This window comes from Dysidea avara, chromosome 1 (genome assembly GCF_963678975.1).
Source record: "Dysidea avara chromosome 1, odDysAvar1.4, whole genome shotgun sequence".
Classification (NCBI taxonomy): domain Eukaryota; kingdom Metazoa; phylum Porifera; class Demospongiae; order Dictyoceratida; family Dysideidae; genus Dysidea; species Dysidea avara.
Genome location: NC_089272.1, coordinates 61,540,404 through 61,828,761, shown reverse-complemented (window position 1 = coordinate 61,828,761; position 288,358 = coordinate 61,540,404). Strand labels below are relative to the sequence as shown.

Genomic DNA, 288,358 nt, shown 5'->3' with positions numbered 1-288,358 from the left:
GACCAATGTTGGCATTGATTGATAATGGTAGGTCATTAATATAACATAAAAATAACTTACTTACAGTTACCAGCAAGAACTAATGCCTACTCAAACTCTTTTCTTCCAAGCAGTATTAAGCCATGGAACTCTTTACCAGATGATGTAATTGTTACAGACCTCAATCATTTCAAACAAGGAATAACAGGACTGTTATCTTAATTCTTAATTTTTTTGATGTAACTACTTTGTGCATATATGCTCCCCGGGAGGCCTGCACAGTAATAAAAATTAAATTAAGCTATAAACGTAGCTGAATGCTCTATTAGGGTGACTGTTCTATTAGAGTATCTCGATCTCGCATATGCTATACGTAGTTGGCTTTGGAATCAGAACTCAGTGGTTTGTAAACCGATTCTTCTGTACTATTGCAAGGACTTTCTATAATAATTATTCCAGTTACACACCGATTTTCAGCGTACTGCTATAAGCGGTTTGCCTGGTAGGCGTGAAAACTAATAGTTTTTTTTAATTCATAAAAATCGATTGCGTAATTGTGACACAGGTTGGGGTTTGTATCATATCTCGATGGCCTTTAACTGGATTCCTTTCAAACCACAAAAAGGCACTCCTACGATAGTTACTCCATCTACACAACAATTTTCAGCTGATTCCTTCAAGCGGTTTACCCTGTGGGCGTGACAGACCTTCGACCTTATTTTACGCAAATAATCGGTCATATCTCCGTGAATGTTCATCGGATTCCTACCAAACTTAGTACTGAGATTCGCCTTAATGAGCCGTTTCAGTGTGCCAAATTTCAGCACGCATTGGTGTTTTATGGCGGATTTTGCAAAGTGTGCGAAAAGAAGAAGTATATAGAAGGAGAAAAAAAACTCAAATTATGGCCGCTCGTATCTCGAAAATGGCTGGAGCGATTTTCTTCAAATTTGGAATGTGGACTCCCCTACCTAGCCGGCACTTCTGTAGCAACTTTGGTTTCAATCGGATAAGGAATCACGGAGCTACAAAGGTGTGAAAATTACGTTTACTTTCTTCCTGTAAATATACTCACGGTGTGGTGCACCGGCTTCTTGGGCCGCACGACACACTACCGTGTGTCTTGATATGCATGTGCGTAATGAAAGTACATACATATATATATCAGCGGCGGAGGAAGTAGTTGATATGAGGGGGGGCTGGGCTGACCCAGACTTATTTCTATAGTTTGGTAAGGTGAGACCAAAAAAAAAAAAAAAAAAAAAAAAAAAAGGTCACAACCAACTGACAAGAGCTTTCCACCTCACCAGCTACCATTTCTAGCTGATAAACTACATAAAAATCCTTACATAGCTCGCTACACACTGACTACTTTATTAGAGTGACTGCTCTATTAGAGTATCTCGATCTTTATCACGGTTTTCAGCCCCATGCATTCCAAGAAAGATAATTTCGGTGTGATATCATTCTGAGGGGGGGGGGGGGGGGGCTTTAGCCCCCTAGCCCCCCCCCCCCCCCTTTCCGCCGCCTATGATATATATACAAACATTATAATACTTAAACACTACATTCTTGTTTTGTCACTTGTCTTGTAGTTTTATAGGGTTCTTTCATCACCAGTCACACATGTACTCTGACATTCTTGAAATTTTAAACATTAAATTGTGCTTAGCTATATCAAATCACGTTAGACCATTCGTGTTAGATCGAAATCTTTTATTTTAATAAATATCACAACACTATATATACATATACGAAATCACTAATCTATTTCTTCCCTCTAGAACCACCTAACAATGCAGTACAGTTGATAACTTAAACTCACTAACTCTGTACATATCACACTTATCTGCTATTTTATTATTTAACCATAGTCAGTACCACAATCACTAAGAACTTATCAACAAGACAATTAAGTTCCCATGAATACAAATAATTGAACACATTTACACTTAATGGATTGTGTGTTCTACAATGTGGTAGAAATGTAAGTGTTTTTATCTCACACATAGTGGAATACGACTGGTGACTTGATATGTGGAAGTGTACTGTATCTACACATTTTCAATGGATGGATAAGTCACAGTGATCATAATGTATTCAATGACCTTAGTGTTGACCTACATAGCATAACGTATTTCAAATCAAATTGTGACAGCAATCAAAGTCATTGAAGCAACAAAAAGGCACGTCATTATTATAAAGTAGCAAAATTGTTTATATAACTGGTCCAGAAGATGGCATGGCATACATGTGATTATTGTCACATAACGTGATTATCAACGCATGGCACCAAGGAAACTGACTGATGAAACACTTGAGTCAATACTCTGGAATAAGGTACCAGTAAAATTGCAGAAGGAAGTAAAAGAGATCACTGATGGATCTGTTCAGGAGTTACTCCATAGACTCCTAAGAGCTGAAGCTGTGTTACAGGAAAGGGCAAGACGGACATCACAACAGACCTCCAGGAAGTGCTTCATTGGAGTAAGTGTCAAATCCCAGAATTATCCAAGTCCTGAAGTAGGACAGATGTCACAAAGAATGCAAGAACAGGTTGCAAGCATTTCTACTACTGAAATGAATTTGAGAAGGGTTAAATGTTTTAATTGTAATCAGAAGGGACACCTGGCAAAGATGCGTCCTTTGCCCAGGAAGTCTAGTAAAAGAGTAGCTATAGAAACTGATGATTCCCCTGTAGATCCATGGTTTTGTGATGTGTTTATCATGGATGCTACTGTTGGCAAGTGAGTTCTAGAGGGCCAACATATAAGGTAGACATTATTGTTGGTGGTGTGCCAACAAGAGGTTTATTGGACCATGGAGCCCAAGTTACATTGGCAAGGGAAGAGTTACTGCCAATGATAAGAGAGAAACTAGGGTGGTCCAAGGAGCAATGTCATGCTCATAATCTCCCTCTTGATGTGCAGCCTATTGGAGCAAGTGGTAGACCTTTGGGAGCAATAGCTCTAGTGTTATTGCCAATTGAGGTAGAGGAGACAGGAGCAAGTGAACTAATTCCTTGCTATGTGCTCGACTCTAGTAAGCCAATATGGCAGGGAGAGGTGAGAAACTAGTGTTATCTTGGGCACAAATGCCTTAACCAGTTTAGGATTCACTGTAACACACATAGATGGCACAGTAGCGTCACCAGTAGAAAGTAAAGCTGAGGTATCAATATTTTGTGTTACCCTACAACAATCATTACGACTTGGCCCATATCAAACACGAATAACAGATGTAAGTTTGTCTGATGAGGTTACTACAAATACAATGCAAACTGGTGTGTCGTCTCCTTCTGATGACCTTGTGAAGGAAAGGTTGTGTGACTTCCCTGATGAATTATGGAATGGTAAGAAGGCTTTTAGTGTACCCCTGAACAATTGGACTCAGGAACCAGTGGTACTAGGGAAAGGAACTGTTGTTGGGAGATTGGAAGAAGTATCTCTAGTTGAGGAACAAGACCCATTGTGGACAAACACCAGTGATGTACTTAGATTATGTAGAGTGGATTCTACTCAGGCAACTAGTGATGGACAAGTCAGAAGAGAAGAGTTACAGAGGCAGTTAGATGTGGGTAATAATTGTGCTGAAGAGGAGAGAATGTCTCTTATTGAATGCTTGTTGTCATTGAATCACATATTTGCTCTTACAGATGAGGAACTAGGTGAGACTGGACTAGTAGAACATGTGATTGACACAGGGCAAGCCAAGCCAACCCGGACTACCCCTAGAAGATTGCCGTACTCTCTAAGAGATGAACTAGAAGAAGAGTTGAGGAAGCTATTGCAGACAAAGTGCATTGAACCGTCAAACAGTCCGTATGCTTCTGGTTTAGTTCCAGTGTGCAAGAAGGATGGGAATTTGAGGATATGTGTAGACTATCGTGCACTTAACAGAGACACAGTTGCTGACAGATATCCGATACCAAGGATAGATGAACTCATTGATGCTGTTGGAAATCATAAAAGAAAGTGGTTTACTTCCTTAGACTTGATGAAAGGTTATCATCGAGTTCAGATGGCTGAGGATAGCAAGTGTAAGACAGCATTTACTTGCCATCTTGGTTTGTTTCACTATCGTCATATGCCATTTGGGTTCACCAACGCCCCGGCTACATTTCAACAACTTATGAACAAGTTGTTTTGTGGTGATGAATGGAACTTTGTGTTTATATATTTAGATGACATTTTAGTGGTTTCTGCTCCAATGGAGGAGCATATAGCTCATGTGAGGAAAGTATTGTGTCACCTGGATGAGGCTGAACTGAGACTGAAACCCAGCAAGTGTAAGTTTGCTCAACAGGAGATAGAATATCTGGGATTTACTCTAGTGTTGTAATTTTTAACAATAACAATATCAAAAACCAGTTTTTGTAAGGGATAAAATTTATTGTTAACAATAACAAAACTATAACTAAAAGATTTTTTATAGACAGCAACAATTAATAACAATAACAATAATGGTCACAGAGTTTTTGTAACATTAAGGATTTGCTTTGACAATTAGCTGGTTAAAGTCACTTCCCCTGGTAGTATTTATGATTATAGGATATATCTATGAAAAGCATGCAATTAACTAACCAGGTGGAGTTAGCTACCATGCATTCTGTGAAGGTGTAAACAACACAACAAGCAGATGTACTATGGGATGGGTCAGCCAAGGCATAAATAACTTGCTACCAACCACCTATTTCACTTGTAAATTAAGTTCTAAAACTAGTTGACTTTGAATGATAGCAATGAGTGATCTAGCAGTAACTGGTAGACCTAAAACAAGTCCAGTGTGGGATTATTTCAGCTATGATGAAAGTGCTAAAAAGAGCAAATGTGAGGTTATAACAAATGTAGTAACTAAGACTAAGTGTGGGAAAACCTTCTCAGGAAAATTTAGCACAAACCTAAAGTTGCATTTGAAGTCATCACATAGAGAAGCCTATGATGAAGTAATTAAGAAGGAAAAGCAAAACAAAGAGAAAGAAAATGAAAAGAAGTCATGTACTAGAGCTAATGCTGCTTGTAATTTTTCAATGGAAAGTAATCAACCACAAATCACTACTTTTCTTAAGAGGCCCAAGCTGTATAACAATGAAGATCCTAAATGCAAGGCTATCACAAAAACGTTATCTATATTTTTAGCAGTATCTAGTGCCCCTATTAGCTTGGTTGAGGGTCCAACTTTCTCTTCACTAATCACAGAATTAGACAGTAGGTACTCTATTCCATCTAGGTATATGATGTCAAAGAAGATAGACGAAGTGCTTATAGATTTAAAAGGCAATATTTTGTCCCACATGTTGCAAGCTAGAAAAGTAAATTTTTGTACTGACATATGGAGCAAGAAGGGAATGACTGCTTCTTTTATTGGTGTCACTGCTCATTTCTTTGCCAGTCACAAGCGTCACAATGTCACTTTAGCAGTGAAATGCATGCCAAGCCCTCATACAGGAGAGGAAGTATTAAAGATTGTTTTGCAAATCTTCAAAGATTGGAACATTCCTAATCACAAGATTGGAAGCATAATAACTGATAATGAGAGCAACATGGTGAAGGCTTTCAAAATTCTACAGCTACAACAAAAAGAAAATATGCAAAATGAAGGTGATGATGAGGAAGATTTTGAATTGTGTGATACAGATAATGTAGATGTATTGGACACTGGCAGCTTAGATGATTCTTTACCTGATCAGGAAAAAACCATCGAAGAATCACATCAACAAGACATGTATGAACAAGAAAGAGAGTTCGATGAAAATGAATTTGAACATGAAATAGCATTTGTTGGATATAGGAGGCTTAGTTGCTTTGCCCATTCATTACAACTGGTTGTCAGTAAATTTGATGAGTGTAGTGTATTTAGACACACCATTAAAAAAGCCAAGAATATAGTAAGCAAATTTAACAAATCAACAAAAGCAACTGAAAAACTGATTGCAAATGCAGGCTTAAAACTACTAGGAGATTTCCCAACTAGGTGGAGCTCTACATATCTACTGATTAATCGATTTTTAACAGTCAAGGCTTCTGTTATACAAGTTCTTGATGAGCACAGCTGGGATGGTTTGCAGAACAGCGAATGGAGAGTTCTAGAAAATATTCAAGAATTGCTGCAACCCTTTGCAGAATACACGACTCTGTGTAGTGGGGAAGAATATACCACTATATCATCAGTTGTACCTATTGTAGTAGAATTACAGTATCACTTGGAAGAGATGTCTACAAAGCCTGGAATGGCTACCATATCAAAAAGGTTGAACAATGAGCTGAAAAGCCGTTTTGATAAATATGTGAATCCCTCTGCAGCTGGATTTGATGTGTATTACTTAGTTGCAACATTTCTGGATCCAAAATACTAGCTAATTTTGAATGATCAACAGACCACAGTGGTAAAGGCACATCTTATAGTTGCATTGAAAACTGAAATATCAGAATTTACTGACACCACCCTTGAGTCAGGAAGCACAGAAACTGTGTCTGTGGTAGCAAATAGTGATGAACAACCTCCTCTAAAGAAATTTCGTCACTTATCCAGTATCATAAGCCAAAGATTATGAGAAGCACACCAGGTTGACAAAGGTATAGCTGCAACTACTGCTGAAAGTGAAATTGAGAGATTTTATGAATTGCGGTTCAACATACCAACGCCCAGTGAAAAAGATGCTCTTACATTTTGGTTAGAGTTGGAAACTACATTACCAAATCTTTTTCGCTTAGCAGTAGACTTAATGGTAGTACCTGCATCTAGTGCTCCAATAGAACGCACCTTTTCTATAGCAGGGTACTGCTGTATTGGTAGACGCAATCGTTTAACCAACACTAATTTAGAGAGAGAAGTCCTGATTAAGGCTAATGATCAGTACATTTAATACATGTATACGTATAGAATATGTAATTTACCTTTGAATGTAACAATAGCAATAACAAATATTAACAATAACAAATATTAACAATAACTAAATTGTACCCGCTGGCTTCACTGTTAACAATTAATAACTAAAACTAAAAGTATTTTGTGAAGCTCTACAATAACAACAACAATAACAAAATTTAGAACACATTACTATTACAACACTAATTTACTCTGTCACCAGAAGGAGTGAAACCAAACAGTCTGAAGATTCGAGCTGTTCAGGAGTTCCCATAACCAAAGTGCTGTAAGTCTGTTAAACAATTTCTTGGTCTTGTTAACTTTTATAGGAGACACATTCCTAATTTAGCAGCTATTGCCAGACCTCTCACAGCATTGACCAGAAGAGATAAGAGCAGTGGAGGATGGGTTGCTTTTGATTGGACACCTCAATGTGAGCAGGTATTTCAGAGGCTTAAGAAGTTACTAATCACCGCTCCAGTACTTCAGTGCCCAGATATGTCTAAACCATTCTTCTTGTGGACAGATGCTAGCGAAGCAGGGTTTGGAGCTATTTTAGAGCAAGAAGGTGAGGATAAACTGAGAAATCCTATAGCTTATGCCAGCAGACAGACCAATGATGCAGAGAAAAGGTATGCCCCCACTCAATTGGAGGTGGCAGCATTAGTTTTGGGAGTAGAACACTTTGAAATGTACTTATTAGGAAACAAAGTCACCGTTTTTACAGACCATCAAGCTTTAGTATCTGCTTTTCTGACTCACCTGAAAAGCCAAACAAAAGGATTAATGGCACGTTGGTATCTCAGGTTGTCTAGATTTCTTCCTAACATTGAGTTACAGTTTAAGCCAGGAACTACTAATGGAGCTGCTGATGCGTTATCATGATCACCAACTGAAGTGGCTAACGTATGTATAGTGAGTGTTACATGAATCAGGTGATGTGTTGATCAAAGTGCAGAATGAACAGAGGAACGATGAAGAGTTAAAGAGGCTTATCATTTACCTGCAGGACAAGATTTTACCAGAGGATCCAAAACAAACTGTCCAAGTTGTCAATTTGGGAAAGAAAGGTTATTACCTTGTTGATGGAATATTGTATTATGAGAGTTCAGATGTGCCTGATCGAAGAAGGATAGTGGTACCTCAACATTTGAGACAGCAAGTCCTAGATGAGAATCATGATGCTATATTTGCTGGCCATTTCTCAGCCAAAAAGTTGAAGAAGAAGCTTGATCTGTTACACTACTGGCCAGGCATGATGGGAGATGTATATAACAAATGTACATCTTGTATTGTATGTGCTTCTGTTCAGGGTCAAGGTAGACGATCCAGGCCACCATTGAAGAATATTCCTGTGTCAGGTCCTTTTGAAGTTGTGGGAATGGACTTTAAAGAAATGGATCTGAGCCGGAGTGGGAACAAGTATGCTCTTGTGTTCCAAGAGTACTTAACAGAGTGGCCTGAAGTCTATGCTGTGAAGGACAAATCAGCTTAGACAGTAGCTAAGTGTTTAACTGATTTTGTGTGTAAACATGGTGTGCCTAACCGTATTATCCATGATAGGGCAGCTGAGTTTATGAGTGATGTGTTGCAGGAGACTTGGTTTGACCCAGTCACCAACTTCGGGAGCACATCCACAGACAGATGGGCTTGTAGAGAGAATTAACAGAACATTGAAGCAGATGCTATCTAAGATTGTTACCAAAGGAGGCAAGGACTGGGATGAACTGTTGGGACCTGTCCTGTTAGCATATCGAACTGCACCTCATTCATTTACAGGTGAGACACCTTTTTCATTGTTGTATGGTCGGGACCCTAGGGTTCCTACCAGTATGAACTTTTACCAGCCATCAATGTCATTGCCAGCAGAAGAGTCTCGGTATGCTAAGGAGTTATTTAAGGAGCTAAAACAGGCTAGACAGCTTGCATAGAAATGCATTGTTAAGGCTCAACAGAACCAAAAGCATCACTATGACAAGACTAGTAAGGAATCTCCTATAGTGTGTGCAGATTTAGTAATGATGAAGGTTGAACCCAAGTTCCGTTTGGACCGCACTTACAGAGGACCGTATCGAGTGTTAGATGTCACCTCTACTAATGCCATCATACAGAAGGTTAATGATCCTAATTCTGAGAAACTGAATGTCTCTTTACAGAGGTTGTCCAAGTGTGACAGACAGTTATCTGAAGAAGTACCATGGATGGGTCATGGTAGATCCAGGAGAAGGAGACAAATCAGGAACACAACTAGACCTAACTCTACAGATCAGTCAGTAGTGAGTGAAACACAGCAACAACCTACAAATGTCACAGTAACCAGAAGAGGACGAGTGATCCACCCACCAGCACGATTTAATGAAGTGGCTTCTCCCAATGGATCAGCCAAAACAGGTGGAGGGAAGTGTGGAGTCCGGACGATTGTATGCAGAAATATCCAGAAGTGTGGATCACGTGAAGGGCAGTCTTAGAGAAGACTCGTGAGAGTGGCAGCTTCAAACTGAACTCAGTCTCTATGTTCAATAGATTACTGTATTTTAATTTATTGTTATATTAAGCCACTCAATTAAGTCATTGTTAGTACACGCAGCAGGTGGTAGCAGTCACAGGGAGCGCCTTACACATGAGTTCACACCTTCAGTCACGTGTCCATTCTCGTGTGATCTTTGCCTTTACATCCTCCCTCCCCTTGAGAAGAGGAGCCCTCCACAGTCATACAGTATCAGGCAGGCTTCTTCACTACTCTGCCAGCACGTGTCTTAGTTGCTTGGTTCTGACTGGTATCATCCTGATTACTAGTCACTTCATCCACTTGGGATTTCTCTGGAGGTGGTCTTCTAACTTGACGACGATGTCGAGGTTTGTAGTGTCCCTTCCAGGGCTGAATATCACCAGAAAAAGAACCATTGCACAAGGAAAGACGCTGCAATGATACAACCAGTGATTCCGAATTCGGATCATTCATCATCTGAATTGTTGCATTAGTGGTTGTAACATCTTGAACAAGGTAGGGTCCCTTAAACCCTCTGTCTAACTTAAATCTTGGCTCCACTTTCAGTATAACCAAGTCTCCAGCACAAATTTTGCTATCCTGAGCCCTCTTATCATATTGTTTCTTTTGTGTCTTGATCATTCGGGATATTCTTCTTTGCTAACATTCTAGCATTCTTCAACTCTTTGAACAGTTGTCTGGCATACTCTGATTCAACTGTAGGACAATTAGTGGCTGGTGCATAAAAATTCAGTGCTGTTGGAATTCTGGCATCACGGCAAGAAAATTGGTGACTGTGAAGTTGATGCTTGGGGAACAGTTCTGTATGCTAACAATGCTGGGCCTAAACACTCATCCAGTCCTTTCCCACTTTTTACACAACTTTGCTCAACATTCCTTTAAGAGTTCTATTAAATCGTTCGACCAATCCATCTAATTGAGGATGGCCACCTGATGTTGGGAACTGTTCAAGACCCATAATAGAGGCAGTGTCTTGCAGGACGTCAGATAGAAATTCTGCAGCTCTATCGTGAATTATTTTACGGGGCACTCCATATCACTTCTGCCAGGCAATGTGCTACTGTGGTAGCGGTTCTATCTGGTACAGCGAATATTTCTGGCCATTTTGTCAGATAATCCTGGAATACCAGAGCGTAACGATTACCTTTACTGTTGATGTCCATTTCTTTGAAGTCCATTCCAATAAATTCGAATGGTTCCCCAACAGGTATACTTTTCAGTGGTGGGTTATGTATTCTCCTCTGACCCTGTACTGATGCACATGTAACACAATTACTACACTTCTTATACACATCACCTTTCATACCAGGCCAAGAGTAATATTGGCTCACCTTCTCATACATTTTCTTTGCTGAAAAATGTCCAGCGAATGGTGCATCATGGCTTTCTGATAGTACTGTGTCTCTCAGTTGTGTTGGGACCACAATCCTTCTGGATGGCATCATAGCATCTTCGTGATACAGAATTCCATCAACCACATAATACTCTCTGTTACTTTGATCCATTACTTTCTTAGCGGCAGTGTCATCATCAGGTAGTATCTTCTTTTCTACATAATCCAACAGTTGCTTTACATCTACATCACTACTTTGCTGCTCTTAAATTCTCTTCATCAAAGGGTCTTGCTCTGAACTCACTACTACTTTATGTACTTCTGGCTCTCCAACAGGAGCTCTGGATAGAGCATCTGCTACTACATTTGCTCTACCTGGCTTATACTCTAATTTCACTGTTGGGAGAAATCTTGCCAGTCGTAAGTACCAACGAGCCTTTAGTCTGACTTTTTAAGTACGGTAAGTATGACTTCACTAACGCTTGGTGGCTGGTATACACAGTCACCTGATTACCCAGAACATGCACTTCAAAGTGCTCTAGTGAAAAAACTAGACCTGCTACCTCTAACTCTGTAGCAGCAAACTTCTGTTCTGCTAATGAAGTAGGTATACTGGCAAATGCAACAGGGGCTGTCTTTCCATCACTAGTCTCTTGTTCTATATAGGACTGCACCAAAACCAGCAGTACTGGCATCCACCCACAAGAAAAAAGGTTTTGTCAAATCTGGTGGCTGTAACACTGGTGCTTTAGAAAGACGACTCTTGATCTCCTGAAATGCTTCCTGGCATTCTTCTGACCACTTAAACTCTGCAGTCTTTCCTGTTGCCTTGTCTGTTCTGGTTAACTCAGTCAATGGCCTTGCCAACATTCCTAAGTCTTGGATATGACTTTGATAGAAATTAACTAGTCCTAAGAAACTCTTGATTTCTTGAGCAGATTTAGGCTGAGGAAACTCTTGTACTGCCTTAACTTTAGCATTGTTAGGCTTAACTCCACATGGGGTTAAAGTGTGTCCAAAATACACAATCTCAGTTCTTGCAAAGTGACACTTCTCAGGCCTCAACCTTAAACCTACCTCTGTTAGTTTAGTTATCACTGCTGACACACGTGTAAAATGTTCTTCAATTGACTTAGATGCTATGAGTATGTCATCAAGATATGTAAACACAAACGGCCATTTCTCCTTATCAAACAACTTGTCTATTAACCTTTGAAATGTTGCCGGAACATTTGTCAGCCCGAACAGCATTCTTCTGTACTGATACAATCCTTGGTGACACACAAAAGCTGTCTTCTGCTTGTCTTCATTTCTAACTTTGACCTGATGGTAGCCCTTCATTAAATCTAATGCAGAGAACACTTTAGCCTTACAACTACCCACTCGATCAATCAACTCATCGATTCGAGGGATCAGATACTTATCTGGAACAGTATCTCTGTTCAGTGCTCTGTAGTCAACACATATACGTAAGCCACCTCCTTTCTTACGTACAAGCACCAATGCTGATGCATATGGGCTGTTAGACTCTTCAATACATCCATACCTCTGTGTAAGTTCTCTAACTCCTTCTCCAGCTCTTCTCTTAACACATATGGTATTCTCCTTGGACAAGTAGATACTGGTGGTGCACCCTTGGTATCAATAACATGCTCTACAATGCTGGTCTCTCCTAGATCATCATCAGTCAGTGCAAATGCTTCACCATGTTGTAACAGTAGTTCCGCCAATTTCATCTTCTGTACATCACTGACTGCATCTCCAATCTTCAACTGTTCTCTAAGTCGTTCACTTCTGTCTTCACTACTGATGTGGCAGACTCTAGCATTAGCTTCGAATTCAACTTTCCAATGAGGATCGTCCTTTGCTACAAACTCAGCACGCTCAATCTCACCAACTTGACTCTGTTTCTTCACCAGGACAGGAATATTACCCCAGTTAGTTAAAGAAATCATCAAACCCTTCTGTCCATTCCATAGTTCCTCTGGAAAATCACAGTTATTTGTTGCTAGAACTGCAGCATTCGGACTCATAATTCCACAACAATTCACTTGAGGAGGGTAACAATTTCTCCATCAACAGTGGCTGGAACCAACCTGGTTTCAAGTGAATACTCTTCTTCACAACTATCTTCAAACTACTTTTCTCATTAGAAGTATTCGTCTAGTCCTTGTAAACTGGGTGAATTGGGGTTCCATTTGGATACCCTTCTTGTTTTGTGGCTTTTTTCAGCGATCCCTATTCCCATTTTAAAATTTACAATTTTTTATTCATCTAGTTTATGTACTTTTTATTAATCCAGTAATGGATTATGAAGAAAACTGTTGTGAATATTGTAAGGTTACATGTGCTTGTAGAGAGATCAGTAGTGAGATATAAGTAACATGAGTGGCAGCATTTCATATCGTCACATTATTTTGCCAGTGAAGGAAAGGCTGTGGTTTTAGATTGGAAAGACAGTTACATACCTGGTACCTACACAATTGTAAATTCCAAGGTAAATTCAGGAAATAACATATCACAAGGTGAGCTTTAATTAGAACCATGTGTAGAGACAATGCCATGGAGTGACTATAAGCTTATCTTATAATTAGTTTACTCACCGTTATGGCTGTTGCTGGCCACTTTGTGAATGAGAGGCTTTTTGTATAACAAACTGCTGCATGGGGCTCCAAAAGCCAGCTGTTGTACGTGTCATTGAGGTAACTGCTTAAAGTAAACTATTTCTGTACAAACTGATTGAGAATCGGTCAGGACCATAGTCACATGGCTGTTTGCTGAGGTGACCACCCAACTCAAGTGACCTTTAAGAGAGGTTCCACAGTATTATTATAGCTACGTATGTAAGATCTGCATGACATGTACAGTACTGACCCCATCAATGTAGACACATACATGCACTTAAAACATACATGCACATTGTAAGTAGTAACTCTTTCAAAATTCAGTCATGACACATTCAAGGGCGTAGCCAGGAGGGGTTCAGATAAACTCCCCTATCAGAGATAGAAATTAAAAATCACACCCACCTTACAGCTCTGCACTACTCTTGAAGGTCACATTGTATCAATGCTGAATCATCGATGAATCAAGTATTTGAATCAGATGATTAATTGTGCATGTGGTGAATGGTGGAAATGGTGAAGGACTGTTAGTTGAAATTTGTTACAAGGCAGCAGCTGTGATAAACTTGGATGGTCGTGTTATACATGTGTCTAGTTAGCATGACTATAGTTGATGCATATTTACATGATGATTGCTGGCATGTGATGTCTTGAATATATTGGAGTACAAGCCAAGTCTGAAGTTACTGACCATCAACAGGACCAAGAATAATGTTTATACTTGGAAGGAAGTTTTGCTAACTAAGGAACCCAAGTGCGGAGGGCTCCCATATGATCAGTGTGTTGTCTGGAAACATAGAGGGGTATAAAGAATCTATGCTGAAAATAAAGATTAGTTAGTATTATAAGTTGCATAAACAGCAGTGTGTAGCTAGTTAGATGCACAAACAGCACCTTTTATTGTTACTGCCCAAGGGCACATTTTTTGTATGCATCATTTTTGTTCAAACATGGTCCAGGGGAAGCACTCAGGCCTTCTCCACATGGACATTCCACTTCAAATCTGAACCCCCTTCCTGGCTATTCCCTTGACATTGCTATTTTTCGACACATGTGCAAGCTCAATATTAGATACACCTGCAGATCCAGGCCCTTACTTGTCACAACTATTGCCAACTGGTATTATTTGTGCAACACTCTCATGAAGGTGCAATGGTATGTTCTTGTGTTGTGACATACTGTGCCATACCCACATGTGTTCCTTTATTTTATGCGACACACTTGCTGGATCCAATTCCTTACCATTAGATGTAATCTATTTTTGTCTTGTTCCTCATCTTTTCTTCTATTCATCAGGTAACAAGCAAAGATCATCACATGACTACACAAAACTTACAGAAAAGTATATTTAGTAAGAGGTCAAGTTACATGAGAATGTGATTTAAGCATGCAGTGTACAGTAGGTACATCCTCAAGTCTGGAACTTCATAACAATTAAATACCCGCTTTTTTTATTATGGGTTTCAATTTTACATTGTTTGGGCTCGTGTTTGGGACTATTGGCCATCTAAGTCTGATCAAGGTCACAGATTAACCTTGCAAAGTGTCCGTATAGCACTATTTCCTGTCATAAAAATATATGTAATCTCATGCTTTTAATTAGACCTAGCACCTTTCCCACATAGCCTGGTGTATCGAAAGTGCACACATGTGACGCTATAATACCTGTACTTGATTTTCTTGACGTCCGCTAAATCATTGAGAATTAACTTTGACCAAAATTCATCACCGGAAAAAACTCGCACATTGTAACATCACATGACCATAAAGCAGATGCACGCCCAGTAACCTATGAGGTATGAGGCACTGGTGGTAATAGAACTTTGTTGGCTCTCACAACAACCGGTATACCGGTGTCAATAAAAACCACCCACTAGCTATTGACACCGATGTGTATGCCCCAAGTATTCGACTTTAGGGGATGCATAAAGTAGTGTTAACGTTAGGGTTAGGATCTGGTTCAGCTTTAGTTCCTTGTTCTTTAATAATAATATAGTACACCCTTGCCGTTTGCTACTATGGTTGCATTTATATAGTACACCCTTGTGGTTTGCTACTATAGTTGCATTTATAATGTAGAAAACAGAGGAAGGTGGTAGCTGGCAGCGGTGGCCGCGAGTCAGTGGTAGGCCCCGTGACCGAAGTACGGAGGGTCTGGGGTCGGGGATCCGCTTTAACCCGACTTTTTTTTTCGTTTTACAATACTTTTTGTGTCTAAGGTTTTTAGTTCACCGGTGGCAATAGCCTTTCGTAGCTCTAAGCGCCACCGGTATACAGGTGGCTATAGAGCCGGCCAAATAAAAAACCTTTCGGTTCAGTAACCACTACCTTATTTCCAATCCATGTTTACGGGCGTATCTATGCTATAAGAGACCTTGCACGACAACAAGATGTCACGTGCGGCAATTATTATTTGAACTTCAAAAATGAATTGATTTGATTGGACGAAATCGTATGCACGTGATTTTCGCTTGTTTTGTTGTCGAGCAAGGTCTCTTATCATAAAACCGCTGTAATGTCGTGGGGAAGTTGGAAACATGGGGAATCACCCGCTGGTGTAATTGTTTCTTGGTGGATTCCGAACTGCTATAATTTTTATGAGAAATCTCGCCGCTGGGACTTTTACGTGGTTGGAGGATGCTTTGGCCATTGCCGCTCTGATTCGTGTTGGTTTTATCACCATTACGTTGTTGTAGTCAATGAGACTGGAAAAGCATGGTATATTGAGCTTGTAAAACCCTCTAGAGGGCAAAAAAGGTCTAGCCTAAGAGTAGGTCCTTATTATTGTTGTCCACCAACACAACAGCACTACGGATATTACACTCATACTAGTCTATGGTGAGCCATGATCTTGGTGTTGTAGCTATATGTGACCGGATTTGCGAAAAGGGGTCTTCCACACACATCTTATTTACCTACTTTGACAAATCATAACTTTGGATTGGAACAAGCCATTGATTTTAAACTTGGTCGGTGGTGAGCATCATGGATGAAGTAAATTTCAAGTTTAGAAGTTTTTTGAACACTAACTTATGATCTTTCAAGAATTGGATGTGTGTGGAAGACCCCTTTTTACAAAACCAGTCACATATGTACAGAATGTATTATATGGATGGGGGAATTGACTGTGATGAGTCTCGTCCGCTGCGACAAGTGATTGGCGTAGGGGAGAAAGATACAACTTTACATCACGTGTGCTGACAATACTACACTCACGTGATCTTACAACAATATGTATTCTAACTAGTGCCTAACACAATATCTATATGTGACCGGGCCTGCGATAATAGGGCATGTGGGCACATGATTTTTGCCTACTTTTTCACACTTTCATTACTCATAACATTTTGTACCAATATGCTATGGGATAGCAATTTTCAGCTCTTAGTAAGCATTTAATTGGTATCATGATGCAAGTTACAGAATGGAAAAATACGTTTCCAATACTGAGATATGACCTGTAGAGTGATGGGGTGTAGTTTGTGCCCACATGCCCTGTTTTTGCAGGCCCGGTCACATATAATGTTTCAGTCATACGTCTCTACATAATTATATCGGGGCAAAAAAACTAGTGTAACAAGTAACATGTATACCTCTATTTAGAAAATGCTATGCATAGTATGCTTTGATTTTTGGCAGCCATAATGAGGTCTTTAACAAAACCATGAAGAAAGAAACCTGCTAGTAGGTTTCTAACTAACTTAGTTAGAAACCTGTTAGCAGATAGACCTCAAGCATTGCAAATCTCACTTTTGATCATTTTTTGCTATGCATGCTCTTCAAAGCACATACAGGCTAATAGTCCATAGACAAACAGGATAGTGCTGAGCAGTTTTGATATTTCATAGACAGTACGGTATTGTCAACTTGATATTGCGGTATGACTAAATTATTTGCATACTTTAGTTTGATGCTATTTTAGACCTACAGTACCGTAAGAGACGAAAGTTTGGAGGGACTAAAGTTTGGCGAATTTGGCGAATTCGTAAAATTCGCCAAACTTTAATTCGCCAATTTTAGCCAAGTGCCAGCTGCGGGTGTGAACACGTGTTAGCCGGCTAGTTGAGGTGTCAGCGATGTCTATTCTGAATTACTTTAAGCTTAAAGAGAAGCTCAAAACTATTGATGATCAATTACCTCGTCCAGATGGACCCTTGAATAAGGAAGTTGGGATTCCTCGGTTAACTATTGTTTCTGCCAATGTCGCGGTTCGTTCAGCGATCGCCTCTCAAGGCAGTTCAAGAGGGCCGTATCTCCATTTAACTCCAGCCCAGAAGTTCCAAATTGGAAAGAGAGCTAGTGAGAATGGAACTACTAACGCACTGCGTTATTACAAGGCGACTTTTCCAGACCTACCCGAGTTAAAGGAAACCTCGGTAAGGAGGTTTAAAGATGCCTATAGAGAAAACCTGAAAAAACGGGTGCGATGTGATAATGCTGATGAACTAAAGGAGCTACCTAATAAAAAAATGTGAAGACCACTGCTGGTTGGTGAAGACATCGATCAACAAGTGAAAGAATATTTGAAGTTCTTGCGAAAGAAGGGGTCGGTAGTTAACACTGTTGTTGCAATAGCTGCAGCAGAAGGAGTCATAAAAAGTATAGATGCAAACTTGTTGGCATATGATGAAAATGGGATTCGTGTCAATGAAACAGGTATTGAGCTAACCAAATCATGGGCAAAGAGCTTGCTACATCGTATGGGGATGGTGAAAAGAAGAGTCAGTAGCAAGGCCAAAGTTGACGTTGAGAATTTTGATCGCATAAAAGAAGGATTCCTGTTGGATATACAAAATGTTGTGTCCATGGATGAAATTCCTCCTGCCCTAGTGATTAATTGGGACCAAACAGCAATTCAATATGTGCCCACTTCATCATGGACCATGGAGGAGGAGGGAGCTAGAAGAGTCGAGATAGCAGGGAAAGATGATAAGAGGCAAATTACCGCTGTTTTAGCTGGCACTATGAGTGGCGAGTTCCTACCTCCTCAGTTAGTTTATGAGGGCAAAACACGTCGCTGTATCCCAAAAGTAAGCTTTCCAAGTGGTTGGGATGTTACTTACACTGATAACCATTGGTGTAACGAGTCTACAATGAAGGATTACATACATAAGATAATCTTACCATATGTGCAGAAAAAAAGACAAGAGCTGAAGCTATCCTGTGACTATCCTGCTCTAGTTCTATTTGACAATTTTAAAGGCCAGTGTACAACCAACATTCTTACCACCTTAGATAACAACAACATCAACGTTCTTTTGATCCCTGCTAATTGTACTGATCGTCTGCAGCCCCTTGATATAAGTATCAACAAGCCTGTCAAAGAATTTTTACGAGGTAGATTTCAAGAATGGTACTCGAAGCAGGTGTGTAACCAGTTGAAAGGAGAGGAAGAAAGAAGTCCTATTGATTCACGTCTGAGTATACTAAAGCCATTGGGAGCAACATGGATGATAGCTGCGCATGAATACATCGCTAGAAAACCAGACATTGTCAGTAATGGCTTCAAATTTATGAAGGACATTTTAGATGTATGTTAGTAACAAAACTATAATCCCACTTTCATGAGCTATTAATCTGTTTGTTAAATTAGTGTAATATATTATCAACAATGGTGATTACAAATAAAGTTAAAAGTATATGAAATACATTGTTCAGTTATTTGCATGGGAACAAAGAAAAGTGCTCATTTTTAAAGCAGGTTACAAGGTGTGATCTCATCACATCTTGCTTCAGATTTTGCCTGCTTGGGTTATGGCCCATTGCTAGAGCTACACCAAAGGCTACAGCATAAACACCGCAATCTTTAGTACCTTCCTGTTTCCTGCATTGCATCATCTTCACTGTTGGCACCTCACCATTGTATGTAAAGCATTTCTCAACAGTGATCAGGGAATTCTTATCAAGATAGCGGAACATGGAATTGTAGACTTTAACAGTATCACAATTTGAGTTTATAGTGGTTGCCACTATCCAATGCCTGCGACTTGGACAATAGATGATCTGTATCCTGTTTGATAGCGTAGTGGTGGTAAGATTATAAGGCCTATCTTTATCTTGTAACAAAGTGGAACAAAGCCCATTGATATGATCAAACTGCTGCTTTAGAAGTTGCTGCGCAAAATTTATTTCACGATCACTCAATTCTTCTCCCATCAATAGTCGCTCCTCATCAAAGCGGGCTTGTTTTTTTGGAGGAGAGCAGACAACTTCTTCTGGAACAATAACCTCTTCAACATGAGAATCTTGACATATTCTATTAGACATTGCTGAAGTATTAGATGTATTTTCAGGCTCAATTTTGATTAAGGTAGTTTTCTCTCCAGAGCTTGTCGGTTCATTGGTGTCTACAATCTCATCTATTCTTGTCTCTATTGCTTCGACCACATCTGTTGATGGGCTTTCATCATGGCATGTTCTCGACAAAGAGTCAATAATGCGCTTATGCAGTTGATCACACTTTTTGGCATCATTAACACTGAAAGTATACCGACATGGCACCTCCAATCCTCCTTGAGGTAAATCCGATGAGTAACGCTTCATTCCAGTAACAACACATTTTATGTTCCCACCACCCCTTATGAACGACGAAGACAATGGAGATATTCTTCTTGGTACATGGCCGACAATCTTCCTCTCTCCTGTTATAAGCTTCTTGACAGCCACTGCTGACGGATCGTGCGTATTTCCAATCTCTCTTTCGCAGGGTAATTCTTCTCCAATGATAGGGTTTGGCCATATTTCTTTATACACGTGGTAACCATGCACCTTTGAATCAACAACAAAGTAGTAGCGTATAGCCATTTCACGAGACAAGTCACTTCTACCGCACGTGTTACCACGTTACCCGCTAGACATAGCGTATACTATATTTTCCAAGGTAAGGTGAGTATACGATATATGTGTTGGCGCGCGCCGCTATAGAGATGAATTCGCCAAACTTTCTTTCGCCAAAATGTTTAAGGGCCTGATTCGCCAAACTTTAGTCCCTCCAAACTTTCGTCTCTTACGGTACTAGATTTAGACACAATAATAACCCTAAAAATTTCAGTTAACGACAGAATTGTGTTGAAAGCCAATTGCAATATATTTACTGCAGTACATATCCATTCGTATGTGCTGTAAGTAGACTTCTTCACACAGGGTATGTTATTTTAGCTACTAAAAGACTTGTGTTTTTGAATTCATGGTATTTGTGGTAGTTAAAAAATTGGATGGTATCAACAACAGATACTGCGTTTAACTAAAAGGGACATCGGACCTGCAGGGACATCGTTTTAATGACTCTCCTCCTGAAACCATCCCCTCCAATGTCTTAGTCACTCCTTACAGACCCGATGTTGTCATCTATAACAGACACTCTGCATCGATGGGCATTATAGAGCTTACATGTCCATTGGACTCAATACATCATTTGGAGTCTGCACACAACCGCAAACTTTATAAACCTGAGTATGTACAGCTTTTGGCTGAATTGGATCGTTTGAAGATTCCTCACTGCTACAGAACTGTGGAAGTCAGTGTTTTGGGCCATTTTCAACCTAGTTCTATTGCTGCAATTAAGGATGTGATAAATTTTACCCAGCAAGTATCCCTATTTTCCAAGGGAAGTGCTAGAAATCTTTTGTTCAAGATGGCCAGTGCCTCAATTTCTGCTTCACAGAGAATATTTTATGGTAGGAACTCTAAAGAATGGACAATCAACCCGGACTGTTTTTAATCTGTATATAATTTAAGCTGTAACTTTAGTTTTGTACTTAAATATAATTTTTTTTTTTCCTTGCCATGCCCACTGCTGTCCACTGTTGGTCAGACATGTGGTCGCATGTTGTCCGAGGACACATAACACATAATATATAATTTGTTTGTAATCATGCATGTTTTCTCATCAATTATTAGTGATGGTTCTCTCTCTTGTCATATTGCTCAGCACTACAACAGGACTTGACCTACTCCATTCTTTTTATAAGCACACCTACGCCAATTCGATTACGGGAGCTATACTGTAACGTTGTAGGTACGTTTGCTATCATAAATGGAGAATTCCAGAAATATAACGGAGTTCTATTTAACACCTGTCAGTGTTTCAAGCCTGTTCAATATGCTTTTACTATACTTTAAAAGGATTCCCTATTAAAAGAACTGAAATAGGTAAGCTTTCTTGTAGAATGTTTATTAGTTTCTTGTAAACAAAAGTTATGTAGGTGTGAAATCGTGTTGCTGGCTTAGTCACAGAAGACTAGCGCCATACCACCAAGTATTATTAACCATTGACAACAATCTACTCCCTGATTCCCACTGTTACCACTTACTTTAAACCCTTGGTAGTGCTGGCTTTAACTTTATTGTCACAGTAGCTATCACTCTGTTTTGACCACCAGCTAACAGAAGCAGTGATAAAGTAGCTAACTACGTACAAGCAAAAACTTGTTCAATCTTCTCTACAGATTGCATTGTTTTAACACTGTGACGATTTCAAAACAACACCTCCCAACGGTTCCACCTACATAGCCATATATATAACGTCCGCATTTTATAAGTCAGTTAGGAACCACGACAAATAAAGAATCTCCTGGCATTGCATAAATAAACGCCCATAACTTATGTATCCTTTTGTCTACTGCATCAAAGAGTTTCGAACTCCTCTTTAGTAGTCAAGTAAGGTGATATCCAGGTTTGTATCGTTAGACTATTTTTTCACTAAGAAAAAAAACATTCAAAATTGTACAGAATGTAGCGCTGTGGGTGTGCACCTGGTTTACTGAAATGTTTTTCGGAAGAGTGTGTGTGTTTGTATGTACATAGATAGATACTATACTATTAACAAGGGATTGGAAGCTCCGTCTCACACTGGCACTCCTCGTTGTACCAGAAGTAATTAATATGATGGTTGCATCATGTCATTAGTTGTGCTGCTATCTCAGTTGCTATGCTCTATAATCACAGTGGGGGATTTGGCACTTGTTCCATGAGCTGTAAGTTCCTCCGTATAAAACAAAGAACTGTAATTGCTACACTAAGCTACTCTCGAATCACTTATGTTCGCCATAATTTCAGCAATTGTCTAGAAGACGCTTAGAAATACCTGAAACAGGTACACAAAGTGTGTGACTTTTCACTTGGTTAGCACTAAAAAACTTAAGGAAAAGGGGTTGAACCGTACTACCAACGTGTGGTACAAGCCATTTGTATTTGTCTCTACACCTGTACTTTAATACAATTCCACTACTTTTCACTGTATGTCTTAACAAAGACTTGGCAAAGTATCATACAGTACTGTATAGTAGGAATGATGAAGGTGTGGGCATGGCCAGTGATAAATATCCAACCTCGATTTTCCTCACAACGACATGACAGTATTGGTTGGGTAAAATCCAGCTCAAAAGTACCTTCAGATCAGCCAGAGACATTTTTGTCAAGTTGCTACAGAATCTTAATTTTTTTTTATTTGATGGAATTTTCTACTGCCTGTCTGATGCGTTCAGTCAAGCATAGTGGAAAACTGGGTACAGCTACAGCCCTACTTTCACAAAAACATTTCAAATTCACTTAAGAAGAAACCTTTGGCGTATAATATACAATGCATGCGCTATTGCCTTGCCTTTTATCCTTCTATACCAGTAAAGGTTCTTCATCGATAGTAGGGCTTCCATCCATGGGTGTGGCTACCCATTACACAACATTATGCAATCTAGTATTGCCTAATGTGTACGCCTGTGGATACATGTTGTAGACATTGCAGTGCTGAGTGAGCTGTCCAATATCATCAGAAATAAGTGTTTGCTTTCTTAGCAAAGTGTTAACTACTTGCATTTCTAAATGTTTGCTGTGACCAACACTGAAAGATAGCAGTTTCAAGTGATATTTGAAGTACTATTGCTGTAAACAGTAAATATTTTCACTGTTTTGTCATTATAATAAGTGTTTTTTTGACTGATAAACTGATTTTAGTTTTTGAATTGAAGAAAAATTTTTCAGCAGTTCAGCCAAAGGGGATCCTTTGAGCCCCCCCATCTGATCTGCCCCTGCACTAGCTGCTTCTCTTCTTTGCTTCATCATTATCTGATCTGCCCCTGCACTAGCTGCTTCTCTTCTTTGCTTCATCATTATCTGGACTGGTAGCATGCTTTCCTTCATGACTTTCTTTGTGTTTGTTTCTTCACATGATGTGTCAAGCAAACCAACATAAGTGCCACTAATACCATGTAAACATTTTAGTGAGTGTTAAGTTAAATATTGTAACTTGATGAACTTCTAAGTGAATATAATTTAGCAATAATTTGTGGTGTGCTATATAGTTTTAGCTAATCAACAAAGATTTGCTGACTACTTGCATATACAGTACCAGTATAGCTATAGTGCTGTCTTTATCTATAATGTGTAATATTGTGACTGGTTTTGTTAAAAGTGGTCTTTTCACGCATACATCCAACGTCCAAAATTTTGTTTTAATTTCTTCGTTTTTTTCTTCTTATGCCGTACGGGGGCTTTGATTTCTTTTCGCACACTTTGCAAAAATTGCTATAAAATGCAAACGTGTAACTCGATTGCCTCGATCTTTGGCACAAATTAAGAACGTGTAACGGTGGATTCACGTACCAAGTTTGTTGTAAGTCTGAGTAATATTCAAGGAGTTATGGACGTTTATTCACGTAAAAACAGATCAAACTTCTGTCACGGCTACAGGGTAAACCAAGTATAGAAATAACTTGAAAATTGGTGTGTAGATAGGCTGATCATCGTAGCAGTGCCTTTTGATAGTTTGAATAGCAATAGAGTTACAGCGACAAAGTTATAAAGCAAAAACTAAGCAAGTGTAAAATCTCGGGATCGAGATACTCTAATACAGCAATCACCACAGGGTAAAAAAGGTGTGCAAAAAATGTCGAAAAAAACTTACCAGAGTTCGAACCAGGGACCTCCATACCTGACACCTGCATCCTTAACCACTGAACCACTGCTACCTTGACTGATCACCTCAACTTAATTTCTGCTTTATAAATGAAATTTCTAGTTGAAATCTGCTTATAGTCAAACGTTTTTAATTTCATAGATCTACCGATAGAAGTTCTAGACTGTTCTAGAACATTCTATGTATGTTCTATTAGAAGTCCTCAAAAAAATGTGCACTCTATTAGAGTATTACAATAATATTATCAAATATTGAATTAAATCATGCAATGAAATGCATTTATAAGTCTGTCTTCAATGATCATCATTGTATCTACATAGAAAAGAAGAAATGTGAGTAAAAACAAACCTCAAAGTCAGCCATAGGCTGGTTTTGGGGCCTTGTAAAGTACAAAAATGAGTGAAATCCACACAAAAACATCCAAGCTGTGAAAAAATGGTGCGGCCTTAAAAATCCTGGGTGAAAAAAGTTGTGAAATCAAAGGTGGCGGCCAAGAAATGGCTGCAATGATGTTAATGCTAAAAATTTTAATAATGGCTGTGTGCATTGTTAAAATTTATTAGCATTAACATCATTGCAGTCATTTCTTGGCCGCCACCTTTGATTTCACAACTTTTTTCACCCAGGCTTTTTAAGGCCGCACCATTTTTTCACAGCTTGACTGTTTTTGTGTGGATGCTAATAATCTATGATATTTGTTTGTCTTTTCCTCACCCACATGAGTAAAACATTGTTTACTAAAAACAGCCTTTATGTGAGAAATAAAAACCATATAGAGTCTGTATTAAACTTCCGAGCAGGTAATCTTTGGTGTGAGGTGGTTAATATGTTATGAACCATACGCGTATTTTGCCCCATACGGCATCCCATACTCATGTGGGCCAGATCACTTGTCCCATTCGCATATGGGACGCCCATATGCGTATGGGGCCCCATATGCATATGGACGCTCCATACGCGTATGGGACAGCTCTACCCTCTATTTTAGCTACCTGGGCTTGATCGACTGCCATCCCCAGCTGCATACGATTTAAAGATGGCACGTGCATAAGGTAGCTACTGACCCCGCCCAGGCCAGTCAGGGGCGACTCTGCATGAGGTTCCAGATACTGAAGTATTAATATTGCAAAACAATCGATACACCTTAGCAAAGCTACAGTACATAATGCAAATTTAGTGGTGGATCTCGGATTTTTGAAAGGAATTCTGACATAATAATGGAAATATATAAATATAATAAAAATTCTGAGGAAACCCACAAAAGTTTAAGAGTTTTGTGATTCTAGAAGATTTTAGGCTACCTTAACTACTGAACACTTAACTAATCTGTGGCAATGACTCAAATCTTACTTAAAGTACCGATCTCAGGGTGTCAAAATCCTGTTCAGATCTATGCAATGTTCTCCCAGGAGTACCACAAGGTAGTGTCCGTGGGCCACTATTTTTATCAATGATCTTCCAGAGAGTAATCAGTCCTTTTCTGTTTGCTGATGATACTAATTCATCCAATGGCATAGACCAACTTCAAGAGGACATTAACATCATCTCACTCTGGAGCTGCAACACTAATACTCTTTTCAACAAAGCTGAATATATTCATGTACAATTCTGGCCAAGAACGTCAACTACTCCCTTATGCATACAAGGTCAATAGTAAAGAAATTCTCCAAAGAAAACATTGCCCAAAGACCTCGGTATATTAATTTTACTGACAAACCCCAATGGTCAGAGCACCACTGAACTATTAAGGTCATTGCAGGAAAACCCTGGGACTTCTCCATCATACTTTTAGGACAAACAATATCCTAGTGAAAAACGATTACATACATTTCCTTATTCAGATCTCAGTTGCTCTATTGTTATCAGCTATGGAGTCCACAGTTAATCAAGGGCATACTCACATTGGAACTCATTCAATGCAGGGCAATGAAATTCATATTAAATCATTTACTTGACTACGAATTTAAAAACTCGACTTGAGCAATTATACAATTTGCTACCACTAATATACACACACTACTAATGTAGACATTCTGAACTCAATGACTAATGTTTCTACAGTGAAACTTAGTTAATAGGGCCACCTATGGGACATGTGATAAGTGGCCCTATTACTGAGGTGGCACTATTACCGAAAACCTCATTAATGTGGCCATAAAACAAAGTGGCCTTATTTATTATTGAGGTTTTCAACAACCTATATGAGATTTTAAACAAACCAACCACTGCTCAGCAATTACAATTGATCTAAACACACTATGTAGAGTTTATCACAGAGAAAAGTAGGAATATGCACTGTACCAATTATTCCAACATTACTTGAGACATAATGGTTAGAAAACTATACTGCCAGAATAATGGGTACAGCTTTCAGTAGTAAAAATATGCACTTAAGAGTAGCAACTTTTGCAGTAATACCTTGACTGCCTCCTCATTTTGGCCTCTTTACTGAGGGAACATTGTATTAGTTTTACCAGTTTGGTCCTGTAGTATGTGGCCACTGGCCTTAATAATGAGGTGGCCCTATTAATGAAAATTAAATACATGTAATATAATGGAAAATATGTTTGGACTTGCTGGACCTGGCCACTGTAATGAGGTGGCCTCTTTACGGAGGTGGCCACTAAGTGAGGTTTCACTGTAGTAAAGTGCTTTAAGCAGCTATTTGATCATTAACATCCATCAGCATATTTATTAAGGTTTTACAGCACAAGTGCTGAAGGTCTATATATAAATTAGCTTTAAACTATACAAGATCCGGAAACTCTTGCAAGCTACTGCAGTTCATTCTTCTTCCATACATCAGCGCTTCTATTTCAGCAGAAATGTCAGACTGTGGAACTATATACCTGCAGTTGACACATTTCTTTAGTACAGCAACTTGAGCAACATTTATAAACTACCTTCAGGAAGAATTCTTAATCTTGATTTACCTTGCAACTTTTATACCGTCTGTCCCTGTTATTGATGCTCATGCAGCCATTCCAGTTTCAACTAATTTCCACACTTTTAACACACTTACAGTAACTCTGATCAATTACAATTTACTTGTAATTCACTCTTGCACACACTGTATGCATATCTATATAATTAGTTTAATTTGTTATCAGGCTACAGGACCACTGAGTCCTGTAGACCTTCAGCTTTTATACTATGAAGATTTTGTAGACTGTGAAATAAACTAGCTGTAGGGTAAGAGTTGTATACTAAATTGTAGCCTGACTGCTCTATTAGAGTATTTCGATCACTTTCTACAAAATCAAAAGTAAAGTGCTGTTGGGGTTGAATAGCTATTATGGATGCTAGTTAAATGTAATTGAATGTCTATAGCTTTGAAATAAAATTGCTAACACAGCTCAGTCTCTAGAATTGCTATAGCTACTCAGCCAAGTTTGAAAGAGGATTATGTTGAAACCAAAGAAACCCATCTGGATCCACTACTGAAACTGTCAGGACTTGAGTAACTCTGTAGACTAGCTAGCTAGATACTTAGTTGGTTAACTGCAAGGTTGTAAAATCAATCTTTATTATCTCGGATGAAGGAATGGGTCACAACAAATACACCAATTTGAAATACGGGTGAAGCAAGTTTATAAGGATGCAGTATAGTCTTGCATAATACAGACCATATTTTTTAGGCGCAGGGGTATATCATCTTCAGTATAAGCACCTGCGCCTAAAAATATTTGGTCTGGCACATTTCCAGCACCAAAGTTGTTCTATCCCAGAAAAGTTAGGATAATGCCTCAGGTATAATGGGTTCATGTGCACACTAGATCTAGAGATGGCAATGAAGGCCATTAATGTTGTCAACGAAGGCCATTAATGTTGTCAACAAAGGCGTAATGCTTACAGAATATGAGGCTAAACACCAGCTTCTACTATGCCATTCCTACTAGTCTTACTTGAAGTATCTAAGGAGAACTACCGTGAAGCGTTTCTGAGAGACGACATGAGTTGCGCCTGTACTAGTATGGCTTCTTAGAACAACTTTGGTGTCGAAAATGTGCCAGACCCAATTTTTAGGCACAGTCACTTCTGTTGTCTCAGACAAATGCTAGTTGTGGCAGCGTTCGTGTTGCACAGTTTGCCATCAGGTCTGAAATCTGTCGTGCAAAGTTTTCTATGTGCTGTTCTGCTAGAAACACTCTACTTGAAGGTGCCAATGTTATTTAAGAGATTAATTGAGTTAGCCTCTGAAAAAGGAGCTTCAAACTGGCTTACTATACTTCCTTTGGAAGAGAACACAGTTTTTTCTTGCACAAAACTGCTTTTCTTGATGCTGTTGCACTTGGTATCCTGCTAGGCTCCCTCAACATTGCTCTTGTGGAACCAAGTTCTTAGTTGAACACTCTTTCTCTTGTCCTAAAGGTGGTTTTGCATCCATTCGTCATAACAAAATACGTGACTTAACTGCCAGTTTGCTTACTGAAGTCTGCTATGAAGTTGAAATTGAACCCATTCTGCAACCAGTTACAGGCGAGCAGTTCATCTTTGCTACTTTAAACACTGATGATGGTGTTCATCTATATATTGCTGCAAATGGCTTTTGGGGAGGTCAATGTGAGAAGACATATGTGGGCGTGAAGGTTTTCAACCTCCACGCTCCATCTAACTGTTCCACTAGTTCTAGGGCAGTTTTTAGATTATGGTATGGCTCATTTACAGATTTACTAAATCACTTAGTCACCTGACATGCTCACTTAGTCACCTACACATGTTCACTTAGTAACCTGCCCTCAAACAATTTTGTACATGATAAATTGTAACATGAAAGGCACACTGCAGTACTTGATAATACTGTAATAGTCTTCTTCTCTTTATTCCACAAATTATTCTGGACAAATAGTAGACTAAACAGGCTTATGTACTGTAACTCTAGCCGTTACTTTGGTTACTGGTCGAATAATTATTTTTGTGGGCGCTGTAAGGACTTCAGGAAGAAACCGTTCCTTGTTCTGCATTGCTCTTTCACCCCACACTCATGCTCTGGCTATAAAGGTATGTACTTTAAACCATAGTCTAAATAAGTGAGATACCGCTGCCAACAGGAACTAAGCGATGTAGTAACCCCTCTGGCCCTTAGTAGCCCTCACTGTGCTCGGAACGCTACATCCTCAATCCATTGGGGTTACTAAATCTCTTAGTTCTCTTGGTCTTGGTTTCTAACTATTATATGTGAGACATGGAATGTCTAAGAAGTGCCAATATGAGACCAGAATACATGAAACTGAGTGTGGTTCATTTACTCCATTAATTTTCTCAGCTACTGGAGGAATGGCTGACGAAGCTACTGTGTTTTATAAGTGTCTTGCCTCCCTCCTTTCCAACAAATGGGACACACCTTATGTTGCCGTTATAGGATGAGTGAGATGCTGTTTATTGTTTTCCCTTTTGCATTAATCCATTAGATGTTTACGAGGATCAAGATCTTCTGTGGGGTGTTTTGGACAATCTTTAACATCAATGCCAATTGACTTACTCCAGGCTGAAGCCAAGCTGTCCTCTGTTTTATAAATTACTTTGCTGTATTTGATTTTCATGATATTGTTACTGTTCATGTGTAAAAAAACAAACCAAAGCAATAAGGCCCTATGCCTAAAAATACAAGTATACAAAAATTTGGAATTTTCATCTAGTGTAGGGACCATAGCACATTGATAGAAAATAATGAAACAAGCTGGAGTAGTGCATGATAATAAATCACAGTAAAACAATAAGAAATGTTATATTCCCAGTATGGTATGTTGAACACAGTAGGGATATAACACTTCTTAATTGTTTTACTGTGATTTAATATCATGCACCACTCCAGCTTGTTTCAGTACTTTTTATCGATGTGCTATGGTCCCTACTCTAGTTGAAAATTCCAATTTTTGTGTACTTGTTTGTTAATGTTTTTGTAAAATATAGTTATTATGACTGGTGAACCCACGCATACTGCATCAAGAGAAATAAACGGTATCACACATCCCAGCTACCAATTATTGTCTGAAAAGTGAAGTATCCATTACGCTTTGTTTTCAGCTATGTTTCAACCCTTTACACAGGATTAAGAATCAAGAACTGTTTGAAAAACACCTCTGCAATCAAAGTAGCTACTATGAAAAATACAGATGATTTCCACTACAAAGGGGAAAAATAAGGGAAGCCATCACATGCTACTGCCAAATTGACACCTTTCGCTGTCAGCCAAGATGAATGGGACACAAAGGAGCACACTGGTAAGTCCATGAAAAATGCATTGTACATAATGCGGTATGCCAAAAGGCACCCTCAAGCCGAAGCAACGTCAAACTGTGAAAAAATCAAGCTTGTAGCCTTAGCCGTTGTCGAGTTATGGTTGTCTGAAGGCAACAGGTAGGGAGTCAGTCAGTCAGTAGAAAATTCTGTTAAATAAATTATTTTTTAAATTCCATAGCAACTTGTTGAAACGTTTCAGGTCAATCTGAAAGCTTGTTTGGGCTTAGTTTTACCTAACCAGTACTGCCTCATCGTCGTCAGGGAAAATTGAGGCTGGTTTTTAGGTGATGTTATTTCGTGGGCCATGCCTACCTCTTTGTGGTCCCTACTATACAGTGCTATCATACTGTATGATATACAAGTAAAAGGAAAAATTAGGAATTTTAAGCTGGATTAGGTATCAAAGAACAAAAAAGCAGGGAAACAAGGGAACAGCTGAAAGTTTTGAAACAAAGGAGGTTGCCTATACCTGGAGATGTACTAGTGGACATCTAATCCCTACTCTTCAGTCTATAACCATGACTGAATTAGAGATTACATGTCCAATAGTATATCTACAGGTATAGACAAATTCCCTTGTTTCACAACTTTCAGCTGTTTCCTTGTTTCCCGTTTTTTTTGTTGTTGTTAGATCTCTAGTCCAGCTTAAATTGCTAATTTTTCCTTCTACTTGTTTGCTTACTTTTTTAATAACACAATTATGACTACTGAATCAACGTGTACCACATTAAAAGAAAGAATGGCGCCAGGCATTCCATAAAATACTTTTGTGTCTAAATGTGTGCCCCAATAATCAATTATGCACTGAAAAGTGAGGTGACCATTATGCTTCATTTGTAGCTATGGTCCGCTCGTTACACAGCGTTACAAATGAAGAGCAGTACAAGAAATTTCTTTGCAATGAATCCTGTCGCTATGAAAAATGCAGGCATAAATCATGACACAGCCAGAGGGAAGCCATATCACGCTATTGCAAATCGACACCTTGCGTTGTCAGCGAAAAGAATTGGAACACATATGAGGACAAAGGTAAGTCCATGATACGTGCATTGTATCTACTGTGGTTGGCAAAAAGGCACGTCTTAGGACGAAGCGACGTCGAACAGTGAAAAAATCAAGCCTGTAGCCTTACCCATTGTCAAGTTATGCTTGGCTGAAAGCATCAAGTAGTTACTTAGTCAGAATAAAATTCTGTTAAATAGAACATTTTAAAAATTCTTTAGAAACTTATTGGAAGGGCTTGGGGTCACTCTGAAAGCATTTTTGGGCCTGGCTATGCCTAACCAATACCTCCAAGCTGTTACGAAGGAAATTTGAGGCTGGTTTTAGGGTGATATTTTTGGGCAAGAAAGCCCAAAACTGCATGATCCTTAATATACAATACTACCGTACTGTATGATATTTTTAAATTCCATAGCAGCTTGTTCAAAGCATTTTGGGTCAATCTGAAGGCTTGTTTGGGCTTAGTTTTACCTAACCAATACTGCTTCATCATTGTCAGGGAAAATTGAAGTTGGTTTTTGGGTGATTTTTTTTTCATGGACCATGCCTACTCCTTTGTAGTCTCTACAATACAGTACTATCATACTGTACAATATGGCCTGTGCCACACAAGACTAGACACGGTGAAGGCCTTTCCCAAGGGCTCTACAGACATCAAACAGCCAAAAAACAACACAGCTGGCCTCCTAGGTTACCGAGTAAAATGAATTCCTTTGAGTTGAAAAGGGCATGCCTATACATACGCGAATGAGGTTTTGCCTGGAAAATATGCTTAAGAAAATGTTACAGACAAACTATAAAACAGTTAAGAAGATAGTTCTGTACATTATTAGTGGGTTAAAGTGGTTTGTTCAAGGTACGCCTCCTTAACAATACTTAGCAACATTGTTACAGAATTGCAAAATATTTCATTACTTATGAAATACAGATTCAATTGTGTATGTAGCAACAAAGCAAAAAATCTGTTTAGTACACTGTTAATCAATTCCAGTCAGGTTTGGCACCTATTTTAGAAGTAGCACAACATCAACTTGTGTAATAACACAAGTATGTCACCCTTCGTAATCAATAGGGCTAAAATAAATACACCGAATATTTGATTTCGTAATCGATTTCATATTCATTCTAATTAATTTAATAATTTGGAATGTTGAACTTTTTGTGCTAGTTAATTAGTAACCTTACAAATGGCGGACACTAGTTCCTCAACTATCTCCATGACGCCTGAAGAATCATCATCTTCAACCACAGTCACCATTTTAAGCACCGACACATTGTCAGATGCTTCTGTGATGTTTGTAAAGCCATCAAGATCACCAGTGTGGAAACATTTTCATTGCCAAGCATGGAGTGCACAATATTTGTTATGTAAGAAAGTTCTTTCCTACAATGCAACAACTTCCAGCGTATTGAGATAAAGCTCAAATCTGAGATAGAAGTCCGAAATGTTGAAACGCTGTGGATACTGGCCCCAAAGCAGTTATTAATTACAAAGATTGGACAGCTACGAAAGGGGAAATCAGTGAACACAACAAGTCTTGTTCAGTAGAAACACAAGAAGAAATCACATGCATTCTTATACACTGGACTTGGAAGGACATCAGAATGATCTCCATTGTGATTAATTGAATAATTTACACTTTCTTATAGCCAAATTACAAGTTTCCTTCAACCACACATTCACATGAGTGCAAGAATTTACAAAGATTTTGAAGATGGGAAGCTGCAGTTAAAGAGCAATGCATGGCAATACATCAATTGCTGATATGTGGACTTCCAGAGCTACACAGTCATTTGCAACTACAGCTGCACATTTCCTTGATCACCACTGAAAATACCCTGTAGTTCACTTCCCTGGCCATCACACTGGTATCAAGACACACGGTAGTGTGTCGTACGACCCAAGAAGCCAGTGCGCAATACCCATGAGTATATTGAAAGGAAGAAAACACAATTTTTGCACCTCCGTAGCTCTGTGCTACCTTGATGAAACAAGACAATTTTTGCTGTGGATACGCCGCCAACTTCAGTAATCCACATTCTAAATTTGAGCGAAATTGCTTCAAGCGTCCCCGAGATATGCGACTTCAAAAATTGTCTTAGTTTCTTCATTTTTTCCTTCTGCTTCTTATTTTTCTTCCTCTTTTCGCATACTTACAAAATGTGCCATAAAACGCGAACATATCATCCGATTGCCTTGCAATTTGGCACACAGAAGGGGGTATAAAGGTGCATCTTGGTACCAAGTTTGGCTGGAATACAGTAAACAGTCAAGGAGTTATTAGTGATTATTCACGAAAAATAACACCAATATGTTGTCACGCCTACAGGGTAAACCGCTAATGGGAAGAAGCTGAAAATCGGTGTGTGAATAGGTTAACTATTGAACCTCAAACCTTTTGTGGTTTGAAAGAAATCGAGCTAAAACCACAAAGATACAGTGAAAAGACCAACAGTGTGTAGCAATTATGCAATCGAGATTAGCTAGGCTATTTGTACAGCAGTTACGTATGAATAGTTCTTGGATGGCATTCACGTATGAATAGTTCTTGGACGGCAGTCACGTGATTCATAATAAACGAGCCAGTTCAACAATTTTTGCATTCCAGAAACTACACATGGCTTTTGGCGCGTAAGTTTGGTGGTGTGAATGTCTGCTCTACGCTGGTACATCTTTGACTAGAGTTAATTGTTGAATGCTTTGGTGGATATTAAAGTATCGCAGAGGATATTTGTGATGCAATATTGACATTTCAGCAAGCCGAATTCTCGACCGAATTTGTGCAAACCTGTACGGCAGACACTGACGATTTTTCATTTGAATCAGCGTCGGCAACACGTGCACTCAGAAAGGGATCATATAGTTGCAGAACGAGTAAGCATTACCTAATTATTGTGATTGTGCAGTTGGCAACCATGCATTTCTAGATTAGCAACCACCCATTGTACTAACCACTTCAAGATGAACAAACCTCATTGTCAACTTTCTACTGTGCAGCAATTCATTGAACAGTCACCCTGACTACAAGATAAGCAACAGTACAACTACTGCTACAATGTACTTAACGGATTGATCACATCAGGTGTCTCACTCCCAGCTATACATAACTAGTATGACAAGAGTCTCACTCCCAGCTACGTATGACAAGAGTTGAGTGTCTCACTCCCAGCTACATACAACCGACTAGTATGACAAAAGTTAAGTATCTCACTTCCAGCTACACTAGTATGACAAGATTAATGCTGCTCATGAGCTCATACGTGACCAATCTCATGACTTACAGGACACAATCTAAGAACTCCTCGAGACTGTATTCAAGTTTTACTGAATGCTGTTCTATGGAATTGTTTTATAGGAGCTACATGCATACTGTCAAGTGTTGTACACTGACTACGACTACTGGGTAGCAATCAATGCCATGTCAGGTTCTGAAGTTGTATATGTCACACAACTGATGTTTTAAATAAATCGTCACCTTCACTAACAGTTAAATAAATCGTTGTATATGTCACACAATCGATGTTTTAAATAAATCGTCACCTTCACTAATAGCTAACAGTTAACTGATATTCCTGTATTAGTTTGAGTACAACTATCTGAATATTGATTTTGTGATTATTATTGTATTATAAAAATTATGCATGCTTTTACAATGCATACATAGTACGCATGCAGTGTTACTGGAAATTCAATAAGTCAGCTGAGCTTGAATGAGCTATGTCAAAGAGGTCACAGCCTGCTGGTAATGGCAGTCCTCCACCAAATATAACACACTTCACTACATAATGCTTCTCTAAAATAATGTGACTGCTTTATTCGAGTGATTGATTACTTTATTACAATATCTCGATCTCACATACCAAAACTTTTTGGCAGGGAATAGGCCCACCCCTAAATATGCACTGTATTTCAATCTCTGTCACTGAAGAGGCAGCTGACCGTTGCCAACGAATAGCATTTGGCAAGTGGTAGTTACACCCTAGTTTGTTTTTTTCCTTATTGGCTGTGAATACAGCACAAGTTTTTTATACAACCACAAAGATAATAATATAAAACACTTAAACAGTGGGCAGAGAGGCAAACTCTGCCCAGTCCTGGGATGATGGTATTGTTGCCATTACAGAAGCAGCATTGCCACGTTGAACATCAATGACAACTTTCTGAATCAAAAATTGGGTGGCCCTAATATCACCAGACTGTTCCATTACCCGGGAACCTATCTGCCTCACTAATGAGCATGCACATGATCCCCAAGCACCCAGAGTCTCAACACATAAAGGGGAGAAGTGAAATGATGGAATCAGAGAAGAATACTTTCTGAACTTAGCTGACTCTGCAGAGTTTGCCAGCCGGCTGGCACCACTTGCAGAAGTAGATAAATTAGATGGGGCCAGAGTGTCTGAACAGGTAAAGTCCCAGAGCAAAGGTAAGCCCTGTGACAAAGGAATCAATGACATGCCATCTGGCCTCTTACCATCATTACGACACACACCGACTGGCTCCAAAACAGCAGGTACACCTCCAGACACCAGAGCACGATGAATAGTTTCATTCACTGCAGCGTGCCGAGGAATACGGCCTCCACTACACCTGCAAGATAAACTGTGAGTTCCAAAAACATCAAGTTTACTGCCAAACACACGTATGCTCGACAATGATGGGAACACCAAGACGTAGACCAAGAGCAATCCTCAAAGATTCATTATCCAGCTTAGTGCCCAAGGAAGGTACAGGTAGAGCACCAAGCCACGCACCAGACTCTGAGGAGGAAACTGACCATTTCAAAAATAGCTAACGGAAAATGAAACTTACGAATGCTAGGATATTTACAAACTTTACTCATAATTAAGTGGGCGAATGCATAGCAACGGAAAATAGACCAGAGGCCTAAACATTTTGTTCCTAGGGTAAATTACGTTGAACTAGTGGATATTAAAATACCAGCAGTCAGAAAACGTAAGGCTGAAGACTTAACAACTGCAGTCGAAGAATCTGAAGGTGATAGACAATACCGTTTAAGCATTGTGCAGAGAAATCCCCAAGAAGGACTGGTGAAAGTGAGTTATGTTGGTTACGGAAGGGAGTTTGATGAGTGGAGACTGGAAGGAGAGGTGGTCAATTTAAGTGAAGAAGAGAGTGATAGTGATGAAGGAGACTACGCTGGATTTAGACGCCCAGTTCCACGCCCAATGTCAGTTTTCGAGGAGCTAGCTTATAAAGTTAAAGCTTTGCTTACTTCAAACAGAAAAGGAGATCCCACTTGTCAAATCGTGATGCCTTTCGACCAAGTATCATTTGATGCCCTGTCACTACATTGCACACAGGTTAACAGAGCAACTAAACGGCAAGTTTATAGAGTACCAGATATGTTGAAGTTAAACGATCTGTTGGGTGAAAGGTGGTACATCAGAGGGCTGAATCCAGCAGGTGACTTTTGCTACATAGTGCATGACACCATAAAGTTATACTTAAAGCAAGTTAAAGGAAGACCAGACTACCAGTAGCTAGACAACGGAACAATGGTCAAGACTTATTTTGGAGCACAACAACAACTAGTGTTATCATTCGTGAGAGGAGTAGAGTTGCCTCCCAATGGAGTAAAATTGTAAAAGGAGGACATTGATATCATTATGTTTACCATTGTATATAAAAGATTTTGTACATAATTGTATCATACAGATGTAAATCTTCACAATTAAAAAGTTCTTGTAGCTACATATCATAGCCTATCGTATTCAGATTCTTCGACAGCAGTTGTTGAGTCTTGAACCATACAGATGCTCTGTTGATACGTACATATTACTGAAGGTCCAAGTGTTTGTTACAAGTTCTAACATTGTGGCCTATTTGTTGGCAATTTTTACATATAAGTTGTCGCTTTTCACGAATACAGTCTTTATCACTTAACTTTTCCAAACGATTCAATTTTAACATAATCTGCATCAACACATCTCAGTGATTAGTGCTTCTAAAATAGTCTTTAGTAATGATATCATTTAATCGTTCAAGACCTTGGTGAGAAAATGGTGCAAGGGTCCCATACTTTCTAACAAACTCAATGATATGACAAGAAAGGAGGTGTATGTACGGGGTCACATTTTTTCTTTGATAAACATCAAGGAAATTTATCAACCAATCATCAATTTTGATGCTAAGATCATCCACCTCCTCCTCTTTTAGTGCAGTCTGAGATCACAAAATTCCATAAAATCTTTCCACAAGGTTTGCACCACATGGCAGCTGGGGACATTTGGAAAGAGTTCAGGAATGTTGACTGAATTAAATACCTTTAACTTTTCGGGTCCTGTCAAGTCTCGCCACTTTAACTTTTTGGCGTCTTTATCGACAAAAAATTGGAAAGCAACTTTGCACGTTTGACTTATAAATTTCTCATACGTACTTCACAATGTTAACTACCTTAGTTCGATCTAACTTTTCTATCCTCGCTTTTTCTATGCCATCAAGTCATGTGAGGTCAGTTATAAGCAGATTAATCAAAACATCAGTAATTCTTAGGAATAGATGAAGGACATCTGGAACAACATGGTCAATTGGTATAGTCGGAAGCAAAGGCTGGTTCACATATCCATATTTCTCAACCCCTCTCTTTTTAGATTTTGCAAGTTCTTCAATTTCATCTATCGTACGTGCACCTTTGGTCAGATTTTCCATTGACCAATCACCAATAATCTGCCGTTCTTCATCAGTACACTTGCACCAAATGCAGAAATACTTGGCTGAAGCAGACTTAATGCCTATGGTTAGTGCCAGAAATTTCCAGTCCGCACCTAGGAAGAACTCCACAGAGAATGTAACCCCATTGACACTAATCGTGCTCATTGTTTTAACATCATCAGCAACTTTCTTCAGTGCCTCGGCCATATTGTCATAGTCCTCGGTACTTTTTATTAACGCTATAGTATGATTTCCATTTGGTGAATTGGGATTTTCCTCTTCAACAAGCAGACTAAAAGCTATCACCACTAGACGTAAACTTCTGCTTACAACAGTGCCATTACCTGTAATTTTAATGTGAATAGATTCTCTGGAAGCAAACGATGGATTACTCTTTAGTACATGACAAAGCCTTACTCTAAGCCTATCCACAATAGACTGTTGTACTCCTAAAATATCCCCAGGTGTAGGTTGTATTTCAAACTCAGCATTCATTTCCTTTGATACTTTAGCTAATGATGATTGATGATGTAGCTTTGGATTTATTTGAGCAAGTTCATGATAAGCAACATTAGAAATATTGAAATGTTCCTTTATGTACGGAGTTTTTTCCACCACAGATTTATCAGCTTTACCCACAGTGTTATCTGCTATTCTACAGTCAATATGAATTATATCCTTAGTATCTTTATTCATCATTTCAACTCCCACAGGTTGGAAATTTTCAGTTTCTGTAAAACTTAGGGCAGTTTGTACATCCAGTTTAATTTTCTTTCTTTGTTGGTTTTGGTATTGAGAAGTACAGTTTACCCATGCTTTGCGCTTGGGTCTCCTACTTGGTGTCTCTGATCTTAGTTTATTTGATAAGCGAACAGCAGACTGTTCCAATGTTTTTAACTGGTTTGTAGTCTCCTTCAGCTTCTTTCCACAATGATCCAACTTTTCTTTTAGTGCAGTACACCTTTTATTAGTAGCTGCTGAATGTGCTTATTAGCCATTTCATCTTCCCTAAATTCAATCTTCCACCGAGTGGATTTCCATTTTGTTAACAGGTTCTCCCTTGATTTACCACCTAAAAGAAGAATCTTTTTACCCATTCTCCACAGCGTGGAAGAAAAGAGAGCTCGTAAACGATTTGTTATTACACCATTAATATGGTATTCTACAAATGTTTTGACAATAACTCTCTCCAGAGCTAATTGTCTTGGTGTAAAAGACTGTATAATGTTTGTGTCCAATAAAATGTCTGGATCTTTCGACAAATCATGTTGGGGATAACCCTCTTTATCAGGATGACTGATAGCATACAGGAAGTCACTGTGACAAGGAAAAATACAATGAATACATATTATCCCACACCTTCTTTCTATGTACAGCAGTCATAACACACAGACATGCACACCCAAAACAACAATGTTCTGACTCAGCTACCACACTTACTATATTGTGCCATCCCACCTGGGCTTTATAAACGGGAATAGTCCCTGCATGGGAGCCAGTAATGTTCAACAGATGTGCATTTACATTATATGGCAACTTTGAGAAATTCACAGTGTGTACTTAGTTTCACTCGAGGTTTCACAAACTTTTTTATTTCAATCGACCTCTTCATCACGCCTTCTGGCTCAGTAGCTCCTGAACACTGTACTGAGGCAATGCTAGTCTATTGATATCTCCTTGTTTATAATAAACTTGGCACTGGGTCTCTAACACACGAGAACACGCATAATATCGTGCATAATATCAACAGTTTTGTTACAGCTGCTTTCATGGCTAAAAGCAAGACAACACGCCCAAAAGATTAAGCCTGCTATAAATAGCCATGTAGTACAATGCCCATATTAGTTAAATTCGACCGTAATAGTAGACATAACGTCACTATCTAAATTTAGTTGGTGATGTTGTAACAGTGCATGACACCCACAATACATTATTCATTGAGAGGAGCCATGCAATTAAGCTAGTTTGTGCCAAGAAAGCAGATCGTTTATAACGTGAGTGGTTTATAATGTGCAACAGTCGTATAACTTAGTTGATGTAGATTTTTATCACGTCCGTAATAGTAAACATTTCCACCTTGGGTGAAAATTATCAGGCATGGTTTACTGAATTCCATGTGTTTTTTGTGTATTTACGCTACCAAACAAACTTTTAGGGGCGTGGCAATTTAAAAGTTTAAGTATTGCGTTTTTAAAAAAAATTTGATATGCAATAGACGGGCCTTTGTTTTAGCATCAGAGGCAGAGTCCAAAAGAGATGAAAAATGGTGTTCATAAAGTAGTTTGTCCCAACTATGTTGATAATGTATGCGGTCTTCAGGGGGCATAGGATACTCAACAGACCGTTGGTCAAGAGCCTCGTGGAGGAGAGAAGATTCAAAAGTTAAGCCAGAAGGAGTCAAGATGGAAGAAACTAGTTCGGAGGTGCTATGAAGGGAAGAAAGATAACTGGGCAGACTTAAATCAATGGCACTACGGATCCCCAAACCTCCTTTGGCAGCAGGGAGAATAGACTGAGCCCACGCAGAAGAATGATGTTTATGTTGGTAACAGTCTGAAGGGAAGTGCGGATTAACTCATCAAACTTCACTAAAAGTCCAGAAACCCTCCAGGATGGAGAAGTGCGCAGGAGATAAAGGAGTTTGGGGATGGCAATACAATGACGCAGCAGATAAAAGGCATCATGAGCAAATAAAGTCTCCAGATGTGAAATAAGTGTCTGAATACATCCAAGCTTGGATTCAAACTTGAAGGTAGTGCATCAAGAGTCATAGGGGAACCCAACAAAGTCACCTCTGAAAAATCAAGGAGACGGACACCAGGTGCAACAGATTGTAGTTCGTCAACAAAGGAGGTGGAAGATGCACCTGCAATTTATGCTTCACATTTGGAAAGGTTCAAGGAGAGCCCCAGGGAAGAAGATTGTTCCAGAATAGTTGTAAAATCTGCTAAAACAGATTGGTGAGCCACCAAGAGTGCCATCATCAAGATACCAAACATTAAATGTTGATACAAACTCACTAGCCAAGGAATAGATGGCTAGACTGAAAAGGACTGGACCCAAGGGGTCACCTTGCTGCACACCAGTAGCAGATGGAATGATGGAGTCACCAAAAAACAGGTGAGCTGAGGTACGATAAGCAAGCCAGACAAAGGGAAATAAACAACTAAACTTCTCCCTCACAATGTGAAGAAAGCGGTCACGCCTGATGCTATTGAAAGCATTGCGGTAGTCCACCTTGAGTAGAACTAGTGGATGACCGTGGGAGCTTGATGACAAAAACTGACGGGCCGCAGCAAAAAAATATGAATTTTCCTTTTATGTGTTACCCTATCACAGGTGAAGTACATATAGTCATCTTTTTTGCGATACATTTGTGCACTGTGCACATATGTAATGAAGTAACATGTATGTGTTACTGGAAGAAATGTGTTGAAATACCATTTCCATCATATGTGGTCATGATTTGCATAGTCACAAATTTGACCTATTCTACACATTTCTGCAAACACATATGTTGCAAATTTTACCTATTTTACACGTGTGCTTAATATGCCATTGGGTGTGTAAATCCCAAGTTTTTTTGCAGTGGGCAGCATTGACCGCTGCCTCACACCCACCTGAGGATCCAAAACCTAACTGCACTGGGCGAAAGAAAAGTCCCAACTCACTCCCTAACCAAAGTCAAGTAGTTTTTGCAGCAAGACGACGAAAAACACTACCAACAGCAATAGGGCAGTATGGGACCCCTACTTGCAGAAGGAGATACAAAGTATAGAAATGGTACAACGACGTGCTGCTCGTTGGACGTTGGGTCAAGTCAGACTACCGACATAACAGTAGTGTTACATCTATGTTAGCAGATCTACAATGGCCATCACTTCAACACCGACGATATGTGACTAGATTAAAAGTCTTCTACAACATTGTTTACTCCTCATCAGTCTTAACAGTCCCAAATTACTTCACTAACACCACATATCCCACCCGCCACCACCACCCCTTCCATTTTGAGATTCCGTTTGCTAGAACAGATCATTATAAATTCAGCTATTACCCCAAATCTATCCGCGATTGGAACAATTTACCAACTGACACAATAGAATCCCAATCTCTACAAGTAGTTTTAGATAAATTATAGCTGACTCTTATCTGTGTGATTTGTAATATTTTTCCTTACCTGAACATATCAGCTTGTAACTGTGTTTTCAGTAATCATAATCATAGGGCGGAGACCACCCCCAGGCTTCCGTAAAGCCACACGGTTTGACCCAAAAAAGAATGGTTGAAAAACAGGATGGAACTTTACTGATAGCATGTAGTTGACCAAGAAGGTAAGTGACTTCAACAAACTAACCCAGCTTCCCCAGTAGACTTGGAAATCAACTCCTTGAAATGCTGGGGGTGCAGTCGATCTAAACCACCTGCAGAGCCAGCTAGTTAAACTGTTGCGCCCTAGTTACACTGTTGCGCCCTAGTTACACTGTTACGTGACCGTACGAATAGCAGGCAAGCTATTTGTATGTACCATCGTATGAATAGCTTTTGGACTGCCGTACGAATACGGTATCGCAAGGTAATTTCATAGCGTACAAATAGCACGTGAGCTATTCGTATGTGACCGTACTAATAGCACGTGGGCTATTCGTACGTGACCGTACGAATAGCAGTGGACATAAAAAACCACCACTTGCCACGCCAACTGGAAAAATCGCTTGGAGTAATGCTTTGAAAATCGCTGTAATCATCTTAGAAAGGTTCTTCAATGATGTAGAAGAATAAGACTTAAAGTCACAGAGTTATAACACAAAATCCAACTTAGTGTAGGAAGTGCGAGATCGAGATACTCTAATAGAGCAGTCATCCTAATAGAGCAGTCACCCTGTAGAGAGATCAGATAGAAAGAAGTAAACCGTATAGAGATCAGCCACAAACAAATAACCCAGTAGAAATATGTGTTGGAACCAAATCACCATGTAGAGAGATCAGTTAGGAACAAGTCACCGGTAGGGAGTTCAGCTAGAAACAAGTCACCCTGTAGAGAGATCAGCTACAAACAAATTACTTTATAGAGAAATCAGATACAAACAAATCACCCAGTAGAAATATGTACTGGAAACAAATCACCATGTCAAGAGGTCAGTTAGGAACAAGTTACCCAGTAGAGAGTTCAGCTAGAAGCAAGTCACCCTGTAGAGAGATCAGCTACAAACAAATCACACTGTAGAAGGATCAGCTGGAAACAAGTCACTCCGTAGAGATATCAGCTAGAAAAAACAAGTTACCCTATAGAGAGATCAGCTACAAACAAATCACCCTGTAGAAATATGTGCTAGAAACAGATCACCATGTAGAGAGTTCAAAGTCACACTGAAACTACAAACAGTGAGAGTTTCAGCTAAAGTTCAGTTATGTAAGAAAACACCTTATATTATTACATATGTGATATCATTCAGTGTAAAATATACAAATATTTAATCAGAAAAAAAGGTGTACACATAATTGCTTCCCACAATTCCTGCAGTAAAGAAAAAAACACAAGTTAAAAGGAAGCACCAAAGCCAGTTGATGGCCGGCTTTGTGGCTTGCAATACAAAAAGAAGTAATATCTAAACCAAAACAGCCAAGCTATAAAAAAAGTGCAGCCCCCAAAAAGGACAGGGTTAAAAAAAGATGTGAAATCAAAGGTGGCGGCCAAGAAATGGCTGTGATGGTAGGTTAATGGCAACAATTTTAATAATGGCAATTTAGGTGAATTTGATGCCGAATCCTAGTGAAACGTGGAGGAGGCAATGCAAATTTAGCTGAATTGTCATTATTAAATTTTTTTCCATTAACCTACCATCACAGCCATTTCTTGGCCGCCACCTTGGATTTCACAATTTTTTTCACCCTGGCTTTTTTGGGGGCCGCACTGTTTTTTTACAGTTTGGCTGTTTTTGTGTAGATATTGATTTCATGAAACATTGAAGAGGCATTTGCAAAATATGATGTCACTGATTTCCCCATCTTCAACACTGAGCAAAAAAGTATCTTGCAATTCCTGCCACATACATACCCTCAGAGAGAGTATTTTCTATTGCTGATGTTGTGGTGGATAAAAGACGTGCTACACTCACCCCTGAAATGATTGATGTTCCACAGTGTTTTGAAGAAGAACACGGTTACCATAGAATGCCTGACAAATTCCAAGCCTGATTTCATATTGAAAATTGATGAGTATAATAATGAAAAATTAATATATCGCAAAGTGTAATCAATATTATCCGGATCCATGTGCTGTAACGAAGCACATTGTAGTTAAAGATGGAGGAGTTTGAGAGTTTTGTCACCCATATGCATACATTTAATTGTGAGTTTGGTCTGTTTGATACGCTGGTTGTGATACCTTTTTGTTACAGTTCGATTTATGGAGTTTCTTTTCCTATATACTTCATATGCCAAATAAGAAGAAAGAGTTTAGGAAGCGTCAGCATAATTTCTTTACCAATAATAGTCTCAGTATTTTTCATTGCCATCCCTAAAGAAAGTTATGGTCCAAAGAACAAATGTCTGGTGCCTTGAATGCATTAACTAGCAGAGAACTAAAACCATCTGAAGTTGTGATTAGGTACAGTGTACCTCAAAACCTTGGGGGATAGGCTTTGTAGATGCATTGTTCACGGAACAAATCCAGATCCTAACCCATATTTATCAAAGGAGGAAGAAGAATTGCTCACTGAACATCTAATCTAATCCTTTCTGCTAAACTGGGGTATGGAAAACTACATGCCTATGATGCTACTGAACTGGTGTATATATAGGGAGTCTGCGGTATGCTTCCTGGAGAAAGTGTAAGTACTGCAACTTTTAGTTTTAATTGTTTCATCAAGTTCTTGTTCAATTCCAGGCAAAAAGGGGTGATCGAGGCTCTGGCCTCATGTACTGGTTACATACAGTATATACTGTACTCCTTGTGGTATAGAGTATGTTTTCAAATTCCGGACACCACATAATAATGGTCTGCATCTAATTCCGGGCACTACTACACATGCACTGTAGACACGTTGGGTATCTATTCGCAGTGTGGGTGGAAGGTGATGCTTAATTGTCTAGCTAATAAGCACGCATGATGTAGCACTATAGTGTCGACAAGTGTAACTCATTAGGTCCTTAACCCACTGTAAAAATGTTTATTAATAAGCTAAGTCAATGGTTGTCGTATAGATTGAAGTGAGCTGGCAGACCTAAGAAGATGGATTTAGCCATTTGAAGCAAAGAAAACAATTTTTGTGACATTAAGGAGCAGGAGCCTACCAGGGGCGTAGCTAGCCATACTTTTGGTGATGCCAGGGCCTAGCTGTAAGCTGAAGACCAAAAAAAGTAACTAACTATACCTGCTGACAATAGTTGCCGTCTCACCAACTAGCTATATCAAGACACACGATAGTGTGTCATGCGGCCCAAGAAGCCGGCGTGCAACACCCGTGAGTATATTGACAGGAAGAACAAAAATGCAATTTTCGCACCTCCGTAGCTCTGTGATGCCTTGATGAAACAAGACGATTTTTGCTCCAACTTCAGCACTCCACATTCCAAAGTTGAGTGAAATCACTTCAGGCATTCCCGAGATATGCGACTTCAAAAATTGGCTTAGTTTCTTCATATTTTTTTCTTCTTATTTTTCTTCCTCTTTTTGCACACTTACAAAACCTACTATAAAACGCGAACGCTATATCTCATTGCCTTGATATTTGGCGCACAGAAGGGGGGTATAAAGGCGCATCTTGGTACCAACTTTGACTGAAATACGATAAACAGGCAAAGAGTTATGAGCGATTATTCACAAAAAATAACACCAATATGTTGTCACACCTACAGGGTAAACCGTGTATGGGAAGAAGCTGAAAATCGGTGGGTGAATAGGTTAACTATTGAACCTCAAACTTTTTGTGGTTTGAAAGAAATCGAGCTAAAAACCAGGAAGATACAACGAAAAAACCAACAGTGTATAACAATTATGCAATCGAGATTAGTTAATCTAATCCAAAACAGCTGAGCTGTAAAAAAAGAGTGCGGCCCTCAAAAAGGCTATGGTGAAAAAAGATGTGAAATCCAAGGTGGTGGCCAAGAAATGGCTGTGATGGTAGGTTAATGGCAAAAATTTTAATAGCAATTCAGGTGAATTTTGGTGCTGCTTGGTCTTGGCACAAAATTCATCTAAATTTTCGTTATTAAAATTTTGACCATTAACCTACCATCACAGCCATTTCTTGGCCGCCACCTTGGATTTCACATCTTTTTTCACCATAGCCTTTGTGAGGGCCGCACTCTTTTTTTACAGCTTAGCTGTTTTGGATTACATTTCACTTCTTTTTGCATTTGTATACCCCAAAGGCCAGCTTTGGGGCTTTTTAATAAGCTATCTTTTTTTCTTTTCCACAGGAAGAAGTAAAGATGAAGCAGGTGAATACTTTAAATATTTCTGATTTTATATATATATAATAGATATAATATTATTTATTACAGAACTCTACATGGTGCATGGTTTCTTTGTAACTGAACGCTCTACTAGGTGAGTCCTTCTAGTTGATCTCTCTACAGGGTGAATTGTTTGTAACTGAACTATCTACAAGGTAACTTCTTCTAGCTGATCTCTCTACAGGATGATTTGTTTGTAGCTGAACTCTCTACAAGGTAACTTCTTCTAGCTGATGTCTCTACAGGGTCACTAGTTAGTAGTTGAACTCTCTACAAGGTGACTTTTTCTAGCTGATCATGACCTTTCTACAGGGTAATTTCAACTAATTTGTTTGTAGCTGAACTCTCTACAGGTGATTTGTTTGCAGCTGAACTCTCTACATTATGATTGTTATGATTAAAGTACCTAGTAAAGGCAGAGCCTGTATACCAGAAGGCCTTATAAAGGCCTAAGATGTTTACATTAACTGCACTAAGTATGTTTGAAAAGTAGGAGAAAGAAGAAAAAATCCATGACTGGACCTGGGCAGCCTCGAACCTGCAGCCATCCGATTAATGCTCAAACGCTTACAGGAGTCTGCCAGGCGGTCATAATATTTTCTTCTTACTATTTTCATGTATTTGTATCCATAGGAACCCAGACAGTAACTTATTATCTCTAAGTACCCCAAGTGGAACCAAATGGACATTCTATTATTATGATACATGATGGTTTCTTTGTAGCTGAACTCTGTACAGGGTAATTTCTTCTAGCTGATCCCTCTACAGGGCGATTTGTTTGTAGCTGAACTCTCTACATGATGGTTTCTTTGTAGCTGAACTCTCTACAAGGTGACTTCTTCTAGCTGAACTACGTAGTTGAACTCCCTACAAGGTAACTTCTTCTAGCTGATCTCTCTACAGGGTGAATTGTTTGTAGCTTATCTCTATACAGGTTACTAGTTTCTAGCTGATCTTTTGAATTCTTTTCAGGGTGACTACTCTATTAGGGTGACTGCTCTATTAGAGTATCTCGATCTCGCACTTGCTACACCAAGTTTGATTTCGTGTTATAACTCCGTGGCTTTAAGTCTGATTCTTCTACACCATTGAAGATCCTTTCTAAGATGATTACTCCATCTGTACAGCGAATTTCAAAGCATTATCCTAAGTGGTTTTTCTGGTGGGCATGGAAAGTAGTCGTTTTTTTTATTTTTATTATTAATCTCGATTGCGTAATTGTTACACACTGTTGGTTTTTTCATTGTATCTTCCTGATTTTTAGCTCGATTTCTTTTAAACCACAAAAGGTTTGAGGTTCAATAGTTAACCTATTCACCCACCGATTTTCAGCTTCTTCCTGTAGGTGATTTACCCTGTAGGTGTGACAGCATTTTGGTGTTATTTTTCGTGAATAATCGCTAATGTCTCTTTGTCTGTTTATCGTATTCCAGCCAAAGTTGGTACAGAGATGCGCCTTTATACCCCCTTCTGCGTGCCAAATTTCAAGGCAATCGGATATTGCGTTCGCGTTTTATAGTGGTTTTTGTAAGTGTGCGAAAAGAGGAAGAAAAATAAGAAGAGGAAGAAGAAAAAAACGAAGAAACTAAGCCAATTTTTGAAGTCGCATATCTCGGGAACGCTTGAAGCGATTTTGCTCAAATTTGGAATGTGGAGTACTGAAGTCGGAGGGAGTGTCCACAGCAAAAATCGTCTTGCTTCATCAAGGCAGCACAGAGCTACGGAGATGCGAAAATTGCGTTTTGGTTCTTCCTGTCAATATACTCACTGGGTGTTGCGCGCCAGCTTCTTGGGCCGCACGACACACTACCGTTTGTCTTGATAGAAAAAAAAAAAACGACTGCTTGCCACGCCTACCAGATAAACTGCTTGGGGTAATGCTTTGAAAATCACTGTACAGATGGAGTAATCATCTTAGAAAGGATCTTCAATGGTGTAGAAGAATCAGACTTAAAGCCACGGAGTTATAACACGAAACCAAACTTGGTGTAGCAAGTGCGAGATCGAGATACTCTAATAGAGCAGTCATCCTAATAGAGCAGTCACCCTGAAGAGAATTCAAGAGATCAGCTAGAAACAAGTAACCTGTATAGAGATCAGCTACAAACAATTCACCCTGTAGAGAAATCAGCTAGAAGAAGTTACCATGTAGGTAGTTCATGCAACTATGGAAAGAGATAGTTCAGTTAGAAGAAATCACCTTGTAGAGTTCAGCTACAAAGAAACCACCATGAAGAGAGTTCAGCTACAAACAAATCGCCCTGTAGAGAGATCAATAGAAGAAGTTACCTTGCAGAGAGTTCAGCTACAAAGAAACCATCATGTAGAGAGTTCAGCTACAAACAAATCGCCCTGTAGAGAGATCAGCTATAGAAGAAGTTACCTTGTAGAGAGTTTAGCTACAAAGAAACCATCATGTAGAGAGTTCAGCTGCAAACAAATCACCTGTAGAGAGTTCAGCTACAAACAAATCTCCCTGTAGAGAGATCAGCTAGAAGAAGTTTCCTTGTAGAGAATTCAGCTACAAACAAATCAGTCTGTAGAAAGATCAGATAGAATAATTTCACTTTGTAGAGAGTTCAGTTGCAAAGAAACCACCATGTAGAGAGTTCAGCTACAAACTAGTGACCTAGTAGAGACATCAGCTAGAAGAAGTTACCTTGTAGAGAGTTCAGCTACGAAGAAACCATTCTGTAAGAGCTAAGCTGCAAACAAATCACCTGTACAGAATTCAACTACAAAAAAATCACCCTGTAGAAAGATCAGCAAGAAGAAGTTACCATGTAAAGAATTCAGCTACAAACAAATTGCCCTGTAGAGAGATCAGCTAGAAGAAGTTACCTTGTAGAGAGTTTAGCTACAAAGAAACCATCATGTAGAGAGTTCAGCTGCAAACAAATCACCTGTAGAGAGTTCAGCTACAAACAAATCACCCTGTTGAAAGATCAGCTAGAAGAAGTCACCTTGTAGAGAGTTCAGTTACAAAGAAACCACCATGTAGAGAGTTCAGCTACAAACTAGTGACATTGTAGAGACATCAGCTAGAAGAAGTTTCCTTGTAGAGAGTTCAGCTACAAACAAATCACCCTGTAGAAAGATCAGCAAGAGGAAGTCACCTTGTAGAGAGTTCAGTTACAAAGAAACCATTCTGTAAAGAGCTCAGCTACAAACAAATCACCTGTCAAAATTCAGCTACCAACAAATCGCCCTGTAGAAAGATCAGGTAGAAGAAGTTAGCTTGTAGAAAGTTCAGTTACAAAGAAACCGCCAAGTAGAGAATTCAGCTACAAACTAGTGACTCTGTAGAGACAGCAGCTAGAAGAAGTTACCTTGTAGAGTGTTCAGCTACAAAGAAACCATCATGTAGAGAGTTCAGCTGCAAACAAATCACCTGTAGAGAGTTCAGCTACAAACAAATCTCCCTTTAGAGAGATTAGTTAGAAGAAGTTACATTGTAGAGAGTTCAGCTACAAAGAAACCATTCTGTAAAGAGCTCAGCTGCAAACAAATCACCTGTACAGAATTCAGCTACAAACAAATCACCCTGTAGAGAGATCAGCTAGAAGAAGTTACCTTGTAGATAGTTCAGCTACAAACAAATCACCCTGTAGAGAGATCAGCTAGAAAAAGTTACCTTGTAGATCTTTCAGCTACAAACAATTCACCCTGTAGAGAGAGCAGCTAGAAGAAGTCACCTTGTAGAGTGTTCAGTTACAAAGAAACCACCATGGAGAGCTCTGTGATAAATATATGCATTATATATATATATATATATATATATATAATTTGTACATTTACTGATGAAATCAGAAATATTTAAAGTACATCTGCTTCATCTTTTCTTCTTCCTGTGGTAAAGAAAAAAAGATAGGTTAAAAAAGTCCCAAAGCTGGCCTATGGCTGGCTTTGGGGTATACAAATACAAAAAGAAGTGAAATCTAATCCAAAACGGCTAAGCTGTAAAAAAAGAGTGCGGCCCTCAAAAAGGCTATGGTGAAAAAAGATGAGAAATCCAAGGTGGTGGCCAAGAAATGGCTGTGGTGGTAGGTTAATGGTAAAAATTTTAATAATGACAATTCAGGTGAATTTTGTGCTAATTGGCACTCTTTTTTACAGCTTGGCTGTTTTGGATTAGATATCCTTGTTTATAACTACACATGCATAGCTTCCTACACTGCTTCTGTGAATAATCTGACTGCTCTATTAGAGTATCTAGAATTATTGATGCCTGGGCCCAGGTGGCCTGGGGTCTGGCTACGCCTTTGGAGCTACAGAAAACTTTTCAGAATTGCAGTCAAACCTGCATGTGATTAGCTACCTAATGCAGCTATGATTTGTGATTTGATTTTTGTAGCAGCTACTAATATGTATGCATTATGAAACCTTTCCTATTAAAATGTGTTATTGATGACTTCAAATGCTATAACAAACCAATTACCAAGGCTATGCACTGGGATTTGTGCATTTTGTAGCTGACTATAATCCATGCATTGAGGGTTAGCTACTTGGTGCCTTTATGACTGCATTAAAAAGGGAGGGAGGAGCTGACTACTTGGCAGCCACAGGGACTGACTACATAGAATGATGTGCATGGACTGACATGTAGTTGACTAAAAGGATAACGTTTCTTTGCAATGTGGAAGTAATTCCTTTCTTGCCCAGCTTATGCATCACTGTTCCGTTAATCGATGGTCCGGAAGGTCTTGAAAAGTGCATCCACAGTGGCTGCGCTATGCTCCTATAATCTTAACGCAAGAACAAGTAATGCTAGTACTTCAAAGTAGTGCAGTTTCAATTGCAGCTAGTAGCCTGGTCGAGCTGATATAACGATGTCCATGTGATGGTGTCCATTGAATGACCGGTTACTCTACATTGTCCATGGTAATACTTTTCCATCTCCCCAAGTCTTGATGATTAAGAGTCTTCTATTCCTTTCTCTGCCAATCCTGAAGCTATGATCACAATGGTCACATGATAATAACAATTAAGAGTCCATGTAATGGACTCTTTTTATGCATTGACCTGTGATAATAATGGCTATGCACTTAGCTATCAGGTTCTGTATCCAACTATTACTACATCTGCTCAGTATGTGAGGCTCTAGCTCCATACTAAGAATCAAAATCTCAACATCAAATGTGACCAGATTTTACAGAACCGAACCAAATCGCACATCAGGCAAAATCAAACTAACACCACCAGTGGATAGCTACACTATCGTACTACAAGTTTTGACCCTCAGCACTACTCAAACTACACGAGGCTGGTTTTAATAGACGTCTTTTCTGGGTGGTGTGGAGTGCCCAAATGGCGGTTTCAGGCCTTGTGAAGGACCTGGCTTGGCAAGAATCAGTGGTTTACTGGTGGACAGCCTTATAATGTTGGCCAGACGTGTTCTCTGTAGATGTTGCTACATATCAGCCACTAAGGAGCCAGCACAGCCCTGTAATCTCGTGTCTGGACTCCAATTGTGGTCTGCCACCATTTTGAGGCCTATCTTTTGCCCTCCCCGCCACCCCCCAGCCTCCACCCCCCAGCCTCCACCCCTTTGTGAGCACTCGTGATATTACTTCGCTCGTCCAACTGCTCAGATTTTGTCTTATTTGGCGGGAAACTGTACAAGCAGCTACAGGTACTGGAAGTGCCTTGAAAGGTAACAGATTGATGCATCTTTTGTGTAAATTTCATACGCGTGCTTGTTATCCTTGGAGAGTTATGCTGGCTTCAATTATTTAAAACCGTTTATCTCGAAACTTCTAATGTGCGATTTGGATCGTTTTTCCAAAATCCAGTCACAAATGTTTTTGTACAATGATAAGATAATTACCAGAACAGAGTTCAGGGTGAAAGTAATCAGCATATTTATATCAGCAAAGGGCTTTGAATATTGAGATGTTTTATTGTAGTGCATTTAGACTGGTCCTATAAGAAATTAGACTCTTGATCTTTAACATCAGTTGTATTGCTCAATTATCTGATGTCTTCTGGGTTTACCTCAAGCTTCTTTACTTTGATGCCTTTTATTGATTCTATGTGACCTAGAAAATCTGCATTTTTATTATTGTCAATCCAGTTACAACAGTTGATCTGATGTGCAGTGCTGTGCGATAATCATGAATAATTGATTGTTGTGAAAAGTCATTATCGTTCTCATTATAATAGGAAATTTCCAGATACTTCTGTAAACTACATGTGGCGAACCTGAAATGTGAAAACATTACGATTCTAGGTATACTTCTAACGAGTACTTTTAATTTTTGTCATGATACCGGTTTCCAGATATAGTCACAAATCAAGCACAACTGTATAATGAGTGACACAGTGATAATTTAATAGAGATATTTACAGTATCTCTTTAGTATTTACATGTGTAGTCAAGTATTGTGATAATTGCGATAATGAGGTACATTATCGCAATAATAAAAATATCATTATCGCATCTATGTGACATAGAATAAGAACACCTACATAGGGAAATAATGTGAGATGACCATGGTATTTTCCTGCAGTGACATAACACACAACAGTTGCTTAATTATACAATGTAATCTTAGACTTATGTGTAGTGGTTAACTAAGTGAGATCACTGCTTAAGCATGGCATCATATCACCATCGATCAGTGCTTGTGAAATAAATCTAAACAATTGTTTAAAATACAAGGACATTGTTTTCAATAGTCTGTATTATAAATTCAACTAAATCTAAAAACTAGAGCAAGATAATATGTATAACTAGCTGTGTAGTAACTGAACTGATTAGGTACTTGCAATTGCCAATCATAATTAGAGTATAAGGTGCCTGAAGCATTTATGAGATTTTGTGTTTAAAAGTGTTTTTTTCACCATGTCGTATAGCTAACTGGTCTTCTCTTAGGATAGTAGTAATATCAGATTCCGTATCTATCGGACCAACAATGGAAACTCCTGCTTATCACAGAATCACTACGAGTAGCTAGTAGTTTGTGCCAGTCACCACTCCAGTGTATAAGGATGCTTGACTCCATTTCTGCCTTTTCTGGGTGAATCCTTCGTGATGAACAAGAATATTACAATCCAGAAGGCTAATTTGCTGTATACATAGTAAAGGGAGACCTCAAGGGAGATGTAAGCACTTGAGAAGATATTAATTTTCCATCACTTCCAGCTTTTCTTCCCATGTGTAGCTTTGTCACATGTTGAGCCTTGCATTTGACCATGTACGCTTATTAGTCAGGTTAATCACAAGAAATTTATATGCACTTAATAACTAATATGTGCTTAATAGATACATGCGCTTAACAACCCAACTTTACGGTATATAGCAACCTTTGTAGTTGACATGTACACATCCCCCAACTCACTTGCAGACATAGAAAAAACTGAGCCTGGCATTATCGCCATATTCTTGTCAACAAGGCAAGTGAAATTGATAACATTTGTTGAAAAATATTTCGATACTGTACTCTACCTAGGCCTATATGTCAGCTATGCCAGCATAATGTTAGCATAGGGTAGATATTTCAAACTGTGGAGCTTTCTCCCTTGAAAATAGATTGAATATCCCAAATAGAGCAGTCAATGGAAACTACAAACCGTAGAGCACTCAAAAGCATAGTTAGATCAATAGATAAGCCAGTTTGTAGTGAAATACTCTAATAGAGCATTCACTGATTAAAATATTCCAAGATAATTTTAAGAAATATTGTTAACCTAGGAGTATAATTCAAGCACAATGGGAACACTGAAAAGCATGGAATTTCCTGAAAGTTGACTCAGGCCTAACTCTACCACTACCCAAACCACATTCTACATACTAGTGATATACTAGTACAGTGGAAGCTCAGTTCCCTTGGGGTCAGGGTTGGTCCATAAGTCTGAATAACCTTAACATAGCATAAAGAACATTTGTAAAAACATCAGCAGTATTCAACTACCCTAACAGAACAGTCACTACTCTAATAGAGCAGTCATTTCCGTAGTTAGGTTAAAAGAGAATATATGATATATAACTGCTGATGTACAACTAATTGCAATTAACAAAATTTGACTGTGTTCTATATTCACTCTTGCTGCATCCTAAATTGATTTCTTTTAACTCTAATTGGCTGGTAATTTGGCCGTCTTTTTTGCCCTATACACTGACTATTAAAAAAGGGAGCCAAATTACCAGCCAACTAGAGTTAACATTAATTTAAGATGCAACAAGAGTGAATATACAGAAACAAATTGGTACAATATATTTTTGGGCCACTTATGGAGCCATGTGTCAGCTGAGCAACTCAGTGCGGCTCAAGTTGATACTTATAGGCTACGAACCACCAAATGACCTTGTGGAGAGTTTAGCTACAAGTCACCCTGCACAGAGTTCAGCTACATTAGAAGTCACCATCAGGGGCAGATCCAGGATCTGTCAAGGGGAGGGGCACAAACAGGCTAAGTTTGTGATTGGGGGAGAGCCAGATTCTCTTGTTAGCTAGTTGCTGAATTTTTGAAGCAGTAAATGATCACCTCTTAGTAGTGTCTCACTAGATTTTTGCCATTTTGGTCTTTGCAGATGGTTATAAAGTCTTAAAAGCTGTTTAAAAGGCTAGTAATGCCTTTTAAAGCAGCAACACGATAATTATTGTTGGAGGTGCTTAGTACTCACGAATGTTCTGGGTGACAATTTCTGCACAGCTGGTTTGACTGGTTTTAGGTGACTTGTAATAATAAATAGTGTAAAATGTGCATGAGTTATAAATGGATCTTGACCTGACATAAAGTTTAGAAAAGAAACCCCACAAGGTTGGGGGGAATTTGCCCCAAATGACTACAAACAAGTCACCCTGTAGAAAATTCAGCTCCAACAAAGTCACCTTGTAGACATTAGAAGTCTCCTTGTAGAAAGTTCAGCTACAACAAGTCTGTATGCACAGTAGGGATATAACACTTCTTATTGTTTTACTGTGATTTAATATCGTGCACTACTCCAGCTTGCTTCAGCACTTTTTATCGATGTGTTATGGTCCCTACTCTAGTTGAAAATTCCAAATTTTTCTGTGTACTTGTTTGTTAACTTTTTTGTAAATAATTATTATGACTGGTGAACCCACGCATACTGCATCTGAAATGGTGCCGTGTGCCACAATTATCGTCTGAAAAGTGAAATATCCATTATGCTTCGTTGTCAGCTATGTTCAACCCATCCTGCAGCATTTTGAATCAAGAACTGTTCGAAAAGCACCTCTGCAATCCACGCATACCGAAAGAAATGGTGCCATGCACCCCAGTTATATCAATTATATCGTCTGAAAAGTGATGTATCCATTACGCTTCGTTGTCAACTATGTTCAACTCGTTATGCAGCGTTTCGAATCAAGAGTTGTTCAAAAAGCACCTCTGCAATCCACGCATACTGAAAGAAATGGTGCCATGCACCCCAGTTATATCAATTATCGTCTGAAAAGTGAAGTATCCATTACGCTTCGTTGTTGGCTATGCTCAACCCGTTACACAGCAGTATGAATCAAGAACTGTTTGAAAAGTACCTCTGCTATCAAAATAGCCACTATGACAAATACAGACGATTTCTGTTACGAAGGGAAGCCATCACGTGCTATCGCCAAATTGAAACTTTGCTGTCAATGGGAGGACACTGGTAAGTCCATGAAGAATGCATTGTATGTGCTGAGGTATGCCAAAAGGCACCTGTCGGGCCGAAGCGACGTCGAACAGTGAAAAAACCAAGCCCATAGCCTTAGCCATTATCGAGTTACGCTTGTCTGAAGGCATCAGTCAGTCAGTCAGTCAATTTACTTACTCAGTCAGTAGAAAATTCCATTAAATAAACTATTTTTAAAATTCCGTAGCAACTTGTTGAAAGCATTTCGGGTCAATCTGAAAGATTGTTTGGGCTTAGTGTCATCTAAGCAATACTGCCTCATCGTCGTCAGGAGAAATTGAGGCTGTTTTTTTGGTGATATTATTTCATGGGCCACACCTACTCCTTTGTGGTCCCTACTATACAGTACTATCGTACTGTATGATCTAACATGTACAACAGCGGTTTATTACAATATTTTTTATACAGGTGTTTAATCCAAGTAGCTATTCAAGTTATGACTATAATGGGACTATACAATGTTCACCATGACAGCTGTCAAGATTTTGTCAAGAGGTTTCTACAGATTTTTGGAATTAATACCTATCAAACATATTTTGATAGAATAATTGGTGCATATTGATATGTTAGCTGTTTAGTATTATTTACCAATATACAAATTATACCAAAAATTACATATTTTATGCAACACTACAAAGAGAAAATATTTTAGCTAATATTTGTAGCTCACAAATTCCCAGAGGACATTGTATATAAACAGAGGTTGGATTGTATGAGCAGACAGAGGATAGGGATAATTAGCATTTCCTTTACCACATCTCCATTTAGTGTTTTTTGACAAAGCACTGCATATAAAAAGTTTGTGGAGCCGTTAGGCCACATAAACTTAATTATTAGTTTCTCATCCCTGCCCTCACCGCCGTTTTTCTTACCTCATCAAGGATTTTTTGCATCACTGGTGGGCCATGGTGGCTTAGTGCAGCCATCCAGCACCTTTAAAAGTTGGTACCTTGCTAGAGCAGTCTAAGAAAACTACATTCTGAGTTATTTTAGCTAGCTAATTCAGCTATCTAGTTAGTAAAAAATAAAATAAAATCCACCCTCCTGCACTGGTATTTTGAGTGCAGGAGGATGAGAAACTAATAATTAAGTTTATGTGGCCTTATAGAGGTTTACTGGTAACTATCAATGCATAGTGCTAAACAACATTTTTATGACATGTATACTTAATGTATGGGCATTGTGACAGAATGCCACACTTAATAATTTATACAGTAAATATTTTATTATACAACTTCAACACACAGAAGTGTATAGGAACTACAACAGTGAGAACGAAATTCTGCTTACACTTAATGAGTATTTACTAAAGTATAATCTCTCTTACAATACTATATACCAGTCCACAAGCAAATTGCTCTGACAAATATGTGACTGAATCTGCGAAAACCGTTCTTATTGCCCAAGACAGGAAGTTTGATTTTTTTACACAAACACAAAGCTTAATGAATGTACTATCAAATTTCACTGTCACAGTCGGCCGGAGTAAAGTGGTCTGCTTTTGCTGGCTGCTTTTTTCAAGCACAGTGGCGAGCTGTACGAGTGGTCTGGAGTCTTGATGGAGCCCTGACAAACCAGGAGATGGCTGTACAGCTCCGTAGTGTTGGACAATGACCTGTACATGTGCCATAAATTCCCTTTCATTTTAGCCAGTTCTGAACCCTGAATGGCTCATAACTTGGCATAATTCATCCCAACACATTCCTTTTCAATTTTTGAACACCATCTTTCCTGCCTTCCAGGGCCCCCGCCTCCCACTCTTCTGGAGTTCACCTGATTATTATTAATTTTATTATAAGGCTAAACAGCCTGTTACACCTGATCAACAGGTAAAAAAGTACAAGTAGACTAATCACATACACATATACATAGTGTTAGATGAATACTGGTCAATCAATTTCTTAAAATCATCAACTGATGCTGCACATACTACTTCTTGGGGTAAATTATTCCATGGTTCACCAACTCTTCTTGTAAAAAAATATTTTCTGGCATCTGTTCTTGAAAAATATTTAAATAGCTTAAATGTGTGACCTCTGGTATGGGTAATGGGTGAAAAGTAAAAAAGTCAGAATGGTCTATATCATACTTATCATGTAGCATATTGTAGACAGCAATCATGTCACCTCTATAACGTCTATAATGCAATGATGGCAAGTTAAGTATTTTCAATCATTCCTCGTAGTCAAGATTTCTTATAGATTTGATCATTCTAGTTACTTTCCGCTGGATTTTTCTAATTTTTGGATGTCTGATACAAAACTATCTAACATTACGGGAAACTTGGCTGTTGGTTACTTCATCAGTGAATGATCTGGAAGGTAAGAAATTGCTGTGAAACGTGTGAAAATTTGGTATGCGTAGCTCCTACCACCACTGGCCAGCTACAACACTCCGAATATTAAAACCGACGTTTCTCGATACTTTTAAATGGGCGATAGCTAGCTAAGACGGTGGGGTCTATTCTACAGAACGGAATGATGGACTAAACCACGGAACGGAATGATGGACTAAACCACGGAACGGAACACTTTCTCAAATTGAAGCTTGCAACTTACCATTGCTGAAACTTCCCTTAGAAGTTATCAGTGGCACCTCCAGTGGGTGATTAAACATATATAGATAAAAAGAATTAAAGGATCGATTGTGGGTTCTTGTTGGTTGTCATTAATAGTGGGATGAGCTGTATCAGTGATGTCAAGAGTACATAATAATTATATCTAAATATATATATTATGTACTCTTGGTGATGTTCATCCATGGTTCATCTACGGATATATCAAGAAGGGCACTTTCTGTGAGCTGTTTTGCTTATTTGACTTTGTTATTGTTATTATCTACTTTACCAGTTAGGCACTGGAGACTTTAGAAAACAGTCTGGGCCAGCTTTTCAAGTCATAAGTCAGTGTACAAATATAGCAAGCAGGCAGACACTGGTAACAAGAAAGAGCCAGTTGAATTGAAAGTTGAAGAATTTTGTGCAGTGTGTGAGGAACAAATAATTTGGCAGACCGCAAGGAGGCTATATTCTGCAAACATCACTGAAGTGTATGCATGGAGTTATTAGCTAACAGCCGGTGCAGTGGACTAATGCTGTATTCAATAGTGAGCTGATTTTTTCTGTTGTGCAAATTCAAGGATGTGTCTGACTGCTAGCCTTGAATCAGGCTAAATGTCAAAACTCCCAAGATCAACCAGATTTCAATTATAAGCCTTCTATGCATGTGAAACCATGTCCATAGCCACGAGGCAAACGTGATTTGGACCAAGATTGTGTGTATGTGTGTGCGTGCGTGCGTGTGATTTCAATGTATCTAGTCAGACCTGAAATGGAATGCTCACATTAATTACATGCCACCTAAGAATCCTAGGATTTCTTAAGTGTAACATTTCACATGCTTCACTTCAAACAAAACAGGTCAAATTTGTTTGTCTATTTTCAAGTGATTCCCAGTCCAGCTGGTCCATGAAATTACAGTGGGATCACGTGTATTTGTTGCAGTTCGGGTTGCTCTGTGTTGGATCTACTCTAGAGTAGAGATTTCAAGGTAGACTGCCAATGTACCGACACTGTTGTAGCATATTTAAGTGGAGGACAAATGAATACAGTAATGCTAGATTATTTATGCATACAAATTTTTCATAATGAAATTGATATCCCATTTTGATTTGTACCTCCACTTTGCAACATTCAAGAACAAGAAGTTACCACCCTTTTGATCTCCAACCACTGTCATTAATAACCAAGATCTCACCAGTCTTTATTTTTCCATCTACAATTTTACTTTGGAACAATAATTATCTAAAGGCTCTAATTCGTATTAAGTATTTAAATCTATAATTCACCTTATTGTAGTTGTACTAATTTTATTGATTTGTCTGTATGTTTTCTTCATTTTCCTTTGTAGTTGCACAGTATAGGTAAACAAAGATAAATTTTCTCTCCCATCTTATACTAGGATTTCTATTGACTAAGAAAAGTTTAATTATTTGTATCAGGACCGGCTCAAAACTGAGAAAATATAAAGTGAATTAATATTATAACTTTTGGATATTCAACTGCAACAAAAATTCGATGAATCCATGCATCTTATTGCTGGTCGTCTAAACATTCTGAAAGCGATACCTCACTCAATCAACCATATAATTATTCTGTTTATTAGACCGAATAAAGTCATGATCACCTAGACGTTTCCTGTCACCAGTAACTTTCTAGTTAATTTCTCTGTGGATATTATGCTCTGAAACTGAAGAAATTGAGTGGTCTTCTAAACTATTTATCTTGTCAAGATCAGCAGAAACAACTGGCTGACATCCAATCAGCTACTGTATTGTAGTAACAAAACTTGCCTTGGTCATGCAATAAATGAATTGAAGAGACCTGCTTGATATATCAGGTAGTAGAACAATCACTGCATGAGACAGCTATTAATATTATTTTTAGTTATCATTATCTTATTCCATTTCCTGGAGGTTGCAATTTCAGCAATGATAGCAGCTAGCCAAGCTGCAAGTTTTGATTCAGAGAATCAGAGATCTTAAATATTTTATATAACTGCATCCCATTCCTATAGTTGAAGGTATCCCACTTCCACTCTAGTCAGATTACATGATGACTTAGTATTAGCCTCATGTCTCCATTGATTCATCCTCTAATTATTGTTGACTGGTGATAGGTACTTGCAAATGAACTCCACTTTTTTTCTTTTGTTTATCCAAATGGAAAAGATGCTTTTGGGCATGGGGACAACCTATTTCCAATCTTCTGTAAAGGGGTTATCATTATTTTAACTGATATAAGTTATATCTGGTTGGCACATGATCTTGCCCGTTGCAACCCTATGGAGGATTAGGGAAGAATGGCATTAAGTGGCTAGAGCCTTTAATTTGATATAGGTACGTGTGTCACTGGTTTGTATAATATTATAACCCAATGTTGTGATATTAATAATAATCATGGTATATACAGTGAGCACACTTTTCTTTCATGCTAAGATAGCTCACAATTACAGTAGTGTTAAATGCAAATTTTCATGAAGGCACTTTATTTTTAATGTCTTATGAGTATTTACACCTATAAACTACCGGAAACCCACATTATACACTTAATAGAGCTGGCCATGGGTGGAATGAGAATTGTGAAAGTCAGTATGGCATTATAGAAAACATCACAGTACAAATACATACCAGCTCTGTACACATAATTTGTAAAACAAACATAGTGTTGTTAAATTTGCATACTCCTAGTATGTGTATGGTGGTAGTTTTTGTGATGTATTATGCCAGCTAGGCTTGCATCAAATATGCCAGCATAATAGGCTGGAGTGCTACAGTATGTTGGCATATTAGGTGGATATTTCAAACTATATGTATACATGGAGCTTAATTCCATGAAAATAGATTGATACTCCCAAATAGAGCAGTCAGTGGAAACTGCAATAGATAGAACAGTCGCCTTATAGTGAAATACTCTAATAGAGCATTCACTGATTAAAATGTTTCAAGATAATAGTAATAATGTTGCTAACTTAGGAGCATAATAGGAACACTGAAAGAGCATAATGGCATTAATGGGTGAAAAATTTGGGAAATTCCTGAAAGCATTTTGGACAAAATTTTGAGCATATTTGACTCAGGCCTAATGCCAGCCTAGCATATTAGGTGGGGCTGTGGGGTGCCTAGTCATACCAATGGCCATTGCCAACATGATGTGTTGCTTTGTACTTCCCTATACAGGTAATATAGAAATTGGAATATGCATTATGTGTGGTAGCCTTTTCAGGTTCCTATGGTAGAAATGTCTTGATTGACCAGCTAGAACTCTACATTCCATCATTATTATTTAACATAGTCCATGTCAATCTACAGTGTCGGTGTATGTACTAGGCATGCAGACAATAATTTGTAAGAAAACACAGTCATACAAGAACTAATTATGAGTCCTATCAAGAGTTCATAATATAAAAAGAGAGAAGAGTGTCCTACTGCAGTATAGCCTGTACAAACACAAATCTCAAAGTTATGATGCAATACCTATAGTCACTTTCAATGTGCTAGTTGGTTGGAATGACTGTTGTAGTTATGGCTTCAATAAGCAGCCTACTGATGTCATTGTCAACACTCCTTAACACTGTGTTGACATGATATCCTAAAGTAATCAAAGTTTTACTGTATTACTTTGAGATATGCGTTTATACAGGCTATACTGAAGTAGAACACTCTCCTCTTTTTTTTATATATTATGAACTCTTGGTCCTATGATAAGAAGCTCCTCATAACTATACTATACCAATGACATGATTGTAATCTTTTATGAAATGTGCCAACAGAGCCACAAAAAAAAACTACATGAATAATGCTATCACTGTGATTGTGGTAAACTAACTACAATAAAACTGTTCTGGCTTCCCAACACATATTTATGCCACAATGTCGAAGTTTTTAAACTATGAAAAATATTTCGCCCATCCTTCCAAGATATATTCTTCAGGGTACCCAGTACGTTTGAATGGCTCTGAATTGAACACAAAATCCATGTATGCCTTGATGCCTGGCATTTCACCAACTCCATTGTATTTCAAATAATGCTTAGCAACCGCCTGGATATGATAAATTCTCGGAGCAAAGTGACAGTCAGAAATAGACCATTCCTTACCACAAAGCATGGGACCACCATTAGACACCAAGTAGTCATTGATTTTACTAAGTTCTGCTATGAACGCTTGCTTCAATTCACCAGTTTTGCTTTCCTCCTTATTTTTGGCCCAGGCACCGAAAACATTGAAAATATTCTGAGACACTTCCATTGCTTTGTCATTGCCAGGTTGTCGCAGCGTAGGATTGGGGTACTTTTCTTCAGCAAATATCACAATTTCTGCAGACTGGGTAATCTTCCGGTCACCAGTGTCCAATACCGGGACAGAACCTTCTGGGTTTATCTGGAAAAACCAGTCAGGCTTGTTGTGCAGGTCAATATAGATGTACTCCGGTGTGACTCCCTTGATTGTTAAAGCAAGGTTAGCCCGCTGGGTGAAGGGGCAGTCACCCAAGCCTTTCCCATCAGGAGAAGCCTGTAAATAAACAAATATGTAACATATCACTGTTTGTTAAATGTATGTATACATAACGAATGTCATAATTGTGTATAATGTGTCTATTTATAGAATGAACTGAATCATTAGACCAGAAATTTTATTATTGCTACTTTTCTGATTAATGGATCTATCTGCTTTTTTCTAGTAGTTGTGGCTGTTTGTATGTGCCAAGGTCTGCAGTATCTAGGTATCATACATGCCAGCTCAGCTAGCCAGCTATCTAGACACAAAAAGCCTCACACATGCAGCACCTGTAAAGTGATGTCTTCCGGATTTGCATTACCTCCAGGGCAGCCCAGGTAGAAAATATAAAAAGATAGTTAACACCTGACTGTTCTATTAGAGTGAAGGATAACCACTGCTGTATTAGCGTATCTCAATCTATTGCAGCACATTGTTTTGCTCAAACTCAGTTTCCTAATTTTTACTGAATCAGTTGTTTCAATAGCAGCTACACCGCTGGTTACAATACAGTAAATCTACTGTTGGGAAACTATCACTGAATCATTAAGCTAACTGTCCTCACTAATCATTCTCAACGACTGGCCCCTGTAGTTCACTACACATAATAAGTTATAGCCACATAAATCATGTTGTACCTGTAATAAAGGTGTAACAAACTTGTTGTCAGCAGATTAAGGAGGCACTGTCAAGTAACTTTCTAGTCTGGTCCACAAATGGACACACCCATAGCATAAGGTATAGCCCAAATATTTCGATTTTGGAGGGGGGAAATTTTCGCTAATTTCACAGTTTGGGGGTTATCAGTGAAAATTTTATCTCTGAAATATTTTGATCTCCATATAATCTAAAACATTTAGGGAGTGTTTGTAAATCTGTAAAAAAAATTGTTTAGCAACATTGTTCAACGTCAAAAAATTTGCCCCTCGAAATATTTAAGCTATACAGTATGGACTTGAGATGTTATTACAAACTATTCATTTCATCTAGAACACCTGCTAATCGCAATAGTAAAATGATAAGTAGTATTCAAATAAAGTCTACTGTGACCTTACATGTGGTCTCTTCCTTAAATATTTTTTTCCAGGCAAAAAATAGTTTCACATCCCTGAACATGGAGAGTAGCTTTAAAAGTATTAATTTAACAGATCAATGCTAGCAAGTACATATTCTGAAGAAGAAAGGAGGAAGGTGTGGGATCAGTTTTGAATACTTAAAGACTGCTCTATTAGAGTATATCAGTTGCTCAGTGATAGGATGGTAGTGTCACTTCACTGGACTGATTATTTTTAAGGATGGGGTTAGTGTACCTTAATGACTTGGGAAGATGCTTCAGCACTAAGTAGCTTTGCCACACTGACAGGAAGATGGAAACGATTTAAGTATCATTAAAAATGAATTTACGTAAATTCTCATTTTTCTGAAATGTATCGACAACCTACAGGTATTCATGGCATCATTTTGGTTAAAATAAAAGGATGGGACTTCATCATTCAATGCATCTGCAGGCATTGAACCAAACCTTCTAACTTACCTGCATTCCACGGGTGATACCCGTATTTAGGGATTTTCACCCGCTCACATGCATAAAATTGTCACCTGCATAAAAATAATTGCCAGCCAGAAACCCTAAAGCCTTCTACCAACTAGTAGACATCACATCAGACACAATTACATATGATTGTGGGTTTAAACTGCAATCGCATGAGAAGATTTTAAACAGAATGTCGATGGCAGGAGTTGTTTGCAATGACATCCTAAGTTCATAGATGATTATTCTACCGTTCTGAGTTGATAACTTGATACAATGATTTTGTAACATGTGAGCACTAATATACTGAGGGAATTCTAACAAAGGAAAGTAAAGTGCAGGTGTGAGCTGTGACCGTAAAGTATCTGAAACACATTGTGTAAAAGCCAAGTAAAAACTTAACAGGAATATCACTCAAATTCATAAAGATGATAATTGTAAAAGTCCAGTGATATCTACATCATGTGATGTAAACTGGACTGTCGTACAGGATAGCAGATGGGTATAATGATTGTAGTCAAGTAGTACAGTAGTGAATATACTGCAGTTAAGGCCACTCCAAATAAATTCTGTTTCCCATCCACTGCCCGCATCTGGTTACTGTCAGCTCCATATTCTTCCATTTATTTTCCGGTTATTCTTGCATACTGACAGACTCAATAAAAGCTATCTTGAAACAGTGTCGGTTCACGTGTCAGCAGTGCTATAACTTCTGCACAGACTTCACGTTTGTGCTATTTTGCAACTTAAAAAGGAAATAACAAGCTTTAGCATGCTTTTATGATGGTTGTGCCAGGTAAACAATGGCTTTGAAATACTGCCAATATTATAATGAAATAATGGAAATGGACCACCCGCCCACATGCAAATATGCCTGAGTCCAGGACGGGAAACAGACAATTTATTTGGAGAGGCCTAACCCAGCGCAGTTAACAGCAGAGTATAGTATCTGTGCAAGAATACCTGTTTTTGAGCCCTCATGAATGTGGGCTCTGCATGCACTTATAAACTAACTGAGGGTAGATTCACCAGCACAAAGCTCTTCAAAAGTTGGAAAGCTTGTTGTACAGTTGTAGTGAAATAGTCTCGCGTGGCCTAGTAGTGAAAGCGATGGTGACTGAGTGCAACCATAGAAACTAACAACACCTCGAAAGTGCGACAAGATCCTACAGAACAATACTCACCTTTGCGTAAAGCTTGTATTTGGTCTCAGAACTCATATTCCACCGCGATACAATCTGGTCCCAAGAATGTGGTACACTTTGATTAGCTTAACCACATTAAGCGCCTAAAATGATTTTAAGCGCGTGTAATATTTCTGAAGCGAAACCCGAGCGAAAGATCTAGAACAGGGGAAGAAGGGCAAGGAGAGTGTACACACATCTACGGTGAGTCTTACGTACATCTGGAAACTTGTTGTCCCGTACAGACAAAACATCAAGTTGAAATTTTACTTTTTTTTGTCTTCGCTGACAAGTTAAAAACTGAGTCTGAATGTGCGAGATTATGTAAGGCCCAACTCTAGGCCATCCACTTGTAGTTTGCATGCTAGGTTTGACCCTTAATTTCAAGTTTGTTTCTGTAGTGCATTAACACATTGCGTGTACACACTCAGCGAGACACTCAGCCTTTTGTATGTGTCTTCCAGTACCTATTAACAAAGGTTTGTTGTCTCAGTAATAGAAATCACGGTGGGATCTTTGGATGGAATATAGCAACTATGATGTATGTGTAAAATGTTTGGGTGTGCTGAGGTTAGTCTCACATAGCCAGATCACTTATCTTTGTCATTGAACAAGGGGGTGTCACTCCAATAAACACTGTACTACGATCCGCAACCGCGGTCAAAGTTGGTCAAGATCGATTTTCAATTTTGACCGTTGACTTTCATCAAATTTTTGTCTTGACCATGGACCTGGTTCCGTTTATTTTCGCTATATTTTCGTGCACTACTTACTCGCGAGGCTTTGACCGTGCTGGGAAAACAGTTTGACCGTTATTCTTCGTGAAAATCGGCCTTGTTCATTGACCTTTAGCTTTGACCGCAGTCGTAGATCGTAGTACAGTGTATATTGGAGTGACAACCCCTTGATTGAATAGAGGGTCTCACAAGGGTGCAGTATCAATTGTCCCATGTACTTAAACTCCATTGTGATAAAACTACCACAGTACAATAACCAAAGACTCAAAGAGTTATAGTGAAACCTGTGTATTAAGGACACCTTAGGACCAACCAAAAGTGTCCTGATGATTAAGGTTTCCTGATTTTCTAGTTTACATGCTAACGGATACTTTGGGACCATTACCAAGTCACCAGATTATGTAGGCATTCTTATTTTCAAGTGTTCTGATTAACAAGTTTCACTGTATAACCAATTCAACAGCGGTAGACTCCAAAGTAGCTTTAGAAATCGAGGGTTGGGATTCATTGGCGCAATCTATATTCTACCGAATTATCCAAGACAAGTGTGGGATTCGAACCGGACCAGACCCTTTTTTCTCCCTACCCAATGACAAAGAGAAAAAAGTGGTCTGGCCACACGAGACTTTACTGAGGGACCACTGAATGAAATAGATGCCAAGGGTTTTTAGCTGGAAATATTTCTAGCAGGTTTTAATCACCTTACTGAATTACCTTGAGTCTAGTTCCTGTGTGATGGGAGCACTAGTTCCATATTACCAAAGTCTGTTTCACTTGGTAAGCATAGTGAAACCCACATTATTGTTGGCCATATACCAGTGAAATGTGGAGCCTTACACGTTTGACAAACTTGTAGCATTTCTTCTCTTGTAGCACAAGAAAGAAGTATGCGCTTAATACATGACAACCATACTCTACGGTATTGCTGTAAGATTTATGCCACCCGTGAGTCTTAAGGGTTGTTGGACACATACTAAGACAATTCCTCATTTCTTTCTACCATTTTTATTAGGAGATTTTTAATCTACATCTTGAGATGACAAGTAAAGAAGATGACCCAGCCAAGACTCTAATGTATGATACACCACAAAGTTGTGATGAGTCAGAAAGTATTTTTGCTTGTGATAATTTTGCCTCCAGTGATAGAAAAAGAGGTGACAAAGTCAAGCTACTTTCAACATCATCATCTACAACTACTTCACCAAAACATGCTAAGAAATGGCTAACAGCCCTTACCTGTGTATCAGCCATAGGGGGAGCACTATTTGGATATGATACTGGCGTTGTGTCTGGAGCAATGATCTTAATTGATGACAAATTTGATTTAAACCATTTTTGGCATGAACTTATTGTTAGTGTCACTGTTGCTGCAGCTGCTGTGTCGGCATTGATGTCTGGAATTCTGAATGATTTGATTGGTCGGAAGAAAGTAATGTTGCTAGCAGCAACAGTGTTCACTGTTGGAGCAGTTGTCATGGCAATAGCCGGGTCTAAGGAGGTCCTACTAGTGGGGAGAGCAATTGTGGGCTTGGGAATTGGTAAGTGACATAGTACGTTGAGTTAGACACTAGTGCTTATTTCTGAGTTGTTGCTATTATACGGGTGGTAGCTCAGTGCTTATTTCTAGGTTATGTCTACAATAAGGGTGACAGCTCCATTTCAGTTGAAGAACCTGGGTTAATATTTCTGGGTTGTAACTACTATAAGGAGTTTAAGATCCCAGTGCTTATTTTTGGGTTGTGACTTGTGACTATGGGGATTCAGCTTTTGTATATATAGTCCGTGTATTTTAAGCACCTTTATAGACAAGGTGAATAAAGGAGTGTGAGCAAGCATTAAACTTAAACTTTTTTGTTAGCTGTGTATGTCTGTAAAGTTTGTCTTGTCTTCTGTAGGTTTTGCCTCGATGACAGTCCCAGTTTACATTTCAGAGACAGCGCCTAGCAACATCCGAGGGAGGTTAGTCGTCATCAATACCTTATTCGTAACTGGCGGACAATTTGTTGCAACTGTGATCGATGGACTATTCTCCATACAACATGATTTTGCTGTGAAAAATGGTTGGAGGTATGTGTGTATTGTATACGTATGTATTGTGTATCTGTTATAACATGTATACACTTGTGTTAACATCCACTAGTATACACCTCTTGTAGAAAGTCCCCCTTCTCCAACCTTTAAATTTCCCTAGTACGTGTATACCATAATCCACCTGTCTATTTGGCCCATAGGTAATGCCATTACTATAGTCTAGCCTGAGTAAGCTTGTAGAGTGGATGGTACAGTACGTACTGCTCAAACACAACGAGAGTGCGAACGATTAAAAAATTTGCTACTTAAAAGGTGTGGCACGTATTTCGTTTATGAGTATTCATCCTATTTTGAGGGTGCAAACGATTAATAAACTCACTAATTAAATGGTGTGGCAGCCGTTTCGCTTGCAAGTATTCATCTTATACTATGAATACTCACAAGCGAAACAGGTGCCATGCCATTTACTGTAATTAGTGAGTTTTTTCATCGCTTGCACTCTTGTTGTGTTTGAGCAGTATGTACCATACATGGAATTAGTAGGATTTTAGTTTCAGTGAGTTTACTTTGATGTGTTTACTTTGATGTTTCCTACCATTTGATGTGTAGTAGGCAGTTTGTGAGGGAAGCACATTTCTGTCCTCAGAAAGTTTTGTACTCATACACTGATCTTTAGGTAATAAACAAAGCATTGGAAGTATTTACCATCAGTACACAGACAAACGTTGATGTCAACCATTTTTTCAATCATCTGTCTTCAATTACTGATCGCTTTGATATGACCAGCTGAGTGAAAACCAGACTTGCTTGCGTAATTCTGTTTTTGTCATTTAAATACATCGGGTAAAAAAAACGCATGCTACATAAATAATTTAATCGGTTCGGTAAACAGTGAAGGAAGACTTGAATTGAAATATTTATATACCAATAGATTCACCTCTTCATGAAGAGTAAGAATATCTTTGTTTCGTTCTGTACCATAAAGCAAATGTGAGTTACATGTGATTGTTTATGTTGCAGGAAAGTTGCTGTTTCTAAGCTTCTTGCTTAACAGCATATGGCGTATTTAGGCCACTAGCTACATGTATACCTTGATGAATGCCCCAGTTCACTGACACAAGTTCCAACTCTGTAGCCTGTTGCACTCGAAACATAATTTCGTATAATCAATTAAACATGCGTCTGTAATTTTCCAGTATAGGCACTGTACAAATCAATTGTTTTGCTCTTCTTGTTGTCTATCACTATAACTCTGAAAGCACTTATCTGAAGCTTTAACAGCCCATTTGTTTTTCCCTTTAACAATAAAAAAAAGTCGTAAAATGAAGTTTGAGGAAAAGAAAATAAGTTGGGTTTTTGTTCAGCGGGTCATGTATGGCCTAAATATTTCAAGGGGGAATATTTAGCAATATTCACAAAACTTTTGCAGATTTGCAAACAAATATATGCTGGTCTAAAATATTTGCAGATAAATTTTTTTGTTTGTTTTGTTTTTCAAAAACCTAGAAATCAGTGAGCCTCAAAATATTTAGCCTATATGGTAATCTTTCATAGTGTCTTTATGTACAAGTTGTAACCTTTGTTCAGAGATGTTTCACTAGCCACATTTTGTGACAACAGCCTGATGTTCTTATGATGTAATCCAAACCCACAATCAATTGTAATTAGAGTGATAATAAATAGAGAGAAATATTAATGAGGTAAGGACGAGATGTGTAGATTATAGTATTTTAACAATTTTTGGAGAAGTTCCCTCAAAATGAGTGGCAACTTCAAGTGTAGGTTAGAGACCTAACCTAGCTAGCACATGGATCTTGAAATCCGAGACAAAGCTGAGGTTTTTAAAAGGCAAAGACCTGATAGCATGGTCTCTAACCGACTTTAAAAATGAAAGCGTATTATATGGGCGTATAGGTGGAGGAGATATTGTAGGATAGGAGTAGATGTCATTTTAAAATTGTTGCATGGTCTTGACATGAGTGCAGAAGACCAAAAATATGTTCATCAGAGAATTGAAAAGAAATCAAAGCTAGCATCTCATCGCTGCTTCGTGAAGATGAACGCTAGTGAAGATAACCATCTCAACAAGAAAACTGACCATTGCACATGCCATGGCATCGCGCAGTGTGTAGAACAGATGAAGTTGGCTGAGTGATTATGATGATGGCGAGTTGTTACAAGGTGTTGTATTTATGGTGCAACAGCAGTATAAAGACCAGACTCCAATTATATATAACACAAAATAATTATTCTACACAGAAGCTTAGGTCTCGGTAAAGTGCATCTACAGTTTAATTGAAGACAAAACATACTTAAAGCACTCTAGAAAACAGATGGGCACTAAACAGAATTTTCCGTGGCAAACGTAGCTACAACATACACGGTACCTCGCTTAATCGAATTGCTTTAGGCATACTTATTAGAAGAATGGAGTGGTCAAGCTTGGGTAGCTTCGCCCACTGAAGCTATTAGAAATGATCGAAAGTGAGATTTGTTTTGAGGTCTTTTCTGCTAGCATAGAAAAAGTAGGGAAACAAGGGAGGTCGCCTATACCTGCAGATATACTAGTGGACATCTAATCCATGATTTAATCTATACTAATGACTGAATTAGGGATCCAGTAATATATCTGCAGATGTAGGCGATCTCCCTTGCTTCCCTACTTTTTTCTTGATCCCTAATCAAACTTAAAAATTCCTTATACTCGTTTGCGTTTACCTTTTTGTAACTATTATAATTGGTGAATCCACACGTACTGCATCAAAAGAAAGGATGGTGCCAGAGATAATGTTGTTGACTGAACGCTTGTCCCAGCTATCAGTTATTGACTCGAAAGTGAAGTGATCATTACACTTCGCTTTCAGCTATGTTTGGCCTGTTCCACATCATTACAAATGAAGAACAGTAGAAGTGCCTCTGCAATCAATCCATCCACCACGGAAAATATGGATGGACAATTCCCATTTACAAACGTGGGGAAGCCATTTCAGCACCACAAATTGACAATTTGGGTTGTCAGCAAAACGAAATGGGTCACAAAGGAGGACAAAGGTAAGTCCATGTTGCGGTCATTGTACACATTGCGGTATGCCAAAAGGCACCTCTCGGACTGAAAGTATGTTGGACAGTAAAAAAATCAAGCCTGTAGCCTTAGTCGTTATTTAGTTACTCTTGTCTGAAGGCATCGGGCTGGTAGGCAAGCAGGCAGTTAGTCAGTTAGTAGAAATTCCGAAAAATCATTTAGGGCAATACTGAAGGAACTTTTAATTTGGGCTTGGTTATACCTAACCAATACTACCAAGGCACCAGGATGGTATTGTGAAGCTGGTTAATGGGTAATATTTTTAGCCAGAAAATTTCAAACCTCCATGATCCCTAATATACAGTACTACCATACTGTATGATGTGTTTTAGATTGTTGTGATAAAGTTGAATACTGAACATTACAGTGAACAACTAAGGCTGACGGGTTGATGATAGGGCAGTGAGGTTTGCCTTGGAGTAATCACTCAACTGGTATTCTTTAGCAATTACGAATGCTTTTTAGTGAAAGTACATGTCCACCATAAGTTTGTGAAAGTACATGTCCACCATAAGTTTGTGGATAATTTAGGAAAGTATTGATTTGATACCAAAGAATTGGGCATTCCAGTATTGGCATCGATATCAATAAGTTGTTTTTTTTTACCCATGTTGCACGTCCCTATTGTGTATGTAGTTGTAGAAGTTGTGCTTTGTGTGGCTAGAGCATCAACCTGGTAATCAGGTTCAATGCCCAGTTATGCCAATTTGGTGTTGTTATTGTTTCCTTGAGCAAAAAAAATTTGCTCACGTTGCTCCAGTTTACACAGTTGTAGGTATATTGGGGACCTGGTGGCCTGGTGTCATCTGGGGAAGCAGCTGTAACATCAATGGGTACTGGGGGGAAGCTAATTCCCAACTGTCCTTATCTTGCTTAGCAATGTTCAAGTCATTGTGGAACTTTGAGTTCTGCAACTTCTCTCTGTTAGACCTCTTGCGGGTTACTAGTCCAGCATCAGGAGGATTTGCCTACACAAGACTCAAGTGCACAGGCATCCCAGTGCTGGTTCACTGGGTGGCAATAGCTGTGTTTCACATGGCTTCAGATCTCTTGTTTGTTAAATAATCATCATATACATTGCCCCACACTTGGTAGTACACAGCCTAGTGTTAGTGTGTTTGGTAAAACAGTAGAATCTGTCCAAGCTGGTCACCTTTGGGCCAAAGTAGACGTGTGGACGTTTTAAGACTAGTGTGTAAACTTCTGTTTCTTACCTTGGGGGGATTTGAAGTTGGCCCTTTTAGATAGCTTTTCTACACAGGTGGCTAGTAAACAGGTTCCACTGTTACAATAGTATTATGAGGGAGCCAACATCCTTACTAATCTGACACAGGTTTTGGGAGTATCGGATTGTGTGTAGAAGTTGTAATTTAACCACCATTAAGGCATTGTTTGATCTCAGTGCATTTATATCCATTGTATTCTTCTGCAGGTTCATGTTGGGATTAGCTGGTGTCCCTTCAGTCATCATGTTTGTTGGATTACTGTTCATGCCGGAGAGCCCAAGATGGTTAGTGTTTCACCAGAAAGAAGATAAGGCTAGGAAGGTTTTAGCGAAGACACGTATGCCAGAGCAAGTCGAGGGAGAACTAGCGAGTATCAGAGAGGAGTACGAGCAGTTTAAGAAAGAGAAAATGAGTGAGTTAAACAATTAGAGACCCACCCAGTGAAGGGGCTCTAATGACATTGTGGTACAGTGCATTCTTGTTAATTTCACATACAGTGTGCTGTAGAAATTCCCAGGCGGACACTATAAAGTGTGTTTGAATTGCTAACTATAGAGACTTGTAAACTCACAAGCTTTGCATTGAATACAGCATACAATAGTGGCAATGCAATTTCCAAATTTGAGTATTACTGCTTGTAATTGTACTGTGGAGCATGTGTAATATGGACACCTTGAAACCAACCAGATAGCATACTGTTTATTTCATGTACTTTGGTGAGTGTCTGTAATGTACAGTAGGTGTCCACATTCCATAGTACAGTGTAAATCACACCATCCACTAGGTTGTATCCTGTGTTATACTGTGTATTTAGTGGCCAGTGGCGGCCACCTCTTTAGTATGACTTCCTCATTATGGTGGCTACTTCTTATAGGTACCAAACTTACTTCGTAACCTCAGTAATAAGACCGCCTCATTATAATAACCATGTCAAGTAGGTCCCAAAGTTAAGGTGTTCATCCCACTATTTTTAAGGCCATAATGGTTGGTCCCATAGGTGACCCTATCAGTGAAATAATTTACGACCTTACATACTGTAGATATGTACATTTTGATATACAGTACTGACCCATGCATGTCTCTTTTTTGTAGGTGTGTTTGCATTCATATCCCGTGTATTCAACACTCGGTCAGTGATGCTGGCCATCTTTGTTGGTTGTGGTCTACAGATCTTCCAACAAGTCAGTGGTATCAACACAGTCATGTACTACAGTGCTAGCATCATACAAATGGCAGGATACAGTGATCAACAAGCTATATGGTTTGCCATCGTTCCTGCGTTTGCTAACTTTTCTTTCACCATCGTCGGTCTTTGTTTGGTGGAACGTGTTGGTAGGCGCAAGCTCCTAATTGTTTCACTATGTGGTGTCGTGTTCTGGTTCATTGTTCTTGCTGGGTCATTCTTATTAGCCAATCAGAATAGTCCTGATACTGTACCACTATACCCTGGGGCATCTTGTGACTACAGCAAGTGTGGTACTTGTGTGGCAAATTCTAAGTGTGGGTTTTGTGCCATTAAAATATCAGACAAACATTACATCAATGGAACCTGTAGCAAAGGGGACAAGGACAATTCAAACAAAAGGCCATGGCCTTATAATAGTAGCATAATTGATTGTATAACACACTATCAATATAACAATACCATATATGGAGATGGTGATGTTACTATGTTTAGTGATGATGCTATATTTAGTGATGACTATTTTAATGATCCGAAAAGTACACAGTGGTACTACAATTATTGCCCGAACAACCGATTTGCCATCCTATCATTGGTGTCGTTGTTTATGTATCTTGTATTTTTTGCCCCAGGGATGGGGCCACTCCCCTGGACTATCAACTCCGAGATCTATCCCATGTGGGCACGTAGCAATGCTGTAGCCTTGGCAACCACATGTAACTGGTTATTCAATCTACTAGTATCTCTCACCTTTCTATCTTTGATTGATGCAGTGGGACAACCTAAAGCATTTCTTGTCTATTCCTTGCTGGCATTTAGCGGTCTAATATTTGTGGTGCTGCTTGTACCAGAGACTAAAGGGATTTCCCTGGAGATGGTTGGTCAATTATTTGAAAGACCTCACTTCACAAATTGGTGCAGTAGAAGAAGTGAATACAGAATGAGACTCCTGGATGATACGTCGATTGATGATGAATAAATTTTGTGTATGTGTGTAAGCTGCTATAATATTTTTAACATTCTATTTCTTTCAATTGTTAAACTAATCATATAGTTGTACACAGCATACCAGGTAATACTTGTTATTGAAAAATCCATTTTTCTATGCTAACTAATGTGTTACATGGTTTACTATAGAGCTGATGATTGTGGCTTCAGTACGATAGATAGAATTTGAGGTGGTTTTGGGCTGTATGGTTCCATGCAAGTCAAATATTAATGCATTACTGACAAGTTGTTAAAAATTTTCCCCTTCATGTCTTACTTCAAAGTACAGTAGAACCTCAGTATTCCGAATTTTATTGAGAACTCTGAAAATGATTGCTCTATTAGAATAATGATTGTTCTATTAGAGTAATTAAAAATTTCACAGCCTGCGATGACATACAGTAATATCACAATGATGGTGTTTTTTGCCTGCATGGTTCTCGTGCATGCACTCCAGGTTTCATTGTGGCTTGCAACATTGAGAGTGCAAAGAATAGCTAGTCTCATAGCTTTTGGTTGTGACCACGAAATTTTTTCTTACTGCAATTTAATGAGGTGAGGACACATCACTAAAAAAATCTGCAAAACTCACCTCACTAAGACTTAGTCTAAAGTATGCTAGAGACAAAATGGAGCCATTTAAATATTAAAACATTAAGAACATTGAAAATCAGGACACCTGTTTATAGTCCCCATGTACGCACACACATCCCTGAAATTAGGACACCTTAATCATCAGGATATGGTCCTATTTGTATTACATTTACACCCCTGTTGTATTAATGTACACACACAAATAGACCCCCATAATTAAGACACCTTGAAAATCAGGACTCTTGTCCATGGCATTGTTTATGTACATATATTTAGACCCCTGAAATCTGTCTAATTATGAAATCTCACAGATGTCAAGAATCAACAGGTTCCACTGCACGTGACATCAAAACAGTAACATTGAATCAAACCAGTCGTGCCTCGAAATCCAGTTACCCTAAGCACGATGTAGTGCTTTTCCTTAACAATTTAGAATAGTACATGTACAATGTATATGTTTTAAATACTAAACAGTACATTTCACCAGTCTAATGAGTCTGAACTCGTGTGAATGGCTTGTACCCAATAACACTCTTTCGTCCAATTATTTCACCCACAAAGAACCAGCACGTCACCTCCATTGCCACTAAAGCATTTTGTCTTGCTTGTCTACCTGTGAGCTGAAGGACTTTTCCACTGACAGTGTCACGCCACATACGTTGAAATCCGGAGCGTATTATAGGCCACTCGCTGGGACGCGGAGGCGCTAATTCCACTCGTGCTAGTTCCCAGAATCTCTTCAGTCCTGGCTCCGCTTGTCTTGCCACCACTATAACACAGAATATAAGGTGTTTACCCAATTAACGCGCATGCATCCTATCTCTTCAGCAAGTATATTGCAACAGTCAACAGAACCTACCTAAGGATGTGGTTCCTGCCTTCGTTGCGAGGCGAGGTACGGCCGTGGCCATACTGCTAGCCGCTTTCATCAACTTTTGGGCCATCCTTTACATTCGAACTTCTCCGTATATTGTCCGCGAACGCTCAAGGTGGTTCAAAGGTGCTCGTTTCTTGATCCTATAGCAACCCAGCGTAGTCGTCCAGCTGCTGATTGGTAAGTTATTATGAGGTGCGTGTTGTACAAGTGTGTACGTCGTTGCTTTATCGCTGGTGTTTTTACTCCGTCTTCAAGCACTTCTTTTGTAAACAATTGTGACCTTTTGGCTTGGAAGCAACTGTTTAGTGGTACGGCGCGCTCTTTGGCTCTGTTATGTGCTTGTATGGTTGGGGTGATTGTATATTAAAGACTAGGTGTTATTAAACATGTGTGCCATATTATTTGTTTTTCATTCTTCATGATTAGGTTACACCAAAATGGCAACTGCAGCAAAGAAGGTAGCTATAATTGGCTCAGGGAACTGGGGCTCTTCAATCAGCAAGATTATCGGCAACAATGCTAAGAAGTTTGATTTATTTCATGATGAGGTACGCATGTGGGTGTATGAGGAACTGATTGATGGGAAGAAACTGACAGAACTGATCAACACTCAACATGAAAATGTCAAATATCTACCTGGAATAACACTCCCTGAAAATGTTACAGCAGTTCCAGACTTGATTGAGGCCACAAAAGATGCCGACATTTTAGTGTTTGTACTCCCTCATCAATTTGTAATAAAGACCTGTGAGCAATTAAAGGGTCACGTCAAACCAGGAGCATTTGCTATTTCTCTCATCAAAGGTGTGGACGCAAGTCATGGCGGCTTACAGTTAGTGTCACGGATTATTTACAAGGCACTTGACATCGATGTTTCAGTGTTGATGGGTGCTAATATTGCTGGTGAGGTTGCCAAGGAGGAATTTTGTGAAACCACCATTGGTGCCCGTAGTGAAGAAAATGGCCGATACTTGTACAAGTTATTCAGTACTCCATATTTCCGAGTGACTGTTGTTAGTGATTGTGCCAGTGTTGAGGTTTGTGGTGCTTTGAAAAATATTGTTGCAGTTGGTGCTGGCATCTGTGATGGACTTGGGTTTGGCTCCAACACTAAAGCAGCGGTGATTCGTATTGGTATGATGGAGATGCTAAAGTTTGCTCGAATGTTCTACAAAGGTGTTGAAATGTCCACCTTTTTGGAGAGCTGCGGAGTAGCTGACTTGATCACAACCTGTTTTGGAGGCAGAAATCGCAAAGTTGCTGAAGCAATGGTACGTACAGGCAAGTCCATTGATGTTTTAGAAGCAGAAATGTTGAATGGACAAAAATTACAAGGGCCTGAGTGTGCTAAGGAAGTACACGTTCTTTTGAAAGAAAAGAATATGGAGAAAGAGTTTCCAATGTTCACAGCCATTTACCAGATTTGTTACGAAGGTGTACCATCCAGTCAGTTCTTAAGCAAACTGTAATCACATCACTAACAATATCTCATTCATGTATCTATATTTTGCATGTTGAGTTTTCAATATTTGCTACATACATTCAACTAGATTTCACTCTCTGTGTGTAACTGCTTGTGTAAATGAATACTTGCATGTGGAGATGTGTTGGGACCTACCCTTTGAGGTGGCGTACTATCTGACGTGCTATTTACTACTGAAAATTTGACAGCAACCTTTATGTGCACGTGTCTGCAATTGAGCAAGTGGAGTAATCACCAAAGTAATGCCCTTTGTAATTTACCTCGTAATCTATCCGTACTCTATGCTGGATCCGTACACGATTCCCTGAGGTTCAGGGGCTTGGTGCGAACTGCACTGGACTGCGTAGATTACCTGTGAAGGAGTGACCTTTTAGTTCGAGGAACTGGTAAGTGATTGTATGTGTAACATGCGAAGTACCGTCTAGTTGTTCACAATCTGGCACGTGGCTTGCATGATCGTGAGTCACGGTCGTTATTATTGGAAGTCCTACATAGTCTGTGACGAGTTGGTGCCAACTAGTCTCTACATTCTCTCATTAAAAGTAATGGTTTTCAATCAAATATGTAATATGATTCAGTATTTAATAGCTCCATTTGTTGCTGCAGCGCTCCTCTGATCACACTGCTCCATCTGTAGTCTGCGAGGTAGTCTGACAGCATAGATAATATACACCCCCCCCCCCCCCCATTGGAAACTGCGCCGCGCGCCTCTTGATTTTGTACAAGAACAAGGGGGTGTCATGTCGGCTCACGCTGTAGGTAGATCTGCGACCGCGGTCAAAGTCTTGACCAGAGAAAATTTCACTTTGACCCTTGACTTGCAGCATTTATCGTCTTTGACCTGTGACTTGAGCGTTTCTTGTCGAACCTTTGACCTACACTTATTTCTCTATTTTCCTATACGCACCTGTGCTTGTAACCTAGTATAATATTTTCTTAGTGCGTGCTACCAGCAGCTGGGAGAGAAAAATCATTATATTTACGGCAAAATGCCTGTTGGAGCTTTAAAACATCTTCTTAGAGATCCTTACTTCTTGTGAGTTACGTATAATCCCGTAAACTTGATAATAGCTACGTATAGTTTTCGATTGTGGGTTTCGAACCGTCCGTATCGTCTTGACCCTTGACCCACTGTAAGAGCTATTTAGTGGCCTTGACCGTTGACTTAGAGTTTGACCGCGGTTGCAGATCTACCTACAGCAAGAGCCTGAGTGACACCCCTTTGAAGAACCAGTGTCGTTAGGCTAGTTTTGCGCCTCAGCAAATCCTATTACAGCAGAACAGTGGCATTAACAACTTTATTTTGTAACGAGAATGACTTGTGGTGTTGTGATAATTGTTTTGGTCAGTTTGACCACTTCGCGTCACTTTTGGTCGGAAGGCTTGCAATGGCAGATTACATGCTTTTTTGGAAGCACATTCTTGGCTAAACTAAGTGCTGTAGGTAGAAAAAGAAAGTATCACAAGATTAACTATGCTATAAAGAATTGCCTCGGCTAAATAATGCGCCTTCCCATAACTTCTTTGGCAAGTTTTTGGGATGGTATCTTTGGGAAAAACTGGAAGCACATTCTCTCTGTGATTCTAAACAGTATCACTACACAATTTATACTACAAAGTCATCAAATAATCCTCCATGGTATGGTCTGAGTGCGAAGGGCGTAGCGTACAGAGTTTCGGTGTTTTCCTTGAATGTGTCCAAACCATCTGATCTCATCTTCAGTTTCGCTTCTACCGTTCGTACAATAAAGAGCCATTTAGCCTCGAAACTTGCTGTTGGCTTCCAAAACATCTTGAGAAAGTACCAGTGGTGAGTCTTGTTTGCCCAGAGAACTTGTCTTGTTATTGAAGGGGGCATGAAACCAGCCTGTAACCAGTGGCGCTTACTAGTTTCCAATCCAGGGGGGTATATTATCTATGCTGACAGTAAGCAGAAATAATTACGCCCTAGGACCCTATAAACCATTCAGCAATCTGCAACAACTTGTAGAACCATATATGTATAAATGCTGCTCACTAGGGAGGGGGTAGGACAAGACCACGTGCACTGCGAAGAGCTAAGGCCAGACAAACTTGATTACTTGTTTCTCATCCACAAAAATTCAGATTTCCAAGCGGGTAGGAAGTCATTTTTCATTATTCATTATTAGAGAAAATTCTCCAAATCAAGCTGTCTGTTACTATACTACCATACTATGTATATGGTCATATTGCAATAATTGTTATCACTGTTGCTGTTGATGTGAAAATCATCGTCATCACTATAAGTTTAATTACTCCATAATGGCAGCATTTTTCCAATTGTGAATCACACCATTACAAACAATTAACAAACTAAAATATGTATCAAGCCCTGTCACGCCGCTTACTATACAGAGACTATTCAGCTCACATGAAATATTTGTGCAATATCATTACATATGCATGTAGGCTCCCTCCTGGTTGCTCACAAAACAATCAGTTGTTCTAAACATTATTTTTCCACATGATTATGCTGATAGGAACACTTAAGGATTTCATCAGTTTGTTTACTCTTGATTGTTTACAAGTGTTGTACTGCATATTATATCCTTTATTTGTATACAACCTGTAGCTTCCTTGCCAGGCCTGTACTGGCGTAGCCAGAATTTTGTTCGGATTTGAAGTGCATGGGGGAAGGCCTGGGTGCTTCCCCTGAACCAGATTTGAACGAAAATGATGCATACACAAAATGTGCCCTTGGACAATAACATTAAAGCGTGGTGTTTGTGCATCTAACACCTACACACTGCTGTTTGTGAAGCTTATAGATACTATAAACGTACACTAATCTTCACTTCCAGACGGCAACATACTGATAGCCAACTTCACTGAACTTTCTTAGCACTCCACATTTGAGTTCCGTAGTTGGCAATACTTTATACCCGTTATTCTCGGCCAGTCCTCCTGTTAATAATCAGCAACTTCAGACTTGGCTTGTGCTCCAATATTTTGGAGACATCACATGCCCGCAACATGTGACAAATAAACAAAACACTCATCGTGTAAATATACATCAACTATTAACAGTTTGTGCTAACCTGACACACGTATAACACAACCACTCAAGTTTATCACAGCTCTTGCCTTGTAATATGCCTGAACCAATTGTCCATTTCCACCATACATCATGTGCACAATTGGTCACGTGATTCAATACTTAATTCATCGATGATTCAGCATTAATGCGATATGACACTTAAAAGTAATACAGAGCTGCGCCAGTGTGCAAATAGCTACTAGAGAGCTCCAGGCTGTAAGAATTTAATTTTTTTTTAAATTGCTTCTGAGAGGGGGGTTCATCCGAACCATCTGAACCTACGCCTTTGTGTATGATCAGTATAATCACATGTGTTCAAGGTATAATTATGTAACTGTATTATGTTCTCAATCATCATCCTAATGATGGTTTCTTCTTCTTTGGAATGATGTTTCATAGTCAGCTGAACTGGTCCCATCATGTAACAAGTGTATATTGTGTAAGAGTATGTCTTACTATTTGATACTTGTTGGATTGCATGTCAAAAACTGACCATCTCCTATTATCAAGATGTTGTAGACAATTTTCTCTCACTATCTGTATTCATAGACTCTCTGTCTTGCTTAGACTTCTCTGTGTAATCATTGTGTCCGACTGAAGAAAAGCTCTGCCAGTCATTGAATAACTTTTATGTCTTAACATCCTTCAAAACCAGAGTGCATAGCACCGTGCACTAAACAAAGGCACAATTGGTAACGACAAAGCAAATACCTATGAAAAGACGCACATTGAATATATAGTCACTCTTTTTCACAGCACTAATATTTGTGACCTAATTTTAGAAAACCGTCGATATCCGTACAATTTTCAAAATGCATTTTATTTGTTCTTTGTTTTCTACAGGGACAGAGGAATGGACTAGCCAAGTTTCAGCTTCATAAATAGCACTAGACAGCCGGACAAGCAAATAAATTGATATGTACAGAAGCTATCGAAAAAAAGAATCTACAGGCGCTTACATAAACCATCATAACTTACTGATACAATGGCATACGGAATTGACTCTTCGCTCATTGTGTTCGCCATGAATTTGCGCATCCACCAAGGTATAGGTTTTGTCCCAGCCATGCTTCTGTGTTCGAGAAGGAAAGCACATTCACTGAAAATATGATCGTCGGTAAATTCTTTCGTCAGCGCAACGTAAACTAACGTCTGTAACTTTGAAATCCTTTCGTGTATGGAGATGAAACAAAGATTTATGTACTCCCTATGAACAGGCGAACACAATGATACCCAGGATTTATCCACTGGAGGCTTAATTCGCCCACCAGTGAGGCAATAAAAAACTTGCGTATTTTTTTTCTGGAGCTTGCATTTTTTATTCATAGTTTTTTAAATGCGTTTTATTACAAAAGTACTATTGTGTGTATATCGACGGTTTTCCAAAATTCAGTCACATCTGTAGATAATGCAAAAAATATATATATATATTTCTGTAGTTACTGCATTCATTGGCATTCATAGTGAGTAATAGAGTCCAGAGTACTGGGATGAGGAGTCCAGTAATACTGACATCTTTTACTACTTTGTTAGGTACATGCTCGTCATTATCTATGGCTGATGGGTGCATTATATATTATACAGATTTCAGGAACAGAACAAAACCTGAACTAAAGTTGCTTTTTCTAATGGTGTTACATGGAAGCCTGAACAAGAGTAACCAACACAAAACAATGACTGATTCTCCCTCTTTATAGACCACCATTAATGCTGTACAATTCTCCGTAGTTTGCCATAATCAGTCCAATTGGTGGTCATATGTATAACAAAGTTTGTCAAATTGTCAGGAATCAACTGTTTAGGCAACTGGTTATGAAAACAGTGGACATGTTGTGCTGTTGCTCCTCTCAAATATACGTACTAGCCCAGCACACATCAAAGGCATGATGGATCACCAGGGTTTTTTTGGATTTACAGTTCATGCTGTATATAGTAAATGTACATGTGCCTCAATTTTAGCTGAATCTTGCTTCTGAAATTTGTAATATGGGAATGTTGTGACTATATTCTGTGCAATGACATACCCAAATTCATTACAAGGGCATATGTACCTAGGGGGAGTCAGAAATTTTAGGAAAGCCCTTTTTTGGATATAACAGTGCTTGGAACACTATTAAATTAGACTTCAGGCTTCCCTATTGAATTTAGAAACTTATCATGGTCAAGAAATGGTTTCTCACTGTGACAGCTACACAAAATTACCGTTCTAAGCATGGTACAGTATAAAATCAAATGCTTAATGAAGTAGTCAAGCAAGTGCAACTACTCTAATAGAACAGTCACTCATTTGTAATGTTTCTTCTATCTCCATCAAAAATAAATTAGTAGGTGATTGAGTATACAACATCAAAGCCTGGAGTCTGGAAGATCTTGAAAATTTTGCATGTATTGTGCACATATGAATACGTCAGTCACATGAATAAGCACCCTGATTTATACAACACCACACTACTGCTCTACATAACTTGCCTCCTGTAATTACACACATATGCACTCTCTTTGCACATTGCACATACATGGACACTATGCACCTTCTGCAATTCATACTGCATGTATACATGCCATTCCATGAAGTACAATAACTGCTACAGTACACGTATATGCATACTCAGTGAGCTTGCCCTTATCTGTTAGGTTATGGCCACCACAGCAAAGAAGGTAGCTATAATTGGATCAGGGAACTGGGGCTCTGCAATCAGCAAGATTATCGGCAACAACGTTAAGAAATTTGATTTATTTCATGACGAGGTACGCATGTGGGTGTATGAGGAACTGATTGATGGGAAGAAACTGACAGAAATTATCAACTCTCAACATGAAAATGTCAAATATCTACCTGGAATAACACTCCCTGAAAATGTTACAGCAGTACCAGACTTGATTGAGGCCACAAAGGATGCAGACATTTTAGTGTTTGTGCTCCCTTATCAATTTTTAACGAAGGCTTGTGAGCAATTGAAGGTACACATCAAACCAGGAGCATTTGCCATATCTCTTATAAAGGGAATATGTTCAGGTGATGACGGCTTTCAACTAATGTCAACAATTATCAACAAGGCTCTTGGCATCAATGTTTCAGTGTTGATGGGTGCCAATATTGCTATCGAGGTTGCCAAAGAAGAATTTTGTGAGACCACCATTGGTGCTCATAACAAAGATAATGGCCAAGTTTTCTACGAGTTATTCAATACTCCTTATTTCCGAGTGACTGTCATCAGTGATAGTGACAGTGTTGAGATTTGTGGTGCTTTGAAGAACATTGTAGCATTTGCAGTAGGTGTTTGTAAAGGATTTGGATTAGGATCAAACACTAAAGCAGCTGTGATTCGCATTGGCATGATGGAGATTATAAAGTTTTCCCGCATGTTCTACAAAGGTACTGAATTGTCTACATTTTTGGAGAGCTGTGGAGTGGCTGACTTAATCACAACTTGTTTTGGAGGAAGAGGTCAAAGAGTTGCTGAAGCAATGGTGCGTACTGGGAAGGCTATTGATGTCCTTGAAGCAGAAATTTTGAATGGTCAAAAACTACAAGGGCCAGAGTGTGCCAGAGAAGTACATATCTTGTTTAAGCAGAGAAACTTAGAGAGCGAGTTTCCACTTTTTACAGCTGTATATCAGATCTGTTATGAAGGTCTTCCCCCACAGCAGCTTCTTACAAAACTGTAACAGCTTATAGGGAAACATTCTTTATTTTCATAGCGTGTTTGATAATTTTCATTTGATTACTGTTTGAATTTATTCATTCATTGTTTAGGTGTTGATCACTTGTTGTTCAGTCCAACAACTAGTATCTGTATCATCTCCAGCATCTTTGCTCTGTATACATACCAGTACTCTGTACAAGTCTGTAGTGTATATAAACTACTTTATACGTTCTTGGCAGCATTGTCACAGCATATAGCCTTGTCACTTCAATTCTTTCGTAACCAATTCAGGAAACAAGGCAACTTTTTGCGTGGTTGTGTGAAGCTGCATTTAGTTATTCATTACTATCATTTGGTCACCAGATGCTGTATTCTCATTGCAATCAGGATACTTAGCATTTGACTTTGACCATTAACATACTAATACTCTAATAGAGCAGTCAGTTGTCTAAAACAATCAACTCCTCAGTATAATAACCATATAACAAGCAAGTAAAACTCTAAGTCTACACATTCCCCAGTCAACAAGTTATTGTATAGTTTGCAGTTATAGATCTATACCTTAATTTTGTCACAACAATTAACGAGCTAATGTGTGGAATTTACTTGAACTAGAGTCAATTTATGAATCTTAAATTAAAATTATTATAGTTGAGCAGTGACCATCCAGCTAATGTTACAACTCTGATGATGATTTTTGTGTTGTAATAAAACACTGTCTTGCATGATCTATAATATATTTAACGTAGTAGAGAGCACTGCACATGTAAATATTAGTATGGTTGTTATAGTGTTGCTATGCATTACTTGTCATGTCAATACAAGGATGCATGCACTCTACACTTAAAGTACATTACTGCACTAGACTGCACCATATATGTTTATACAGCATACAGGCCCTCTCTATCAGTATATGTAATTATGGGCACAAATATTTCATTTTTAGATATAGAGAAAAAGAAGTGGTATGGCCACTGCACCGAAGAAAGTAGCTATAATCGGATCAGGGAACTGGGGCTCAACAATAAGCAAGATAATTGGTAACAATGTTAAGAAATTAGATTTGTTTCAAGATGAGGTGAACATGTGGGTGTATGAAGAACTGATTGATGGGAAGAGATTGTCACAAATTATCAACACTCAACATGAAAATGTCAAATATCTACCTGGAATAAAACTCCCTGAAAATGTTACAGCAGTACCAGACTTGATTGAGGCCACAAAGGATGCCGACATTTTAGTGTTTGTGCTCCCTCATCAGTTTTTAATAAAAATTTGTGAGCAAATGAAGGGACAAGTGAAACAAGGAGCTTTCGCCATATCTCTTATTAAGGGTATGTGTTCAAGTGATGACGGCTTTCAACTGATGTCAACAATTATCAACAAGACGCTCAACATTGATGTATCAGTGTTAATGGGTGCTAATATTGCAAATGATGTGGCCAATGAACAATTTTGTGAGACAACCATAGGGGCACACAATGAAGAGAATGGTCGATACTTTTATGAACTGTTCAGTACTCAGTATTTCAGAGTAACTGTTGTCAATGACTGCATTGGAGTTGAGCTGTGCGGTGCCTTAAAGAACGTTGTAGCATTTACAGTGGGTATTTGTCAAGGCCTAGATTATGGATTTAGTACTAAGGCTGCAGTAATTCGTATTGGCATGCTTGAGATCATGAAATTTGCTCGCATGTTCTACAAGGACACAGAGACATCCACATTCCAGGAGAGCTGCGGAGTAGCTGACATGATTGCCACCTGTTTTGGAGGGAGAGGTCAAGAGATGGTTGAAGAGATGGTACGCACTGGTAAGTCTGTTGATGTTCTTGAAGAAGAAATGTTGGGAGGACAGAAACTTCAAGGAAAGGAATGTGTTAAAGACTTGTATGATTTCTTGAAAGAGAAGAATGCAGAGAAGGAGTTTCCACTGTTTACAACTGTTTATCAGATTTGCTTTGAAGGCTTGCCATTCAACCAGTTTATAGACAAATTGTAGCAGTATTCCTACGTGTGTTCATGTTGGTGTGTCACTATGTGGAATATAAATATTGTGCTTGAGTTATTACCTCGGTTACTACAGAATTTTAAACTCTGCATACTTTTGCATCTTACGCATGCGTATATAGTAACGTGCGAAAATGTTTACATGCCATAGTTCGCTCCGCCCACTTTTCTGTCGTATGGGCGCTATAGAATTCTGATTACATCTGTACGAGTTGGAAGTTAGAATCAAGGTTTGTAGACACTTGGCTGACCACTACATTGTAAGTTTTTGTTGTCTTAGGTATTAAAGTGTGTTATACTGTGTTGGGAGGGCGTCCGTAGATCTGGGTAATGAGAATGCTCATGAGAGCGTTTAGAACATCACACGTACAAGCCTACTTTAATTTATAGTTCATGATCTACCAAAGCTAATTAGGTCTGTGATACCATCTCCAATATAGGTTCTGTCACGGTGATCGTGAGCCGGTCCGCCCTATCCCATGATTCAGTGTACTTTGCTTTCAGCTCTATTGTATGTGTATGTACTACCTGCTTTGATTAAACTCTGGGTACCATCCACATACTGTCTAGTGGATAGTGGGATCAGCAATGTCTGACCCCGCTGGTCGTAATAGAAATGGCCTCGCGACTCACTACCTTCAGTGTTGGTCACTGTAAAGTGCTAATACAATACAATACAATACCGTGAGTCTTGATCATGATTTTGATTAGTTTGAGGAGCACGTGTCTACATACAGGGCTACATAGTAGTAACTTAGCTTTAATTTGTTGTGATGTTAGATTTGGGATCTGGGGCAGAACTGTGTGTCAAGAGCAGCATGCAGTCCTTGTACAAGAACAAAAAGGTAAAAGAGTTACTTGTTAACCAAACACTAATACAGATTAGCTTTCAAACTTTCTTGTATCAGCAATCAATATGTAGGTGTGGCTCCACGTAATCCTAGGGACAGCAACACAGACATCTTACTATTCAAGCAATTGCACACACAGAATTAGCTTCTCTGAATTTAGTTTGACTAATCCAGTAACTTCTTTGGCCTTTCTTCCCTTTAAAATTCTCTCCATCTACAGCCACTTTAGTAAAGTTGTTTAATCCGACCATACACTGTAAAAAAAAAGAAGTAATCTCTGCCACAGTACTCACTATTTTGTGTAGTGACGTTCACTACTTTTGTAGTGACCTTCACTACTCTTTTGCAGTGACCCCCTCACTACATAGTAGTGACCGTCACTACATGGCAGTGACGATCACTACAAAATTAGTAGTGAACATCACTACACAAAAATAGTGAGTATTGTGGCAGACATTAGTAGTGACCTTCACTAGTTTATTTTTACTATGTAAAGTTCTACCCCTGGCAAGAGTAGCTAGACTAAGACTCCAGTCACATGCATTGTACTCTGATAAAACTAGTTCTCCAGTAACAATCTGTTGTAGTACAAACACTTACATTACCATCCTTGTCATTAAATCAGCTAAATCATCACCATAAGATCCTATCTGTATAAAACAGATGAGATCGATAGCCATTTTACATGGCCAAAATGTAATCCTGGTGACCTGTGATCTTCACCCTTAATGGACAGACCTGACATGTGAGGTGTACAGAGGTGCTCAAGTTGTCAGAAACTCTGGTATTATTTTATGCATTAGCTGTGTATGTACGAAGGTAAGAGTTATGCCCCAAGTTTTAAAAAAGTGGGTAAGATTTTTTGCATTCACAAACAAATTGAATTGGATTCAACTATGCAATAGCTTCATGTAAAAAGAGTAAGAACTACCAGCTAAACAACTTAATATTTAAAGTCTATAGTATATTTTTTATAGTATTGTATTTTATGGGTACGTACTGCATGCTCCACTTTGCCCTCCAGTTGTCAACTGGTATAGACAGTCATGTTTAACGAAGAAGTGTGGTCACAAAAATGCATCGCATGAGCAAATTACCAGCCATTTTTTGTAGGGAAAAAAGATGCTATGTCAAATACAACTAATAGACAGTGGACTAAAACTGTTAATAATAATTGATGCAATAATACAGTGAGCAGAAATACTTCAAAAACTGTTTGCCTCTATTGACTTTACCGATATTTTTGCCCTACACAAACCCAAATTGCATTATGTAAATTGTATAATATAGTGCCATACCTTCTCGTTAAACCTATCTATAGTTGGTATACGCAGTTAACTTAATGTAAACAGTTGACCATATTTCATACTCTAGCTATTATGTACTTAGTGTGCTGTATTAAAATAAACCATCCAGCTTAACATTTATTTTGAGAAGTTCCTTTCATCAAATGTTTTTGTTGTGCAGTACCCGACTAGTAATTATCACCTTCTCTTGTAACATGTGTTTCTTGATGTGTTACTTCTTTGTGATTAATTTAGGAAGCCAAAGATATGGCATTACTGGGTATTCCTTTCTACGCTACTCATCTTGGGTGTATGTGGAGAGTCATTCACTAAAGAACATCTGCAGACATTTGAGATATCATCTTGCTTGTTCTCAAACAAGTCTCAACTGTTATATTACTGTAGTGAACCCGAAGAAAAATTCCCAAAACAACCAATATTGAATGACAAACTGAACACATATGAAACACTTGAGAAATTATGTGGTCACTACACAAGTGGTGAGGGTGAAGGTGAGCATGTGACTATCCTATAATTGTTTCTGTGTGTAGGGGGATACCCCCAAATATCTGTGGTTGCAATGTAAGTAACTTGTGACAGATGTCAGGATTAACCAAGATGTAATTATTACTGCCAAAATAATCCAATTTCTTCAGGTACCTGTTTGCAATCTCAAAGTTCTAGTAAATTGTTCCTTCTGCTCCAAATCATGTAATCTTCTACTGCTAATTCTTAATTACCTTAGTTCAAAAAATCAATGCGGTGACTATTCACCACTCAATGCTCTATGTTTAAGCCCTTATTTTCGAATTGATTGTGGCACCACTCTATATACTATTGAAGGTGCGGTGTGTTTAAGCAAGGAAATGTGATAGATGTTAAAAACAATTGGAATCCATTGGAAAGGCCTTCACAGCTTAAGTAGAATGTAATACATGACCAATTATTATTATTTTCATTATCATAATTGGAGACTCTGTCACATTACCCATATGAAATGGGGTACAATTAGCTAAAGGAAAGAAAGCGCACAAGTCACATATGTACTTCTGACAAGCGTAAGCGTATTTAAAGCAATACCACATGTAGGAATTTTTGTTCAAACACTATATGGCTTGTGTGAGCATGTTGTGTCTTCCCTGTATATGTAGTTATACTCACTAGTTCAAAACTATTAATCCGCAAACCCACATAGGCCAGAAAACTGACAAAAACACGTTTGCAAGGAAACACACAAACCCTTTACATACTTTTATAAAATGATCCATATCACAATGGTGGTTGCTCCTATCAACTTGCAACAAGTTCCATTTGTTTCACTATAATAAAATTTTCTATCAGGCCATATACAGTGTAACCTCTATTAACGGACACTCCGAATAGCAGACACCTCCGTGTTACGGACAGTTAACTATGGTCCCAGCCATTTGCTAATTGTTTTCAATGTATTAATAACCTCCGCACAACTCCTTGTAACGGACAACGGACAGTCAACGAGTACCCTCTTGTACCATACGTGTATGCTCTTACCTCTAAATAACGGACGCCACTGAAGCGCTTTAGGTGCTTGAGAGGAATCGCTATAGTCAAGAGTAAATAATGGAAGAGAGAGTATCCATTATTTACTCTTGCTATAGTATAATGATAGTTACATATTCTACACAATTTACAATAGCTTTTTTTCTTTCAAAGGTGCAATTAACTCTTTCAGTTTGTTAAGCAGGTCCATACAAGCAGTATTTGCAGGGTAACGCGACGCCATAGCCAGCTCCTCGGTTAACTCTCTCATCGGTTACTTCCACAAAGCATACGTTCACATCTCTCTGGAGAAACTGATATTAATCTAGTTAAATTTAATGGGACATGTCCAACTATTTCTTCGTCTTTCATGATGGCGAAAGAGTTAACATCGACTTCATTGTCAGGCTCCCTTCTTAATGTTAAAACTTCGCCAACTTCATATTCCCACTTATCCATGTATGCATGGTACCCTCGGATATATGAATCAATCTCGTAGACAACAACACGCTCAGGATGAGCAACAATGTGAGCCATGATGACACTTTGTACATGCAATAAACACGTGTTATAACTAATTGTACTTGTCAGTAACTAATTGGCGACAATGATTGCACCTGTCTATAACTAATTGGTATAATCAGTGACAATGGCGATTCTTCAACACACTGAAAAAAGCACCTGACGCTCAAGCAGAAGATTGAAATTATACAAGAGGCAAAGAAAAATCCTAAGCTAGGGGTCAGAGGTCTATGTCAACGTTTTAACTGTGGGAAGACTCAGATTGCAACTATTTTAAAAGAGAAAGAGCAGCTATTGGCTTTGTATGAAAGTAATGCCTCTGATAAATCTTGCAAAGTAAGCCTCCGCACACGGAAGTCCGACTTCAGTGAAGTAAATGAAGTATTGTATAAGTGTTACCTGTTGGCTTGTTCTAAAAACAATTACCCAGCAGGCCCACAGCTTGTAGTAAAGGCAAAAGAAATTGCAGAGCATCTAGGGAGGGGTGAATTCAAAGGTTCCAATAGATGGCTGGAGAAATGGAAAAGAAAATACAATGTTAAACAACTGACATTAAGTGGAGAAAGCGATGATGTTTCTGGTGCAACTGTGGACTCGTGGAAAGAGCGACTCCCTGAGGTTTTATAAGGCTATGCAAAAAGGGACATATGGAATCTAGATGAAACTGGTGTGTTTTGGAAAGCATTACCTGAACATGGTTTTGTTCAAAAAGGTCGGTTTTGCAAAGGTGGAAAGAAAAGCAAACAAAGGTTTACCATAGCATCCATCACAAAATTATGCAGATGGCGGTAAAGAAAATTCTGTTGTTATTTGAAAGTATGAGAACTCGAGATGTTTTAAAAATCTTAATAAGAGTCTTCTTCCTGTCTCTTATTTCAGCCAGTCCAAGGCATGGATAACCGGGGATATCTTGGATGGGATTCTTAAAAAGATAAATCAAAGTTTGAGGGCTCAGTCTCGGTTTGTTGCTTTACTGATGGATAATGCTGGATACCATCCCCCTGAAATAAAAGATAAGTACAGCAATATTAAGGTTGTATTCCTTCCAGAAAATACCACTTCTCGATTGCAGCCATTAGATCTAGGGATAATTAAGAATTTCAAATTTCACTATCGCCAGTTGTTTTTGCAATACATTCTTACCAAAATTGAAGAATGTGATACTGCATCACAGGTAGCAGAGTCGCTGAACATTTTGAAGGCCATCCACTTTGTCCGTGAAGCTTGGGAAAAGGTGAAACCAGAGACTATATGCAAATGTTTTCGGTCAGCTGGTGTACTTGACAAAGATCTCAATGTTACTACTTGTAATGTGAGTCAAGACGATGCTGATCCATTCCTAGCAGTAGATAGTGAATTTCACCTCCACGATTTGATCCCTCAAGTTGTAGGTGATGGCACCTGTTCTGTTGATGAGTACCTTGATGGTGATGGATCTTTACCAGTGTGCCGTGAGCTATCTAAGGAGCACTGGGAAGAAGAGTTCCTTGCTGCAACCTGCTCCTCTGAGCCAGATCCAATAGATGATGAGGAGGAGGATTGTGGGACAGGTGACATAGAAATGGAAGTGGTTGAAGCTGTATCAAAGATTGACACATTCAAAGATGCAATGAAAAATCTAGAAGATGTCTACAAACAAAGGTTTACAGAAGAAGCTTTGAAAGTTGGTTCAATGGTTACTACTGTAGCTCACCTGTATTGTTCATCTCTTGTATTTAGTAAGCAAACAACTTTAGATAGTTATTTTTCAAAGCAGAGTGAAGAACAGCTTAATGACTGACTATGTACATAGGTGTGAACTGTTGTTATAGTGTAATCAATCTTCAAACATCATAATTATACTGTGTGTGATATTATATGCATAAAATATTTCAACCTCCTTACAAAGGACACCTCCATATAAAGGACACTTAAGCTTGGTCCGTGGGTGTCCGTTATATAGAGGTTCCACTGTATGACTCACGTGAGTAAACCCACAATCAAAATTAAATACATGGCAAGAATTTCGAAACATGGAGACACAACCATCGCTTCATAATAAGTAAGCCGCTGTAGTTACCATGTTCCTTTAATAATCTTCTCTAAGTAGTCCAGTGAACAGACTTTTGAACATTAATTGTTTTAGGCTATAAGAATTAAGTTACCCTACCTAACGTCACCATGGGTGCCCATATTGTGTAAACCCATGCACATTCCACAAAAGTTCTGTGCAGGTTTAAGGGTTAAAGAACAAATTTATAAAGATCTAGAATTTAAAAATATACAGCACATAGTAATCATGCTGCATACACTGTCAAAATTTATAGTAATAAGAAAATCAAAAGTAAGGCATTATGTGTAGCTACGTATATCGTCTAGTGTAGGCACAGTTGGAATACCTCAGGTGCAAAGTTGTCAGTTGTTGTTAAAACATATGCATAGATTGATTACTTGACTAAATGTGCGTGTTCTAAAATATGTGTTTTAGAAGTTAGGCAATGTTGTTCTTTAGAATAATTGTACTTCATATGTGGGCTTTATGCTTGCAGAGCTGTAGTAAACAATCTGGCTTCTCTGTATAGCTTTATGGTATCATCACTTAGTACAATTGTGTATACGCCCATCTGTATCAAAATGGCTATACTATCAGCTTTGATTCGATAAAATACTAGAGAATTGCAATGGTATTGTATTACAAAGTTTATTTAATTATTTTTATAATGCTCTAATAGAGCGCATATTTTTTTGACGATTTCTAATAGAATACACATAGAACAATCTAGATTTTCCATTGGTAGATCTACGAAATTATGAACTTTTACTATTGAGTAGATTTTAGCTAGAATTTTCATTTATAAAATAGAAATAAAGTGAGATGAACAGCTATGATAGCAGCGGCTCAGTGGTTAAAAATTTGGGTGTTCAGTATGGAGGTCCCTGGTTTAAACGCTGGCAAGTTTCTTTTGACTTTTTTCATGTACCTTTTTTACCCCGTGGTGACTGTTCTATTAAAGTATTTCGACCCCAAGATTTACAGTTGTTTGGTTTTGCCTTGTAACTCTGTAGCTGTCAATGCGATTTCTTTCAAACTACAAAAGGTTTTAGCTATGACGGTTAACCTATATGAATACTGATTTTTAAGTTATTCACATAAGCAGTTTACCCTGTAGGCGTGACAACAAGTCAGCCTTTTTAACACAAATAATCATTCATAGCTCTGTGACTATTAATCCAAACTTGATGCATGATTGCGCCGTCATACGTCTTAAAGCTAAAAAAAAACATCGAGCTACGCATTTGCATTTTATAATGGTTTTTGTATAAAGTGTGCGAAAATGAATAATCTAAGCCCCTAGAGCCCCTAAATGAAGAGAGAGAAAAACACAAAGAAATTAAGCTGAATTTTGAAGGTTCATGTTTCACAATTGCATTTGGCAATCTTGCTCAAATTTGATACAGGTAAAGGGCATTTGCAGTATAAAAATGATTCCAATTCAGGAAGGGAGCTACGTATGCATGAAAATCATGTTTTGTTTCTTCCTGTAAATATACTCATGGTGTGGTGTGCTGACTTTCTTGGCTGCATGACACATTACCATGTGTCTTGATATTTCGTGTGCAGTGTTTTGTACTTGTAATATATTTTTTCACTATCTGGTTCGCATGGCTTGTTATAGTTCTGGTTTATAACATTATACACTTTGTACAATAATCTAGTTTCATTCATCTAAGTAATTTAGTGATATCCCATTACATGTGTTATCATATCTTGTGTACAGGTGTTACATTTCTGGACCACCACCATGATACCAGTAAATACTTATTGATGCAACTTTTATACGACACTGTATAGGCATAAGACTGTAATACGGTTGTGGTGTTTGTTATTTTTTTATGATATTTAAATGAGCGATATCCGCAATGACGTTTCTTGTCGTTGCAAATATGAAATTTGATGTCATAATTGACAAAATGGCCTTGTTAGTGTGGGGGCTTCAGAGACTTTGGCACACACTATTCGAAATGAATGTTATCTGTAGTGTTTTACACATGGAGCCACGAGATAATAAAGGTAAGAAGTAGTACACGTACCATGACAGTGCAAAACGCGCTCCAATGAGGAAAGCAGGCCAAAATATTTTAATTCGGGCACAAATAGGCTTATTTGTATTGCATTATATACTATAAGCCTCACCTTCGCCCTTTTTCGAATTTATAAACGCTATCATAGGGAACACTATCTCACCCAATACCTACCTGTACAAAAGTCCCCACACTATGGCGGCCATTTTGTTTAGTGACATCATAGACATACACGAAACGTAACCGAAACGTCATTGCGGATATCGCTCATTGTAACAAGCATCAAAATGAATTTGATTTTGCATAAATTTGTCTACAAAAAACTGCTATAATTATATGTTAATGTATATAGTTAATTATATGTCAGTACATACATATGTTAATTTTGTGAATCAATCAGCAAGTTCTGCTTGAGCATTGTACAGTGTAACCTGTCTTAGCAGTCGAAGGCCACCTCTGAAGTAAGAAGTTTGCGTCCATGCCTAATGCAGCGGCCACCTGCCTAATAAGGTCAAAAATCCTGGCTGGCTTAACAGGTTCCACTGTACACACATGTGATTACAACCACTTCTAGTAATTAATCGACTTTCTGACTTCCTGTTTCACAGGCTATCTATGACTTGTGATTGTGTGAAAATGTAATGTGTTGTTTGCGACAAAAAGTATATGTATTGAGTAAAGCAGCAAAATGCTCTTTAATTAGAATGGTTAACTAGATATTTGATTGATGTGGGTGGATCATTGTCACCAACATGAAACAGAAGAAAGGATATAACATTTTAAACACTAGTACAAAATATTGATCAAAAGTTCATATATTTACCTGTTTACAGGTTTCAAGACAAGTGCAATCTGCAATAGCCATGAGCACCTTAGTAGCTAGCTATAGACCCTTTTCAGGTAAGCTGCTGCCATAGCAACATCCACCATTTTGGAGTACAACCCGTTTTGAAACCCTGATAACGTGGGGGAAGCGTACATTTAACTTGGTCAACCTTTGTAGTGGAATGCAGAGCTCTACTTTTCTGGGTATTGTTTTACTCTTATAGAAAGCAACACTACCAGGGTTGCAAAACGGGTTGTACTCCAAGATGGTGGATGTTGCTATGGCAGCAGCTCACCTGCAAAGGGTCTATACACATGAGATATTCAAGAATTAATATAACTTGCAATTGACCCATGCATGTGACAGCCACCACAAATACCTGCATAGACAGCATAGAATTTCTTTGTTTATAATTTTTGCACATGTGCACAATAATTATTATAATATTTTTGGAGTGTTACTGTGTTATATACATGTATATATGCACAGGATAGTCAGTGTTGTAGTGCTACTCTACATACTGATACATGATGGTCCAGCTGGTTTCATAATTTTCCAGACTTTATATGTCTGCTTTTGGTAGCTACCGTAATTAGCTTTTTTTTCATTGTAAAATGATTTCGTATGCAAGTACGAAAATATGCTCATCATTATCCATGCATGGCTGATGGGTGCATATATATTATGTAGATTCCAGGGACAGAACAAAACCTGAACTAAAGCTCCATTTTCTAATGGTGTTACATGGGAGCTTGAATGAGAGTGACCAACACAAAACAATGACTCTTTATAGACCTAGGCCTGTACAAATCTCCATAGATTGCCAAAATCAGCCAAATAGGTGGTCATATGCATATGTACAACAAAATTTGTTGAATTGTCAGGAATCAACTGTTTAGGCAACTAGTTATGAAAACAGTGGATATGTTGTGTTGTAGCTCCTCTCAAAGATACTAGCCCAGCACACATCAAAGGCATGATGGATCACCAGATTTTTTTTGGATTTACAGTACATGATATACAGTAAGTGTACATGTGCCTCAAGTTTAGCTAAATCTTGCTTCTGTAATTTGTAATATGGGAATGTTGTGAAGGATTTGCTATATTCTGTGCAATGACATACCCAAATTCATTACAAGGGAATACCTAGGGGGTTTTCAGAAATTTTAGGAAAGTCCTTTTGGGTATAACAGTGCTTGGAGTACTATTTAATTAGACTTCAGGCTTCCCTATTGAATCTAAAAACTTAATCATGGTCAAGGAATGGTTTCTCACTGTGACAGCTACACAAAATTACTATTCTAAGCATGGTACGGTATAAAATCAAAATGCTTAATGAAGTACAGTGGAACCTCTCTTAACAAACTCCCCTAATTAAGGACACAATAGAAAAAAACCTCCATAATAAGGACAAAAATTTTGGTCCCAACAGGTCTGGTTAATACATTTTTTACCTCTGAAAGAGGAAAACCTCTATATTACAGGAAAAAGTGGCCAAAAATTCTGGGTCCCAAAATGTCCGTAATAGAGAGGTTTCACTGTAGTCAAGCAATTGCAACTACTCTAATAGAACAGTCACTCATTTGGAATGTTTCTTCTATCTACAACGGAAATAAATTGAGTATACAACATTGGAGTCTGGAGTCTGGAAGATCGTGAATGTACTGTACACATATGAATAAGTAAGTCACATGAATAAACACACTGATTTATACAATGCCACACTACTGTTCTACATAACTTGCCTCCTGTAATCGCACACATACGCACTCTCTATGTACATTGCATGTACATGGACACTGTGCACCTTCTGCAATTCATACTGCATGCACGCATGCTATTCCATGAAGTACAATAACTGCTATACAGTACACGTATATACATACTCAGTGAGCTTACCCTTATCTGTCAGATTATGGCCACCACAGCAAAAAAAGTAGCTATAATTGGATCAGGAAACTGGGGCTCTGCAATCAGCAAGATTATTGGCAACAATGTTAAGAAGTTTGATTTATTTCATGACGAGGTACGCATGTGGGTGTATGAGGAACTGATTGATGGGAAGAAGCTGACAGAAATTATCAACACTCAACATGAAAATGTCAAATATCTACCTGGAATAAAACTCCCTGAAAATGTTACAGCAGTACCAGACTTGATTGAGGCCACAAAGGATGCAGACATTTTAGTGTTTGTGCTCCCTCATCAATTTTTAATGAAGGCTTGCGAGCAATTGAAGGTACACATCAAACCAGGAGCATTTGCCATATCTCTTATAAAGGGAATATGTTCAGGTGACGATGGCTTTCAACTAATGTCAACAATTATCAACAATGCTCTTGACATCAATGTTTCAGTGTTGATGGACGCCAATATTGCTATCGAGTTTTGCCAAAGAAGAATTTTGTGAGACCACCATTGGTGCTCATAGCAAAGATAATGGCCAAGTTTTCTACAAGTTATTCAATACTCCTTATTTCCGAGTGACTGTCATCAGTGATAGTGATGGTGTTGAGATTTGTGGTGCTTTGAAGAACATTGTAGCATTTGCAGTAGGTGTTTGTAAAGGATTTAGATTAGGATCAAACACTAAAGCAGCTGTGATTCGCATTGGCATGATGGAGATTATAAAGTTTGCCCGCATGTTCTACAAAGGTACTGAATTGTGTACAGTTTTGGAGAGCTGTGGAGTGGCTGACTTAATCACAACTTGTTTTGGAGGAAGAGGTCAAAGAGTTGCTGAAGCAATGGTGCATACTGGGAAGGCTATTGATGTCCTTGAAGCAGAAATTTTGAATGGTCAAAAACTACAAGGGCCAGAGTGTGCCAGAGAAGTACATATCTTGTTCAAGCAGAGAAACTTAGAGAGCGAGTTTCCACTTTTTACAGCTGTTTATCAGATTTGTTATGAAGGTCTTCCCCCACAGCAGCGTCTTACGAAACTGTAACAGCTTATAGGGAAACATTTTTTATTTTCATAGCGTGTTTAATTTTCATTTGATTACTGTTTGAATTTATTCATTCATTGTTTTGGTGTTAATCACTTGTTGTTTCAGTCCAATAACTAGTATCTGTATTGTCTCCAGCATCTTTGCTCTGTATACATACCAGTACTCTGTACACGTCTGTAGTGTATATAAACTACTTTATACGCTCTTGGAAGCATTGTCACAGCTTATAGCTTTGTCACTTTAATTATTTTGTAACCAATTCAGAGAACGAGGCAACTTTTTGGTTGCATTTAGTATCTTGAAATATTCCATACTATCATTTGGTCACCAAATGCTCTATTCTCATTGCAATCCAGGAAACTTTGCATTTTGACTTTACTGAATACCATGTTTGACCATAAACATACTAATGCTCTAATAGAGCAGTCAGTTGTCTAAACCAATCAACTCCTTAGTATAATAACCATTAATAAACAAGTAAAGCTGTCTAAATCTACACATTCCCCAGTCAACAAGTTATTGTATAGTTTGCAGTTATAGACCTATAACTTAATTTTGTCACAACAATTAAAGAGCTAACGTTTGGAATTTACTTGAACTAAAGTCAATTTGAATCTTAGTGACCATCCAAAACTCTGCATGATGATCCATTATATTTAATGGTACCTTTTAGTAGAGAGTACTGTACTTGTTAATATTAGTATGGTTTTTATAGTGTTTCTGTACATTACTTGTCATGTCAATACAAGGATGCATGCACTACTTGCACTCTGCACTTAGAGTACATTACTGCACTCTATATTGTTTTATATAGAATGCATGTCCTCTGTATCAGTATACATGTAATTAAGGGCACACTTTTTTTCATTTTTAGATATAGAGAGAGAGAAGTGGTATGGCCACTGTAGTAAAGAAAGTAGCTATAATCGGATCAGGTAACTGGGGCTCAACAATAAGCAAGATATATAATTGGTAACAATGTTAGGAAATCAGAAGCTGAGGTGAACATGTGGGTGTATGAGGAACTGATTGATGGGAAGAGATTGTCACAAATTATCAACACTCAACATGAAAATGTCAAATATCTACCTGGAATAAAACTTCCTGAAAATGTTACAGCAGTACCAGACTTGATTGAGGCCACAAGGGATGCCGACATTTTAGTGTTTGTGCTCCCTCATCAATTTTTAATAAAAATTTGTGAGCAAATGAAGGGACAGGTTAAACAAGGAGCTTTTGCCATATCTCTTATTAAGGGTATGTGTTCAAGTGATGATGACTTTCAACTGATGTCAACAATTATCAACAAGACGCTCAACATTGATGTATCGGTGTTGATGGGTGCTAATATTGCAAATGATGTGGCCAATGAACAGTTTAGTGAGACAACCATAGGGACATGCAGTGAAGAGAATGGTCGATACGTTTATGAACTGTTCGGTAGGGCTGCACCGATTCCACTTTTTACCGATACTTCAAATACCAAGTACTCAGCTGGGAAGTATCTGCTGCAAGTACAAGTACCGATACCAAGTACCTTAAAGTAGCTACTTCATAGTGCACACGTTTATTATATAGTGCATTTCATGGTATTCTTGTACACGTTTTCAGTATGGTTCATTATTTATAATGAAGTAGCCAACCAAGATTTACAAAGAAGGAAGTCACTGAAATGCAAATTCCAGTATTCTTCTGGAGAAGTGTAGATAATATCATAATAGTCCTTACAAAATCACGAAATATTCTAATACTGAAACAGTCACTTCTAGCTGCCTGATTGCTCTATTAGAGTTATTGACTGTTCTATTAGAGTATATCGATCTTTTTCTCAGTGAAACGTTTTCATACGTAGGTTTCAGCATAGATCAGTAATTTTGCTGGTAGTTATTAGTGTTACACTTGATGCTTTTAGGCGTCCATTGTGCTAGTAAAATAAGCAAGTACAAACAAACGTTATTTTATTCTGGCACGTGATAAGAATCGGTATCTGCAACAATATAATGGCCGATTCCAATACTTCATAAAAACAGCAGTATTGTATTATTGTATTAATGCTTTACAATGACCAGCACTGAAGGTCTGCAGCAACATGTGCTGCAGCCTTAGGATTACCTAACCTAATTTCAAGGACTTAGACTTAGTGACTTATAGCTGAAAAGGTGTAACAGAAAAGGGACCAAAGTAAGGAAAAAAATCCCTCCAACCCCAGGAATCGAACTGCAGGTCACCCAAAAGTATCGGCTCGATACCGATACCGATACTAGAATCGGTGCAGCCCTACTGTTCAGCACTTGCTATTTCAGAGTAACTGTTATCAATGACTGTATTGGAGTTTAAGATTTAAGATTAGGTACTGGGCAGTCAGCTCAGCTGGTTTGCCCAGGGGGTGAAAACCCCAAATGGTACAATCAAATACATACATACATACATGCAATTTGATAATCAATTACAGTAGTGAAGGTTAAGTACGTAAATAAATTCATCCAAGTTTCTTGATTCTATTATATTAATTGGCAACTCATTCCAGTCTTTAACAGTTCTAGGATAATAGATAATAACTATATTTATAGGTGTTGAGGGTTGCTTGTGGCAGAATGAAATGATTGGGGTGATGTTGCCTGGTACAAAATTGAGTTCTTTGATAATGTGAGGGGATGGAGATCGGTAGTGTATTATTAATTAGTTTATAGAATAGTGTTAATCTTGATGACTGACGGCGTTGTTGTAATGTAGGTATACTAAGAGAGGACAACAATGACGTACAGACTGTAACACTATTTCTGGAGTAATCTGATAAAATCCATCAAGCAGCTCTTCTTTGCACCTTTTCTAACTTATAAATGTCAGTGTTATAATACGGATCTCAAACTGGGGCGGCATATTCCATAATTGGTCGAACCAATGTTAAATACGCTGTTCTTTTAGTATCAGATGGGCAGTTGTTTAGGTTTCGTTTAATAAAATTTAGCACTTTGGTTGCTCTGTTACTTACTGTTTGTATATGTGATGACCATGACATAGTGTTATCGATCGCTACACCTAAGTATGTATGGCACTTCTTTATATCGACATTATGACCTGATAAGGTATACGTATATTGCGTGGAGTTCAGGGAACGAGTACACCTCAGCACAGCACATTTCTCAACATTTATTTTCATTTGCCATTTGTGAGTCCATTCACATATTTTATGTAAGTCTTCCTGTAACTGCTTTGAATCTTGCGGTATTGTAACAGTCTTGTAAATAACACAGTCATCAGCAAACAATCGAACTGAAGATGTAATGTTTTCATTTATGTCATTGATATATACAAGAAACATAAGGGGGCCTAGTACAGTACCCTGTGGTACCCCAGACTTAACAGTTGAGTTGAGCTGTGCGGTGACTTAAAAAACATTGTAGCATTTACAGTGGGTATTTGTCAAAGCCTAGATTTAGTACTAAGGCTGCAGTAATTCGTACTGGCATGCTGAAATTTGCTCGCATGTTCTACAAGGACACAGAGACATCGACATCTTTTTAATGCAGGCCTTGCCTGCATTAAAAAGCAGTTAAAATAATAAATAAAAATAATTCCAGGAGAGCTGACATGATTGCCACTTGTTTCGGAAGGAGAGGTCAAGAGATGGTTGAGGAGATGGTACGTACTGGTAAGTCTGTTGATGTTCTTGAAGAAGAAATGTTGGGAGGACAGAAACTTCAAGGGAAGGAATGTATTAAAGACTTGTATGATTTCTTGAAAGAGAAGAATGCAGAGAAGGAGTTTCCACTGTTGTAGTAATTGGCCTACTTTATTCCACGGACTGGACTGGACTGGACTGGACTGGACTGGACTGGACTGGACTGGACTGGACTGGACTGGACTGGACTGGACTGGACTGGACTGGACTGGACTGGACTCGTGGACTGAGCTGGAAACAGCTTTTAAACAATAATCCAGGAATTATCCATTTCTTGCAACACTGGAGACACCACTATCGAGCTACAACTGCTGCTGCTGGCTCTTCCTTACAAATCATGATACTAGCGCATGCACTAATTAATTAGAATACACTTACGATACATGCCGTACTAGGGGTTAGATACAGCGTGATAATGGCTATTCTTGTAGCGTAGATGTTTTCCTTTGTTGTTTTAGCACTAGTGTTACAGCTGTAGAGATGAGCCTGTAAGTATTCTTAGCAGGTAGCTAGGTGGCACCACCAGACAAGGTGATGCGTGATGGCCGGGGGCCCCGTGATGGGGCTATGCAATAATCTGGCTCATCACTACAACCCCAACGCTAGTGTTAAGTACTGAAGCAACAAAGGAAAACATGCACGTACAACAATGGCCTCTGTCACGCTTTATCACTGCCAGTACACCTGTATCGTAAGCGTATTCTAATTGATTAGTGCATGCGCTAGTGTCATATGAATTGTAAGGAAGAGCAGTACCAGCAGTTATAGCTCGATAGTGGTGTCTCCAGTGTTGCAAGAGATGGATAATGCCTGGATTATTGTTGAAAAGCTGTTTCCAGCTCAGTCCACCAGTTCAGTCCAGTCCGCGAGTCCAGTCCAGTCCGTGAAATAAAGTAGGCCGTTTACAACTGTTTATCAGATTTGCTTTGAAGGCTTGCCATTCAACCAGTTTATAGACAAATTGTAGCAGTATTCCTACTGGTTTATTGTGTGTTCATGTTGGTATGTCACTATGTGGAATATATTGAGTTATTACCTCGAATACTACAGAATTTTAAACTCTGCATATACGTTTCATCTTACGCATGCGTATATAGTAACGTGCAAAAATGTTTACATGCCATAGCTCGCTCCGCCCACTTTTCTGTCGTATGGGCGCTAGAATTCTGATTACATCTATACGAGTTGGAAGTTAGAATCAAGGTTTGTAGACACTTGGCTGACCACTACATTGTAAGTTTTTGTTGTCTTAAGGTACGTATTGATGTGCTGTGCTGGGCGCGAGGGCGTCCATGAATGAATCTAGTCGTAGATCTGGGTAATGAGAATGCTCATGAGAGCGTTTAGTACATCACACATACAAGCCTACTTTAATTTGTAGCTCATGATCTATCGAAGCTAATTTAATAGGTTTGTAATACCATCTCCTATAGGTTCTGTCACGGTGATCATGAGCCAGTCCGGCCCTATCCCATAATTGTACTAAGATTGCTTTCAGCTCTCTTGTATGTGTATGTACTACCTACTTTGACTAAACTCCGGGTACCATTCACACACTCTGTCTAGTTGAGAGTGGGATCAGCAATGACTGACCTAGTCTCGCATGGCCAGACCGCTTTTTTCTGTGTATTGGGTGGGGGAAAAAGGGTCTGGTGCAACTCCAATAACTGTTTACTTCTGAGCCGTCCCCAGACACTGGGGACGCTAATTGAATAACATTGGCCGCAAAGGAGGAGCCGGTGACGTCAGTAAGTAAACTCGAGATCTGTTTATCCTTTAAACGAATCTTAATTTGCTCCGATGTCTCTTTTATAGCGTCTTGAAAGTTCATCCTCATCGTGTAACAAGACTCACAACCGGAGCAGGAGTGTAGGAATACTTCATAGTTTTACTGACGTCATGGCACCTCCTTTGTGACCAATGTTATTCAATTAGCGTCCCCGGAATCTGGGGACGGCTCAGAAGTAAACAGCTATTGGAGTTGCACCAGACCCTTTTTTCCCCAGCCAATATATGGAAAAAAGCGGTCTGGCCACGCGAGACTATGACTGACTCTGTTGCTTGTAATAGAAATCATAATTTTGTCATATCAAAAATAGGTATTGAGTTTAAGAAACTAATAAAAATATGCTACTGTTTATGGAATTCCGCATTTTCACACACATTGAAAGGCTCTAAAACATGCTAAAATGCAACCTAGCCAGGAAACATTAATCATATTGATAGAGTCTTAAACAATACAGAACAACATCTTTATAAACACATTGAAAGGCTCTAAAACATGCTAAAATGAAACCTAGCCAGGAAAACTTAATCATTTTGATAGAGTCTTAAACAATACAGAACAACATCTTTATAAACACTTTAGCTTTCACGATGGTTTTCAGGATGACTCGGCCGTAAATTCCATACTTTAAACTGAAAGTAGACCCCAGGCAACTGCCTCTTCGTCCAATTCCTACGAAATATTAAAGGTTAATCAAATTATACGGTATTTCTGACCGTATTAGGTCATTTACCTGATTAGTTTAGAGTAAATTCCCATAGTCTTGGTAACGGTTGAATCCCACAATACATTGCGCATTGGAAAGATCAATGAATCAATGGCAGAAATCGTGTAAGAGCGGAGGTATCTACTGCTACTACAAACGTGAAATTCATTTGGAGTGTTCCCAAGTGTGAGTAACCAGCAGTCCGTATTAGTTGGTTAGCACTTCTGAATGTTGTGGCGTTTCGAAACTAATCTTTAATCACGGTCATTTTGCACCATTTTATGCATTTTACGTATCTTTTGGGGGCGTGTACTTTTCAGTTTTAAAGTATTAGTGTAGAGTTTCAATATTTTTTGTATGTTTAGTTTGAGGAGCACAATCAGCACATGTCTACATACAGGGCTAGATAGTAGTAACTTAGCTTTGTTGTGATGTTAGATTTGGGATCTGGGGCGGAGCTGTGCGTCAAGAGCAGCATGCAGTCCTTGTACAAGAACAAAAAGGTAAAAGAGTTACTTGTTAACCAAACACTAATACAGGTTAGCTTTCTTGTATCAGCAATCAATATGTAGGTGTGGCTCCACGTAATCCTAGGGACAGCAACACAGATGTCTTACTATTCAAGCAATTACACACACAGAATTAGTTCTCTGAATTTAGTTTGACTAATCCAGCAATCTTCCCTTATCAAAAATTTTAATTCTCTCCATCTACAGCCACTTTAGGAAAAGGTGTTTAATCCGACCATAAAGTACTACCCCTGGCAAGAGGACTAGACTAAGATTCCAGTCACATGCATTGTACTCTGTTCTCTAGTAACAATCTGCTGTAGTACAAACACTTACATTACCATCCTTGTCATTAAATCAGCTAAATCATCACCATAAGATCCTATCTGTATGAAACAGATGAGATCGATAGCCATTTTACATGGCCAAAATGTAATCCTGGTGACCTGTGATCTTTACCCTTAATGGACAGACCTGACATGTGAGGCGTACGGAGGTGCTCAAGTTGTCAGAAACTCTGGTATTATTTTATGCATTAGCTGTATACATATGAGGGTAAAAGTTATGCTCCAAGTTTTAAAAAAGTGGGTAAAATTTTTTGCATTCACAAAAACTTCAACTACGAAATAGATTCATGTAAAAAGAATAAGAACTACCATCTAAAAAGCTTAATCTATAATTTTTTTATAGCATTGTATTTTTGGGTACTGCATGCTCCACTTTGCCCTCCAGTTATCAACCGGTTTAGACGTGTTTAATGAAGAGGTGTGGTCACAAAAATGCACTGCATGTGCAAATCATCAGCCATTTTGTAGGGGAAAAGAAATGCTATGTCAACTACAGTAGACTAAAACCGTTAATAAACTTGGGCATGGAATATAATCAGTTACTTTTCAGAAACTAAAATTATTCGCATTCTGTACAGAAAAGTTACCCATTATTCTTTTTCAGCAAAGCCATGTACTGATAAGTATGACTATTTTGGGTAGCGATTAATTGATGCAGTAATACAGTGAGCAGAAATACTTCAAAAAATGTTTACCTCTATTGACTTCACTGATCATTTTGCCCTACACAAACCCAGATTGCGTTATGTAAAATTGATGTAATATAGTGCCATGCCTTCTCATTAAACCCATCTATAGTTGGTATACGCAGTTAACTTAATTTAAGCAGTTAACCGTATTTCATACTCTTTACTTCTGGTACTATTTTTGTATGTTACTACAAGCTACAGTACTTTACACAGTTGAAAATGAGTGACAGGTTATAGCTACATACTTTATGCACACTAAGACAAAGGCACCAACCACATGCTTGTGGTGGTAGTGTCAATTGCTTAATCCTAAAAGTGTGAGATACAAATGTACAAAAGATTTCTTGCTGGTTTTAAAATAAACCATTGTGCTAAAGGTACCATGTTGTTTATCCCTCACATTTGAAGCTCTACAATGGACTCATAATACTATTTGTGGTTGCTTTGATAAGTGATAGCATTTTAACACTCCTACTAACTTTATAAGGACTTGTGTGATTAGGACAAGAATCTAACAATATTTTAGATGCTGTATAACCTTTTTTATACAAATGTCAGTACTGTACATAATGTATATTAGCTACTTATGTATTTAAAATTATGTGTGCTGTATTAAATAAACTATCCACCTTAACATTTACTTCGAGAAGTTCCTTTCTTTATTGTACTGTACCTGACTAGTAATTATCACCTTCTCTTGTAACATGTGTTCTTAATGTGTTACTTCCTTGTGATTGATTTAGGAAGCCAAATATGTGGCATTACTGGGTATTCCTTTCTACACTACTCATCTTGGGTGAACATGGAGAGTCATTCACTAAAGAACATCTGCAGACATTTGAGATATCATCTTGCTGGTTCTCAAACAAGTCTCAACTGTTATATTACTGTAGTGAACCTGGAGAAAAATTCCCAACACAACCAATACTGAATGATAAGCTGAACACATATGAAACACTTGAGAAATTATGTGGTCACTACACAAGTGGTGAAGGTGAAAGTGAGCATGTGGCTATCCTATAAGTTCTTCTGCCTGCAGTTGTGGTAGGGGGATACCCACAAATATCTGTGGTTGTAATGTAATTAACTTTTAGCCAGCATGACAGATTTCTTTGTGTACCTGTTTGCAATTTTAGTCATGTTAAAGCTGATCCTTCTGCTCCAACATATGTTGTCTTCAACTTCAAAGTGTTTGCTAATTGCCAATAATCCTATTTAGATGCTATGAATACAGGGAAGTCCTTCACAGCTTCGAATACACCTGAACAGTACAAATAGAGGGTATCCATTTATGTCAGTAACAATTACTAGGTGCCATGTTTTTGAGGCAAAATTTAATATTACTATGCAAGAAAATGAAACTTTTTGCAATTGTGTACAGTTAAAGGAAAACCGCTATATTGAATGAGTTACTTATATTAGTAGTATAATCAATTCAAGAGTGAGAATAAAGGGGACTGGGTTAACTCTGTGGTACAAGTCAACAAACAGCTGGAGTTTAATGGCCTTGTTTCTTCCAGCTGCGAGTCAATATTGCTAAGCAACGAATAACATAACAAATGCACCACAACTTTCTTATTTTCATCATCGTTCTTCAGCTTGCTTTGCCTTATGCATTCACGAATGACTATACGGAGAATATTTAGTGTGACATCAAACGGGTACCCTCTATAGTCTCTCTTAATTCAGTAAAACTTCCATAGTCAGGTACCAGCATGAAGAAATAACCTCAGAGCTGTTCAAATGTCCAATACAGAAATCAGTACTTGCTAACCATTACATAGCCCATTATTCCAAATAGTTTCCTTTAAAGGATTTGAAGTTGGCCAAGCAGCTTTGACTGTTTAATACATAGGATTGGGCGATGGTGCTTTTGGACAATAGTAGATACTAACTAATGGTAACAATAGATGTTAACATTGTGATAGAAAAGATTCACTATAAATTACTTTAAACACTTGTGAGTGTATATTTTCAGGAGCCCATAAGTACTGATATTTTTCATCAAGAGTTAGTAATTAAGTGCATAGCTACAGTACTGCCCAAACGCAACGTCGCACTCGCTCGCATACGCAACTTTGCTCAAGATTTTAGAAATCGCTAATTAAGGGGCATGGCAACTGTTCCGCTTGCAATTCTCGTGAATGAAACAGCTGCCACATTGTCTCACGAGCGAAATAGTTGCCACACCCCTTAATAAGCAATTTTTAAAATCTCGAGCAAAGTTGCGTCTGCAAGCGAGTGCGACGTTGCACTTGGGCAGTACCGTACTAGTGGACTGTTAGTACAGTTATTCTCCATGTTAATTCTTGTTTTTATGTTTTATTGTAGAAACAGTCTGCTACCAGTTTTTCTTGCTGTTTTTCTACTCGAAAACAAATGGACTTTGTATGGCTGTTAGAACAAATGATACAAATGAAGCCACAATGTTCAACCAGAGAGACGTATCTATTCAGCTACTCATTGATAACATCAACCACCAATACTTTCCATACTGTGGCAAGTTTGAGTCTCTCTCAGTTGATAATTCATACACATTTAGTTGTACCATGGACCCCAGTGTTAGCAAGGCTGTAGTGACTGTCAAAGGATATGATACTATCATGAGAGATGAATGGAGTTCTACCTTTAAAATCATTGTAAAAGATGACTGCATTAAGAGTAAAGGTATTGAGTTATATCTTACACATGTTTGTCTTTAGTACAAACTATTTTATAGATGACTCTGAAGAAAGTTTTCATATTAGCAGAGGTAAGTGAAATGGTATGGCTATATATCAGGGTAACTTATTGTTTACTATGTATATTCTTAGAAATAATAGTGGGATTACTTTGTGTTTCTTTTGCCTTTGGATGTTGCACAACTTTATTCTTCGTTGGAATTTTATGCTACAGAAAAAGAATCGTTAAACGTATGTATAATTTACAAAATTTACTGTACTGTACACAATGTGTTTTATACCATAGTGGTAGTCCGTGGTGAAAAGGCCAAACATGACCTTGAATCTAGATTATTGGAATTGGATAGTAGTAGTGCAGTGGAGGCCACCACAACGTTTATAATATCCAAGTCACCAATTCCTACAGCCAGTAATGAAAGCCTGAATAGTGTTGCCAATGTGGAGGAGAAATCTCAACACCTACAAGATAACTCCACAGAAAATTCAGAGATCAGTTCTCTACCTAAAGCCAACGAGTATGTATTGTAGGAAATTTCCTATAGTGCTTTTAAAACCATTTTGTATATATATATATACAGTATATAATTTAGTTGTGTATGTATTAGTGGAGGTACGACGTATAATGGAAAAGAATTCTTAGCAGTATTGTAAGTGGGTCAGGATTATCTGGGTCATTTTGGTCACACATTTTTTGGGTCAAGTGGGTCTCTCCACTATATTGAACAATGGCTGTGTCTCCAATGTCTCCAATGCCTTTCAGTGATATAGACGTTTCAAAGTGTGTAATTCAGGGTTGTAAGTGGGTCAGTACTGCTACCTTGTTCACCTACTGGCCCGAATAATATTCCAGATGAGACCCGGATCTGACTCGGTTTATTAAATACAGAGGTGTGTGTCAAGCATTAGATTTATAAGTAAACAGTATAGGTTTGGGATCCAACTTGTTTACCTTTTCCTTTAGCAGATGAATAACTTATAAATGTAGGGGTAACTAGTGGAACTTGGAACGTGTGTTAGAGCTGGGCGATATACCAGTACGTATCGTAGGAGAAAATATTTTAATGATACCATTACCGTACCAGATGAATTTAGAAAATACCACTATACTGTCTAGAGTTGAATTATAACATCATCCCATTGTTTTACCAATGTGAAGATACTTTACTAAATTAAATGTGAAAGATATTCTTCCAGTTGCATTAAAGTCATTTTCACATATTTCATCAACTGTCTATCACATGCACTTTCCCAAAGAAAGTTAATTTGATATTTTTATAAATACAATCCATACTATGGTATGTATTTGTACCATGATATTTGTATACCATACCAGCTTTGATAAATCTCATACTGCCCAGCTCTAAAACAAGTAGCTACCAAAGAGGCACATAATCAACTATTGAAAAGTGGCCATGTAAGTCTACAGACAACTACAGCAACCTACTATTCCCATAAGCAGGAATGGTCCCCTTGTTTTATACGGTACCAGACTAGTTGACTACGAGCAGCAACACTCTCCATATATCCCTACAGAGAACAAAACACATTCCCAAATGGTGGATATAACTCCACGTAAGTATTTATAGCTGCTATTTCCGTCATCAATACAGCCTTTAAATTTGTAATCACATGATCTCATCCGGGTCTGTGGATAAAGGAATGCAGCCTCTGTGAAGATTTTTTAATAATCCAGTATTCGTGTGGGTATCACAGTAGCATTGTTTGCATGTGCAACATTTTAGTAGAAATTATGAAGATTGCATTTCTACTCTAGTGACTGCTTATACACTATTTCACTAGTAAAGCTCTTGATAATATGACAGAGAGTTTCCAATTGGTCATGTATGTAGAAATCAATCATGTAGGTTATAGTGTAAGAATAACTTCCTTGTTTTTAAACAATTCACATGAGCATGTTGTACCTCCCTTACACATGTATAGTTATAGTCAAGTGCTATAGTTTAAGAAAAAGTTTATAAAGATTCAAAAGTATAAAGCACTTAGTAATTGTTGCGTACACTATCAAAATTGATAGTAATGAGAAAGTAAGGCTTTAAACGTAGCTATATCATCTAGTGTAGATACAGTTGGTGCATAGATGTCTTTTGTTGATAAAACATATGCTTGTGACTGGATTTGCAAAAAGAGGTCTTCCACACACATCCAATTCTATGAACTTGGGAAACCATAACTTAGTGTTCAAGTAACATATGTGAGTGGGTCTGGGAAAACCGGTATTATCTCCCATATCAACAGATTTGGTTTTTCACCATTAACACAAAGCTACATGAATAAACTATCAAATTTCATTACCAAGACTTGAGTGGTCTGCTTTTGCTGGCTGCTTTTCCCAAGCACAGTGGCAATCCGTACAAGCGGTCTGGGTCCCTAATGGAGCTCTGGCCAGCCTAGGATTGGTCATATGTGGCAGTACAGCACCATGGTGTTGAATAAAGACCTCTGATGTAAATGTGCTTTGGATTTAGTCAGTTTTGAGACCTGCATGGCCCATAACTTGGCCTAATTCATCCCTATGCTTTCCTTTTTAATTTTTAAAACAGTCTCTTTCCCTCCTTCCGGGCCCCCGCCTACCTCCCTTTTTGGAGCTCGCCTGATACAGTCAACCTCAGTTAAATGGCGGGAAACTTAGCTGTTGGCTACTTGCACAGTGGATGCTCTGAAAGGTAAGGAATTGGTGTAAAACGTGTGAAAATTTGGTACACATAGCTTCAAACATTAGCAAATTACAACATACTAAATACTTCAAACCGGTGTTTCTCGATACTTTTAAATAGGCATTAAGACCAGTTTTCCCAGACTGGGTCACATTTTAACCTGAATTTTTGTTCATTCATAAAGCTATGTTGCTTCTCACCACTGACCAAATTTCAAGTCTCTATACCATTTTTCAACCTGAAGCTATCAGGGGCAGATCTAGAAATTTTTAGAGGGGGTTTCAGGTTCTCTGGAATTGCAACTTCAGTATAGTTGTAAGTCGAAGACCAAAAGAAAGGAAAAAAGAGAAAGGTCACTACCTGCTTTTGAACGTTGTGAGGGTGATTTCAAAGGCAAAAGTATGAAGTTTTGCCAATAGAAAAAGTCATAATTTAATGCAGTATGCATATGTATAACTCTTTGTAATTATTATCACCCAGACGAATCGTAGGGGCGCACGCTATTTCAGAGGGGGTTTCTGGAAACCCCAGAAACCCCACTAAAACTGCCACTGGTTGTGAATTGTCAAATTTGGTAAATTGGATGTGCGTGGAAAACCCCTTTTCACAAATCCGGTCACGATTATAGATTGATCACTTGACTAAAAAAATTATGCATGTGTTAAAATATATCTCAGCTTGATAATATTGTCCTTATGTGGGCTTTATTCATTGAAACGCTGGCATGGCTGTAAACAGTCAGTAATATTCTAACAGATCAGTCAGTCATTGTTCTGTTAAAGCATATTATTTAGAATGAACATGTACAGTATTTTGTGCCTATAATTTATTCTTTGTTGTCTTGTTCACAGCTTGTTATGGTTAATATACAATGATATAGTGCTATACATTTAGCAATATAATGACAACCAATATTTACATGTGTGCGTATGTATTATCATTGTCTTGTGTACATACAGGTGTTACATTTCTGGACCACCACCATGATACATAACATACTAGTATATATTAATAAATACTTACTGATGTACATTTACCTTTTGTACGACACTGTGTAGGTATAAGACTGTAATACGGTTGTTATTTATGACATTTAATTGTAACCAGATTTTGTATACATAAAAAATGCACATAAATATGTACTACACAGTTAAAAAAAGAATCTCAGCACGTAACTACGTACGTATGTAGCTATTTTGTGAATCAATCAGTGAAGTTCTGCTTGGATCTCTAAAAGCATTATACAGTGGAACCTGTCTTAGTAGCCACCTACCTGTCTTGGTGGCCACCTGTATAGAAAGGCCACCATAGAAAGGCCACCTTGCTAATCCTCATGGCCACCTGTATAAATGGCCACCTTGCTTAAGTATTAATAGTCAACTTTAAAATCCTCATGTTTGTACACTAATCCACCTGCCTAAAGTAGCCACCTGCTATTAAGAATTTTAACCTGAAGGTGCCTGGCTTAAACAGGTTTCAGTGCTGGCACATTCGATTATAATATAAACCTGACAGCAACTAATAATGTGATCAACTTTCTGACTTCCTGCTTCACGTGCTATCTGTAGCCTCCTCAGTTGTGGAGGGATGGTTATAAACATAACTTGTGATTGTATGAACACGTGTTGTGTGCAAATAAGTGAAAAAAGCAACAAATGCTGCTTATTATAATTAGAATAGCCAGCCATGTCAGTATTTGATTAAAGTGGGTGGAGCATTGTCACCAACACAAAACAGAAGAGAGGATATTTAATACTAGTACAACTATCAATTGAAAGTTTACATAATTATATACTTACCTGTTTACAACAACCTGAGTAAAAATAATGATGTAAACAGCTATAAATCAATAGTACATACATTAGCTATGTACCGCATGTATTGTATTTTTGGCTGAAGGTGACTGGTACAGAGTGTTCGCACTCAACCATGTGTATGCTGTTTTGCCATCTGTAGGATAATAAATGCGTGCAACTACAGTATTTAGTGGCCTTCTATAGAGGTGACCTTTATTGAGAGGGTCTTCCAAGTAAGGTTGCACTGTGGTCCATGTATGCATGTACATACAGGTATTTATAACAGAAAACTGCCATTACAGAATTCGAAGTTCAAAATGTTTTTGCAAAGCTGAATAAAAACACTTAATTTGTTCAACTGTGCTATTTTTGGGAATGGAAAGGTACAGAGAATTTTAAAGGACAAAATTGCTCATAACTCTACCATCCCATGAATTATTTTAAAAACTAATTGTTCATGAGATCCTCAGGAAATACTACACAAGGCTATGTTAAATATCCACTAATTAAAATACATATATTCTGGAATTGCTACTTTGAATGACAAAATGTCTAAGCACTTTGCCTCACATTGAATTGTGTTGTAAATCATGATAATTTTAAACTCTGTGCGAGCTAGACCTGAGACAAATAGCTATGTGACTGAATTTTGGAAAGTCAACCATAGCTATATATGGGTGCATTTGGCATCTAAACTATTTACAGGTTTTTGCAATTGAATTCGTCGCCTTTGCAATTGAATTCGTCCCCTTTGCAATTGAATTCGTCGGTATTGCAATTGAATTCGTCGGTATTGCAATTGAATTCGTCCCGTTTGCAATTGAATTCGTCGGTATTGCAATTGAATTCGTCCCGTTTGCAATTGAATTAGTCGGTTTTGCAATAAAATTCGTCGCGTTTGCATTACAATTCGTCATAAACAAAACGGCTCCAAGAAACCAACCCGTTCATTAAGAGATGAACTATTTATGCCTTGGAGAGTTACACTTGAGACACTAGAAGGTAATTGAAGCTGGTAGTACGCGAAGTTGATAGCTGTCTGACAAGTTAATTAGCTTGCTCGCGAGTGACCACACCCATCGCGAATGGCGCAGTAGAGTTTGGAATGTTGTTGGAGAGGCTGTAGAGAAAGAATTATTGCCTTATAAAGAGTTGTTTACTACTGTTGTACTTGAACAAGTTCTTGTAGCAGCTGCTACATCATGTTTTCATGTTTTCTCCAGCTGCCATTCTTGTTATGGACGAATTTAACTGCAAAAGCGACGAATTCAATTGCAAAAGCGACGAATTCAATTGCAAACGGGACGAATTCAATTGCAAAACCGACGAATTCAATTGCAAACGGGACGAATTCAATTGCAAACGGGACGAATTCAATTGCAAAAGCGACGAACTCAATTGCAAACGGGACGAATTCAATTGCAAAGTCGCCAAATTCAATTGCAAAAACCTGTAATGATCAAATAACACAATGTACTGTGTAAATCTACTGGTTAATGGTTGTAAGCCAATCTCAATGTTTTAAAAATATCAAAATACTTTTTAAAACTGTACCCTCCTCTTATGAAAACTCTAATTATTTCATAGTGCCCGTATGGGTGATTTTCCAAAATTTGCGATTGGTCATGATCACATACTACACTCAAAAGTCTGCCTGAGATGCAGAAATTATCACTTATTATGCTCTCCAAGCATTCCCATTATGCTTATCTTGCACGGTGAATGCTCTATTAGAGTATTTTACTACAAAGTGATTGATTGATTGATTGATTTATAAAGCTTCTGACAGTCGGCATGGCCGTTCTTCCCTGATTGGAGCTAGTTACATACATACATGCAATGATACATATATATATATATATATATATATATATATATATATATATATATACATTATGCATCCATACATGCATATAATATACACATACACAATATTACAGACAAAATACAATGTCTTAAATTATATGTAAGCAAACACAATAACCCAAATTAGCTACTTTGTTACAAGACTGATAAAAGGTATAGGTTCACATACTCTCTTTAAAATCATTAAATTGTACATAATCCTTAAGGTCTGCTGGTAAGGAGTTCCAATACTGCGTACCTCTGTTGCGAAAAAATGACTGAGCAATTGTAAATGACAAGTGACATCTCAAAGATTGCGCAAAATTTTCCTTAGTTCTAGTATGGTACTTAGATAACTTGCCAAATTGAATTGGAGGTTCAATTGGTATGCCTCGTCCATAATCGTGATGATATTGGTAAAATGTTATACATACAGCGTGGTACTTAACTAGTTGTGAAAAAGGTAACCATTTTGCACCACGATAGTGGACTGTAACATGATCAAAACACTGTGAATGATACGATAATCTAATAGCCCTGTTCTAAAAACGTTGTAATCTTTGAAGTGATCATGATTGTCATTTAACTGATGGCCCCCAGACAGACAGAGCATAAGCTAAATGTGAAAAAATCAGACTATCAATTAGTAACTTGGTAATATTATGGTTAAGAACCTTACCATGTGACTTAATAAGATGTAAATAATATGATTTTCTTACATACATTAGAGACTTGATGATCCCATGACAAATGACTATCAAAAACAAGGCTCAGATACTTTTGTTTCTCAGTAGTTTGTAAACTAACATCATAAAGATATTCAGATATGGCTGCTGCTTCTTCTGCCTACCAATATGAAACCATAAACCCGAGACTTCTGTACATTCAATAACATTCTATGCTTAACCAACCAGTCATGTATCAAAGTTAGTTGTTGATCATCACATTTGCAGCCACAGCTTCTGGAGTGGACCCAGTGCATACAAGAGTAGTATGATCTGCATATTGTAATATTAAACCGCCATTAACTACAGAAGGCAGTGTATTTACAAATGTAGTGGCCCTAAAGCACTTCCTTGAGGAATTCCGGCCTTCAAGTCTGTGCCCAAGATGAAAACTGTTGATTAGATTTCACATGGTGAGTTCTATTAGATAAATAATCCTGCTCAGTTAATACAGCATTAGACAGTCCTAAACTTGATAATTGAGTCAGCAAGATGCAGTGATCAAGGGAGTCAAATGCTTTCTTTAAATCCAAAAATGCTGCACAAACAGACTTCTTGTTATCCAAGTGGTGAACAAAAGAATCAACTGCAACCATTAAAATGTCTTCAGTACTTTAGCCATACCTATAGGTGCTTTGATGAGGATGGAGCAATTGATGATCTTCTAAATATGATGATAACTGTGCTGACACAATTTTCTCCATAATTTTGGCCAAGACAGATACAACAGAAATTGGCCTGTAATTTGATGGATCATCCAAGTTACCCCCTTTGTGGACAGGAGTAATATGGGATTGCTTCCATTCTTGTGGACTAATACGATATACCTTGTTGTAAGGACAAATTATATAGGTGAGTAAGACTGTTAGAGGTACAGCAATTTCAACTGCAATCTCCTTTAAGCACCGTGCTGACAATCTATCTGGACCAGTGGATTTTTGAATATCTAGAGATGATAAAAGCTTAAATACAGTATCCACAGGAATCTCATTAAAAGAAAAACTAGTGTCAGTATCATCAGTAGGAAATGAAAAACTGCTAGTAGGCTGATGAGAGGGGGTAACAGCAACATTTTGAAAAAAATTGTTTAGCACATCAGAAGAAATACTAATATTAGTTCTTGTTGGTGAAGTAGATCTATTAAGAACACCATTAATACGAGACCACAATTCAGCAGCAAATGCTGGCTGAGATTTGGCCCGAAGAGATGAACTTTGTAAATAATCTTGACGAATAACAGATTTTAGTTCATTTCTTTATTGCTTATAGATAATTTGGTCACTTTCTACATTTGATCGTTGTGCTTTCCTTTTTGCCTTATGTTTCAATTTGATTAAATCTGAAATTTGTTTTGAAAACCATGTTGTGAGTCTTTTAGATTTTCTAGAACAAACCTTACGGAGAGGAAGAAAATGGTCTAGACACTCCTCCAAAATTGTATGAAAAAATTCCCACTGGTCATTAATGTCATCAAACACATACATGATATCCCATGGTACATTTATTTATTTATTTGTAATGTACAGAACTCAGAATTGAGTATATGATACATGTAAACATTCAGGTGATTAGTTAAATAAGTAATTTTCTAAAAGTGCTTTGAAGCCGGTCTGGTGATGTAACAACATGTTCTGGGAGGGTGTTCCAAAGTCAGATGGTCGAGGGAAAGAAGGAGTGTAGGTACGTGTTAGTTCTGGCTGCCAGGTGTATGAATCTCACACTGTGACCGTGGGTGGTTGTAGACGATTGGATAAGATGGTCATGTGGTACTGATATAAGATTATTTATTTATAATTTTGTAAAACATATGTAACTTGGCTTGATTTCTTCTGAGCTCTAAAGTTGGCCGGTTCAGATGGTTTAGCATTGATGTTACACTAGCTGTTCGGTTGAAGTTGCTATGCACAAACCTTGCTCAGTGACGTTGGACCATTTCAATTCTATTTAATAATATATTTCCAAGAGACCAGACAGTTGAAGCATACTCAAGTGTAGGACAGATGTAAGTAGTGTAGCAAGCTGACTTGACGGATGGTTGGCACTATTAATTTTTAAGTTTCTTTGCAAGAAGGCTCTAGTTGAATTGGCTTTGTTGGTTATCTTGTTAATGTGTTCAGTCCATGAGAGATTGTTTGTAATAGTAACACCGAGGTATTTTGCACTATTGCTTTGTTCAATAACTGAGTCACAGATTGAATATCTTGATGGTAGTGGATGTGTCTTACGGGTGATAGTTAAATGCATATATTTGAAAAGATTAAAACTCATTAGCCATTTCTTTGCCCATTTAGATAAGATGTCCAAGTCTCTTTGTAACGTTGCTATGTCTTCAGGTGTGTGAATAATTCTATAAACTAAAGTGTCATCTGCATACAGCTTAACATTGGATGAAACAGAGGAAGGGAGATCATTGATATATAGTAAGAACAAGAGAGACCCCAGGACAGAGCCCTGGGGAACACCTGACAGTACATCAACTGAGCTACTAGTAACATTATTCAGTACAACCTTTTGTGTTCTATTTGTGAGAAAGTCTTTGATCCATTCAAGTACCAAGTCTTGAATTCCATAATGTGCAAGCTTTACAAACAGGTGCTGATGTGGTACTTTGTCGAAGGCTTTGGAGAAGTCTAGTAATATGACATCGATTTGTTCTTGAGAGTCAATAATGTAGCTATGATGTGAAAAATCTTCAATAGTGGTGAGTAGTTGGCTTTCACATGAGTGGTGTTTTCTAAATCCATGCTGGTAACTAGAGAGTATGTTGTGAGTAGTGAGATGCTTACATATGTGACTGTAAATGATGTGTTTGAAAATCTTACAAGGGATACATGTCAGTGAGATCGGGTGGTAGTTAGATGGATTTGAGTACGTTTTTTTTTTTAGTGATCATGGAGGATTATTTATTAAGATACTAAGATATACAAACGCTACAACCTCCTATTGATATAGCAGGATTTGAGTACGTACATAACACAATTCATCCCACTGACAATTTCTAAAGGAACAAACATAAGGCCACTCCAAATAAATTCTCTGTTTCCCGTCCACCGCCCGCCCCACATCTGGTTACTGTCAGCTCTTAATATTCCATTATTCCGTATTCTTCCATTATTTTCCAGTTATTCTTGCATTCTGTACAGGCTCAGTCACCTCAGTGTCAGCTAACATCTGGGAATGGAATTCACTGCCACCACATCTAATTGAACTGAACACTCTAGCTACATTTTCAAACTTGATCGAACAGCACTTATAATTTGTAATTGTTTGGGCTTAATCAGCTTTGCTGTCTGCCCCCCCCCCCCCCAAAAAAAAAACATGTCAGTAGTCGGCACAAATTCACGTTTGTGTTATTTTTGCAAATTAAAAAGGAAGGAACAAGCTTAAGCATGCTTTAATGCAGCATTTTATGGTTGTGCCAGGAAAATAATGGCTTGAAAAGCTGCTAATCTTATAATGGAAATCAGAACCGCCCGCCCGCATGCAAATAAGCCTGAGTCCAGGACGGGAAACAGATAATTTATTTGGAGTGGCCTAATGTACTCTTGGAAGGTTCCTGTTAACAAAGTAATCTAAATTCACAATCTGTCAGTACTCTGTGATCACTAAGACCACATGTTTGAATAGACATTAGCTTGGAGATATTAGTGATTGTTCTACCAGAGATTATCGATTGCAGTTTAAGGAATTAAGCTCCATAGAGTGCTGGAATAGCAGTCAGCATTACTGTTATACAATTGGAAATTATCTATTGATCGTACGCATGCGTACATAGCAACGTGCAAAATGTTTACATGCCATCCGATCACTCAGTCCGCCCACTTTTCTGTCATCGAGCGCTAGAAATCTGTTTCGGTTTATACGGCGGGTGGAAGCAGGGTTTATCGAGGTTTGTAGACACTTGGGCTGACAACTACGTGGTAAGTTAAGTGTTGTCTTAATTGTGTCATAGACAGTAGAATATAGCTATCTATGATTGTGTCTGTTTATATGTAAATACACACACGGCCAGGAGTTTTATACATTCGGTGCTTATAAGCTCAGTCCTGCTCGAGCTCCTGATAATACCTAGATTATATGCGTATTGCCTGTACTATATTAATCTATATGCTGTTATGAGCCATGATTAGTTACACGGAGTTGGCTTTCGAATCATAACTCAGTGGTTTGTAATCCGATTCTTCTGTACTACTGCAAGAACTTTCTATGAAGATTATTCCAGCTATACACTGATTTTCAGCTCATTGCTCTAAGCGGTTTGCCTAGTAGGCGTAAAAACCAACACTTTTTTATTAATAAAAATCGATCGCGTAATTGTGACACAGGTTGGGTTTTGTATCACATCTCCATGGTCTTTATCTCGATTCCTTTCAAACCACCAAAAGGCACTCCTACGATGGTTACTCCATCTACATAGCTAGGGTCCGCAATGCGAAAAATCGATATCCTCCAATCAACTACCTAACTATTGTCATGTGTTAGGCTAAGTGTAACTTGAATAACACCAGCGTGGCAGCCAAGTTTGTCACTTTCTTCTGGTAGAAAACGATACAAATGTCTTGAAATCACGTGATTTTTCGTTGCAGCAGTTCGTAGGGTTCTTCGTATGCCACAATATTCACTCTCAACATTGTTCAAGTAGTCTATCATCAACTCAAAGTATTGGTGGTTTGATGTTATTGGTCAGTTTCCGGTGGCAGCACGATCTGTGCAGCTTTTTGGCGACAGACAAAATGTTTCTTGCTCTGGAGCACAGGACAAGCAGAGCTGCAACTGCGCCGTGGGTCAGCAATGACCAGTACTAAGTAAAGTACCTGCATGCGGAGTATGGTTATAATTGAAGCTTGTTAGCCATCTGGCTGAGCCATCTATATGCTGAAATTCGGCCAAAATGACACGATTTTTGCAAACAAATACAAGAATGGTTAATACATCAGTGAGACAGTCTCCAACAGCAAGGATACGAAGCTTATAAACACCTAACAATACGGCTATCTCGCCCAGTAAACGCAAAGAGCAATCCAATGCATGAAATAGGCACTCACGTGATCGATATTCAAATCTCGGAAAATACAACCATAATCTATTCCAATGACATTAAAATCACTTGGAATCAAGTGACAATCAGTTTGTGTGCATTAGGTTCAACATCTCAATTAGCCCAGTAGTCTGAGACTCTCCCTATGATGCCATCGCAGCATAAAACACACCTGCACTGGCCCAGACTACGCCTGAGTGAACAATTAACACAAATATTTACAAAAGGAGCACACTGCATGGTTCCTATTCAGAAATGAAAGTGATTTCATGGGCATTTCCGTGATTTGAATTTCGATCACGTGAGTGCCTACTTTTCATGCATTAGATTGCTCTATGCGTTTACTGGGCGAGATAGTCGTATTGTTAGGTGTTTATAAGCTTCGTATCCTTGCTGTTGGAGACTGTCTCACTGATGTATCAACCATTCTGGTATTTGTTTGCAAAAATCGCACCATTTTGGCCGAATTTCAGCATATAGATGGCTCAGCCAGATGGCTAACAAGCTTCAATTATAACCATATTCCGCATGCAGGTACTTTACCTAGTACTGGTCATTGCTGACCCGCGGCGCAGTTGCTGCTCTGCTTGTCCTGTGCTCCAGAGCAAGAAACATTTTGTCTGTCGCCAAAAAGCTGCACAGATCGTGCTGCCACCAGAAACTGACCAATAAAATCAAACCACCAATACTTTGAGTTGATGATAGACTACTTGAACAATGTTGAGAGTGAATATTGTGGCATACGAAGAACCCTACGAACTGCTGCAACGAAAAATCACGTGATTTTAAGACATTTGTATCGTTTTCTACCAGAAGAAAGTGACAAACTTGGCTGCCACGCTGGTGTTATTCAAGTTACACTTAGCCTAACACATGACAATAGTTAGGTAGTTGATTGGAGGATATCGATTTTTCGCATTGCGGACCCTAACATAGCTAACAATTTTCAACTCATTCCATAAAGGGGATGGGGTAAAACCGGGACGGGGACAGGGACGGGGACGGGGACAATAGGAGTAAAACCGGGATGGGGACGGGGAAAATAAGGGTAAAACCGGGACGGGGACGGGGACGGCCAACAGGAGTAAAACCGGGACGAGGACAGCCGAGGTATAGGGACCACTGCTAGAGTAAGCGATTTTCTCTGAAGGGATTGAATCTTGGATTGGATATAAGTTATGTATGGCTAAGCAAAAATATCAAGTAGCTTTGAGGTAATTTAATCTTTAAACCGTCACTTAAGGTTTGAGAGATTTTGACGTCCTTATAAGCTAGTGCATGGCTTAGCTAAGAAAAAATCAAGTAGCTTTCTCGAGTAACTTTTGAACTACCGTATAAGGTTAGAGAGATTTTGACATCCTCAGCTAGCTATATAAACCCAGACCTCACACTAAGACACTCTTCAGTGGTTTTTCAAATGGATTGTGAAGTGGAAGATCAAATCATTTCGTGCCCAGATTGTAATTATTGTCTTTGTGCATACAAGATCCCCGGGAAGCCTGCACAGTATTAAAAATTACTTTCTAGCGATTTGAATGTAGCTCTGGACTATAACCAAGTTGTAGATCACTTGGAGAATTCTGACTCAACGTATAAGGAGTACATCAACACTTTGGATGCTAATTCTTCCATCCAACCTAAAGGAGGGACAGTGTTCCTAGGTCTATAGATGTAGCACAGTGGGAAGTCAAGAAAAAGAAGCTAAGGCAAGTGGAATTATTTAGCTCAAGCTGCTGTGTATGCTGAAAATTAGTTTACTCATATGCTAGGCAAGAATTCATAATATAGTAGTGGGGGAGAGTGTCTAACTGAAATACTTCCATGGAACACACTGCATGTGTTAAGTTACACCTGAGTCTGATCAAAGAATAAAGACTTGACCTTATCAGCACCAATTAATGTTAATCAAATGTTCTCTATCACCAGTGGAGGTAGTTTTCTGTTTATATCCACAGGTATTTTCATGCAGGATAATATAGCTATATACTTAGTAATATATAAGGTCATAAGCGGATCTGAGCGGATCTGAGGGTGGTGCAAGGGGTGCTGTGCCCCCCTGGGACCTACAGCACTATATTGATACCAGAAACTGGAATCATGCATTCATACTGTTCAAAAGTAGAGAAAACTAATGGACAAATAGAAGACAACAGTTATAAGTACATTTTACAGTTATACTGTACATTGTAAAGAAAGTAAGACAAATAAGTTTGATTTTTGTGCTAAGCTAAGATCGAGATATTCTAATAGCAGCAGTCACTACTCTAATAGAACAGTCACAATTCTATTGTCATTATAACAATACTATAGCTGTACCTTATTCTTAGATTTAGTACACTTTTACCATCAAACAGGTTTTTATCTCAAATAGGCTAACTAATCTTTATATGCGTTGCAAGCATCACACTTTGTTAGCTAAATGTTATCAAAAATGCTCCAAATTCAAACCTATAGGAGGTCTAATTTTTAATATTTTCTCTAACTAACAGTCTTAACAACTGTATTGTCTATCATTCATCCAGCCATACTGAATAAAGTTATGCAACTAAATATAACTTGTGTACTAGAATTCCTCTTAGTGGAATAAACACTGTTGTATACTAAAACTCCTTGCCCCTCCTTGGCCGCCTCCTAGATCTGCATATGTATAAGATTCGCCACTAGCCTAGCTATACTGATAAGACAAATGATGACATGATAAACACTGAAATAATTATAGGATTAGCTATTTAAGACACTAAAAATCATGAATTAAAAATGAAGCTCAGTACCTATACAGCATAATAAAACAAATGCTAAGAAAAATCATAGACATATACAATGTGTGTGCATGCAAAACATAGAGTTATTATCTACAAAAGTGTAACTGATTAGCATGTGAACAGTTGAAATTTTCAACTTTGTGGTCATGTTAGAGAAATATTTTACAAATGACTGTTGTTTGTTGACTTCAGGGACGTCCATGCCACAATATCTTGATAGAATAATGATGAGTAACAATGACAATTAAGTTATTGATTTCTTTGAGGCCGGTTGATTCTATGCTGATCAGAATTACCCATGGACTTTTATTGGTAAACAGGCATGACAAAACTTTTGATTTACCTTTGCATTCATAAAACTGATTTCTTATTATACTGTTTGCTATACAGGCAGTAGCAGCAATTCAATCAGCAATGATATATTTTGCCTTTCAAGGTGGTGTGCTGGGAAATTCAGTTCCACAATAAGCCAAGACAGGGCCTGGGATGGGAAATATGATCCATCAATCCAAGGAGTCAAGCAAAAACAATGAAGTTTAACTTCATCCATCTCAGACTGATAAAGATCCTCTGTGGAGGAAGAAAGATCAAATATTTTATTATTGGCTTCTTTCAAAGAAAGGAAATTGTATGCGGCATTTTTGTAGCTGCTTCGTTGTCCAATTCAATATTGGCCAGGTCTAGGTGTTCATCCATACAAGCTATACAATTAGCAGCACTGCTGTAATGATATCTGCATAATCAGTGTTAAAGCACTGGACTGATGTGTGATAAGCAAGAGCTAACTGAACTAATGTGTGGACAGAAATTCCAGCATGATAGTAAAGCTCCATTCTGACAGGCTTATTGTATGCTGAAAATACCTGTGGATATAAACAGAAAACTACCTCCACTGGTGATAGAGAACATTTGATTAGCATTAATTGGTGCTGATAAGGTCAAGTCTTTATTCTTTGATCAGACTCAGGTGTAACTTAACACATGCAGTGTGTTCCATGGAAGTATTTCAGTTAGACACTCTCCCCCACTACTATATTATGAATTCTTGCCTAGCATATGAGTAAACTAATTTTCAGCATGCACAGCAGCTTGAGCTAAATAATTCCACTTGCCTTAGCTTCTTTTTCTTGACTTCCCACTGTGCTACATCTATAGACCTAGGAACACTGTCCCTCCTTTAGGTTGGATGGAAGAATTAGCATCCAAAGTGTTGATGTACTCCTTATACGTTGAGTCAGAATTCTCCAAGTGATCTACAACTTGGTTATAGTCCAGAGCTACATTCAAATCGCTAGAAAGTAATTTTTAATACTGTGCAGGCTTCCCGGGGATCTTGTATGCACAAAGACAATAATTACAATCTGGGCACGAAATGATTTGATCTTCCACTTCACAATCCATTTGAAAAACCACTGAAGAGTGTCTTAGTGTGAGGTCTGGGTTTATATAGCTAGCTGAGGATGTCAAAATCTCTCTAACCTTATACGGTAGTTCAAAGGTTACTCGAGAAAGCTACTTGATTTTTTCTTAGCTAAGCCATGCACTAGCTTATAAGGACGTCAAAATCTCTCAAACCTTAAGTGACGGTTTAAAGATTAAATTACCTCAAAGCTACTTGATATTTTTGCTTAGCCATACATAACTTATATCCAATCCAAGATTCAATCCCTTCAGAGAAAATCGCTTACTCCAGCAGTGGTCCCTATACCTCGGCTGTCCTCGTCCCGGTTTTACTCCTGTTGGCCGTCCCCGTCCCCGTCCCGGTTTTACCCTTATTTTCCCCGTCCCCGTCCCGGTTTTACCCCTATTGTCCCCGTCCCCATCCCTGTCCCCGTCCCGGTTTTACCCCTATTGTCCCCGTCCCCATCCCTGTCCCCGTCCCGGTTTTACCCCATCCCTAAAGCGGTTTACCCTGTAGGCGTGACAACAAATCGATCTTGTTTTACGTGAATAATCGGTCATAAATCCTGAACCATTCATCGGATTTGCACCAAATGTGATACTATCATTCGCCTTTGGATTCCCTTTCTGTGTGCCAAATTTCAAGGCGATCGGGATACGCGTTTGCGTTTTATAGCAATTTTTGTAAGTGCGTGAAAAGACGAAGAAAAACATCGAAACTTTGCAGCTCGTATCTCGGAAATGGCTGGAGCCATTTCCTTGAAATGTGGAATGTAGACTCCCCTGGCTGGCGGGAAACTGTATAGCAAGTTTGGTTCCAATCGGATAAGGGATCACCGAGATACAAAGGTGCGAAAATGACGTTTTCTTTCTTCCTGTCAATATACCCACGGTGTGGCGCGCCGGATTCTTGGGCCGCACGACACACAATCGTGTGTCTTGATATTATGAGCTCTTGATGCAACTAAATGATCTACTCGAGGTCCTGAGTTTGGACTACATTTGAATCTGACCAAGTGTGAATTATTTTGGCCTTCTGGAGACTTCTTTCCCAATCTCCCAACTGACATCAAGCGAGCCACAAGTTTGGAACTGCTGGGTTCTCCTCTTTGGGGTGATGACATTTTCTTTAATGATTTTCTTTCTTCTCGAAAGTAGCATTAACTCAGGAGAAACTTTCTCTGTTAGATGACCCTCAGGTAGAGCTCCATCTTTTACGTAGTTGCCTCAGTAGTTGTAAAATTATTCACCTCCTTCGCACTGTGCCTTTCACCATCCTGAAACCCTTTCTGCTTCAAGTTGATCATAATCTTCGTTCCTGCCTTGGTAGGATTATGCAGTGCAGTCTTTTCGACACTTCTTGGAGACAGGCATCTTTGCCATTTCGATTAGGAGGCCTGGGGTTACGTGAATCTGCTTTCTCTGCTTCACCTGCATTTTTGGGTTCATGTAACAGTGTTCGTGAATTAGACTCCACCCTTCTTTCTGTTGATATTAATCAGCTCAGTTTCCCTAATGAAGAGGATGCTGCTACCTTACTTTCTGAATCGGGTATTTCCAGTGGTCATTTGCTTTTCTCAGCCTCTCAGAAGGACCTGCAAGCTACATTAGACAAACATTTATTTGATGACTTATTTGCATCCTTTGGCATTCGCGATCAAGCTCGTTTGACTGCTTTGTCACACCCTTCTGGCACAAGTAGTGGCTGGCTCAAAGCTATTCCTCTAGTCAGTCTGGGTTTGGCTATCCCTGGGCCTGAATTTGTTATTGGATTACGTATATGATTGGGTGTTTCTTTGTTTCCATTCTCTCCTTTGTGTACCTGTCTTTCTACCATCGATAACCATGGTGACCATCTGTTAGGTTGCTCTCAAGGCCCAATGAGAATACGTCGACATGATGCTCTGGTAAACATCATTTATAATGCCCTTTCACAGGATCACCCTGGGGTTCTTAAGGAACAGAGAGCTTCTTATGATGATGGGTTGCGCCCTGGTGATGTTTTCATCCTGACTTCCAGCATGATCGTCCAGCTTACTTCGATGTCTCCATACGCTGCACCACTCAGCCTGCTTTTATCTCCTCCTGCATATCAAAACTTGTGTAAGATATTCCGGATTTCCGAATGGGTTACGCCCGTTTCGTATAAAATAACACCGTCCTCTAAACAAGGCGCCATAACTTCCGCATAGTTTGGTTGACGGACACGAAGTTTGGTTTATCAGATTCCTTGATGAAAGTCGATTCGATTCATGGGTAAGTTCTTTGTGTAGTAACGAAGGGGAAGCTAGAAAGGAGCCTTGTACCGCAAAATTTACGTGTTTAGAATGCCCGTTAAAACACGTGTTTTTAAACATATTTCTATAACCTAACCTGTTTAACAATTTGTACGGTCGGAGTCTTATTAAGCATCCTTCGCTGCGTAGAATGATACCAAATTAAGCGAATTTGGTTGAGGATAACAACTTGTAAATTGGGATTTTCCCGGCGAGATAATTTAATTTTCCAATAGGTTAATGTATGGAGCGTGTATTATGTCATCATCAGCAGTAAATAACTGTCACTGTGGCGACATTTTCCCATTTGTATGGTCGGAATTGGATAGAGAAATTCAAGGGCTTTCTTTTATTGTATGGTGTGCTGTAGAAATATTTTGAGTTAAAGGTTGTAAATTAGTGTTTTTGCGTGTAGTGTAAAATACATGTATTTTGTATTGGACAAAAAATGACAAGGAATGATGAGATTTTATGATCAGCCTGTTTTACCAAGTTGAGGTTTCAAAAAGGATATTAAACAGATATTAGATTTATTTAATGCATAATTCTTAATTTTTAAAGGTTTAACCCATTGTTTGAAAACTTTTAATGTTGACCACCTGAAAATGCTTGATTTGACAAATCCCATACATATGTTTTGATATGACTGCTTCATGTGCTGGGGTGGCTGCTGCTGCTGGAGAGGTTGCCAAGGATGAGAAGCATTTGGCAGCTGCAGAGAAGGTGGGGTCAGATTTCATTCCATTAGTTGTGGAAACATTTGGAGTTTGGACACCTTTTGCTCTAAACACTTTACAGAGTATAGCTGACCGTACCACTCCTCGCAGCGGTGTCCCTCGGAAAGTTGCTAGAAAGAACTTGCTACAACAACTGTCTGTGCAACTGTGGTCCAACAATGCTAAGATGATCTTGAGGTACTGGGCCCTTCAGGGCTCGGATGATGATGACAATCCCCTTTTCCCCTAGTAATAGTTTTCCCCTGTAGCTAGCTGTAGTTTATGTAGTTGTAATAGTTGTTTGTAATTGCAATAAGTTATTGTTAATATTAAAAAAAATTAAAAACTAAATGATCATGTGAGTATGGACAATTTAAAGTGTTTGAATTGGCTTGTTGTGTCAGTGAAAACTGTAACAATGAACTGTAATGAACATTATGAACTCAACCTTATAGAGCATTTTCAACACGTGATCTACATTACGTAACTTCAAATATCGCCTACGCGTCCGCCATACTGGTGAACCGTATAATAGTTCGCTCAGTATTATTATTATTATTATTACCTCAAAAGAGTATGGTGCACAAGAAGGGTACAATTGCTACTGTCAATTACAAAAGAAAAACAAACTTATATAATTATACAATGTTTACTATACACAAGACCATATATACACATTGATAAATTATTAAACAGTTACTAGTCCAGCTAGGCTGTGCTTGAATTGGTCAATCTCTGTTAAATCAATCACGTGTTGGGGTAAGGAATTCCAAATATTGATTGTAGAGGGGAAAAAGAAAATTTATAACAGTCAATTCTAGTCATTGGGGTTAAAAATCTATTGTCATGGCCTCTGGTGTGATGTAGGTTAGGATTAGGAAAAAGGAAATCATCAGCATTAATATCGATTTGGTGAGATATAATTTTAAATAACATTGTAGCCTTCTGTTCGTTTCTGCATCTGGCTAAGGTGGGCCAATTAAGGTTAGATAGCATTTCAGTGATGCTGGAATATCTAGAATAGTTGTTAAATGAAATGCAAACCGTGCTGCTCATCTTTGGACATTTTCTATGGCATCAATGTCTCTTCGTGTGTGGGGTGACCAGACTGTGGCTGCATATTCTAAGATAGGTTTAATCAGGGCTTTGTAGCAGTTACTTTTGACTTGGAGGGGACACTTGCTCAAGTTACGTTGCAAGAAGCATTTGGTGTTATTGGCCTTTTTAGTAATTTGTTTAATGTGTTCTGACCAGGATAAGTTTTTGTCGATAGTTACACCTACATACTTAGCATGTGTTACCTCCTTTATAGTTTTACTTTGCAGTGTATATTGAGCTAATATTGGGTGATTCTTGTTAGTGATTCTAAGAAATTCACATTTTTGTAAGTTGAATGACATTTTCCAGTCAGCTGCCCATTGTTCTAAAGTGTTAAGATCCTGTTGTAATCTGTGACAGTCATCTTGTGAATGAATCGTAGTATACAATAACACATCATCAGCATAAAGTTTTATCTTGGATGTAATTCTGTTCGGCAGGTCATTAATGAAGCAAAGGAATAATAGGGGAGCGAGGACTGTCCTCTGTGGAACACCAGATGATACTCCAGTCAGGTCACTTTGTTGACTGTCAACTACTACACATTGAGATCTGTTTAACATAAAGTTCTTTATCCAATCTAGTATATCTCCTCGAATGCCATAATGACGGAGCTTGTGAAATAGATGGTAATGGGACACTTTGTCAAATGCTTTTTTAAAATCTAAAAATATTACATCAGACTGCTCTCCATTGTTCGGTATAGTGTGTTTACAGTATTCTTCTGGCAGTGGAGAGAAGTCATGGTTGCTGTGGAAGAGAATTGCATATTTGGCAGTGCTTCAGAGGCTAGGAGGGTGATTAATAAGCACGAAAGGTGCCGGGATTGAGCTGAAAGAAGCCGTTCTTTATAAAAAATCTCGAGGGAATTTCTCGTGTTAGACACCCGTTTCTTGGTATCCCTGACAAGAGTGATTATTCCAGTGTGTAGTGGTTCAATGTCAAAGTACTGGGATGGGTAAGGCTGTTCAACATTTCCGTGTAAGGGGGCACTAGCTAGCTACGTTTGTTATTATTGCAGCTGTTCAGCGCAACAACCTTGTTGGCCTCTGCACCATCTCTAGTTTGTAAATATTTTGTTGATGGTATGGGGACCAGTCTGTATACAGGAATGGGATGGACACATGTATTATAACAGCATTTAACTGCTAAAAACCAGACATTTTGTTATGTTACATTGTAAAAGACCCCTTACTGAATCTGCCTTTGCAGTGATCATGTTGATACCTGTATGCTGTGCCCATTTTAGGTTGCTGTCCAGCAATAACAACACCCAGGTACAGCACTTAGTATGGCTTACTAGGTGTTGGATAGGCTTGGGTTGTCAGAACTAACATGAAAGTAAGGCAAAAATAGGGGGGGAAGAACCATCAGTATTATTGATGACACAAACAATTACAATCAAATGTCCTCGGACACATGCTACCACAAAAATAGGGCATAAAAAGCCCCACAGGTGGGCATGGCAAGGAGTACAATTAACAATATTATTATGACTGCTGAAGTATGCACAGCAAATGCAAATCTCAATAAGCTGGATTTTACTGAGTGCCACATGTGTTCTGTTCTTGAAAGCTATGCCGTGATGGTATGTCTAGACACTTTGTCTTATTGGACAATTTACAGATAATATCAAACGTACGGTCGTACCGTTTACTAGGAATCCAGGTGAAATTTTCGTGCACTGCCAAATTTTCCGCCTTTAAAAATCATCCTAGAGATGTCTTACGAGACGAAAATCACCTTTACGGAATAGTACTAGTCTATATATATAGTACATAAAACAGCATTAAATACAACAAAACACTTACAGGTAACCGTATACAATTTTTTTTTAAATCGCCAAAACTCGAATTTTAGACTCACTGCCCCACTCAGAAGTGAAAGATGTTTTGTGGATGTGCGGGTGTTCAACCCTCTGGCTGCTTCTAATGCGTCCTCATCACTGGCCTCCTGTTATCGGAGGCACGAGAACATTAAGAAACGTGCGTATGCTCAGAGAATTCGTGAGGAGGAGCATGCCTCTTTTACCTTTTACCCCTCTTTTACCCCCCTGGTAATGTCTGCCTCTGGTGGTCTGGCTCATGAGGCTTCTGTTTTTTATCAACGCTTGGCTCATCAACTTTCAAATAAGTGGGGCGATGATTACTCTGTTGTCATGGGGTGGTTAAGGTGCTGTGTATCTTTTTCTCTCTTGCTGTCCTCCATACAATGCATCCGTGGAGCCCGCTCATCCATCGGTCACTATGTTAAGACTCCCCCAATTGTGGAGCTGATTCGGGCAGAGTCTCAGTTTGCCGTGGACTAAGAAAGTCCCGGTTTGTCCAGCACAGGCCATTTATGTGCTGGGGGTGGTAGGCAAGGGCAGTCCAACAAGCCCGGAAAAAAAACAAAAAAAACTGCCTCACTCACTGACCACAGTCGCAAGCCTAGAGCCCAAACGAAGCAGCGCACGGCCACCATTTTACGCCACAATAACAAACTCACGAGTGGGATGTGCCTTTTGGGGGTTCTAACAAGTGTGTGTCCTCTGCGCCTTATCTTTTCTTTTATCTTCAATCAGGTTGCTTGTCTTCTTCATCCAACGAATCCATATCGAGGCGTTAATTTTCCGTATCAACACTTTCTGTAAACAGCATAATAGACGCCACAAGATTATTTAAGACGCTTAGACTACACTACTGTACGGAGGAATAGATTATATTCCTCACTGATATAATCTATGACGGAGGGTAATGTACGGAGGTACTGCACTGTTAAAAATAAGGAGTAACTGTTACTCCCCTAGGGGAGTTCCCAGTGTAGGGAGGATTTAACACCCCTATATTTTTGTGGAGAGTAACTAACACCCCACAAAGGAGTAACAGGAACCCTTTGAAAAATCTATTGTAGGGAGTTCTAGTTACTCTAGGAGAGTTTACATAAGCATGCAAGGCGTTTCCTTTACTCCATGAAATTCTGCAAATAACTCCGTATAAAATTTCAAATGATGTTAAAGACATACAGCAAAACTGTAACAAAACATTTACAATATCCAGCTTTATAATATTGGAAAGTCTCTGAAAAAAAGAGACCAGTAGCAAGGCTTCATCAGCAAACGATGCTTCACTGCCACTTCACTGGAGTTACTTCCTACCACATGACATGTTATCAGCTGTAGTAAATATAGCAGTATACTAAAGAAATATTCAACAATCATATACTTGTTACCTTTATGGCTGAAGGTACGTCACACACAGTTGCCAACAAAGTTGTAAAAACAATTCTTCCAGACCAGCAGCATTGGTAGTGTAAACTAAAAAGGCAAACAGTTGCTATCATGCAAAACAGCACTTTTTTGCTACCTGGAGTTCATCATTTTGTTTGTCTATTTGTTCACTGATTTCTTGTGGCACCTGTAATATATGTTTACAAATTGATGCACAGTCACTGTATGTTAACACACTTACTGGATGTTGTAAAAATTCTATGTTCTCAGTGACATTGAGACATCCATGCTAAAAAAGTAAACATGTGCTTACGTAACTATAAACATTACCTCCTTACAGGTCAAGAATAACTTGGAAAGTTGATGAAGTTGAAGACACACAATGTACATTGTATCAAAGATTCTTGTTAACTGCAGACGATACATCTTACTAGTTAATTCCAGTGAATCTGCATGTAATTATGTAAAAAGACAATGATACAGGCTACTGACCTTACCAGGCAATATCATTGTGTCCGGCTGCTAACGTCAACTGAAGGCAGACGGACATGATATGTACGCCATGTTTAAGCTAGCTGGCTTTCCTCTCCTCCCTCAAGTCTTCAACTTCTTACACACTGACTACTAGTAGCTAGCGGTGAGCTTGGATGGGCTGAATACTGTACGTACCAGTCAGTGCGGATACGACTGAGTCCGCCGAATCTTATTCTCTTTCCCTGAGTCTTGAACTATTTCTGCCGTGTCACAATAATGCGCCTAAACCCTCACGAGCAGTGGTGACTTCTGTTGGAGCCAGTTTAATAAACCGGTGTGTCACACGAGATGACTCAGATATGAGCTCAAACGTAAGTTACCTGAAGAAACCGGCAATGGACGAGATAGACTCTAGTGAACGTCCAGTAATTATTCACGAACAAGCAAACAATTTAGTATCACCTTTTAAGCACTACAATTCCTCAGAGAAGCAAAGCGCTTTCAACTACTCAACACGGCTCTGTTGTTAAAGAAGCCGTTTCTATGGTAATACTCTTCACTCTAAATAATGCGCTTGTAATAGAAGTGGTATTTAATAATTATACATACGTATTTCAAAATATTCTTGAGTAACAATTCGTCCTCCTGTTTTCGTACTCTCTGTTTCCTTCACTATGTCTTGGTTAGCCTGTAGAATAAAACATGAGTAAATGGCTGCCATTGAAAAGGAAGCCTAAATAATTACTTTCCTTTTTTACATTGAGTGGCTAGAATTGAACCGGTTAGTTAATGGAGAAAATACATAGTGAGACAGCTATAACCTGCATGTGGCTCATTCATATGTGGCTTCAGCCATACTGGCTCACTGAGTTCACCTTAGCTACTAGCTAGCTGGTAATGGGAACTCTTCAGTTTGGTGCCTTCACTTACTTGGAGTTCTCTTTACCCTTACTGTTACTCTCCTAGTAATCCAAACTCCCCTTTCAGAGTAAAATATTTCACTCCCCTAGTTACTGTTACTCCCCTGTTTTAACAGTGTGGTACTAGATAGCTTCACGATATTACTATTATTTATCGAAGTGTATATTTAGCCGGTACCGGTTTGCAAACACTAACGGCTATTGTGCCGGCACTAGTAGGCTGCCCCGAGCATTCAACTTTAGGGCACGCGTCTAGTAGGTTGCCCCGAGCATTCAACTTTAGGGGATGCGAAAAGTAGTTCCTTAGCATTAGGGGTAGACTAGGGTTCAGCTTTGGTTTCTTCTTCACTCTTGTTATATATAGAAGTCACTTCAGTCGGATGTTTATAACGTAGAAACTAAATAATATGACTAGCTGCAGCACCGGTGGTATAATCGTTACAAACATTGCTTATGGGTACGGATGCCCGGGTTCGAACCCTCGCTTAGACAACTTTTTTTTTCGCTTTCTTAGGTTTTTTGTACAAGTTTTTTTTTAATGCACGTAACATTCTAAGTATTATACCCTCCACTGCCGGCAAAATAGCCGGCAAAACAGTGTATCCGGTACCGGCTCTATATAACCTGCCATTATTTATTTACCTATACTGTACAACTTCAGAAATGAAGAAAAATGTACAGACAAATCACAAAAATACTTCAAGTGAATTAGAGTCTTTAGCTTGGTTAGGTAAATCATTCCAAAGTGAAATTGTTGCTGGAAAAAATGAGGACTGATATGAGGTCTTTGATGCTTGCAACGATAGGAGGTTAAAAGGATAATTTCTTGTACTGGAATATGTTGCAAAGTTAGTATACAAATCAAATGGGATATAAATTTCATTGTGGATAATTTTGTACATCATGGATAATCTTAATTTTGATCGTCTGCTTTCAAGTGATTCCCAGTCCAGCTGGTCCATAAGGTTAGTTACGCTAACAGTAGGGTCACGTGTGTATGTATTGGTCACAAACCGGGCTGCTCTTCGTTGTATCTGTTCTAACTGGGATATTAAGGTAGACTGCCAGGGTGCCCACACTGTTGCAGCATATTCGAGTTGGGAATGAATAAATACTGTGTATGCTAATTTCTTAGCATGGATTGAGGCACATGAGATATTACGTTTGAGAAATCCCAAGATTTTGTTGGCTTTAGCTGTTATGTAGTTGACATGCATGTTCCATTTTAGGTCTGATTGGATGATGACACCTAAGTACTTGCAACTATCAACTTGGGACAAGGGAGAGTTATCCATGTAATAAGTTCTTGGGATAGTGTAAAGCTTACTTAGGGTTACACTCATGCTGTGACATTTATCTACATTAAGTTTCATTTGCCATATCGAGGCCCATTCCAAAAAGGAGTTAATATCGCTTTGGAGTAAAATAGCATCTTCTGTACATTTAATTTGTCTGTATAATATGCAGTCATCAGCAAATAGTCTTATTGTGGAGTGTTTGATGACTTCTGGTAGATCATTTATGTATATTGAAAACAGTATGGGACCTAGGACTGTGCCTTGTGGAACTCCGGAAGTAACTGGAATTGGAGAAGAAATTGAGCCATCTATGATTACTTGTTGTTGACGATTTGTTAGAAAAGATTTAATCCACTGATAAATGTGACCGGGCCTGCGAAAATATCATGCCAAAGTAGGGATTTCCCACAAAGCTATGCTGTAATAGCTACCATTGTTCTTCTCTTGTTTCACTGCTTTTTATCGTTTGGATTCCTACTTTATTTTAAATTTATAATTTTAATATACTATAGTACTTGAGTTGTTTCTCCATAGCAAGTGCTGCACACAAACAAACATACTATAGTACTTGAGTTGTTTCTCCATAGCAAGTGCTGCACACAAACAGAGTTGCGTGAAGATCTTCTGCACACCTGCATGCAAACTCAAGTGTCATGATCAACTACAAAATTAGAGTAGCAGACTAGATAGTAGATGTCCAGAAAATCTATATGCATTTTTATTTTTATTGTTAACAACAGATGGATCAGTCCACGTGTTTGTGCGTTTGTTGTTATTTTGTTATAAAAAACAGCCATATTCTTGGACTCCATGCACTGTTTACCAGGAAACCAGTATCTGCAATTTAATAATGTAAACAGTACTACACACATCAGCTGAATCGATCATTTCTGATTAAATGTTGTCATGTCTGTCCACGTGTCCCATCAGCACTACATGAATGTCTCACATCTACGTACACTGGATAAGCCACAGTAATGACAATCATGTCAGAAAGGTTTATTGTATTAACCATCACTGAGACTCACCACTTCACAGTTCACCCAAAATTATAATTTTCACGAAGTTCTTGCATTTAGTGTATGATTATTTTACATGTTTGGTTTTGTAAGTTTTTACATTTGGATATATCTGAGGGGCAGAGACGATTAGTATAGTGACCTATCTACTATTTGAACCCAGAGTATGTTCAGATAATTGAAATGAAATTGAAGCTCACTCATTTCTGTACAGAACTGTTCAATTAGTCTAATACAATGCACACTTACTCTAACAAAACTATCATTTCTACAGCTCAGATATGGCCGTATAAAGGAAGGACCACTGCAATAAATCATCAAACATAAAGACAACTTTAACATATTCAGTCTCATCACCTCAGCAGTAATACCTAAAAGTGTAGCATTCATTGCAAGATCTGTGAAAGACACCCCCCGAGTCTTCCTTTCAGCAATCCCACTTGCAATATGTGCACTGAGTATTTCTAGGTGGCAGCTGGCTACATATACAATGGACCAAAGAATCATATAGCACATAGCTAAGCTTTCTATCATGCAACAATTAGTAATAGCATTTACAAAGGCATACAGAGCTCATATTTCACTAAAAATCAGATTGAGCCTGAACCATTCACACTGCAGCTCGAACTCGGCTACAGTGGATCTGCTGAGTCAAATTCCGGGCGGTACTACGGCCAGTAGCCAATACCTTTAGTAACAACAGCAAACAGAGTAACGAAACTTGTCCGGGATAGCCTTTAAGAGAAATTCCCTGTTGAACGGCTCTATCCGAGAATCTATTTTTAGTCCGCCCCTTCGTGCAGTTGTTCTATACCATATGCGTATTTTGTACCGTACGCGTATGGTATGTACCATACGCGTACGGTACGATTTTCCGTACCATACGGCATACGCGTACGGTATAGGCATACACGTATGGTACGTACCATATGCGTATTATGCCTTTTCTCAGTGTCTTCTAGCCTTGTCATCACCTAGCTACAATGGGCTATCTTTACAAGCATTTCTAGCTGAGTAAACTTAGAACACAACATAATAATCTGCTTACTGGCTGTAATTATAAAATTATCCATCAGCACACGCACATGCATGCATTTTTGGCCTTGCCATGCCCATGCATTTCCCACTATAGTCCTACTGATGTACCTAAATCTTATGTACATGATCTCACGTTGTCTGCAGAACTTCACATGAATGGTACTGTGTATGCTTCTTATAGCTATCAGAAGCATGCAGATGGTCTTATATACTCAAATTATATAGCTAAGTGTGGATAACTGACAATTTACAACACAATTGGGTAAATAAGCAAGGAGAGCAATTACAATGTCACCATGCATGGTAGCTAGTAAGTTCTAACTGAATTATACATATTATTAATACTGCTTGTGCAAAGCTAACAACTTGAAAAATGAACTTTGTAAGTGTTATCAGTTGTGTAACATCAGTGGCCCCTCACTGTCTTTGCATCTTTATCTACTATATACACTCTTCTTCTTTTGAGGATCCAATTTCCTGTTTGCGTACTTTTCTTGTTTGTACATACTGTAAATAGTATCACCACTCACATTCATCACACTGGACCTACAGCACAAATTAATGTGGATGTTGTTAACTTTAAAGAGTATTATACATTCAAATAAGAGTAGCTAAACACATTGTCCCATCCACAGTAAGTATAGTGAGTGGCTACAACACACTTAACAATTAAACAATGCTAGATAATATACATTCGTTACTGAAATATTCATTAGAACTCATAAACTCACCATAAAATCTCTGCCATGTTATGTTTTCCTACTTCATCGCAGTAGGCAATGTACACACCTCATTTAATAGCAAAGATTCAGTTTAAAAAGAATTTGTTGCACATGCAATTAATTATGCTAATAATGCTACGCTACAGCCAGATTTACATTAATTTGCAAACTGGAATATTGCTTTCTCTACAGTTAAATCTCTTTGCTACCTCCCTCAATGTTATTGTATCAGCATTCTCCAGGTCTGCCTCTGTTTGAGCAATCATTACATTGTACTTCTTGAGCTCATCTGATTAAAATTGTCTGCTCAACACTCCTTTAGTGCATGCCATCAGGCATAAATATCTATTTTTAAGTGGAAGCTAGTGTACTAACAAATTAAAGCTAAACAATAGATTATGTAGCAACAATAGAATAAAATATTTAATGAAATAATATACATATATGTGACTGAAAAAATTGGCTAGATTTTCCAATGGATACAAATTAATTAATATGGTTACTATCACCAGGGCCGCCCACAGGGGGGCAACTGGGGCATTTTGCCCCGGGCCCCAGCCTGAAAGGAGCCCCAGGAGGCCCCATGAAGGGCCCCTTGAATACCTGTTTAAAAGATCGATATACTCTAATAGAGCAGTCAGATCTTAATTCTCTAATAGAGCAGTCACAGTATTCTTCAGAGGAGCAGTGTAACAAGCTTATAGATAAGGAGATATGGTTGGTGAGGGGTAGTTATTGTCATTGTTGGCAGGTTATGACCTTTTTTTTTTTTTGGTCTTCAACTAACAGCTTGGGTGAAGTTGTGATTCAGAATGGAAACCTCCTTGCCTCTGGGGCCCCACTTTAACTCTTTGCCCTGGGCCCCTTAATTTCTCTGGGCGGCCCTGGCTATCACATATGTGTGGGTATTGTTCTATAATTGTAGGGAAGTGTAGGCTCTTGGGCAAATCTTTTATAGGCAGAACAGACCATGCACTAGCTGTATATAATATTATTAATCAATAATTGAAAGCACACAATAACAACTAACTCTTACAACTAAAGTACACAATATTAATATTACAAGTATGCATAATGAATTATTACATCATGTCACATCATTACATTACATTTTAAACTCTATTACAGGTATGAAGGAGCAGTAGCATTATGTAATAATGGCCTGATTTTTGAATTTTCGTTGTATCAATTAAACAATGGATCATGAATCCAATAGGAAGTAATATATGTGTAGCAATTGCAGCCACAATGTACTGTGTGGAAGAAGAAACAAAAATTAAAATTTACAATACGTTTTTCAGTGTATGTGGTTGCTATGCAACAGCTAGATTATCAACTCGACTATATTCTAAAGAACATACAGTACTAGTATACCAGCTTGTGTACTTTCAAAGTAATAGCATTTCCACTGTGGAGAAAAAAAGCACTTGTGCATTCAGGAGTGGAAGGGTAGAATGTGACAGCTTTATTATCAAAGTTAACCACTCATCATAGCATTATTGTGAAATATTACATCATCTGCAGTTTCACAATTGGTGTAACATTCCTGGAATGTCAACAATCTACAAACAGTACCCAACACTATTAGTCAGTCAGCAACTTACTGCTTTCAAATCTATACTTAAACATTGTTTCAAAATGTATATAAAACCTATATCACCATGCAAGCCTGGAGTTTGATTGTGGGTTTAATTTCACTCAACTGAGGCTACCTTAAGATATGTACGGGCCCCCACTGATCATCTTTTTCATCTCTCTACTGTTGACTGGATTAATCTAATGGAAATTCTATGAGTTAATGTTAATCAAGAGTAAATTTACTTTTGCATGGTTAATGCAAATTGGTTACTTTATTGATACAAACATACCAGCTTTGTTCACTGCGACTTGAACTGTCACTACAATAAAATGTGTTTTTGTGCATATCACACACACACACACACATGCACACACACACGCCACGCACACACACACACGCGCCACGCACACACACACACACACGCACACGCCACGCACACACATCACATACTTCGGTGGAGTATGTGATGTGTAGGAGATGATGGTTCACATTTGCTAACTATAATGGACAAATGGGTTCACATTTGCTAACTAATGGACAAATGTGGACAATCATCTCCTACATATCACATACACCACAGGAGTGCATGCTATGTACCAGCACATTTAGAGCATACCACATAATTATACACAAATACACATTTTATTGTAGTGTGTCTGTGTAATGGCTTAGCACTAAATAAGTTTATTTATAGCACATAAATTCAATAAAATTGATGCTTTTCTATACATCCTATACTACCTCTAAATGATAAAGGATGCCATGTACACTAATATACGGCCACACTGCTTGTCTTGTGTGCTTCACACGCTATATCCTGAAAGTGTGCCTGCACCCCAAGGGTGTACTGCTGGTTAAGTGTGCTATGACCACCTCAGTTTAACAGTGTAGGTTTGCATCATGCAGTAAAGCAAATTATATTTTAATTACAGTAAAGCAAAATACATCTCAGCTCTAGAGAATAGAATAGCTAATCAGACCAAAATATGATTGCTCTATAGAGGTATATACCTAGCTAGCTCGATCTTCACTGAATTACAGAAACCGTTAAGCGAGACTAGCCCCTCCACCCTTCCTCTTCCCATGAAAGCAGAGTGCCATCTGGCATAGTCAATAGGTACGGTAGTGCAAAAACCTTCTGCTTGATATTATATGCAAAGCAGGTTAGCTATAGCCTATACTCAGATGGTACGATTTTCCGTACCATACGCGTATGGTTGTACCGTACGCGTATACGCATATGGTACTGATGTACCATACGCATATGGTACAAAATACGCATATGGTATAGAACACAGTTACTGATCAACCTTGTAAAGAATTACTAGAGATGTACTTTTCTTCCACTTCTAGTATGAGTTCTCTTCAACACCAGTAGAATACTGTAAACACGATACACTGAGCGAACTATTACACTGCATATTGAAAACTTTTGCGTATTTTTGAAACAATTAAATTTTCCGTAAAATGCGTGTTACCGTAATTTATGTGGACTCCGCTTGTACTGTTTGTTATCGCAGGAGGTGAAACAAGGAACATCCAGAGTAGAATAGCCTGTTTAACGAAGAACTGTAGATGACCAAGTAATGCTCCGTTGAATCCGTTCCTATATTTCTTGGAGAAGCCAAACGACGTTACGTCAGTGTAAAGGATCTATGGTCAGGCCCGAGGTCAGGCCATACCATTGAATCATAAGCCGTGAAGGCCGAAACGACCACACAGTAAATTGATTCAAGGACTAAAGAGGAAGTTCCGTTATGTAAATCGAGTGTTCCAGGTGGAGCAAGGAACCTCAAGTTGTGGTGGGCGCTTTTGTCGGTGTAAAAAGTACTACTGAGTGGTTCAGTGTAACTTGGATTTCATGTGTATTTAGCTTCTCTGTTAATGTAATTAATGAAGTCACATTCTGTATACTAACTATAACACATCAGGGTATACTAAAAGAGTATGCTGTTTGTATTTCCTTACAGTAGCCCATCCGACACATTGCATTGTACTGTTTAGAATAATCCCATACAGTGAAACCTGTCTAAGCTTCATGGTCACGTTTGAGCCAACATTTCTTGGTCTCAATAGACATGTACAGGTGGACAAACTTTTTGCTTAAGGTAAAAAATCAAAATAAATTTTTTATGTTGACAGGTGGCCTTTGTTTACCTACACAGATGACCACTAAGACAGGTTTCTCTGTACTCATGCTGGCATAATTGACACTTCAGGATATTTTTAAACCTAGTTTTGTTGGAGTACATAATTTCTTTTTCTGAGGTGAAAGCTGTAGCCAACTCCATTCAGCAGGAAATCCTTTCTTCAGTGCTGAATACTGTTGCTCCAGAAATGATGCCACAACGGAGTTCTCCAAATTCCTCATTGCACACTTTGATGACAGGTAGCGATGGCAGGTGTACAAGTAGTGTGCTTCCAGATATCACATTTGTTGCAGTTACAGTGGCATTCCCAGTCGAAACCACCCTGAACCCATCCTACTGGGATGTATGGTACACAGGGTATTTACCAGAAGTCTGACAATTCAATTCTTATTTGAGTGTGAAGTCGTGAAATAACCGATATGAAGTACTACAAGTTTACCAACATTTTCATGAAGCCTCTCCTACTTCAAAATGTAGAGGTGTAAGTAATTTATACTTGATCATTCAGCAATAGTATTTGCATATGTCAACGATCAACACATGTAGAACCACTAAAAGATTATTCGACACTACTACAGAACAAGGGGAACAATGTGTTGTATTTATTTTCTATTTCAGTAAGATATCATACTTTAAATTACAAAATAAAAATTTTGGAAGCTACTGCAATGTCACACTCCTACACAACAATGATTAGTAATGTATTATACTGTTGGTGTCAAGCTACCAGTGGAATAGTTCTTTGACCTCTCAGCACATTCAAATACTAGTCCTCCTTACATTGAATCTATCCTGCATAACTACTGGTCACCTGAACACCTGCAAAAAGATGTGTTTGTGAATAACCAGTAACTATCTTATGTGCAGCATAAAACTTTATACTGTAGGCAGAGAAATTTTCATGTAAAAATATAAATTTTTCGTTTCAGAAATTTTCGAGTAAATATTTTCTTGGGTATAGACAACCCATGAAAATATTTTTACTTGAATTTTTTAGTACTGTATCACAAAGTTATCTTTCTTTGGTTTATTTGTAGATACACTTTTGGTGATGTACCCGGCCGTGTTACTGGAAATTGATGGCCTCCAATCAGATTGTGGGAACAGGGTGTGGCACCAGAATAATTACTTGCTGATCAAGGGACTCAAGCTGATTCAGATCCGAAGTGGTAAAGCTTGAGAATTACAGCAACCAAAACTGAAACGAAGCACTGGACTGTAAATAAAGCCAGCTGTTTATAGGCACCGGCGAATTATATTTGCATGTAGCGATACGAGATGTTAACTACCATACACCTTTAAATAATGCATTATAAGCCCAAGAACTATTCTAATACTATGCTTACTTTAATAACCTTTGTAACTGAATTGTAGCTAATTGAGGTAAAAAAATTTCCATGGTAAAATTTTTTGTTAAAAATATTTTCGTGGTCTCAGACCAACCACAAAAATATTTTTACCATGAAATTTCTCTACCTATGGTATGGTAACATTAAAGCACCTTGTGTACTTTTTAAAAATGCACCAACTCAATAAAGCAGTGTACATGTCTTTAGCATAAATACATCAAATACTATCCTGACTTTCAAGTGATTTACACATATACAAAATGCCCAAATATCATTTAAATTATGACATACTTCCTGAAATCACCATCACACATAGGATCTGCTTCTGCAACTTTTGGTATAAAAGAATGCCTTAGTTTCTAAATTAAAAGAACACAACTGCAAAACCTTTATCTAGAAGGATAGAACGTTTTTCACACATTAATAGCCATTTATGCTCAGATACTCGATTCACCGGGATTGATAATCATTTATGCAAAACAGCCGGCCTATTATATCTGCTTAGGGAACCTTTACAGATGTCCCCACTTCACATTCACACACAATTGTCATGGTAAAGTGCTAAACTCACCGAATCCAGGCTGAAAAGGACAGATAGCGGAGATCCTGGTGAGACGAGAAACTTGGTACGCGTCGTGAAATGTTACTTTTTTACGTTCATCGCTTCACTTCAACGCCAAATAGCGGAGCATCCCGCCAAGATAAATTCAAAGACTTTGGCATCAAAATATACCCCAGACACTGGAGAACACGATTGTGACCGTAAAATCGTTCTACCCTACAACTGTGACAAATATCCGCAGGAACATTTTTCGCATGATAACCCAAAACCACAATACAATTGCCATACAAAAGCCTATTGGGAGAAATCCGAGGAGAAATCGCTAGTGACTATCGCAAATCGCAAAATAGCGGAGACTTGCTTTATAGGTATGGCGCTATAAATTTGTACACGTGTAGTATATTAGTTTCTAATATAAAATCCAACCGTTTTTTAAAGAAAGGTACTTTCACGAAGCGTGAAGAACAGTAGTAAACGAATTTTTCATTGTCTTCCCAATACTCGTAATAAATTCCGAATTTATTTTTGTATTTTGGGGGCGTGGCCCGGTTTCGTTTTTGTATTGTTATTTCATTGAGAGTTTTCGTTATGGTTCACCAATGTGGTGGACGCGTAGGCGAAACTTTAAATTACGTAATGAAGATCATGTGTTGAAAATGCTCTATACTGAATTTGGGTGACTGTTGTGTGAGGGTCCACTGTAGAGATAGTTTACTATGAGCTGTGGTGTACACATGTATTGGTTGTTGTTAAGGTAGCCATATTGTTATGACTACAGGTGGGAGGTGTACAACTAGCGGAGGGAGGATCACAAGACCACTCCTCTAACTACTCTCTCAACACTGACCAATTTGAGATTGTGTAAACAACAAGTTATTGTAAATAATAGCCATTTTGTTATTGTTTGTAATTCAATAGTGTTTAATTGTATCAAATTTCAAGACTTCATTACTGTACTATTATCTGTACAGTTATGAGGACCAAACCTGGGACCTCAGGGTTAACATAGATTCCTGAATGTCCAGTTTTCAAAGAAAGCTGTAGTTTCAACATGAACTGTGTAGTTGTAGTTAAGAACACCAGATGACAAAAGGCTGGCAGCTATCAGAAGCTTCATTTAGTAATCCACGTGAGTGCTTTGTATTGTACAGCTAAAGCCATTAATTTGTATGTGCAGTAGTTGGTGATACAATGATTGAGCAGCCAGTGCAATGTAGACAACTGTATAATTGAGGTGTACTATACCACAAGCTTTACACTAACTCCTAACTAAATAGTGTAACTTGGTAAAACACTAACTTATGACAACTCTTATTAGTATACTAGTTGAGTTTGTCCCAGTTCCACTGTAGTCAGACTGGATGATAGAGCATTATACAAACTGTTTCCTTTAGTACGTCCTCCAATGACTATAATAGCATTATTGTTGACTGTTGCTATAGCTACTGTTGATCTAGCAGAAGGTAAGGATGCAATCTTCCTCCATGACTTGCTAGAATCATCATACATCACAATATCTGATGTTGGTATTGTACCACTTGTATCTTCTCCACCAACTACTACTGGCGAGGATGAGCTGGGGACTATGGCTGTAGCCCAATGTGTGGCAGAAATCATTGTAATCCATTTGGCGGGTGTGTCACTGGTTTGTTGTTGGTCATCTGATCTTGTGATGTCATCAACTAGTATCTTGTAGGCACTTTTGTAAGCACTAGAATAACCCACTATGATATAGTGATCATCAGCAATAATGGGAGTGAAGCCATGTATCGGCACAGGAAGATTAATTGACACCTTCCTCCAGTGAGACTTGTCTACCCAGTTGAGAACTTCAATGTCATCTTGTTTTGTAGTATCATCTAATCCTCCCCCGGCAACAATAACATACTCCAGGTGAGTAACCACCCCTGGTTTGCTCCTAACTGAGATGAGATTAGGATAATAAGATGTCCAAGATTGACTTGTTTCGTCAAATGTGGAAACTTTATTAGTTCTCTTCTTAGTAGCTGACAAACGTCCTCCAATAATAGCTAACTTGCCACCAATGATGTGAGGAATGCCATAATAGTGACCTGAGAGAGGTAACTGACCCCAGTGGTCAGTATTGACATCATAGACATATACTTGATGTTCAGCATCATCAACTGGACTATTCCCACCAGCAACATAGACCTTCTTGTCTTGTACTGTGACATATGGATCCCACATCGGAGCAGGAAGATTGGCCAGTTTAGTCCATTTCATATGGTACCTGCCACTGGTAAGTGTTGGCATTAATGGAGGTGCCTCCTGAGGTGATAACAAATCAAGTAGTCAATTAACTACCAATATCTATCTACTTCACATGTACTATTGTCCATACAGTTAGCTATTGTATAGTGGGAACAAGTGTAGGAGAATATTATTGTGTATTGGGACCACAAGGTAGTGTAGTATTTGTTGTTATTGTAATCAGCTGATTTTGTTATCATTGTGATCGTTTGATTTTGTTGTTATTGTGATTGGTTGATTTTGTTGTCAGTGTGATTGGTTGATTTTGTTGTCATTGTGATCGGTTGATTTTGTTGTTACTGTGATCGGTTGTTTTTGTTGTTATTATGATCAGTTTTTGTTGTTACTATGATCGGTTGATTTTGTTGTTATTGTGACCAGTTGATTTTGTTGTTATTGTGATCAGTTGATTTTGTTGTTATTGTGATTGGTTGATTTTGTTGTTGTTGTGATTGGTTGATTTTGTTGTCATTGTGATCTGTTGATTTTGTTGTTATTGTGATTGACTGATTTTGTTGTTATTGTGATTGGTTGATTTTGTTGTTATTACGATCAGTTTTTGTTGTGATTGGTTGATTATGTTGTTATTGTGATTGGTTGATTTTGTTGTTATTACGATCAGTTTTTGTTGTTACTATGATCGGTTGATTTTGTTGTTATTGTGATCGGTTGATTTTGTTGTTATTATGATCTGTTGATTTTGTTGTTGTTGTTGTGATAGGTTGATTTTGTTGTCATTGTGATCGGTTGATTTTGTTGTCATTGTGATCAGTTGATTTTGTTGTCATTGTGATCGGTTGATTTTGTTGTTGTTGAGATCAGTTGATTTTGTTGTTATTGTGATTGGTCGATAACAACATTATTGGTTAATGGAAATAGTATTTTCACTGGATTATTTCACTACATACATTGTGATTATGTTGGCATAGCAACATAGGTATGTGTGGAATAGACATCTACTGGAATAACAGGTGGTAAAATCAGGAATAGTGAACAAAATAGACTCTGGTTACGGTATAGTCACAGGCAATCATTCAAAATTTTGAATGCCTATCGATACTTTTTGAGAAGCCCATAAAACCAGTCTAGCAGCATGAAAAGTTTTAAATGAAGGTGAAGCCCTTCATATTTAATGTTTTTGTGTAGCTACAGTGTAGTTTGAGGCAGGTGGAACACTACAATTTGTTGTAGTAACACAAGTAAGTTAGCGCGTACATCGCTCAGCCCCAGCTGTCACTACCATGTTTTTCCGCCGTCAAATACAGCAAAAGCTGTAGGCATTTCTGGGGCATAGTGATACTGTATATTAAATTTATTAGGTCCTGTGGAAGCGTTTTTGGTGTGTTTCTTCCCAGTGACTCAGATACAAACCTTCAGAGAGCTTGTTTCACTTGAAAAACTACTAAAAGTTCAATAAAACGTCTATACAACCAGTAACTTAAAAAATTGCTTCCACAGGACCCAGATATTTTAGTTTAGTCACTTGTGTCGAAATTATAAGGATTCAGTAATCCGTTAGTCTGGTTTTTGGCGGCACATTTTTATAAAATATTGCTCTATAGTGGACCACACACCCAAGAACAGTCATTGTTCTACAGTAAAAACAAACAAGCACAATTAGTTGTATTGCTAACACAACACAGTTGTTGGAAATTATTTATCCCTGCTTGGGTTTTGTAATTTGTTCCGCCCACGCATTTTAAACTATTCCATAACCTTAAGCTCAAATTTTTACCTGTTTTGCTTTTAGGCAGTGATCAAAAGTCCTTATCAGGGGCGGATCCAGGGGGGTTCCAAGGGTTCCATGGAACCCCCTTTTTGAAAGAGCCTTCTTACTCGAGATACTCTAATAGAGCAGTCAAATCGATATACTCTAATAGAGCAGTCACAGTAGTCTTTTGAGGAACAGTGTAGCAAGTTATGTATCTAGATATAAATAAGGAAATATAGTTGGTAAAGGTATCTATGGTGAGGGGCAGCTGTTGTCAGAGGTGATGACCTTATTTTTTTATTTTTTTTTTGGTCTTCAACTTACAGCTAGGCTGAAGTTGCAATTCCAAAATGGAACCCCCTTTTTAATAGTCTGGATCCACCCCTGCTTATAGGCATACTCTCAAAATCAAGAGGTATTAGAGTATATCAGTGTTTGTTGTATTAGAGTAAGTGACTGCTCTATTAGAGTATTTGATTCTATTTCTGCAAAGTGTAAATAACCAGCCAAGAAAAATTATACTGTGTGTTTTCAGCAGTGATAATATTAATTGGTGTTCATTGTTTGCTTTCTTTCTGGTGCACCCATTGTAGTGGCAAATACAGGGGGTTGCAATGGTTTCAGCTGAAACCACCCCCGTCTGTAAATAGTGCGCGCACTCCAAATTTATTTATAGATTGTGTGGGAGTCACCAGGAGTTATACATAGTGTATCATATTGGGACTTTTTCTACTGGTGAAACTTCACACTTTTGCCTTTGAAATCACTGAAAATTCCATTACGGTGATTAAGCATGTTAAGCACCTCTAAAAATAATTACTAAGTTTCAAGTGCTGTTTGCTTGAGATTTTGCTTCAAGCCTTTCTGTGATCCAACTGTGAAACGGTATTTTTTTACTGGTTCATTGCTAGCTAGTTTATGCCATAGATCTATGTAGCTATAAGCCACTGAGATAATCAAGTTAACATTCACCCCAGCTGGACAGTCTGGGATCAGTTATTGAAAACTTTCTGAACCTGAAACCCACTCTGAAAATCAGGGGGGTTTCCAGGGGTTTCAGGAAACCCCTTTGGATTGTACATACTACTTGAAACATTAAGAAATTGAAACTTCAGGTTTCCAGAATCTGGAATCTGTCATGGAATAGGACACATTGAAAGTGAAACATTTATCTTAGTTAAATAATAGTTTCTCACATGATAGCAACACTGATAGCTTATGATTTTGGCAAAAGATTGAGACACTCTAATAAAGTGAGTCACTTAGCTATGTAGTGGAAATCCCTTTTCAAAATTCTTGCGTACACCCCTGGAAAATTGCTAGATCCACCACTGAATTACATGTTTTAACTAAACTATTGACAACTGTCCATATTACCCTGACGTAATGCATGATGCTTTTGGTTACCTATTATAATTTTACTGGCCAAGGCCCATAAAAAACTACAGGGTCATTCCATACCAAATCAACAAAAAAAAGAAATCCTGACCCCTTTGGATTTTCATGAAATTTGGCATAGACATGGACTCTACTAAGAAACTGTCTCATACCAAAATTTGGCCGATTCTATTGATCTCCCTTTAAGATATGACCACTCCAAGTTTATTGCAAAATACTACACAGGTTTAATAAAATGGCCATAACTTTGTCAGTGATTATCACAAAACCTTTCTGTTTAGAGTTTTGGAATGCTTATTAAATTCTCTTTTAAGTGATGTATAATTCATTATAATTACTCAAAGGAAAGGTCAAACCACAAAAATGTGACATTTTCCTTTGATCTTACTTTTTTCCAAAAATGATATTTCAATTACTTTCATTTTTTGTTCAAATATTCTTCTAATACTCTTCTTTCATGACAGTAAGTGTGAAGTTGGGATGGCAAGTAGATAATGAGTTGTGGCTACATACATAATTTTACATGTTACCGGGGGTATAAGTATGAACACTACTATAACAATACAAACTGTTAAATTAAATTATAGTATGGAATCTCATCAGAACATGGCCAAGTTGCAATACACATACAGTTGGAGGCAAAGTATAGAAGTATCATAAGGTGATTAAACAGAAGTATCAATACGCACCATTGTTGAAGACACACCAATATCCCCTACTGTTACAGGGCCGGTGTAAGCACTACGGCCACTACCGTAGCAGATTTTCACAGCCCAAGTCAGTCATGTGAGCGTATGCCTAGCTAAGCTAATATAGCTACACATTAATAAGGTAGCTCCGTATAGTAGTTACGTCATCATGACATACACTAATTTATATGTTTCTAGACAGACACCAACCATTCTAACCTTTAATGCAGTAAAAGGATGTGCAACCGACTTCACGTTACCACTTGCTTATCCTCTATTATATTCGTGCATCTAATGATCGAAGCACGTGATGACCAGTGTGGTGGACGTTCTTCCAGCTCTGCTGAAAGGTAGGTTATTATTATTATTGAGGGTACAGGTAAGAAGGCAAAGCCTGTAAAAACCTGATCAATTGTATAAACGAAATTAGACTTTACAACATATAGAAAGGTAGTGTGACAGCTAGGGAAGTTACAAAAGTCGGTGTATGTATGAAGCAATATCTTAAAATCAACTCTTGTAAAGTGCTAAATTTGCTTCAGAATGTGGTTTACAAACTAAAAATTCGAAAGTTTCCTGGGGGGGGGGGGGGGGCATGCCCCCAGACCCCCCTAGAGGGGTATGCTTCGCATGCCAGAGTGCTTCACGGCACAGTCATTCATCGTGCTTCGCACACTCATCACAATCCCTGAATCGAAACCTGGCTTGTTGCCTGACCAGCCACTAATAGCTTCCACCGGCCCTGTGTTATGCATATTGGTGCAGTTATGATAACAACATGATTTTGGTGCAAACACCATGAGTCCATAATAGAGATTTCATGAACTCCTGATGTCATATAGTGGGAGGGTTTAGTAGCAAATTATCTTATGAAAGGTTGACAAAATTGTGGATACTTCACATTAAAATTATTAAGTTGGAGGGTAAATCATTCCTTATTCACCAAATTTGCAATTTCTTCAGCTGTTAGTCTGTTGGACATCTGTACATGTCAGCAGACACTACATAATAACAAAAGTTTGGTGGAGGAAATATTTGGTGGAGAATTTGGTGAATAAGGAATGATTTACATTGGAACCTATCTCAGCCGGTCAAAACTTTGGGCCAGTCGCCTTCAAGCAAGTGGCTTGCTTTTGAAAGGTGGATTAGTATATAGATATCTCATGCATTTGGAGAATTTATAGTTGGCCTTATATGGTGGCCTTTCTATACAGTCACTGTACCAAATCAAAACCCTCCAACATCATGATTTTAATAGAGGCCTATTGTGAAGTTTCCACAATTCTGTCTAACATTTCTCTTATAAAACTTACAGTATTATAAGATAATTTGCTACTAAGCCCTCCCACTATAATGACATCAGGAGTTCATAAAATCTCTATTATGGACTCCTGATGGTGTTTGCACCAAAATCATGTTATCATAACTGCATCGATATACATAGCAATAGGAGATATTGGTGTGGCTTCAGCAATGGTGAGCATTGATACTTTTGTTTAATCACCTTATGATACTTCTATACTATGCCTCCAACTGTACGTGTATTGCAGATTCCATACTATAATTTAATTTAAAAGTTTGTATTGTTATAGTAGTGTTCATACTTATACCCCCAGTAACATGTAAAATTACGTATGTAGCCACAACTCATGATCTACTTGCCATCCCAACTTCCAACTTACTGTCATGAAAGAAGGGCATTAGAAGAATATTTGAACAAAAAATGAGAGTAATTGAAATATCCTTTTTTTGAAAAAGTAAGATCAAAGGAAAATGTCACATTTTTGTGGTTTGACCTTTCCTTTGAGTAATTATAATGAATTATACATCACTTAAAAGAGAATTTAATAAGCATTCCAAAACTCTCAACAGAAAGGTTTTGTGATAATCACTGACAAAGTTATGGCCATTTTATTAAACCAGTGTAGTATTTTGCAATAAACTTGGAGAGGTCATATCTTAAAGGGAGATCAATAGAATCGGCCAAATTTTGGTATGAGAAAGTTTCTTAGTAGAGTCCATGTCTATGCCAAATTTCATGAAAATCCAAAGGGGTCAGGGTTTTTTTTTTGTTGATTTGGCATGAAATGACCCTACAATATAATTCTCTTGGAGATGTCCCTCAAACACTGAGTCAAAAAAGATAGAGATACTCTAATAGAACATTCACTTACCCTAATATAACAGCAGTAATGCGACTGCTCTATTAGAGTATTGATCATAAAAGTTGTTATATAGCAAGAATTGCCTCTACAGTAAACAGATGTAATTTACTGTAGTTCAGGACTAATTGAGAGGATAAAGGTACACTCTGTAGGTCCCTACTGTAATCATCCATTATGTTGACATTTTGAAACAATTCCGAATACCTCGTACCATTACTTTTGGTTAACAAACATCAAAATACTCTAATAGAACAGTCAGAAATTATAATAACACATCGCAATAGTGCTGGATCATTGTAGCTTCAAGCAAACATGTAATTGACACAGTAATGACATAACATGGAACACTACTCATAAGAGTAATAATGTCATTTCATGTTTAATTCTCATGATCACAAAATTCATAAAATGTTCTCCCCACTGTTATTGATGTGTACCACTACCAGTTCCCTTAAGAACTTTGTCCAGTCTGAGAATAGAAAGGGACTTTGTGATTTGTCTGTACACTGAGTAATCCTCAATGTACATACAGTGAGACCTTAGTAGTTATCTGAAATCCCTGAGGGCCAGTTTAACTGAAAAGTCCACTAGTGTATTTCAATAAAAACCATTTTAAAATGAAGTACAGTAATTACTGCCAAAGTAGACATTTTCCACAGGGCTATAGTTTATATTACCTGGATCCCTACTTAATTTTTAGTTTGTGGTCATACAATGCATCACCTAGCTGCTAACTTTGCAACTGTGGTCAGGCAGGCAGGCAGGCAGGCAGGCAGGCAGGCAGGCAGGCAGGCAGGCAGGCAGGCAGGCAGGCAGGCAGGCAGGCAGGCAGGCAGGCAGGCAGGCAGGCAGGCAGGCAGGCAGGCAGGCAGGCAGGCAGGCAGGCAGGCAGGCAGGCAGGCAGGCAGGCAGGCAGGCAGGCAGGCAGGCAGGCAGGCAGGCAGGCAGGCAGGCAGGCAGGCAGGCAGGCAGGCAGGCAGGCAGGCAGGCAGGCAGGCAGGCAGGCAGGCAGGCAGGCAGGCAGGCAGGCAGGCAGGCAGGCAGGCAGGCAGGCAGGCAGGCAGGCAGGCAGGCAGGCAGGCAGGCAGGCAGGCAGGCAGGCAGGCAGGCAGGCAGGCAGGCAGGCAGGCAGGCAGGCAGGCAGGCAGGCAGGCAGGCAGGCAGGCAGGCAGGCAGGCAGGCAGGCAGGCAGGCAGGCAGGCAGGCAGGCAGGCAGGCAGGCAGGCAGGCAGGCAGGCAGGCAGGCAGGCAGGCAGGCAGGCAGGCAGGCAGGCAGGCAGGCAGGCAGGCAGGCAGGCAGGCAGGCAGGCAGGCAGGCAGGCAGGCAGGCAGGCAGGCAGGCAGGCAGGCAGGCAGGCAGGCAGGCAGGCAGGCAGGCAGGCAGGCAGGCAGGCAGGCAGGCAGGCAGGCAGGCAGGCAGGCAGGCAGGCAGGCAGGCAGGCAGGCAGGCAGGCAGGCAGGCAGGCAGGCAGGCAGGCAGGCAGGCAGGCAGGCAGGCAGGCAGGCAGGCAGGCAGGCAGGCAGGCAGGCAGGCAGGCAGGCAGGCAGGCAGGCAGGCAGGCAGGCAGGCAGGCAGGCAGGCAGGCAGGCAGGCAGGCAGGCAGGCAGGCAGGCAGGCAGGCAGGCAGGCAGGCAGGCAGGCAGGCAGGCAGGCAGGCAGGCAGGCAGGCAGACTAAAATCATGATTTTAGCACTTTTATTTCAGTATTTGTATCTTCTGTAGGTGCTTTATTGCTATAGATCTGTCATTAGTAATATCAACTGTAAAAGTGCTTTTCATTACATAAGATGTTTCAGTGATGGTTTAGGTAGGTAGCATTTTGGAGGTGTGCATCATTAACCAGGCGCGCACCCATAGCCGGCCTTTGCGCGCACCTGGTTTACTGAAATTGTTTTCGTAAAAGTGTGTGTGTACCTATCTACCTATCTACCTATGTTTGTCCATACGCACCCACGTGAGCAAAATCGTTAAATAACGGTAAAAGCAGTTTTTACGTAAGAAGTAAAAGTGAAATAAAGTCTGTATTAAACTTCTGCACAGGTGAACTTTGCTCTGAGGTGGTTTCTTTTCGGCAGACTGAAATACAGGTGTGGCGACTTTCCTCAGGCTTTGTAAACTGCCTTCCCTTTGAGGTTTTCAGGTATTCAACAACTGAAAAACAATGGTGCAGGCCTCATACACTACCAGGAATAACCTATCGCTTCGAGTTGAAAGGAGGCGTATCCCTTACATACGCGAACGAAAATGAAGAGCAACTTTGAGGCTTTGTCAAGAGAATTTGTGGGAAAAAACACGATAGTCAAACTACAAAACAGTTTAGAAGATACTTCTGTGCGTAATATGTTGGTTAAAGTGGTTTGTTTAACAAGCGCTTCCTTAGCAGTGCATAGCAACGTAATTGAACGAATTACGAAAATTTCATAAATTACAAAATCCGAGAATTAGCTAATAATATTATTGTACAACCAAAAACTACCCTATTATAAAATAGTAATACATAGTTGGTTAGTTCATAGTAGCATATACTATCTATGGTTAATTCCAGATGAATTAGCTAGCTGCACGGCACCTGGTGTTTAGAGGTAGAACAACATCAATTTTTTTTGGAGTATTCCTTTCATACAGTATTACTGTACAACATGAGTACTACATGAGTACTACTGTACTACAGTACTGTATGTTGAATTGTGTATAAAATCATCTTAAAACAATGTATTTAACACTTATGTAAATATTTCTCTAACAGAACATTCACTACCCTAATAGAACAACTGTTTTGAAGTTCAGGTAATTGAAGTTCCACTGTGATCACATGATCAGCACGCATAACCACAGGAAGCATGTGGCAGTTATATCACAACAGTTTGTATATCGCTAAACCACATGTATAAGCAGTGCAAAACAGCTTTCAAACAATTGGAAAAGTTTGGTACTGTGGGGAAGAGGCCCAAATCTCAGAGCTAAATGGTTCATTTCTTCGTTTAAGACTACTTTCAGGGACACACTTTTATGAAGCACTTTGACTCCTTATAGACTATTTGAACAATTTCATGTTTATCTCATTCTGAGGGGGAACTAAGTAGCCATCTATGCTCCCCCAGATAATGACATTCCAGCATTGAAACTGGGTCACTACTGCTGACCCAGATGACCCACTGACCCGGATTTGCGGATTTGACCTGGATTACTTAAAGCCGAGACGTGTGATAAGAGCTATGTTTCGGGTAGTCCCGAGAGAGCAAGACTACATTTTGAGCAGTCGATTCGTGTTGAGTAACCAAGTAGTTATGTGATAACTAAGCCGGTAAGTTTATAATTTAAAATCAGTCAGTGGGTTTGGTTCCACGTAGCTACTGTGAGTTTACAGACAGCAATTGGATGGGCTTCATGCATACCTAGTATTACAATTTCCCAATATATTAAAGTGGGTGTGGCTCACCAAAGTACTTATCCTGCTGCAAGACTAGACTATGTGTAACTTGTACAATAATCGATTAGTGGGAGTGGCTCCACGCAAGCTTACAGACAGCAACAAACATAGTTTTGTGCTACAGACTGCACGTACTAATAAATGGGCGTGGCTGAGTGTATGTTTGTGACACAATAAGTGGACGTGGCTCACAAAAGAGCTGCACGACTAGCGTTAATAAGTTTCTATGTTGTCAAACTAACAATTTCGTTTCTCACGTGATCCAATCCAGGTCAGATCTGGATAATCTGTAAATCGGGTCGGACCCGGATGACACAGAGAAAATGTGACCTGACCCAGTTTCAACGCTGTGACATTCCCACTGTATGGTGCACAACTAACATTACTGACTTACTATTCTCAATTTTGATGTTTTCATTGTTGGTCCTTCTCCTCCTAAAGTTACTCTGTTAAGTTGACTGGCTACTTGTTGAGTCCTTGTGGAGGACTATGACCATATATGGTAATGTTATTATTAGTAACAAATAACACTCACCAGCTGTTGCTTTAACTGGTCAACTTCAGATTTCAACTCTTTGATTTCTCTATCCTTCTCATCATTCATTCTATCTTTCTGTTCCACTTGTTGGTGTAAAGTGATAACATCTTGTGGGGACTCCTTCATGTAAACATGCTTGTTCACTTGGATCCTCTCACAAACAACTGTTATGGTTGGCCTCACAGCAGGATCATTATCCAGACACTCTTCCACCAGTGGCCTCACCCCTCCCCTCAGTTTATCCATGTACTGCTGACGACGCTCTACCTCGGAAAAAGCCACCATCTTTCTGGTCTTGGGGTCAAACTGCACTTGCTCTGTTGGACGAGGCCATTGTTGGTTAAATGTGTGGAGGATTATTCCAGCAAAAGAAAACACATCCATGGGAGGACCATAAACTGGAGTGTTGGCTAAACTCTCGGGTGGCATAAAATCAACAGTTCCTGGAGCTTTAGTCATTGTCTTTCTACTATCAGCCTTTATCACTTTGGCCACTCCAAGATCACTGATCTTTGCCACATGATGTGCCGTCAATAAGATGTTGTTAGGGGAGAGGTCTCGGTGAACAATGGGAGGATCATGACTGTGAAGGTAGCACAGGCCAAGGGAGACATCATGGACAATGGAAAATTTTATATGGACAGGAATATTCTCATGTTTATCCACCAGTGAGGTCAAGCTGCCCGCCATCATCTCCATAACCATTACTGGTAGCCGTATCCTGCCCTGTACACCGCCCGCCCCCGAGGGATAATAAACACCTAGGAACTGTATGACGTTTGGGTGACGTAAAGTACTGCATTGACGACACTCCCTGATAAAAAGTTCCACTGTTCGTTGCATTTCCACCTCACCAACTTCTTCAACCAGAATGGAGTGGATTTCTTTGGCAGCACAGATCGTTTCGCAATATTTAACCGCATAAACTCTCCCATAAGCCCCGCGTCCCAATTCCTGGCGATCTAGTTTAGCAACTCCTTTCAGAACTAGACCTTGAAAATCAGTAGAAGCCATTTCTCTCACAAGAACAGTGTTGGGCGTAGTTGTCACGCAAAAGCCTAAATGTTGTACACGTGATACTCGATTAATTTTAACAACTGAAACCTTATAAGGTAAGTAACATTTAAGGAATAGTGGGGGCCGGGGCTGCATAATCTGCATCCTCTTGCCAAGTTCAGTTCCTATATCTTATATGGCCAGTATATACTGTTCTCTGGAGCAAGCTTAGCTACATGTCCTTTGACTGCAGATTGAGATTGATCAGGCCTAGCTTGGCTGGGAAATAGAAACAGTTGTCCTTGCTCTCACGTACTGGTTGTGATACTTTACCAACTCCTATGAACCTGCATATCATTATTAACCCTAAATGTAAGCTCCCCAATCCACTTTGACTGGATGTTCTGTTGCTCTGGATCCGTGAAGGCAGATATGACTATCAGTACCTGAAGACATCATTCAGTCTTACAGTCTCGTTCATGGGCTCCAACAGCATTATTACCTGAAATTTTAAAACTTTACGTTGATCTTCCAGGCTATCTTGCTAGTGCCAGCCCTCCTAGCACCATCTCGTTCCTCTTAGCAGACCTTGGTGTTGGTAATTGTAAAGTGTTAATAATAAATAATTTTATCTGCTTTACCAGTTAGGTACTGGAGGATGAACACTATCCCACCCATACCCAGCAACATCTACTGGCTGCTAATTATAAGATCAATATGGTTCTTTACAACATGACAATCAGCTTTCTGGTTTAACTATTGTCTGTCTATTGATCTTATTTCCTTGGTTTTTTAACACCAGATGCAAGTGGCTAATGCTTGTCAAGTGATGAAGAAAACTATAGATCACTGTTTGAGCAGGCTGCTCACACAGTATATTTAATTCTAGAGCCTCCATGCATGGCTCTGATCTATATTACTTTTTCTGCATGTTATAATTATTTTAGTGCCAGTGACCACCCAGTGCATATGTCTCAGATATATGGTAGCTATATCACTTGTAGCTATATCACTTATCAACATAATTTATCAGGCGGTACGCACGTTATTATCCAGATACGTAACTGGAAGTTATTATTGTTATTATCAGGTTCACATGGGAAGCGTGATATATCTGAAATACAAATACTACTGTAAATAGTCGTGTTACATTAAATAATATGGATTATTTTTAGTATGGTAATGGAGTAGTAGCTGGACTCAATGGCGGATCCAGGATGGGGCATTTGGGGCAAATGCCCCCCTCCCCCCCCCCCCCTCTCCACCTTGTGGAGGAGCCAGCCATGCTTCTGATTAAAACAGCTAGTAAATTTTATGTCAGGCCAACCAAGATCAGTTTAAAACTTACGAAAATATGCACATTTTACTAGCATTTATTACAAATTCACCTGAGAACAAAGCGAACCGAAGTCAAACTAACTGTAAACTGTAAAATAGTCACCCAGCACCTTCGTGCGTACTAAGCGCCTCTAAAAGAATTATCGTGTTGCTGTTATTTAAGACATTCAGAGCCTTTTAAACAGTTTTAAGACTTCACAACCATCTGAAAAGGCCAAAATGGCAAATATCAACAGTGAGACACCACTAAGAGGTGATTATTTGCTGCTTTAAAAAAGCAGCACTGAACTATAGAGAATATGGTTCTCCCCATGCATGCAACCACCTACAACTTACCCTGTTTGTGCCCCTCCCCTAGCCAGCTCCTGGATCCGCCCCTGGGACTAGCCTGGCACTAAGCAGACACTCGCTGGTGGCCCGAAAGTTGCTTGGGGGTGATGCCACTGTCTGGTTAGTTATGGCTGTTACAGTTGTTGCTGTTGTACTTGTAGTATAGGATGTTTTAAACCTAGAGGAGTTAAATTGTGAGGTAGATCAGTGCGGGCCAGTACATTCGGGACTGCACTGAACAGTGGCAATTCTAGTTAGACGTCACTTACCTACGGGGGAGGCCAACCCAGCCAAGTAGGGAACAACATGACTATTGTTGTTTGGCTGTAATATAAAATAGAATTTCAGGGTGGTCTGGGGTGCAACCCCCAAAAGCTGCAAAATTCATTTTTGCAATTTGAAGGCTTGAAAACAGCCTATTAAACTAAAATTTAAAAAATAACAATGCCAATCTATACTGCAACTTTCCCCAAGATTTTTTAAAAAAAGTCATTTTTCAGCAGGGTGGCCATGGCCCACTTTGTTCCCCCACCCCCTCCCCTTAGGATCACCTATGAACTGCAAGACTACATGGCCCTACATATACCCTATGAAAGGCCAGACCACTTTTAATGTACGTATTATGCTGGAAGCTTCCACTTGGCTTTTGCCACTGGTGACCAGATTAATCTGCAACTACAGTCAAACTCAAGGTCAAGATAAACTGTCACAGGTCAACTGGTAAAGATTTTAAGCCACAGGTCACAATAAAACGTCATTTGCTCAAGACTTCGACCATACTCACTGATTCACACTGTGTGTGGCTATGACAACCCCATACTAAAACTGTAAATAGTCTAATTTTCCTCACCAGGGTTGGGTAAAGTAAAGATCTGTAAAACCTGTGTATTATATGGGTATAACAGAATCGACATATATACACTGATTGTGAAGGTGTCTTGATTTTTAGGGTCACTGTATGATACTTTGGGACCATTAAGACAGTCCAGTGTTGTAGGCTGAGTGTCCTCATTTTCAAGTGGGGTCAACTTCGCACAACTAAAAATTCTGGATCAATGCATGCCTGTAAATTATCTAGGCAATCATTTCTCTGACTTCGTATGATAAATATCCTTACTATATACACCTGTACAATTGATGTTAATACCTAAGTGTGAAACGGTAGTCTGGGACCGGTCTAGGGAGAGTGTTTTTCTCAAGCATGTTATGTGAACACTTGGCATCAAAGTTATTGTGCTGGCTGTATTATTGGACCAGCTATTGGCAGAAGAGGTTCCAGGTTTTAAATTTTAGTTTTACTGTGTTTGTACTTTACACTATATAAATTTTGTGAAGAAAACCAAACCTTTCATTTGTAAAGAATGAAATAGTGACATGCGGCAGTCACCATGCACCTTGCTGCCGACAGTCCTTGTAACCATACATATAATTGTGGATATTCCTGCAGAGAGGTAGAAGAATCAATTTCTATAGAATATACATTTAGTAGCACTAAAGACCTTATGCAATTCATTCACCAGTTATGCGGGCTCATCCTACATGGTTATGTACACCTCCTCATTATTGAGTGGCTGTGTCTGCCCTGTGAATAATTAAATAAAGCTACTAGTATTTCACCACTGATATTCTGATTCACCATTACTTCACCCACTTTAATGTGTGTATATATACAGTATGTGAAACATTCCAGTACGTGCATGTATGCGTGCTGTGTACACGACACCCTTTTTTCTCTGTTGTGTGCTTGTGTGTTGTGGTAGTGTCACAGTATGTATCGTGTGTGGTGGGTGTATATGTGAAATATAGCTAATTAAAAGGCTACACATAATAGCTAGCTGCAGTACTGTTATAGTTTCTGTAACTTTATCTGATATGCTGTGCTAATAGAGATTTGGTAGTACCATTGATGATCTTAAGGGCATCACCAAGTACTACATGGAAGTTACTTTCCAAAGTGGGTATAATACATGGTCTGTAGCTATAGTAATTGCTGTATGTTGATGATGGACATGTAGTCTGATATCCTCCTTGCTTTTATACACTGGCAATGGTGGTATGTACATATATATAAGGGAAGATTCAGACTATCATACTGTACGGTGTGATTCAGTAATTGTTGGCTAGACTTTTACTGGAGCATTTGTATGAACTAAATAAAATTCACATTTGCACTTTATTGAAACTCTCAATATTGAATTCTAAGACTGCTAATACTTATACATGTCTGCATTTACTGGTTTGATACAATTATGCTTGTTTGCTTAACTTTGCATAACATTGGCACATTCTAAACAATGGCTATTTTTGTGACAAATATCATGTTTCATATCAGAATGTGCACAGTTACTGATTAATGTGACCACAGATATTTATTTCCAGTCTGCAGGATACTTGCATACGTTTTCATAATGTGTAAACTTTTAGTAGTGCAGGATATCACAGTATGTAGTGTAATAAATATGACTTTCGAGCAAGAATCCATAACAGCAAGACTCTATTACCCAGTGCAATTACTATTAGTTGTTATACAATAAGCAGTTTGTTCTTAGCAAGGAGCTTTAATCTAATATGGAGCAAACTTTGGTACCTATTGTGTCAAGCATGTATGTGCATGTGCTTGTATATGAAATATATTTTGTCTGCACAGTTATTTGTTATAAAATTTAATGACTTACATTTTGTAGCTGAGGCAAACAACTATGATAGAAAATGATACTCATGGAGTGAATAAGTGAGTCCCATATGTACTCAATACACACTAATTTCACACCTTTGGGGTGCATCTAAAGGGTCATGCTTGCATAATGCAACTATATAAGTTGGTTATGCAGACTGCTAACTGCAGCAGCAAATACTGTATAGCTTTTATGAATGCACTATACTGTACATGTATAGGCTTTAAAAGTTTAACCTTCTCCGCATACCCTCCAAACTACGTACATACTGTTAAAGGCATTCCAGCAAGTGCATGGACATACAGCTATAATATACATACACTAATACTAATAATTTATAGTTAAGCTTTTCTCAATATAATTATGTGCTTTTTCATCTTATGTGTAATTGAATTGGAATTTTTTTTGAGCCACTGTCCTCTTAAAGCCCTGTACCTTAATGTATTGCACACCATCCCCCTGAGGCATAAGTGGGGCTATTGTTGAGGATTCGACATACCCAAAAGTTGAATGCCCCATAATAGGATTGCCATTACTTTCAAAAAGACGTACCCATTAATGCCACTGCATTACAGTTATATATTACTTCACTTTAAAGGTAACTAGTATTATGTTATATTACATATTAACAAGAGTTCATAATATATATATATATATATATATATATATACTGAGGAGAGTATCCTACTCTCATATGCCCCTGTAGAAGGGCATAGTATCGTGAAGTTATGACATGACACTTCTGAGTTTGCCCGTTTTTCTTTGTATAATTAATGATGTCATTAGTTTAACATGATATCGATTGAACGCGTTCCTGGCCTGACAACATTGCTAGCAACCAAATTAACTCCAACTCCAAGCATTTCTCACCGAACTACAATCATTGCTTCATGGGTTAAGACTGCTTCATAGGCGTTTCTTGCTAGGTCATTCATGAATATTGCTATCCTGCGTGTTGTGAGTGTGAAATGGTGCTTACGATTCTTGCACTTTTACAGCTACTCATACATCACAAACCATAACATTCTGTCATTACATCATAACTTCACGATACATCCTTCTACAGGGGGTATAAGAGAGTAGAATACTCTCCTCAGTATATATATATATATATTATGAACACTTGATATTAAACAATGTATAAAGGTACTTCATTATGTAATAATATTACAATAACACCCTAGTTTGTTAGTGGTTCATTACAAATATTATTACAGTAACACGCCAGTTAAATAACATATTAGTACTTCGTTAGGTAATAATAATTGTTACAGTATCAAGTAGTAATGCCCTAACTTCAGTAACACACATTACATATAACTATACGTTAACCTAAAATATCTCTTTAAAAATGTAGCACACTGTATTACTTTGTTACTGCATTAATGCAACGCATTGCACCTAACACTGAATAGGGTAAACCTAGCCCACCCAGTTGCAACACAAGGATTTTACACAAAAAATATATATTTTGGCATTTAATAAACAGTTATAAAATGCCTCATGTTGGGGCAACGATTTTGTGCCAGTTCCCATGTAAAGCCCCACCTATTCCCAAGGAGAAGTAAGTGGGGCAATAAATCATAGTGACTTGTGCATTGGGCATGGGACAATTTATGTTACAGTATGGTACAATAGTTAGGTGGATTGGAGCAGAATTCGGCATTACCAAGTCACATAGGCGGCGGAAAGGGCGGGGCTAGGGGGCTAAAGCCCCCCCTCGGTCTGCTGAGGGGGGGCTTAGCCCCCCCTCAGAATAATATCACACCGAAATTATCTTTCTTGGAGTCGGGCTGAAAACCCGTGATAAAGATCGAGATACTCTAATAGAGCAGTCACTCTAATAAAGTAGTCAGTGTGTAGCGAGCTATGAAAGGATTTTTATGTAGTTTATCAGCTAGAAATGGTAGCTGGTGAGGTGGAAAGCTCTTGTCAGTTGGTTGCGACCTTTTTTTTTTTTTTTTGGTCTCACCTTACCAAACTATAGAAATAAGTCTGGGTCAGCCCAGCCCCCCCTCATATCAACTACTTCCTCCGCCACTGCCAAGTCATATGTGTATACAAGTAAGTCCTGTCTTAATTAGTTTTTAAGATATCTGGTGATCTTCATTTTGTTCAGCCTGGCACTATTTTTCTTAGACTGCATGACCTTTAGTAACCATCACAATCTATCTGCTACCTCTCAGATTGCATAGATATGTAAAAGGGAAACAAGCAAATATATTTTTACATCCCTTCACAAAAATGTGAGTGACCATATTTGCATGTATCTAGGTAACAGTAGGAACAGTTACCAGACATTATCATGAAGAGACTGCAACTTCAAAAGATCCTGGTGTACAGAATTTAATGTGTGCATAAACCGTTTAGCAATTAATTTGTATATACAGAAAATTTGGCAAGAATTATTTCTCTTATATCATCAATTTGCCAAATAGCTGGAGTAGCTTGTAAACCCAATTTCAGGAGTGGCGCTTACTTTTTAGCATGCATTTCAGTCAGTGGCAGAATACATTGTTCTTGGAAGTACTTGAAGAAAAATAAAGAATAATGGGTTACCACCTGGCAAACCTGAGGAGAATTAAGTTTGACATCAGAAATGTGGGGAAACCAAGGGAAGATCTGTAGTAGTTTATTTTAACAAAGATGGAGTTAAAATTGAAAGATATGTTGCTGAGGATAGTCCTACAGACATTTTTAGTGAAAAATGTTAGGATATTTGTGCCAACAGCATTTGCAAGGTGCTTCACACAATTTCTTATACTGATGCATCACATGTATCTACTTTGTGTTTGTAGTCATGGTAACAGTGTGTTTAATATTACATGAGGCAAATTTGCTTGTGATGAAGGCTTTGTCTTCGCATGCCCCCCAGATAGGCAAAAGAAGTATGTAGTTTCTCTCAGGGTATTCCAGCAAGTGCATGGACATGCAGCTGTAATATACAGTAATTTTTATACGTAGTAACTTTCCTATCTACTTCAATATAATTATGTGCTTGTACGTCTTATGTTGATATGCAATTGAATTGGGAATATTGAATTTTTATCTGCAGTCCTGTACCATTACATGTGCTTACAGAATTAACTTTACATCATGTTATAGTACAATTGTTAGGTAAGTTGGCGCAGAATTTGGGATCGCTGAGTCAGTCAAAGTCACATGTATACACCAGTAAGCACTGTCTTATTTAGCTTAAAGATATCTGGTGACCTTTAATTTTCTCATCCATTTTTCTTAGACTGCATGACATTTGAAAAGGTCTGAAACTGTCAATTGTAAAATCTGACATTTTATCTGCTAATAATCCCTCTCAAACTAGCTAGATATTATGTAAATTGGAAAACAAGATATTGGTGAATTTTCCTAAGCATGTCTGTATACTTTTCTGTTGCAAAAGTGTGAGCAACCACAATTGTGGAGTGGGCTGGGGTTGCTAAGCAATAGTGCTAAGGAATTACAGACCAGGCATAATAAGGGGTTGGAAAATCAGAAAAATTACTGTATTGGTTGTGGACCACTCTGAATATTAATTTGATCTATGTATTGCCATTTTCATTATATATATATGACATGTCTACACAGTCAATATACTCTGCATAAAGATGCTTCCGTGTCTGGCATGTGTACCTATGTTCTTGTTCCATATGCATGTATAGTTGAGGTTTTGTGATAAAGATGCAGAATGTTTAAGACTGTGTCATCTTTCATGTCAAAGAGAGAATACGACCATAGTACGTATCTCTTACTTGCAGAATGTACCCAACGTATGATATTGATATTTTGTATTACAGTAAATTTTTTACAGTTGATTGCAAAATTCATTGCTTTAGTACAATTTATTATCATCAACCTCTTGTACTTTTCTGTACATGTATTGTTATAATGTAATAGAAGTTAGAGGGCAAACAAAATAATTGTATATGTATAGCTAGTGTCTCCACTGTACACATTAACAGAACCAAGGGGTGCTTTCATTGTCTGCTTGTTATTTCCTAGGGCAGGTCCCACAAATGCATCCTCAAAATTTGTATATGTATATAGGGAAACATGCAGTACACACAGCTAATTTGGGAAAACTATCACAATTGCTTGGTGTAGTATATATATAAAGGTGATACATTGATCTAGTGAAACTTGGAAGGATATAAGACTTCCAACCGCCTTTTGCACATCCGGTCACAATATATTCTCAATAGAACTGTCCACACAACCTTATATCAAGCCAAGACAAGTGGCCATGGTCCTGAAATGTACATTTCTCAATCAGTGTACTATTGTGAAAGGCTGCTATAATATAATGTCATACATGTACAGGTGAATGCACAATTAGATTGTATTATTGGTATTACAAGCTTGATATCATAAACTCTAATATTGCAATGCAGCAATTATGATTGTACGTAGCTATAGTGCATGCCAGTTTCTCACCTTCAATATTTTAGTCATAGCACATACTATAACCTCAGAGTCTCACATTATATATGCCTGTACTTAGCTATGTGTATAGTATATACGGTATGGGATTAACTCTCTTGTTTTGATTGTGAGTTTCATATAATTGTATAATATGGGGATCGAAGCTGCTCACCAGCAAGCATATTTTATTGAGTTGGAATAGTATAAGTGACTGTATGTCCTACATAACTATATAATTTATGTAAGTGTAATATGGTGTACAGTACGTGAATCCTACTTTCTATTATCTGGGAACCTCCTTTGTCTGGACAGCCCAGCTTAAATGTGGCTTGTAGTGTATTGACTATGATGAAATTTGGGTTAGATTAACGTATATAAGGAGAGAGTTGCTGTTTACTTGTTTGGTGGCTTGTTTATTCTACTAATAATAACTACCACTAGTGATAATGTTTTTACAGCCCAGGGACCAGAGTGACCATGAATGCTATGTAGTGACTTCCCCTCTACCCACTAAACTGCATAGTACTTATAAGTAACTTAACATTACTTGCATTTAAAATAGTCACTTTAGCATAATAGCATTTTATTCTTGGTTGCGACATTTCTGAGATACAGATCTAGATGATAGCTAGCCTGGATAAGAAAGGTTCCACTGTATACTGAACAGATCTTGGAACTACAATACAGAACTGTAATATAACCTAACAATACATATGACTACATATGCCTAGTATGAGCAATAATTCATACTATATATGCTGAAATTTCTGGACCACTTGCTCTGTCTTCTTGAAATTTCATTCTGTATGGATCTGTGAGAAGGCTAAGTCAGTAAATAGAGGAGGAAGTCAGAAACTTGTAGCTAAAACTGTGTGGAATGTAAAATCCCAGACCCCTTGATTCCTAGCAACATGCAATCTAGGCATGTTTAAAAGAAGCCAAAACAGATATTGATAGTGACAGGTCTCTTTATAAGATTGTGTGGATTGCTCTATTGTGGATGTATATAACCCAGCAGTTCCACATCTAAACAGGCTATATAATGTTGTTTCAGAATTACGCATGCTGATCGTCTGTAAGGTCCATACTATATAAGTACAGAACTCTACTCCCCTACTTGTATTAGCTCTTGGTATTATTTACCACAACACTTCTTATATCCAGACTTTTTAAACAAAAAGAATGTCATCAGTATGTGAAAACCACACTTAACAGTAAGTACACTGCCATACAAACTATTGCACAATGTTGGATGCATTGTCTCTTCTACTTCTTTCACTATGAAATAAGTTAAGCTTCATCACAGGCACATACCTACACATGGAGCAAGAGCATAAGTACACATATTATAGCAGACGTGAAAGTATATTCATACAGAGTACTTACTATACTGTATTATACTGTAATGGCAGAAATTTGACGGGTTATGTATTTTGGAAAATTGACCAATATGCCTATCAATTTTGAATTCATGGAACCTCTTGTACGCAGGTGTTTGCACTAACTGCATACACTAGCTACTGTATACCATAGGAATTTCTGTGGTGTGAAAGCTCAAGTGATAGTCATGGCAACTCAAGTGATATCTACATCCAACCGTTACCGTGACTACAATAAATGCAGTATATATATATTATGGGATGCATCAGTAGAAGAATTTGCGAAGCACCTTGAAAATACTGTTGGCACAAAAATCCTAACATATTACACTACTGGCTGCAGTATGGGACCATCCTCAGTAGCATATCTTGCAATATTAACTGCATCTTTGTCAGAATAGATACAGGTCTCCCCTGGCCCTTGAATTTCTCCACATATCTGGTGTCGAACTTAATTTTCCTTAGGTTTGCTGATTCAATATGCTAGCGGTAAATTGTTTAGTAATCCAAAATTTAGATGGCAACCTATAATATTCTCTGTTTTTCTTTAAGTACTTCCAAGAACAATGCATTCTGCCACTGACAGAAATGCATGCTAACGTCACTCCTGAAATTGGGTTTAATACACCAGCTATTTGGCAGATTTAAAATTTGATGATATAAGAGAAAATGTCAAGATTAATTCCTTGCCAAATTTTCCACGTAACTATACTAAATTAATTACTAAACGGCTTTATACACACATTAAAAATCTATACAGCCAGAAGTTGCAGTCCCTTCATGATAATGTCTGGCAACTGTTGCCTAGATACATATCTAGCCATGCAATTATGGCCACTCACATTTTTGTAAAAGGATGTACACAGATGTGTGCTAAAGAAACATTAGTACAAGGGAGATGACTGGCAGATACATTTAGACTTTTTTAAATTATTTAAAAAGGTCATGCAGTCTAAGAAAAATAGTGCCCGGTTGAACAAAATTAAAGGTCACCAGATACCTTAAAACAAGACAGAACTTACTTGTGTACACGCGTGACTGGTGATAAAGCCGAATTCTGCTCCAATCTACCTAACAATTGTACCACAACATGACGTAATGCAAAATTCTGTATAATGTATAATGCACCAGTCAATATATTACCCCACCTACTCCCATAGGTGGGGCTTTACAGGGATACTGCATGACACATAATTGTTACCCCACCATGAGGCATTATACAACTGTTTATTAAACCATTTAAGCACCCAAATGTTTTTTGCTGCTACAATATGTATGACATCAAATCCCTGTGTTGTAACTGGGGCTTATTGTGGGGATTTGACATGTTAGGTTTGCCAAACTATGACTTTAACGTGAGTCAAATCCCCACCAATAACCCCATATATCCTCAGGGGGATGGTGAGGCAATACATTAATAGGTGTATAGGTACAGGGCTGATTGAATAGTCTTGTGTGGCCAGACAACTTTTTTCTCTTTGTCATTGGGTTTTATTGAGAAAAAATGTCTGGAACACCATGCTCATCTTGACATGTCACAAGGTCCTGAATGACTAATAGTTGATTTGATCTATGGTAGACTCAAGGCAGCTTTAGACATTGATGATTTGTAAATACATGTTTGTAATTTATGGATGCAAATAGCTACTATTTGAAAATGTATCACGTTTGTTTGGTTAACACCACCCAATTATTGCAGGTATGTCCAGTAATGCCACAGATTGTCTATGTGCTCTCAAGACTTCCTAAATGTCCCATTTAGGAGATAAGGATAAAGACTGTGATACCATGATATGTCTATCTGTCCTGGGATTAATAGGACAACATTTGGACAAAACTTACATGGTAGGGCCCAATCCCATGGTTCTCCATCCTTTTTGTCCCTGGAATATAAAGGATATTTGGGAGATTTGATAATCCTTACTACACAGTAGGGTCAAATCCCATTGTCTTGTCCATCCTTTTTGTCCTTGGGATTAATAGGACAACACTTGTGACATTTGACAATCTGTACTGCAAAGAGGGCCCAATCCCATTGTCCTGTCCGTTCTTTTTGTCCCTGGGATATATAGGATAACATTTGGGAGATTTGAAAATCCTTACTGCAAAGTAGGGTCAAATCCCATTGTCCTGTTCATCCTTTTTGTCCCTGGGATTAATAGGACAACCCTTGGGACATTGGACAATGTGTACTGCAAAGTTGTCCCTGGGATTAATAGGACAACAGTTGGGAGATTTGACAATCTGTACTGCAAAGCGGGCCCAATCCCATTGTCCTGTCCGTTCTTTTTGTCCCTGGGATATATAGGATAACGTTTGGGAGATTTGAGAATCCTTACTGCATAGTAGGGTCAAAACCCATTCTCCTGTCTGTCCTTTTTGTCCCTGGGATTAATAGGACAACACTTGGGTTATTTAATCTGTACTGCAAAGAGGGCCCAATCCCATCTGTCCTTTTTGTCCCTGGGATAGATAGGATAACATTTGGGAGATTTGAGAATCATTACTGCACAGTAGGGCCCAATCCCTTTGTCCTGTCCGTCTTTTTTGTCCCTGGGATATATAGGATAACAGTTGGGAGATTTGAGAATCCTAGGGTTAAGTCCCATTGTCCTGTCCATCCTTTTTGTCCCTGGGATTAATAGGACAACACTTGGGACATTTGACAATCTGTACTGCAAAGAGGGCCCAATCCCATTGTCCTGTCCGTTCTTTTTGTCCCTGGGATATATAGGATAACACTTGGGACATTTGACAATCTGTACTGCAAAGAAGGCCCAATCCCATTGTCCTGTCCGTCCTTTTTGTCCCTGGGATTAATAGGACAACGCTGGGGACAATTGACAATCTGTACTGCAAAGAGGGCCAATCCCATTGTCCTGTCCATCCTTTTTGTCCCTGGGATTAATAGGACAACACTTGGGACAATTGACAATCTGTACTGCAAAGAGGGCCCAATCCCATTATCCTGTCCGTCCTTTGTGTCCCTGGGATTAATAGGACAACACTTATTCTTACTGCACATTAGGGCCCAATCCCATGGTCCTGTCCGTCCTTTTTGTCCCTGGAATTAATAGGATAACATTTGGGACATTTGACAATCTGTACTGCAAAGAGGCCCCAATCCCATTGTCCTGTCCGTCCTTTTTGTCCTTGGGGTTAATAGGACAACACTTGGGACAATTGACAATTTGTACTGCAAAGAGGGCCCAATCCTATTGTCCTGTCCGTCCTTTTTGTCCCTGGGATTAATAGGACAACACTTAGGACTTTTGAGAAATTTCACTGCACACTAGTGCCTAATAACATGGTTTTGTCCATACTTTGTTATCAATGGACAAGATTTTGGACACTTCGGAATCCTGTTCATCCTCTAAATCCACCCTGATTGTTCATATCATGGTTGTCTGAAATATCAATTAGAAACTAATTATAATGCTGCCAAGGTGCATCCTAGCAAAGATACAATATATGACAGTTTCTGGTTATTTGTCACATATCTTACAGAAGTATGTCAAAAACCCAAGCCTTATTTTGTGTGGTCCCTTCTTTATCAATTTCAATTCATATTATAATAATGAGCCAAATAGTAATCAAAGCAAATACACATGTTACACATTTTTATGGATATATAGTACAGTACTATCACTGTATACAGCAGAGTCTACATGTAAGAAGACAGTTTAAGTTTCTTTACTTCACGTTCATTGTGTAGGTCACATATGTAAAGTAAAAAGAAGAGATAGATGTACCGATTCATATGTTTTGTGATCTTTCCATAACATGACAGCCACAAGAAAACTTGTTCACACACCTCAGTATCAACCTATGTAGATATATTCATACTGTATGACATTATAAAGTTAGTTGATTCATCACTACTTTAAAAGTTGTAGTATGTACAGTCAGTGTGTGTGTGCGTGTGCGTGTGTGCGTGTGTGTGTGTGTGTGTGATGTAAATTATGGAGGGTACCAAATATGGTAATATCCTATATTGATGTCACCAAAAGAAGCTGATAAGTGACAGTTGATCTGATGTTTGCACTACACATGTACAGTTCTTAAACAAATTACATTACAATGACATGTACATTTTGCTTTACTCTATGCCTGTGGTGACAATGGACTTGGCTTCTATTGCACAAAATCAAGTAAACTAGGTACCCAAAAACATTTTATATTAATGTATATTTCCATGAAATCTAAACGGATTGTTTCACATTACTCAGAATTATAATGACTAAGCTGGTACAGAAAGTTTCTTTGTCTATTTTATTTATTCAGTACTATAACTGCTCATTTTTCAAGACTGCATGTTATTCGCAGTTCAGAAAGAAAACATCAGAATCAAGTGTATTTATAGGGCTTCTTGTAGGATATCACTGGTTGTAGAGTAAACCATATGCCATGTTACCAATCAGCCCACAGATGAAGTGGAAAACCAATGTGTTTATGAATGCTATTACATAAATGTGACCGTATTTTGGGAAATGATCCTTTTCCACACATGGCAAAATCTGTAGAAAGTATATGCTTATTATGCATAGCAAAGGAAATAAAATTGATTGCTGCATGCCAAATGCAATGAAGTGTGGCTTCTAACTTATTCATGCATACAGGAAAATATCAAGAAAGGGCTATTTTCTGTGTATATGTGTTTTGTTGTTACTACATGTTGTTAGTATCTGTTCGACTGTAGCTTCAATAAATGATTAACAACTTTTGATCAATGATGTAGAAGCATTTGCATAGATGTTAGACATCATAATAATTATTAGCTATACTTACATCATCCAAATCACTATGGCTGTGTGGGTCACAGTTCTCCCTACACCATGGATCTGTGTGGCCTCTCATGTGTAGCTTATCAATCACAATATTAATGCCTGCTATGCACTGTGCAGTATCAGACATTTTCACACGTTTTGTTTGTCTTGAATACTTTCGTAAATGACAACCATCATCATAGCATATGAATTCTACAGATATGTAACACAAAAATTATTTTCACTGGCTGAAGAAATTAGTTAATATTGTGCCTGTGTACTTTCATTAGTTACTGTTACAGCATTTAAATATTGTGTCAGCTCAACTGATCGTACTGTACATACATGCATAATCATGACAGAAAGAGGATTTACATACTTAGATTAGAGGCAACACTTGGGAGATTTTCAAAAAGTCATGTAGTTGTCCATACACTTGACTGTTTGATTCTGCATTGAACAGCTCGCTTAATGATGAAATTACTCCACAAGGCCACAACATTGCCAAAACTCCTAGACATTTATATAAGATAATATGTCTATTACAACTGTCATCTCCTGCTACATTTATGCATTAAGATGGATTTAGCTACATACACACACCAGACACAACCTAAGCCCTTGTTTCTCCTTAATAATACTTGTTACATGAACCAGCTATCCAAACATTTAGTGGCACTCTGAAGCTTTTTAAATGCTGCAACTCTTTTTTGAAAAGCACTTTAATATGGGAAAGAACAAACTAGTAGAGTTATGAGGCCTTAAAAGTATCCCATACATTTAGTAGTATAGACGTTTCAGGAGTGTGACTTTCTCAACAATTAGTATTACAAACTTGACAAGTACTATATATATATATATATATAGAATACATATGGGACCACGAAGTATAGAACCCAGCAAGCATACAATCATTGAATACAAGTTTTCACAGCAAATTATGTTTTTTTATTAAATCCTTGGACAATTTGCTATGATCATAAATTATATGTAATTACCACTTTCAGGCCTCAGATCAAAGGAATTCCAGAGGATAAATTTACCATGAAATTTGCCATGTATGCTTCTTTACAGGGAGACAACTAAATGTGTTCGCTAGTGTACATTGAGATGTATCTCTGGAAAGTGGTTGCACTTCAAATCAGCAAGCCACTTTCATCAAAGCAAGCATAGCCTTGATGTGGATGAAGTATAGTGGTACTGCCCTCTGTTTGTTTTGTACAGGCTCAGATTGAAATCGATTATGGGAATAGATTAATGCTCACGTGATTCTTGCCAGAAGAAGCACTCAGATGAAAGCATCCCAATATCTTTGCCATTCTACGAGTTGGGAAATGTTAGCTAAAGGTGAGAACTACTGTTATAGTGCATAGAGAGCTTGCATGGCGCCAATAATCCTTAACAACTGTTGCTAGTCAGCTATACTTGGGGCAAGTTTCAATGGGGCCAAATGAGACGAATACTGTAGGTTCGTCACCACAAGCTGCCAACAACTAGTATCACTGTCAGATGTGGATAAGGTTGGAATAAATATTGAAAACTAGGTTTAATACAGATAAGCACATTTTTAATTTTTGATAGATTAATGGCGTATTTTAATGCTTTTTGACCACAGCTATCCTGGTTTATACAAGTGACTATACTAGAGAGCATGTCACATTCTCTGCTTAACCATTGAGAATGATGGCAGCCTTCGCTCTCTGCCCTCAAGCATGGCTGACCAGCAATGGTTGCTAAGCATTTTGCTACACGCGTTTCATATGCAACCTCTCTATTCACAAGTGTTTCAGCACATTATTGAAATAAGACCACACAAGTTACAGTTAACCACTCTACAACAAAGTTTATCCCTTTAGGTCTTCATTATACATTATAATTGGTCTTTGAACAACATGATAGCATTAAATCACTTGCAAACTCCCCGAGATTTGCCCCACTTGACTTTTCTGTGATATCCTTAGGGATTGTATGTTTATTATACAAATGTAGCTATAATATTATGTGCTGCCTAGCCATAATCAAATCTTGGTAGTCGCACTCATACTGGCATCACCTGGTTAAGGCTATTAGTCTGAAACATGAGTGTTACATATTAGCTGTAACATGGGCACTTGGAATTTTCCCGATATGGATGCCTCCAGCCCTCAGGCTTTTATCAGTATGCATATCAGGTATATCCCTCGTGCCCATGTTACAACTATCACATACACACAAACACACACACACCACAAACACACACACCACACATACTGTACACACACACACACACACATGTACACACACAACACACACACATGTACACACACACACACACATATATACTGTATTTACAGCAAACAAGGAGTGTACTGAAATATAAATATGGATAACAGTCTGTGTTTATGCATACCAATAAATCCAAAACACATTACAAATGTGACTGGATCTACAAAAAGGTGTATATTATTACTGTAGCCTTCTAATGGCTTGAAGATTGTCCTGTCTAACATATGTAGTAGTGGTAACATGGGCACGAGTGCGTATATTTCAGGCAAATCACAAGTGCCTATGTTACAACTAATACATTCCACTTGGGTGACTCACCTGCAAGTGTGCATGGAACTTGCAGGAATGCTTTGCGAGTGTATTTATATGGGACCATGTGAATTTCGATTGTGGATAACGTCGTAAGAGCAACGACAAGGCGCTACTGAGAGGCCGAATGTAAGTGTATCGTCACGAGCATGTAGATTGCTTCGATTGTGGGTATGCAAATAAACACAGGGAAGCCCAAATACGAGCTGAACAGCTAATAATGAAGCTTAAGTGCACTATAAAGTACTTACTATACTAGCCATGAATATACTAAAGCAGTGATTATGTTTACAGCACTATGGTGGCCTAGCCAATTAAGCGCCACGCCCAGTTACTACGCGTGTGTGACATCGCACCAGTGGTCATCTTCTTTTCCAAGTCCATGACCTGTGCTTTGGCTCACTTTACAAATACCAAAACCCACAATCGATCCTGTAAAGTGTCGCTATATTAAAGCAGAAGAGATCACAGAGTTCATCAAAGAAATCGAATGATTTCTAAGAATGCTTGGAATGCATTAATGAGAATAGGAGGTAGTATGTACAAGTTATATCACTCCCAGGAGGGATATAACTTGTATATACTACCTCCTGTTCTCGTTAATGCATTCCTGAGCACTGATAGCAGTGCTATTATACCACTTATGTACCTTCTCTTCCTTTTGAAGTGAGGTGTGAAAGTGGTATATATATATACTAGCATCGGTACCTGCCCTATGTGCAGGACCATTCACATTTTCACATTAGCAAGCCTAATAATGTGAACATGGAGTTAACTAATTGCATGTAAGCTAACCAATAATTACTAAGACATGTGCAACTTATGTGGTGCTATCCTATCATGCAGGCACTGTAAAATTGTGGTCAACAGTATTTACAGCAGTTATAACTATTATACTGCAAGCAAAGGGTTGAGCAAAATTAACTTAATACACAGGTACACACTTAATCACATCACAAAGAATTGAAGTTACAAAGAGAAGGCACTTACTCTAATAGACCACACAGGAGAATCACACAAACAAACATACAGGCACCCAATTGGCTTTCCCACGTCTGCCCTATACCTATCAAATGTGCTACTGTATACGTTTCCAACAGTCTGCATGCTGTGAGCAAGCTATGAACCTTAGAATAAGTAAAAAGTTAAGTTTGAAGAACTATGCACTCAAAAGGTAGACAATATGAAAAAAAAGTTATGTCTGTGGCTGGATTCAAACCCACAGCCTACATTGCCAATAACCACAACAACTTCAGGGAGGTGCTATACCAGCTGAGCTGTTTGTCCTGTGGTTAGCAATGGAATGCAGCTGAAGTTTTCTCTACATCATGGCCTTCAACGTGCTGTAGTGGATGAAGGAACAACTGTACGTGTAGGACCATTTCACATTTTCACATTAACCACACAATAACTGGGGTCTATAAACAACAATGAACGAACAACAGCAATAAACAAACAAACAAACAATATGAATGAAGCATTAAAGATCATGTCCTTAAGTACCATACATGGTGATATTATGGATCTTATTCTACCATCATGCAAGTCTAATAATTAAGTTACAGTGATGTGAATATGGAGTTAACTAAACAACAGAATTTCATGTAGGCTAAACCAATAATTACTAAGACATATGCAAATCATGTGGTGCTATCCTATCATGCAGGTACTGTAATAATGTGGTCAACAGTATTTAAAGCGCTTGTAGCTATACTGCAAGCAGTAAAATTAACTTAATACACAGGTACACACTTCATCACATCACAAAGAATTGGAGTTACAAATAGCAATACCAGGATGATATGAACTTATATGAGACTAAAAAGTGAGTTAGAAAAAGTATGTACCAAAAGGTATAAAAAAGTTGTGTCACTGGTAGGATTTGAACCCACACCCTACACAGTAGTACTTCAGGGAGGTGCTTTACCAGCTGAGTTGTTTATCGTCACGGTGTGGTTAGCAATGGAATGCAGCTGACGTTTTCTCTACATCATGGCCTTTAGTGTGCTGTAGCTGACGAAGGAACACACGCAGAAGCTTGCAATAAACTTTGCGACATAGCCAGATGTTGAGCGTTTAATTTCACGTGTGAATCGTCTCGATTTGTGCACAGATTGCTGGGTAATCATTGTCAATAGCTAAGATACGAAAAAGTGTGTCACAAAAAGGTGGCACTAAGAAGAAAAAAAAGTTGTCATGGGCTGGAATCGAACCCTGGACCTTTGGGTTAACAGTTCTAGTTTTGTTGTTGAGAAGGTTAAGGGCTGGTCTGCAGAGGTTAAGAGGTTATCAAGATTTGCGGAGAGTCAGCCCCATGCTGCATACTGTGCCTTCACCCATGGTCTATCCAGTCGTTGGCTGTTTGTTTTTCGAACAGTTCCTTGTGTGTGTGATGCTTTTCAGCCACTTGAAGATATGATTCACCAAGTATTTATTCCTACTTTAACTGGCTGTTCACCGCCCAGTGATAGTTCACGGCTCCTGTTTGCCCTTCCTGCTCGGTGGGGAGGCCTGGGTATTTTTGTCCCCACAAGAAGATGTGTTAGTGAGTTGGCTGCATCTCGTGATGTCGCGGAACCTCTTAGCCAATGTATATTGAATCATGATTTGAGTTTTGTTGAGGCTGTTGCCTCTCAGCAGGCCAGAAAGGCCCTTTTAAGGAAAGCCAAATCTGAACACTGTTCTACACAATTTGCTGAGCTATACCAACAGCTTGGGCCTTCCTTGAGGCGTGCGATGGACTTGGCTACTGTTAGAGGTGCTTCAAGCTGGCTCACCACCTTACCTTTGAGTGAGCATGGTTTCACTCTCCATAGATCTGCTTTCCAGGATGCTTTGGCTTTGAGGTATGGTTGGTCCCCACTTCATCCTCCTTCCCTTTGTGCTTGCGGAACCTCCTTTTCTGTTGAGCATGCTTTGTCCTGTCCCAAAGGGGGTTTACCTTCCTTGCGTCATAACGAGATTAGGGACCTTACTGCTACCCTTCTTACTGAGGTTTGCTCCCAGGTGTGTGTTGAGCCAGAGTTACAGCCGGTTCAGCATTCTGATGAGTTCCCTCTTGCCACCTCTAATACTCAGGATTCGGCTCGCTTGGATGTTGCTGTAAACGGCTTCTGGGGTGGTTGTTCGGAGAGATGTTTCATTGATGTCCGTATTTTTAACCCTTTTGCTCCTTCTAATAGTTCCTCCTCTCTGTCGTCCACCTTTAGGAAGCATGAAAAGGTTAAGCATCATGCTTATGGTCAGCGGGTTCGAGAAGTGGAGCATGCCACTTTCACTCCAATTGTTTTGGCTGCCACTGGCGGTTTAGCCCATGAGGCTACTGTTTTTTATAAGCGACTTGCTTCTATTCTGGCCAAAAAGTGGGGAGATGATTATTCTGTGGTTCTGGGTTGGCTGCGTTGTTGCCTGAGCTTTTCGTTGTTGCGCTCGGCAATTCAGTGTATTCGTGGGGCACGGTCTTCCATTTGTGTTTACACCAGGACTCCACAGTCAGTGGACTTAGTGACTGTGGAATCCCATTTGTCTGCTTAATTTTGTTCAGTTGTCCAGCACTTGCAATCTGTGCTGGGGGTGGTAGGAAAGGGCAGTCCATCAAGCCCGGGTTAAAAAAACAAAAAACAAAAAACAGTTCTAGGCGCTAACACTTTGGCTGTTTGTTCGTGGTTTTGACAGGAATGTAAGTTAAGCTTTCCTCTATACCAACGTCTTCAAAGCTTTATAGAGAACGAACGGAAGCAGGTAGCGATTTGTAACAACAAACATGGAGTTGCCAGATGATGAGTGCTTAATTTCGTTAAAGTCTCATGTCGATACGTGCTTTGGTTGTTGAGTTACGGGCGTTGGAGACAGACAGACAGCCTTTCAGCTTTATATATACATAGCACTATTCGTAGGTGTAATTCTAACATGTGATAGCTATGTTAACAGTTGAGGAGTTACTGATTTTCAAACTTGGAAATTGGAAAGGCTATATAACACCCCGGTTCTTTCACATATCTGGTCACATTGTGAATGCAAAAATAGGGCATATGGGCACATGAAAATTGCCTACTTTTTCGAACTTTGATGCATCATAACTTTGTATTTCATAATTGCTTGGCCATCAAATTTTCAGCACTTATTAAACATTTAGTTGGCTTTACAATACAAGTTACAGCAGAAAAATATTCTTTATCCCAGTACTGTGATATGAGATGATATGGCAGGGTGTAGTTTGTGCCCACATGCCCCATTTTCACAAACCCAGTCACAAATGAAGATACAACAGTGCCTATACATATAGTAAAGCTATGAGACTATGCATATCATTCTAGTTAATTACACATACCGGCTGTTCTATGATTTTGTCGAACAACTTTGTCTTTCTTAGTATTACATTTAGGATACTGTTCCACTTCCTCGTAAAAACACTACAAAATTATTAAAAGTAAGAGAATCATCCACCAGCATACAACACACTCCTTTATATACATGTACATGTATACACACGATGCATAGCTTGTTATCTTAAATTGATTAGTAAAGAGTGTTAGTAATGGTAAAGGTCTGTTGATACATGCACCATAATTTGCTTTTTTTTGTAATTTTTTTCGTCATAAAAATTTTTGTGTAGTAAAAATAATAATAAATATATTTCCCTGAACGACAGTTTGATCCTATGTAAAAAAAATTTTGTAAGAAAATTTTGTACAAGTTTTGTATACAAAAATTATTTTACAATGAAAAAAAAGCAAATTGCAGTAAAGTCTTACACTCCTGTATAATTGGCATTCACAAATATATGGTTGATGTACAAAGTTTGGTCACAAACTATATGTAAGGTGATGGTGATTGCTTTTGTTTCAGCACTGTTATAATGACCTCTACCAATTAGTCAGGTTCACTATGTCAAAAAATACACTTTCATTCAAAGTTTATGGGGATTAGCAAACCTATACATTTTTGGAAAGCTTAGAGCATGAGGAATCTGAAAATCAATGTTTACATTTGCTCAGATTCCTGCAAGGTCACCAATTTTTAATTTCAAAGTGACAGCTAAAAATAACAAATTTCTAATACATCAAGTTTAATTTTGACATAAAAGTTTGATAAATGGACTCAACAAATTCTCTGGTGACATTTTTACACCTCTATTCATTAGAAGTGACAGTTAACCATGAATAATTGAACGTTTTTGCAAAGGGAATAGAAGAATGCCCATTATATGCTGCAATAATTCAGGAATAATTTACAGTGAAAAAAGTTAACGAATATTCTGGAGTATAACTGGTGCAAAGTGTAATTGGTGCAAAGTGTAATTGGTGCAAAGTGTAATTGGTGCAACATATAATTTGACTTCTAATAAAACAGTTCAAGCCTGAACATTTAGATACTCTAATAGAGCAGTCACATAATCTAGTAAAGCAGTCAACGTTTGAGCCTATTTTTTTACTAAACGTGCTTATGCATGTTTAGCATAATTATTACTAGATAAATGTTGAAAGAATTTTCATTTTCAAAGACAGTAGTTGGAATTTGCTTAATGATTTTAAAATAACAATTGGCAAGAATGAATTCACGCTGATCATCAAGAGCAATTTTTTTGCACCAGACAGACTTGCACCAACAAGTTAAAATTGATATATACACAATCTTGAAAATTAGTATCCAATGAAAATTTGCATTCCAGATCGTATATCAGACATATTCAAATAATCTAAAGATTGCCATGGTCAACAAATTGATTCTTATCCAAAAATAAACAAAGGACATTTGGCACATCTAGCCAAGACATTTTTAATGACTGGCTCACAAGTAACTGCTTTAACCATAAAGTTAGATTAAGGATCAAAAAAGTAAAGAAACAATTGAATAGCTAAACAGTAGTGAAACAAAAGAGGTTGCCTAATACTGCAGATGTACTAGTGGACATTTAATCTGCAGTATATAGGCATGCAAACTCTCTTGTTTCACTACTGTTTAGCTATTCCCTTATTTCTTTAATTTTTTGATCCTTAATCCAAGTTTCTACTTATTTGTTTACTGTTTTTGTAACATAATTATGACTGGTGGACCTGCACATATGTTGCATCAAAAGGAGGACAGGCACCTGACAATCTATATGTCTGGACGCATGCCCAACTATCAATTATGTAGCTAAAAGGGGGGTAGCCAATGGCCATGGCACTTCATTTTCATCTACAGTATGCTTTGCCCATTACGCAACATTGCAAACAAAGAACAGCATGAGAAGTGTCTCAACAATCAATCGTATCAAGAGTATATAATGAGGAGGATACTCTTGATCATATTGCTTATGGAAAATACAGCCTCAGGGAAGCCGTATCATGATATAATATAGCATGAATTGACACCTTGCATTGTCAGTGAAGAGAACTGGAACACAAAGGAGGACAAAGGCAAGTCCATGATGCATGTGTATATTGTATGTTGCCAAAACCAAGCCTGTATGTCAAGTTATGCTTGGCAGGGAGCATCAGTCAGTACATCAGTCAGCATAAAATTTTGTTGAATAGAAAAGTTTTAAATGCCGTAGAAACTTGTTGGAAAAATTTGGAGTTGACATTTTGGGGTTTGGCTGTGTCTAACCAATGCTGCCAAGCTGTCATGAAGGGAAATTGAGACTGGTTTTAGGGTGATATTTTGAACTGGAAAAGCTCAATTCTGCATGATCCCTAATATACAGTATAATACTGTATGATGCATTGAAAATGACAACAGTGACACTGCTGATGATTGTTATGTATATGTGTACGTACATGCATAGCCATGATGTCTTCATATGTAGCTATACCCTATTTCTCAATGTTAATAATTCACTTATTCACTTTGTTTCATGTAATAGCTATCTGCTAAATAAATTGCTTTTAGGTTTCTTAGTGCATTAGAGGCCATTAAGTAATGGATTCTATATGGGTGTGAGAACATAGAAATGGTGTTTGTTGCAATTCACTTTCAATAAGAGGCTGATATATGAAGAAATTAGCACCATAAAGACTGCTATTTTCAAACTGCTGATTGACTACCATGCAGGCATCTGTATACAGTAAATGTAAGCATTGATTTTCACTGACCTCCATGCATTCCCCATGCTCCGAGCTTTATGTAGGCCCATAAATTTTGAACAAAGTTATCTTTGACATAGTTATTTGACTATGTCAATGCATACCACCAACTGAAAAAAGTGCCAGTCAGGGTGAAATCATAGTTGCCAATTGCGAATTAACAAAATTACCTTTTAGGGGAGAATATTTTATGTAAATTCCAATCATGCTTTCAAACCTAGAATTAGCTAATCTCCTGAAATTTATGCCCAACATAAGCACACTAGCTAGGACTTTCACAAAAGTGACTGCTACATTGGAAATATGGAGTCAAAAGTTGACTGCTTTATCAGAGTAAGTGACTGCTCTATTAGAGTAACTCAATCTTTTCTGCTGTTTTTAGGCTTGAACTGTTTCTGTGGAAGCCAAACTAATATTTTACACCAGTTATACATATATCTCATCCAATTAATCTGGAATGTTCCTCAATTCTTTTCGCTAAAATTTATTCCTGAGTTATTGCAGCATAATGGACGCTCCTCTATTCCATTTGTTAAAACTTTTAATTTTTCATGATTAGCTTGTCACCTCTAGTGAATAGAGATGTAAAAATGTCACCAGAGAATTTGTTGAGTTCATTAATGAACTTTTATGCCAAATTAAAATTGATATATCAGGAATTTCTTACTTTATTGGCTGCCATTTTGAAATTTAAAAATGCTAACCTTGCAGGAATCTGTGCAAATGTAAACAATGATTTTCAGATTCTCCATGCTCTAAGCTTTCTGAAAATATATAGGTTTGCTAATCCCCATAAAATTTGAACAAAAGTACATAGTGGACCTGACTAAATGCCAAGTATAGGGATTTTCACATTGCTACAATAGCAAATGGTTAGGGATTTTACTTATAACTATCATCATCTCTTAGTTCACTGCATTTTATCACTAGAGCCCAACTTCATTTTTAAAATAATTGCACTAGTACATGTACGAACATACAAACACACGCACATGTACATACACACACACACACACACACACTGTACATACATATCGTAATTTGCTATATTTTCGTGCAAAAAAAAGAGAGAAAATTGGGATAAAACATTTTCTTGAAAATACTTTTGTATGGTTTATGTGAATGACTGCTCTATTACAGTAGTTTGATCTTACATAATTTTTTTCATATAAGAAATTTTTGTACAAGTTTTTGCATACAAAAAAAAGCAAATTGTGATACAATGCATTTTGTGACAGGTCATGCTATCTTCAACTGATTGATAAATTTTACACGAAAACTTTTATCACAAAACTTTTGCATGGAAATAAAGTGAATTACAGTATTTCTACACAACATTGGAGTATCATATCGTGCACTAGCTATAATAAGCTTCTGCAATTGCAAGCAGGGTGTAACAGGTGTTACATACAATAGGTTGTTTTAGCCATATGTATAGTCATGCATTGTGTCGTGAATCCGAGTGATTAATGTGCTAAGCTGGCTTAGCTCTCCAAGGTTATAAGCACTTTAATAGGCTTAACTCAACTCATCCATTCATACCAGTCATACAAACTGCAAAATGTGCTCTCTATTTATACTACAAAACTGAATTACCTAACTTCCTGATGGAAGACTTACAAAGTCCTAATACAGCAATAAGGTCACCTTAACCTTGTAAGGTTGCCTTATAGCTATGGTACAAAAGGATGTAGCCTAAACAATTAAATGTACATCACTTCCTAATTACAAAACAGAAGTAGACTATTGCTTGGTGTGTGCATGAGTTCACAAGGACACAGGTCATTATTCCACATCCCTCCCTCCTTATGACAACAGTGAGGGGTTGCTGGACAACTTAACACTGTTGTTTCTAACTACTAATCCTTGGGATAATTCATCATGTTTGCTATCTCTATCAGCTTCTTCTACAGACTCCTGATTCTCATCCATTGGTTGCACAGTCACCATTGCAGCTGCTGCACCTGGTGTTGTGGATACATATTGGCTTTCCTTCTGAGTTCCAGACTCCAGTCCAGTAGAGTCCATAGCTATCCTCTGTGATGGATGACTCATCAAAGTCCTATCTGCCTTAAAAGTCTTCTCACATAGCTCACAGGTTCGACAGTATTCAGCTGTATCTCTAAGCATTCCTGGCCAATAGTAGTGTTGGAGAATACAGTTTTTGGTCTTGCTGATACTAAGATGACCCGTGAGGGGACTGTGATGTGCCAGACGCAACACCAGCTTGCGACACTGCACAGGAAGCACTAATTGTTTATTCATGTGGTCTCTTTCTGATTGCCCTAATCGGTGCAACAAACCACCTCGATACTGGAAACATACTCTTCTTTTCCCACTTCTAGCCAGCCTTTCGGCTATCTTCCTAATGTTAACCAGAGTGGTGTCCTGCTTTTGCCACTTCTTTAACTCTTTTGTGGTAACGTTTAGTGACATTGGCTGCCCAACCTGATTATCCTCCCTCCTTAGCTCAGAAACATCATTACCAGAAATATTTAACCTACTCTGAGTAGGGAATTGGTCCACTTTAGTAGATCCCATACGACTAGTGGCTGCAGGCCTCATAGCCCACACAGTTCCCTGGGTTACTGGCTGGTGTACCTAAATGGTAAGAATCTCTGGGTTGGTACATGTCTGTACCCAGTAACACAGCCACTGGCAGACTAGGAGCCACAACCACATTTCCACATCTCCTCCATCTACCCAGTTTAAGCTGTACTTTTGCAGTAGGGTAGCTACACTTATCGCCATGAACACACAATATTTGTTCAGTTCTACAATAGTCAATGTTGTCAGGATCAACATATTCAGAAGCTACCATTGTGTGAGTGCATCCAGTGTCAATCCACATTTGTACTGGTTTTCCATTCAGTCTTCCATGACGTAGGAACTTTTTACTTACCTCATTCAAGGGCACTTCAGGGTGACTCTTGCCAAAATAATTGCCTTTTGGTTCACCTCGAGCTGGGCAACTATACATGAGGTGACCAAATTTCCCACAGTGGTAGCACTTCCTGTCACCCTTAGAGTTTGTTATGCTTCTTTGAGGTGCTTGATTGTCATCAGTTTTCTCTTTAACAAATTCATTGCTTTGTCCATGACCGTCATGGTGAAACCTCTCTACTGAATATGACTTGTCCTGTGGTTCCAGTCTTCTTGCCAACACATAACTGTCAGCCAGTACTGCAGCCTGCCTCAAAGATTCAGGTTTTCTTTCCCTGAGCCACACTCGCAACCCATCAGGCATTCCTTGAAGGAACTGCTGCAGCATTATCAGTTCCTCTAAAGAAATAGACTGGTTCTTTGTCCACCTGGTGAAATGGTCCCACAGACGGTCTGCCCACTCACAATAGGATTCATCACCGTTCTTGTAATCCTGCCTAAATCTCAGGCGGTATTACTCTTCATTTATGTCATACCTCTGGAGGACAGCCTCCTTGACTCTGTCATAGTCCAAAGCATCCTCTGTGGAGAGTGCTGCATAGACTGCCATAGCTTTTCCAGTTAGAAGTCCTGCTAACTGAGTAGCCCACACTCCCTTTGGCCATCCTTGCTGAGTGGCAATCCTCTCAAATGTGGCTATGAAGTGCTCAATTCTGTCACTGGGTGTCAGCTTTTGCAGGTTGGCTTTGGCATCTTCTTGTTGATAGAGTTTGTAGATTCCCTCGTTTGCTGTGCCTCCTTTTGGCTTTCTAGCAGTGTAAGCAGCATCTGCTGTTGCTCCTTAAATATGTCCATCATGCCAGCTACTGTGACCACCTCAGCCACTGGGCTGTCTTCCCTGGAAGTTCTTGTAGTCCTCTTAGTCCTGGGAATTTTGAGTCCGTATCACTGGATATCTTGTGTCTCCAAAAGCGAGAAGAGATATCCCACCGCTGCCACCAAAATGTCGCGAATCCGAGTGATTAAGGTGCTAAGCTGGCTTAGCTCTCCAAGGTTATAAGCACTTTAATAGGCTTAACTCAACTCAACCATTCATACCAGTCATACAAACTGCAAAATGTGCTCTCTATTTATACTACAAAACTGAATTACCTAACTTCCTGATGGAAGACTTACAAAAACCACAAAGTCCTAATACAGCAATAAGGTCACCTTAACCTTGTAAGGCTGCCTTATAGCTATGGTACAAAAGGATGTAGCCTAAACAATTAAATGTACATCACTTCCTAATTACAAAACAGAAGTAGGCTATTGCTTGGTGTGTGCATGAGTTCACAAGGACACGGGTCACTATTCCACACATTGTCATTTTATATACACTTTCCAATCTGCATGTAACACAAGCAAAGCGTTTAAAACACTTACCCAGTTGCCTTCTCAACCAAAGGTCTTTCTACTCTTTGTTTCTTAGGCTGTTTCTTATCAGTCTTCAAAACTGTGATTGTAGAAACAACACTGCCATATGATTGTGATTTAGTTGCAACAGAAGTTGCCATCAAATCATTTTCGTAATCCTTAATAAGATTTTTGTTCAGCTGTGAGGCTGGTTCCCAAGTTACTTCACTTGCTGGTCATCCTAGCCACAGAACCTGATATTATACACATAACAATTGTCTACTGACATATTCTAGATGTAATAATAGTTTTAAAAATAATGAATAATGCGTACTCTAGATAATTATATAAAAACTCGTGAATAATGCAAAAGTCACAAAAACAAATGCATAATACAAAGAACTAGAAACCCGGGAGTTTAACCCCAGGAATGGTAAGTAAACCCCAGTGCACATAGTTTGTAAGACAAAATATAATTACACATTCAGTTGAAAGCAAATTGAAGCCTTGTACACACTACAAAACTACAATTTCAGCAAAATTGAAGTCATACACAACTGACATACTTATCTAGCCTTATTGACACGTTGTTTGTGAGCTTGACTACTTCAAAGTTTGGGATAGAAACCAGATAAACCCAACCTGCACTAGTAGGATATCTAGTTATCCTATACTCATGGTGGTGTTTAACTATAACATACCTGATACATAGTAATGCTTGTACTTATGCGATCTACATGAACTACACTGTGAGACATCAAGTCTCACAAATTTTGAACAGTACAAAAATATATGGCAATAAAATTAAGGTAAAGCCTGAGATGAATCCCAGTCTCATAACAATCTCTGCATTGTATCTTAACTAAATTACTTACATGATATGTTCTGTAGCTCTCAGGTGTATACTGTACCAAGCCAACCAAATGACGCTTTTGGCCAACTTTTGTGCTTATCATAATAGCCATAATATTGTTCACATAAAAGTCAATAAATTATTTCATGTCAACTCACAGACTTATTATTTATTGGTGTTTTGGGATGATTTTATAAACAATTAGTTATTATATAATACTCTTAATATTATCAGCCCAAATCATCAATTACATACAGCATTGTACTTTGTCATATATATTTGTACATGTGTTATAGCTATCTATATCACAGCTCAGGTATATAACATCTTAGTTATGGGCACAAGTCTGAGGGGAAGCAAAGTAAAAATGTAAATGACCAAGATATGAAACTTCTGTGATTTTGAAGTGTGGTTTCAAAGGAATATTACATTTATAATTGCAACCCTCTAAGTATGCACTTACATCACATATGCATACATAGCTACATTAAGTTGCATGTGCACTGTATTTATTAAAGTCTATATAATACCTGATAATATGTTTCATTACGTAGAGATTTCTTTCCTACAATCACCTCAGCAATATCTTCATGATGATCATCTAATGACGTAGATTGCAAGCAAACTTGAGGAGTGTGAGAGGAACAATAGCGGCTTTTGTATGCAGGTGTTTGCATACAGCCTGTAGCAACAGTTCCTTGCAGCCCTTCAAATTCAATAAATCCTGCATGTTTCGCCATGCAGACATCTCGGTAGATTTTCATATTGCCATCAATTACCATAACTGTTCCACAGCCAGGGAAACCACATTTATGATCTACATACATTAAAATTAAGCAATAACTATGACTTCAAAGCAGCTGGTTATCACACATGTATCTATAGACATTTGTATCTTAAATGAAATAAAAAATGGATGCCTGCCTGTAATTGTGATAGTGATAATGGTTTCAACTTTGTATTTGAAATCAAATTACATAATATATCTGAATTGCTATTGTGGTTTCAAAAAACCATTCTATAATATTGTTTTTTCATGACTAAGTACAGACATGTAGATGAACAAAAAAACGTGCAAAGTCCTAGAAGTCAACTCCAATAATCAGGCACTTTTACACAGAGAAATCCGGTACAATGGCCAGCTAGCTAATCATTCATTAGCGTTAAATCACCACAATGAATTAGCTACTACATTCATGCCATTAGATAATTATACCACATTATAATTAACATATTATTGATATTATCTTTAAGTGCATAATACCAGTCAAATATTAATTGCAGCATATTTCTGGCTGTTGCCATGGCAACTAACATAGAAGCTATTCAATATAACCATACGTAATAATGGAATTAAGATATCTGGCGCTGGTGTAAAACTTATGCACTTATACATACTTCCATATAGATGTCTAAAAAGTTGAAAATACTTGGGAGTGATTTCCTTTAATGTCTCCTGGATATTGGGAAGCACAGTATTGTGTGAGAACTCATCTGGATAAGAACTCTTGACTCTTAATACAGCAAAGCGCAAATGGGCCTCTTCAAATCTCCTTCTGTCAAGCTTGATTCTTTCATCATTGCATTTTCTATAATATAGCAATATGTGATGATTATGAAAGTATGTATGTATCATTAATATTGTGTGCTGTGAAGGTGATGGCGACACAATTAATCAGGTGATGCATGGGTCAATTCAGCTATCATCATACAATACAATAGTACTGCATAGTAGGGACCACAAAGGAGTAGGCGTGGCCCATGAAATAACATCACCAAAAAATCAGCCTCAATTTCCCTAATGATGATGAGGAAGTATTGGTTAGGTAAAACTAAGGCCAAACAAGCCTTCAGATTGACCAAAAACACTTTCAACAAGTTGCTATGGAACTTTTTAAAAATTATTTAACGGAAGTTTTTACTGTCTGAGTAACTAACTGATGTCTTCAGACAAGCATAATTCGATAACAGCTAAGGCTACGGGCTTGATTTTTTTCACTGTTCGACGTTGCTTCGGCCTAAGAGGTGCCTTTAGGCATACCGCAGTACATACAATACATTCTTCATGGACTTACCAGTGTCCTCTTTCGTGTCCCATTTATCTTTGCTGACAGCAAAAGTGTCATTCAGCGGTAGCACATGATGGCTTCCCTTCATAACAGAAATCGTCCGTATTTTTCATAGTGGCTAATTTGATTGCAGAGGTGCTTTTCAAGCAGTTCTTGATTTGTACTGCTGTGTAACAGGTTGAACATAGCTGATAACGAAGCGTAATGGACACTTCACTTTTCAGATGATAATTGATATAACTGGGGTACGCGGCACCATTTTTTCTTATGGTATGCATGGATTGCAGAGGTGCTTTTTGATCAGTTATTGATCTGAAATGCTGTATAATGGGTTGAACATAATATAGCTGACAATGAAGTGTAATGGATACTTTTCAGATGATAATTGATATAGCTGGGGCATGTGGTGCCATTTCAGATGTGGTATGTGTGGGTTCACCAGTAATAATTACTTACAAAAAACAAGTACATAAAATATTAGGGATTTTCAACTAAAGTAGGGACCATAGCACATCGATAAAAAGTACTGAAACAAGCTGGAGCAGTGCACAATATTAAATCACAGTAAAACAATAAGAAGTGTTATATCCCTACTGTGCTCAAGATACCATAATGGAATTGCACAGTAGGGGGGGGGGGGATATAACACTTCTTATTGTTTTACTTTGATTCAGCTTGTTTCATTACTTTTTATCAATGAGCTATATATGGTCCCTACTCTAGTTGAAAATTCCAAATTTTTCTGTGCACTTTAATATTATAGGTAATGCAATGAAAAATCAATGAGTAATTTAGTTCCATATTCTGAGACAGTTATGCTCATGGCATTGGCTCTTCACCTTCAATTGACATTGTGGTTATAAATGTTTGAGATAACTGGTCCAGCTAGTAAGTATAACTTTATAAACAGAGATTTCTTTATACCATACAGCACACAAAAATGACATGTAGTCATAATATTATAGGGCAAGCACTATAAGTACCAGCAAGAGTTCATAATGAGTAAATAATGGATTTGATTTCATGTGGACAATTTCTTTCATCAAAGTTTCCTCACCCTCAAATGCTAATGGGGTAAGTACTTCTACATTATCCATTAACAGTCAACAAACGTTTTCATCAATCGTTGACTCTTTGCTGGTCCCTAAAGTAGCAAATGTGCTGACAGCCTTTCAGTATAGTGGGTATACTTTGGGGAGGAATGAAGTAGAAATCAGCATTCTTCTCCATTACTCTTGGTACCAGTACTATTTTGAAAGACTGTCCATAGTTAAGGGATATGTATATATAATTTCTGCAACTGCCTACAAGGCCCACACTGTTGTTCTTCAGTCATTAAAACATCCATACAGCCTTTTACCATAATAATTAATATTAAGAGAGGCATCACGTGAGATCACGTGATCTAACAACAATACAGATTGTTTGTTTGGCTGCCTCTTGCTATTCCTTGTGTTCCATAGCTAAGGTTGGTAATAAAGTGTGGCCCTGTTTTCAAGCGTCAATTGGTAAGTTACACTTTATATGGGCTATAATGTATTCATGTGTGACTGAATTTGACAAAACCAGGCTTCGACGCACAAAGCTTCGTTAGGAGATATGGCGATTTCAAGTAATCATTGTGTAATAACCTCCCAGTGCCTACAGCTGTGCAAACAAAATTTGCACCAATTATTCATCTATTAACTAGCTATCACTGAGTGGGTGTATAGATTTCTGATACCCAAAATTTGTCCTGTTTTGGGCAGCTTTTTTCGAGCGGGTAATAATATCACAGGTGGTAGTAATAGAAGCAGAGGGTGGTGGGTGGGCTTAATATAGAGGTATAAAATGAAGTAAGAAGACGAATGGAATCCAGAGGCCACGTTTGGGCTCTCCATGGCCCTCAGATCACTCCAAACTGACTGAGAACACTATTGGCGAGCTCTCTGTGAAGTGCCAGCTCACTACACACCATTATCACAAAGCCATGGCCATTTAATGGCACCAATCTCCCACTCGTGACTTTGACCGGGTTGGAAGAAAGCTGCTACAGAAACCAGACTTGCCAGTCCGGAAGAAAGTACAGTGTGGAATATGATAGTGTATTAGACCAGCAATCCATTTCTGGTAAAAACGTAAGTTTGATTTTGTGTGTGTGGAAGCCTGGTTATATGAAATCCGGTCACATATGCAGAAACCAGTTTCACACATATGTAGTTGAAATTGGAATGAAGCAGATGTCTATAATATGCACTCAGGCTGCTTCTAACATAAAGCTTTCTTTATGCACAAGTACAGGTATGGAACGGGCATGTATAATACATGCACATTTTGTTTTAAAAACAATTCCAGGAAACCAAATGCTGGTCTGGCTATAACATGCCAGTGCATATAAATAAATGCTTAATAAGACATATGGTTGCCAAAAAATACAACTCAAATGGATTGCTTGATATGGATTGTAGCTACATTGAGTAAGCTCACAAATGTATGTGTATTTTGACTCATTAATTTGTTAGTGCTAATTTAAGTGAATCCATTCTATGAAATCACAAATGTTGATGATTTATTTATCACTACGTATCATGTGTAGAAACTCTATAACATGCACAAATATACAGTAAGAGCTAGATTTTAAATCTGTAATATAAATATATATATACAATAGATCTTTAAAACCAATCAAGGATGGCTGACCCAGCAATCCAGTCAGGGAATCATTGGCAATCCATAATTATTGTAACATTATTCTTTATACATATATATTCTCAAATTTCTAGCTGACCTTTGTGGTGTTGTACTGCTAGTACCAACTTCTTGGGTTTCTTCCTTTGATTTTTTGGAGTGGTGCTTCTTCACAGATGCATAGTCATTTTGATAATTGTATATTTCCACTTTTTGTAAGTAAGAAATTCGTCCTATGAGTAACTCAGCATCAAACTTACTGAGAAAGTTCATCTCAAAAGCTGTTTCTTGAGATGCCACAAAGTATGGTAGGGATGAATAACAATCATCATAAAAAAGATTGCTAGTTCCAGACATTGTTCTGTATCCATATAGTGCTGCACAGTTTTGCATACTCGGTTCGAGCACAATTTGTGATAATGTGTAGCATTAATTGTGCCAAACTGTGAAGTGTAAAGAGTTAAATTACTAGGCCGATCTTCTCTTGCCTTCAATGATGAGTTGCAAGTTAAACAGCGTTGAGCAGATGAAATGAGATGGGATTATGGTCATCAGGATTTAATTTCATGTGGACAATTTCTTTCATCAAACTTTCCTCACCCTCAAATGCTGATGGGCTAAGTACTTCTACGTTATCCATTTACAGTCGACAAACGTCTTCATCGATCGCCCGCGGCGTGTTGACTCTTTGCTGGTCCCTAAAGTAGCAAACGTGCTGACAGCCTTCCAGTATAGCGGGTATGCTTTGGGGAGGAATGAAGCAGAAAACAGCATTCTTCGACAAATGCTAATGTCTCCAATCTTTTTAGAAAGCAGATCCATGACCACTTCCAAAGACCAAATAATTTGACCGCTTTTGTGCACCACGCATGCGCAGGTATATAAATTACGCACAGAATTCATCGCCTTCACCCCTGCTCTGCTAAATAAGTCTATCACCAGTGTTGGGAGTAACGCGTTACGTAATATTATTACTTTTGTGGTAACAAAGTAATAATATAACGAAATACGCTATAAAAACAGGTAATATAACGCAAGTTACTTAACTTACAAATGTAACGCGTTACATAAGTAATATAGTTACTGTAACGAGTCAAATATTATGTAATATTATTACTATAAGTAACGAAGTTACTAGTCTCGTTAGTTATCGTCTGAGTAACGCCTAACCACAACGAAGTAACGGGGCCTACTGAATAAAGCTTATTCACCAGCTTCAGGGGCGTAGCCAGGATTCTTTGAAGGGGGGTTCCAGCACCAGCATTGAGTTACTAGAAGCAGGGGTCTAGGGGCACAGCCCCCAGCCGCTGAGAGACTTTCAATATTTTAATAAATCAAAACTCAGCAAATTGCTATATTTTATGCAAAAAGTACATTAATTATGATGCATTAAGTGCCCCTGGGATGAAGGTAGTACTAGATAAAGTCACCTAGTGGAAACAGACAGCATAACATATAGAGACACATATAGTAATCTGTAAGTGATGGTTATATCTCACTGTGGTATAGGAGTAGGCATGAGGCTATTATGCTCCAAAAATTGAGCATTATGCTTTTGAGCAGTGCTCAAAAAATCACCTATTATGCTTTTGAGAATTGCCCATTATTCCCAAAATTATGCCACCATAATTGGCTAATAATGCCAGTTTATTGCTGTATCAGACCATTTTCATTGATGTCTAAGCTTCAAATAGTCTTGAATTCTTTAGCTGGTTGCTGTATTAGAGAATTTCATTTCAATATGACTACTTTATTAGAGTAAATAATATTCAATGACTGTTCTATTAGAGTTTCTGACTGCTCTATTAGAGTATCTCGATCTTTTTTAACGGAATTGTGCAATCTGCAGATTTTCCTACTGTTAAAGCTTTATAATCACCTCAAAATGCTAGCATAATTCCTGATTTCCACACATACCTATTATGCCCGAAATTATGCCAGCATAATCGCCGCATCCCTATATAGGAGCCATGAATCCACTGATACAAATGACAATCAAAACAATATAACGGCTATACAAATACGCATAGCATGCATTCATTTTGCATAACACAAGTGATAAATTACTGGAGCTCTGTATCTTTAAACACTACACACCAAAGCTATAGCAGTATAAGCCGCCCATAATGAGGTCTTAGACTACGTGTGACCTGTCTCCATGAACGTATCTAGTCCGGCAGTGTAGACGCTTCCGTATTGTTTTGTTTCCTGAGGGTACCTGAGTATGTTCATGATCTGATTGGGCCCGATTTACATGCTGAGCTTGTCGCTTGTAACTTATTTTTCAACTAAGATCAATTTCCACCGTATGTATAGCTACCTATCACCTCATTTTGACAAAATTGATAATAATACCTCTATGTCGGCTCCCCCAGGATGGGAACTTTGACAACCTCATGAAGTACTGAATGCCCCACTAGAAGCCCCCTGCTGAAATACAGGTCAGGGTTCTCAACAACTGACCCTCTCTTGAAACAACTCAACAAACAAAAAAAAGAATGGTCCACAATTTCAGCGAAGAAGTTTTGCACCATTATAGCTAAAATCCAAAATTATGTTTAGTAGCAAATGTCCAACCTAAAATCCTGTGTTATGTTTAGTGACTGAAATGTCACCGAATTCAGCCTTTTATGACATTTTCTTGAGAGGATGTGTCCCAAACCCCTCTAGCATTAGCATGCTTCCATAATCCAGCATCACACAGGTGCATTAGCTGATATTATTATTGTATTTAGACATGCTCCTCAAAATAATTAATATCATAAACAGCAGGGTTGAAACTGGATCGCTATTGCTAACTTGGACAGCCAGGTAATGTCGTTTTGTGGATGAGTTAATCAACACATCAAGAGTGGCATACAGTTAGTCAGTTAGCCCTCAAAAGGTAAACAAGTTGCTGCTAACTAAACACAAACACTGTGACAAGGCAAGCTTTTTTGTTTCCTCATACCAACAACCAATAAGTAGGCGTGACTCCTAAGGGCAGTAACACGGGTTTCTTATGTACCTATCATTCGTAATCCTCAGTATAGATGCCAAACAGGGAGACTATAGGAATATCCTCAGGTATGAGGCATTTGCCATTGCATTACTTTTAATACCTTTCCACCATAATTATTGTGCATACGTAATGGTGACAGTGTATTGTCAGTGGCAATATTCCAGCAGGCACATTTAGTAGGGAGTCGACATTGCTTGTCAAATCGTCACTCTGCCCGTACTGAGGGAATAGGAGCTTAACATTACTATTCCAGCAGTCATACTGGCCAGCATCTTTGGGCTTGCTACAACGTTAAAGTGGATTGGGTCATCTGAGTCACAAATCATCTGAATCTAACTTGCTTTATAGAATCCAGGTGTGACCCATGTGTGAAATAAATTATTTAATTTGGCAATGTGGAAGTGCATTGATAATGCTAGTCTGAGTTTCTTTCATGAGCCACACCCACTTTTAACGGTTATGTGTTACTGTCTGTAGGAATACCCGGTATGTGAAGCCATACCCATATACCTGTAGGTGTATTACAGTAGGTACTGCATGCATTAATTCATGTCCAGCAGGCATACATGGAGTCCCACCCACTAATTGTTATTTGGTGTACAATTCATGTATACCAAAATACACAGTTATTGTGCGAGTCATAGGTTAGTCTTGCAGCAAGCCAGCTTCTTTTGTGAGCCATACCCACTCATCAGGAATGTGTGATGTTTTATGTAGGCATGGATTAAAGCGGTGTTGAAATATGCAAAAAGCCAATCCCATTTATAGCAAATGAGTTGCTGTCTGTATACTTACACCGAACAACACCCACTTACTGATCGTTAGTTATAAAAACTTACCTATCTATATACTTAATTTAATTCACCTAGCCTAGCAAAAATAGCTTTTAATCAAATAATTTGGGATGGAACAGTACGTGGGTCATCTTGGTCAGCAGTAGTGACCTGGTTTCAATGCTGGTTTGCCATTATTTTAAGCTCTCTCCATTTATGACCACTTTAGGAAATGGTGGTTAATCTGCAAGCAATAGACTAAGGCTGCAGTCACGTACATTGTGTTCTTTGAAACCAATTACAAGTCTCTAGCAATTGATCTGCTCTGAATTCTTGTCGTACAAGATTGTGGTACAAAGACTTACATTGCCATTTGCGTCAACATCAAGGGGTCACAGGTCTCATCTATTTTATAAATATCTCCAAATTGGATCTTGTGATGGTGAAGTAATTGAACTCAATCATAATTATTATGATGACAAAATGTAACCTTGATGACTTATGACCTAAGTCAACTAACCCAGTTTCAACCCTTATAGATAGACCTGATTTGTACAAGGTATACAGCCTAAACTATCAGAAACTTAAAGGATTAGCTGTACAGACAAGAGGTATGCATGCCTGAGTTTGAATAAGATTTATTTCAAAGTAATTCACCCACATAACTTTAGGGAATTAATATAGGCATGAAGTACTACGAGTGAAACCCATTGGCGACCAAAAGTGACAACTGTCACACTTGGTATTCAAATCTATATTATGGTATACTATTTTATTTGTTTATTTTCTAGTGTTGTACTGCAGGCGTCACTTTTCCCTCCAGTGTCAACTGGTGTAGCGATGTTGTACATAGCTGTTTACACCAATTCTAGGATTGTTTTGTATATACTGTGTTTTGTTGCACAATTAGAAGCGTATTATGAAAGGAATGAGCAGGTTATGTATGCTTTATGCACATTGAGATGAAAGCACATGTGGTAGTAGATTGCACAAGCATCAGTTGCCATAATTATTAATTTTTAAATTCATTTTTAGAGTTTGCACAGTGTTAAATATGCGAAAGACCTCTTGTTAGCTATTTTTAAATGAACCAGCAAGCTATGTAAAATGTACATACAAACACTGAATACTATGTAATATAATGTAGTTAGGTTGTTCATAGAAGCATTACGTGTGGATCCATAATATTATTTGTGGTTGTTTTGATAGGTGGCATTTATAACACTCCTATACTAATTGCCATCATCTTTATAAGAACTTGTGGTTAGAACAAGAAGTTTAAAAGGGACATTACCAAGCCATACAAATGCTAATTTTTATATTCAGTAAAATATGTTTGTGACATAAGGTATCTCCCCTACAGGTCACATCATCATTTACCACTCTATAAAGTTTTGCCCTGTGAAAATCTTGTATCACTGACAAGAACTAAGCCTGTTCAGTTAAGTAATGGTCTACAATGGGCTGGTGCTGCTGTTCTTGTGGTCAAACTTATGGCTACATTTTCAAGCGTTCCATGCCATTCAAACATTTAGGCCATTTACTATCTTTTACTGGCTTCAATAACCTGTCTATACATACAATGAAGTGATTCGAGTTGTTGTGGCAGGCTATAATAAAAGTTCACTACCCAACCATAATCTCTCAGTAATTATGTCAAATGCTTGTTACATTTGTGTAGCTTCAGCAATTGCCCCTACTTTGCTAAAATGAACCATTAGTTGTATGAAATGTAATTAAACACGTTTTATTTCCCTATTTCATGCCATTGGACATACCATTGTGCAGTACAGTAGTACTGTGTATTAATATGGTTAGAGGTAGAGTGTGGTACCATTGAATACCAAGGTCTGTAAATTACCAGTATTCAGCGTTCAATGTACCACTGTTTAGTAGTAAGTTTTGATGAGAAAAGGCTGACTTATTTTAAGCAAAGATACAGTAGCTTACTACGTATCGCATTAACACAGCATGCTGTGTAGCATTGTATATAGTCAGGTAATGAACAAAGCATCTATCTTATAACCTTCTATCTTATAACCATCTATGATTTTGGCCTTATGAAATGAGATGCTGCCTTTCATAAATTTTCTGCTTTACCACCGATGCAATATTATGTAACATGTGTTATGTTACTTCCTTGTAATTTATATAGAAAGCCACAAAGATGTGGCATTACTGGGTATTCCTTTCTACACTACTCATCTTGGGTGTACACGGAGAGTCATTCACTAAAGAACATCTGCAGAAAATCGAGATATCATCTTGCTGGTTCTCAAACAAGTCCAAACTGCAATACTACTGTAGTGAACCTGGAGAAAAATTCCCAACACAACCAATATTGAATGATAAGCTGAACACATATGAAAGACTTGAGAATCTATGTGGTCACTATTCAAGTGGTGAAGGTGAGGTTTCAGTATTGCTTTGTGTGTGTGTGCGTGCTTGCGTGCATGTGTGTGGGTACCTGTGTGTGTGTGTGTGTGTGTGTGTGTGTGTGTGTGTGTGTGTGTGTGTGTGTGTGTGTGTGTGTGTGTGTGTGTGTGGCAGCATTGGCGTGATAATCGAAAGGCTCCAGGTTCGATGCCTGGTCATGCCAATTTAGTGTTGTTGTTGTTGTTGTTCCTTGAGCAAAAAACCTTACTCACATTGCTCCAGTCTACCCAGCTGTATATTGGGGATCTGGTGACCTGCATGGTGCTGACCCAGTTGTAACATCAATATGGTACGTGGTGTTTACTGGGGAAGCAAATGCCCAACTGTCCTTGTCTTGCTTAGTGGTGTTGGAGTTGTTGTGGAACTTTGCGTTCTGCAACCTCTCTCCATGAGACCTCCTGTGGTTACTATAGTAGTTCTGCCCCAGAAAGAGTTGCTTGCACAAGTGCACAGGCATCCCAGTGTGGGTTCGCTGGGTGGCAATAGCTGTGTTTCGCATGCTTTGCTTTGTTTGCTTTGTGTGTGAAGTGTGTAGCGTGTGTGTGTGCATGCATGCATGCATGCGTGCATGTGTGTGGTATGCACATGCATGTGTGATTTGTGAGAGCATATTATGTGATCTATTATTTCTATTGTAAGTAATTGAACACAGTACATGTACAGTTAAGTATTACTCTCAGAAAATAGCAATGAGTTACATGATATTATTACATGTTACTCTGAGGGCAGCGTAAGTAGTAATAATATTATATTTGTTAAGTCTAACCTTTTACATACAAGTTGCCAGCCTAAAACTATACTGCAGGTATGCCTTAGTGAGATGCCATTTTAGACTTCTACTACTAAGTCCAGATACAAAAGTACACATACTTACTCAAGACAGATTGTGTTAGCAATCTTTTCTGGTATATTATTGTACACCAGTCTATGGTACTGCCCAAATGCAACGTCACACTTGCTTGCACACGAAATTTTGCTCAAGATTTTAAAAATTGCTAATTAAGAGGCGTGGAAACTGTTTTGCCCGTGATTCTCATGAGCGAAACAGCTGCCACACTGTCTCACAAGCAAAACAGTTGCCACACCCCTTAATTAGCAATTTTTAAAATCTCGAGCAAAATTGTGCATGTGAATGAGTGCAACGTTGCACTTGAGCAGTACTGTATACCCTTTCTGATGTCTTTTCATACAAAAAGTAAAGCTCTATAAAAAACTGTTTAATTAAAATCCACAGTAACTTTACTGAATCCACGGTATATTGTGTAGGACTACATTCACCAATGTGTACTGAAAAGAAGTGACATGTTACAATTTTTCTGAATGTGCTATTCATTATTTTTAAAATGTCAATTTAAAAATGAAGTAGGGATTATGCAATAAAAACTAGCGAAAAAGATGATTGATGGTATGACAGCATAGCTAGGTGGAAAGTCCCTACTTTGGCACATTAGGATGAGTTTTAAAGGTGGCATTTTAGGCTGCATGCATCACTTTTGGAGCGATCCCTACTTAAACAGTACCGTAGTACTGTTTGATATTACTTGTTACTTTGTCATGTAATATACAAAAATAACATTATTGTGCTTTATCACAAAAATACTGCAAATTTCATAAACTAATCTGCAGAGCTAATTCACAACACTTTTTATTGAAACCCTAATATGCTGAGGGTTAATGGGTGCAAAGACGTCAGAATGCCATAGAGCGTTCCCTTCCAAATATCTGCCATTCAATTTGCAATAAAACAAGAAAAATGATGTGCTTAAATTTCCTCTGATTTTTTCTTGTAATTCTGTAGGTTTCCTTTTTGAGCACAAGTTTTTAAAGCACAAAAAGGTTTGAGCTATGATGATTAACCTATACACAGACCGATTTTCAATTTGTTTCCATAAGCAGTTTACCGTGCAAAATACCAGCTAATTAAATTCCATAATACATAGATTGTTATAATATCTTTCTATGTTTCTAGACACAGTGTGCTACCAGTTTTTTCTGCTGTTTTTCTACTCACAAGCTAATGGACTTTGTATGGCTGTTAAAGCAAACAATACAAATGAAGCCACAATGTTCAACCAGAGAGATGTATCTATTCAGCTACTCATTGATAACATCAACCACCAATACTTTCCATACTGTCGCAAATTTGAGTCTCTCTCAGTGGAAAATTTATACACATTTAGTTGTACCATGGACCCTAGTGTGAGTAAGGCTGTGGTGGCTGTCAAAGGATATGACACTATCATGAGAGATGAATGGAGTTCTACCATTAAAATCACTGTTAAAGACGACTGCATTAAGAGTAAAGGTATTAGTTTATTCATACGCTTGTTTGTTTTAGCACAAACTGTTTTCATAGGTAACTCTAAAAAAGGCCTACATATTACCAGTAAGTATAATGGTATGTTCATAGCAGTGTAACCTGTTTCATTGTTGATTACATTCTGTAGAGATATCAGTGGGATATTTTATTGCTTTTGTCCTCGGATGTTGCACAACTGGTATACTTTCATACAACAGAAAAAGAATTAAACGGACCAAAGAATGTTTATACAAACTTTACTTTTACTGTATACAGTGTCTAGTGTTGTTATGTGGTGAAAAGGATAAAGTTGAACCAGAATATAACTTGTTGGAGTTGGAGAGTACTGGTGCAATGGAAACCACCACATCATTTATGCTTGCCCAGTCACCAATTCCTACAGCCAGTAATGAAAGCCTGAATAGTATAGCTAGTATGGAGGAGAAATCTCAACACCAACAAGATGAATCCTCGGAAAACTCGGAGATCAGTTCTCTACCCAAAGCCAACAAGTAAATAGAATTCAATTTTTATTCATTTCCTGTCTGTACGTAATTATGCTAATCTCACCATCTATTCTGATCACTTGCGTGCTCTAATATTTCAGCATGATTATAGGTATACATGATTCCTAAGAAACGTAGTTCTTACTATAAGCTTTATTACTGAATTATTGTAGTAGGCTTTTCTGTGCATCATTTGAGATACTCTAATACAATGATCAGTGATTCCAGTCTTATTACTTCTATATGACATATTCTATAGATTACTATGCTTGCTCAATGTAAGCTGTAACAGTAAAAATGCACCTTTAAATTACCTTTCTCACCATCTATATTATACATTACATACAATACAGTAATGTTTAGTCGATTTGTGTTCACCTGAGCCCCTACCAAAAAAACACTTCTAGCAAAAATATGAGCACTTCCAATGGTTTTGTACTGGAACAAGTATGTTTTCATGTTGTAAACAGGTTTGCACTCCTGAATTGTCCATGCATACTAATTATGGTATATTTTCACAGCCTCATAACTCACCTGTTCTTGCTTGTATCAAAATCAAAAGGCTTTTTGGAAACAGTTTCAGTGTCTAAGGGCTTCACAGCACTAGTAAATGTTTGGGCAGCTGGCCCATGTAGTAAGAAGTTATTAACAAGAACTAGGACTCAGGCGGAACAGTCCTATAAATGTCTTCATGTGTAAATGTATACTGTTTATCAAAACGTTTTGTACGTGTAGGTGTTACATGTCTGTACCACCAGCATGATGATTCTCCTGTTATCACTTAATTGTGTTATTATTGTTATTTTCTGTAAATTGATTGTGCATGAATGTTTGTAAGATTATTTATGATCACACATGATTGTCATGAGAAAAATCCACTGTATACTGTATACTATTCATAATTGCCATGAAATGCTTAATTAATTCATAGAAATATTATCAAGGAAGTCAATTCATTTCTGCTCAGTGGATCATTTTAACTGTCATTGTAATCATTGAATCCTCTAAGTCATTGGCATACAGTGTAAACACAATTTAAAAAAGTAATGAAGACTGGCAAATAGTGAATGTCACTACATTTTATAGTGCTGGACCGTCACTAAGAATTTACAGTGATGCTCACTATTTGATTGCCTGTGTGCAGTGGTGTAGCCAGGCCTTCAGGGATGGGTGGGCACACCCATCCACACATTTCACCCCATGCAACTAACTAGCACAAAATGTGAGTCCATCCTTTTAGTGGACTCTACTGTTCCTGCAGCATACCATGCTTCCTAGAAAGATCAAGATACTCTAATAGAGCAGACAAATACTTTATATATAACAGTCAGAAAACAAAAAAACCTTGAGCATAAACTGATTGTAAAGGTAACTGCAGGCATTTCAATGCATGACCACTGGCTACCTCAATATGCTACTTTAGCTACTGTACAGTATGTACCAAACATCTGTTAACCTATGTAGCTGCCTCCACTTGAATATTTTTGCCCAAAGTTCTTTCAGGAATTTCCCAAATTTTCACCATTATGCTATTCAGTGTTCCCATTACGCTTGCATTATACTCCTAGGTTAACAACATTTCCTACTATATATTACCTTGGAACATTCTAATCAGGGAATTCTCTATTAGAGTATTTCACTACAAAGTGACTGTAAGGAGCTATCCTAATGCAATTTGCAGTATCTACTGGCTGCTCTATTAGGGAGTATCAATCTGTTTTCAAGCTCCATAATTTGAAATATCCACCTAATATGCTAGCATTATGCTGGCATAGCACTCTAGCCTATTATACGTTTTATTTATGCTGGCATATTTGATGCAGGCCTAATCATACTTTTCCAGCTTTTCTTAGTGGCTCATAAATACTATTGTAACAACTATAGGTGCTTAAAATAAGTCATGTGCTATTTAGGGTCTGGAAGCACAAAACTATACCCTGCATGAAAGCAATAAAATTGTGTAGCTCTTTTTTAAAAGCCACCTCTGTAAACCATTTAACAATTTATATTGTACTACACAATCAGGTATGTCTATACTGACTACTGCTAATATAACTAAACACTTATCTGTTTGCCACAGTCATAGGAACATACAGTAACTGGCTATGGAAATATGCGAAATACATACCCAGTGCATGGGGCAGCTCTGGGGGGGGGGGGGTTCTCAGGTTTCCAGAAACCGGTCATGGATTTGTAAAATAATAATAATAATAAAGGCACAAGACATTCAGATATACTCAAATAAAGCAGTCAATCACTCTAATAATGCAGTCACAGTATTAAGAGAAGCAGCTGTGTAGCTATAAATAAGGATTTTCATGTATTTTATTAATATATGGTTAGTGGAGGGCAGTTCAGCATGTCGTTACCTTTTTTTATTATTATATTTTGGTCTTCACCAAAAGTTTAGCTATGCTCCTGATCAGAAGAAACCAGTCACAAAAAAATCCAGGAGCCACCTATATATGCAGTGATTTTATGAATTCATGCATGATCAATAATGTGGTTCTCATGAGGTAACTTGGAAAGTGTAAAAGTTTTGGAATTAAGTACATGAGATATAGCAGCTGTACATTAGTACATACAGAACAGAAAATCAGTATTATAAACACTAACCTAACCTAACCTCCATTTATAGTTAAACAGCAGCAGATAGGCTATCACCATGATCTGAAGCCATAGTTATAGGGGTAGCATGTTACACAGGTAGATGACGTTTCATCCACAATGGCAAAAGGTCTGTATCCTTTAAGAATGTATCAAAATAACGAGCTGAATCATGAGAATTAATGTATGAATCAAAACACTTTTTAAATTCATCCACTACCTTGTAAATCCCCACAGTAAATAGTTTCCTATGAAAGTATTGCTTTATGAAAGCACTTCCGATATTCTGCAAGTCAGCTCTTTCACTTTCCCCACACACTGGTTGCCTTGCAAACACACACATCGTTAACAGTTTGGATGAATTCCTTACTAAAGTAGTAAAGCCACTAACTGTCACTGATCTTACATGTAACAGAACATGTACCAGACCACCATGAGACGAAACATTTTCCATGAACGAATCACATACATCAAAGCCACCACAGTCGATACACAACTGCTGCAATTTGAAGTCTTGTGGCAGTGGAAATGACTGCAAAGTAGCAGAATGAAAAGATCTAAGATCAAATCTACAACACAAGAGTCCCTTGGTGTGTGTAAGAACATCTTGTGCATCCAGGTAGTGAATATTGTATAGCCTACAGTATTTGAGTGATGGAAAGTACAATAGCACCTTTACGACTTCTCTAGTAGTTTTGTACGGAAGACAATTACTGGAATTGTGACACTCCAATGCTTGCAAGTTTACAAATTTCTGATACAAGTTAACAAGGCTTGTACTTAGTGCATCACGTTTGAACAAGACACAGCATTCCAAGGCTAAATGAGTCAACTTAGCTTTACTGAGTATTTTCCATAACTCTGTGCAACATTCTACTTCCATGGATGGTATACAAAGTATATTCAATCCTTCCAAATTTTGACAGTGTTTCATAATCATATGCAAACCTCTCAAGTTACGCAAACACTTTAAACAGCTCTCAAGGTTAAGCCGTTGAAGGTTAGAACAAGCGTAGGCTATTTGCTCCAAGTGACCAGAGTAAAAACTACCTTCATCACCAGAGGCATCAAAATCAGTTATAAAGCTAAGATCAGTAACATGTGGAACATCCTTCTGAACACCAAATTGTATGTCAACTGGCCATGCCGCTGCATGTGCTGTCTCCTTATCATGGTATTGACTAGTGTACTGTAAAGTCCCCAAGCCCAGTATTCCAAAATCACTAGCTTCAATGAAAGGAAACGTAGCACCCTCGCTAAACTCTAGCTGAAACCATGGCAGATGTGGACAAATGCTCAACGGTACGTTACAATCATCAGACATTCTAAAACTGGCATTGTAACCAGCAGGCACTTTTGAATTCCATTTTGGCCAATCAGATGGGATATCATAAATTTTGTGCACACCACCTTGTGGGCAGATCATGTGCACACGTGGTGGCTTAAACCCCATAGCCACCCATTTTTTAAACCAAGTAACACACATTTTCTGGCCATGGAGATGCAATATGAGCTCTTGTATACTTGAACCAGGGGCGGATCCAGAGTTTCGAAAGAGGGGGGGCACCTTTCTGAAAAACAGTTGAAGACCAAAAAAACTTGCTGAAAACCAGTTGAAGACAAAAAAAAAAAAAAAAAAAAAAAAAGGTCACAACAATAATAGCTAGTTATCCTTACCTAGCTACTATATCACGTCTGTTATGTAAAATAAAATCCTATTTGTAGCTTCATAGGTAAGCTACACTGCCTCATGAACATTGTGACTGCTTTATTAGAGTAATTGACTGCTCTATTAGAGTATATCGATCTTGTATGCAATTTCTTGAAGGGGGGGGGGGCATTTGCCCCAAATGCCCCATCCTGGATCCGCCACTGTCAGGGGCGGATCCAGAGTTTCGAAAGAGGGGGGGCACCTTTCTGAAAAACAGTTGAAGACCAAAAAAACTTGCTGAAAACCAGTTGAAGACCAAAAAAAAAAAAAAAAAGGTCACAACAATAATAGCTAGTTATCCTTACCTACTATATCACGTCTGTTATGTAAAATAAAATCCTATTTGTAGCTTCATAGGTAAGCTACACTGCCTCATGAACATTGTGACTGCTTTATTAGAGTAATTGACTGCTCTATTAGAGTATATCGATCTTGTATGCAATTTCTTGAAGGGGGGGGGGGGGGGGGGCATTTGCCCCAAATGCCCCATCCTGGATCCGCCACTGCACATTCGATTCCATTGCAGCTTGCCTCGCAGCTGATTCAGATTCCATGGGGAAGTACTATATATTCAGTATCGGTATAATAAAAAAAACTGATATTCTAATGTGCGAATTGATATCGATTACGACTCAGCATACAAACACACTTTAAACAAGGTAGTTATTAGGTTAAAAAAAACTGAGTTTTCTTATTGGACCAAGCCCACGACAGGGGTACTTTTATGTAATGGCCTTGTAAAGAGCATGAAAGTTCAGTCTCCATCATACTGGTACAGTATGTCGGCATAGCTGCTAAGTGTTGGAACTGACAGATCTTCAGATGCCTGTCTGCAAGAGTAATAATAATAATAATACTGCAAGAGTTACATTAGCCTACCCTTTTATCACATAAGATGCATCCATGCATGCTGCCCGCTAAACGCGGCCGGGTAGGTATGATTCCCTGGTCAGTCACCTGTCAGTTGTTTTTGTTCTTGCGATTTATTCTTTTTTGTTTGTTTTACTGACACTGTGCAAAAAGTGGGATATAATATGGTATTTCCAGTGGCTTATTGAATACAAATAAGCCTTAATATAAATCCTGTATTATACTCATTTTATACTTTAGTATAATCCATACTATACTATTGCATATATGGTTTCAGTTTAATTACCACAATACTTGAAATAGCTTATATCTAATATAATGCCCACACTATACCATCGCATATATGGTTTCAGTATATTTAACACATTAACAGAAGTCTTACATGAGATTGTTAGTATAATACAGGTTATATCAAGCTTTTTTGTATTCAATAAGCCACTGGAAATACCATCTTATATCCCTCTTTCTTCACAGTGTGAGATTTTTTTGTCACTATTTATCTTTCGGTTACTGTCTAGGAGCAACCTCATACAAACTTATGCCTTTTGGTCACACGCTGTCTTTTTCAGATGACAAATCACTGAACCGCAAGCTCTTCTGATGCATTATATGGCTGAAATTCCACTGAATGAAGTAAAACAAATTACTACTCTCAGAACCCTTCTTCTCAACACTATTTTTATTTTAAATGCAGGTTATATAACCTGCATTTATATAACCTGCATTTATATAACCTGCATTTATATAACCTGCATTTATATAACCTGCATTTATATAACCTGCATTTTATGGTCTGTGGGCACTGTGTCTAGTAGCTAGCTACATAGTTGCAGTAGCTACCTACCAATAATTGCTAACCACTGACTACAGTTAAATACTATTAACTGCTACAAATAATGACAGTTGATTGAAGACTTTGACAGTTAGTGGGGAATGGTTCCCTAGAACAGCGATAACATGGGCATAGAAAATAGTAGCTATATGTAGCTAACTATCAGGATTTAATTTAATGCTGTCACAGCAGTAAGTGAGTAGCTAGTCAGTTATGCAATGTTTGATTGTGTTTGTAATAATGATATAGGCCTATAACTGGTAAGTACAGTAGTTATAATGTCTCATAATTCTGTTAAAGTACATTGATGTGTGGCATTTCTATAGCTGAGAAAAAATACGCTATTGCTTCTAGCAAGAATGTGGCAAAAAGACCTCGTGATGCCAATTTCAAGTGCCATATTTGGTTATGCAATCACATTATGTCATAAGGCTATGACGCAGACCAACCTCGACTACTGGATTGGATTCTGGACTGGACTCAAGCTTATTTCAATATGCACTTTATATACCTTTTCCCACGTTCATCTTGAACCTCTCCAATTAATTATATAAACATTCAGAATTTATGATGCAGAACTCACAGAAAGAGTATAAAAACACAGATAATTATACCTAAAATTAGTCAGTGTGAAGATTAATCATCTCTAACCCTAAGCCCTAATTATTTGCACAGTTGCACTGACTTAGTCTTGAGTAAAAAATCCTTCCTTGTTTTGTCATTAGGTTGAAAAGAAAAACTTCTTGATCCAATGACAAAAGGAGAAAAGGATCTGGCAATGTGAGCTGAAGCAATTGGCTACTCTAATAAAACAATCACAGAGAGTAGAGGGGATTATTGAATACCCATGGAAATTACCCCACCATAGATGATTGTAAGGGGGGACATTCCCCCCCTCCGCTGAAGAATAACTTTTAAAAATTGCAAAAATCCTGCAGCTTCTGAGGGTTGCACCCCCAGAAATTCTACTTTATATTACAGCCATACAACAATAGTCATGCTGTTCCCTACTTGGCCCCCTATAGGTCAGGTCTAGAATCGCCACTGACCCACACTGCATGCCATAGTTGTAGTTATGTCACAAAAACTGACTTGTTTTTTCTGGCTAGATTATGGAATGTTTTAGTAACCATTGATTAATCCTTTCCTTTCCTACTATCAAAGGAAACTGGCTAATTTTCTATGGCATCAGCTTTTGAAATAGCTAACTAATTTTGATACTAATAATAATAATTGTTCCATTTATGTTCTTATAGAAACTTTAGCAAGCTTCCCTACTTATGTAACTTTAGTATTTTGTATATAGTATGTAAGTAGGTAGGTAGGCAGCTATAGGTATGTAATTAAGGCATGCTAGTTGCAATTGCCAACTGGCCCTCAGATCATGTAATTTTTCCGTGATTTGTTTAATGAGTTGGTAGCTACATCTGTTTTGATTTGTAAAGCAATAATTTAATAAATGGTGTTCAATGCAATAGATTGTAAATGGTACCTGCCGACGAATAATCTTATTCTTGTCATGAAATATTCTTTTCTGTTCCAATTATTCAGCTTGTAGCTGAATAGTGTGCATGGCCATCCAATAAAATACCAAAAAGTGTGAGCTAATGGATTTATCATAGTTTGGATAAAAGTTAAGGAAAATGCTACATTTAAATCCATGTATGTAAGTGGATTATTCTATGATCTCACCATTGTACTCATGCAGTTGGTCACTGGAATCTAGAGAATTAGCACTGATAATGTCATGTTGATTGCTTATAGTTAAAACATGTAGGAGATATAAAGAAACATGTGGAGTAGTGTAAAACGATTGCCATACTTAATTGGGAGGTTATGAGATGTACAGCAAATTGGCAGAAAATGACATCATGGGAAAAACACCCATATGAAAACATTAGCTCCATATTTATCTGTTCTGTGAAAACAGCCTAAATCTAATGTAAACATTGTCTGGCTATATGGTTCATATGCTGTATACATGCTTGCACATAATATACATCTTTCATTATTATCTGTTGTTTGAGAACTAAATGAAGTGACTTTCTATAATACAATTTATCAGAGAGCAGTCAGTGCTAATACTCTATCTGTGATGATGTTGGTAATTTATTACATTATAACAATGATCCTCACTAAGGAACTGGTGATGGCTACTGATCATTGTATAGTGTGTATCAGTTTAAATCTCCTTTCTACCCTGGTGAGTCTTGTGAGGAAATATATAATATGAACCCAGAGAGTCGTGACATGTCAGGATATTACTTTATCACTGATGGTCCTACCAGGGTGTATTGTGGGATGGCTTATACCGGATCATCTTGTGAGGACATCTACAACAATAATCCTGAAACTGGTGACAAGTCAGGATACCATCGTATTAATGACTCCCACCGGACAGGGTGTGTGGTAGAGCAAGAGGATATCAGAAAGGAGAAACGGATGCCTTTTATGCATACCATCATAATGGTTGGAGTCAAACAACAATTGACGGCTATTATGCTGATGACTTACTAATTACTTATGGTAATCCTCGTCAGCATATCTGGACTTATGCTGCTGGATTGTGTGATAATCGTACGGATGGTCGTTTCTACTTTTACAATTAACTATGTGCAGCTGGTGGAGGACCAGCTGCTCCTACCTTTGTGGGTACTAACTATTACTGTGAATCAGGAGGTATCAATAGTCAGGATCCTTTGTTCTATCACCCCATTGTGGGACGGATCTGACTGCTACAGTAGTAATAATTGTTGCACCAACCCTATTCAACCCTGGTTCTACCAAGAATTGAGTGGGAGCACTACTAGTGATATAGAAGCTAGAATATGTAGAGTGGGTCTTTTTTCCAATGAGCTCCTTTGATTGATCAGCCAGAGCTCTACATTCAGTAAATTACTACATTTGCTAGTGTAATCAGTAACATGTTATTCTGTACTTAACATACACTTGTATGTTTTCTTGCAATCATATAACCCTAGCTTGTAGTTGAAACCTGTAGTAGACCTGTATATATGTACCATGTAGAATTGTATTGATGTACACATGCTCAGAAGCTGATACAACATGGACTAGTCCCTGGTGTTGATCATGTGATCACTTGTATTACATTATATTATCTGATTGATCTGAGTTTGATGTACATACTACAAATATTGTGTGTAACCAGCTATATGATTAATATTGATTATGTGTTATTGTGAAGAACTATAAATGATAATATTAATAAGGATAGGATATGTCAGTCACAAGATGATCCAGTGTAATTCATCCCACAATACACCCTGGTGGGACCTTCAGTGATAAAGTAATATCCTGACATGTCACAACTCTCTGGGTTCCATTTCCTCACAAGACTCTCCTGGGTAGAAAGGAGATTTAAACTTATGCACACTACACTGATCATCAGTAGCCATCACCAGTTCCTCATTGTTATATGAACTACCAACATCATCTCCAATGGTATTAGCACCGACTACACTACTGACTGCTCTCTGATAAAGAAAGTCATGTTCTAATAATACAGTGGCGTAGCTACCATTGAGGCAATCGAGGCAGCTGCCTTGGTAAAAAAATGCCCAACAACAGGCTGAGCAGGCCTGAGTTTTGGGACCCCGGATTTTCTACTCAAACATTACTAGACAGCATTACTGTACCCCAGTAGCTGAAAAGTGGTCCAGCACCATGCAAGGCACCATGTCACCATAGGCTCCAGCCCACTTAGTACTACAGCAATAGATTCTATTTTGTGTGACTTGAATTTGTAAAAGATCGAGATACTCTAATAGAGCAGTCATCGTAATATACTCTAATAGAGCATTCAATACAGATGATAGCCACTGTTCTCATTACACTGCTTGATCATTTATATTTATGTTAATTATCCAAATGTTCCAATGAGTCAACTGCATGGCATTACATTGAGCTAATTGATCATGCATATCATGCATTAGCAGTTACAATCAAAAAAATAACCTCCACATGCCATTTCAAAGCATATATTTTCAAAATTTTCCTTCAGGGAGCATTCCCCCAGACTCCCTAGCTTGACATGCTTAGCACATGCAGTTGAGCAGCACATGAAAGAGATAATTATCTCTGACTTAAACATCACATCAGATCAATAAAAAGTAGTGTGCATGACTATGACCTCTGTTGCAGTCCATGGATGGCCTGACCACTCAAAATATCTCAGATATGTTGTGTTGCATGCAATTAAACTAGTCTAATAATTGAAGCATGGTATACTGAAGCATTAACTAGCTATGCTGGAGCATTATTTATGACATGTAGAAAAATGCTCAGAGTCTTCTGAAACAGTTTCCTCTATCCAACCAGATAGTCAACCTGCAAATTCTGTACCACCCATACTTGAAAGTATTTGTGAATCAGTTGAGTCAGAAGCAGACCCTCTGAATTTGGTCAATATATATAGCTAAACTTTGCCTCAGTAAAAATTTTTTCCTGGCTACGCCACTGTACTAATAATGTATTTAGGGACCCGCCGATTATGCTGGCATAATTTTGAGCATAATAGGTACCTAAAAGCATTGAACATAATGCCAGCATAATAGGTTAAATATTTGTACGATAGTGTAAACTCTTGCTGGAAAAATGACAATTGCAAAATAAGATCGATATACTCTAATAGAGCAGTCAGTAACTCTAATAGAACAATCATCAAACTGACTGTTCTACTAGAGTATATCGATCTTGTCTCTTACATGCAGGCATGCAGCAAGAATTTATTATTTGTGTTCCAGCCACTCATTTTTTTTTCTTTCTATATAGTGTTAAACTAGTAGCAAAGTATATGAACTAAGGCATGAACATTGAGCATAATCGAGCATAATAGGTAAATATTGAGCATTAATTTAAGCATAATAGGTGAATTTTTGAGCAGTGCAGCATAGCATAATAGGTAAAATTATGAGCATAATCGGCGGGTCCCTAGATGTATTATGTGCAAACATGTGCAGTACCATTAATGCATATGTTTACATTAGATTTAGGTTGTTTTCATAGAACAGATAAAGAATGGAATTAATGTTTTCATAAGGTTACATTATAGGTGTTTTCCTTTGATTTTTCCAATAATGTCATTTTCTGCCCTTTGCTATCTCAATTATACTTATTATGATAAGTATGTAGCTAGAAGAACTAGAGCATTAGAAATCGACTAATTGAGGAACACAGCTGCAGTCTACACAGATTATATAAATTATGCACAATGAATTGCTGGCAAAAGTATAGGCATGTGTATTATGTAGTATAGTTATTTGCCACTTCACTAAGGTGTGGTCGAAAACACTTGAAAGAGTATGTTTGCAATGTTGGTATATACTTTGCAATGCGCCAATGGCAGCTAATTCATCAGGAAAGTTCAAAAATAGAACAAGTTATAGTCTTCTTGTCAAGTTTTAAGTGCTCTAATACACTAAACAAATTGATTTTGTAAATTTACTTTGTGTCACATGCGATAACATAACTCTACTGCAATTTAAAAGTAGTGGTATAACATATCCAGGGTGTGGCCTTCAAACAACCTGGGTAACAAAAAGTTGTGGCAAAGGTGGTACTAAGGTATGGCTGTATAGCTAGTACTAATAAATCTGAGCATTAACATCATTTTTCACAACTTTTTGAGTACAAAAATCTGAATAGAATTATTTCTCACATGATTTTTACATACATTAAGTGAAGCTGACAGTTTCCAATACTGGTGGATCATGTGGTTATAACTTCTTCTCTCTTTATCAAAATAAAATTAATGATACCCTGTACATGTACTTAATGAATTTGTTATTTTCTGACTATTATTCATTTCCGGTCTGGTCCCTCTCCTTTGTGTGACCACCAATTGCAAGTAACCAACAACCAGCCTATGCCTATTATGTATGTAAGTACGTATGTAGTGGGACTTTGGGTAAAGTTAATATGGCACGATTGTGGCAAGAAAAGGTTTGGAATATTTGAAACAGAATTGAATTGGATGGAAATTATGGAATTGACAAAGTGTGGTTTGGCTTCATGTTTACCATATTCACTAAACATTATATACTTCAGCCAATCTCTTGTTATACAGTAGGGGACCTTATGCCATTTCTCCATCTCAGCATTCGTTGGCACTAATTGACCATCATCAAAAGGCATGCACACACACACACACACAAAGCAAAAAAAAGCATTCAAAACACAGCTATTGCTGCCCAGTGAACCAGCACTAAGATGTCTGTGCAGCACCTAGGCGCTTGAGTCTACCTGTACACACACACGTACACACATACAATGCATTTGTTAATCTGGTGACATTCTGGGCAATGCTCTCAAACACAGGCAGTATTACACTCTATTAATGCTGAAAGTACTATGTTACTACAATATGCAACACATGTAAACTGGGGCAAATATTTACACAGTGGAGTTACCTATGTAGTATAGTGTACATACAGTATAATATTATATACATCTAAAATTATTATTTTTTCAAATTGTCATCAAATTTTGGCGGTTCCACTAGCATAATTGCTTGCTCTAGTTCTTGGACAAAAGTCAGCACATCAGTGAAGGTGTTGTATAGTGGAGTAGGAGCTATCCTCATAATGTTAGGTCTTCTGGTGCTACACTGTTGGGAATACATAACATGTGTTTATCTCATAATCAGTATAATTTAGTGACAGCCATATACTATTCAATACATACAATTATCAAAGGGAACAAAATTCAACACATGTACACCTGGCTAACTGTGCATGCATGCTCTATTATATCAAAGTTAAGGTCTATGTGACTATTCGATTAGACTGTCTGTAGTGTTGTTCCAGTCCTGCATATTCCTTTGGGTTTAGCTTTAGTTCTAGTACCCTCAGTCAAGGACTTTCAATTTTAGTTCTATTTCATTTTTAAAAAAAAATTATAGCTAGTGCACTCAGTAAAAAAAGTTCTAGTACCTTAGTCAACTTTAATTTATACTGGTGGTCTACCTGATATGTCTACCCTCAGCCCTCGGGCTGACAATAAAACAATAAAACAACAGAAATTTAAATTACATTTTAGTCTTTAATTCTGAACAAGAATACTTTACAAATAAACATAAGCTTAAAATAAATTAGTTTCACTTTAACACTTTAAAAGTATCACTTGCAGACAACTACAGCTTCAAACAAAAGTACTAAATAGCAATGATCTTTACTATATAGCATGCTCTTCAGGTAAAAGTTGCGTGATATACTTTAGTTCTTGAACTAAAAGTTTAAAAGATTTAAGTTTGGTTTTAGGATTTTAGGATCATAAAATAATAAGTGCTAGGATATACTATAGAACTAGAACTAGAACAACACTAACTATCTGACTGCTCTATGACTGTTCTATTTGGCCAACATTTATCAATAAATTGTTTTCTGTTACCTACAAATACCTCTGAATTGGTGAGGGTGGGAGGCCATTGTAGTAATCATGAGAGTAGCATGCAGTAGAGTTGGAATGACTACTTTATTAGAATATTGCTGACTGTTCTATTGGAGTATTATCTCAGTCTATTATTCATGAAATGTACTGACTTCAGCATTTTCAAACTACTGGAATAATTTTAACATTATGCTCCACCATTCCCTACCAATAAAATTGTACAATGTATTTAGGTTATTTAGTTATTTAGAAATATGAAATCCATAACAAACTGATGGGGTGGCTAAAAATAGGCGAACATGAAAGAAGGAATTGGTAAATGACAGTATTCCATTGGCAATCTTCTTTGCTTCACTGTATATAATACAGTTCCTCACTTTTACCGAGGCAGTTGCCTCAATGGTAGCTATACTTATTTTAGAATTAAACATTTGTGGACATCTAAAAGGAATGAACATACATGTGTTATCTAACAGCAGTAAGCATGTATAAAGGTGTAATAATCAAACTCACTATCACTCCTTTCTGGTACAATTTTTGGTTTATTTCTTCAACAGGGCAAGACAATTTCAGTGACAATTGACAACCTCTTTGTTCTGGGTCACTGGGAGTGATGATCTCCACTGTAGCTACAAGTAATCAATTACTCACATTTAAATTTTCATTAGAAATAGACAATACTATCACATGGTAGTTTGTATTCAAGAATTAACCTGTAACTATATATTAAACTGCAATTGAATCAAGTCAAGAACATGCAAGCAAGACTACTCTATTAGAGTCAAAAGTAGTGTAAATGTTCTATTATACCACTGGTATGCATTCGTAACTATATTTGCACTGAGTAATTTAATCTGCACCTGTAGCTGGTGAATGCATGGGCAGTAATGCTAAACAAAAAACATCATTAAATTCAGATTTACACACACCAGAGAGTTTATGGTGTCAAGGCAGCTCCTTTAGTTGCCTCATGGTAGCTGTACCACTATCACTGACATATTGTACCTGGTTGAGTGTTTGTTCCATTACAGTTGGAAACTGCAACTTTACTTTGAAACAGTGAGTTCAGCAAAAGCTCCAGGTAACCAGTCAAAAGCACTGATTTCCTTCTTAATTCCGTAATACTTGTTTGCTTGAAAACCTATGACAAGCAAAAGTGATATACAACAAGTAGCTATATAATCATAAAAATCCTTTGAGATTGTGCAATTACAAAGTATTATATATAATTTACATGCACTAAATAGACTCATACATTTAGAGAAGCTAACAAGCTGACAGTCTCCAACACTGGAGGATTAGACAGTTGAAATCCAGCTGCACCTGGTTGTAGCTCCATTTCTGTTAAGATAATAAAAAATATATACTCCACTTTCTGTATTATGTACAAACATGGACACAGTATACCAGATTAAAATTGCAAATCATGTAATTTCCAGTAGTCATTCATCCAATATTAAAAACACATTGTTTTCTTACTATTATTCATTTCCAGTCTGGTCTCTCTTTTGTGTGACCACCAACCAGCAAGCCTGTATAAACAGCATTTTAAATTGTGTGATTGTCACATGCTATCTGAATCGCTACAATGCAAAGCACAAAACTGTATGCAGTGTGAGGTCTACATGTTAGAGTAAATTGTTTACTCTTGATAATAATTACACTTGGGAAAATCAGGATATTGGTTGAAACAGATTGGTAATGGTTTCCTTTAGTTAAAGGTTTCTGCTATACAGTAGGGAATGCCAAATGTTGAGGTGTCTGAAATGTCATGAAACCTCAGCTGGCCTGTGTGTGTATGCATGTAGTAAAACTTGACAGAGTAATAAATTCTTTGTACACTTTAAAGTGATGTAGATATTATATGTACTACAACCAAACACTCACCTAGGTAGTGCAAACTCTTCAGCATACTTTTTGTGTAAGAAGAATCCACCAATACTACCGGGTCCACCATTCATATACTTGTAGTTACACCAACCAGCAAAATCCACTCCCCAGTCAGTTAGGTGTAGTTCAACATTTCCTATGGCATGAGCCAGGTCTATACCAACACAGCAACCCTATCACAAAACAGGAAAGTGGCAATCACCTCTATCACATAATCTTATTGCTACACACTTGCAGTAGCATATCTATAATAGGGATGGGCCTAGTGGGGCCTGTGCCCTACCAAAGAGTTCTGTTGCCCCACCAAAAGTGAGATTAAGATACTCTAATAGAGCAGTCAATCACTCTAATAAAGCAGTCATAGTATCAGAGAAACAATGTAGAAAATGATATAGTTGAAAAAAAGGATTTTTATGTACTTTATCAATAAATTTGGTGGAGGGCAGCCATTATGAGCAGGTAGTTACATTTTTTTTTGCGCTTCATGCAGTGCCCTACCAAGCTAGAGAGTCTAGATACGTCACTGCACACTTGCATTGTAGTGAACTGAAACATGGGCTAGCATGATTCGATCATACAGAAGTGAAGAAAAACCCTCCAATTGGACAATCAGCGTGCACTGATGTGACTGGGCCTGCAATAATAGGCCATGCAGACACACAAAATTTGACTATACTTTGAGTTTCATATTTAGTAGAGTAGCTTAACAAACTTTTTGTTACAGAGCACCATTTTTAGTATACAAGTTCTTTATGATGTACTTATTAATATTAGAAGGGGTTCCCACCAAACCTAATTATGTGTGGGCTGAAAACAAAATGGCCATCAGCAGCCCCAATATAGTACATTCACGGTGTATATATATGTGTGTGTGTATATATATATCCACCCCAAAAACACCTTCGCTGTACAAAAGGCGCGCCCAAGAAACTACAAGTACCTGGAACCCAATGTAAAAAAACAAAAAGAAAACAGCTCAGCTGAAGTGAAAAGTAACTGGTAACTTAAAGAGCTGATATCTGAAGCGGCCAAGAATACAATTACTAAAGTTTAATCCATGCAAGAACACCTTGGCTATAAAACAGGTGTGTACATGAAAGTAACTGGCAACTGAAATGGCAGATATCTGAAGTGGCCAAGAATGAATGGTCGTATACAACTAATTCAAAAATTTAACACTGAACCTTTATAATTCAGCTGTGTTCTACGTATATTCACTCTTGCAGCATCGTAAAGTAATTTCTTTTAACTCTAATTGGCTGGTAATTTGGCCGCCTTTTCTTGCTCTATTATACTGACTATTAAAAAAGGCGGCCAAATTACCAGCCAATTAGAGTTAAAAGAAATTACTTTACGATGCAGCAAGAGTGAATATAGAACACAGCTGAATTATAAAGGTTCAGTGTTAAATTTTTGAATTAGTTGTATACGACCATTCATTCTTGGCCACTTCAGATATCAGCCATTTCAGTTGCCAGTTACTTTCATGTACACACCTGTTTTATAGCCAAGGTGTTCTTGCATGGATTAAACTTTAGTAATTGTATTCTTGGCCGCTTCAGATATCAGCTCTTTAAGTTACCAGTTACTTTTCACTTCAGCTTAGCTGTTTTCTTTTTGTTTATTTACATTGGGTTCCAGGTACTTGTAGTTTCTTGGGCGCACCTTTTTTACAGCGAAGGTGTTTTTGGGGTGGATATCACTCATTTTTGTCATTGATAGACTCTATATCAAGACACACGGTAGTGTGTCGTGCGGCCCAAGAAGCCGGCGCGTAACACCCGTGAGTATATTGACAGGAAGAAAGAAAACGCAATTTTCGCACCTCCGTAGCTCTGTGCTTCCTTGATGAAACAAGACGATTTTTGCTGTGGACATTCCCTCCAACTGCAGCACTCCACATTCCAAATTTGAGCGAAATCGCTTCGCGCGTTCCCGAGATATGCGACTTAAAAAATTGGCTCAGTTTCTTCGTTTTTTTCTTCTTATTTTTCTTTTTCTTGTCGCACACTTACAAAAATTGCTATAAAACTCGAACGCCATATCCGATTGCCTTGAAATTTGGCACACAGAAGGGGGATGTAAAGGCGCATCTCGGTACCAACTTTGGCTGGAATACGATAAACAGGCAAAGAGTTATGAGCGATTATTCACGAAAATTAACACCAATATGTTGTCACGCCTACAGGATAAACCGCGTATGGGAAGAAGCTGAAAATCGGTGAGTGAATAGGTTAACTATTGAACCTCAAACCTTTTGTGGTTTGAAAGAAATCGAGCTAAAAAACAGGAAGATACAACGAAAAAACCAACAGTGTGTAACAATTACGCAATCGAGATTAGCTAATAAAAATAACGACTGCTTGCCACGCCTACCAGATAAACCGCTTGGGGTAATGCTTTGAAAATCGTTGTACAGATGGAGTAATCATCTTAGAAAGGCTCATCAATGGTGTAGAAGAATCAGACTTAAAGCCACGTAGTTATAACACGAAATCCAACTTGGTGCAGCAAGTGCGAGATCGAGATACTCTAATAGAGCAGTCATCCTAATAGAGCAGTCATCCTAATAGAGCAGTCACCCTGAAGAGAATTCAAGAGATCAGCTAGAAACAAGAAACATGTATAGAGATCAGCTACACACAAGTCACTCTGTAGAGAGATCAGCTAGAAGAAGTTACCTTGTAGGGAGTTCATGCAACTATGGAAATGGATAGTTCAGCTAGAAAAAATCACCTTGTATAGAGTTCAGCTACAAAGAAACCACCATGTACAGAGTTCAGCTACAAACAAATCGTCCTGTGGAGGGATCAATAGAAGAAGTTACCTTGCAGAGAGTTCAGCTACAAAGAAACCATCATGTAGAGAGTTCAGCTACAAACAAATCTCCCTGTAGAAAGATCAGCTAGAAGAGGTCACCTTGTAGAGAGTTCAGTTACAAAGAAACCACCATGTAGAGAGCTCAGCTACAAACTAGTGACTTTGTAGAGACATCAGCTAGAAGAAGTTACCTTGTAGAGAGTTCAGCTACAAACAAATCACCCTGTAGAGAGATCAGCTAGAAGAAATTACTTTGGTGAGAGTTCAGCTACAAAGAAACCACCACGTAGAGAGTTCAGCTGCAAAGAAATCACCCTGTATAAAATTCTGCCACAAGCAAATTGCCCTGTAGAAAGATCAGTTAGAAGAAGTTACCTTGTAGATAAGATCTCCCTGTAGAGAGATCAGCTAGAAGAAAGTACCTTGTAGAGAGTTCAGCTACAAAGAAACCACCATGTAGAGAGTTCAGCTGCAAAGAAATCACCCTGTAGAAAATGCAGCCACAAACAAATTGCCCTGTAGAAAGATCAGTTAGAAGAAGTTACCTTTTAGAGAGTTCAGCTACAAAGAAACCACCCTGTAGAGAGATCAGCTAGAAGAAGTTACCTTGTAGATCGTTCAGCTACAAACAAATCACCCTGTAGAGAGATCAGCTAGAAGAAGTTACCTTGTAGAGAGTTCAGCTACAAAGAAACCACCATGTAGAGAGTTCAGCTGCAAAGAAATCACCCTGTATAAAATTCTGCCACAAACAAATAGCCCTGTACAAAGATCAGTTAGAAGAAGTTACCTTGTAGAGAGTTCAGCTACAAAGAAACCATTTTGTAAAGAGCTCAGCTGCAAACAAATCACCTGTACAGAATTCAGCTATGAACAAATCACCCTGTAGAGAGATCAGCTAGAAGAAGTTACCTTGTAGATAGTTCAGCTACAAACAAATCTCCCTGTAGAGAGATCACCTTGTAGAGAGTTCAGCTACAAAGAAACCACCATGTAGAGAGTTCAGCTGCAAAGAAATCACCCTGTAGAAAATTCTGCCAGAAACAAATTTCCCTGTAGAAAGATCAGTTATAAGAAGTTACCTTTTAGAGAGTTCAGCTACAAACAAATCTCCCTGTAGAGAGATCAGCTAGAAGAAGTTACCTTGTAGATAGTTCAGCTACAAACAAATCTCCCTGTAGAGAGATCAGCTAGAAGAAATTACCTTGTAGAGAGTTCAGCTACAAAGAAACCATCATTTAGAAAGTTCAGCTTCAAACAAATCACCTGTAGAGAGTTCAGCTACAAACAAATCTCCCTGTAGAGAGATCAGCTAGAAGAAGTTACCTTGTAGATAGTTCAGCTGCAAACAAATCTCCCTGTAGAGAGATCAGCTAGAAGAAATTACCTTGTAGAGAGTTCAGCTACAAACAAATCATCCTATTGAAAGATCAGCTAGAAGAAGTCACCTTGTAGAAATTTCAGTTACAAAGAAACCACCATGTAGAGAGTTCAGCTACAAACTAGTCACCTTGTAGAGACATCAGCTAGAAAAGTTACCTTGTATAGAGTTCAGCTACAAACAAATCTCCCTGTAGAGAGATCAGCTAGAAGAAATTACCTTGTAGAGAGTTCAGCTACAAAGAAACCATTCTGTAAAGAGCTCAGCTGCAAACAAATCACCTGTACAGAATTCAGCTCCAAACAAATCACCCTATAGAGATATCAGCTAGAAGATATTACCTTGTAGATAGTTCAGCTACAAACAAATCACCCTGTAGAAAGATCAGTTAGAAGAAGTTACCTTTAGAGAGTTCAGCTACAAAGAAACCATTCTGTAAAGAGCTCAGCTGCAAACAAATCACCTGTACAGAATTCAGCTACAAACAAATCACCTGTAGAGAGTTCAGCTACAAACAAATCTCCCTGTAGAGAGATCAGCTAGAAGAAGTTACCTTGTAGAGAGTGAAGCTACAAACAAATCACCCAATTGAAAGATCAGCTAGAAGAAGTCACCTTGTAGAAAGTTCAGTTACAAAAAGAAACCACCATGTAGAGAGTTCAGCTACAAACTAGTCACCTTGTAGAGACATCAGCTAGAAAGTTTACCTTGTAGAGAGTTCAGCTACAAAGAAACCATTCTGTAAAGAGCTCAGCTGCAAACAAATCACCTGTACAGAATTCAGCTACAAACAAATCACCCTGTAGAGAGATCAGCTAGAAGAAATTACCTTGTAGATAGTTCAGCTACAAACAAATCACCCTGTAGAAAGATCAGTTAGAAGAAGTTACTTTGTAGAGAGTTCAGCTACAAAGAAACCGTAAAGAGCTCAGCTGCAAACAAATCACCTGTACAAAATTCAGCTACAAACAAATCACCCTGTAGAGAGATCAGCTAGAAGAAGTTACCTTGTAGATAGTTCAGCTACAAACAAATCACCCTGTAGAGAGATCAGCTAGAAGAAATTACCTTGTAGAGAGTTCAGCTACAAAGAAACCATCATATAGAGAGTTCAGCTGCAAAGAAAACACCACTGCCCAAATTTCAAGGCAATAGCTCCTTCCAATCTGAAGTTATCAATTGTCAAAGTTGGCAAATTGGATGTGTGGAAGGCCCCTTTCGCAAATCCGGTCACATATGTATTATATGTGACCGGATTTACGAAAAAGGGTCTTCCACACACATCCAATTCTATGAACTTGAATGACCATACCTTTGTGCTCAAAGAAGATACTAACCTGAAATTTTGTTCATGCATTAACCTATGTTGTTACTCATCACTGTCCAAATTTCAAGGCAATACTATTTTCCTATCTGACATTATGAACTGCCAAAGTTCGTAAATTGGATGTGTGTGGAAGACCCCTTTTCGCAAATCCGGTCACATATATATAATTTGTACATTTACTTCATCTTTTCTTCTTCCTGTAGTAAAGAAAAAAACATAGGTTAAAAAATTCCCAAAGCTGGCCATAGGCCGGCTTTGGGGTATACAAATACAAAAAGAAATGAAATCTAATCCAAAACAGCCAAGCTGTAAAAATAGTGTGCGGCCCTCAGAAAGGCTATGGTGAAAAAAGATGTGAAATCCAAGGCGGCGGCCAAGAAATGGCTGTGATGGTAGGTTAATGGTAAAAATTTTAATAATGACAATTCAGGTAAATTTTGTGAAGCGGCACAAAATTCACCTGAATTGTCATTATTAAAATTTTTACCATTAACCTACCATCACAGCCATTTCTTGGCCGCCACCTTGGATTTCACATCTTTTTTCACCATAGCCTTTCTGAGGGCCGCACACTATTTTTACAGCTTGGCTGTTTTGGATTAGATTTGGTTTACAAGGTAATTTTTTTTGGAAATGAGCAATTAACATTAATGCAGAATATTATCTTGGAGAGTCAGTAAAATCCATACATAATAATGATTGTTTCATAACACTGTAAATTCGGAAGTATGAATTTACGGTGTAGTATGACTGTTCTATTAGAGTAAATCTATCTTTACTGCCTGCATGTGACGAATATATCTCATATCTGTGCATGTTAAATGCTTCAGACACCTAATTAAACTTGCAAGTGACTAATTAGTTTACAGTTGCTACACAGCTATAAATACATTTGTAATTGTTATCACCATAATCATTTATCATGTTATAACCATTTTTTATTATTTTGGTCACAACGTCAGGATTAGAGCAGCAGAGAAAGGAATAGAGGACTCAACCATCAAGACTTGTATATGGGAGATGGAACAGTATTGTGATGGACAATGCCGGTACTAACCCATCAAGGGTGTTGCAGTGCAGTATAGATGCAAGACCAGAGCCTCGATCGTCACCTTTTGATTGTGGTCACAACTTCAGGATTGGAGCAGCAGAGAAAGGAATGGAGGACTCAATCATCAAGACTCGGGGATATGGAATAGTATTGCCAAGGATAATGCCAGCACTAACCCCTCAAGGTTGCCACAGTGCAGTATCGATACAACCACTCCAACCAGTGCATAAGACCAGAGCCTCGATCATCACCTTTTGACTGAAATTTTTATACTTGATGAAGCAATTTAAACAAAAAAGTTGTAGTACTTATACTTTCCTGAGAGAGCATGCCCCCAGAGTCCCAGACTCCCTTGCCTGTTCAGCAGAATAATAGGATTGAGCCTTACTACCACTTTCACCTTTATTCTTGGCCTGGATGTACATATCGGCAACATAATACAGTAGCTGTAGATAACGCCCCTAGGCAGAGCTATAGGGGTGGGAATTTTTCCCTACTATCACACTATCACAGTAGTTCTTCTCGCAGTTCTTTGCCTGGCCATCATCAACTGCTGTCAAAACATTAGTGTCGTCCCCCAGACCCTTCCTCAAGCATGCTTATCACACAAAAATAACTTAGTTTAGCAGTGCACAAACAATTATTGACAGCATATGTACACTTACCGCATTGTTGAACCATGTATACCACCAGAATCCACCGGATTGACAACTAACATGTGATCTGTTTAGGGGAAATCTCATGGAAAGTCCCTAATTACCTTAAGCGGACACTCGTGATACGTGGTTTTAAATTGAATGGTTTAAGAATGTAACTAGATGGTGAGGCGTACTTTAATCGGCTCGACTTTAATGAGAAACTCGAGCCCCTCGTGAGAAACTACATCGCTTGAGCAACGCTTGAAGAAGTAAGAGTCAAGAATACTGATCGAGGTACTCTATGATATATGCCGGTCTTGAATGCTAACGAAACGAAGAGTGAAGTTTGTGTAACGTGTCACATCGCCACACACTGATTCACCGTGTTTGTGCGATAGGGTTTATGGACCTGTCCACCAGATGCTGAAAGGAAATTCATTCCACCACATGTTGAAAGGAAATTCATTCCAACTTGTGAAGTTATTGATATACTCATTGTTGGGGTCCACGGGGACATCGATGATCATTTACCAGTCAGCTGTAAGTAATGTCACAACAGAAGGAAAGGAACCATTTCCATACCCCAGCTATGGCATACTGATTTTCCTGGTCAGTTTATGTACACTCAACCACAGATCAAAATATAGAACTTTGGTTGCAGGTGGAAAATAAACACCTTTTTACTCAGTTACAAGAGATTCACCCAGCTGGGATAAAATGTTGAAGTGAATGTCATTAGTACTAACTTGTTCATCAGGTATTGGACAATTCCAAGTGTCCAGATTATGCAGTTGTCCTCATGTTCGAGTTTACACGTTTAGGCAAGTTCCACAACGTCCTATAATCTATTACTATATCAGTGTGGAATAATGCTTATATAATATTTTTCATATTCCAGGCTTTAGGTGTATTGTATTTAACACCTGCTTGTTGGTTTTTGCAGGCCATCTGGTCATACTGGTTTATCCACTAGCAGTTGAATGTGATCATGGTACATATGTAAGTTGAGACCATGCAAGAACAAAGATACAGGTGTCATGAATTTCAGGTCAGTTAACGTTCAGAGGAATTGTATTATTGCAATTGTTCTTTTTGTAGTTATCAATTATCAGTGACCAGTTTGTGATAGCGTACTTTTGTTTGACCAATGACCAAATGTTCTGGTTTACATGCTTACCCAACAGTTATGTTACTCACTTAACCTGCATATGGGATATATATTTTTTTAGTTCATTTTGATTATCCATCCTTTATTGGTACAGCCTGGCATATTGATTTTTTACACATTTTCTTTTTAATTCAGTGCCTGCTGGATTGTTTCGTCAGATATCGAAACAGGTGTCTTTGGTGTTGCGACCGATGTTCCAGGTCAGTTTGCTTGTGTGTTTAATTTAAGGTTGACTTCAGTGCTTGCTTATTCTTTTACAGGTCTCGGTATCGAGTGTCATGAATTTCAGGTCAGTTGACGTACAGAAGAATTGTATTATTGCAATTGTTGTTTTTGTAGTTATCAATTATCACTGTATACTAGTGATGTGAATTTGCAGGTCAGTCTACTCAGATGTATCGGGCATAGTGTTGATGGGTTCAAACAAATATCCAGTGTAGACTGTAGTGGCATCAAGGGTGTTAATTTCTAGGTCAGTTTACATGTTGTGATGTTAGTGATTTTTTCCTAGTACCCAGATGTTAAGTGTATTGTATTTAATGCCCACCTGTTATGTTTTTAAATTATGGTATATCAGTGTAGACAGTACAACAGTAAGCCTTCTGTGTTGTAGTAACTATTTGTTTCATAATTATGCTGTTGTCCTGGAATGGCACAATTTTTGGGCAACCAGTGTGAAGTCCAGTGGTACAAACATTGTATTATGACCAAGTTGTGATAGCGTACTGTTGTTTGACTAATGTCCTAATGTTGAGGTTTGACATGCTTACCCAACAGTTATGTTATTCATTCACTTAGCCTGGGATATAATTTTTGTTCATTTTGATTATCCATGCTATTATTAATACAGCCCGGCATATTGATTTTTTGTACATTCTCTTTTAATTCAGTGCCTGCTGGATTGTGTCATCAGATATCGAAACAAGTGTTTTTGGTGTTGCGACCAATGTTCCAGGTCAGTTGCATGAGTGTTTAATTTAAGGTTAACTTCAGTGCCTGCTTATTCTTTTACAGGTCTCAGTATCGTCATGCTGACATACAAGAAATCATCACTATTGTTGGAACTATTTTTAGTCAAGTCTTGATGTGATGTTGATTAACGTTGTTACACATTGTTGTATGTTTACCATATGGCAAGAAATTTTCATGGCCATCATGAAATTTGAATATTGTGTAAGTTGTGTGGAACAACCCCAACTCATACATGGTCACTGGCAAACCATGAACCACATTCGAGCCACAACACCACCAACCACATTCGAGCAATCCATTACAAAATTTTGTTGCACCATTTGTGTGTGCATAATACTTAATGAAAGCCATAATACAAGCTACATGGTAAACACTACATAGAGGTGGTAACCCCTAAAGGCTTGTTACCTTTTGTATTCACCTTATCGGCCTTTGTGGTTAATCTATTAAAAATTACATGTAAATAGAGAATTGAAGAGTATGCTTAAAGCACCTTCGCTAGTGATTTTGTTCTTCACACCATAAGATAACTGGCGATTTATAAACGCTCGCATGGGGTGTGGCACTAAATGGAATTTAAAAGATTTCTGCTTAAAACGCCATCCCTAGGGAACTTACGGTTCAGCACGTTGTCACAACTTGTTTATCAGGCATTAGAGTTTGTGTCCACGTCGTGCCTTTAAAAGTTATTGTAGGGATTAGAGGTTTGATTGAAGAAAATACGCGTATAGGCAAACCAGGATTGGATAATGTCAGTGCTAGATCGACTATACAAACACGACTATGTTGACTGGTATAACGTGACAGTAGTTGTAACATAAGGTAGAGAAATAAAGTGAAATACGCCTATTTTTTATTTTGCGATGGTTACTTTTTTATTTTAGCGAGGTCGCAAGAAAACTATGATGATGATGACGACTCCTAAAGATTTTTTTATCACGTAACGCAATACAAACTATTGAGAGATGTTGCATAATCTAGGACTAATATTGCAAAACCGGCCCTACACGTAAATAACTCACAGTAGTGGCCGCGCGTCTTTTAATTGGGCGTGCGCTTTGTAGTTTCTTGGCCGCGCGACTCACTACCGTGAGTCTTGATGTAATAGATAAAGCACTGCCGCAAGTGCTATACGGGAAATATAGCACGAAAAGAGTGGCCGAGAGACAAATATAGCATGAGGCGAAGCCGAGTGCTATATTTCGTCTTGAGACCACTCTTGAGTGCTATATTTCCCATATAGCATGAGCGAAAGGCAGTGCTTTATCTGGTATAGAGAACTGTCAACTTGAGGTACACACAAGACACACAAAACAATTAGAAACTCACGGAAGAGTATTATCATCGGTAGAATAGGCATTGTGCCTGTATTTCGCCTGCATTGCACTGTGCGGTGCCTTCATTAGTCGTTTTGTGTGTCTAGTCCGTCTTCTCAATACGTAAAGTTTTTGATTGTGGTACTTTAATAAGCATATTTCTGTGATATTCCTAGGACTCGTCCGTTTATGTGAGCAAAACATACTAAGAAAGTTCACTGCTGCTGACCACAAACAACCATCATTGAAATCTTCAAGTGTGTCTATAAATTAAATAAAGTGGTTTGGCTCTTACTGGTTGGGTTGACTGGTCAGCCAGTGCAGTCAGGCTATCAGCCTACACTGGCTTGGTTGATTGGTTGTACTGGCCAGAATGCAGTGATTGCTCACTCAAAGTAGGCTATCAGCCTAAAAAATAGACCTGGAAGTTCTATAACTACCTGATATAGAACTGTGGTCTATTAAAGTGTTCTATAACTACCCAATATAGAATACTTGGGCTTTTACGGCAAATATAGAACACTTTTTTACTTTGATACTCCCACGCAAAGTTCTTTATATATATATAGAGTGAAATACACTTATGTAGTTTTCCTATTTTATATTTTGCATTCAATATGTACAGACTTGTCAAATGAATTAGCAAATGGCACTGTAATTTTGTGTGTGTGCAATTTGAGTAGCCTTCTTAGACCAGTTAGTGGCAGTTAATACCAATGTTTAAGATGCATGTTCACAACCATGCTGTGGTCAATGCATCAACAGGCATTTGGACTATGTAATACACAATTTTTGTCTCAAGCTACAGTGTATAGCTCATGCACACAATGCAGTTTGGTGAAGACTGTTAACATTAGACCCATAGAGAAGACTACTCATTGCAAATTGCACATGTGCAAAAGATAACTTACACTACAATTTACTGATTCATTTGACAAGTTTGTACATATTGAATGCCAAATATAATTCAACAAAATAGGAAAACTAACTCCACATTCAAGTGTATGGCATACCATTAATGTACTATACTGAGGCTACTTGATTTTCAACTCACACATAATTAGGTTTATACATCATTCCTGGCACCTTTTAAAGCTTTGACCAATGTAAAAGATTTATAATCAGTATTGTCTTTATGATAAGAATGCAAGGGCGGATTTCTCAGTTCATGTGCTGAACAACCTACCTATAGCCAAATGTGGCTCAAACATTGATATAAATTATTAGTTTGCTTAGGGGCTGGTGCTTAGCACATCCTCTAAAATATTAAGAAAATTTTGGAGAAGCCTGTATGTTACAGACTCTTTTCCACAACCTAACTTGCTTTCAAGGGGAAAAGCAAGAATGTATATTTGGTGTCAAGTGTAGTTATAGTAGCCATCCAAGAAAGCCGTCTAAAATTTCGTGCATCTCTCCCAGCACCTTTTAAATTTTCAGCAATGTGAAAGATTTAGTATTGTCTCTAGTTCAAAGTAGTCTTGCCAGTCAGCCTGCAATTTTGTTTTCTTTGTCATTTGATCAGGAAAAAAGATTTAGGATTTGGTCTTTTTCCCGACCAAATGGTGGCTGTGTGGCACTTAATCTGCTACATGGTAATAATACAGTATGTATGCAGGAAGGGTTTGCAGACCAATGCAAAGCAAATGCTTAAAAAGTAATATTGTAGTATAGTGCATCTTAATTAGCTACGTGGAGGATCTGAAGTAACCACATGGACAATTCAGTCTGTTGACTACTTCGCATTTCAAGTACCTCCAATATAACCATGCAGGTATGTAGATTTTGTTTGCTGAGATATACTGTATGTTTCTGCATGCATCTTTTTGAATCTTGGGTTGCCTTGTAGACTTTCCATTCAAGTGACAATCAAAAATTGCATGGTAAAATTGCATTCTGTATAGTCATAACAGGGTGAACCTACTTCAGGAGGTTGTAATCAATTACTACACTATCCATGACATGTAGTAGCTGAATGTAATTTCAAAAAATCAAAATATGTTTACAAACTATATCCCCAGCATTATAGGTTTCTAGATCATCAATGTAATTATGTCACATATAAACGTTAGTTGGAAGTACACCAAAGATGTAAACTGTTACGATATGCTGTCCTACCATGAGATTGGCAAGTTTAAGGGCAAACAGGTCGAAAATTAGACTTACTGTACACTTAATAAACAACTTAAGAGAAGCCAAAGAAAGTGTTGCTTTCCTTACCCCTATACTCTTAACGTGCAGTGTGGGGGATAGGGTAACTTTGGAAATGAATTACACAGTGAAGTTTGAATAATACAGCACATTTGGATGCCATTCTGGGGTCTGGGGGTATCTTCCCTAGGAATATTATTGATTATAGAAGGTCTGTTATGACATTTTAGACTGTTTTTATTGTGTTTTTTACAGATAAATTATTAACTACAGGCCTACAGCTTATTAAAGGAGATAGTGGTTGACTGCTCTATTAGAGTATTTAGATTTTTTGCAACAAGCAGTGACCAATAATAATGGGGGTGTGGCACCCCTTCTAAAAATGGTCCAAATGTTTCAACAAATCTTCAGAACAAAATTAGTGCTTTTATCCACTTCGTAATGACTTCCTCAAAATTTGATGCTAAGCTACTCTACTACAGTGTAATTATAATATTTGGAAGAGTGCTGTCCCACTAGAAACTTGTGAGAAGACTAATGCCTCCAGAGGGAGTCAGAGTAGTAATATGAAAATTCTGTGGAATGCACAACTCATTGGTGACTTGACACCTCCATCTATAGGTATGCACCAAATGAGTCACAACAGCTAGGATATGATTTCTGGCTGCATTCAACTTAAACTTAAACAACATAAAGTCCTTGGCAGCAAAGTGCATGGTGCTCAAAGTGCATGATGCTCTAATAGACCATAAAAATTCCAATGAACTAAGCATTGCTGCATTAGAGTATACTGCATATAAGTATGATGAAGTTACATAATAGGAATACTCTGAAAGCATTTTTAGTAATATGAACACATTTAATATAACCCACTGCTATAGCTACGTACATCTATTGCTCATATAGTTACAGTGCTAGCACTCATGTGCATTCACAAATGTAGCCAAACAAATAATTTTGGACATAGCTATACACTGTTTAGAACATTCACTAGAAAGTTTGCAAAATTACAATCTTGCATCATGGTTAAGGTTGTTAGGGAATTATAATTAACCTTATGGTGTACATCCCAATATATCGAATTAACTCACCTTGGAATGAGCGGTCTCAGTAATAGCAGCAATGTCAAAGAATTGACCAGTTAAGTACTGAACTCCTGTACAAACACATAATTGTCTTATATAAATAATTAATAAATTACCACTAAATAGCACTAAAGCAATAGAGTCTCCTTCCTGGTTGATTTTAGCTAGAATGTCTTCAGTCCGGAGGGTATACTCATCCTATATTTACCAAACAAGTTGAATGATGTATATAACAACAGGCAAGCACACTATACCATTTACCTTACGTGGACTGACAACCACTAAGGAATCAGCTGGATTATAGCCATGCAATTTGATTTGTGATTCAGCTACATACTGTTGCAACAATACTAATATGGTAACCAGTGATACTGTATATACATGTACTCACATGTTGGGTAGGAAATGCATCACACTCGATGAGGATTTTATGTCTGGTAGTAGTTGGTCTATAGAAGGCCACCATACCAAGGTGTAGGTTAGCTGTGACTCCATTCATAATGGCTACCTCAAGGGTAGGATCATGTGATCCTGTAATGATGCAATAGTATTATATAAAATGTATGTATTGTATCTGTAGGTATGAATAATTTGAATATGTGCATGTATTTATAAAACTTAGGCTTTTCACAATGTCAATGATAAGAAACAAGTGCAATGACTTTCAATCCAAGCAGCAGGAGCAAAAGGAAGGGTTTCCACAGATTGAGAAACCAATTTAGCTAAAAATTTGCTCTAATTAGCTAGCTTTTCAGAGAACTTGACAGCATAAAAGTGCAGAAACAGGTAAGGAGAGTCCAGCGTAAAAGTTCATAGCAGCTACCATGAACATTATTATTTTTCAAGGGCATATACAAATGGGGGGATACATGTGCCCATAATATTAATAAAGATGTTCACTCTGATTTGGAATTCAAATGTGCTCTAATAGAAACCTGATTGAAAGCAAAAAGAAGGGTAGGGATATATAAGAGACATATTCTAGAACACTAATTCATTTCCTGTGTTTCTATTAATGGGAAATTACTGAAAGTAACTGTGTTTGTATATGTGGATCATAAAGCATCTATTAGACATGAAGATCTCTATTAAAACTGATATTGTACAGGAGCGGATCCAGGAGCTGGCAAGGAGAGGGGCACAAACGAGTTTAGATTCACACCATTAAAAGGGGTATCAACTGTAGCTGCAATCTGTTGTAGTTGATATACACATAGCTGATATTGGCCTTACTGGCATTATCAAAGTGATAGATATAGCTAGCTATTCTTCCTAAAAGGAAAGGGCAGAGGAGGGGGTGGGTCATTTTCCCATCCTGGATCCACCATTACTATATATAGACCTCCCATTAGCCCTCAATGACAACACCAATACACATTCATGTACACACTACACCATTACACATTCGTGTACACACTACACCATTACACATTCGTGTACACACTACACCATTACACATTCGTGTACACACTACACCATTACACATTCGTGTACACACTACACCATTACACATTCGTGTACACACTACACCATTACACATTCGTGTACACACTACACCATTACACATTCGTGTACACACTACACCATTACACATTCGTGTACACACTACACCATTACACATCCGAATGTGTACACACTACACCATTACACATTCATGTACACACTACACCATTACACATTCATGTACACACTACACAATAATTTTGTGAGAGAGGATGAAGGGGCTTAGTCATGAAAGTATATTCAGCTTGTCTACACATTGTTAAACTTATTTTTGTGCTTTATAATCATGTCACCCAAAGCATGGCCTAAAAGACAAGTATTGCATGAAGTGGTTGTTCAGTTATACTACAAATTATAAAAAACCCACTCAACTCTGCATGTGCTATAAAAACATAACTACATACGTACCAACCAGTGCTCCACTCTCCTTAATAACTAAATCTTCAATAGTAAACCATGGCTGCTCACCAGTAAAATGTGCTAACATACCTCTATAGTTAATAAGACATAATAATTATGTACTTTTATGTACAGTAAACTGTAAATGCATGAATCAAGACACACGGTAGTGTGTCGTGCGGCCCAAGAAGCCGGCGTGCCACCCGTGAGTATATTAACAGGAAGAAAGAAAACGCAATTTTCACACCTATGTAGCTCTGTGATCCCTTACCCGATTGGAACCAAATTTGCTAGAGAGGTGCCGGCCAGTAAGGGGAGTCTACACACCAAATTTGAAGAAAATCGGTCCAGCCATTTCCGAGATACGAGCGAACAAAATTTCGTTTTAATTTCTTCGTTTTTTTCTTCTTCATCTTCTTCATTTCGCACACTTGGCAAAATTCGCCATAAAACACGAATGCGTGCTCGGATCGGGCTGAAATTTGGCACACTTAAAGGGCTCATTAAGGCGGATCTCCGTACCAACTTTGGTAGGAATCCGATGAACATTCACGGAGTTATTACCGATTATTTGCGTAAAATAAGGTCGAAGGTCTGTCACGCCTACAGGGTAAACTCCTTGGAGGAATCAGTTGAAAATTAATATGTAGATGGAGCAACCATCGTAGGAGTGCCTTTTTGTGGTTTGAAAGGAATCGGAATAAAGACCATGGAGATATGACACAAAACCCAACCTGTGTCAAAATTACGCGATCGATTTTTATGAATAAAAAAACTATTAGTTTTCGTGTCTACCAGGCAAACCGCTTAGAGCAATGAACTGAAAATCAGTATGTAGCTGGAATAATCATCATAGAAAGTTCTTGCAGTGGTACAGAAGAATCGGATTACAAATCACTGAGTTATGATTCGAAAGGCAACTACGTGCAGCAAATGCGAGATCGAGATACTCTAATAGAACAGTCACCCTAATAAAGCATTCAGCTGCATGTATAATTTACACAGTTATATTACATTGCAAGTTATTCTGTAGGAAATTCAGCTACAAACAAGTCACCCTGTAGTCAGATCAGCTAGAAGAAGGTACCTAATAGAGAGTTCAGCTACAAAGAAGTCATCATGTAGAGAGTTCAGCTCAAATAAATCACCCTGTAGAGAATTCAGCAACAAACAAATTGCCCTGTAGAGAGATCAGCTAGAAGAAGTTACCTTGTAGAGAGTTCAGTTACAAAGAAACAATCATGCAAAGAGTTTAGCTGCAAACAAATCACCCAGTAGAAAGTTCCGCTATGAACAGATCACACTATAGATAGTTCAGTTAGAAACAAGTCATCCTGTAGAGAGATCAGCTAGAAGAAGTCACATTGTAGAGAGTTCAGTTACAAAGAAACAATCATGCAAAGAGTTCAGCTACAAACAAATCACCCTGTAGAGAGTTCAGCTAGAAACAAGTCACCCTGTAGAGAGATCAGCTAGAAACAAGTCACCCTGTAGAGAGTTCAGCTAGAAGAAGTTACATTGTAGAGAGTTCAGCTACAAAGAAACTACCATGTACAGAGTTCAGCTGCAAACAAATTGCCCTGTAGAGAATTCAGCTACAAACAAATCACCCTGTAGAAAGATCATCTAGAAGAAGTTACTTTGTAGAGAGTTCAGCTACAAACAAATCACCCTGTAGAAAGATCATCTAGAAGAAGTTACCTTGTAGAGAGTTCAGCTACAAACAAATCACCTGTAGAGAGTTCAGCTAGAAACAAGTTACCCTGTAGAGAGTTCAGCTAAAAGAAGTTACATTGTAGAGAGTTCAGCTACAAAGAAACTACCATGTAGAGAGTTCAGCTGCAAACAAATTGCCCTGTAGAGAATTCAGCTACAAACAAATCACCCTGTAGAAAGATCATCTAGAAGAAGTTACCTTGTAGAGAGTTCATGATCAGCTACAAACAAATCACCCTGTAGAGAGTTCAGCTAGAAACAAGTTACCCTGTAGAGAGTTCAGCTAGAAGAAGTTACATTGTAGAGAGTTCAGCTACAAAGAAACTACCATGTAGAGAGTTCAGCTGCAAACAAATTACCCTGTAGAGAATTCAGCTACAAACAAATCACCCTGTAGAAAGATCAGCTAGAAGAAGTTACCTTGTAGAGAGTTCAGCTACAAACAAATCACCCTGTAGAAAGATCATCTAGAAGAAGTTACCTTGTAGAGAGTTCAGCTACAAACAAATCACCTGTAGAGAGTTCAGCTAGAAACAAGTTACCCTGTAGAGAGTTCAGCTAGAAGAAGTTACATTGTAGAGAGTTCAGCTACAAAGAAACTACCATGTAGAGAGTTCAGCTGCAAACAAATTACCCTGTAGAGAATTCAGCTACAAACAAATCACCCTGTAGAAAGATCATCTAGAAGAAGTTACCTTGTAGAGAGTTCAGCTACAAACAAATCACCCTGTAGAAAGATCATCTAGAAGAAGTTACCTTGTAGAGAGTTCAGCTACAAACAAATCACCTGTAGAGAGTTCAGCTAGAAACAAGTTACCCTGTAGAGAGTTCAGCTAAAAGAAGTTACATTGTAGAGAGTTCAGCTACAAAGAAACTACCATGTAGAGAGTTCAGCTGCAAACAAATTGCCCTGTAGAGAATTCAGCTACAAACAAATCACCCTGTAGAAAGATCAGCTAGAAGAAGTTACCTTGTAGAGAGTTCAGCTACAAACAAATCACCCTGTAGAAAGATCATCTAGAAGAAGTTACCTTGTAGAGAGTTCAGCTACAAACAAATCACCTGTAGAGAGTTCAGCTAGAAACAAGTTACCCTGTAGAGAGTTCAGCTAAAAGAAGTTACATTGTAGAGAGTTCAGCTACAAAGAAACTACCATGTAGAGAGTTCAACTGCAAACAAATTACCCTGTAGAGAATTCAGCTACAAACAAATCACCCTGTAGAAAGATCATCTAGAAGAAGTTACCTTGTAGAGAGTTCAGCTACAAACAAATCACCCTGTAGAAAGATCATCTAGAAGAAGTTACCTTGTAGAGAGTTCAGCTACAAACAAATCACCTGTAGAGAGTTCAGCTAGAAACAAGTTACCCTGTAGAGAGTTCAGCTAAAAGAAGTTACATTGTAGAGAGTTCAGCTACAAAGAAACTACCATGTAGAGAGTTCAGCTGCAAACAAATTGCCCTATAGAGAATTCAGCTACAAACAAATCACCCTGTAGAAAGATCATCTAGAAGAAGTTACCTTGTAGAGAGTTCATGATCAGCTACAAACAAATCACCCTGTAGAGAGTTCAGCTAGAAACAAGTTACCCTGTAGAGAGTTCAGCTAAAAGAAGTTACATTGTAGAGAGTTCAGCTACAAAGAAACTACCATGTAGAGAGTTCAGCTGCAAACAAATTACCCTGTAGAGAATTCAGCTACAAACAAATCACCCTGTAGAAAGATCAGCTAGAAGAAGTTACCTTGTAGAGAGTTCAGCTACAAACAAATCACCCTGTAGAGGATTCAGCTACAAACAAGTCACCCTGTAGAGAGTTCAGCTAGAAGAAGTTACATTGTAGAGAGTTCAGCTACAAAGAAACTACCATGTAGAGAGTTCAGCTGCAAACAAATTGCCCTGTAGAGACAAACAAATCACCATGTAGAAAGATCAGCTAGAAGAAGTTACCTTGTAGAGAGTTCAGCTACAAACAAATCACCCTGTAGAGAGTTCAGCTAGAAACAAGTTACCCTGTAGAGAGTTCAGCTAGAAGAAGTTACATTGTAGAGAGTTCAGCTACAAAGAAACTACCATGTAGAGAGTTCAGCTGCAAACAAATTGCCCTGTAGAGACAAACAAATCACCCTGTAGAAAGATCAGCTAGAAGAAGTTACCTTGTAGAGAGTTCAGCTACAAACAAATCACCCTGTAGAGAGTTCAGCTACAAGCAAGTCATCTGGTAGAGAGATCAGCTAGAAGGATCACCTTGCAGAGAGGTCAGCTACAAAGAAATCATCCTGCTTCATCTTTTCTTCTTCCTGTAGTAAAGAAAAAATGACAGGTTAAAAAGCCCTAAAGCCAGCCATAGGCCGGCTTTGGGGTATACAAATACAAAAAGAAGTGAAATCTAATCCAAAACAGCCAAGTTGTAAAAAAAGAGTGCGGTCCTGAGAAAGGCTATGGTGAAAAAAGATGTGAAATCCAAGGAGGCGGCCAAGAAATGGCTGTGATGGTAGGTTAATGGTAAAAATTTTAATAACAACAATTCAGGTGAATTTGGTGCCGCTTGGTCTTGGCACAAAATTCACCTGAATTGTCGTTATTAAAATTTTTACCATTAACCTACCATCACAGCCATTTCTTGGCCGCCACCTTGGATTTCACATCTTTTTTCACCATAGCCTTTCTCAGGGCCGCACTCTTTTTTTACAGCTTGGCTGTTTTGGATTAGATAATCTTATGTAGCTGCATTGGAATAATGTTTGCCCTGTATTGATTAAGCTATGCAGGGATATAATTTTATATACCTACATGTTTAGTCTATGAAAGTTTTATGCCTGTTCCTGGCATGAGTGTACTACATTGTACTTAGAGTACAGTATGTTTCTCAGTAAGTAACTAGGAGCTTAAACACTTGTTGCTAAGAAAATGGACTGTAACATTAACTCTTGCTTGTTGTGTATGTGAGATATCATGTTTAATTCAAATGAATAATTGAGGGGTATGCAATGAGTGAAAAATCGCCTATGTGATTTAAAAGATTTAAGATTTACGCAAAGATTTGGAATATAGATTTATGTTGCAAACTTGTCAAAATTTTGTCATTCTGTTACTATATGTAGATAAGCAGAAATTTATGGAATTTGAACTAATTTGACATTTAAAATTTATAGATTCTTTCAATGGCTTACAAGGTTTATTTATGCTTCGTTGCCAACCCCCCACGATTGGTAGTTTACTGCATTTGAACACTTGCTTAGCTCAGTTAGTTTTACATAATTATTCGAATAGCCTATGAATGTAATCCAGCAATTAAGGAGCCCTGACCAAGAACGGCCTATAAATAAGGTCGTTCCAATTGGTAATATGTTCTGGTTCACCACCCACATCCTTTTCTGAGAATATGAAACTTCAGAAATACAATATATATATATATGTTATAGTTATATCCCGTTACGAGTGCAATATTTTATATCCCAGTGTGCAGAAGTTTATGGATGGTAATAAGTTCCGGTTTGAGTTCCTGTCACTGTCATCAAGATTTTGTCTGAATTGTGTGGAGATTCAACTTCATAGCTACAAAAGAGACCCTGTATATACTGCCTATAAACTGTATCAAAGGGCAATGTTACGAAGCAGCAGTTCCAGGTATGATTCACCTTTGTCAGAAGTTGGTATGGTGGTGTTGCGTGGCGTACAAGAGAACAAGTGGCTACTGTAGTCCAAGATAGAAAGATGAAGCTAGAGGTTATCAAAAGAAGTTATGTCTTCACTGTAGTGACTGTTGGGACTGATTGCTGGAGCAAAAATCGGCACAGACATGTGAGACTATCACATTAGTAACTTGTAGTGTTACTGTGTAAAGGATTAACAGTTTTCTTGTACGATTTAGCAGGTTTAAGTGCTGTACTGGTGTATTTTGTATCAATATTTCCTTATTTGGCTTCTTGTGTCATTGGTAAACAATACCATTCGCGGTTATTATGATGACACGAACAAGACTGAGTGTTGCCACTGGATAATAACTAATATATCGCACAGTAGCAGCGCCGCTCTGTCTAGCTGTATGGTAGTTGTAACCCAGTGCAGCACTTTGACACTCCCACGCACTGGGATTTAATATATATCAAGACTCACGGTAGTGAGTCGCGCGGCCAAGAAACTACAAAGCGCACGCCCAATTAAAAGACGCGCGGCCACTACTGTGAGTTATTTACGTGTAGGGCCGGTTTCGCAATATTAGTCCTAGATTACGCAAAATCTCTCCCATGTAGCTTGTATTGTGGCTTTCATTAAGTATTATGCACACACAAATGGTGCAACAAAATTTTGTAATGGATTGCTCGGATGTGGTTCGTGGTGTTGTGGCTCGAATGTGGTTCGTGGTTTGCCAGTGACCATGTATGAGTTGGGGTTGTTCCTCACAACTTACACAATATTCAAATTTCATGATGGCCATGAAAATTTCTTGCCATATGGTAAACATACAACAATGTTTAACAACGTTAATCAACATCACATCAAGACTTGACTAAAAATAGTTCCAACAATAGTGATGATTTCTTGTATGTCAGCATGACGATACTGAGACCTGTAAAAGAATAAGTAGGCACTGAAGTTAACCTTAAATTAAACACTCATGCAACTGACCTGGAACATCGGTCGCAACACCAAAAACACTTGTTTCGATATCTGATGACACAATCCAGCAGGCACTGAATTAAAAGAGAATGTACAAAAAATCAATATGCCGGGCTGTATCAATAATAGCATGTATAATCAAAATGAACAAAAATTATATCCCAGGCTAAGTGAATGAATAACATAACTGTTGGGTAAGCATGTCAAACCTCAACATTAGGACATTAGTCAAACAAAAGTATGCTATCACAACTTGGTCATAATACAATGTTTGTACCACTGGACTTCACACTGGTTGCCCAAAAATTGTGCCATTCCGGGACAACAGCATAATTATGAAACAAATAGTTACTACAACACAGAAGGCTTACTGTTGCACTGTCTACACTGATATACCATAATTTAAAAACATAACAGGTGGGCATTAAATACAATACACTGAACATCTGGGTACTAGGAAAAAATCACTAACATCACAACATGTAGAAATTAACACCCTTGATGCCACTACAGTCTACACTGGATATTTGTTTGAACCCATCAACACTATGTCCGATACATCTGAGTAGACTGACCTGCAAATTCACATCACTAGTATACAGTGATAATTGATAACTACAAAAACAACAATTGCAATAATACAATTCTTCTGTACGTCAACTGACCTGAAATTCATGACACTCGATACCGAGACCTGTAAAAGAATAAGCAGGCACTGAAATCAACCTTATTAAATCAAACACACATGCAAACTGACCTGGAACATCGGTCGCAACACCAAAGACACCTGTTTCGATATCTGACGAAACAATCCAGCAGGCACTGAATTAAAAAGAGAATGTGCAAAAAATCAATATGCCAGGCTGTACCAACAAAGGATGGATAATCAAAATGAACTAAAAATATATATATCCCATATGCAGGTTAAGTGAGTAACATAACTGTTGGGTAAGCATGTAAACCAGAACATTTGGTCATTAGTCAAACAAAAGTACGCTATCACAAACTGGTCACTGATAATTGATAACTACAAAAAGAACAATTGCAATAATACAATTCCTCTGAACGGTAACTGACCTGAAATTCATGACACCTGTATCTTTGTTCTTGTGTGGTCTCAACTTGCATATGTACCATGATCACATTCAACTGCTAGTGGATAAACCAGTATGACCAGATGGCCTGCAAAAACCAACAAGCAGGTGATAAATACAATACACCTAAAGCCTGAAATATGAAAAATATTATATAAGCATTATTCCACACTGATATAGTAATAGATTATAGGATGTTGTGGAACTTGCCTAAACGTGTAAACTTGAACATGAGGACAACTGCATAATCTGGACACTTGGAATTGTCCAATACCTAATGAACAAGTTGGTACTAATGACATTCACTTCAACATTTTATCCCAGCTGGGTGAATCTCTGGTAAAAAGGTGTTTATTTTCCACCTGCAACCAAAGTTCTACATTTCTGTGGTTGAGTGTACATAAACTGACCTGGAGAATCAGTATGCCATAGTGGTATGGAAATGGTTCCTTTCCTTCTGTTGTAACATTACTTACAGCTGACTGGTAAATGATCATCGATGTCCCCGTGGACCCCAACAATGAGTATATCAATAACTTCACAAGTTGGAATGAATTTCCTTTCAACATGTGGTGGAATGAATTTCCTTTCAACATCTGGTGGACAGGTCAAAAACCCTATCGCACAAACACGGTGAATCAGTGTGTGGCGATATGACACGTTGCACAAACTTCACTCCTCGTTTCGTTAGCATTCAAGACCGGCATATGTCAGAGTACCGGCTCAGTATTCTTGACTCTTACTTCTTCAAGCGTTGCTCAAGCGATGTAGTTTCTCACGAGGGGCTCGAGTTTCTCATTAAAGTCGAGCCGATTAAAGTACGCCTCACCATCCAGTTACATTCTTAAACCATTCAATTTAAAACCACGTATCATGAGTGTCCGCTTAACGTAATTAGGGACTTTCCACGAGATTTCCCCTAAATAGATCACGTGTTAGTTGTCAATCCGGTGGATTCTGGTGGTATACATGGTTCAACAATGCAGTAAGTATACTTTAATATAGTATAAGTTGTCAATAATTGTTTGTGCACTGCTAAACTAAGTTATTTTTGTGTGATAAGCATGCTTGAGGAAGGGTCTGGGGGACGAGACTAATGTTTTGACAGCAGTTGATGATGGCCAGGCAAAGAACTGCGAGAAGAACTACTGGATAGTGTGATAGTAGGGAAAAATTCCCACCCCTATAGCTCTACCTATAGCTAGGGGCATTAACTAGCATTATCTACAACTACTGTATTATGTTGCTGATATGTACATCCGGGCCAAGAATAAAGGTGAAAGTGGTAGTAAGGCTCAATCTTATTATTCTGCTGAACAGGCAAGGGAGTCTGGGACTCTGGGGACATGCTCCCTCAGGAAAGTATAAGTACTAGAACTTTTTTGTTTTAATTGCTTCAAGTATAAAAATTTCAGTCAAAAGGTGATGATCAAGGCTCTGGTCTTATGCACTGGTTGGAGTGGTTCTGGTCTTATGCACTGGTTGGAGTGGTTGTATCGATACTGCACTGTGACATCCTTGAGGGGTTAGTGCTGGCATTGTCCATGGCAATACTATTCCATCTCCCAGAGTCTTGATGATTGAGTCCTCCATTCCTTTCTCTGCTGCTCCAATCCTGAAGTTGTGACCATAGTCAAAAGGTGACTATCGAGGCTCTGGTCTTGCATCTATACTGTACTGCAACACCCTTGAGGGGTTAGTACTGGCATTGTCCATCGCAATACTGTTTCATCTACCATATACAAGTCTTGATGGTTGAGTCCTCTATTCCTTTCTCTGCTGCTCTAATCCTGAAGTTGTGACCAAAATATTAAAAAATGGTTATAACATGATAAATGATTATGATGATAACAATTACAAATGTATTTATATAGCTGTGTAGCAACTGTGAACTAGTTAGGTACTTGCAAGTTCAATTAGGTGTCTGAAGCATTTAACATGCACAGATATGAGATATATTCGTCACATACAGGCAGTAAAGATAGATTTACTCTAATAGAACAGTCATACTACACCGTAAATTCATACTTCCGAATTTACGGTGTTATGAAACAATCATTATTATGTTTGGATTTTACTGACTCTCCAAGATAATATTCTGCATTAATGTTAATTGCTCATTTCCAAAAAATTACCTTTTAAACCAAATGTAGAGTCTATCACTGACAAAAATGAGTGATATCCACCCCAAAAACACCTTCGCTGTAAAAAAGGCACGCCCAAGAAACTACAAGTACCTGGAACCCAATGTAAAAAAAGAAAGAAAAAAACAGCTCAGCTGAAGTGAAAAGTAACTGGTAACTTAAAGAGCTGATATCTGAAGCGGCCAAGAATACAATTACTAAAGTTTAATCTATGCAAGAACACCTTGGCTATAAAACAGGTGTGTACATGAAAGTAACTGGCAACTGAAATGGCTGATATCTGAAGCGGCCAAGAATGAATGGTCATATACAACTAATTCAAAAATTTAACACTGAACCTTTATAATTCAGCTGTGTTCTATATTCACTCTTGCTACATCGTAAAGTAATTTCTTTTAACTCTAATTGGCTGGTAATTTGGCCGCCTTTTTTTGCTCTATTATACTGACTATTAAAAAAGGCGGCCAAATTACCAGCCAATTAGAGTTAAAAGAAATTACTTTACGATGCAGCAAGAGTGAATATAGAACACAGCTGAATTATAAAGGTTCAGTGTTAAATTTTTGAATTAGTTGTATATGACCATTCATTCTTGGCCACTTCAGATATCAGCCATAATTTCAGTTGCCAGTTACTTTCATGTACACACCTGTATTATAGCCAAGGTGTTCTTGCATGGATTAAACTTTAGTAATTGTATTCTTGGCCGCTTCAGATATCAGCTCTTTAAGTTACCAGTTACTTTTCACTTCAGCTGAGCTGTTTTTTCTTTTTGTTTTTTTACATTGGGTTCCAGGTACTTGTAGTTTCTTGGGCGCGCCTTTTTTACAGCGAAGGTGTTTTTGGGGTGTATATATATATTTATAGAACTTTGCGTGGGCGAGATCAAAGGAAAAAGTGTACTTTAAATTTCATAAAGTACACTCTCAGCCGGCCAACTGCTTCATCGACCACAAAGAGTGCTTTATTGCACCGCAAAGAGTGCTTTATTCGTTCAATAAAGCACTCTTGCGGTGCAATAAAGCACTCTTTGTGGGCAATAAAGCACAGTTGCCCACGTGCCTTAGTGTAGGCTAATAGCCTACGGGGCTCGCGCCCAGCACGACTAATCACCCAAGCCGGTGAAGGCTGATAGCCTCGCCGCGCTGAGTGATCAATCACCCCAGCCGATATGAGTTCCACCACTGGATTGCTTTTATAGACATACCTAAATGCTTCGATGATGGGTGGGAGAAGATAACGTTGCTGTTACGTTTGTTAATGTAAACGGACAAGTCCTGGAGATATCACGGAAATACTTCACCATGTGACTCGCAATAGAATCAATGGTGGGTTGCGAGCAAAACCTGCCAAAAGATGCAATGAACGTCTACTATGCCAAACTATGGTGAAATACACGTGAGTTACTTTGTTAAACTAGTTTGTGTGCGTTCAGGCTGCTAATAGTTCGTGCAACGCTTGTTAATTACGAGTCCTAGTGTATGGTGAAGCTACACGACTAGAAAGTTCCATAAATCATTTAAAACATAGCCTTGCTCGTGCTATATGAAAAATAAAGTACTCGGCGCTTGGTCTCGATGCTAATAAAGCACTCGGCTTCGCCTCGTGCTTTATTAGCATCTCGGCCGCGCGCCTTGTACTTTATTTTTCATATAGCACTCGCGGCTATGCTTTAACATATACATATAGTAGAGCGGCATAGCGCATAAATATGATTCTGTGCACTTTGTGAGAAAAGCATCAAACTCAGCACATAGTTTGTGCTTTAAGTGGCATTTATTTTTGGATATAGTGCTTTTGGATATAGTGCTTTCGGATATAGTGCCATTACATATTTGACCTTTGGTGACCTTTATGGCCATTTTAACATTGAAATTCATCACTTTTGGTTTTATCTCCCTCAGGCACTGTTTTATATACCATTAATACATGGTTTCAAATTGAAGGTCTTGTTGAAAGATACAACTTGGTCTTCATTTGAAGTCAATTAGTAATTTCATTCCAAAGATATGATCATTTGTATTAGCCATAACATTTTATAAAGTTAACTTCCCATTAGTAATTTACATCTTGAGGGCAGATAAATTCAAAGAATTTATAACTAATAAAAATGATCATAACTTTGGAGTAGAATACGCTATTGACTTCAAATAAATATCAAGCTGTTTCTTAGGTTGACATCTTAAATTTGGAACCGTGTTGTAACATGTAAATAATGGAGATAAAATGAAAAAAACCAAGTCTGTTAGCAGAAATTAAAATTCCACTAAATGTATACCTATTGGAAGTATTACAGCTAGGTCACCTTTGGGCCTGATTTTATGCTTATAAAGGTAAACAGGATATTACAATTTACTTTGCTGTTACCCTTCTTGTCCATTGTAACAGACTATCTTATTGGAAAATTTCAGATATGCAATTTAGTATCATAACTGGATATATCTATTAAATAACAAGGCAGCCAAACTATACCTATACAGATGCACACATAATAGTAACCAGGTAACTGCAAAAAGTTAAATATGCATATATGTGTGTGTGTGTGTGAGTGTGTGTGTGTGTGTGTGTGTGCGTGCGTGTGTGTGTGTGTGTGTGTGTGTGTGTGTGTGTGTGTGTGTGTGTGTGTGTGTGTGTGCATGTGTGTGTGTGTGTGTGTGTGTGTGTGTGTATGTGTCAAATGTACATGTTATTTGTGATAGCTACAGTTCATTATAATGACATACTTAGTCTTCCATTTGTAGAGCTCTTCATTAACTAGCCTCTGTGTATCAACTGGCTGCAAGCCCAAACCATTTCCATACATATAAACACATTGCTTGGAGCCATCCAAACCTATAAAGATATACTCTTATCCACTGTGTATAGATTTCTTATATTTTCCAGTTAGTTTATTGAATTCATTTGTTGTGGATTATTCATGAATTGTTATCACATACACACATACAATAGAATTGGTCACACAGAGAAGCCTAAACCTTCTATGAATAGCCATATGCCAGGCTTTAAATAATGAAACCATTCGCTGATGATCAAGTGTGGCTACACTGATATTGTATGTGACATCCATAAAAAAGTTATATAATGGGATGGTGATAAGTGTACAAATGTCCTACACAAATATGTCACGTAGGTGCACAATATTCCCAAGTGACAGAATGTTCATTATACCCTTAAAGTAGGCCAACTCAGTCATTGTTGGTATAACATCTTATGACTGCTTTGACCACAAAGTGAATTATCATGTAGTACAGTGGTACTAAATTAATAGCTACAAGGGAAGTTTGCATTTCCACCCAAAAACATCAACCACAAACCAGTTTCACAACCCCTTCAAAGGCCTTGGCAGTATTTGAGGAATTTAGGTAGAGATCATTATAATAAAGTGCTGAAACGAAAGGGATCATCCCATAATGTGCAAATAATCCCTATACTTTAGCAGCTATGCATGCTGCTTTACTGTTAATTAAATATGTATGTGTGTCAAATGGTTTAATTCCCCTTTTTAAGTATGAACTACACTAATAACATCGCTATGTACACACATGAAATTTTATTAATCTTTATTAAGACCCAGAAAGCCTGTGTTGTAGGAAATCAGTCTTGAATGTTGATCAGGTGCCCTGAGCAACTTGCTATGCCTGAGCAACTTGTTATGCCCGAGCAACTTGCTATGCAAGTGCCAAGTTACACACAAGTTGGGAATCTGAAATCCTTCTGCATTCAATCTGTACTTAAGCGCATTACTTGTACATTAAGAGAAGCTATATAAGGAATCTTCTTTACTTGGCTGCTTGCATGCTATATGGTTGCATGCACATAATAGTCATATGACACCAGCTCAAATGAAGTTTTGAATAAACTAGAAGCAGTATCAATGATCTGTGTAATACACCACATGACAATGTAGTCACAATTAAAGGAGTGATTTTCACCTGACATGGCATTCTAAAACATATCCCATCTACCATAATGTTACAATTAAAATGCAACATTTTACTTTGTTTAAACCTTCAACTGTTACATTGTAAGTACAATATATAATAGCTACATATACTATTAGTCGAGCTACACATGTCGGGTGACCAACATCAAATTAATGTGTTTCAGAGAATATCACTTCTACCATATCTTACCAACCGTGCATTACCTCATTAGAGTCCAGCAGTATATCTAGACCACACCCCCTATATTGCATAGCTTTACAGCTCCATTGGTGTTGTGCTGGGCTGTCATACAGCAGTTGGATCATGATCTAAATGGGCATTGTAACGGAAAACTTGTGCAACTAAAAAGGGTAGTGAATGGGAAAACAATGGTGGTGGACTGGGGAATTGAACCCAGTGTTAAGCTTGAATGGAACCAACTACTACTTCTATAGTCAGTTTCTGCCTTATAAAATGCAAGTCAAGAAGAATGCACAGTGAATAAACTGCACCCAACCAAAGCTGAACCTGACCCTAACCCTAAAGTTTGTCTGTTAAACCTAATTATATCTTTCACCGTTTGTATGAAGGTATTAAATTTTTGGTGAGTTTGAAGAAAGCTATGGTTGTTTTGGCTTCACTGGGACACTTGCTTTACTCCCTAGCTCACCTTGATCACAGGACAAAGATGATTTGTGAATTTTGTGCAGGGCTCAGTGCAATATTACTACTAAGTAAACAGAGCTGCATGTGTAGGTATAAAAGTTATCACACATAGTTAAATACATAGTAAATACATGGAAAATAGTTAATATATATTTTAAATACATGGTAAAATTATTACCGTATAGTAAAAAACTATGGTGGTAAAAGTTCGGTGAAAACCCACTATTGCAAAATTGACGAAAAAAACTTTGGCGAATGGGGCTTCACCTGCTACCACGTACTGTACCACTCGAATGCAACATTGCTACACACAAGTGCGAGTGATTAAACAACTTGCTAATTAAAGGGCGTGGTAGCCATTTCAATCGCGAGTCTTTATCCCTTGCATTGCACATTGAGGCCGGATGACAACTCACGATGGAAATGGCTGCCACACCCCTTAATTAGCAAGTCTTTTAATCACTTGTACGTAGCAACGTTGCATTCGAGTGGTAGCTAGCTACCGTATAAGCCATTCAGGTACTAGCTACTGTACAAGTCATTCGCTGGTTCTTGTAATGAGAATGTTTGGATTTTTGTGAACTCTTGTCGGACAATAAACCTTGCGACAATCAAAGGGAACACTTGGAAATACCCATGCATGATACTTCAATACTGACCCATCCTTTCAACATGGCTAATATGATTGCTAAAAATAATTGGCGGATAAAACTTTGGCGATTGTAATGTTATTCGCCCAATTTGCCAAAGTTTTTTACCACTAAAGTTTTTTACTATACAGCAAATACATGGTGTACTAACCGAAGTCTACATGTGGCTACAGTCCAACCTACATTAACAATGGTGTTAATAGGTATAGTTCATATGTGTAAATTATATGCACAATAAACATATGTTACCATAGCAACAGATACAGTTAAACCCTAAAGTATTTGTAATCACCATTAACAATGGTGAATCTTTTCTTCACGACATACATGTCTATAGCTACTTGCGGTATTCATCTCATTACACATCAACAGTCACCACCACCACCCATTTAACTAGATTCAACATCCCTTTTCACTTTAACATACCTACTGCTAGATCTAATCATTATCATAATAGTTACTTTTTAACGACTTTTCGTGATTGGAACTTACTACCTATCCCTGCTATCGAAGCTAGTACTCTAATTTGTTTTACAAATCAATTATGTAAGTTATTTATTAGTAATTATAACATACGTATCGTAACTTACTGTTAATTGTAACATACGCACTATAACTTTATGACTGTCTGTAATTAGTAGTTGTATATGTGTACTGTAACTTACTGTTTATAATTGGTAACATACATACTATAATTTACTTTTTAAAATTAGTAATTGTAGCATACGCACTGTAGCTAACTTTTTTTATGTAACACATACATATACTTTTTGTTCACAATTAGTAATTGTAGTGTACATACTCTTATTGATTGTAACATGCACTGCGCTATTGTTGATTTTACATCCCAGCTGTGCTGTCTGCCTAGTAATTAATAATAATGAAAACAGTGCTTATGTGCATGTACAAAACTAACCAATGCACACATCTCACTTTGTTGTGTTACAATTAAATGTGATTATAAATACTTTAGGGTTTAAAATGAACCATTGCTCCTGAGCTCATGCCAAAATCAGCTACGTAATATAGCTTAGCTAAGTATGTATAGTTCAGTAGTAGTTTAATAGCTATGTAGCTAACTAGACACTAGCTAAAATCACATTGGGTTTCATATCCATGATGTTTGCTGGGCTTCAGAGCTGAGCAGTATGTTCTACTGTTCTAATTACTACTACTAAACTTTACTGTTTCATAGTGTAGTGTAGACTGGGAAGAACAAATCGATAGTGACAACTTCAGGTGCCGCCTACATCGGATATTATAGCTAGCTACATGATGTGGGCCGGGTATAGGCTAAGACGTGACCTTGGTCCAGAACACCAGGTAAGTAGGTATCATAGATCCTTTACGCTATGTAGTACTGTAGCTATACAGCTATTAGTCTATATAGGTAGTTACGTGCTAACCACTCAGTAGAGGTCATGATCATAAGCAAATTATAATGTCACAGTATAACTTGAAACAGTGAAGGTTGACCTTGAGGTTAACACGTGTATGCGGTACGTACCTTTGTCCGCAACGTCGTCTCCCAGCATTTCCGATATCGTAGGTATGTGGAATTGATCTCTCAGCGACCACTTGATTGTACTATCTAAATACTTAGCAAATCGGTCGTCCTTCACTTCCAGACCTTGTTCCTTGGATAATTGCAACAGCCGAACTGAGACTTCGTGATTACTCCCCATATTTCGGTCAGTGTAAATTCGTACAGTGTGAGCTACTCGTTAGTAACCTTAACTCGCTCTCAGCCGAGGTTATTTAGTTTTTATGTGGCTACGTAACTGATTGGTAGCTGTTATCTCACTCGTTGCTATGGCAGCTTCATTATTATAATCGTCATTATGTTATACGAAGTGACTATAGAGCCGGTACCGGCGCTCAAAATAAATTCCTTAAAGAGCCGGTAAAGATCACGTGATAGTCGTTGTTAAGGCGCGAGATTGCAATTGTTGTCAAGGCGCGAGAGTGCGGCGAACTAGTTTGATGGGTTTGTTTGGTTTGATCAATAAAGGAAACACTTGTTTCCTGAATTGTGTGCTGCAGTGCTTAATACGAGTTCCATTGTTGCGAAACTGAACCTGTGGGCTTCTTATGAGGCTAGTGATATTGATGGTGGCGAAAGTGAGTCTCTAAGTGTCAAAGTCAACAGAAATACTTGATTAGTTTTTTTTCGTTGCTTTTATGTTAGATAACTTAGTTAGTCAGCTCAGGAGCCTATCTAATCTAGTTTTGCAGAAAACCTGTGTGTAGTGGAACAAGTAATTGCTCCTGTAATCTTCTTGAAGTATATACCAAGTGAGTGTGGGCTTTGTTTGAATTGTTTCTGAATCAGCACTATACGCTATATATTGCAGGAATTATCTCCAGATGGCGACTTGGATTGCAAGCTGATGCACATGAATTGCTTATTGGAATATTAAACAGTGGGTCAGCTGCTGCGGCTACTGTCGATGACTTGGTCCAATTTAACATGGTCACAGAAGGTATCACATCATCAGAATGTCATGTAGACTGCAGCTGTGTACTCCCGTGTTTATACATGTTTATTATATATAATTCTTTAGTTACATGTAATAGCTGCCAGAACATTTCAAAAGCTACATTTCAATGTAACCACTTGAACATACCTGTCTACCCTATTCAAGTATGGACCAACACACACTGCACCGCTTCATTATCTTTACACCCTTGTGAACTTTGCAGGTTTTTAATTCTCCATTTGCCAAAGCTATTGTGGAACAACTGAATAAGACAGAAGACTTAGATGGTTTAAACAAATATTATTGTGAAAGGTATTGGTATAAAAACACATTGTGTGCACCAGATATACGCAGTGTGTCAGCATTTGTGTATAGTTTAGCATATCAGTGACCCGGTAAGACAAAGGGGACTTATAGTCTTTCCTATTTTGCAATTTTGTGAAAAAAGATATCTCCTTGAAATTTTCCCGCCTCAGTCAGGATTCCCATTGTTGTAAAATGGTGTGCAAATATCACTGCCACAGGCCATCTAGATAAAAAGTTATGAGCTCTCAAAGGTAGAAAAGTGAAAAGGCTAGAAAGTCTCTTTGTTAGACCGGGTCAATTATTAAGCTATTATGTGTACAACTATACATGTGTATGTGTTTCGTAGGTGTCAGAAGAAAACATGTGCTGAAATCAAGTATTGTGCTAAATCACTGCCAGAAATTTTTATAGTCCACATCAAATGGTAGGAATGTGATCCATATTGTACTATCTGTTGCAATTTGTCTGTTGTGTGTATAAAGTTTGAGGCATCAAGAGAGGGAATTAACAAAATATGTTCACCAATGGAAATTCTCAGTGAAATCACTATTCACCACAATGAAGTAAGCTCTTATAAAATGGATTATTGTTGTATCAGTAAAACTTTGTATATTATAGGATGATAATGAGACTGAATTTATTTATAGCCTGCAAGCTTCAGTTGTTCACACAGGGAAAAATGCAACAAGTGGTCATTATGTTGCTTACATTCATAATGAAGACAGATGGTTTTTATTTGATGACACAGATGTCACTGAAGTTCATGAAGCAGAAGTATTAAAGTAGCAATCATACATATTATTTTACCAGGTTAGTATACAAATTATAGTAATTCAGTCATATAAAGAGTCTAATTAATAGCCTCCTCAAGTAGGATTGCCAGCTCAGGAAGGATCACCACCTCAAGTAGGGTCACCACCTCAGTCAGGATCCCCACCTCAGGCAGAATCACCACCTCTTGCAGGATCCCCACATCACGCAAGGTCACCACCTTAGATAGAATTACCACTTCAGGCAGGATCCATACCTCATGTAGGATTGGCAACACAACCAGAATCACCGCCTGACACAGGATCACCACCTGACACAGGATCACCACCATCATCGAAGTCGTCAACACCACAGCTAATACTTGAGCAGTTGGAGTGCCAATCCCAAGATATTGCTTCTGATTTCACTGTAGAAAGTGGCTCTAGAGAAGAAGCTATTTTTTCAGTGAATGATGTTTTCAACAGTTATGATGAATTGAAAGAAAAACTTAATTTGTACCAAATGCAGAAAGCTGTGCAATTGTGGACAAGAGATTCACGTACCATTAAAGCTGCATGTAAGAGAGTGAACAAATACCTCGACAAGCGAATCAGGTACTATGAGGTAACCTATGGTTGTATACGTGGTGGAAGAAAGTTTAAGGCAAAAGGAGAGGGAAAGAGAGCTACTAAGTGAGTCAATTTAATTTCATATGCAGAAATATTTTGTTTGACTGAACTATTAGAACATATCGAAAAGATTGTCCATTTGTATTGTCACTGCGAGCTACTGATGATGGCAAAGGATTACTGGTGACACGTTTTAATGAGGACCATAACCATGAAATTAGCAAAGTAATTGCAAGCTGATTAAGTGATTCAGTGCAATATATATGCTTGAACTTACAGGAATTATTCCGCCAGCTACCTCATCAGAGGAAGCTGTCCGAAGTAGAGAAATGTGAGGCAAAGAAATATCTAGCTGTAAAAGCCAACAAAAAGATGGTGCAAGACAAATTAGCGGCAATATCAGGGAAAGTAATACTCCTTAAAGATTTAACAAACCTCAGTGCAGAAATGAAGTCTGGTAAATCAAAGAATGATCTGGTATCAAACAATCTTTCTAACAAATATGGTAACTTATTTATAGAGTTTTGAAAGTAATGTATGCATATACATACATACATACAAATTTTCATAGCTTACGATAACATCCCTATTCCGGACACTCAACAAAAATCCAGTCAAATTGCATAGATTTCTGACCATAATACAATTGTCCAGACATGATGTAAAAGTACCAGGAGGGAGCCAAAGGGATGAGTTGACACAATTACGGCATGGGTTGCTAGCAATGTCAGCATCAGTCCTTATTTCATAAACACTTTCTTATGAAGGTGCTATTATGCTGTAAGTGCATACTCGCAAGCTTCTAATCAAAGTTACATGTATCATGTCAGCTCTGGTGGATGCATTATAACAAACATATGTGAGTTGTCATAAAATAAACATTCATTACTTATGTGTAAAAACAGTTAGAGGCAGTCTAAAACCAGCCTGTATAGCTATAACCTGTGCTGAACTCTTGCTCCAATTACAAAATTATTGGTTTTTAAAAATTAACATGCAATTAAATTAAATCAGCATGCAACCAATCTTTTGTATGCATGTAGGCACTTGAAACTATTAGGATATTCCAGTAATCATCTAAGGATACAATGCATGGATAATGTGACTATTCTACACACGTCATTATGCATGATCTGTTAAATTTTACATATTATGTCTGAGCTATTTGTGTAATTTTATTGCACATGTATTGAAATTATGTATAGGTGCTACTGTGGAGGTACTAGTAAATGACAGCAATGTTCTCTGCGGTCTATACTTTCAAGATAAAGAAATGAAACAAGATTTTACAGCTTATCCAGAACTTTTGTGCATAGATGCTACCTATAAATTGGTAAACTTACGGTTTCCATTTTATATACTACTTGCAGAGAATGGCAATGGTCAGAGTGAAGTAGTTGCTGCATTTTTGCTGCTTGAAGAGACTGAAGCAGCAATCTCCAGTGTCATGAATATTTTTAAGAAGCATAACCCCGCATGGAAATCAGTGCGGGTATTGATGTCTGATAAAGATTTCAGAGAGAGAGGTTCTCTCTAAAAGCTTTCCGTCAGCTCAACTTTTGATTTGCCTTTACCACACATTTCGATCTTTTCGACGTGAAATCACCATGGAGAAAATGGGCATAACTTCAGGCCAAAGAAATTGTTGCCTAGATTTGCTACAGAATATGGCATATGCGACGAGCGAAGAAAAGTACCTTGAGCTTTACGCTACATTTAAATCAACTGTCCCATTACCTGTGTTAAATTATTTCAATGAGCAGTGGCATCAAATCCGACATCAATGGGCAAAGGGAATGAAGTACAGTAGTGGCATTTTCCTTAATAGTACCAACAACAGATTAGAATCACTAAATGCCAAGTTGAAATCAGTTATAGATCGCTATTCTACACTGGAGGAGTTTGTTGAGAAGTTTTTTTAATATTAAGAGTGCTGCATTCTGAGCGTGACTACAAAGCAAGCACAACTGTCCAAAAAGTACCTGTTGCATTTCATTCTCCAACTAACAAAGCATCTCTCAGTTACATGTAGTATTTGACACCATATGCATATGACTTTGTGGCAAAGCAGATGACACTGAAAGATAAGGTCAGGTTTACGGAGGATGGGCCAAAACTGTATCACCATTCTACAGCTGAAGGAAACATTGAAGTCACTGCTGTGTCGTGTCAATGTATGTCATGGAAATCTATGCGACTTCCTTGTCGACACATTCTTGCTGCAAGAGCGAATGCCAAATTAGATATGTTCAGTGAGTCCCTCTGTGACAAGCGATGGTCACTTCCCTATTACAAGTCGCAACAGCGTGTGTTTTTAGCAGATGACCATGTCACTACTGAAGCTGACATCTCTGTGGTAACATTTTCATCTCCAAAAAAGAGGATATTGTCTCAGGTAAAGGTGTATTTAAATATTTTGCATTATTACTATTTCTCTGCAGTCAGAGAAGTTTCGGCGTGCTTCAAAAGTTACCACAAATTAAGCTAGCTCTGAGACTTCAAAGTATAATTTTACAAGAAGGCTAGAACTCTTACAACAGTTAGTCAATGCTTGGGAAAATAACCAAAAAGTTAAGATCAATGAAGATAAATTGCTATGAATGATCGTGAGCCTTAGTGTGTGATGTGATTAATATTCACACAGATTTTCCATCAACTGAAGAAGTATCAGAATCAGATGAAGTTTTTGAAGCAACAGAGGATGAAAGTTGTAAGTAAATCTGAAGTTATACTATAAAGAGAGGTTCCAGGCAGCACTTACTTGATCAGAACAATTATAGAATCTTATAGGGTATTAATTTTTTAATAATCTGTTAGTGCTCACCAGGGGCGGATCTAGGATTTATATAAGGGGGGGCTAACTCAAGCAACTAATCTCTTGCACCATGCAAAACATTTGAAATACATAGGTGTATAACTGATGTATTATTATGATATACACCAAGGATACACATGTGTGGCACATCTGTTATACACCATGGTTGTACCTGTGTATAGATACCATTTACACTACTATGTATAATATATTAATACTAATACTCCCTATGTATAATATAATACTCATACTCCCTTATTGTTAGCTAGGTCATGTAATCTTTAAGTCTCCAGTTCCAGTGTGTTAGGTTAGGTTAATCCAAAGGCTGCAGCACATGTTGCTGTCAGACCTTCAGTGCAGGCCACTGTAAAGCTTTAATAATAATAATAATAATAATATGAGTATAATTGACTTATACACTACTGGTTAACCACATGTATAACCTCTGTTTACATAAGTATAATATGTGCATATGTAAGAAATACATATTTGATATACTCACCAATGTATAATTGTGGTGTAACTCAATGTAGTATATCTGATGTGAATATCTTTACTATTATAAGATTAGAGGATTCATATTAAAAAAATTAAAATTGTACAACATTGAGTAAACAACATGAAATGTGTCCAGTAGTGTTCACTTTGATAAAAGTAGCAGGTACATCATTCTTCTTCTATATAGGTCTCATCATCAAACGACGTCTACAGACAAAAGAGATCACTTAACAATGATTCAAATGCTCTTTTGTGGCCTTACCAATGAAACGAAGCTGATAAATTCACCAGATGTACATGTGTGGACATAATTCTTCTTCCTAGTTCACATCTCCTAAACTCCACACACTGTTCTACAATAGAAAAGGTGTATTCTCCAATAGACAACTATGAAAAGCTATTATACCTGTTCACTGCGTAAACACAGTTAACTCAATCATGATCATGTGCCTGGCATCTACACAACAAAGTATCAGTAGCATGTGATTCTACAATTCAGCCCTACAAAATGAATACTTAAAATAGTTAGTCAGTAATACGACAACAGACATACCTGTAACTATTGAAATGCTGTGCAATCATAATAAGCAGCAGCAGTTCCATTGCCACTATCATTGAAAAGAAAAATTAAAGCTGGCAAGAAAGAAGCACTACTGCTTACCAAGCTATTATTATGTCAGTGCATGATGCAGCAAACTATTCCGCCAAAGCAACTTCCATACAGTACCTGCATTGAATCATCAGCCCGTAAAACAGTATAGACAACGAGTAAACTAACAAACCTTTTAAATGTGTTGTATTTGCTTTTGTACCTAAAGACAAAACTACATAAACAGAAACTTTAATGAACCACACGCACAATTCATGTACGCTTACCGTGATACTAGTGGCGCACGACGCCTTGACCTAGTCTTGAGAGCGATACAACTACGCGCGTCTAGCTAACAGAGGTCTAACTGCATCCGGTTGTAAAACTAGTGTTGCTTATAAATTCGAACACTTACGAATCACGTGATTTGATACTCTGGAAGAGCTCATCGTCCTAGACCACCGCGCAAATTCCCACAGTTATGTGGCAAACTGGACAGACAGTAACTAGTTAGTTATTAGTGTTGATTCCGCTGTGAATACTACATTCACTACAGTGGCGGATCCAGGATGGGGCATTTGGGGCAAATGCCCCCCCCCCCCCTTCAAGAAATTGCATACAAGATCGAGATACTCTAATAGAGCAGTCAATTACTCTAATAAAGCAGTCACAATGTTCATGAGGCAGTGTAGCTTACCTATGAAGCTATAAATAGGATTTTATTTTACATAACAGACGTGATATAGTTGGTAAGGATAACTAGCTATTATTGTCTTGACCTTTTTTTTTTTTTTTTTTTTTTGGTCTTCAACTGTTTCTCAGAAAGGTGCCCCCCTCTTTCCAAACTCTGGATCCGCCCCTGCACTATACAATCCTCTTGGTGAGTGGATATGTTCATAGATCCTTAGAGTGTAAAGGATCTATGATATGTTTGTATTGTCCTTTACAGATTGCTTAAGCATGTTATACTTTATGTACTAGTCTCAACTGGCTAGACCACTTTATCTTTGTAGGGAGAAAAATGGGTGTGGTCCAGTTTGAATAGTCACACTCATTCTGGACACACCTCTAAGCATGACATCACTGCTTTTGCACGTGTTAGTCCCACTGTGTCATATTATGTGTCTCACTGTGTCATATTGTATGTCTCGCTGTGTCATTTTGTATGTCCCACTGTGTCATATTGTATAGCCAGTCACCATCATTGGTACGACACTTTGATAGACCACCATGCACCATCCAAAGTGTAGGTTAAGAGTGATGTATCAAGTATTATGTACAGATGATTTAGTTTGTATGTATGTTCAGGAGTCCAACAAATCTCGCATAGCCAGACTGACTAAGCCTTTCGCTATTGAGCAACATGCTTGTTTTGTATCCTGTTGTGTTCAAGCAAACACTGTGCCACATTTTAAAGTATAATAGTCTCAGAACCTAAACAGTAAGAATAGAATGGCTTTGCCAATTTGCACCAAGCAGTGGAACTTCCCCCGAAAACGTTGGTCTAGCTATGTGAGATAGGAGGGTGTCCTGATATTCAAAATGAAATATAAATTCATTACAGTGGAACCTGTGTATTAAAGACACCTTGGGATCAACCAAAAATGTCCTGATTATTAAGATGTCCTGATTTTCCAGGTCAGTTTACATGTAAAAGCTGGTACTTTGGGGCCTCAACTAAGTGTCCAGGTTATGCAGGTGTCCTCTGTAAAACAGTAATTGTATATTCAGTCGAACCTCTCTAATCCAATACCTGCATAATCCAGAATCCTCTCTAATCCGACCGAAATGTCTTTTACCAACATTTTTGTATAGAAAACAACCTCTGTAATCTGACAACTCTGTACCCCGTAATCTGACACAAACTTTGATTCTCTAGACTTGGAAATGCATTGTTTTTGACCTTTGTAATCTGACAGAGAATAATAGCAGCATTAGAATAATCACAGAAAATAATTTTTAAGCAACCAAAGTATTTAATTGGTTGACAGTAATAGAAAAAAGCTGTAATACTTACAAATTCTAAAATTAATTCATGTTAAAAACATTGTGTGATCTGTTTTACCTGTTTTTTACTGCATAATCTGACATATTGTATAATGTCGGATTACAGAGGTGACTTGATAATCCAACAACCTCCTTGATTCAGCAAAATCTATGGCTCCCATTGAGCGTCGCATTAGAGAGGTTTGACTGTATACTGTAAAACAATCATTGTACAAAATGTTTGCTCATGGCTAAAATGACAGCTAACAGGTATGTGCAATATGTTTCTGTAAAATTAATTATTGTGTACAGCCTACTTTGTGTCTGGTAACTTTTCAGGTGTGATATGTGTAGAGCAACCCTCTATGGGCACAATGATCTAATTCATGGAAATTTTGGCACCACAATGACCCAACCAACCTGGTGTAACAAATTTTGTATTGCGAAATGCAATAAAAGACATATCTCATGACACATGATAGATACCTCAGATTTCGTTGGAAAGAGTAGTGCATGGCAATTTAAATGAGCTATAGAAGAAGGAAATTGGAGAAAATTTTAGTGCATCGATTTTTTAAATTCCACGTAGGGCTACTACAGTAACTGAGTGTCATATGTTTGTACGGGTATGTGTGAAGGTCATCCTAGTTGATTACAGTGTTTATAGGGATTAGTGTGCTGCAAGGATTCCATGTATATATGTATTCCTATTCATAGTGTGGGTGGCTACTGAAAGGTTTATGGTGTGTACTGTTTCTACAGTACCTACACGATGTGATGGAGAAGGCTACACTGCAGGAGAAAATTGGTCTCCCCTGGAACTTGCATCAGTGATCAAGCTTATCCTTTTAATGAACGAGATAAGTGAGCCTACATGTGTGTATAGGTAGGCTACAGTACATTACACATGCACACACATATGTATAATAAATATTTATGCTACTCAGTACACACATGCAAATGCACACACACATATGCATAATAAATATTTATGCTACACAGTACACACACACACACACACACACACACACACACACACACACACACACACACACTGTTTTTACACTATGATGACTAAAATACTTGAATTTGGCATTTTCTGGTTATACCCTAGTGGCTAAATGAAACCAGACCAGTGAGTGATATGAGATCAGACATAATTTGAGACAATTATGATAAATTACTAAAATTTCTCTATAATTCATCCTCAGAGGATCTACGAAATTTTCTTGGAGGAAGCAACAGCAGCCTATATGTACCTCATAGATTGTCAAGTTTCACTTTGTCATGCTTCACGTTCCAGTGGTGGTCTGGTAAAATGGCAATCATTGCTGTAAACTGGCATTACAATGGATGTTCATGACTGTACACAAACAAAGAATGTTGGGTGTAATCACATACATATAGTTAAAGAATCTGTGAATAATTCTACACTGTGCGTAGTAAGTGACCAATCTACAATGAATCATTTTTATTATAGACTAAAGTCTCCATCACACTATACGAAAGTATGCAGCTTACTTTTTGGTCTCTTGTATGACTTAACTGAAATCATACCCATAGTGCTAAACATTATAGAGTTATGAAGGCGTCAGTCGGTCGGTTAGTCACTTAGCAGAAAATTTGGCTAAATAGAAAATTCCATAGAAACGAGTTTGGTCTGGGATGTGCAGACATGTGGTCGCGCCTACCCAGTGAATCAGCATTTGAGACAATTATGATAAATTACTGAAATTTCTCTATAATTCATCCTCAGAGGATCTACGAAATTTTCTTGGAGGAAGCAACAGCAGCCTGTATGTACCTCATAGATTGTCAAGTTTCACTTTGTCATGCTTCACGTTCCAGTGGTGGTCTGGTAAAATGGCAATCATTGCTGTAAACTGGCATTACAATGGATGTTCATGACTGTACACAAACAAAGAATGTTGGGTGTAATCACATACATATAGTTAAAGAATCTGTGAATAATTCTACACTGTGCGTAGTAAGTGACCAATCTACAATGAATCATTTTTATTATAGACTAAAGTCTCCATCACACTATACGAAAGTATGCAGCTTACTTTTTGGTCTCTTGTATGACTTAACTGAAATCATACCCATAGTGCTAAACATTATAGAGTTATGAAGGCGTCAGTCGGTCGGTTAGTCACTTAGCAGAAAATTTGGCTAAATAGAAAATTCCATAGAAACGAGTTTGGTCTGGGATGTGCAGACATGTGGTCGCGCCTACCCAGTGAATCAGCATTTGAGACAATTATGATAAATTACTGAAATTTCTCTATAATTCATCCTCAGAGGATCTACGAAATTTTCTTGGAGGAAGCAACAGCAGCCTGTATGTACCTCATAGATTGTCAAGTTTCACTTTGTCATGCTTCACGTTCCAGTGGTGGTCTGGTAAAATGGCAATCATTGCTGTAAACTGGCATTACAATGGATGTTCATGACTGTACACAAACAAAGAATGTTGGGTGTAATCACATACATATAGTTAAAGAATCTGTGAATAATTCTACACTGTGCGTAGTAAGTGACCAATCTACAATGAATCATTTTTATTATAGACTAAAGTCTCCATCACACTATACAAAAGTATGCAGCTTACTTTTTGGTCTCTTGTATGACTTAACTGAAATCATACCCATAGTGCTAAACATTATAGAGTTATGAAGGAGTCAGCAGAAAATTTGGCTAAATAGAAAATTCCATAGAAACGAGTTTGGTCTGGGATGTGCAGACATGTGGTCGCGCCTACCCAGTGAATCAGCACTGCGGTGCACCATTACTCATGGAAAACAACAGCACTTGCATGTGTCCAGCTCATTAAAATTTTCATTAGAGATAGGTACTATAACCAATCATATCAAAGAGGTGAGCATGTGTTCGCTTCCAGTGGTTTTACACATGTTTCTCTACGCCTGAATAGTCTGTACTAAATGTATATTATGTAAAGCCTACTTGTTCTTTCAGTGTGTGCTATCAAATGTTTGGGTAGCTGGCCTTTGTAACAAAATTTATTAAGGAAGAACAGGTAGCCAGCTAGGCGACTAGTGTTACTACAGGTGACTATATTAATATCACAGTCTTGGCCAAATGTATGTATGCATGTTGCTAACTACCACTGTGGCTTACATACTGTTCCTAAAAGTTAAATTGACTACCTACCTTATATAGGACTTAATAATAATTTTCAAGTACAGATCCTCCTAATACTTTGTGTACGATATGACGATCAAGCCAATGTTCCCGGTACTGCAGCGGTATAAATGTGGTGTACGACATTACCCAAAAACATAGATGTTATGTATGCCAACAGTCATGTTCCACCAACAACTGCTAAGTATGCCTAAATACTGTATAATTAAAAAAGCATCGATGAAATGACAACAAATGCTAGAAATTTTTGAGGGATGAAATTCTTGCAAATTTGTGAATATTGACAGTTTTCTATATAATAATAAAAAAGCATCGATGAAATGACAACAAATGCTAGAAATTTTTGAGGGATGAAATTCTTGCAAATTTGTGAATATTGACAGTTTTCTATATAATTATTATATTGATGAAATCATTGAGGTTATTATAGTGATTACCTTAGTGAAGTAATGTATTCTCGAATGATGCTCTCTAGATTTTTGTGAATTTAAAGTCATTTTTTACACAGTTTTGCAAAGTTTTGTCCCTCATAACTTATAGCCTGTGTGCACTTACTACTAATATTCTTGGTATGGTAGATTCAACCAGTAAAGTGTGCCAGATTCACTCAGTAGAGAGTACTCAAGTTGTACGATGACCTTTGTGCACTAACAACCGATATCCTTGGTAGATTCGGTCAGCAAAGAGTACTGAAGTTATAATGACAGACAATCGGTAAGTATGATCATGGCCTTTGCATACTAATAACAGCTTATATTCTTGACAGATTCAGTCAGCAAAGTATACTCAAGTTGTTCAATGGACAATAATGACCATGGTCTTTGTATGATGGACAACTTGCAATAGCCTTTTGTGCACTAACAACCAATATCATTCGGCCATCAAGGAGTACCCAAGTTTACGGCAGACATCTGCTAAGTATGACCACGGCCTTTGTATAATAATGACCGATATCCTTGGCAGATTCACTCAACAGAGAGTACCCATGTTGTACGATGGACAGCTGGTAAGTTTTTGCTAGCATTTGTTCACTAACAACTGATATCCTTTGCAGATTCAGTCAGCGAAGAGAACTGAAGCTGTATGACATACAACTGGTAAGTACTGTATGTCTGAGCATTTACAACTTTACAACTGTTCTGAGCATTTACAACTTTACAACTGTTCTTTTGCAGTTTCTTTCAGTCAGTTATAAAGTTGTACCATAAATTTTATACTGGTAATTGTAGCCTATGTGCTCTTTAAAATAACTATGTCTTGGCAGATGCAGCCTGGTGAAAATAGTACTACATGTATGGCTTGAATTGATGTACAGCAACCACCAACTGGGTCAGGCCTGGTGTAGATGAAGAAAAGCCACCGTGACAGGGAACATCTTAATGTTTTTTTTCTATACAAATGTAATTCTACATAAAGGCAAGCTTAAATTAATGCCACTTGGGATGACAATGGAGCTGTTGTTGTGTGTGTTACAGTTTATTGAATTACATTTTTATACATAAATTCTTAAAAAATAGCACAGAATACATAAGAATTTAATAATAAGTTAGCTGTATGTACTGTGCCCACGTAACCATGCCAACAAGCTGTGGTAAGCTATACTACATTGTGTATATCTATTACACATGATGTATACACACCAGTGTATAGCAGTCAATTTGTAATACTCGGGATATACAATTATAGTATATCATATTCATACATACATGGTCTGAACCTACCCAAACTTTTCCATTAACAAAATGCTTCAGAGAGCCATACCTATAACCTAAAGGCAGTATATAAAATATCTACAGGCAGAAAATATTATGAATTTTATGTGGAAATGTCTCAAAATTGTAGTGTTTTAGCATCTATTTTTCAAAAATTTCCCCGGGGGGCATGCCCCCAGACCCCCCTAGTTCCAGCATGCTTTGCATGCTGGGAAGTGTGCTTTGCATGCTGGGAAGTGTGCTTTGCACACCTCTACCCAACACTGTTAAAAAGTTTGATATACTCAGGTGCACACTAGTAGGCATAACTCAATTATACATTCAGTTTACACATGTTAGAATAATAATGTTGAAAGTGGAAAATTTTGAAATTTAACAATACAAGATTGAATCTGAGAGCATTTTCAATGGAAATTGCATAGCTGAATTAAGTATTGCCATACATATTAACTACACAAGTAGATGAAGGAAGCCCTTTAAACAGACCAATGCACTTCATTGTATGTATAGGTGCAGGCAGATTTGGAAAAATTCCATAACAGAACCAACTATATGCTTCCAGTGAATGTTCTATTAGAGTAGTTAGCTGACTGCTCTATTAGAGTATCTCGATCTTGTACACCTCCAATGCTGATCCGGGTCCTTGTTGTATAAACTTTAGTATAAATCCACTGATAATACCTTGGAAAGATGTTTATAAGGTGGATTTATGAGTATTTGTATTATTAGTGATCATATAATTATGCTAAGACAAGATTTCATTATAATACTCAGCATATTGATCAAGTAAAGCCTAATACTAGCGATTTCCAACCAACCAATTTTTCACACATATTTTTGCTACTTAAAGTACACACCTTCAATAAATGTTTCACAAGCTGCCGTTCCAGTTAATGGTAGTCGGTACTTCGTACTTCGTAATGCACTTTACTGGATTAAAATCCATGCGGTATTTATTGAAATATGTCAAATCAAAGTTTGAGAAATAAAAATCCCCATAGGAATCCCATACAAATAATTGCGTACGTAATTCTAATTGGAAGAATACGGCACCGGTGATAGCCAAAGTTTCCGAGTGTTTCCGCGTGAATCTGTGGCAGATGTCAATGACATCACTGTATACTACAAAGAGAAATTATAAACAGTTTCTGATCAAAATTACCATCACCGAGGCTGCTATAAAATGGATCAAAACAGTAGTAAATACACCAGAATATAACATCAGGTAAGTGTGGAGCCATGTGATGTTGGTATCACATGCCAGTCTCCACTTTTGAAAAGATTATGCACAACCTAAATGATTTCAATCGATTCAGCTCAGTCACAGCTATGTTACAGCATCTTTCTTGGCCAAGCCTTCAGCTGAGACGTAAAATATCCAGATTACAAGCACTTTTTAAAATTATACATCAAGATTATTCACTGTCAATTCCTCTTCATTTTATTTCAATGACAAGATCCACCAGACTATATCACCCACATCGTTTTATTCTACCAAATTCATCTACCCATTCATACCAACAGAGCTTTTTCTCCAGATCAATTAAGGATTGGAACAACTTACCATCTTCCATCATTGAGAGCAACAATATTGACTCTTTTTCAGCGGAACTGCAAACATTGTATGGAACTCTATAACTGTAATCTTTGTAACTACGTAGCTAAATTCATTTTATGATTGCTTTTTTTTTCCTGAGCATATCAGCTGTGCTGTCTGCTCAGTAACAATAATAATAATAATAATAATAACCTGGAACCTTATATTACAATTCCGCGCAAGACAACAAACTGCTCACCTTCCAACTATACTTGCATCTATGCAGACGGATGCCTTGAAGCCCAGGGTGATTGTAATGCTGAATTCTGAACAGTGCTAGATGGCGATTTACCTTTAAAAGGGCCATATTTTCGTCGTAATCCAACTTCAATCGTCCTCCAATCAAAAAACACATGGAATAATCGAAATCAGCGTATACGGTTTGCCCAGGACCACTTTCTTCGTCCTCATCCAGGGCCGGAGGAGGGAAAATTGAGTTGGTCAGGCCATTGACTATAATGTTGAAATTGCTACTGTATACATGCCAATGAGAGAGGAGCTGTTGCACAGTGTGCGAAGTGCGAAGCACGAGCATTCTAGGGGGGTTTGGGGGCATGCCCCCACAGGAAAGTTTTGAAAATTAGACACTCAGATATGCAATTTTAGTGATATTTCACTGCTAGCTAGCTATATAAATATGCTCAGGTCTATCTGTTGTTCTTCAGACTTTCTATACTATTGTAGACCTGACATACAGGGGACACCGCATGAAACTTGCTGTATGGTTCATTTAGTTATAGCTAGCAATTAGAAGTTCAAGGGGGGTCTGGGGGTGCAACCCCCAGGAGCTGCAGAATTTTTGCAATTTAACGGTTTGAAAATGCCTTAAAATTTAAAATTGATGCTAAATTTTAAAGTAAACTAGCTAGCAAATTGCAACTTTCCCCCCAAATTTCACAGGGAACCCATGCAGCATGGCCCCCTTTAGCTAGGATATAATTAGTGAATTCACACAGCTACAATAAAATGCTACACAGCTGCATACTACTATACTGGTTTGTATGAAGTGAACGGATCATCACGTAAATATACTGGTGCGGACAGTCACGAGACCAATCAGCATTCGAAAATGGCGCGATGTGGGTGAGACTGAGAGTTTGCTCGGTATCTGGACGAGTGGGTAGTTGAAGAGGAGTGATTTCTACTCAACATCTCATCCAGATGGCTACCATGTAATGTATGAGTGTGCAGCTTCTTGCCGAGGAATGAGTCATCTGGTTTGTCACTGCCAGCCCTTCGCCCAGTAAAAGAATCCAAGAGAGACAAGCCAAGGGATGCTAATGATTATTTTATGAAGATTGAATTGTGATATAAGTGTGCTGGTTTAGAATCAAAGAAGGCACCTGCCTTACACGTGATAAATGCCAACTATCAGTACACGTGATACTGTACGTAGAACCCACAATCATTTCTGTACAAAACGATACGAATGCAATGCTGTACTGTAAGGTAATTGGAGGTACTATACGTGTAGTTCTGTGCTTTAGTTAGGCTGAGAAACTAGGTAACTACTCGTGTCATGCATTTTCAATAACATCTGTAAAATGTACGTAGCTACATGTAGATGTGATCGTCCAAAGATTGCATGAGAGTAATGTAGTTCGAGCTGGTCAGCTAGTTGGTTCAACTCCAGATTATTGGTCCGGCTCAGGCCTGACCAACCGGACCGTCTCCTCCGGCCTTGTTGTGTTATATAATAATTATTATCCTTAGTGCTTACAATATGTGACAAATAAAGCTGAACAGTGTCCAAACAAATCTATTTTAATAACAATATTGGTCTTACATTTTGTTATCTAATTGTCATGTTTCCGAAATATTTGTTAATTGTGACTTGTGATGCCATTACTATATTACTGATTTTTCTAGTTAGTTATCCTTGAAAATGCATTGGGTACCTGTGTATGCTTAGTGTTGCACAATACACATAGTTTTATTTGTGAATCACTTGCTTTATTCATGTAATATTCTGAGTGGTCAGTCTACAAAGAAGTGGTCACTCTTGAGAGGTTTTACCTAGCTCATATGCTGTTCTCCATAAAATAGTTATGTGGTGAAAATTTCATGTCATTATTAGTTTCCTATCTAGATTTATGACACTTTGAATATTGTGTTTGGTGCCATGCGATATATGTAAAAAGCATTGAATATACTGTACACAAAAATCATCACACTGTGAACTTCTTTTGCTTATATCTTTTGATAGGAACCACCAATTGAGATGGGGTTTGCACTAAAATGACCCTGAAAAATAGCACAATATTTGTCATACCAATGAATGCATGGAATGTTAATTATTTAATTTAGTTGGAAATCTCTACTAATATAGTGAAGGGGGGCTTCAACCCCCAAGGCCCCCCCCCTCCCCCGGATCCGCCCTTGCTCACCTAAGAGCTATATGAATCACTTTAAATGGCTGAACTATGAATCAAAAGGATATGGGCAAGATCAAGCCAGGATATATATATGTACAGAAGGAAAACAATAAAATATAGTTTCCCCTAGCTAAGGGTGAAACACATAATTACCAGCCTGTTTAATAATAATTAGTTAAGAATTTGTTTATACATTGATGTAGTCCGACACCATTACGTTAGAAATTAATAGCTTGAACTTATTGATGATAAATTGTGTTATATAGCTGAAGTGCAAAGCACTGATGCCATGATGACAGGTACATCTGAAGCTCATAAATCCATGGTAGATCCAACTGAGCAAGAACCTACTACTTCAATGGAGGAACACACTAATGTAACCATAACTTTAGTAAATCATACCCAATCCCAGTGCTCATCTTTAAAAGGTATACATACTGTACAGTGTAGCTGAACATGCTGAATGGTTATAAATAGATATTTCAATGCCTCCAGTAATTCATAAGCGAGGTCAACCAAAAGGTAATGAGGTTACAGTAATTGGACTTCCGAAGAAGAAATTATCCTTGACAACTGGTTCCAGGTTGAAACCATTTCTTAAATTACACACCTCTATGAAACAAAAGGGTAAGTCATAACACTTATATTCCAGTTATAATGAATGGAATAAATATGCCATTTAATTATGGCCTATAGACAGGCTAACTTCAGTCCTCAATGAATGCATGTGAAAAGATAGCGTCTTACTGTAGATAAATATAGCACAAGCTATAAGGCTCATGCAGGCTTGGAAGGAAGAGGATATATGTATGAGTTATACCAGTTTTTACATACCCACCATAGCTAGGATCTAATACTTTTAAGCATTAGTCATTGATTAAAGTATGCACATAATTGGTGTCAGTTGGTTTATTGCTTTACTCTCCAAATTATCTTCACACAGGTTCTTTAATTTCACTCATAATTTTATTTCTATGCCTATGCATGTAGCTACACAGTATTTAAAGATAGTCCATTTGGACTGTAAACAAACAATATGCCAGACTGAGGGGTACTATCAATTCTCTGTCCTTTCTTCTAGATCTATCATTAACTATAATATCACACATCTATAAGGCTAATATCATACATCAACTAGCTATTGGGCTACTCAATATGTATGCAGGGTTGTAAAGTGTATCATTTACTTTTCTGTAGTGATGTTGAAATGGTTTGTGGAACATGAAATTGCAGAAAGGGCAATAAAACAACAATTAAGTCATGATCGAGGAAGATCAAGTGGAAGTGATGCCAAAGGAAGTGCCTGATGCAGTGCTTGATGACAACGTTGACATACATTTAATTAGGAAACACTTTACTGCTGATGCCTGGATTCTTGTTAAGAATGTTCTTGACAGAAAAAAAGCAAATGCTGTATACACATGTGGGAGCTGTTACCATGAAATTTCAGAATCTCCATCGCTGATTTGTGAGCACTGCTTACAGTGGTACCACATGGAGTGCGTAGGGCTCTCCAAGCAGCCCAGATGCAAATACTGGTACTGTCATGGGTGCCATGCTTCCCCTGCAACTGAATAAAGAATTAAACTTAGTATACAATAATTATATAGAGTGCTGTATCATGCAACCGTTGAAATTAATTAAGTGACTGTAATAACTTTGTACGTATGTTTATAGGAACCGGTGTATGTGTATATGGTTCATTGTGTGCTAAAATCTGAGAATTCACAGCAATATGAAAAGTTGTGAGAGTCACATGCATGAAACATTCTTTGAGTCAATATTCTTAATTTCCAGGTAATACACTTAATTATATACATATATATATATATACACTGTATATCTGCCTTCCCTATTCAGGGATTAGGCAATTTGCAAAATCCGGGAGATGAAATTTTTCGAATTTTTTTTTGAAGGCTTAAGAAATGCACCAATTATTTGTCTTGCATACAGATTTGCTAACCAGTTGGATCTTTCCGGTTTCATGTATGCAGGCTAAAATGTTAAATCACCTAGCTGCCTATAGTGGTGAAACAGGAACCATGTTGATTAATTGGTGATAAAACCGGCTTCTCGCTAGTAGCAACTGTTCTCAGAGTAGTAGTGTATTGCTCATTCCGAGTCAATCGACATAGCTGCCTTCTAATCTATATTATAAGAGTGAAAAGCCGTCTGTCTGTCTGCATTCCATTTGATGTCACGCATTGTACTCTCTAACCGCTGCGCGTTTGGAAGCGTCTTTGGCGTCACGGAAGCGCTGATTATTGAGCTCAACAATGACGCTTTCGAAAAGTTTATGCGAGCTATCGTTAGTCGTCTAGGGGCCGTTGAAGGCAGGTGTGTAGACTAAAATTCGCTTGAATTCTTTCTATAAACCGCATGCAAACCGCAAGTAAACACCTATCTCAGTCCATTTGTACAAGTCTTTATAAGACAAAAATATTGCTGTAACAATGTGGTGAAGTAGATAGGTTAATGGTTTAGGTGCCTGTCTTACGTGCGCGAGGTTGTGGGTTGGAGTCCAGCTGGTGTTAATTTTTTTTTTTTCGTTTTGGGCACCTTTTCAGTACACATTTTTTCGCACTGTACTGCATGTGTTTTTGCCAACTGTACACACGTGATATTTCTAATTCAAATTCATTTGATGTGCTGTGTAAGCATGCCCGAGCATGCCGCCTAAGCGAAAACGATCGTCTACTTTTTGTGCGTTTCAAGCAAAGAGACGCAAGCAGAACCAAAGATTGGATCCAGAGAAGAGACGGGAAGAAGCAGAACGACAAATACTGCGCCGCCAGGAGGCTTCAACTGGAGCTACCACCTCATCCAGTGCTAGGTGTGAACTGGACTCACAACAGAGACGACGACAACGTGACGCAGAAGCCCATCGTGTGGCCCGCCAGGACGAAGAAAGAAGATCACAGGAACGGATCCACGATGCAGCTGCCCGTCGACTTGCGCGTGCGGACCCGGCCACCAGAGAAGAAGAACAGCAGCGTGAAACAGCTGCCCGTCGACTTGCGCGTGAAGACCTAGTAACAAGGAGGGAGGAGCAACAACAAGATACAGCTTCCCATCAACAAGCTCGAGCTGATCCACTCTACAGAGCTCTGGAGCAGCAGGCTAACACAGCACGCAGACAACAGGTACGTGCAAGCACACACCCAAGCTTTAGGGGGCTTAACTATCAGCCACACAACTTCTTCAACACTACAGATGTAGGCACACTCAGTGTAGAATGCACACACTGCGGCGCATTAAAATTTCCCCAGGAGACCGAATCCCTTTGTTGCTTGAAGGGTAATGTCCAGTTAGAGGCATTTCCACAGCCCCAGTCATTCTTGAGACACCTGTATGAAGGTACAAACACAGCAGGTAAACATTTTCTAGCTAGCATACGTAAGTATAATAGTGCATTTCAAATGACAAGCTTTGGCTGTAACGAGATAACTATGGCTGGCTTCAATCCTTCTTTTAGAGTACAGGGTCAAGTCTATCATCGTATAGGTAGTTTAGTTCCATCAACAGGTGAGTCTCCTAAATTTTCCCAAATTTATTTTATCGACAACCAGCAAACTGAAGTAGCTACAAGATGTGGGATAGTTGATGGGTTAAGGCTTGACATAGTTAGGGGTATTACTGAGCTTTTGCATGACGATAATCACTATGTTCAACTTATTAAGGTAGCTAAAGAAATATTTGAGCAGCATGATGAGCCAGCAAATATTAGGGTAGTGATTAATGAGAACAAACGGCCTGTAGGAGAGCATGCTAGGAGGTACAATAGCCCGATGTGTGACGAGGTAGGAGTGCTAATGCCTAATGATAATGTAAATAATAGGGACATAGTTTTGCACTATAGGGATGGGTCTTTGCAGCGCATTTCTGAACTTCATAGGGGGTATGATCCTTTACAGTATCTGAACGCTGCATTCTTGCTCCTCTTAACAACACCACTCATTCCATCAACATGACTCTGGTGGAGCAGTTACCTGGTGACTGCTGTGACTACAGGTCCTTGGACACCATACCTGATGAATCTCAGGCTGTTCACTTTCCAACAGAATTCTTGAACTCTTTAGAGGTATCTGGACTACCTCAGCATCTTCTCTTACTTAAAGTAGGCGCTCCTATTATTATTTTACGCTCTCTAGATCCTCCAAGGGTTACTAATGGCACTAGGTGTGTAGTTACTAAACTGTCGGCTAACACAGTAGAGGCCAAGATTTCTCATGGTAGATATGCAGGACACGATATTATAATACCACGCATTCTTCTCATTCCGAGTAACTCGGTTTTGCCTTTTGAATTTAGACGGCTTCAATTTCCAATTGCACTTTGCTTTGCCATGACCATTAACAAAAGCCAGGGCCAAACTTTTAAGGCTGTAGGATTAGATTTGACGGACGAAAGCTTCACACACGGCATGCTTTATGTGGCACTATCTAGGGTAGGTTCAGCAGATAGATTGACACTTTTAGTTAGAGGGGATTGCAAAACACGTAATGTAGTCTATAGTGAGGTTTTTAGATAGGCAAACACATGCACTTTAGTTAGGTTTGTCTGCTGCTACCGCTGCTTTGTGATATTGTGGATCAGCACCTGTGGATGGTGGTAAGGAAGGTATTATGGTAAAAAATGTATCAGATGGTTGCTTTGTATATTTATGTATGTGTGAAACTATTTATCTTTTCTATTCTTTTGTCTTTATGCATATCCTGGATTGTTTGCTCGAAGGAGGGATGACTGCAGCTACATAGTGAAATGACACGGTCCCGTGGCAGACTGTTCTTCACAACGTGGGGCACGTTGTGAAAATGGGAGCTATTTATAGACTTTGCAGCAATGATTTGAACTCTTTCTACACATGCATACAAAGCAGAGTGGAGCATTTTTCGGTTTTTCCTGTGCAGCAAAACAAAAGAAAAGGCTGGCAGGTTTTTTCCATGAGCTGTTTTTTCCATGGCAGGTTTTTTCCATGGGCTGGATGACTCAAAATTTTTTGTTTTCATTTATTATTATTTCTTGCTAGCCCCCACTCTGTGCCCATGCTGTTATGTTTTATAAAGCCGTTACATTTTGTCATAACAGAATCGTTGTAGTGCAGATTACAGTAATTCATGGTATGTTTGGTTGATGGTAGAATTTGAGCAACTTAAGTCACAAAATATTCCAATAAGAGTGCACTTCTCCACAATTATTGCATTCATGCAATCCTTACACCACATTGTTTCCTTAGTCTTTTATAAAGTATCTATAATAGTATATTACCAACTGTAATTTCATTTAATTTCCATGTCATTGTACATACTGCCCTGCACGATAGGGCAGGTACTACAGCTAGTAAGGTATATAGTAGATAGCTAGTATGCAGTCATACCCTTTGCGCGCAGGCGCTGGCTACCGGCTCTTTAAGGAATTTACTTTGAGCGCCGGTACCGGCTCTCTAGTCACTTCGTATATCATATAGTCAAGTAGCTATAATTATATACACCTTTGGTAACCATAGCGACACTGACTACGCGTATAGAGCGGTTGCATGTGACGTCACAGGTGCGGCGTTCAACTGAAACGTGTGGCATTTGTACAGCCAGGTGCTGGAAAAATTGCGTGTTTCATTTTCCTGTTATTGTAGAGTGCCTAACAGCCAAACTATGTCGGTGTTGATAATCATCTGTTACCAGGTACTAACATACTAGAGTAGTGAGAGCAAAGCCGGTCTGCTTTGTGGCTACATGGCGAAAATAGTGTATATTCGCCCACGCATTTCGAAACAGGTCCACCCGTAAGTTGGAATGGCGAGGCTAAACTGCTTTCTTTCTTCATAATTGTTTCAGAAAAACTCTTTTAATACATTGGTAAACGTGAATAGGCATCTGGCTTCGTGAGCGTACTAGCAAAAAGCGGAATTTTATCGTAATGTCAGAAACCAGACCAGCTCAGTACGCTCTCATCCTTCTAGTATATTAATACCTTATAATGGGTGAATGTAACACTGTAGTATCTAAGCCATCCGTACTTGCGTTGTGGCAGTAGAATCGAATACGTAATTTTCATGCATTGTGGCAATGTATTCTTGCCACACGTTTTTTAAAGCGCGTCTAATGTAATTATTTGTGCAACCGCTCTATACTAGGATATGAATGATGGGATGGTAAAAAACGTTAGTAGCTACTGTACTGACCCTGAGACTAGACTCCTGACCCTTTGTAATTATATTGTACATGTAATGGTCAGTTATTCTCCCCAAAGCAATGCATGTCATTAGCTAGTCTGGCGCCGCCCGCCCCTTCGCAAAAAGTAAGGGTCAGGAGAAATACAAATACCTAATCATTTCAAAAGGAATTCAATTAGACAGCGCACGTAGTGCTTGTTACGTCAGATGATTGCACTTCAATTCGAACAAAAGCATTATGTTGCCAAGGCGATTTCTGTATGAACGTCATTGGCATGCACTAATTTTTTTATTTATTTTTTTACAGTTACAATACAAATTACTCTACAACTAAACTACAAGCACAATTAATTACAACGGGGGTTTGGGGAAAGGAAAATCAGAGTCCTCACACTGCAAAGCCCAGTACCGTAAAATCATACGGGCATTGTTCGTCCATAAAGAAACTGAAAGTTGTTGTAACAAATGTTTACGAGCCTGTTTGGTTGATGCAACACTTCTGGCTGTGGTGCGTTCAGCGATGGTACGAAGGGTCTGAAGCGCAAATGGTGACCAAAAACCAAAAGTTTCTACAACAAGTGGGACAAAGTCACACCCTGCCTCCTCTACAGCATCTTGATGTCTCTGGTCCTTGGCTAACTCACCTGCTGCAGCAGCTACCCCAGCACAAGAAGAAGAAAAAGAAATGTGAGAAGGCTGGGTAGTGCTATGAACAGACACATCAAAATAAGCTGGACGACCATGCTGAAAGTCAGGGTGGTACACATCACCTGGGCGAGAATTATCTTCATAAGAAACACGTTGTTCCTTCAAAACTCCTGAGTGACTCTGGGACAAAGCATGTCAACTAGAGCATCATGGCGACGAATTCTCATAGGACCATGAGAACATTCTAGAAGATAGTCACCAAATTGGTCAATGGAAGTAAGACACACACATAATGGGGAAAGTGGAAATAGAGGGATTCCGAGCCACAAACGAAGGCCAACAACAAACTCAGGACCAGGAATAGCCAGAGCAAGGGAGACTTGAGGAATAGCTTTGAGCCATCCACTGCTAGTACCAGATGAGTGAGAGAGAGCAGTAAGTCGAGCACAGTTTCGGATGTTGAAAGAAGCAAATAGTTGGTCATATTGATTTTGATCTAACAGAGCCTGTAAGTCCTGCTGGGTAGCAGAGGGAATAAAGATATCAGATATAAACCTTTCAAAGGTAGCAACAGCATGTTCTTCATTTGGAAACACTAGATCATGAAAGTCCTGGGATAGAAGATGAGAAGCCAGGAGACGAACACTATTACATGAACCCAAAAAGGCCGCAGCAGCGGAAGAAAAGGATGAGCGCAAGCCCAGACCCCCCAAGCGAAATGGTAAAGTGGCTTGGCACCAAGAATCATTAGGAAGACTACATTGTATTATGCAACTTAGGCAAGATTTAAGATTAGAATCAAACTGTTCTAAAAAGGAGTGCAATATACAGAATGGCACTGTGCGCAAAAGATGAATGACCTTGCAGCTTCCAAGGCAGCTGCGTAGTAAATGAAGCTCGACTTGAGGGTCTTCTAAAATTGCAATGCTGTCTTGAGCAGCTGTAACCTTGGCTAAACGAGAGAACAAGAACTGATCGAAAAAGTTGTCAGTTCCCCAAATAGGAGATCCCAAAAGCTCCAAACCTTCACCAGCTCGGTTGATACTGGTGGGAAATTCAGAGAAAGAGTCTCCAGAAGGCCAGAATAGTCCACACTTGGACAGATTTAAATGGAGACCAAATCGGGGACCATGAATTGAGAAAGAATCTAAAAGCTTCAGTAAGGAAGATTTCGAACCAATAAATGTCCCATCATCTAAATACCACAGATGTAATTTGACTAAATCATGAAGCTTGACAAAATCAATAAACTGTAACACAGAACTAAAGAAAAAAGCAAAGGGCCCAAAGGATCACCTTGTTGTACACCAGATGAGGCCATGATACGTCTAGAACCAAAATGAAGCTCAGCAGGTTGTGAGTAGCACCACTTAACCCAAGCAGAAATCTCTGGGAAATCTTCAGCAACTCGTTCGAAAAAAGCAGTACGACTACGTTCATTGAAAGCGTTCTTCATGTCTATTTTTAACAGAGCTAAGGAAGAGTCAGAAGCATGTTGGTAAATATAATGACGAGTAACGTGGATAGCAGTCTCCAACCCCCCAGGGAATTCCAACCCCCACTTGACCGTAGGGGATAAAAACACTAGGGAGAGAAGGACGAACAGCAAGACAACATAATCAACTTGCTAGGCACCTAATTACTTCACCCACAGCAATTGGGCGGACCCCTCCACCTTTCTTTAGCAAAGCAGTCAAAGGAGCTCCACACAACCAAGGAGAAAGACAAGAAGGAGCTTTTCCAGAAAGCAAATGGTTCATCAGACAGGTTAGAGAAAGAAGACAATCACGAGCGGCAGGAGCAGTGGACCCAGCAATCACATCCAACAAATGTTGAGCACGGAGTTTGGAAGCTCCAGGGCTGGTGCCCTTTGGAAATGCTCGCAAGCAAGACAAAACCATTGAGTCATCAACTGTCAATGCAGGCTTAGAAGGCAACACGCTTACATCTGGACATGGCGAAGAAGGGTGATGATGGAGCAAATCTTCATATGCAGAATCATCATCATGACCAGCAACACCCTGAGATTAAAGGGCCTGAAGAGCATTACTATATCTTCCCTCCCTAGCCCAAAACAAAGCACGAGCCTTACAATACAAACCATGAGAAACCCCTCCATGAGGCTTAGAAACTTTGAGATCATCTAGCAAAGAATTCCAAAGGCTATGAATGCCCCCAGACTGATTCCAAATATGTGACCGGATTTGCGAAAAGGTACCTTTTTCACACACAAAATTTGACCCATTTTTTGAACTTTGAAGCTTCATAACTTTTTAATCGTTGCATATATTTGCCTGATATTTTTCATGAGTGTCGCTACAGTATCTGGCTACAATTTGATACTAAGAGAAAGTTAATCAGTAGAAGAAGTAAACTGTTACATCATTTTGTTTGCTAGTATGTAAAATGTGTGGAAAAGGTACCTTTTCGCAAATCCGGTCACATATGTAAACGGTCGAGTAAAACAGAAGACATGACAAAGCGACGACGTTGACTATTAGTAGCTGGAATGCGTAGAACAGCTTTTGCAAACATAGTCAAGCGAACAAAACCCCAAACAGATGAGCAAGCTTTACGAAGTTCAACACTTAAGACCCTGGCTAAAAGAGGGCGGACACTACGAGGAACATGGGCAATAGTATTAACAGGACAAACCATAACATGGTCCATCATAAAGGTAAGTACCTCAGATTCCATAGCCACAGAACCTTGAAAAGAGCCACATGCAACAGAGTTTAAACCAATTTGTAATGGATCAGATGAAGTGGAGGAAGGTTCATCAATGAAAGGGGGAGTGGAGGCACATGGGATGGACAACTGAGATAAGGGAATGCTTGACACAGTATTAGCATTTACAAGTGGTGCACCACAATGTTTTCCTGTACTCAGAAGATGTCTACATCCAGAATTACGAAAACGTAAGTGAGAAGCCCAATGGCAGGAAGGTTGTGAGCAAATCAAATGATTACAAGAGTCAAAAAAGTCAGCAGGTGGAAAGGTAGACCTTGAAATATGAACAGAATTAATGTGCTGCCAGAGATGTGAACAGGAGGAGAAATGCTTATTGCACAAAGGACAGTCATTTAGATCTGAAACAGGTGACGGGGTGTGACTGGGGCGGCTTCAAGGGAAGATAACAAAAGATCTGGATCATCAGCTGCAACGGCTGTAGTAACTGGAGATGATGAAGTATTAACTGAGGATTTGCTGACTAAGTTATCAACTGATGACTCACTAACTGAAGATGATGAAGTATTAACTGAGGACTTGCTGACTATAGATGGTGAAGTATTAACTGAGGACTTGCTGACTGTAGATGGTGAAGTACTAACTGAGGACTTGCTGACTGTAGATGGTGAAGTATTAACTGAGGACTTGCTGACTGTGGATGGTGAAGTATTAACTGAGGACTTGCTGACGGTAGATGGTGAAGTACTAACTGAGGACTTGCTGACTGTAGCAGGGGCGTAGCCAGGGGGGGTTCAAAGGGTTCGGACGAACCCCCTTTTCAGAGTTAAGTTTTTTAAATCGTGATACTGGTTAACTAGAACTGAATTAACTTACACAAATCCACTGAAATGGGTAGCTACAGGTCTTCAGGCAGAGGAATTCAAGTACCTCTACTCGCTATTGCGAATGAATTTATAAGAATACACATGTTTACACGTGTACACGTGTTTACATGTGCACACCTACGAAATAAATGAAGCGTAAAAGTGCTACCTCAGGTGGCATTCTAAAGTTTTTTTCGAAAAGAACCCCCCTTTTGGAAATCCTGCCTACGCCCCTGTGTAGATGGTGAAATAACAATTGAGGATTTGCTGACTAAAGATGGTGGAGCACTAACTAAGGACTTGTTGACTGGCACTGGTGAAGTGTTAATTGAAACATTGCTGACAGAAACTGGCAACTGACTCAGTACAAGGATATAAAGGATCTATGGTACAAGCAACCACAGGAGTCAAAACCTTGCCAGTATCCACTAAGCAAGACGATGTACTAAGACTAGCTAAAGCAACACTAGGCTGTAAAACAGATGACGCGGACAAATCTGTTACCCCGGATGTCTTGGCTGTTGAAGAATCAAAAAGTGACGAAACAAACTTAAAACATTTTCTTCCTTCCGAACTAGTATACGACTCCAAAAATTCTCCTAATGGTCTCCCACAATAGCGAAGAGATTTCTTCCAATTCTTGGTATTCCCTCTTCCAGCGCGACGCTCGAATTCACAAGGCGTCAGCACCACAGAACCGAGAAGCACACAGCGGCTAGAACCATTGTACAAATCTTTCACACACAAACTAGCGCTTAACGAACCACATACGATGTCCAATACAGCTTTACCAGGAGAGCAGGACGACATCATACCACCACAGGTTGTACTGACTTGACAGGGTCTGGTTTGCTTAGTATCACCGAGTTGTTCTGGAGGAATTTAATTCACCAGACCCTTACTTTATGCGAAGGGGCGGGCGGCGCCAGACTAGTCATTAGCTACCTCAGTCATGACATTGAACATAGGCGGTAGAGACGGGGGAGCATTGCCCCCCCACTTTTTTTGGGGACACTGCAAGAAAAGATCGAGATACTCTAATAGAACAGTCAGGAATCTGGATACTCTAATAGAGCAGTCACAGTATTCAGAGAAGCAGTGTAGCAAACTACTTAGCTACGTATGTGTAGTTATAAACAAGGAGATATAATTGGTGGAGAGCAGCCATTGTCAGCAGGCTGTGACCCTTTTTTTTTTTTTTTTTTTGGTCTTCAACTTACAGCTGGCCTGGCCCCTTCACTCTTTGGCCTGCTCCACCGCCCCTGACACTGAACATTTGAATATCGTTAGTCTCGTTTTATTTATTTATTTAGCTATTTATTATTTGCTTTACAACATACATACAACAAGATATGTACAGTATAATCACTAGTAGTCCTTAAAATCTAGTGTATGCTGAAGGTCCACATATATATATGAGGGAGTCTGCTGAAATAGAAGTTGCTGCTGGAAACATTGGTATTTCTTACGTGTTGCAGTTTATAGCTAGATCCTAATCGTGTGTTTCCTGAAGTGACTTTAACATAGTCAGTGATATTAAATGCATTGGTAGGGGCTTCATCCTCCCCCTCATTGTCATGATCCACATGACAAGTTTTTAGGTTAAATTACAACTTTAAAGTTAATTGACACATACTGAATTTATCGATTAATGTTCCATAATTTTGGTCACTTTAGTACTTACGTATATGTAAATATTCTTAATCCAGCTCTAGTGGGCAGACCTTTACAATAGGCCTTATGTACTGTTTGTCCCCAACCTGTAGCTTGAGTGATCGAACATGTTGGTCTTTACTACGATACACTTCCAATACTCTTCCAAGAGGCCACTGACCACGAGGGGTATCTGAGGACACTAGCAACGTTGTATCTCCAGGCTTGACATCTGCTTTTAACCTGAACCACTTCTGTCTAGGACTTAAGCTGGGTATCCACTCTTGGAGCCACCTATTCCAAAAATGTCTCACTAATTCTTGTATCCGCCGCCAACGTTTCTTAGGATTAAATCCCACTTCATCGATTACCTCTGGAGCAAATTGCCCTCCAACTTGGCCATGTAAGAAATGGTTTGGCGTGAGGGGAATGTTGTCCTTAACACTGGCTGACTGATAGGTCAGTGGTCGTGAATTGATTAGTGCTTCTGCTCCACAAAATGCTGTCATCAGCTCTTCATCATTTACCTCAGCATTTTTCAAAATTGCTGTGATGGCTCTCTTTGCTGATTTTATCATAATTTCAAAGACACCTCCAAAATGTGGAGCGTAAGGTGGATTAAATGTCCACTTAATTCCCTTATCAGCTACAGCTGTTTTAGTTTTTGGATCCTTGTACAACTCACACAATTCCTTATTAGCTGCCACAAAATTTGTTCCATTATCCGACAGCATTTCCTCTGGGATACCTCTTCTATTAATCATTCTGCTTAAAGCATTCACAAAAGAGTCCACATCTAAACCATATGCCATTTCTAAATGTATGGCTCTGGAAGCCAAACAAGTAAACAAACACAAATACCTCTTTTGTCGTGGCCTTCCTCTTCCTTGCATTGTCATGAATGGTCCCCCAAAATCAACAGCTGTCTTGGTAAAGGCTCGTAACGATGTAGTAAGTCTGTTTTGTGGTAACGGTGCCATAATCTGTTGAGCTACCTTAGCTTTTCTCCTTTTACAAATGGCACACTCTCTTTCCCACTCTATAATTTCTTCTCGTGCAGAAATGATCCAAAATCTAGTGGACAATAAAGATAAAGTTTGATTTGTACCAGCACAATGATTCCCTAGTTCATGATGGTGCTTGACTATGAGCTTCGTTACCCAATTCTTGCGAGGCAGAATTATGGGATACCTTATATCATATGGAAGGAACTCTGCATATGTCAATCGTCCATCTGACCTCATCACACCTTCACTATCCAGTTTTGGGCAGAGTCCTAGTAACTTGCTGCTTGTGGGAAATTGTTTATGATTCGCCAAAGACAAATACTCTTCCTTAAACACTTTCCTTTGCATCTCTTTGATTATGTAATGCTCAGCGTCTGACATCTCTTCTGCACTTAACTCTACTTGATCTAACTTACTCTCTTTTTTACAGTTGTTTATAAATCTCAAAATCCAAGACACAACTCTAGTCAGCCTTCTCCAACTTGAGAATCTGTTTGGCTGTAGCCTCCCAGTGCACACACCATCATTCAATAGTGTAGCAGTAGATGATAAATGCGTAGCAATACATGTACTTGGATTCTTACGTATAACATATTTTCTCTTCAATTCTGTCGTATCATTATCTGAATTGAATACCATGTTAAGCTGCGGCCAATTGCTCTGACTGTCAGACAAAAATGCTGGCCCTTCCCACCAGGCTCTCAACTCTGATATCTCTTCCAATGTAGTACCTCTTGTTAAATAGTCAGCAGGATTTTCTTTCGTGGGTACATATCTCCACTTATCCGGACTAACAGATGCTTGAATTTCTCCAATCCTGTTTGCTACAAATGGCTTAAATTGTCGGCTGTGCCCTTTTATCCACCACAACACACTGGTACTGTCTGTCCAGAACGTTATAAACTGTTTGTCAATATTCAATGCTTCTGCCACAGATAAAGCCAATCTCTTCCCTGTCACTGCCCCCATTAATTCTAAACGGGGAATGCTTGCTGACTGTAAAGGAGCTACTCCGGTTTTAGATGTTAAAAATGAGACTGATACCTTTCCATCACTGTATTCTGATTTCATGCTCCATAAGCATCCTGAGATGCATCAACAAACACATGTAATGAAACAGATACAACATTTCTACTTAACTGAAAGCTTCTAGGAACCTTGATCTTAGTCAACATAGTTAACTCACTAAACCACGATATCACCTTGGATGACAACTCATCAGGTAGGGTGTCGTCCCAATCTAAACCACAAATCCAAATTTCCTGCATCAAAATCTTGGCTCTGATAATATATGGAGACAAAAATCCAAGGGGATCAAACAGGGTCGCTATTAACTTTAGAAAACTTCTTTTAGTTGGTATAATTACCTTGTCATTGACCTGTGACTTAAAAGTAAACACATCATCATTAGCTAGCCACAAAACACCCAAAGTTTTTACTGGTAAAGATTTATCACTGTCCAAATTCATTTCAGATGCTCTGCACTGTGTAGAAATACTTTCCAACACCTTCGGAGAATTTGATAACCATTTGTGAGTGTGCATGCCTGCCTTATCCCACAATTCAGACAATTCCTTATAAAGCTCAATCCCTTCTGTTTCACTACTTACTGAGTCCATACTATCATCCATGTATGTTGATTTTAATATAACTTCTGCCGCTCTAGGATACTGTTTTTCATAAATCCTTGCATGATGCTGAGAGACAAGTTGGGCTAAAAAAGGTGATGAGTTTATCCCAAACACTAAGCGATTAAATTGGTATTCAGTTGGTTTCTTCTTAACATCCATGTCTCTCCATAAAAATTTATGATATGGCCTATCCTTAGGATACAATTCTACTCTTAAATACATTTCTGCGATGTCGCAAGCCAAAGCAATGGGATACCTTCTGAACCGGAGTAAAACATTAAACAAGTCATTCTGTAATTTGGGACCTTGGTGTATAACATCATTTAGGGCAACATTATTGTACTTAGCTGAAGCATCAAATACTATTCGTACCTTTGTGGTTGATCGATCCTTCTTCACAACAGGAAAGTGAGGTAAGTACCATCTCACCACTTGGTTATCCTCCATTAAAGGTACCTTTGTCACATATCCCTTTTCAAGATGTTTACCAATTATCTTCTTGTATTCTTCAGCAATTTCTGGTTCTCTAAACAATCGTCTCTCCAGGTTGTATAGTCTCTTCTCTGCCATCTCTTAATTGTTTGGTAAGTTAATAAATTCTTCCTTCCAAGGAATAGCGACTCTATAACAACCATTATTGTAGGCTATAGATGTTTCTGTCATATTTAAAACCAGATTATCCTCAGCTTTCAATATTGAAAATTCTTCTGTCCCACTAGTATCAACTTCCCAAAACTTTTGTAACATCAAATTTACCTTTTTAGTATCTGTCTGACCTACAGAAAAGAAGGTACAAGCAAAGTTATTACTCAGTTTTGTTTGTTTATTGTCATCCATGGCACCGATACATGTCCAACCTAATGGGGTAAGACGTGCCACTGGCTGGCCAGGTGCTCCACGAATATCTTTGAATGAAAAATGGAGGTCTGCACAATCAAGGCCAATCAACACATCCACTGTTGGTCGTGATCCTAGTTTAGGAAATTCCAAATGTTGTAAATGAGCCCATTTTGCAGCACATGATTTCCAATCAATGGCCTTCAACTCCCCAGTAACTCTGTCTGCTGTAAGGGCAGTAATTGTCACAGCAGCTCTTCCATCCAAACTTTCAATAGTACATTCCACAGGAGATGTTTCAAAAGCTTCAACATGACCATTTAATACGCTAACATTAACCTTTTGTAAGTAAACTTGGTCCTTGTAGACCAAGTTCTGCTGCAACATCTGAGTTGATGTAAGTTTTTGTACTAGCATCATCCAATAATGCGTTCACCTTAATCTTTCTATTACCATTTCTCAAATACGCTGGAATTGTCCTCAGAGCAATGGTACCTGGGTTTGTTGTAATTGTGGTGTATGATTCGTTTTGACTTGGGTCACTAGTAGCTTTTGACTCCCCCTCATTTGGAGCACAAATCGTCTTCTCACTGGCCACATCATGTTTACTCAGTAACTGTAGTTCTTCTTTCCCATGTACCATTCCTTTATTTTGACTACTGGAACGAGGACCTCGATCTTTGTGTAGTAATCTATGATGAACTTCTTTGCAGTTGTCAATTCCACATATTCTTGTTCGGTTACAATACTGTCCCAAGTGACCATCGCCTAAACAACGGAAGCACAATTTACACTGTTTAGCACAGTCCCACCTGTTCTGTAAATCCATCTGTTTAAAGTCAGGACATGCCCATGCTCCATGGGGTTTACTGCACACCCTACAGACTCTTGAACTCTGTCTGTCTTCACTAGTAACCTGCTTGACATTGGATTTACCAAAGAAACTATACGGTACATCTTTCTTAAATTTCTTAACTTCATACCTTCCTGATTTAACTGTGGAAAATCCATGGACTGCTTCCAGGGCTTTTGTTTGAAACTCTACTTCCTGGATAACCCACTCTCTCAAACTTTCAACTGACTCTCATTTGTGGTTTTCAAATATCCACCTATGATAACCTGATAACATTGTTGTGGGTAGCTTCTTCTGTAATTTCAAATATAACAGGCCATCATTAAGTTCTTCAAAGCGATTGGCTTCCTTTAGGTTAACAATGGTAACATCTAATAAATCTGCAAACTTTTCTATATCTCTGTGACTGCCTGGATTAATAGGCCTGAAGTTATCCACTTCTTCCAAATACAAAGCTATTTGGCGACGCTGTCCTCCAAATTTTCTTTCTAGCCTCTCCTTAGCAGTGTGGTATGCTGTTGCCGAATGTCCCAAACTATCAATGGCCTTTAGTGCCTCCCCTGCCAGACACTGCCTCAACTGTAGCAGTTTGTACTCTGGTGTAGCAGGAGCATTGTCCACACAAGCTGTAAATGCAGCTTTCCAATTTTGATAAGTCTTTTTGTCACCTGAAAAAACTGGGATTGTTACTCTTTTTAGCTGTTTCCACAAATCTAACCCAATAATCCCGGGGTCTGTACAATTATTCTGACTAGCATTACTCACGGAAACTGACTCAGGACAGCTTCTCTCTTGTGGTGGCTGGTGATCTGGAGGAGCTTCTTGTTGAGGTAGCCCAGGTTCCTTTCTATTTGGCTGTTGTCTATCTTCTTTTTGTTGTTGTAATCTATTTAGGAACTTGTCATACCTCCTTGGTGTGCTTAGTGAATCCAAGACTTCCTGCGCTCGATTCTGCGCATTGCTATATTCTATTTCAATATTTTCTATTTCATCACTAAACTTGTCTGCACTCTTACTATCTTTGTCTAACTTGTACCTATCATATAACCTCTCCATAACATTCATAACACATCCTAAAGCTACATCTAACTCCTCACAAATACCTTTTATTTCTACACTGTCTGTATCCTCTCTCTGAATCACTGTCAATAAACACCTTCTAACCTTTGTAAACCCTGTCTTTGCTGTTGCCTTTTCCCTCTTTAAGTCACTTACTGTTTGTTCAGGCTGTGTGGTCTGAAATCCTCCATCAGAAAGGCCATTCTCTGGCAGTAAAGAAGCTTCTTCTTCTTGACCTTTTTCCTGACCTTCACTCATCCTTAACCATCGTCTGCTACCAGAAAGTTCCTTGTTCTAAAGACCTGTTCAATAAATAAAGAATATTGATATCAAGACACACGATAGTGTGTCGTGCGGCCCAAGAAGCCGGCGCGCCACACCGTGAGTATATTAACAGGAAGTAAGAAAACGCAATTTTCACACCTATGTAGCTCTGTGATCCCTTATCCAATTGGAACTAACTTTGCTAGAGACGTGCCGCCCAGTTAGGGGAGTCTACATACCAAATTTGAAGAAAATCGGTCCAGCCATTTTCGAGATACGAGCGAACAAAATTTCGTTTTAATTTCTTCGTTTTTTTCTTCTTCATCTCGCAAAATTCGCCATAAAACACGAATACGTGCTCGGATTGGGCTGAACTTTGGCACACTTAAAGGGCTCATTAAGGCGGATCTCCGTACCAACTTTGGTAGGAATCCGATGAACATTCACGGAGTTATGACCGATTATTTGCGTAAAATAAGGTCGAAGGTATGTCACGCCTACAGGGTAAACCTCTTGGAGGAATCAGTTGAAAATTGATATGTAGATGGAGCAACCATCGTAGGAGTGCCTTTTTGTAGTTTGCAAGGAATCGGGATAAAGACCATGGAGATATGATACAAAACCCAACCTGTGTCAAAATTACGCGATCGATTTTTGTGAATAAAAAAACTATTAGTTTTCGTGTCTACCAGGCAAACCGCTAAGAGCAACGAGCTGAAAATCAGTATGTAGCTGGAATAATCATCATAGAAAGTTCTTGCAGTAGTACAGAAGAATCGCATTACAAATCACTGAGTTATGATTCGAAAGGCAACTACGTGCAGCAAATGCGAGATCGAGATACTCTAATAGAACAGTCACCCTAATAAAGCATTCAGCTGCATGTATAATTTACATAGTTATATTACATTGCAAGTTATTCTGTAGGGAATTCAGCTACAAACAAGTCACCCTGTAGTCAGATCAGCTAGAAGAAGGTACCTAATAGAGAGTTCAGCTACAAAGAAGCCATCATGTAGAGAGTTCAGCTCAAATAAATCACCCTGTAGAGAATTCAGCTACAAACAAATTGCCCTGTAGAGAGATCAGCTAGAAGAAGTTACCTTGTAGAGAGTTCAGTTACAAAGAAACAATCATGCAAAGAGTTTAGCTGCAAACAAATCACTCAGTAGAAAGTTCCGCTATGAACAGATCACACTATAGAGAGTTCAGTTAGAAACAAGTCATCCTGTAGAGAGATCAGCTAGAAGAAGTCACATTGTAGAGAGTTCAGTTACAAAGAAACAATCATGCAAAGAGTTTAGCTGCAAACAAATCACCCAGTAGAAAGTTCTGCTATGAACAGATCACACTGTAGAGAGTTCAGTTAGAAACAAGTCATCCTGTAGAGAGATCAGCTAGAAGAAGTTACCTTGTAGAGAGTTCAGTTACAAAGAAACAATCATGCAAAGAGTTTAGCTGCAAACAAATCACCCAGTAGAAAGTTCCGCTATGAACAGATAACACTGTAGAGAGTTCAGTTAGAAACAAGTCATCCTGTAGATAGATCAGCTAGAAGAAGTCACTTTGTAGAGAGTTCAGCTACAAAGAAACCACCATGTAAGAGAGTTCAGATGCAAACAAATCACCTGTAGAGAGTTCAGCTAGGAACAAGTCACCCTGTACAGAGATCAGCTAGAAACAAGTCACCCTGTAGAGAGTTCAGCTAGAAGAAGTTACATTGTAGAGAGTTCAGCTACAAAGAAACTACCATGTAGAGAGTTCAGCTGCAAACAAATCGCCCTGTAGAGAATTCAGCTACAAACAAATCACCCTATAGAAAGATCAGCTAGAAGAAGTTACCTTGTAGAGAGTTCAGCTAGAAACAAATCACCCTGTAGAGAGTTCAGCTAGAAACAAGTCACCCTGTAGAGAGTTCAGCTAGAAGAAGTTACATTGTAGAGAGTTCAGCTACAAAGAAACTACCATGTAGAGAGTTCAGCAGCAAACAAATTGCCCTGTAGAGACTTCAGCTACAGACAAATCACCTTGTAGAAAGATCAGCTAGAAGAAGTTACCTTGTAGAGAGTTCAGCTACAAACAAATCACCCTGTAGAGAGTTCAGCTAGAAACAAGTCACCCTGTAGAGAGTTCAGCTAGAAGAAGTTACATTGTAGAGAGTTCAGCTACAAAGAAACTACCATGTAGAGAGTTCAGCTGTAAACAAATTTCCCTGTAGAGACAAACAAATCACCCTGTAGAAAGATCAACTAGAAGAAGTTACCTTGTAGAGAGTTCAGCTACAAACAAATCACCCTGTAGAGAGTTCAGCTAGAAACAAGTCACCCTGTAAAGAGTTCAGCTAGAAGAAGTTACATTGTAGAGAGTTCAGCTACAAAGAAACTACCATGTAGAGAGTGGAACTGCAAACAAATTTCCCTGTAGAGACAAACAAATCACCCTGTAGAAAGATCAGCTAGAAGAAGTTACCTTGTAGAGAATTCAGCTACAAACAAATCAACCTGTAGAGAGTTCAGCTAGAAACAAGTTACACTGTAGAGAGATCAGCTAGAAACAAGTCACCATGTAGAGAGTTCAGCTAGAAGATGTCACATTGTAGAGAGTTCAGCTACAAAGAAACTACCATGTAGAGAGTTCAGCAGCAAACAAATTGCCCTGTAGAGAATTCAGCTACAAACAAATCACCCTGTAGAAAGATCAGCTAGAAGAAGTTACATTGTAGAGAGTTCAGCTAGAAACAAATCACCCTGTAGAGAGTTCAGCTAGAAACAAGTTACCCTCTAGAGAGTTCAGCTAGAAGAAGTTACATTATAGAGAGTTCAGCTACAAAGAAACTACAATGTAGAGAGTTCAGCTGCAAACAAATTGCCCTGTAGAGACAAACAAATCACCCTGTAGAAAGATCAGCTAGAAGAAGTTACCTTGTAGAGAGTTCAGCTACAAACAAATCACCCTGTAGAGAGTTCAGCTAGAAACAAGTCACCCTGTAGAGAGTTCAGCTAGAAGAAGTTACATTGTAGAGAGTTCAGTTTCAAAGAAACTACCATGTAGAGAGTTCAACAGCAAACAAATTTCCCTGTAGAGACAAACAAATCACCCTGTAGAAAGATCAGTTAGAAGAAGTTACCTTGTAGAGAATTCAGCTACAAACAAATCAACCTGTAGAGAGTTCAGCTAGAAACAAGTTACACTGTAGAGAGATCAGCTAGAAACAAGTCACCATGTAGAGAGTTCAGCTAGAAGAAGTCACATTGTAGAGAGTTCAGCTACAAAGAAACTACCATGTAGAGAGTTCAGCTGCAAACAAATTGCCCTGTAGAGAATTCAGCTACAAACAAATCACCCTGTAGAAAGATCAGCTAGAAGAAGTTACATTGTAGAGAGTTCAGCTAGAAACAAATCACCCTGTAGAGAGTTCAGCTAGAAACAAGTCACCCTGTAGAGAGTTCAGCTAGAAGAAGTTACATTGTAGAGAGTTCAGCTACAAAGAAACTACCATGTAGAGAGTTCAGCAGCAAACAAATTGCCCTGTAGAGACTTCAGCTACAGACAAATCACCTTGTAGAAAGATCAGCTAGAAGACGTTACCTTGTAGAGAGTTCAGCTAGAAACAAATCACCCTGTAGAGAGTTCAGCTAGAAACAAGTCACCCTGTAAAGAGTTCAGCTAGAAGAAGTTACATTGTAGAGAGTTCAGCTACAAAGAAACTACCATGTAGAGAGTTCAACTGCAAACAAATTTCCCTGTAGAGACAAACAAATCACCCTGTAGAAAGATCAGCTAGAAGAAGTTACCTTGTAGAGAATTCAGCTACAAACAAATCAACCTGTAGAGAGTTCAGCTAGAAACAAGTTACACTGTAGAGAGATCAGCTAGAAACAAGTCACCATGTAGAGAGTTCAGCTAGAAGAAGTCACATTGTAGAGAGTTCAGCTACAAAGAAACTACCATGTAGAGAGTTCAGCTGCAAACAAATTGCCCTGTAGAGAATTCAGCTACAAACAAATCACCCTGTAGAAAGATCAGCTAGAAGAAGTTACATTGTAGAGAGTTCAGCTAGAAACAAATCACCCTGTAGAGAGTTCAGCTAGAAACAAGTTACCCTCTGGAGAGTTCATCTAGAAGAAGTTACATTGTAGAGAGTTCAGCTACAAAGAAACTACAATGTAGAGAGTTCAGCTGCAAACAAATTGCCCTGTAGAGACAAACAAATCACCCTGTAGAAAGATTAGCTAGAAGAAGTTACCTTGTAGAGAGTTCAGCTAGGAACAAGTCACCCTGTACAGAGATCAGCTAGAAACAAGTCACCCTGTAGAGAGTTCAGCTAGAAGAAGTTACATTGTAGAGAGTTCAGCTACAAAGAAATTACCATGTAGAGAGTTCAGCTGCAAACAAATCGCCCTGTAGAGAATTCAGCTACAAACAATTCACCCTGTAGAAAGATCAGCTAGAAGAAGTTACCTTGTAGAGAATTCAGCTACAAACAAATCAACCTGTAGAGAGTTCAGCTAGAAACAAGTTACACTGTAGAGAGATCAGCTAGAAACAAGTCACCATGTAGAGAGTTCAGCTAGAAGAAGTCACATTGTAGAGAGTTCAGCTACAAAGAAACTACCATGTAGAGAGTTCAGCTGCAAACAAATTGCCCTGTAGAGAATTCAGCTACAAACAAATCACCCTGTAGAAAGATCAGCTAGAAGAAGTTACATTGTAGAGAGTTCAGCTAGAAACAAATCACCCTGTAGAGAGTTCAGCTAGAAACAAGTTACCCTGTAGAGAGTTCAGCTAGAAGAAGTTACATTGTAGAGAGTTCAGCTACAAAGAAACTACAATGTAGAGAGTTCAGCTGCAAACAAATTGCCCTGTAGAGACAAACAAATCACCCTGTAGAAAGATCAGCTAGAAGAAGTTACCTTGTAGAGAATTCAGTTACAAACAAATCACCCTGTAGAGAGTTCAGCTAGAAACAAGTCACCCTGTAAAGAGTTCAGCTAGAAGAAGTCACATTGTAGAGAGTTCAGCTACAAAGAAACTACCATGTAGAGAGTTCAGCTGCAAACAAATTGCCCTGTAGAGAATTCAGCTACAAACAAATCACCCTGTAGAAAGATCAGCTAGAAGAAGTTACATTGTAGAGAGTTCAGCTAGAAACAAATCACCCTGTAGAGAGTTCAGCTAGAAACAAGCCACCCGTAGAGAGTTCAGCTAGAAGAAGTTACA

The 288,358-nt window shown here is 38.4% G+C and overlaps 10 protein-coding genes, 4 long non-coding RNA genes and 4 pseudogenes across 31 annotated transcripts; 11 read left to right on the top strand and 7 right to left on the bottom strand.

Annotated features, from left to right (window-relative positions):
- Positions 1-62,537: 62,537 nt before the first annotated feature.
- Positions 62,538-66,149, bottom strand: LOC136239591 (uncharacterized). Its single transcript, XM_066030356.1, has 2 exons — positions 66,016-66,149; positions 62,538-63,315 (listed from the first exon to the last, which is right to left on the bottom strand). Exons 1-2 carry the CDS (start codon positions 66,049-66,051, stop codon positions 62,692-62,694), a joined length of 660 nt encoding a protein of 219 aa, XP_065886428.1. The 5' UTR covers positions 66,052-66,149; the 3' UTR covers positions 62,538-62,691.
- LOC136239569 (proton myo-inositol cotransporter-like) lies at positions 66,119-75,368 on the top strand. 4 transcript variants are annotated; one of them, XM_066030331.1, is made up of 7 exons: positions 66,145-66,219; positions 67,626-67,697; positions 67,765-67,826; positions 67,893-68,290; positions 68,648-68,819; positions 73,298-73,503; positions 74,184-75,368. In XM_066030331.1, the coding sequence occupies exons 2-7, from the start codon at positions 67,653-67,655 to the stop codon at positions 75,251-75,253; spliced, it is 1,953 nt and encodes a 650-aa protein (XP_065886403.1). In that variant the 5' UTR covers positions 66,145-66,219; positions 67,626-67,652; the 3' UTR covers positions 75,254-75,368. The 4 variants fall into 4 exon arrangements, with proteins under 4 accessions (XP_065886417.1, XP_065886410.1, XP_065886403.1 ...); XM_066030345.1 differs by lacking the exon at positions 67,626-67,697 and having other exon boundaries at positions 66,119-66,219; XM_066030324.1 differs by having other exon boundaries at positions 67,765-68,290.
- A 1,373-nt stretch (positions 75,369-76,741) lies between these two features.
- LOC136239562 (glycerol-3-phosphate dehydrogenase [NAD(+)], cytoplasmic-like) lies at positions 76,742-78,288 on the top strand. Its single transcript, XM_066030313.1, has 2 exons — positions 76,742-76,909; positions 77,159-78,288. The coding sequence occupies exon 2, from the start codon at positions 77,170-77,172 to the stop codon at positions 78,199-78,201; it is 1,032 nt and encodes a 343-aa protein (XP_065886385.1). The 5' UTR covers positions 76,742-76,909; positions 77,159-77,169; the 3' UTR covers positions 78,202-78,288.
- A 176-nt stretch (positions 78,289-78,464) lies between these two features.
- LOC136239548 (glycerol-3-phosphate dehydrogenase 1-like protein pseudogene) lies at positions 78,465-87,005 on the top strand (annotated as a pseudogene).
- Positions 87,006-87,071: 66 nt separating this feature from the next.
- On the top strand, positions 87,072-95,531 carry LOC136239872 (uncharacterized). Its single transcript, XR_010693615.1, has 3 exons — positions 87,072-87,187; positions 89,320-89,576; positions 94,863-95,531. It is a non-coding gene; the product is annotated as an uncharacterized lncRNA (long non-coding RNA).
- A 2,376-nt stretch (positions 95,532-97,907) lies between these two features.
- On the top strand, positions 97,908-99,020 carry LOC136248237 (glycerol-3-phosphate dehydrogenase 1-like protein pseudogene; annotated as a pseudogene).
- An 818-nt stretch (positions 99,021-99,838) lies between these two features.
- LOC136248227 (glycerol-3-phosphate dehydrogenase 1-like protein) lies at positions 99,839-102,723 on the top strand (annotated as a pseudogene).
- A 1,011-nt stretch (positions 102,724-103,734) lies between these two features.
- LOC136239821 (uncharacterized) lies at positions 103,735-113,195 on the top strand. Of its 2 annotated transcripts, none has more exons than XM_066030580.1 (7): positions 103,735-103,858; positions 107,406-107,656; positions 108,994-109,329; positions 109,382-109,414; positions 109,476-109,574; positions 109,630-109,858; positions 112,978-113,195. In XM_066030580.1, the coding sequence occupies exons 2-7, from the start codon at positions 107,416-107,418 to the stop codon at positions 113,003-113,005; spliced, it is 966 nt and encodes a 321-aa protein (XP_065886652.1). In that variant the 5' UTR covers positions 103,735-103,858; positions 107,406-107,415; the 3' UTR covers positions 113,006-113,195. The 2 variants fall into 2 exon arrangements, with proteins under 2 accessions (XP_065886652.1, XP_065886646.1); XM_066030574.1 differs by having other exon boundaries at positions 107,406-107,662.
- Positions 113,196-120,152: 6,957 nt separating this feature from the next.
- Positions 120,153-201,438, top strand: LOC136239797 (uncharacterized). Of its 6 annotated transcripts, XM_066030552.1 has the most exons (6): positions 120,153-120,304; positions 197,538-197,790; positions 199,788-200,123; positions 200,175-200,204; positions 200,266-200,629; positions 201,359-201,438. In XM_066030552.1, exons 1-6 carry the CDS (start codon positions 120,179-120,181, stop codon positions 201,384-201,386), a joined length of 1,137 nt encoding a protein of 378 aa, XP_065886624.1. In that variant the 5' UTR covers positions 120,153-120,178; the 3' UTR covers positions 201,387-201,438. The 6 variants fall into 6 exon arrangements, 1 of the variants encoding a protein (XP_065886624.1); XR_010693605.1 differs by lacking the exons at positions 120,153-120,304; positions 197,538-197,790; positions 199,788-200,123; ... (1 more) ...; positions 200,266-200,629; positions 201,359-201,438 and adding exons at positions 141,332-142,322; positions 142,377-142,700; positions 143,121-144,362; positions 144,773-145,050; XR_010693604.1 differs by lacking the exons at positions 120,153-120,304; positions 197,538-197,790; positions 199,788-200,123; ... (1 more) ...; positions 200,266-200,629; positions 201,359-201,438 and adding exons at positions 141,332-142,564; positions 142,630-142,700; positions 143,121-144,362; positions 144,773-145,050.
- On the bottom strand, positions 132,640-133,731 carry LOC136251503 (uncharacterized). The gene is made up of 6 exons (XR_010699108.1): positions 133,381-133,731; positions 133,222-133,332; positions 133,125-133,172; positions 133,020-133,070; positions 132,886-132,970; positions 132,640-132,829 (listed from the first exon to the last, which is right to left on the bottom strand). It is a non-coding gene; the product is annotated as an uncharacterized lncRNA (long non-coding RNA).
- On the bottom strand, positions 144,798-157,265 carry LOC136239727 (uncharacterized). Its single transcript, XM_066030447.1, has 3 exons — positions 156,195-157,265; positions 156,054-156,146; positions 144,798-146,283 (listed from the first exon to the last, which is right to left on the bottom strand). Exons 1-3 carry the CDS (start codon positions 157,209-157,211, stop codon positions 145,309-145,311), a joined length of 2,085 nt encoding a protein of 694 aa, XP_065886519.1. The 5' UTR covers positions 157,212-157,265; the 3' UTR covers positions 144,798-145,308.
- On the top strand, positions 177,254-178,270 carry LOC136251493 (uncharacterized). Its single transcript, XM_066043956.1, has one exon. It carries the CDS (start codon positions 177,411-177,413, stop codon positions 178,206-178,208), a length of 798 nt encoding a protein of 265 aa, XP_065900028.1. The 5' UTR covers positions 177,254-177,410; the 3' UTR covers positions 178,209-178,270.
- Positions 201,439-212,969: 11,531 nt separating the features above from the next.
- Positions 212,970-248,419, bottom strand: LOC136239756 (kynureninase-like). 3 transcript variants are annotated; one of them, XM_066030482.1, is made up of 13 exons: positions 248,069-248,419; positions 244,046-244,154; positions 231,758-231,840; positions 230,238-230,377; positions 230,108-230,182; positions 229,963-230,044; positions 229,853-229,917; positions 215,938-216,113; positions 215,530-215,582; positions 215,306-215,391; positions 215,056-215,191; positions 214,564-214,679; positions 212,970-213,268 (listed from the first exon to the last, which is right to left on the bottom strand). In XM_066030482.1, exons 1-13 carry the CDS (start codon positions 248,244-248,246, stop codon positions 213,122-213,124), a joined length of 1,446 nt encoding a protein of 481 aa, XP_065886554.1. In that variant the 5' UTR covers positions 248,247-248,419; the 3' UTR covers positions 212,970-213,121. The 3 variants fall into 3 exon arrangements, 2 of the variants coding, with proteins under 2 accessions (XP_065886554.1, XP_065886562.1); XM_066030490.1 differs by lacking the exon at positions 248,069-248,419 and adding an exon at positions 245,470-248,019; XR_010693592.1 differs by lacking the exons at positions 212,970-213,268; positions 214,564-214,679; positions 215,056-215,191; ... (7 more) ...; positions 231,758-231,840; positions 248,069-248,419 and adding exons at positions 237,888-238,034; positions 238,094-239,266; positions 239,389-239,540; positions 239,589-240,968 and having other exon boundaries at positions 244,046-245,433.
- On the top strand, positions 222,937-225,492 carry LOC136239855 (uncharacterized). Of its 5 annotated transcripts, XR_010693613.1 has the most exons (9): positions 222,937-223,501; positions 223,556-223,766; positions 223,819-223,978; positions 224,101-224,205; positions 224,461-224,525; positions 224,586-224,614; positions 224,705-224,797; positions 225,216-225,280; positions 225,340-225,492. It is a non-coding gene; the product is annotated as an uncharacterized lncRNA (long non-coding RNA). The 5 variants fall into 5 exon arrangements; XR_010693612.1 differs by having other exon boundaries at positions 222,939-223,766; positions 224,665-224,797; XR_010693611.1 differs by having other exon boundaries at positions 222,941-223,766; positions 223,819-223,914.
- Positions 245,186-261,279, top strand: LOC136239733 (zinc finger SWIM domain-containing protein 3-like; annotated as a pseudogene).
- LOC136239842 (uncharacterized) lies at positions 254,089-255,056 on the bottom strand. Of its 3 annotated transcripts, none has more exons than XR_010693608.1 (7): positions 254,916-255,056; positions 254,822-254,863; positions 254,701-254,766; positions 254,593-254,647; positions 254,446-254,496; positions 254,302-254,392; positions 254,089-254,246 (listed from the first exon to the last, which is right to left on the bottom strand). It is a non-coding gene; the product is annotated as an uncharacterized lncRNA (long non-coding RNA). The 3 variants fall into 3 exon arrangements; XR_010693607.1 differs by having other exon boundaries at positions 254,446-254,540; positions 254,916-255,055; XR_010693609.1 differs by lacking the exons at positions 254,593-254,647; positions 254,701-254,766 and having other exon boundaries at positions 254,916-255,040.
- Positions 261,280-277,534: 16,255 nt separating the features above from the next.
- On the bottom strand, positions 277,535-279,565 carry LOC136248218 (uncharacterized). The gene has a single exon (XM_066040032.1). It carries the CDS (start codon positions 279,563-279,565, stop codon positions 277,535-277,537), a length of 2,031 nt encoding a protein of 676 aa, XP_065896104.1.
- Positions 279,562-280,695, bottom strand: LOC136248211 (uncharacterized). Its single transcript, XM_066040022.1, has one exon. The coding sequence runs from the start codon at positions 280,693-280,695 to the stop codon at positions 279,562-279,564; it is 1,134 nt and encodes a 377-aa protein (XP_065896094.1).
- Between the last annotated feature and the right edge of the window lie 7,663 nt (positions 280,696-288,358).

Coding starts and splice junctions, on each gene's coding strand:
- LOC136239591 (XM_066030356.1), bottom strand. CDS start 66,051: ATGAGTTCTGAGACCAAATACAAGCTTTACGCAAAG. Junction 63,316..66,015: donor AATACAAGCTTTACGCAAAG/GTGAGTATTGTT, acceptor GTTTATTTACAG/GCTTCTCCTGATGGGAAAGG.
- LOC136239569 (XM_066030324.1), top strand. CDS start 67,653: ATGACAACCATACTCTACGGTATTGCTGTAAGATTTATGCCACCC. Junction 67,698..67,764: donor CTGTAAGATTTATGCCACCC/GTGAGTCTTAAG, acceptor CATTTTTATTAG/GAGATTTTTAATCTACATCT. Junction 68,820..73,297: donor GCTGTGAAAAATGGTTGGAG/GTATGTGTGTAT, acceptor ATTCTTCTGCAG/GTTCATGTTGGGATTAGCTG.
- LOC136239562 (XM_066030313.1), top strand. CDS start 77,170: ATGGCAACTGCAGCAAAGAAGGTAGCTATAATTGGCTCAGGGAACTGG.
- LOC136239821 (XM_066030574.1), top strand. CDS start 107,416: ATGTGGCATTACTGGGTATTCCTTTCTACACTACTCATCTTGGGTGAA. Junction 109,330..109,381: donor TGACTGCATTAAGAGTAAAG/GTATTGAGTTAT, acceptor ACTATTTTATAG/ATGACTCTGAAGAAAGTTTT. Junction 109,575..109,629: donor CAGAAAAAGAATCGTTAAAC/GTATGTATAATT, acceptor TTTATACCATAG/TGGTAGTCCGTGGTGAAAAG.
- LOC136239797 (XM_066030552.1), top strand. CDS start 120,179: ATGCCATCCGATCACTCAGTCCGCCCACTTTTCTGTCATCGAGCGCTA. Junction 200,124..200,174: donor CGACTGCATTAAGAGTAAAG/GTATTAGTTTAT, acceptor CTGTTTTCATAG/GTAACTCTAAAAAAGGCCTA. Junction 200,630..201,358: donor TCTCTACCCAAAGCCAACAA/GTAAATAGAATT, acceptor TTGTACGTGTAG/GTGTTACATGTCTGTACCAC.
- LOC136239727 (XM_066030447.1), bottom strand. CDS start 157,211: ATGGCTTCTACTGATTTTCAAGGTCTAGTTCTGAAAGGAGTTGCTAAA. Junction 156,147..156,194: donor ACCAGTTAAAGCAACAGCTG/GTGAGTGTTATT, acceptor ATATGGTCATAG/TCCTCCACAAGGACTCAACA. Junction 146,284..156,053: donor AAACATCAAAATTGAGAATA/GTAAGTCAGTAA, acceptor TTATCACCTCAG/GAGGCACCTCCATTAATGCC.
- LOC136251493 (XM_066043956.1), top strand. CDS start 177,411: ATGGACTTGGCTACTGTTAGAGGTGCTTCAAGCTGGCTCACCACCTTA.
- LOC136239756 (XM_066030482.1), bottom strand. CDS start 248,246: ATGGGGAGTAATCACGAAGTCTCAGTTCGGCTGTTGCAATTATCCAAG. Junction 215,583..215,937: donor GAAGAGTTTGCACTACCTAG/GTGAGTGTTTGG, acceptor CTGTTTATACAG/GCTTGCTGGTTGGTGGTCAC. Junction 215,192..215,305: donor GCTTGTTAGCTTCTCTAAAT/GTATGAGTCTAT, acceptor TGCTTGTCATAG/GTTTTCAAGCAAACAAGTAT.
- LOC136248218 (XM_066040032.1), bottom strand. CDS start 279,565: ATGAAATCAGAATACAGTGATGGAAAGGTATCAGTCTCATTTTTAACA.
- LOC136248211 (XM_066040022.1), bottom strand. CDS start 280,695: ATGGCAGAGAAGAGACTATACAACCTGGAGAGACGATTGTTTAGAGAA.